Source organism: Mesoplodon mirus, assembly GCF_964341445.2.
Source record: "Mesoplodon mirus genome assembly, chromosome: 7".
NCBI classification, from domain to species: Eukaryota; Metazoa; Chordata; class Mammalia; order Artiodactyla; family Ziphiidae; genus Mesoplodon; species Mesoplodon mirus.
The window spans coordinates 53591273-53857301 of NC_138983.1; the positions used below are offsets into that span (position 1 = coordinate 53591273).

Sequence of the window (266029 nt, forward strand, 5' to 3'; positions counted from 1 at the left end):
GTACTATAAAGAAACATATGCTGGGCTTCCCTGGTGGCACAGTGGTTAAGAATCCGCCTGCCAATGCAGGGTCGAGCCCTGGTCTGGGAAGATCCCACATGCCGTGGAGCAACTAAGCCTGTGTGCCACAACTACTGAGCCTGCACTCTAGAACCTGCAAGCCACACTACTGAGCACGTGCGCCACAACTACTGAAGCCTGCATGCCTAGATCCTGTGCTCTGCAACAAGAGAAGCCACCACAATGAGAAGCCCATGCACCGCAATGAAGAGTAGCCCCTGCTCGCTGCAACTAGAGAAAGCCCACGTGCAGCAACAAAGACCCAACTCAGACAAAACTAAGTAAATTAAGGAAAAAAAAAGAAACATATGCTTCTATAAATTGAGGTCGTGTATTCATAAATTTGTTAATCTACTACAGAATTCTGATGTGACAGTTCACAATTGTCTACTTCCTCATTTTCACTGGAAATTAAGGTTACTAAGGGTTAAGAATTCTAATCAATATACATAAATAAAAATACTAGAAACAATAAAGAAGGAAAGCAATCTTGAAAGGTCTGAAAGAAATGAAGGATGTGTTTTTGTTAAGGAAAAAAGGAGAGTAATTTTGTCCTAAAGTAGTTGCTTAGAGGTTGTCAAATGGTTTTCCAGAATGAGAAAGAGGAAAGCAAAGACAAAAACCTGAATGAGTATAGAAAGTTGTAAAGGGTCTGCAGACGGTGGGGGGAGGAGGAGAGGTAGAGAAGGGAATGGGGGCGGGGAGAATACCTTATTCATGTGGTCAAGCTGGCTAAGACTGAATGCATTTATTTATAATTAAAAAAAATGAGCTCAATGAACTGCCTGATCTCCTTGCTTGGTGCCTGCAATAAATGCTGTATTTGCCTTCATCACACACACACACACACACACACACACACACACACACACGAAGAGCTCAATAGTGTACAAATGCAAAACTAGAGGTTGAAATTCCCTGTTAAAAGGATGGAGTTTCTTGGATTATTGGTCTGTATTTAATGAGACAAAGCAATTACTGTCACTTTGGTCACATAGGTGAGTATTTTTTCACAGTGACCTATAATATTATTTAATTAAGTGTTCAAACCTTTTAACAACTTCTCCAAATCACATTCTAAATGAAGTCTTCTTGACCTCTGACTTTGAGATTTCCCAGAGGGCCCCTGGAAAACCTCAAAGGATTTGTTCTCTCACTTCATAAAAAGAGAGGTGTTAAACTAATTAGGTTTATTTGGTATGTTAAATTGCATGGCAAGCATTGTCATATAAGTGATGCTTAACCTTCCCTAGATTATAGTTCCATGGGTATGTGTTATTAATATAAGTATTTCAGAAACTGGATGGAAGTTCTAGAAGTTTATGTCATAGCTGTCCATGATATGTCCTGGTATAATGTCATAACTCCATTTATCTTGAAATGCTGAATGTCACAGAGTCAACCAAATTTCCTTTTCAACTACATTTTAATGAACTCATCAGGCCTTTAACCATAGCCATTTTAAGCTTTTCATCATTCACAGATATTGTTTTACTCTGATGCCTTCCTGAAAACTCTTGTAATCAGCTACAGGCTTCATTTTCAAGATCTTCTCAGAGATCCATGGAAAAGACTGTAACAGGTACCCTGAGGTACAGGCTTACATAACTTTAAGATCACACCACTGGACTTAATAAGGATTTCCAGAACTAACGGAGAAGCTCATGGGTTCATGAAATTGCTAACCGAAATCAAGAAAGACCTGAATTTATCACATGGGACTGAGTAGAGTGATGAAGAATGATTATGATTCCTTCTATGACTTTTGCTTGGAATATTGCTGGTTTTTCATTTTTTAAAAAAATATTTATTTGGTTGTGCCGGGTCCTAGTTGCGGCAGGCGGGTTCCTTAGTTGCAGCAGGCAGCCTCCTTAGTTGAGGCTCCTTAGTCCTGGCTAGTTCCCTGGCCAGGGATGGAACCCGGGCCCCCCTGCACTGGGAGCATGGAGTCTTAACCACTGCGCCACCAGGGAAGTCCCTTATTGCTGGTTCTTTAATGTTCTATTTTCTGGATTTAAAGAATGCCTTTTCTCTTAAGCTATCTAGCACTCACAGCAATTTAGTAGATCATATCTTTGTAAACAAAAATGAAGCATTTATCTTTTCTCCTTGTCTGAACCCTCCAAAATTTGGAAAAACTCTTATTGAATACTTATTTCCATGGCAATATAGTTATTTGAACAAGTTCAATAAGAATTTGTTCTCCCTGTAACAGGACACAAATGGAAACACTGATGATATTACCAAGGCTTTGACTGGAATGTCATATTTGAGGATGATGTGCATAGATATGACCAGTTTTAAGGAATTAATAAGGCTGACTTTAAGGAGCCAGTGCTTACAAAGTCCTCCTGGAAAGCTGCCTAGTGCCTGGGTTACAGGGGTCCCAGCCTTACGGGTGAGTTAGGAAGGCCACTTCCTGGCAGGACCAGAAAGCTTAAAATATTTTGGGGACCTGGAGAAGGAGGGATTCATCCAAATCTGAAGGCATGCAAGGGAAGTCTGATGGCAAGTTCTCAGCTTGGATTCCTAGACTCGAGGAATTTAAAAGTCCAATCTGGGATTCCTAATAAAAGTTCAAAAGGCCTATGTCATCTATTACTATTCTCATTGCACTTATATAAACAATCAGGCCAAGTTTGATGAGACTAGACTCGTTTTGCAAACAACCGTCTTACCTTGATTGATTATCTTTGACAAAACTAGGGTGATTATAAAGACAAATTTTATGTTTCAATGGAAAACTATAATATACCCACGCGGATTATCAGATTCTAGTCCCGTTCATTCTCCTTGAGCTATTTTCACTTCTTTGCAAGTCGGATCCTGCCATCTTGCGCATTTTGTCACTAATTAACATTTCCAATTTTCTACCACCCTTCTGACTTGGCATTACTAAGAACTAAAACTGCCCTTTTCCTGAAGCCCTGCAAGCTGAAGCTGGGTGTAACTTTAAGGGATTTACCACCACTACAGTTTGGGCCACTCAGGAAGTTCACCAGAACATGGTCCTTTGAGCTCTGGGAAATAACCATGTGCGTGAGACTGCCACTACTATCCTGACTCCACTGTTTAAAGATGGCTTAAGACCAACATCTAGAAATCCTTTTGATTGACTGCCCTCTGTACTCAAAAACTGAGTTTATATAATCTGCTCCAACTATTAATTTTTGCTTTTCCTTTTGTTTCTCCATAAATGTATGCCTTCCTTCCCTTTGCAGATCTCTTATCTCCTAACTTCTAACCTGAATCTTCTCTCTACAGCCACCAACTTGGCTTCTGGTCTGTGAAACTTCGTGGAAAGTTTTAGGGGAAATAAAAGGGTCCAGAATACACTACTGTGGCATAAAAAACATTTTGAGCTGAATGCATTTGAGAATCAACAGATGCAGGAAGAGGCTTTTTTCCTGAATTCCCTTTATCTGACTAAAAGCAGAACCTCCCTAAAGGACTCAACTGTCAAATCCTCTCCTGGGAGTTTCAGTGCCACATCTAAAAAGACACTGTCATAGAACTATCGTATCTCCTACTTATTCTCCTAAGGGCCCATTTATCTTTCCTAAAAGTCATTTGTTTTCCCCTAAGTGCCCTTTCTCGCTGTCCCCTTCTCTTATTAAGATGGTATATAAGCTGCAAATTCTGCCTCAAGTCACATTTTCTCTGAACTGCCATTTACATATGTAAATAAAAATCTGCCCTTTCTCTTGCTAATCTGTCCTTTGTCAGTTTATTTCACAGGACTCAACAACTGAATCTAAGAGCATAGAGGAGAGGCTCCCCCCCCAACTGGAGAAACCGTTAAGTACAGTGGCACGCTCCCATAAACCTCAGAAACACTGGCAGCTTTACGCCAGCCAGCAACTCCAATTAGACATAAAAGTTTCCTTATTCTTAAAGGAAGTGCAGGAGTTTAAAAAACAGCACTGAAGTTTTCCATTCAGATGGGTCCTGACGGTTCCTTTTTTTCCACTTACTGCCCCCTGCACAACAGACACTTAGCCAAATTTCAGTCATTACTTCCAAATGTTTACAGCATGGTGAGTAAGCGTAATTTTAGACACTGAAAAATAAGACAAAGTGATCAAACTAATTATATTATGGTATTGATATGATGCACAATGTAAGACAGAGGTAGATCTGCAAATTGCCACTTAGTTGCAAATTCCAATTAGAACTGGTTCTCTTTGAAACATCAGTTTTACATAAACACCTATCCAATAGCACATCATAAACCACAGGGCTAGAATAATTTTTTCTGTCATGTAAATGTGGAATTGAGAGCTAAAACTGTTAAACTTAGCAACAGATGATTTTTTTCAAGAGCAAAGTAATATGCAACCCATAGGACTCATAAGAAGCCCTTGAACTAAATTATTAGTCACCTCTAGGGACATTGGCTAAATTCTGAGGGTGTTGGCATTAAAACAGAATTTATTTTTTTTTTCAGGCATTTAAAGATTTTCATGCATCGTGTACCTGGAGTTTTTGGTCTCTTGATTTTCTTTGACTCACACCTCTTCCTCTCCTTGGTATATGAAAAACCCTCTTGGTGTAAGGAAAGCCCAGTCCTGGAAATTTTGCACTGAGGTTAAACCATAATATTTGATCTAATTCTAAACCAAATACCACTATTTGGGGGTCTCATTTGTGGATTATTCAAAAACAAATGTTTCTCCTGTTCATCATTAATTTATATAATACCACAAGGATAAAAGAGATCACTTCAGGAGTGGCAATGTTTCATGAAAACACCAAGGTGTGAAGGGGTAGGCAGGTAGAGTGACCAATCAGATGAACACAACCACCTTTCATCTAGTTTTTCCTTAAAAAGAGTCAAACTGCTTTCAATCTTTTGGAGTGAAAATGGCAGCATAGATAGTATAATAAAATGTGCAAGCTAACTGCTTCTTTCACATCCTCATAAAGTACTAATGTTTCCTAGAATATAATTTGCTATAGGGCTCAGAGACGAGCACCTTTCACATCAGTTGATATGCACACAAACCACTATCTGCTCAAAAGGAAACAGGTGTTTTTGTACACTCTAGTTAACAGCGACTCTCTCAAGAAAATAAAGTGGGGGGGGGAATGGTAATAACTCAACCCTGTAATAATACAACCCAGAGTCCTAGAAGGGAAAAAATTAAGCCATATAAAGACAATTTAGCAATATCCTAAAGGTCACCAGTATTTCCACAATACTTGACATGGCACAGATACAAAGTCTTGAGTGTGCTAATACTTAGGTTGCTAAAAAGGGAGCCACGTGTGAGACAAAAACTAACTTGGAAAATTAAAGAGCCTGGATTTAGTCTTTGCTTTCTGCTCAACCCTTCTAAAACTTCTTTGCTGAGCAGTTTCATGCCGTTTGTTTTTACAACAGAAACAAGGGTCTTTGAAGACTTGGCCACAGTGTTACAAGTCTCTAAGGTGCTGGACAGCTTTATTCAATAAGAAACTACAGGTGGCAGTGGCTGAACTGCTCATTCAACAAACTGCTCTAAAGGGCCTCAGTGTCAGGGCATGCTCTCTGTACCCTTAATCTGACCTTAATACTGCAGAACCTTAGCCTCACAGCGTTTAGCATTGTTAGGAAGGATGTACTTTGTTTTTATACAAATTCTTTATACAGAAGTATTTCTTAGTGAAAAGTACAAAAACGACAATAGTGTGAAACAAATGAACTCATTAAAAATTGTTAGATGACTGACAGCCTAGGTAGTTGCACTCAAATGTAGCCAGAAGCCAGAATCTTGTGGCAAAATAAAGAACAGTCTTACAGGCTTGTGTTGGAACTGTTTAGTTTATATTTTCCTAAGGCACAACCAAAGTTCTTTTAGATTTATATTTTGGCAAGTGTTTTTCTTGCTGGAGAATCATAAAAGCAGGTGGGAAGTATCTGCCTAATGGCATGTGGGCATGCTAAAGTAAGGAAAATAGTACTTGGACTAAAACTAAGGCCAGCAAGTGAAGAAAAACAACAAAATCTGTATTCGTTTTAAATTTGTACCAAGGCTTCTTACTGAATACTAGAAAAACAACAAAAGTGTCTTATACCTTTGCTTAAGAAAAAAGTGACTTTCCTTTGGAAGCCGTAGCTCAGAATTTAATCTGGGGTAATGACACCATGTAGTAAAAACAATCTGGATTTTATAATAATGTATAAGCAGGGAAAAGTTGTAAAAATGCTAAATGGTACAGAGCTACAAATATGGTGATATATGAGCAAAGGGGTCAAATCAGGTTTTTATTCCAGGCAGGTGTTATGTTTGTGAAGAGTGATTCAATTTGTTATACATTCAAATCCAAATTAGAACTAGCTGCCTTACAATGAGATTTCACTGCCATGTCTTAGCACTTTAATTTTTGGTAGTTCTGTTACAAGTTCAAGTAAGTTAGAGCTGTCTTCAACCCTTATATCTCTTTCCTTCAACAAAATGAAGGAGCAGGTATTCTAATAAGCTTTATGTACATAAGATCCTGATCGTTTTAGCTCTAGTTCACCCAACACATTTCCCTGGGCATAACCATGGCCTCTCTGAAAACTGGAAAATATTGCATAATTTTAAAAGTCAGAGTATAACGACATTTACTGGTAACTTCAAATGAGTTATTCTAAAAGGATGAAATATGTTTGCCCACCAATCATGTTTACCTAGCCATAAAAAGTGACAACTTAAAGAACTGCAAAGATCAAAGGAAACGGAGCAACCACCTTTAACTGGGTGGAGGTGGAACATTCTACAGGTATCCTGGTGGCCTTCATAAAGGTTACAAGATGACCCACCCACCCTGCTGGGCTGTGACCACAAATGACATCCCAGAGCCCACCGCAAATCTGGAATGTGACAAGTATAGAACCCAGTGGCAGGTCTGAGCTTGCTTATAACACTCGGACCAGCACAGAGGCAGACCATGAAGAACTACCAGAATCCCACAGATAGCTCTTTTCTTTTTTCTTTCTTTCTTTCTTTTTTTTTTTTTTTTACCTTGGGAAACCATCCATGAGGTTACTATGACAAAAATATAAATCAAGGCTGAAATAGCTAAGTGCTGCCTCATAGCTGGCCATCTGGATATGGGGTTTTGCCAGTCATTAGCTGACTGTTTTCATTATTTAATCAAATATTAAGAAAAGTTTAATTCATATGCAAGCCTTGTCAAAAAAGAGAAAAAGGTTAATTTCCTATGATCAGCACAAACTGTTAACCTGTTAAGAAAAGCCCAATATTTCCAGCATTCGAGTATATACATACACATCATGTCTATTTCTTTTGAAACATCTTAGAATGACGGTGAGGAGGAGGAAGACAAATGAGATAAAGACACAAGCTAAACATCCAACAAGCCCCATTCCTCATTCTCTGTGTGGCTGGCAGCATTAGTCAGAAAGTCACTCCTTTGCTGCGATGGTCATGATATATTTGAACGTGTAGATCTCTAAAGATTTCCTTACTCATTTGACCAGGCCTATGGTACGTGTTATTTTGTTTTATTGGTGAAATAATTCATCATTGCTTCCTGAGAGGCTCAAACAGGATCACTGGCCAGATTCCGAAGAGAAACTGTTTGGAAACAAGTTAGGACAAAATGAAAGAAGATAAAATTGTTCCATGTTATCCTTGAAAAAGAATGAAAAAGAACTCATGGGCTATGACTACAGTGGTTTGCTAGTGGTTATCCTGGTATTAATAACCTGAGCAGAGCATATTCTTTCTAGGTCTACACCAGATCTCAGAAACTATTTTTATTTAATTTATTTAAATATATTAAGCATCTACTTTGTCAAGCATAGAGCTGGGCATTTAAATCACCTCAGATCTTTAAAATAACTCTACAATGTAGCTATTAACAGCTCCATTTTACTATTGAAGAAACTAAGGCTTAAGGAAAAGAGACTTGCCCAAGGTCATAGAGCAGTAGTGGAAGACTTAAGATCCAAGAGCATCTGGTCCCAAAGCCTGTACTCTCTCTGCTACATCTCCACCCCACCCCCTTCTTCCACCTCCATCCCATCCTTCCATTACCTCCGTCCTACACACACACACACACACACACACACACACACACACACACACACACACACACACACACCCTAGGAAGCGGACTTACCTTCACCTTTGGCCTGTATCTCAGGTAAAGTGTTCTTGTATATAAACTGAAAGAAAAGGGGAGGGGGGAAAGCTTTTCAGACAAATTTTTTAAAAATTGAAGTATAGTTGATTTACAATTCTGTGTTAGTTTCAGGGGTACAGCAAAGTGATTCAGATATATATATATATATATATATATATTCTTTTTCAGATTCTTTTCCATTATAGGTTATTACAAGATACCGAATGTAGTTCCCTGTGCTATATAGTAGATCCTTGCTGTTCATCTATTTTATATACAGTAGTGTGTATCTGTTAATCCCAAACTCCTAATTTATCCCTCCCTCCCCACCCCCTTTCCCCTTTGGGAACCATAAGTTCATTTTCTATGTCTGTGAGTCAATTTCTGTTTTGTAAATAAGTTCAGACAAGTTTTTAAATTCACGCAAACTGGCTTACTGACAAATTTAACCACAGTGCCTCTGTATATACAAAGAAAAAGTAACACTGACAAATAAACTTTGTTCATTTAGCAACCTTTTTTTGAGGACCTACTCTATGCAGAACAGTTGGCAAGATCCTAAGAAAGACAGAAATGATCAACTCTCGGACTGTAACCTTAGGATGTTTGTAGTTTAGTAGGGAGCATTCTGCTCATGCTTGATGTGATTCATGTCATGATTGCCAGTTTCATCTCTGAAGATATATGGTAGTAAGAATTAAGGTAGAGTATTCCTAGAATATTTTAGAAACAGTTATACCAGCTCTATCAGGATTACAATACAGGTATGAAATAACCAGGAAGGTATCACTTCTTCAGAGAATCCTTTAAAATGAGTCACCTCTAAAGATGAGATCAGATTCTGGGCGTCCCTGGTGGCACAGTGGTTAAGAATCTGCCTGCCAATGCAGGGGACACGGGTTCAAGCCCTGGTCTGGGAAGAACCCACATGCTGCGGAGCAACTAAGCCCGTGCGCCACAACTACTGAGCCTGCACTCTAGAGCCTGCACGCCACAACTACTGGAGCCCGTGCAGCTAGAGCCCGTGCTCTGCAACAAGAGAAGCCACTGCAATGAGAAGCCTGTGCACCACAACGAAGAATAGCCTCCGCTCGCCGCAACTAGAGAAAGCCTGTGTGCAGCAATGAAGACCCAATGCAGCCAAAAATAAATAAATAAATTTATTTTTTTTAAAAAAAGATGAGATCAGATTCTAATATATCAGTCCGTACAGCAAAAATAAAGTTAAATTTATCTCTGAAAAATTTATTAAACTGTCCATAACTTAACAGCATAGTTTATATATAGTACACGATTTAACTGTATTTGAATAGTAGTATACAGTATAAGTACGTATGCAAAACATAATTTTATAGCATGAAAAATTTTCTCCTTTAAATAAGAGAATGAAAAGATCACGTATGTTTGAATTTGAGTAATTTAGTGTGGCTATGATGCCATTCTAATGTACCCAAAACTGGAACTGTAAAGAGAAGCATCATATATTATGAATACTTTACTGTCTTAGAATATAATCTTACTCTGACAATTTTTCAGATGTTAATCTCTAAAAGAAAGTTGCCATGTTTTCTCTTCTCTTTAGTGAAGAGTCCTGGACTGGGGCAGAGAAGCCCTGGGTTCCAAGCCTTGCTGTCACCTCCACCGCTCCCAACTATTTGTTAAGTACCTACGACATGGGGGCAAGCACTGGACCCAGAGCTTTATACACACTTCATTCTTAAACTACCCTACTAGGTAGGTATTATTATTCCTGTTTTGCATATGAGAAAGTCTCAAAAAAGGTCAAATATTTCATTCAAGGTGCTACAGCTAGTAAATGCTAGAAGCAGGATTTGAATTCAGGTGCTGTCTAATCATTATCCAATATATTCTACTCCAACTAGCCAGTGACCTTGTGTGTCACTTCTCTCTGGGCCCCAGTTTCCTTCACCATCAAATTAAACAGTTATATTAGTTGATTTCTAAGGTCTTGATTGGTTTGGGGAGACAGAAAATTCTGGGCTCAAATCCAGGCAAGATCACGTGTGAGGCACCTGACTTCTCTGAGCCTGTCTTTCCTCAAGTGTAAAACAGGACCATCATGAGTATTAAAGGAATAATATATATCAAGCCCAGATGAGGCTATGAGCTGAAAATTCAAACTTTTTATTGTGGAAAATTTCAAACATAAACAAAAGTACCTATCATATAAAGTTGTTAAAAATACCTCCTTATCGTCCTTATATTTGCAGCATCTGTGGTGATGTTTCTTGTTACATTTCTGATACTGGTTATTTATGCTTTTCCCCTTTTCTCTCTCTCTTTTTTTTTTTCTTTGCAGTATCTGGGCCTCTCACTGTTGTGGCCTCTCCCGTTGCGGAGCACAGGCTCCGGACGCACAGGCTCAGCGGCCATGGCTCACAGGCCCAGCCGCTCCGCGGCATGTGGGATCTTCCCGGACCGGCGCACGAACCCGCGTCCCCTGCATCGGCAGGCGGACTCTCAACCACTGCGCCACCAGGGAAGCCCTCCCCTTTTCTCTTTTAGTCTCACTAGATGGGTCAGCTGTTAATGTATCTCAGCTCCAAATCCACTCTTCTATATTCCATCCTGTTTGTGATGAAGATGAGACTACAAACTACATTCCTGCCTTGCCAGATGCTCCCTAATAGGCTCTGCTAATTAGGGCATTTGAAAGAGACTGAAAAGCTGGAGGAGAAAGAAAGGACTTTTCATTTTTGTTTCATTTTTATGAGGGGCCACTGGCTTGTGGTTCTTGTGAACAGCATCCTAACAACACTCCATCACTGTGGCAGCAACAGTTTTTTCCTGTAGCAGCAGTACCATTTTTTAAAATATATTTATTTTATTTATCTTTGGCTGCATTGGGTCTTTGCTGCTGCACGTGGGCTTTCTCTAGTTGTGGCGAGAGGGGGCTACTCTTCATTGCGGTGCATGGGCTTCTCATTGCGGTGGCTTCTCTTGTTGCAGAGCATGGGCTCTAGGCACGTGGGCTTTAGCAGCTGTGGCACGCAGGCTCAGCAGTTGTGGCTCGCGGGCTCTAGAGTGCAGGCTCAGTAGCTGTGGCGCACGGGCTTAGTTGCTCCATGGCATATGGGATCTTCCCAGACCAGGGCTTGAACCCGTGTCCCCTGTACTGTCAGGTGGATTCTTAACTACTGTGCCACCAGAGAAGCCCAGCAGTACCCTTCTTAAGAGTCCTGGGTCTCAGTGCCATGGGGTCTTTCATCTGAGCTCAGATAACAGCTCCAGCTGAACAGTGCCTCCTGTTCAGACATGAGTTTGGAGTCCCCAAGTTCTTCAATACTCCTCCTGCCAAGAGATAGACTCTATGACTTTGACCAATGGAGTATTGTGAGAGTGATACAATTTGAGTTGAGACTAGGTTATAAAAGGTCCCACTGCTTCCACCTGGTTCTCTAGAGATGCTCCCTCTGAGGCAAGCCATCTGTCAGGTAAGAAGTATTCATTGCTGTATTATATTACATTGCAGTTATGTCCTTGGGACTTCGTGGGCAGTGTTAAAGTGCCAAGTTTTTAATTCTTGGGTTTGCTTTATAGTTATTTTTGTTTTTCCTTTTCTATCATTTGCCAGTTTCCCCAAGCATTTCCTCCCATAACCCTCCCTCTTAAATAGTTATTTCTAATATGCTATGGGCTGAGAATCTAAATATTCAATGCAGTAAGAAGTAGCAAAAAATGAAATAATTATACTTAGAGCCAGAGTTTAAAGAACTCTTCCATGATTAATAACCTTGAGCTCTTCACAGTATGAATTCAGTGATCCTTATTTAGTTGCCCAGAAGTTCTTTTTATATCATTCTCAAGTAGTTAAATTCAGGTTGCCTAAATAAGTTGATCTCTAGACAGGTGAGATGCAAATGTTTTAAAAGGTCTTCTAAAAATTTCACTTGAGTAAATTTTCACATTGGTTCAAAGGAAAATTTTCTTCCCCTTTCTATAAATATTTCAGCTTTTTCAATTCTTGAGATGAATTTGAGATTAAACATAGACTGATCCCCTGGTAAAGAGATCAATATGTACACATTCATTCATTAAATCATTTAACAATATATACTGAGTGCTTACTATGTGACAGGCATTGATTTAAACACTTGGGAGAGTAGCAGTGAATAAGATAAAGTCCTCGCTCTCAAGAAACTTACAGTCTAGTTGGGGGAGGTAAACAAGTAAACACATCACTGGTTATAAATGCTGTGAAGAAAAATAAGGCTTGGTAAGGCAAAAGAGTGATACAGACGTTATTATTTGAGCAGGGTGATCAGAGAGAATTCTGATTCTATTTTTGCTATAAACGGCTGACCTCCAACAAATTCTTGAATTTATTTATTTTATTTATTTTTTGGCTGTGTTGGGTCTTCATTGCTGCGTGCGGGCTTTTCTCTAGTTGAGGTGAGCGAGGGCCACTCCTCACTGCGGTGCATGGGCTTCTCATTGTGGTGGCTTCTCCTGTTGCGGACCATGGGCTCTAGGCACGCGGTCTTCAGTAGTTGTTGCGTGCGGGCTCAGTAGTTGTGGCGTACAGGCTTAGTTGCTCTGCAGCATGTGGGATCTTCCCAGACCAGGGCTTGAACCCATTACCCCTGCATGGGTAGGCAGATTCTTAACCACTGCACCACCAGGGAAGCCCCAACAAGTTCTTTATTAGGGGAACAAGGAAAGAAAAGTGGCAACCAATTTATTTCAGGGAAGGAGACAAATTAAGTTGGGGACTTCAGATATTCGTGCTTTCCCAGTCCCCACTCGGGGGATCTGGCTACTTTTTTCCCCTTAAATTTGTTCTCTATAAACAGAGATATGATGATCAACAAGAAATGGTAATGTTTATATCCTACTTGCACTAAAAAAGGAGATGAATGACCTACTTAAAATGTAGATCATGTGCCAGAGGTCAGTTACTAGAGCTGTCACCCTTTAAAGATGAGAAAACAGAGCTTCAGAGAGAGTAAGCGACTTGCTTAAGATCACCCGGTGGCAGAGGCAAAGCTGGAACATAAGTTTCTGATTCCGTCTGTGACATGTTATATTTACACTGTTGTATTTGAACAGTAAAGAAAGAAACACTCCAATACTAGGCTAAAAAAGTCTCTATTTCCTACCTGAAAAGGATGTGAAGATAAGAACCAAGGCCAGTTAAAATATGCCACCATGCATGAAACTGTGTGGTAACAGCTATGATAGGTGGCACCTTCTTTCGAAAGTTCCTGTGTAGAGAGGGGGGGAAAATATGCATGTCAATTATTTTTTATATTTAACAACTAATGCTGACAGTCTTAGAGCATTTTGAAATTTTGAAATGTTGTTCTCAAACATGGCAATTATTTAATTTCCTTATGTCTCCTGTAGTCTGCTGTATTGTTTTCCAAAGTGTATTCTGAGGAACAGTATTCCTAGCAGAAGTTCCATGAAGAAATGACTCTCTGGTCAAAATAAATGTAGGAAATAGTACATGGGTTATTGCCCTCTTGGAGATTTGTAATGCATATTAACAAATTATAGGCTTTAAAAAGTCCTACCATAACTAAACAGGTTATCTTCATTTTTTTCAGGTAACCTACTAATACATGGAACCCTTCTTTCAGGTAATATCTTATTAACACCTTATAGAACAAGTGTTTCCTGGAAAAATACTTTGGGAAACACTGGTCAACTTAGCTATTCACTCAAGAAACTAGACACGAGCTTTTTCTATGCCCTATGTACAACCATCATTTCAGAAGAGCACCAAACAGTCTATAAAGTCCTTTTGTATTTATAGTATTATTTCACTTCATAGTGAGTCTTTGAGGTGGCTTTATAAGCTTTGCTTTCAAGATGAGGAACCTAAAATGCAGAGAGATTATTGAGTTGCCCCAGTCACTCAGCTAGTGGTACAGCTGAGTCTCAAATTCTAGATCTTTTGATTAAGTGTGTATCATATTAATATTCTCATTTATTAGAGGGGGGAAATTCAATGTGAAACACCAAATTATTTTCTAGATATCCCCACAAATTTTGCAGACATCTTTAAGAACCTACTTTATTTCTTAGTAGAAACAGAGGATCTCACCCAGAGGATGATGACTTACCTCTGCATTGTAAAAGCCCCAGCTGGGGTTCTGATGGATATTATGGTACTGATTCAGAACCACTCACTTAGATCTTAGTTTTTAAAGCAAGATATATTATTTGTTTGTGTGCATGTAAAGTCTACATTTCAAACATATGCAAAAGTAGGCAAAATAATAATGTACCCATTACCCAGCTTCAACAATTATAATTTATGGCCAATCTTGTATCATCTAAACTTCTCCCCTCCCATATTATTTTGAAGCAAATCCCAGATATTGTTATCATTTTACCTCTAAATATTTCAGTATATACCTCTAAAAGGTTAAAACTTCTTTAAAACATAACTATAATACCATTTTCACACCTAAAAGATTAACAATAATCCCTTAACATCATTAGATGTTCGATTACTGATCATAAGTTTTTTTTTTTTTAAACCCTTGGTTTGTTTGAATCAAGATCCAAAAAAAAGTAATTATATTGAGTTTGGTTGATAATATCTCTTAAGTCTCTTTTAATCTTATGTTCCTCCTCCCTTTTTTGCCCCCTCTGCAATTTATTTGCTGAAGAGACTAGGTCATTCATTCTATAGATTTCCCACAGTTTGAATTTTGCTGATTGCCTTTTTGTGGTGCTATTCAATACGTTCCTCTGTTTATGATTATGCAAAACTATTAAGTCAGAAGTTTGAGTTGGAAGCATCCACTAGTTTAACCTACTTAACATGTTCATTTTATTGAAACTGAGGCCCAGACAGACAGTGTCTTAGGTGACAGACGAGAGTCCAGAGACCCAAGATTCAAATTCCAGTGAATATATAATTGCTGAAAAGGTAGTAAAAAGGAATACTTGCCTTTCTTAGAAAATAACATTAAGCATATTAAAGTACAAAATTATATACACGCATTTCATATGCTTATTACAAATCATTCCTATTTCTTATTTCTTCAGTAAAGCACATTAGGCAGATTTCAAAGCCCTAGTCAATATTTGATTAACTGTATAGTACTGCAATGCATACACAAAAAATCCCTACAGATATTACGGAATATTCTTAGGTCCAAATTTTTACGTAATTTAAACAAGCATTCCCAGAATTTAGCTTTATTGTGCTATATGTATATTTTTAATTTCAATGATGGCAAAAATTCACTTCAGTGCACTAATAATTCTATATGCCTATGAAATGGTCTGCTTAATAGATTCCAAAAATATTTTTCAGAGATTGAAAATATATCTTACCTCAGTGAATCACAAAAGATGTTATCTATGTTCCATAATAAAAATCCCAATAAAAATACACCCAAGGATGTATAACCCAGTCCTCTAAGCCATGGATAAACCCTGTGGGTAAAAAGAAAAGCAAAATGAAATTTTGTCAATTCATGTCATGATTGAGAGCTTGAAGTCATCACTGTCATGAGAGGAAAAGGTTTTCATAAGTATTAAAAGCAAACTTATCTATTAAATTCTCTAATACATTTGCCTATTACATTTAGCCATTATAAGGTACTAAGAAAGAAATGTACCACTAAGACTTTGCTAAGTGTATCAAGAGAGTAATCTGAAAGTACCCAGTCACTTTATCAGTCACTTGGAAGAGGCAGAGGGGTGGTGGAATAGAAAGAACATTAATTGAGTCATTTGCTGTGTCAGGCACTACAGTATATTAGATACCCACAATATATATACATAAACACACACACATGAATACAATCTTCAAATAAACTCTGTGAGGCAGGTATTATTCTTTTTGCTTCGCTGATGAGGGAACTGAAGCTTGGTGAGTTATCCAAAATAACAGGTATAGCTAATGTATTTTTTATAGCTTTATCCATCACCTCCAAAAGCTTAGTTTATATATATTTTTAGAATGTTATATAAATGGAATAATACAGTATGTTCTGTTATATGGCTTCTTTCACTTGGCATAATTATTCTGAAATTCATCCATGTTGTTATGTGTATCAATACTCATTTCCTTTTACTGCTGAGTAGTACGCCACTATATGGATATACCCCAATTTGTTAATCTGTCCAAATGTTGGTGGACATTTGTGTTGTTTTGTTTTTCGCTATGACAAATAAAACAGCTATGAACATTAATAAATAACTCTTTGTATGGACATATGCTTTCATTTCTCTTGGGTAAAAAGCTAGGAGAAGAGCTGAATTCTCTGGCAGGTGAATGTTAAACTTAAGACAGCTAAACTGTTTTACTAAGTGATTGTATCATTTTACATTCCCACCAGCAGGGTAGGAGTGTTTTTTGTTCTACATACTCACTAACATTTGCTATGACATCAGTCTTTTTCATTTTAGTTGCCTCAGTAGGTGTATAGAGGTATCCCACTGTGGTTTTAATTTTTATTTCCCTAATGATTGCTACTGAGCATCTTTTCATATGTTTATTTGCCATCCCTGTATCTTCTTTGATACAGTTTGTTGAATCTTTACCCATTAAAAAAATTGTTATTTGCCTTCTTATTATTGAGTTGTAAGAGTTCTTTATATATTCTAATTGTAAGTCCTTCGTTGGCCATATATTTTGCAAACATTGTCTCCAAGTCTGTGATTTGCCTTTCATTTTCTTTTTGGATTCTTAAAAAAAAAATTTTTTTTAATTGAAGTATAGCTGATTTACAATGTTCTGTTAGTTTCTGGTGTACAGCAAAGTGATTCAGTGATATATATATATATATATATATATATATATATATACATATATATATATATATATACTTTTTCATATTCTTTTCCATTATGGTTTTTTTTGGATGTGTATATGTAGGTTTATTTTATTTTTATTTTTTGAATTTTTTTTAATACAGCAGGTTCTTATTGGTTATCTATTATATACATATTAGTATATATATGTCAATCCCAATCTCCCACCCCCACTTTCCCCCCCTGGTGTCCATACATTTGTTCTCTACATCTGTGTCTCTATTTCCATATTGCAAACCGGTTCCTCTGTACCATTTTTCTAGATTACACATATATGCGTTAATATACGATATTTGTTTTTCTCATTCTGACTTACTTCACTCTGTATGATAGCCTCTAGGTCCATCCATGCCTCTACAAATGACCCAATATCGTTCCTTCTTATGGCTGAGTAATATTCCATTGTATATATGTACCACATCTTCTTTATCCATTCGTCTGTCGATGGGCATTTAGGTTGCTTCCATGACCCGGCTATTGTAAATAGTGCTGCAGTGAACATTGGGGTGCACGTGTCTTTTTGAATTATGGTTTTCTCTGGGTATATGCCCAATAGTGGGATTGCTGAGTCATATGGTAATTCTATTTTTAGTTTTTTACGGAACCTCCATTCTGTTCTCCAGAGTGGCTGTATCAATTTACATTCCCACCAACACTGCAAGAGGGTTCCCTTTTCTCCACACCCTCTCCAGCACTTATTGTGTGTAGACTTTCTGATGATGCCCATTCTAACTGGTGTGAGGTGATACCTCATTGTAGTTTTGATTTGCATTTCTCTATTAGTGATGGTGAGCAGCTTTTCATGTGCCTCTTGGCCACCTGTATGTCTTCTTCAGAGAAATGTCTATTTAGGTCTTCTGCCCATTTTTTGATTGGGTTGTTTTATTAATATTGAGCTGTGGGCTTCCCTGGTGGCGCAATGGTTAAGAGTCCACCTGCCAATGCAGGGGACATGGGTTCGAGCCCTGGTCTGGGAAGATCCCACAGGCCGCGGAGCAACTAAGCCCGTGCACCACAACTACTGAGCCTGTGCTCTAGAACCTGCGAGCCACAACTACTGAGCCCACATGCCACAACTACTGAAGCCTGCGCACCCAGAGCCCATTTCCTGCAACAAGAGAAACCCGTGCACAGCAACGAAGACCCAATGCAGCCAAAAATAAAAATAAATAATAAATTTATTAAAACAAAATATTGAGCTGCATGAGTTGTTTATATATTTTGGAGATTAATCCTTTGTCCACTGATTTGTTTGCAAATATTTTCTCCCATTCTGAGGGTTGTCTTTTCGTCTTGTTTATAGTTTCCTTTGCTGTGCAAAAGCTTTTAAGTTTCATTAGGTCCCATTTGTCTTTGTTTTTATTTCCATTGTTCTAGGAGGTGGGTCAAAAAAGATCTTGCTGTGATTTATGTCAGAGTGTTCTTTCTATGTTTTCCTCTGAGTTTTACAGTGTCTGGTCTTACAGTTAGGTCTTTAATCCATTTTGAGTTTATTTTTGTGTATGGTGTTAGGGAGTATTCTAATTTCATTCTTTTACATATAGCTGTCCAGTTTTCCCAGCACCACTTATTGAAGAGACTGTCTTTTCTCCATTGTATATTCTTGCCTCCTTTGTCATAGATTAGTTGACCATAGGTGCATGCGTTTATCTCTGGGCTTTCTATCCTGTTCCATTGATCTATATTTCTGTTTTTGTGCCAGTAACATATTGTCTTAATTACTGTAGCTTTGTAGTATAGTCTGAAGTCAGGGAGTCTGATTCCTCCAGCTCCATTTTTTTCCCTCAAGATTGCTTTGCCTACTCGGGGTCTTTTGTGTATCCATACAAATTTTAAGATTTTTTTGTTCTAGTTCTGTAAAAAATGCCCTTGGTAATTTGACAGAGATTGCATTGATCCATTATGGTTTAATACAGGAAATTGAATATAGCTCCCTGTGCTATACAGTAGGACCTTGTTGTTTATCCATTCTATATATAATAGTTTGCATGCACTAATCCCAAACTCCCAATCCATTCCCCACCCCCACCCCCTGCCCTTGGTAACCACAAGTCTGTTCTCTACATCTGTGAGTCTGTTTCTGTTCTGTAGATAAGCCTCTTTGTTGCTCTTTTTCAAAACTGTTTTGGCTCTTCTAGGTCCTTTGCATTCCATGTAAATTTCAGAAATTGTTTCTCAATTTTTACCAAAAAGCCTGCAGAGATTTGGATTGTGACTGCACTGAACCTATAGATCAATTTGGAGAGAACTGACATCTTAATAACACTGAAGTTTTCTAACCCATGAAAATGATACATCTATTTATTTAGGGCTTCTTTAATTTTGCTCAGCAAAAAACTGTTCACCACAATATACAGAGCTTGCATATATTTGCTAAATTTAATCCTTAAACATTTGATGTTTTTGATGGTACTGTAAATTGTACTCTCAAAAATTACACTTTCCAATTGTTTGGTGCTAATATATAGAAATATGATTTTTGAATACTGACTTGAATCTCGTGACCTTGCTGAATTCCACTTATTACTTCTAGTAGTGTTTTGGTACCTGTTCTGTGGTATTTTCTGTACACGATAATGTCATTTGCAAACACTATGTTGGATAGAACTTCCACCAGTGTAGTGTTGAACAGAAGTGGTGACAATGGATATCCTTGTTTTATTCTTGATTTTAAAGGTAACTTTTAAAAACATTTCATGGCTAAATGTGTTAGATGCTGTAGTTTACAGGTTGAGAAAGTTTCATTCTATTGAGTTTGTAAAGGGTTTTATTTTGTTTATGTGGTTTATTTAGATCATAAATAGCAGCTGAATTTTTCAGAATGCTTTCTCTGAATCTATTGCTATCATCATGTAGTTTTTATATTTTGTTATTTTAACTAAGTATTTGCATATAAACAAATGAAAGGTGTGATTAACTTAAAAATCATCAGGAAAGCACAAACCTGGCTGTGCATGAAAAGGACATTATTGCAACTGTTTGATGAAGGTTCTCAGAGATGAGCTCAAGAGAGTCATAGTACGCCTGCAGCTTTTCTGAGTTTATCATTGCCCCATTTGAGGGAGGCAAGAATGAGTCCCAGGAAGCACAGAGTTCAGCATAGTGAAGGCATTTGGCAGAACTGCAGTGTGGGCCAGGTGCTGAGATGTGACAGGGATATGATCAGTGGGGGTGGGATACTCTCTATTTTCTCCTTCTAAGCTTACTTACCAGGGCCAATCTTCAGCTCTCAGTAGTAGTTCAAAGCAAAATTCTTCTGTGGGGTGAAATGAATGTCTTTGGTTATCCAGGTAGCAGGGCACGTGAGAGAGAGCAAGAACTTCATCAGCACATGGTCCATGCAAGCTAAGTACAGATAAGATTCTGGGGACAGACTACCTATATATTATCAGGTCAAGAGTAGTACAATACAGAATGCCCTCAATATATCTGTGTCTGGAGTCACACTGCTTCATTCTGGACTGGCTGCCTGTCTAGTGTACTGCTATCATCTGAAAAGTCCCTTCCCTTCTCCTTCACCTTGGGAATTGCCTTCACCTCTCTCTGTGTTGGATTTTCTATGTTTTGCATCCTATGTCTTCCTCCTTTTGGTTTTCTCTCTCATTTTGGTCAAACACATCCCTCAACAGGTTCCTGAGCAATAGTTTATGGAATATAAGTTTTTTTGAGAACTTGAATGTATGAAAATGTATTTTGTCACGATATTTTATATACAGTTTGGCTAGGTTATTATCCTATAATTCTGGCTTCCAATTTTGCTTTGGTAAGTCCAAAACCATTCTGATCCCTGATCCTTTGTGTGTATATCTGCCTTCTAACTCTATAAACTTGTAGAATTGTCCTTGTCTATAATTCTGAAACTGGCATGGGTCTATTTCCAGCCACTATGCTTAGTACCCAGTGGGTTCTTTCAATCTAATAACTCATATACTTCAATTGTAGGATATTTTCTTGAATTGTTTTGGTGATGATTTCCTCCCTTCCATTTTCTCTGCACAGTACCCCCTCCCCCTTTTTTTATGTTGGTCCTTCTATTCCGGCTCAGTAATAATTCTATTGAGTCCCTTCTATTCTCCATTTCTTTCTCATAATTCTGATGGCCCCCAGGGTGTGGTCCATGAACTTAAGGAAACACCTGCTATTTGGCCACAGCAGTGGTGGTGAGTGGGCCCAAGGTCCTGAGGCCCCAAGCTGTCCTGTTTACTCTGGACCATACCATGGGTTTAGTGCCTCTCCTGTGGTAGATGCTTGCTGGTGAATAATGGGTGATGGACCATAAGACAATAACAATGTATGTTCAGGAGAAAGACTTCCAGTGTCTTCTTTAACTATATCTTTCAAACCTTTCATTTCAGCTTTTCATTTTATCATATTTTTAATATCCTCTTTGGGGGGATTCTCTGAATGTTCCTTTTTTATAGCGTCTTACTCTTGATTCATAGAAACAGTATACATCTAGGAATATTAGTGAATTATAATATTTGCTGTCATTTTGTTGTTTTTGAAGTTTCTTCATACAAAATTTGTTTACTCTAAGCTGATTTATTCCCTTATTATTTGTTTTGGCCTCTTTCATATTGAATGCATTCATCATATGTCTGGCACTGTCTCTTCTTTTTTTTTTTTTTTGTGGTACGCGGGCCTCTCACTGTTGTGGCCTCTCCCGTTGCAGAGCACAGACTCCGGACGTGCAGGCTCAGCAGCCATGGCTCATGGTCCTAGCTGCTCCGTGGCATGTGGGATCTTCCCAGACCTGGGCACGAACCCGTGTCCCCTGCATCGGCAGGTGGACTCTCAACCACTACGCCACCAGGGAAGCCCCTCCTCATTCTTAAAGAGTAGAAAACTAAAAAGGTGATCACAAGCTCTAAGCATATGGTTGAGGGCTTTAGACTAGTAACCTTCACCATAGGGTTATTTTTCTGGGCCAATTGTTAGGGAACCCCCAATATCATCAGGTCTTTTAGGCTGCTCATATTCCCTATAAGAAGATTCTTTCAATATTCTGCCTAGATGTCTTTGCATTCAGCATTCATAAAGCATAAGGTCACCCAATTTACCTGATTTCAGTACAGTATTTGCATGCTCAATTGTGCCTGGCAAAATCCAATCTAGAGATACTGTTCACTCTTTCCAGAGAATAAACCTGCAGACTTCTGCAGTTGCTCCAAGGCATGAAGGTGGGTGACAGAGCCTAAGCAATTAACAGTTTCTTAAAGCTTTTAACCAAACCTCTTTATTTTAGACCGCTCCTCCATCTCCTTTGCCAAACTGCCTGTTGCTGCTAATGCCTGATACTCGAGAATCAATTCTCTGATGTAAACTGGAGATTCTTGACTTAGAATCTGGCTTTCTTGGGTTAGTTAAGGCAGTTAGCAGTAATCCATTTACTTTCTAGCTTCTAAAATTTTATTGAGTCTTCTCCTTGTGGGTTTATGCTTTATAAATAAATTCCTTTGTTGTAGTCTTAGGGTTTCAGAAAAGAACAAAATTAGATACCTGTTGATCTTCAACATTGTACCTGTTTTTTTTTCATTAATTTCTGCCTTTTATCAGTATCATTCTTTTTTTTTTTTTTTTTTTTTGGTGCTACGCAGGCCTCTCACTGTTGTGGCCTCTCCTGCTGCAGAGCACACGCTCTGGACGTGCAGGCTCAGCGGCCATGGCTCACGGGCCCAGCCGCTCTGCGGCATGTGGGATCTTCCCGGACTGGGGTACGAACCCGTGTCCCCTGCATCGGCAGGCAGACTCTCAACCACTGCGCCACCAAGGAAGCCCCAGTATCATTCTTCATTTCTCATTGGGTTTATTCTATTCATGTTTTCTAATTATTCAAGTTGAATACTTAGTTCATTATTCTTCAGCCTCTCTATTTCTAATGTAAACATTTAATGTAAACATTTCCCTCTAAGAACCATTTTAGCTACATCTTACTTTGGTTTATAGTATTTTCATTATGATTCCATTCTAAGTATTTCAATATTTCTATTATGATATCTTTTTTAACTCATACTTACAAGTATAGTTTTAGGTTTCCCAATATATGGGCTATTTTGACTAATCCTGTTTTGTTTTAACTAATTGTCAGAGAACATGCTATGCATGATACCAATTCTTTAAAATTTGTTGAACTTTGCTTTAAAGCTAGTATTGGCAGATTTAATAATTACTCCATGCATAGTTGAGAAGATCATGCATCCTTTAACTGTTGAGTATATTAAATCATTTTGTTATGTTATTCAAATTTTATCAATCTTATTCATATTTTTTGGGCTCAGTTACTGTGTTAAAATACCTCATCATGATAGAGTAGTTACCTATCTCTCCTTTGTAATTCTGTCAATTTTTGTTTGAAATTTTCCATACAAGTTTAGAGTTGTCTTTTTTGGGGGTGTGGTAAATTGAATCTCATAATAACAATGTAATGAACACATTTGTTATGAATAATGCCATAAATTTCTTTGTTATTAAAATAGCTAGTCCAGCCTTCTTTTAGTCAATACTTGTATGGCATGTATCTTTTTGTATCTTTTTCTTTCAAAATTACTATGTATTTATATTTTAACCATGTTTCTTATGAACAGTAGATACCTGGATTTTTCCCCATTTGAGTCTTTGTCTTTTAATTGTTTAGCTCGGTTCATTTATATTTACTGTGACTACTGATATATTTTGAATTATTTCTACCCCTTCATTTTTTGCTTTGTATTTGTCCTCACTTTTCTCTGCATCCCTTTTCCCCCTTCTCCTGATTTCTTTTGGATTTGGTTTTTATAATCCCATTTACTCCTTCATGTTTTTGTAATTGAAATCAATTACTGTTTTTAGTGGTTACCAAAAAAGCACATGTAAAATCCAAAATTAATCACTGAATGTACCCTATCCCCAAATAAGAAAGACCTTAGGAACTATGTGACTAAGATTATTCTCTTGTATCTCACATGTTATTCTGTCATCATTTTAGTTCCTTAAAAGAAAAAAAAATCTCTCAGATTAGATATTATTAAAGTCATAATATTTTGCTCAGATAGTCCCATAGGTTTTTCACTTTTTCTCCTTCACTGTTCTTTCTTGTATCTCAACTCTTCCTCCTAAAGAATATCTTTTAGGTCTTTTAGTGAGGTGTACTAGTAAAATTTCATCATTTCTATTTGTCTTAAAATGTTTTCACCTAATCCTTGTTCTTGAAAGATATTTGGGTATACAATTCTAACTTGATGGTTAATTTCTCTCAGCACTTTGAAGATAATAGTCTACCGTGTTTTGGCTTCCACTGTTGCTGTTGATAAGCCTGCTGTAGACTATTTGTTATGCCTTTGTTGGTAATATGTTTTTTATCTCTGGATGTTTTTAAGATCTTAGTCTTTGGATTTCAGCAATTTTAGTGTGCTTTTTGAAAACAGGTGTCAATCAGGATTCAACTGCAAATAATATGTCTATCTAAAGCAGAAAATAATTTAATAGTTTCAATTCTGAAAGAAATGCTCAACAGATTTAGGCTTTCTGGGAATGACTTATGAACACTACTACAGAATTATCTTGCCAAAGGAATATTTTTCTTTTTCACATTTATGAAGCTGGAGAACTGGAAAGCCTCTGGACCAACTGCTGCATCCAGCATCATACCATCATACCATCTTAGCTATAATTCACAGTCAGGAAGCTGCCATCACAGCTGTTTGCTCCAGAGCTATGATGCACACCCTAGATCCATATAAGTAAATGGATGCCTACATACTACCACTTCTCCTTCCCACTTAACTTGGTTCTGAATTCAAGACTCATGTAAATACATGTGATTGGCAAAACACCTGAACGTATCTGAAAACTTACCTGCAAAGGTAAGATGGGAAATATAGGTTTTAGCTTTTTAGCGTCTACATTACAGGAAGGCTCACTTGAAAGAGGCTGAAACAAAGTTGAATGAGCTAATCTATCAAATCTGCCATACCTGAGAAAGATTTTCTTTCATTTATCCTGTTTGGGGATTATTATTTTTGAAGCTGAAGAGTTATGTCTTTTACCAATTCTAGAAAATTCTCACCTATTATCTCTTTGAATCTCTCTTCTTTCCCCATTTTTGCTATTCTCCCTCTTTGGAACTGCAATTAGACATGTTATTTCTCTGTGATGCTTTCTGGCTTATTTCTTTAGACTTGTCTTTCCATTTAATTAATTCCCTCTTCAACTGTCTAATCTACTTTTAACTTATCCATTGAGTTTTTTATTTCAATGATTTTTTTAATTGAAGTTGATTTACAATGTTGTGGCAATCTCTGCTGTACAGCAAAGTGACTCAGTTATACACACACAGACATTCTTTTTTAATATTCTTTTCCATTATGGTTTATCACAGGATATTGACTATAGTTCCCTGTGCTATACATTAGGACCTTGTTGTTTATCCATTCTAAATGTGATAGTTTGCATCTACCAACCCCAAACTCCCAGTCCATCCTTCTCCCTTGCCCTCTCCCCCTTGGCAACCATAAGTCTGTTCTCTATGTCTATGAGCCTATTTCTGTTTTGTAGATAGGTTCATTTCAATGATTACTTTTAATGTCTTTGATTCTTTTTCAAATCTGTAATTTCATTTTTAATAATCTCCTGTTCCTTGGTCATATTTTCATTTTCTCTATTTTTTCATTAAATATTTTAAAAAGTTACTTTATATTTCAGCATTTGATTTGCGGGGGTTATTTCTGCTTTCTGTTTCTCCTGACTTTTGCTTATGGTAGCTTATTTCCTACTCTGGTTTTAGAATTATTGATTGTGCGTATATGTTTGAGCACCAATCTGTGGAAATCCTGAGGGGCCTACATTAAGGTATATTTCTTTGCAGTTAATTTGCTTTTGCTTCTCTTAGATACATTGGGACTCCATAAAAGGTGGATCAGTTTGAGTTAATTTTACATCTTGAGGTTTCCCATACAATGAAGGTTATGTACATTTGAATCTCAAACATGTGTGAAGGCATACTAGTGATTATAGATTCTCAGGGAAGTAATATTTCTTACCTAAAACTGAGGCTGAAAGATAAGCTGCCTTGTCATCTTCTGTTACGGAAGGACAAATTTTTTTCTAGCCCAGGCTTCCACTGACAGTATCTCTTTGATGGTCCTGACTTTATGTGCACATGTGTGTGTGGTGGTGGAGAGGGAGTTCCAACTGCTCATCTTAATCATGTCCTAAGCTTTGTCTTCTATCTACCTTCAATTTCAAACCTAAAGTTCTGATTTCCTGGTATCTGCAAATGCCTTCAAGTTGATGATGATTTGTTATGATCATTTTTCAGTCTAGTCCTCAGCTCCACCTTTGGAGTTAATGCTTTGGAATTTTCTTTACATTCTTTTGAGCTCAGCTATGCATTTAAAAGAACATCTATTGTATTTTATCCGGAATTTCTAGATGTTTTGTTACAGGAGAGATTTTCACATATCTTGTCAGACATAATAAAAGAAACAGAAGTTTCAGAGTTTCAGTTTGATTTAAAAAATCTTTACTGATAAGCACTATTCTGAGTTCCAGGAGTTATCAAGATAACTAAGACTTCAAGAAAACTTACAATCCAGTTGGGCAAAGAGATAAGTAAATAATGAACAGTACAAAATGATCACAAAATGGAGATATAAGAAAGAAGCTGTGGTAAAGCAGATGGAAGAAAGACGTTTTTATTTCATAGGATTTCCATTTTATATAGGTCCATCATTTATTTCTAAAAGTATTGGTACCCTATCTATCAGACTTGAATTTAAGGCAAGGACTGTGTTTTATATGCTTCTTTACATTTCCCTAAGGTGCCTAGACTAAAAACTGGAGACTTCTGCTTCTGGGAAGATGAAACGAACATAATCTTCCCTATTTTTCCCACTAAGTACAATTAAAAACCTTGAACATTATATATAAAAAACATAAGATGACTCTGAAAGGTGGAGAGAAGGAGGTGGACTGGTTCAGGACTTTGGGACCTGAGTAACGCTACTGTGATAAATTCCATGTGTTTTCTTGTTGCCTCAGACACCCAAGAGTTGGAACTGAAAAAGTTAGTAAACCAGAAACACCACTAGGCACAGACAAAAAACAGCCCAACAAAAGCCTGCTCTCTCTCCAAAGAACCAGGAAAAAGGCAGTCTAGCAAGATAGAAAACGTACACAATAACCGCTCTACAGCCAAACACTACAGAAAAAACTGTGGCCTCACCCCCATCCATTCTCAAAGCCTGAGTGGGAAGCCTAGACTTCATTCCTCATCAGGCCCTAAGAAGGTGCCCTAACCTCCTGCCACAGTAATGTCAAGCAGGGAGGGGCTGGATCTTTCCCCACCCAGCAGTAACAAGCTCTCCACTTCCTGCAGTATCAGTGGAGACCACATGGGGAGCCTGAACTTCCATCTTCATGTGGTAATAACGAGGTGTTCTCCCTCCTCACTGCGGTGGTATGAGAGTAGAGCTACTGGGGAGTCAGAATTTCTACCACTGACCAGAGGTAACAAGGTCATACCACTGAGCTGTCAGTGGAGGCCACATGGTGAGAAATAATTAGGCACTCTTGCCCTTCCCAGGCAGGGCGGTATCAGGAAGGCCTAGTAGAGAGTGGAAATTCCTACCCCAGCTCAGCAGTAATGAGGAGCTCTTTCCCCCATTTGTGTGTCAAGAGATGGTAAGGAAGAACGTGGACTCCTACCAGTACCTGGCAATAATGAGGTGGCACTCAGGGACCTGTGGGACTATAAGGAAGATCTAGCATTCATGTTATTGGTGTCCCAGAAGAAGAGGAAAAAGAGGGCAGGAATGAAAAAGTACTTCATGAAATAATGGCTGAAAACTTTCAAAGCTGGCATACACACACACATAACGAACACAAACAAACAACACTATAACCTACAGATTCAAGAAGCTAAACCTACGTCAAACAGGTTAAAACCAAAGAAAACCACATCAAGACACAACATAGGCAAATTTCTGAAAACTAAAGACAAGGGAAAAATGTTGAAAAGCAGTAAGAGAAACAATACCTTACCCTACACCATATGCAAAAAACAATCTGAATGACAGGATTTCTCATTAGAAAACTTGAAGGCCAGAAGGATGTGGCACATTTTTCAAGTTTTAAAAGAAAAGAACTGTCAACCTAGAGATCTATATCCAGTGAAAATATTCTTCAGGAATGAAACAGAAATCAAGACATTCTCAGATGAAGGAAAACTAAGAGGATATGTTGCCAGATCTACCCTAAGAGAATGGCTAAGGAAGTTTTCAAAACAGAAAGGAAATGATGAAAGAAGGAATCTTGGAATGTTAGGCAGGAAGAAAGAGAAATGGAAAGAGTAAAAATTTGGTTAGATTATAGTACATTTTACTTCTCCTCTTGAGGTTCCAAAGTATGATTTACGATTGGGGCAAAAATCAAAATACTATCTGATGTGGTTATAAATGCCTGCAGAGAAAATACTTAAGATAATTATATTTTAAATGGGGCAGGGAAAAGGCAGTGTTACAGGTTGAAGTGTTTTCCCTCAAAAAAGATATGTTGAAGTCCCAACCCCCAGTATCTCAGAATGTGCCCTTATTTGGAAATAGGGTCATTGAAGATATAACTAGTTAAGAAAAGGTCATGCTGTAGTGGAATGGGTTCCTAATCCAATATGGCTCATATCCTTGTAAGAAGACAGCCATGTGAAGACACAGAGACATAGGGAGAACACCATGTCATGACAAAGGCAGAGAATGGAATTATGCAGATAAGAGTCAAGGAATGCCAAAGATTGCCAGCAAACCACCAGAACCTAGAAAGAGGTGAGGATGAATCCCCCTACAGGTTTCAGAGGAAGCATGGCCCTACTGACACCTTGATTTTGGACTTCTATCCTCCAGAACAATGAATTTCAGTTATTTTAAGCTATCCAGCTTGTGGTGTTTTGTTACAGCTGCCCTAGGAAACTAATATAGGTATGTAAAGGGAAGGTAATATTCCTGCACTTCACTGGAACTGGTAAAATGTTAACACCATTAGACTGTGATGTTATGTATGAAACAGAGCAGGGCCCTGTGGGGTTCCCGGGCATGGAGGCCTGCTATGTCTCCCGTTTCTTGTAGGCAAGACTCCAGCCTCCATGACCTTCCCTGAGTTCCAAAGGGCAGATTTGAACAGTTGCTAATCAAGGGAGGAGCAGCCAAGAAACCACCTGAGGCAAGATTAAAGGGACCACAGAAGCTCATCAAGATTAGGAGACCACCTGAGACAAGATGAAGGGAGTGCAAACGCTGCACACACCCTAATCTTGTCAGCAACCCCACCCTTGAACTATTGCTATAAAACCCCTCATCAAATCCTCCCAGGTTGGGACACATAGTTTTAGAGGGCAGGAGCCCGCTGTGTCCCCCTTTGCCTGGGAAAGCAATATAGCTATTCTTTTCTACTTCACCCAAAACTCTGTCTCTGATATTTGATTCGGCACCAGTGTACACAGGGTGAGATTTTGGCATCATGTATATATAATGTAATACTAAAAACAATCACTAAAAAAACTACACAAGGAGAAAGACTCACAAACACTAGAGTAAATGGAATTCTAAAAAATGTTCAAGTAACTCACAGGGAGGCAGGAAAAAGAAAATATACAACAAACAGAAAACAAAACATAAAATAGTAGAATTGATCCTTAATATAAAAATTATGGGGGCTTCCCTGGTGGCGCAGTGGTTGGGAGTCCACCTGCCAATGCATGGGACATGGGTTTGTGCCCCAGTCCGGAAGATCCCACATGCTGCAGAGCGGCTGGGCCCGTGAGCCATGGCCGCTGGGCCTGCGCGTCCGGAGCCTGTGCTCCGCAGCGGGAGAGGCCACAGCAGTGAGAGGCCCGTGTACCGCAAAAAAAAAAAAAAAAATTATGTTAATATAAATGATCTAAATAAACCAATTAAAAGAGACTGGAAAAGTGGATTCAAAATCATGACCCAAGTGTATGATATCCAAAAGGAAACTCAATTCAAATATACCAATACAGGCAGGTTGAAAGCAAGAGTATGAAAAAGTGTATCATGCAAACATTAATCAAAAGAAATCTATGTTGATATGGCTATATTAATGAGAGATGAAGTGGAGTTCAGACCAAAGAAAATGACCAGGGACAGAGAAGGACATTACATGATGACAAAAGAGACAATCCACCAAAAAGACATAGGAATTCTAAATGTCTATGTATCAAACAAGAGAACTGCAAAATAGGGCAGATGACCGAATGAAGCAAAAATTGATAGAATGAATGAGAAACAGATAAATCCACAAGTATATGTGGAGACTTCAACACCCCCCTCTCAACTGATGGAACAACTACCCAGAAAATCAACAAGGATATAAAAAAACCCAAAGACACCATTGTGCAGCAAATGGCTAATTCACTGGGGGTTGGGCTGTGCAAATACTGTACATCCCAAAGAAAGGATTGGCCCTTGACTGGTTCCTGGGAGATAACGCCTAATCCCTTCAATATCCTGTTCTATAAGAGTGTCTTTTTATACCTGACACCTAGGGCCACACCATAATGTTTACACTAATAATGTGATTAATAGTAAATTCCTGTTTTTTTTGTTTGTTTCTTTGCTTAGGGTGCTGGGCCATGCTGTATCAGTTTAACCTCAGGTTAAATGTAACCATGAGTATAACATTTTTTCTGAGCTTTGTGAGTCTTTCTAGCAAATCTTTGAACCTGAGTATGGTCTTGGGGATCCCTGACACAACCATCAAACAACATGATCTAATAGACATTTATGGAAAATTTCCTCCAGCATCAGCTGAATACGTATACTTTTCAAGCACACATATGGAACATATGCCAAGAAAGGCCATATCCTGGTCTGGTCTCCCAAGAAAATTACAGGTCCAGACGGTTTCTGTGGAGAATTTTTACCCAACATTTAAAGAAGAATTAACACCAACTCTATGCAATTTCTTCCAGAAAATAGGAGAAGGGAACATTTCCCAATGGATTTTATGAAGCTAATATTACCCTGAAATCAAAATCAGACAAAGACAGTACAAAAATAAAACTATAAACCAATATCTATCTTGAATATAGATGTAAAAATCCTTAAGAAAATATTAACAAGTATCATTCAGCAATATATAAAGATTTTTACACCATGACTGAGTAGGGTTCATTCAGAATACACAGTTGGTTCAGTATTTGAAAATTAATCAGTGTAATACACCATACTAAAAGGAAAAAAATCATATGATCAAATCAAGTGATATGAAAAAAGCATCTGACAAAATTCAGCACAATTCATGATAAAGATTCTCAGAAAATTGGGCATAGAGAGTAACTTCTTCAACTTGATAAAAAGCATCTATAAAATCTATACAGATAACATCGTACTTAATGAAAAGACTGAATACTTTTCCCCTAAGACTGGGAACAATGCGAGGATAGCTGCTCTCACCACTGTTATTCAACATAGTCCAAGAAGTTCTAGTCAGGGCAATAAGGCAAAAGAAGAAATTAAAAGCATATACATTATAAAGGATGATATAAACCACTGTCTCTACTTGAAGCAAATCTCAAGGAATCTACAAAAGTCTCCTGGAACTATTAAGTTCAGCAAGGTGGCAGAATACAAGGTAAACAAAAAGAAAATCAATTGTATTTTTTTCTCTTTTTAAAATTTAAGCTAATATTTACTGATTGCCTCCTATGCTCTGGGTATTCTTCATAGAGCTTAAAATGCTCTGCATGAATTACTACATTTAAGCCTCATAAGAACCCCACAAAGTAGGCATTCATTTTTTAAAAATATTTTCAATATTTTTTATATTGATTACACAATGAATTGATGATATCTTGACATACTGGTTATATATAATGGGATTAAAATAAATTTCACTGATTTCTTTTTATTTTTTTCTTTTCCATTATAGTTTATTATAAGATACTGAATATAGTTTCCTGTGCTATACAGTAGGACCTTGTTGTTATCTATTTCATATATACTAGTTTGTATCTGCTAATCCCAAACTCCTAATTTATCCCTCTGGTATCCCTTTGGTAACAATAAGTTTGTATTCTATGTGAGTCTGTTTCTATTTTGAAAATAAGTTCAGAGATTTCCCTGGTGGCGCAGTGGTTAAGAATCCCCCTGCCAATGCAGGGAACACAGGCTCGATCCTTGGTCTGGGAAGATCCTACATGCCATGGAGCAACTAAGTCCGTGCGCCACAACTACTGAGCCTGCGCTCTAGAGCCCACAAGCCACAGCTACTAAAGCCCAAGCACCTAGAGCCCGTGCTCTGCAACAAGAGAAGCTGCCACAATGAGAAGCCCATGTACTGCAGCCAAGAGTAGCCCCTGCTCACTGCAACCAGAGAAGACACAACGCAGCCAAAGATAAAATTAAATTTAAAAAAAAGTTCATTTGTGTCATATTTTAGATTCCACATATAAGTGATATCATATGATATTTGTCTTTCTCTGCTTGACTTATTTCACTCAGTATGATAATCTCTAGGTCTATCCATGTTGCTGCAAATGGCGTTATTTCATTATTTTTTTTTTTTTTCTTTTTGCGGTATGCGGGCCTCTCACTGTTGTGGCCTCTCCCGTTGCGGAGCACAGGCTCCGGACGCGCAGGCCCAGCGGCCATGGCTCACGGGCCCAGCCGCTCCGCGGCATATGGGATCCTCCCAGACCGGGGCACGAACCCGCATCCCCTGCATCGGCAGGCGGACTCTCAACCACTGCGCCACCAGGGAGGCCCGTTATTTCATTATTTTTTATCGTTGTATAATATCCCATTATATATACACATACACACAAATACATATCACATCTTCTTTATCCATTCATCCATCAATTCTCTAGATATATGCCCAGGAGTGGGATTGCTGGATCCTATGGTAACTCAATTTTTAGTTTTTTAAGGAACTTCCATGCTGTTTTCCACAGTGGCTGCTCCAATTTACATTCCCACCAACAGTGTAAGAGGGTTTCCTTTTCTCCAAATCCTCTCCAGAATTTATTATTTGTAGACTTTTTAATGATGGCCATTCTGACTGGTGTGGGGTGATACTTCATTGTAGTTTTGATCTGCATTTCTCTAACAATTAGCAATATTGAGCATCTTTTCATGTCTTACTGGCCATCTGGATGCCTTCTTTAGAGAAATAGCTATTTAGGTTTTCTGGCCATCTTTTGATTGGGTTGTTTGTTCTTTTGTTATTAAGTTGTTTGTTTTCTCCCAGTCCGTAGGTTGTTTTTTGCTTTGTTTATGGTTTCCTTTGCTGTGCAAATGCTTATAAGTTTGATTAGGTCCCATTTATTTATCTTTGCTTTTATTTCTGTTGCCTTGGGAGACTGACCTAAGAAAACATTGGTATGATTTATGTCAGAGAATGTTTTGCCTATCTTGTTTTCTAGGAGTTTATGGTGTCATGTCCTATAATTAAGTCCTTAATCCATTTTGAGTTTATTTTTGTGTATGGTGTGAGGGAGGGTTCTAACTTCATTGATTTACATGTGGCTGTCTAACTTTCCCAGCGTCACTTGCTGAAGGGACTTTCTTTTCTCCATTGTGTATTCTTGCCTCATTTCTCAAAGATTAATTGATCATAGGTATGTGGTTTTATTTCTGGGCTCTCTATTCTGTTGTACTGATCCATGTCTGTTGTTATGCCAACACCATGCTGTTTTGATTACTGTACATTTGCATCAATAGTATTGTCTGAAGTCTGGAAGGGTTACGTTTCCAGCTTTGTTCTTTTTCCTCAGGATTGCTTTAGCAATTCTGGGTCTTTTATGGTTCCACATCAATTTTAGGATTATTTGTTCTAGTTCTGTGAAAAATGTCATGGGTAGTTTCATAGGGATCACATTAAATCTGTAGATTGCTTTGGGTAGTGTGGCCATTTTAACAATATTAATTATTCCAATCCAAGAGCATGGGATATCGTTCCATTTTTTAATCATCTTCAGTTTCCTTTATCAATGTTTTATAGTTGTCAGCATATAAAGTCTCTGACCTCCTTGGTCAGGTTTATTTGTAAATATATATATATATATTTTTTTTGATGTGATTTTAAAAGGGACTGCTATTTTACTTTCCCTTTCTGATAATTCATTGTTAGTGTAAAGAAATGTATGTTAATCTTGTAGCCTGTTACCTTGCTTAATTTGTTTATCAGTTCGAGTGGCTTTTGTGTGGAATCTTTAGGGTTTTCTATATATAGTATCATATCATCTGCATATAATGACAATTTTACCTCTTCCCTTCCAATTTGGATACCTTTTATTTCTTTTTCTTGTCTGATTGCTGTGGCTAGGACTTTCAATACTATGTTGAATAGAAGTGGTGAGAGTGGGCAACCCTGTCTTGTTCCAAATTTTAGTGGGAAGGCTTTCAGCTTTTCACCATTGAGTATTATATTGGCTGTATATTTGACATAAATAGCTTTTATTATGTTGAAATATGTTCCCTCTATACCCACTTTGGGGAGAGTTTTTATCATGAATGGGTGTTGAATTTTATCAAATGCTTTTTCTGCATCTATTGAGGTCATTTTTGTCTTTTCTTTTGTTGATGTGGTGTATCACATTGATAGATTTCCCTATGTTGAACCATCCTTGTGACCTTGGGATGAATCCACCTTGATAATGGTGTCTGATCCTTTTTATGTGTTGTTGGATTTGGTATGCTAATATTCTGTTGAGGATTTTTGCATCTATGTTCATCAGTGCTACTGGCCTGTACTTTTCTTTTTTTGGTAGTGTCTTTGTCTGGTTTTGGTATTGGGGTGATGGTGGCTTCACAGAGTGACTTTGGGAGTCTTCCTTCCTCTTCAATCTTTCAGAACTTTAAGAAGGATTAGTATAAGTTCATCTTTGTATGTTTGGTAGAGTTCCCTAGTGAAGCCATCTGGTCCTGGACTTCCGTTTGCAGGGAGGTGTTTTTTTGGTTTTGTTTGTTTTTGTTTTTACAGATTCTATTTCACTTCTAGTAATAAGTCTGTTCAAATTATCTAGTTCTTCTTGATTGTTTTAGTGGGCTGTATGTTTCTAGAAACTTATCCATTTCTTCTACGTTGTCCAGTTTGTTGGGATATAATTGTTCATAGTATTCTCTTACGAGTTTTTGTATTTCTGTGGAGGTATCAGATATTATTTCTCCTCTTTCATTTCTTATTTTGTTTACTTGGGACCTCTTCTTGGTGAGCCTGGCCAGAGGTTTGTCAATTGTATTTATCCTTTCAAAAAACCAGCTCTGGGTTTTACTGATTTTTCTCTATTGTTTTTTTTAATCTCTCTCTCTTTTTTTTTTTTTTTTTTTTTTTTTTTTTTGCTGTACGCGGGCCTCTCACTGCCGTGGCCTCTCCCGTTGCGGAGCACAGGCTCCGGACACACAGGCTCCGCGGCCACGGCTCGCGGGCCCAGCCGCTCCGCGGCACGCGGGATCCTCCGGGACCGGGGCACGAACCCGCGTCCCCCGCATCGGCAGGCGGACTCCCAACCACTGCGCCACCAGGGAAGCCCTCTCTTTTTTTTTTACTTCCTGTCTGATCTTTATTATTTCCTTCCTTCTGCTAACTTTAGCTTTTGTTTGTTCTTCTTTTTCTAAATCTTTTAGGTGGTAGGTTAGGTTGTTTGAGATTTTTCTTATTTTTTGAGGAAAGCCTATATTGCTATGAACCTCCCTCTTAGGATTGCTTTTGCTGCATCCCATAGATTTTGTATGGTTGTGTTTTCATTGTCACTTGTCTCAAGGTATTTTTAAATTTCTTTTTGATTTCAAGTTGACCCACTGGTTTTTTAATAGCATGTTGTTTAATGATTTTTTTTCTTGTTTCTCTTTCTATGGTTGATTGCTAGTTTCATGCCGTTGTAGTCAGAAAATACACTTGAAATAATTTCGGTCCTCTTAAATTTGTTGAGGCTTGTTCTGTGTCCTAGTATGTGGTCTATCCTAGAGAATGTTCCATGTGCACTTGAAAATAATGCGTATTTTGGGTTCTTTGGATGTAATGTCATAGTATCAAAATTAAAATATCAATTAAGTCTAACTTTTCTAATGTATCATTTAGGATCTCTGTTGCCTTACTGATTTTCTGTCTGGAAGATCTGTCCACTGATGTCAGTGGGGTGCTAAAGTCTCCTACTATTACTGTATTCCCATCAATTTCTCCCTTTATGTCTGTTAGTATTTGTTTTATATATTTGGGTGCTTCTATATTAGGTGCATATATGATGATGAGTGTAAAATCCTCTTCCTGTATTGATCCTTTTATCATTATATAGTGTCCTTCTTTATCTTTCTTTTTTTTAAAATTTTATTTATTTACTTATGGCTGTGTTGGGTCTCCGTTTCTGTGCAAGGGCTTTCTCCAGTTGCGGCAAGTGGGGGCCACTCCTCATCGCGGTGCGCGGGCCTCTCATTATCGCGGCCTCTCCTGTTGCGGAGCACAGGCTCCAGACGCGCAGGCTCAGTAATTGTGGCTCACGGGGCCAGCTGCCCCGCGGCATGTGGGATCTTCCCAGACCAGGGCTCGAACCCATGTCCCCCGCATTGGCAGGCAGACTCTCAACCACTGCACCACCAGGGAAGCCCCTTTATCTTTCTTTATAACATTTGCTTTAAAGTCTATTTTGTCTGATATGAGTATAGCAAGTCTCACTTTCTTGTCATTTCCATTTGCATGAAATATCTTTTTCCATCCCCACTTTTCAATCTATGTGTAGGCAGCACATTGTAGGCTCTTGTTTTGTTATCCAGTCTGCCACTCTATGTCTTTTGATTGGAGCATTTAGTCCATTGATATTTAAGGTAATTATTGATATATATGTATTTATTGCCATTTTAAACCTTGTTTCCCAGTGGATATTGTATTTCTTCTTTGTTCCTTTCTTTTTCTGTTTTTCGTTTTGTAGTTTGAAGGTTTTCTTTTGCACTATGCTTGAGTTCTCTACTTTTTGGTTTTTGTGAATCAACTATATGTTTTTGATTTGTGGTTACCCTGTTTTTCAAGTATGTTAACCCATTACTATAACTACTTGCTTTAGACTGGTAGTCATATAGGCTCAAACACACTCTAAAAAAAAACCCTACATTTTCTTACTCCCATCCCCAACATTTTATGATTTTGATGCCTTCTCTAACATCTTCATTTTTATACTTTTGCTGTTCATCATAGTTACCATTGCTTGTACACAAAAAAAGTTTCTTTAAATCTACGTACTGCCTTATTTAAGGGATTTATTTTCCAATTGTGATTTTTCTCTTTCCTATAGATTCTTGCTTCTTTTCTATTGATTTATGTATGTATGTATTTAATTATGCTGCACTGTGCAGTTCGCAGGATCTTAGTTCTCTGACCAGGGATTGAACCTGGGCCCTGGCAGTAAAAGTGCTAAGTCCTAACCACTGGACTGCCAAGGAATTCCCTACTTCTTTTCTATTTAGAAAAGACCTTTCAATATTTCTTTTAGGTTAGGTTTAGTATTGCTATATTCTTTTAGTTTTTGCTTGTCTGAGAAATTCTTTATCCTTCTATTCTAGATAATAATCTTGCTGTGTAGAGGATCCCAGACTGCAGGCTTTTTATTTTCAGGACTTTGAATATACATTGCCACTCCCTTCTGGCCTGCAATGTTTCTGTAGAGAAATCAGCTAATAGACTTATGGGGGTTCCCTTGTAACTAACTCTTTGTTTTTCTCTTGCTGCCTTTAGAATCTTCTCTTCAGCTTTTGCCATTTTAGTTATAACATGTCTTGGTGTAGGTCTGTTCAGGTTCATCTTGTCTGGGCCTCCTGTATCTGGATACCTGTTTCCTTCTTTATGTTTAGGAAGTTTTCAGTCATAATTTCTTCAAATATACTTTCAATCCTCTTTTCTCTTTCTTCTCCTTCTGGATTCCTACTATTCATAGATTGGCTCACTTTATGTTATCCAATAGGTCTCATATATTGCTTTGATTTTTTTTCATTGGTCTTTCCATCTGCTGTTCTGATTGGTGATTTCCATTATTCTATCTTTCAGATCACTTATTCGTTCTTCTGCATTATTTCGTTTTCTATTTATTGCTTTCAGCTTGGCTTTCATCTCAGCAAATGAGTTTTCTAGTTTTAATTGGCTCCTCTTTATAGTTTCTAGTTCCACGCTATAGTGATCTGGGTTTCTGTCAATAGCCTTTCTTAATTCCTTCAGTATTTTTATTACCTCCCTTTTGAACTTGGGATCTAGTAGACTAGAGAGGTCTGTTTCATTGTTCTTTCAGGGGATTTCTCCCATTCTTTTTTTTTTTTTTTTTTTTTTTTTGTGGTACGTGGGCCTCTCACTGTTGTGGCCTCTCCCGTTGTGGAGCACAGGCTCTGGATGCGCAGGCTCAGCGGCCATGGCTCACAGGCCTAGCCACTCCGCGGCATGTGGGATCTTCCTGGACCGGGACACAAACCCATGTCCCCTGCATCGGCAGGTGGACTCTCAACCACTGTGCCACCAGGGAAGCCCTCTCCCATTCTTTTAATTGGGACTATTTCCTCTGGTTCTTTTTACTTATATTTCTCTGACTCTATGAATTTAGGAGAAACAGTTATCTACTGTGGTCTTTAAGGGCTGTTTTTATGTGGAAGCATTCCTGTGGAGCCTGCATGAGTCTAATATTTTTGGTGTGAGGGCTGTTTTTAGTATGGATGCCTGCTGTCTCTTTCCTTAGCGTGTGCTGGCCATTATCCCGTTGATAGGGGGTGTGACTTGTGTTGTGGTGACCAGAGCCCGTACTGGATATTGAGTGGGGCCTCCTCTTTGCTCTGTGGCTGTCACAGCCCCGTCAGGGGCAGGATCTCAGCAGTTGGAGTAGAAGTCCCCAGATCCAATTCTTAAGTGCGGTGTTGGGTAGGAGGAACTGGGGCGCTTCCACTGGAAGAGGATCCACTAAGTATTCCTCCACAGGAGCTGTGCATCAGAAAGTGAGCTCTGTGGTGTCATCTGTCACCAGTTGTGCGCACTCACAAGGTACACTGTTCTTGGTACTGCCTTCAGCCCCGTCTCAGTCAAGGGAATGCAGGCAATCGGCCTGAATGTCCCTCAGCTGCTGTGATCACAAAGCTGCTGGCACAGATCTGCTGAAGTCAGACACAGGGACCTGCTATAGTCATGCACTTGGACCTGCCATGGGAGCTATGGAATCAGCACAGACCCTGGCCCACCTCTGTGTGCACGTGCCCACAAAACCAACAGGTGCTAAATCTGGACCCACCTCAGGCTCAGGAGCACCAGTAATCCACTGAGACGTCAAGAAGGCACTGAGCTAATAAAGGCACCAGTGTTGTAAATCCATCAGTCGCAAAGCTGCAAGCCCAGATTTCAGCCTTGCCTCTGAATGTGGGCAACTTCCAGGACTTGCAAGCTCCCAGAGCTTGTAGAGATGGAATTGTGCCTGCTGTGAGCAATGAGGAAAATGAGGCTGCTATGGTGGGGCCCCTTCCCTCCCTTTGCGTGTGCGTTAACATGGGGCTTCTATGGCATACCTGGGCTCAGTCCTGCGCATACCCCAAGTTGTGGCCTGGGCCACACTCCAGTCTCTTAGGGCTATCTCTGCAGAGCCAACCCCAGTGCTCTCCCCAGGTTTGTTCTCTGAAGCCCGAATTTCAGCACCCAGCCCCTGTACACACCAGCACATGCATGTCTCAGGCTGGGGAGTGCAGCAAGGTGGCCATGACTGTGCTGGTCTCTCTCTGTTCTGCCTGCCACAAACCAGCTGCTGCAATCTCCTCTGAACCTCTGACGCTCCCTTTCTGTCCTGGCTGACCTTCCAGCCAGCGATGGGGGTTCCCAGGGTGAGGGAACCTCTCCTGTTTCACAGCACCCTCCCAGGGTGTAGGTCGAACCCCAATTCCTTTTTTTTTTCTCTTTCATCCTGCCCAGTTACATGGTGATCTTTCTTGCGGCTCTTGTTGTATGAGATCTTTTGCCAGTGTTCAGTAGTTATTCTGTGAGAACTGTTCCACATGTAGGTGTATTTTTTATGTATTTGTGGGAGGAGGTGAACTCCATGTCCTTCTGTTTTGCCATCTTGATCTCTCTGGAAACATTATTAATATGCTGTGTTTCTATATAACAGCAATAAATGCGTGGACACCAAAATTTAAAAATACAATACTATTTACAATTGCTTAAAAAAAAATCAAAGCTTTAGGTCGCTTCCTTCTCAGTACCAAGTCAGTGGTTTTTCTAGCAGAAGTCTCTGGAGATTGATTCAAGATGGCGGAGTAGAAGGACATGCTCTCACTCCCTCTTGCGAGAACACCAGAATCACAACTAACTCCTGAACAATTATTGACAAGAAGACACTGGAACTCACCAAAAATGATACCCCACATCCAAAGACAAAGGAGAAGCCACAATGAGACGGTTGGAAGGGCGCAAACACAATAAAATCAAATCCCATAACTGCTGGGTGGGTGACTCACAAACTGGAGAACACTTACACCACAGAAGTCCACCCACTGGAGTGAAGGTTCTGGGCCGCACGTCAGGCTTCCGAACCTGGGGGTCCGGCAACGGGAGGAGGAATTCCTACAGAATCAGACTTTGAAGGCTAGTGGGATTTTACTGTAGGACTTTGACAGGACTGGGGGAAACACAGACTCCACTCTTGGAGGGCACACACAAAGTAGTGTGCACATCAGGACACAGGGGAAGGAGCAGTGACCCCATAGAGACTGAACCAGACCTACCTGCTAGTGTTGGAGGGTCTCCTGCAGAAGTGGGGGGTGGCTCTGTCTCACGGAGAGGACAAGGACACTGGCAGCAGAAGTTCTGGGAAGTACTCCTTGGCGTGAGTCCTCCCAGAGTCCGCCATTAGCCCCACCAAAGAGTCTGGGTAGGCTCCAGGGCTGGATCACCTCAAGCCAAACAACCAACAGGGAGGAGACCCAGCCCCACCCATCAGCAGACAAGCAGATTAAAGTTTTACTGAGCTCTGCCCACCAGAGCAACAGCCAGTTCTACCCACCACCAGTCCCTCCCATCAGGAAACTTGCACAAGCCTCTTAGACAGCCTCATCCACCAGAGGGCAGACAGCAGAAGCAAGAAGAACTACAGTCCTGCAGCCTGTGGAACAAAAACCATGTTCACAGAAAGTTAGAAAAGATGGAAAGGCAGACGGCTATGTACCAGATGAAGGAACAAGATAAAACCCCAGAAAAACAACTAAATGAGGTGGAGATAGGCAACCTTCCAGAAAAAGAATTCAGAATGGTGACAGTGAAGATGATCCAGGACCTCGGAAAAAGGATGGAGGTAAAGATCGAGATGATGCAAAAAATGTTTAACAAAGATCTAGAAGAATTAAAGAACAAACAAACACAGATGAACAATACAATAACTGAAATGAAAAATACACTAGAAGGAATCAATAGCAGAATAACTGAGGCAGAAGAACAGATAAGTGACCTGGAAGACAGAATGGTGGAATTCACTGCTGCAGAACAGAATAAAGAAAAAAGAATGAAAAGAAATGAAGACAGCCTAAGAGACCTCTGAGACAATATTAAACACAACAATGTGTTTATAGGGGTCCCAGAAGGACAAGAGAGAGAGAAAGGACCCGAGAAAATATTTGAAAAGATTATTGTCAAAAACTTCCCTAACATGGGAAAGGAAATAGCCACCGAAGTCCAGAAAGCACAGAGAGTCCCATACAGGATAGACCCAAGGAGAAACACACCGAGACACACAGTAATCAAATTGGCAAAAATTAAAGACAAAGAAAAATTATTGAAAGCAGCAAGGGAAAAACGACAAATAACAACAAGGGAACCCCCATAAGGTTAACAGCTGATTTCTCAGCAGAAACTTTACAAGCCAGAAGGGAGTGGCATGATATACTTAAAGTGATGAAAGGGAAAAACCTACAACCAAGATTACTCTACCTGGCAAGGATCTCACTCAGATTCTATGGAGAAATCAAAAGCTTTACAGACAAGCAAAAGCTAAGAGAATTCAGCACCACCAAACCAGCTCTACAACAAATGCGAAAGGAACTCCTCTAAGTGGGAAACACAAGAGAAGAAAAGGACCTACAAAAACAACCCCAAAACAATTAAGAAAATGGTAATAGGAACATACATATCAATAATTACCTTAAACGTGAATAGATTAAATGCTCCAACCAAAAGACACAGGCTTGCTGAACGGACACAAAAACAAGACCCATATATATGCTGTCTACAAGAGACCCACTTCAGACCTAGGGACACATAGAGATTGAAAGTGAGGGGATGGAAAAAGATATGCCATGCAAATGGAAATCAAAAGAAAGCTGGAGTAGCAATACTCATATCAGATAAAACAGACTTTAAAATAAAGACTATTACAAGAGACAAGGAAGGACACTACATAATGATCAAGGGATCAATCCAAGAAGAAGATATAACAATTATAAATATACATGCACCCAACACAGGAGCACCTCAATACATAAGGCAACTGCTAACAGCTATAAAAGAGGAAACTGACAGTAACACAATAATAGTGGGGGACTTTAACACCTCACTTAGACCAATGGACAGATCACCCAAACAGAAAATAAATAAGGAAACACAAGCATTAAATGATACAACAGACCAGATAGATTTAATTGATATTTATGGGACATTCCAACCAAAACCAGCAGATTACACTTTCTTCTCAAGTGCGCACAGAACATTTTCCAGGATACATCACATCTTGGGTCACAAATCAAGCCATAGTAAATTTAAGAAATTTGAAATCGTATCAAGCATATTTTCTGACTACACTATGAGATTAGAAATCAATTACAGGGGACAAAATGTAAAAAACAGAAACACATGAGGCTAAACAATATGTTACTAAATAAACAAGAGATCACTGAAGAAATCAAAGAGGAAATCAAAAAATGCCTAGAGACAACTGACAATGAAAACATGATATCCAAAACCTATGGGATGCGGCAAAAGCAGTTCTAAGAGGGAAGTTTATAACTACACAAGTGTACCTCAAGAAACAAGAAAAATCTCAAATAAACAATCTAACCTTATACCTAAAGGAACTAGAGAAAGAAGAACAAACAAAACCCAAAGTTAGTAGAAGGAAAGAAATCATAAAGATCCGAGCAGAAATAAATGAAATGGAAACAAAGAAAACAATAGCAAAGATCGATAAAACTAAAAGCTGGTTCTTTGAGAAGATAAACAAAATTGATAAACCATTAGCCAGACTCATCAACAAAAAGAGGGAGAGGACTCAAATCAATAAAATTAGAAATGAAAGAGGAAAAGTTACAACAGACATAGCAGAAATACAAAGCATCCTAAGAGACTACTACAAGTAACTCTATGCCAATAAAATGGACAACCTGGAAGAAATGGACAAATTCTTAGAAAGGTATAACCTTTCAAGACTGAACAAGGAAGAAATAGAAAATATGAACAAACCAACCACAAGTAATGAAATTGAAACTGTGATTAAAAATCTTCAAACAAACAAAAGTCCAGGACCAGATGGCTTCACACGTGAATTCTATCAAACATTGAGAGAAGAGCTAGCACCCATCCTTCTCAAACTTCCAAAAAATTGCAAAGGAAGGAACACTCCCAAACTCATTCTTTGAGGCCACCATCACCCTGATACCAAAACCAGACAAAGACGTCACAAAAAAAGAAAATTACAGACCAATATCACTGATGAATATAGATGTAAAAATCCTCAACAAAACACTAGCAAACAGAATCCAACAACACATTAAAAGGATCATACACCATGATCAAGTGGGATTTATCCCAGGGATGCAAGGAATCTTCAGTATATGCAAATCAATCAATGTGATACATCATATTAACAAATTGAAGAAGAAAAACCATATGATCATCTCAACAGATGCAGAAAAAGCTTTTGACAAAATTCAATACCCATTTATGATAAAAACTCTCCAGAAAGTGGACACAGAGGGAACCTAACTCAACATAATAAAGGCCATATATGACAAGCCCACAGCAAATATCATTCTCAATGGTGAAAAACTGAAAGCATTTCCTCTAAGATCAGGAACAAGACAAGGTTGCCCTCTCTCGCCACTATTATTCAATGTAGTTTTGTAAGTCATACCCATGGCAATCAGAGAAGAAAAAGAAATAAAAGGAATACAAATTGGAAAAGAAGAAGTAAAACTGTCACTGTTTGCAGATGACATGATATTATATATAGAGAATCCTAAAGATGCCACCAGAAAACTATTAGAGCTAATCAATGAATCTGGTAAAGTTGCAGGATACAAAATTAATGCACAGAAATCTCTTGCATTCCTATACACTAATGATGAAGAATCTGAAAGAGAAATTAAGGAAATACTCCCATTTACCACTGCAACAAAAAGAATAAAACGTCTAGGAATAAACCTACCTAGGGAGACAAAAACCTGTATGCAGAAAACTATAAGACACTGATGAAAGAAATTAAAGATGATACCAAGAGATGGAGAGATATACCATGTTCTTGGATTGGAAGAGTCAATATTGTGAAAATGACCCTACTACCCAAAACAATCTACAGATTCAATGCAATCCCTATCAAATTACCAATGGCATTTTTTACAGAACTAGAACAAAAAATTTTTAAATTTGTACGGAGACAAAAAAGACCCCAAATAGCCAAAGCAGTCTTAGGGAAAAAAACGGAGCTGGAGGAATCAGACTCCCTGACTTCAGACAATACTACAAAGCTACAGTAATCAAGACAATATGGTACTGGCACAAAAACAGAAATATAGATCAATGCATCAAGATAGAAAGCCCAGAGATAAACCCACGCACCTATGTTCAACTAATCTATGACAAAGGAGGCAAGGATATACAATGGAGAAAAGACAGTCTCTTCAATAAGTGGTGCTGGGAAAACTGGAGAGCTACATGTAAAAGAATGAAATTACAACACTCCCTAACCCCATACACAAAAATAAACTCAAAATGGATTAGAGACCTAAATGTAAGACCAGACACTATAAAACTCTTAGAGGAAAACATAGGAAGAACACTCTTTGACAGAAATCACAGCAAGACCTTTTTTGAACCACCTCCTAGAGTAATGGAAATAAAAACAAAAATAAACAAATGGGACCTAATGAAACTTAAAAGCTTTTGCACAGCAAAGGAAACCATAAACAAGACGAAAAGACAACCCTCAAAATGGGAGAAAATATTTGCAAACGAATCAACAGACAAAGAAGTAATCTCCAAAATATATAAACAGCTCATGCAGCTCAATATTAAAAAAAGAAATAACCCAATCCAAAAATGGGCAGAAGACCTAAACAGACATTTCTCCAAAGAAGACATACAGATGGCCAAGAAGCTGCTCAACATCACTAATTATTAGACAAATGCAAATCAAAATTACAATGAGGTATCACCTCACACCAGTTAGAATGGGCATCATCAGAAAATCTACAAACAAATGCTGTAGAGGGTGTGGAGAAAAGGGAACCCTCTTGCAGTGTTGGTGGGAATGTAAATTGATACAGCCACTATGGAGAACAGAATGGAGGTTCCTTAAAAAACTAAAAATAGAATTACCATATGACCCAGCAATCCCACTATTGGGCATATACCCAGAGAAAACCATGATTCAAAAAGACACATGCACCCCAATGTTCACTGCAGCACTATTTACAATAGCCAGGTCATGGAAGCCCATCGACAGATGAATGGATAAAGAAGATGTGGTACATATATATAATGGAATATTACTCAGCCATAAAAAGGAACGTAATTGGGTCATGTGTAGAGATGTGGATGGATCTAGAGACTGTCATACAGAGTGAAGTAAGTCAGAAAGAGAAGAACAAATATCACATATTAACGCATATATGTGGAACCTAGAAAAATGGTACAGATGAATTGGTTTGCAGGGCAGAAATTGAGACACAGATGTAGAGAACAAATGTATGGACACCAAGGGTGGAAAGTGGCGGGGTGGTGGTGGTGGTGGTGTGATGAATTGGGAGATTGGGATTGACGTGTATACACTGATGTGTATAAAATGGATGACTAATAATAACCTGCTGTATAAAAAAATAAAATAAAATTCAAAAATTAAACAAAAGAAAATCAAAACTCCAAAATGCTAATGGAAGAAATCAAAGATGATCTAAATAAATGGAGAGACACACAAGACACACAGTGTTCATAGACTGGAAGACTCAACATAGTAAAGATGTCAATTCTTCACAAATTGATATGCAGGTTTAATGCAATTCCTATCAAAATGCCAATAAGATTTTAAATATAGACATTATTATTCTAAAATTTATACATAAAGGCAAAGGAACCCAAATAGCAAAAACAGTTTTGAAAAAGAAGTGAGAGGAATCAATCTATATGATTTGAAGAGGTATTTTATAGGTAGAGTAATCAATTATCAGAGAGTAGGACCGGTAGAGGGATAGACACCTAAATGAATGCAACAGAATAAAAAAACTCAAAAATACATCAACACAAATATACCCAAATAATTTTTGAGAAAGGTGCAAAAGCAATTCAGTGAAGAAACAGCCTTTTCAACCAGTGGTCCTGGAGTAGTGGGACCTCTGAAGGTTAAAAAATGGACCTCAACCTACTCCTTACCCCTTACATAAAAATTAACTCAAAATAAATCATAAACTGAAATGTAAAGCTATACAAAACTTTTGGTAAAAAATGGGAAAACCTAGGGTTAGGCATTGAGTCCTTAACCTGGATGCCCAAGCATGATACGTAAAAGGAAAATTGATAAAGTGACCTCATCAAAATTAAAAACTTTTGCTCTGTGATAGGCCCTGTGAACAGCATGAAAGACAAGGTACAGACTGTGAGAAAATATTTGTGAGCCACATATTTGATGAAGAGTATCTAGAATATGTAAAGAATGCTCAAAACTCAAAAAAAGAGAAACAATCCCATTAGAAAATGGGCAAAGACATGAACAGACGTTTCACCAAAGAGGATATACAGATGGTAAATAAGCACATGAAAATATGTTCAACATCATTAGCCACTAGGGAAACAAGAATTAAAACCACAATGAGATATCAGTACATATCTGTAAGAATGACTAAAATAAAAATTAGTGACAACACCAAATGTTGGCAAGGATGCAGAGAAACTGGGTCACACATACACTGCTGGTGGGAATGTAAAATGGTAGAGCCACTCTGAAAAACAGTTTGGGAGTTGGGCTTTCCAGGTGGTGCAGTGGTTGAGAATCTGCCTGTCAATGCAGGGGACACGGGTTCGAGCCCTGGTCTGGGAAGATCCCACATGCCACAGAGCAACTAAGCCCGTGCGCCACAACTACTGAGCCTGTGCTCTAGAGCCCGCAAGCCACAACTACTGAAGCCTGTGCGCCCTAGAGCCCATGCTCCACAAGAGATGCCACCGCAATGAGAAGCCCGCAAACCGCAATGAAGAGTAGCCCCCGCTCACCACAACTAGAGAAAGCCCACGTGCAGCAACGAAGACCCAACGCAGCCAAAAATAAATCAATAATTTTTAAAAAAACAGTCTGAAAGTTTTAAAAAGAATTGAACATATGATTATCATACAACCTAGCAATTCCACTCTGGGCATTTATTCCAGAGAAATGAAAACTTATATTCACATAAAAACCTGTAAACAAATATTCATAGCAGCTTTATTCATAATAGTAAAAAACTAGAAATAAAAAACTGGAAATCCAGATGTTATTCAATGGGTGAATGATTAAACTGTGGTACATCCATATCACGGAATACTACTCACAACAGAAAGGGTGAACTACTGATACACTCAACAACTTGTATTAATCTCCAGTGAATTATGCTGAGTGCAAAAGGCCAATCCCAATGGTTATATATACTGTGTGATTCCATTTATATAACACTCTGAAAAATTGGAGAAATGAAGGGCAGATTAGTCGTTGCTAGGGGTTAAGCATAGGGGGTAAGGAAACAGGGTAGGAGGGAATTGGGTGTGGCTACAGAAAGACCACACAGGGATCCTTGTAGTGATAGAATTGTTCTGTATCTTGATTCTGTCAGTGTCAAGTCCTGGTTATGATGTTGTACTATAGTTTTGCAAGACATTATCACTAGAGGAAACTGGTAAAGGGTACAGACAATCTCTATTATTTCTTACAATTGCATGTGCTTCTACAATTATCTCAAAACAAAAAGTTTAATTAAAAAAGAAAAAAACAGAAACAAACCCATAAATCATACTATTTACTTACTGAGCATCTGTTATATGGCCAGGCCCTGTGTCAGGTACTCACATGAAATATTTCTTATTTTATTTTTCATGAACTCTATAAATATTATGCCTATTTCCTAAATCATCTTTCTGGAATACTGTTTCTCTGTGACACTAATAGTCTTCCTTGAGAGGTGTTCTGCAAAAAGGGTTCCTTAATTAAGTAGTTTGAGAAATAGAAAAACAATTATTTTCTTTTCTACTGTAGGATTTTTCAAGGCCTTTAATAAACTCATGTACATTATAAATATTCAAAAGGAGGCCATCACACACAGCTTTCCTCAAATTTCTTTAATTTTAGAATTCTTGGTTTCATGTGATGCCTATTAACAACTTACTTAAAGAATTAGTATTTCTTGCAATATACCATAATAAAGTTGGGTTGTAAGTTTTCTATCAGTATCCCTTCTGGAGTTGGGTTTTATGTGTTATTTCAGTTTAGGCTACAGATTTACCACCTAAGTGTACTCTTTTGATGATCCAAACTACTTACCATGTAACAATATAAATAGATCGAACTACTAATGTGAAGACCAACATTCCATACATGACCTGAAGAAGAAAGAGAAAATGAAGTTAGTAAAATCATGATTCTTTGGCAAAGGAAGTATATTTGCCTACAAAAGTAGTCCTCCCAGTTAAATGTAAACATTTATTATCTTTCATTACATTTTAAAGAACAGATGTGTAATTATATAATGAAGAGTTATACTAACCTTTGAGGAAAGAGCCTGCTTGTGAATAATCAATATCAGAAGTCTCATGTCAATTTTAATTCTGAATGGTTCCATGAAATTTTAAATATATGCTAAAACCTGAACAAATGCTGTATTTTTGCCTCATATTCCCTAGAGATCCTTTCCTTCTTGTTAGCTTCACTTTCAGCAAATGATTCTACTTCCCATCTTATAAATCTGAACTCTTTTAAACTCTCCTCCCAGGTGTTTGTGCATTCATATGCATCCTCTCCCTGCATTCTTTCTCCCATTCCTAGTTTCTAAAGAAAGAGGTGCCCATTTCTTCTTGACTGAGGTTAATCTACTCCCCTGTGTTCTTTATTCTATATGCTCCCACATCTTCCCAGACTTGGCTCCAACAACTAACCTCTTTCTCTTCTATACTGAGCACTGGATAGGTACTACTACCTGGAAACCTGAACCTAGTGGGAAAATTTAACTTTTAAAAGTGTGAAATATTAAATACAAGAAAACTGCACAGAATATAAATGTATAACTTAAATATTTATAAAGCCAATAACTGGGAAAGTACCATTCAGGTCAAGACACATGTTATCTCTTCCCAGTCCAACCCTCTCCCCTACTCCTTAGAGGAAACCACTCTCCTGACTTTTAAAATAAACACATTTTCTTGCTTTTCTTTATGTGTTTACTAACTTAAACTGGCGTCCTAAATATGCACTCCTAAATAAGTCTTTAAAATTTTAATTTTAATTTACAATAGAATAATGTTACATACATTTGTTTTTGTTTTATCTTTTAGAATTCAATTATATTGAATATGTAGCCATAGTTCATTCATTTTTGATATCACATAAATAAATACCACAATTTATTTACCAATTCTTATGGTGATGGACATTTTGAGGTTATTTCCAGTTTTCACTGCTATGAACATTTCTACGCATATATTCTAATACACACATACAAAAGTTTCTCCAGGGTATGTACCTAGGAATGTAACTGCTGGGTCAGAGGGTATATTATTATCAAAATTACTAAAAATGTCAAACTGTTTTCCAAAGTGGTTAAACCAACATTTACTCCAACCAATGTGTATTCTGAGTGTTTCTTTTATGCCACATACTCAAAACATGATATAGTCAGACTTCTAAATTTTTGTCATTCTATGTGGTTTTTAATATGTATTTCTCCGATTACAGGTTGAACACTGTATGTTATGTTCACTGGCCAACTGATATCTGCTATTGTTCAAACCTATTTTTTTATTCGGTTGTCTGTCATTTTCTTACTTGTTCCTGTTTCAACTTTTAAAAACTTTTAAATTAAAATTAAAATATAACACACACACAAAGTGCTCAAAACATAAACACTGTTTGAGGATTATCAAAAAACAAATATCTTTGCAATTTTTTACTTCGTAGGTCAAAAAACTGAACTTTGGCAGAATACCATAAATCAACCTCATACCCTTCTCAAGTTCTATACCCTTCTCTTCCCCGAGGTTTACCACTATGCTGACTTCTCACATTAGAGTTCAGTTTTGCCTGTTTGGAACCTCAATATAAACAAACTCTGTTTTATATACTTGTGTCAAGCTTCTTTTACTCAGTTTTGTGTTTGTGAGCCTCATTCAACTTGTTATACGAGCTGTGGTATATCAGTGTTCATTGCTATCTAATATTCCATTATTTAAATATGTATATTTTATATATCCATTCTACTGCTGATGGACATTGGGGTCTAAGTTTTAGCTATTTATAATAATCCTGCTATAAACATATATAACATAGGAAGAACACTCTTTGACATAAATCACAGCAAGATCCTTTTTGACCCACCCCTAGAGTAATGGAAATAAAAACAAAAATAAACAAATGGGACCTAATGAAACTTAAAAACTTTTGCACGGCAAAGGAAACCATAAACAAGATGAAAAGACAACCCTCAGAATGGGAGAAAATATTTGCAAGTGAAGCAACTGACAAAGGATTAATCCCCAAAAGATACAAGCAGCCCATGAAGCTCAATATCAAAAAAACAAACCACCTAATCCAAAAATGAGCAGAAGATCTAAACAGACATTTCTCCAAAGAAGGTATACAGGTTGAAAGGATGCTCAACATTACTAATCATTAGAGAAATGCAAATCAAAACCACCATGAGGTGTCACCTCACACAGGTCAGAATGGCCATCATCAAGAAATTTAGAAACAATAAATGCAGGAGAGGGTGTGGAGAAAAGGGAACCCTCTTGCACTGTTGATGGGAATGTAAATTGATACAGCCACTATGGAGAACAGTATGGAGGTTCCTTAAAAAACTAAAAATAGAACTACCATATGACCCAGCAATCCCACTACTGGGCATATACCCTGAGAAAAGCATAATTCAAAAAGTCATGTACCACAATGTTCATTGCAGCACTATTTACAATAGCCAGAACATGGAAGTAACCTAAGTGCCCATCAACAGATGAATGGATAAAGAAGATGTAGCACACATATACAATGAAATATTACTCAGCCATAAAAGGAAACGACATTGAGTTATTTGTAGTGAGGTGGGTGGACCTAGAGTCTGTCATACATTGAAGTAAGTCAGAAATAGGAAAACAAATACCATATGCTAACACATATATATGGAATCTAAAAAAACCAATGGTTCTGATGAACCTAGGGGCAGGACAGGAATAAAGATGCAGACGTAGAGAATGGACTTGAGGACATGGAGAGGGGGAAGGGTAAGCTGGGACAAAGTGAGAGAGTAGCATTGACATATATACACTACCAAATGTAAAACAGATAGCTAGTGGGAAGCAGCTGCATCACACGGGGAGATCAGCTCGGTGCTTTGTGACCACCTAGAGAGGTGGGATAGGGAGGGTGGGAGGGAGAAGCAAGAGGGAGGGGCTATGGGGATATATGTATACATATAGATGATTCACTTTGTTATACAGCAGAAACTAACACAACATTGTAAAGCAATTATACTCCAATAAAGATGTTAAAAATATATATGTGTGTGTGTGTGTGTGTGTGTGTGTGTAATTTTTGGTGTACATGTTCAGGGATTTCTACTGGGCATAGGAGCCAAGCTGCTGGATCATAGCGTATGTATAAACTCAAGTTTAGTGGTTTTTACAAACTCTTTTCCAAGGTGGTTATACCAATTAACACTCCCACGTGCAGTGTATGAGTGTTGCTTAATAGCCTTGCTAGTCAGCCCTTGGTACTATAAAGTCTTTTTTATTTTAGCCAGTCCTTCTCTATCAATAGAAATACTTTCCCCTTAAAGTCTATTTTGTCTGATATTAAAATAACTATACCATATTTCTTTTGCTTAGTGTTTGCATGGTATATATATTTTTCCATACTTTCACTTTCAAGTGAAATCCAAGCTTTTTTTTTAATGTAGCCATTGAGTATGTAGTGGTATTTCATTGTGTTTTCAATTTTCATTTCCATGATGACTAATATAGATTGAATATCACTTCATATGTTTATTGGCCATTTGGATATAATCTTTTGTGAAATGTCTCATCCATTTTTCTACTGGGTCTCCTACTTTTTTTTATTCGTTTGTAGGATGTCTTTACATATACTAGTCTTTGCTTGATTATATGTGTTGTGAATATCTTATTCCACTCTATAGTGTTATATGTTCACTCTCTTTATGGTGTCTTTTTATGACCCTAAATTCTTAATTTTAAGATTAAATTAGTGTTGTCTGTGTCTTGTAATAACGGTATAGTTATTTATTTATTTAGGTATTCTTTAATGTCTGTAAATGTGCTTTATAATTTCTTCCATATATAGGTCTTAGACATTTATGCTAGATTTACTCCTAGGTACTTCATAAATACTTTTAGATGATTATCATAAGTAGTAATTTTTAAATGTCATTTTCTACCTGTTTGATGCTATTATATATAAATACAACTTTTTTTTGCAAACTGCTTTTATTTAATGTGACTTTACCTTTTAAAATCTCTTCTAATAATTTATTTGTAGAGTCTTTAGGTTTTCCCTATATATATTTGTATATCACTTGTGAATATTTACAGTTTTGTCTCACCCTTTTTAATTCAATAATTTTCTTTTTCTTGCTTAACTGAGTGGGCCTCGTACTCCAGTACAATATGAATAGAATTGGTGATAACAAGTACTGCTATCTCATGCTCAGTCTCAAAGAGAAAGCTTTCAATGGTTAATCACTAAGTGTTACGTTGAGTGTAGGATTAAAAAATTTTTTTTAAATAATCTTCATCAGATTAAGAAGCCCTCTTTTATTTCTAGTTTGCTAGGAGTTTTTAAAAATCATGAATTAATATATTTTATCGAATACTTTTTCTGTATCTCTTGAGATAATCATATAATTTTTGTCCTTTAATCTTTTAATATAATTTTCTAATACTGATTAATAGTCTAACCAACTTGATACTCCTGGGTGATATCTAATTTAGTCATGATGCTTTATCCTATTTTTGTTTATATTGGCTGATTTGGTTTAGAAATATTTTGCCTAGGACTTCTGCCTGTTATTTTAACTCTTTCAAACTCTGCTTACTGGTATTAAAGTTTTGCTTGCCTCATACATGAGTTGGAGAGTATCTCTTCTTTTTGTTCAATTCACTATGAGAATCTGTGTAAGACTGGAATTATTTCTTCTTTTAATGTGTGGTAAACATTCTAGCAAAGTCATATTCGCACACAAATTTCTGACTACTGATTGAACCACTTTTCATTGTTATAGGACAATTCAGGTTTTGTATTCTCTGTAAGTTTCTACAGGTTATACTTTTTTTAGGAATTTGTCCATTTAAAAAATAAAAATGAAAAATGTAAATTTATTGGCATAAAGTTGTTCATAATATTTAATTAACTTTTTAATGTCGCCAGGACTTGATGTGATATCACTGTTTCATTTCTTCTTTTTTTAATATTTACTTATTTTTTGGCTGTGTCAGGTCTTAGTTGCGGCACGTGAGATCTTTCATTGTGATGCATGAGCTCACTAGCTGTGGTATGTGAGATCTCACAGTGCGCGGGCTCATTAGTTCGAGGTGCACAGGCTCTCTAGTTGTGGTGCGCGGGCTGCAGAGCACATGGGCTGATTAGTTGTGGCACGCGTGCTCTCTAGTTGTGATGCACAGCTTCAGTAGTTGTGGTGGGCAGGCTTAGTTGCCCCGTGGCATGTGGGATCTTAGTTCCCCGACCAGGGATTGAACTGGCATCCCCTGCACTGCAAGATGGATTCTTAACCACTGGACCACCAGGGAAGTCCCTTCATATCTGATATTGTTTGTGCTTGCCTTTTCCCTTCTTGATCAAATTCACCAAGGGTATGTTAGTTTTACTTGTCTGTTTAAAGAAGCAACTTTTGGCTTTGCTGATGCTCCCCATAGTATATTTGTTTTCTATTGTATTCCTTTTTGCTTTTATCTTTCACTTCTTGAAATATACGCTATATCCTTCCTTTTTTAGCCTTTTTTTCCTGGTACACACACTTTAAGGCTAGATATTTCCCTCCAAATATGAATTTTGCTGAATCCAATTTTTTTAATGTAGCCATTCTTTTATATACATATATATATTTATTTTGGCTGCTCTGGGTCTTGGTTGCTGTACATGGGATCTTTGTTGAGGCGTGTGGCATCTTTAGTTGTGGCATGAGGACTTCTTAGTTGAGGCATGCATGCAGGTTCTAGTTTCCCGACCAGGGATCGAACCCGGACCCCCTGAATTGGAAGCATGGAGTCTTACCCACTGGACCACCAGAAGGTCTCCCAAGTTTTAACATGTATTTATTTTCATTGATTCAATTCAAAATATTTTCCAATTTCTATGATTGGAAATTTCTATATTTCTTTGATCTATATTATTTAAAATTATATTACTTAAATTCTAACATAATTGCATTACAGTCAGAAATTATATTCTGATTACAGTCCTTTGAAATTTGCTAAGACTTACTGTATGAGCAAGTATATGGTCAATTTTTGTAAATGTGGAAAAACAAAGTGTTTCTGCAATTGTTGGGTACAGTATTTTACATTTGCTCTATAGGTCAAGTTTTTAATCAAGCAGTTTAAATCTTCTATATCTTCTTGAGTTACTGAGAGTTGTATATTAAAATCCCCAAAGATTATAGATTTTTCTATTTTTTCTTCTAGTTCAGTCTTTTTTTCATTATATATGCTGAGGTATTATATATATTAAAGGTACATACAAGTTTTAAATTAATATAATTTTCTGAATTGAATACTTTTAATACTACAAAGTAATCCTTCTCTATCAATAGAAATATTTTCCCCTTAAAGTCTTATTTTGTCTGATATTAAAATAACTATACCATATTTCTTTTGCTTAGTGTTTGCATGGTATATATATTTTTCCATACTTTCACTTTCAACCTTTCTATACCCTGATGTTTTAGGTGGACTCTCTTATAAGGCCCTGCTATGACTCCTGCCTACTACTTGTGGTCTCTCTATTAAATGGAATCCAAGAAATATGTATTGAGCATTGTACTAGACCCTGAGGACATCATGGTCTGAGTAAAGGGTTAACTAATATCCAGCCTGGGATGATGTAGGCCTGGCTGCGTATGACCTCAAGTCTCCCAGCCTTGAATACAACAGTTAAGATAAATGGGGAATGTTGTGTCTGCTTTTGTTGTTGTGAAGGACTGCACCTAGGTTGCAGGCTTGGGGCCTGCATTAGAACAGTATAAAAGATGCCTATTATAAAGAATGGTAGGGGAAAAAAAAAAGAAATAAAAAAGGGGCTGTAGCTTCTGCATGTTACAGTGACTTCCACTACACTTAGCTCTCATCCCTGGCAGATGTACACAACTTATGTGGATGAGAGGGCAAAAGAAGCTGTGTATAAGGATAGCGCTGAATCTCCTGATGAGATGAAAACATTACACTTGCTGTATCCTCGACCTAGTATTCTACAATAAAGCTAAGTAAACACAGTATTAGATGAAAGCTTATTAGAGACTGATTGCCCACCTGAATCAATAATTGCAGCCATGCTGCTATAATCGTGAACAAGAAAGGCATGATCCCTGCCCTCACTGCATACAATCTAGTAAAGAGAGGTATAAGTAACCAGGCAGTTAAAATGTAGTATTTTAACTCTGTGATAGGGACTGAACAGAGTATTTTCTAAGCACATAGGAAGGCCACCTAATCCAAACTTATGCAGATCAGAAAGACTTCCATGGACTAGGGATGTAATGTACAACATAAGAAATATAATTAACACTGCTATACGTTATATATAAAAGTTGTTAAGAGAGTAAATCCTAAGAGTTCTTGTCACAAGGAAAAAAAAATTTTTTTTATTTCTTTAATGTTGTATCTATATAAGATGATGAATGTTCACTAAATTTACTGTGGTAATCATTTCATGTTGTATGTAAGTCAAATCATTATGCTGTACACCTTAAACTTATACAGTGCTGTATGTCAATTATATCTCAACAAAACTGGAAGAAAAAAAGACTTTTTGGAGGATTTAATGTTTAATTTTATAACTGAAGTATTAGTAGGACAAGCATTATTAATAATAACAAACATTATTAAGAGAAGGTGGAAGACAGTAATGGTCATAGCTTACATTCTGGGGACTAGAAAAAAGTAATGCTGTCTAGAATATATTGTTGGAGAGAAGAGTGGGAAAAATGAAGTCAGAAAGGTAAGCAGAGGTCAAGTCTGGCTTTTCAAGTCATGTTAAGGAGTTGGACTTTATCTTAAGAACAATGCAAAGTCAATGAAAGTTTCAGCAGTAGCTCAAAATGATCACTCATGTATTAGAAAGATGTCCCTGTCACGTTAGGTGGAGAATGAATTAGGAGGAGGCAAGACTGATGGGAAACAGACCACTGACAAAGTATTGCAGTGACCTAGGTGAGACATGGGGCCTGAACTAGGGTAGTGTTACTGGGAAAGGAGAAAAATGGATAAATGAGGGAAATATTTAGGGCTTAGACTGATAATTAATTTGATATGTGAGTTAGTATAAGTTGGGAAAAATCAATGATAGCCTGGTTTATGACTTAGGCAGTTGGGTGCATAGTGAAATTGTTTATTGTGTTAAAGAATAATATGAAAAGAAAGACAGGGGATAAAAATGTTGACTTCATTTCTGGATATGTTTCGAGTTTGAGGTGCCAGTTAGATATCCAAGTGGAGATCTCTAGCAGGAGTTGGATATCTGGGTCTAAACCTTAGAAGAAAAAACTGAGCTGAATTAACAGATTTATGACTCATCAGCATAGAGAAGTCAAAAGAAATGAATTGTTCAGGGAGTTTGTTAAACATAATAAATGCTGGATAAGAACGTATGCACTGGAAATGCAATGGGGATTTTTCAAATGAATTTTCTTCTCTTCACAAGCACCTCTACCCTATACATTCTGATTCTCCCCTAGGAATCTGAAGCAGACCCTGCTAGTGGCCTACTCAGTATCTATTCTTGCCTCTGTCTTTATAGAAGACTGATTTTATTAGGCTGGCAATATGTCCCGCTATAAAATCTTGATTTCCCAGGCTTTCTTGAAGCTAGAGGTGTCCACATAACCTTTTTTCTATGCTTTATTTTATTTTATTTTTTTTTGTGGTACGCGGGCCTCTCACTGTTGTGGGCTCTCCCGTTGCGGAGCACAGGCTCCAGACAGACGCACAGGCTCAGCGGCCATGGCTCATGGGCCTAGCCGCTCTGCGGCATGTGGGATCTTTCCGGACCGGGGCACGAAACCATGTCCCCTACATCGGCAGGCGGACTCTCAACCACTGCGCCACCAGGGAAGCCCTCTATGCATATTTTAAGGTAAGTCATTTTTTAAATAAAAAGATAATAGAATACATACTTTTCCACTCCCTGCAATTTTCATCTAAAAATATTTTTACAAGGAATTTTCATCTTTCCATATTTAATAATTTTTTCGATCTTCAAACTCCAAAGACTATAAAAATATTATTAGTGTTTTCTCCCTGCTAAAGCACCATAGAAATATGCTGTGTGTAAACTGAGACCCGGTATTTATCCTTAAGTAGCCTATAGCCTAGGAAAAAAGCATGTTGTGATTTTGTTTATCAGTAAAAAGAAAACTTTCTCGAGCAAAGTAGAAAAACAATTTTTGGTTCTGTGACTTGGCATTAAGATGCCTGTGTGGAAAGATTTGAAGATAGATGAAAAAGAGAGGTAAAGAGGGCAAATTAAGTGGGATGGGGCTGTAGTGTGGGACCTTGGAAACTGTAGATATACAATAATTATTTTGATAATGAGAGAGACTGACTTATAATATTTCTTCAGAGCTAACATTCTCCACTAAGGAATAGACTCATTCCTTATGGTCTATTCCTTGGATTAAGCCAAAACATGGAGAGGAGTTCCAAATAACTGACCAGTTTATTTTCTACCAAGTATTGGGTTGGCCAAAATGTTCGTTCGGGTTTGTTCGTAAGATTTTACAGACAAACCCAAACAAACTTTTTGGCCAACCCAATACTTATTGAACACTGACTGAATGAAAGCCATTGGACAAGACATTCAGTCATCATTCAAAGATGAAAAGACACCCTATTCCTGACCTCAAAGAGCTCAGTCTAATAAAGGAGAGACACATGTAATCACATAATCTAGTACGTGGATCTGGTTTCTAAATTCCATTCTCCACTCAAAGAAACCAAGCCTCCATGGAGATCAGGCCTAGAGCAGGGAAAGAACAAGATGAGTCAAGAACATCTTCTTGTGCCAAAAAGTAAGAGATATTCAAAGAACGATGGGAACAGGTCAAAAGGACACAGACACCAGCCTGAAAGTGCTCCACTTGCCAAATCTGAGACAATTTTTACACCAAAATAAACCACGATAGTAACAAAGCATAACTCATTGAATAAAACAGGAATACAAGAGAGAGTCCATAGAAATAAAAATAAATAAATTCAAAGTTTAATAATTAAGAGTATTTTTGTAAGTCTCAGAGTACTTTACTACAAAGTTCTTATTAATTATGAAGGGACAGAGAATAACTTTACAATGGAGAAGTCTAATAGACACTATCATAAGTCATCATGCTCCAACAGGTTGACAGTATACTTTCAAGTGGTTCAGGTGGAAAACTTTTTATCGTTCTTGCAGCTTTTCTGTAAGTTTGATATTGTTTAAAAATAAAAGATATTTAAAAGATAAAGAAAGAATTCCATTCTAACCCGCTAGAATAATTATTAGCTTCACATTGAATGCGCAGAGGGAGCTCAAGTCTTTAACTCTAGGAGAAAGGCACTCAGCTCACCTGTGGTCACGAACAGTTTATTAGGGTGGGAGATCAGGTAGGGATTTGTGGATAAAGCCCCAGTGAGTGGGAACCTATGGTGGTAATAGGTAATGGGATTTTGGCATTTGGAGTTTGTAATGGACTCATTCAATTGCCCAAACACCGTAAAGAGAACCTCTAACAGAAAAAGCCAAGGGCTGCAGTTGGGGGATTCTAGATTTTTCTACCACCTGATTACTGCCTCAGTACATGACCTTGAATAAGTCACTTCATTTATCTTAGCCTTGGACTCCCATTTGTAAAATGAAGGGACTGAACTAGGTGACTGTGGTTTCATATTTCTATAATCATAGTCAAAATAGGGATGTAAGAGGCATTTTATTTTGGGAGTTAATATATAAATTTATTCTCATATGATAAGGCTAAAAGGTTGGTGCTTCCTACATACTTAGAGGATAGTTTAAATAGTAATAAGCTAAATGTAGATATTACTTTTTAACTATAAAACAATTTCATAAGTCTCATAAGGCAATGTGGTCTATTGGTAAAAACATAGTTTTTGTAGGTATATTCAGAACTGGTTTAAAATCTTAATTCTGCCCAAACTATACAGCCTTCTAATCCATCCTACATACAACTGTCAGAATTATCTGAAACAGATATTATAATCTTATGCCTGTCAATGGCAAAATCGTAAGTTTCAAACTCTAGCATGACAGCCAGCGATTCACAGTTTGGTTCCAGCCTTCTTTCTCTTCTCATGTTCTGCAGGATCTCGTATTTAGCACAGGATTTCCCAAACAGTTCCCCAGAATACCACCGTGCTGAGAAATATTAAGAGATATTCAATAAAAAAGGGTTCCATGGTCAAATAAATCCTGCTCAAATGTCATTTCCTATGTGAAGTCTTCCTGAAATCCTTCTATAAAAATTATTTAATCTCTTTTTATTCCCAAAGTACTTCACTTATATTTGACTTTGGGCAGTTTTTTGAATTGATAACTGAATTGAGGTTTACTTAAAGTAAACCACAGCTATACCTAAGTTTTACATATTCAGTCTTCACATTTTTCCAAGTTCATTATTGCACAAAAATCTAAATCGTATTTTTCATTCTTTTGAAAAACATCTGACAATAAACTAGATTCCACAGTAATCTGCTATAAGGACATATCATATCATAAAAGCAATATGGGCTTTGGGGGGAAAAAAAAAGATCTGGTTTCCATTTCCAGTTCTGCCACTAACTAGTTCAGAAACACTGGGCAAATTACTTAAGTCCTTCTGACTCTCAGTTATCTTACCTATAAAATGAAGATAATTCCTAAACAGGTTTGTTGATATTTTAGTGAGATAATGAGTGAGTCAATCTATATAAACTATATGAAAGAATATATAATATTTAGCACATAGTAGATACTAAAAAACATCATCTTCTTTTCCAAGTGTGCTTATACAGTAGTTTCCTTCTACCCTAATTTGTAATAAAACGGCACAAATGAAACATAATAGAATTTTTAAAAATCTACTTAAGTTCCTGTTTTTCAAATTGTTTACATAGTGTTCTTTCTTGCAAACCTTGAAGGTCAAATTAGAAGGGGTAGTAATAAAATACTGGTATGTCACGTCTAGAAACAATCTTTCAGAGACATCTACTTTGGCAAGAAGGTTTTAAGCAACAGTACTCTTTGAGACATTAGATGAGATCTCATCTGAGATATTCAACTACTGATTTGTCAATTAGCTACTTTAAGAGAGTTCAATAACTTCTTAAATGTTCTTTTAGTCTATTCTCATGTATGCTTTTCTTTTTGTTTTCTTTAAGATATGTTGGGGTTTCTATTGAATGTGACAGCTATGCGATCTGAGTATTATCCTTTGCAAGGCCATCAAAATGAATAAATGGAATTTGGCTCTCTTTTTGGAGATGTTTGGATCACCTTGGATTTAATACAGTAAAGTAGAACTGTTATCAGTATATTCTCCCTCAGGGAAGCTAATCTGGTTAGTAAGACAATCATCCTTGTTGTGACAGATACTTTTAATTGTACTATCACTACTTATCTCTCTAGCTCAACTCAAATATCTCCTTTTAGAAGCTTTCCATGATCATCATAGGCAGAAATTTATGCACATCTTACTAAGTACTTTTAGTATCACACAGTATTAGTATGTTTATTGCCTTGTGCTTTGCATTACCTTAATTATTTTTATATAATCCTTGTGAAATAGTACCTTTCCTTGTTTTGAACATTTTACAGATGAAGATACTGAAGAATAGGTGCAGCAAGAAATTTGTCGGTGGATAACAAAATGGCAAGAAATCGAGATTCTGAACTTCAAGAAATCAAAGTGGTAAGAAATCAAGATTCCAGTCTTAATCAGAGCTCCTTTAGATTAGACCACATTGCTTTTCCTTCCTTTTCCTTTATTTTTAAGATCTTGAAAAATATTGTAAATCTTGTCACAAATTTCAAAACAATTTTCTACTTACAAATTCTAAAACAATTTTTCTAAGTTTCTACACATAAAAATATCAAGTTACCTGAAAGAATTGAGAGTAATACTCCAAACTTTGACAATTACAAGATTCTCAGAAAAAGAAGTTCTCTTTTCTTAAGAATGATACCCAGAAAATAATTAGGGGAAGATTTTTTTTTTAAGCCTTAAGTATAAATATCAATAGAAAGTATCAATTCTAATTACTTAACAGACCAGCATAGGATACTCTAGATTAGACATTTGAGGCAAAGGTCTCTTGAAATAAAACTTTACAAAGCAGCGAGGAATACTATTGTGTCAAACTAGTGGGCTATTTTCCTTAACTTGTTCTTCAGTACTAGAGTAAGTAATAATTTAGCTACATGCACTAGGTGTATTTTGTAATCCTATTTTAGTCGTCTAAACAGACAGACTGTGCCCTTGCCTACATTAGTACTACTTTTACATGTTTATTACAAAACGTATATACTGCAAACACGTTTTTACAAGTCAATCTTCCTGACCAGATAGTGAGTTCTTTGAGACCAGCAGCCATGTCTTATGTGCTTTAGTATATTAATATTAGTTAACAATTACTGAGTGTTTTACTATGTGCTAAGGTTTAAATGCATTATTTCATTTAATACTCAGACAACTATAGGAGACTATTATACCGACTTTAGAGATGTGGTCTATGAGCTCTATAAGAGCAAGAGACCTCATTATTTCACTCACTTGTACATCTCCGTGCCTAGTAGAGCACTGGGCATACTGAAGGCACTTAAAAAGTGTTCGCTGAATAACGAGGAAACCAAAGCTCAAAGAAGTTAAGTAACGTATCCAGAGTATACTGTGAATAAGCAGAGAGACTAGTTTGAATCCAGGTCTGCCTTACTTTGGATCTTGAAAGTCTGTGCTCTACTGCCTCTTTATTTCCAAATTCCAGGTCAGAATTTGGTAATGAGAAAGTACACGGTAAACACCTGATGAATGAATGAATGAATGAATGTCTTACCTTCAGATTGCGTATCTACTTCACCCTAGCATTTCTTTACTTCTTCACTTCCCTATCCTTTTTTTTTTTTTTTTGGCACGTGGGCCTCTCACTGCTGTGGCCTCTCCCATTGCGGAGCACAGGCTCCGGACGCGCAGGCTCAGCGGCCATGGCTCACGGGCCCAGCCGCTCCGTGGCACGTGGGATCCTCCCGGACCGGGGCACGAACCCGTATCCCCTGCATTGGCAGGCGGACTCTCAACCACTGCGCCACCAGGGAAGCCCCCCATCCTGATTTTTAATCTCTAAGCCTAGGATATAAGCCATAGCTATAAGTTTTCATCCTGCCTACCTTCCTATCAGCATACAGAGATATCTATATATCTTCCCTATACACAGAGAAGAAAATATTTATTACTGGAAAAACACATGGAAATTGCAGCATGAAAAGCTATATGAATAGCTTGTTCCTTTTATTACATAAACACAGTGTCAAATAAGTCAAAAACACAAAACAGAAAACTGAATGGTAATAAACTTAGAAAACTTAACTCAAAATTTCCAAATTTTGTTCTTTTGTGTTTATTATTTTTCTTTCTTATAAAGGCAAATAAGAAGTTTATAAAAACTGAAGTATTCTTCGCGTAAATAAACTTCATTTTTTACACTGTGTCAATAACTATTTCTAATAAAGGGGTAAATATATAATGACATCACTTCAAGCTATAATAAACAGGAAAGTGAGGATGCCCCACCCCCCACAATATCTACGTTAGTACATCTACTTTCAGCTGGCCTGTGGAAAAAAGCAAGGCACAGTAACGTGGATTTGGAATTTATTTCTTCAAGAAACAGATTTCAGGTGGTATTGTCTAGTTTAAGTTTAAAAGATTATAGTAACATTTACTTTTTTATATAAGCACAAAATATTCTAAAAGTACAAGGCCTCTAATCCTCCTGAAATGTGTGCTTGTTTGCATGCTTAGTTATTTATCCTTTATCTATCTACCTATCTATCATATCTATCTATCTATCTATCTATCTATCTATCTATCTATCTATCTACCCGCTTTGTTAAAAGAAGGATGACAGGGGTCAAACAAATCTAGTTACAGCCCTGGCTCTGTCCCTTAATAACTGTGTAACTCTGGGACAAATTACCTAGTATCTCTGAGCTCATTTCCCTTAAAATGTAGACAGTAATTCATAATTTGTAGGACTGCTGGGGAGAGTAGAGTCTATGTAGTAATAAGCATAGTGACCAGACACATCACAGCACTCAATAAATAATAGCTCTCTTTATTTAGGGTCTGATACTTCATTTTACTCTGGTTTCATTCTAGGATGCACTTGTTATTATTTCTTATACCAAAGTTTCCTATGTTTGTTTCGCTCAATATAAATAACCGCCCACCTCAAAAAACTACTTAAAATATGTTAGACTGAACATTCCTTGAGCATTTTCCCCTTATCTTTTCTAGGAAATAATGTCATAAAAAAGACTGTTTACATGTGCATGTGTATAATGCTTCCTGGTTTTTTTTCTGCTTGTAAGAGCAATGTTGCACCTGCATGACTATCTACCAATAGCCAGTGTGGCCTGGGCATTGACTGTTCTTGGTATATTCCTATTTTGCTTACATGTGCTTCTGTAGGAACTTGTCTGTAATCTCTGTTTTAAACACTGTTCTTTCCTAAAACATCTACCATTTCATTTACAGAAGTTGTATATGCATATAATTTACTAGAAAAGGAAAACACAAGGCAGGTTAAATAATAAAATGTGTAATAATTTTTTAAAATTACCTGATGGAATACAGGCTCCTTTACCTTAAGGTAAACCTGAAAAATATTAAAAGAAATACATGTAAATGAAGTGCATCACAAAGGGGAAAGAAAACCTATTCCTGCCACTCTGCAAATCTCAAACGTCTCTCACTTCCCTAGTCTTGCTTCTTAGATCTGGCTCCAGCCATGTAAAACCAATCAGATTAGGTGGCATGCCACAAAAGGGCTGTTACCTACAGGTGGGTGTACCCCAGAGTTCACTTCATCATGGTAAACTAAATGTTTCAAAGCTGTTGTGGATTACTCTGGCCCCTTGGCCTCTGCATCAGCATCAAGGAGAGGCAGAGATGCATGGATAACTCATGAGGGCTGAAGAAGTTATGCAGACAATCCCTGCAGCAGATCTATTCGACAGCAGCAAGAACGCTGGACTTAAAGAGACAGGAGCTAAATTTCAAACTGCCACTTACTTGCTACATGCCTGAGCAAGTCACTTAACCAAAAGACTCATTTTTCCTTATCTGGATAATGGGAATAATAGTGGTGAGCAATAATAAGCCAAAATACGTGCAAGTGTCTAGCACATAATATGTGCTAATAGGTGAAAACATTTAAAACAAATTTCTTGTCCTTTCTTCTGCTTCTGAAAACCTCTAATTCATTCACCTAGATACATGAAAGTTACACAAACCCTAGTTTTAGGCTCCACTGTCATGTGGGTGATTAAGTTCAATGCCTACTTATTGCAAGCATTTATTGCCCTATAAGAGTACACCTTTAGGGACTCCCCTGGTGGCGCAGTGGTTGGGAGTCCGCCTGCCAGTGCAGGGGACATGGGTTCGAGCTGGGGTCCGGGAGGATCTCACATGCCGCGGAGCAGCTGGACCAGAGTGCCACAGCTGCTGAGCCTGCTCTACAGCCTGTGAGCCACAGCTGCTGGGACCCCTGCGCCTGGAGCCTGTGCTCTGCAGAGGGAGGGGCACCGCAGTGAGGGGTCCGCACACAGCAGCAAATACCCAACGCAGCCAAAAATATATTAATTAATTAAAAAAACAAAAAACAGTACACCTTTAAAATGACATGGTAGAGAGGAGTCAAAATTTAAATCATAACCCTGAAATGACTCCCATCACTTGCAAGACGAAGTCCAAATTTCAAAGTCTTCCATAATCTTGCTCCGGCCTTTCTGCTTAGTCTTATTCCTCTCCTCTCGTCTCTTGCTCATCCTAGGCTCCAACAAATATGCTAGTTTCATGCTTCTGTATCTTTAAACATGCTGTGCTTTACTTTGTTCAGAAATTGCCCCCTGCTGGTAAACACTCATCTTTCCAGATTCAGCTCAAACTATACCTCTTTTTTGAAATCTTTTCTGACTCCTCTGCTAAGCAGAATCCATCACTCATCCTCTTTACCTGACTGTCCATACATAAACTTTACAGCATTTATTAGTTTGTTTCTCTCCCCTACAAGGCAATAATCTTTTTGACAGAAAGGACGGTTCTTATGTATCTCTACAGCCTCATTTAATGTAGTGCTGATCTCATAAATTTTATGTAATTTTATCATTTGTCTATAGAACTTCTTATTCCTGGAGGAAGTTCTCTCACCACAACAAGAGCAGGTTATTTCCTTGAAGCACCCATAGAGCTTTAATAGTAAGATGTGTAGGGGCTTCCCTAGTGGCGCAGTGGTTAAGAATCCACCTGCCAATGCAGGGGACACGGGTTCGAGCCCTGGTCTGGGAAGATCCCACATGCCATGGAGCAACTAAGCCCGTGAGCCACAACTACTGAGCCTGTGCTCTAGAGCCCGCGAGCCACAACTACTGAAGCCCTCATGCTTAGAGCCCGTGCTCTGCAACAAGAGAAGCCACGATAACGAGAAGCCTGTGCACCGCAACGAACAGTAGCCCCAACTAACCACAAATAGAGAAAGCCCGTGCATAGCAACGAAGACCCAATACAGCCAAGAATTAAAAAAAAACAAATTAAGGGGCTTCCCTGGTGGCGCAGTGGTTGGGAGTCCACCTGCCGATGCAGGGGACATGGGTTCGTGCCCCGGTCAGGGAAGATCCCACATGCCGCGGAGCAGCTGGGCCGGTGAGCCATGGCCGCTGAGCCTGCATGTCTGGAGCCTGTGCTCCGCAACGGGAGAGGCCACGGCAGTGAGAGGCCCGCGTACCGCAAAAAAAAAAAAAAAAAAAAAAAACAAATTAAGTAAGATGTGTAGGAACATTTATATAACTCTAAATTCAGTAAGGCAGAATGCTTTTAATCTCTGAAATTTGTTATTTCAAAATACGAATTTTCCTTCACATAATTTCAGATTCTCATTGTTACTAATAAAAGAAATGCAGAAGGGCATGCCTCTTAAAAGCATTTTTTAAGGCAAAAGAATTATGGAGTCCTTACTATGTGCCAGGTATTAATTCTTACAACTAATGTGAAATGTATGCTATTATTAATTTTACAGACGAGGAAAAATAAGTAGAGAGTTACCTCTCTCTTTAGTAACTTACCCAAAGTCCCACAGTTATTAAATAACAGTGTTGGTCAAAACTCAGATATGACTGACTCCCAAGCCTAAGTTTTCAGCCACATCAGCTCTTAACTTACAAAGGTAAGTTGTCTTGACTCTACCACCAATTCTCCATATAAATTTGGTTGGTCAGGCAAGTCACTAAAACTCTCTGGACATTAGTCTCTTCTTTTATATAGTAACAAAACTTCCTTTCACCTCTGAAATTCTAGGACTCTTTCCTGATTAACAAGTATGTATGCAAAGGACTATGCAGGGCAATGTAGAAACATAAGGAAATACAATATCTTTGCTCTTTCAATCTCTTTTTCACCTTCTCAACTCACTGAAATCTAGCTTCTGCCTTCATCAATCTGCTGTGGACAGTACCCTCATTAAGGTTACTTGGTCTTTTTTATGGGTCAAACCTCAATTTCATTTTATTCAGCCTCTCAGAGGCAACTGATACCCTTTCTAGACACCTCTTTGTACTCTGTGACATCAAGCTCTCCTGGTTTTCCTACACCTCTGATTACCTCCTTTGTTGGCTCTACCTCTTTCACTTGACCCTCAGAATGGTCAATGTTCCAAGGTACACCATGGTGACTACAGTTAATAATACTGAATACTGGAAATTTACTGAAAGAGTAGATTTCAGGTGATTTCTTCACACACACAGGAAACAGTAACTATGTGACATGTTAATTAGCTTGACTGTAGTAATATTTTCACTATGTATATGTATATTAAATCATCATGTGGTACACGTTACATGTATAAATTTAAATTTTTATTTAAAATGTTGATTCTTGGGCTTCCCTGGTGGCGCAGTGGTTGAGAGTCTGCCTGCCGATGCAGGGGACACGGGTTCATGCCCCGGTCCGGGAAGATCCCACATGCTGTGGAGCGGCTGGGCCCGTGAGCCATGGCTGCTGAGCCTGCGCGTCCGGAGCCTGTGTTCCGCAACGGGAGAGGCCACAACAGTGAGAAGCCCACGTATCACAAAAAAAAAAAAAAAGTTGATTCTTATCGAATTCCTTAGACATTACAAAATGAGATATTCTCATTTTATCTCTTTTTAAATTATATTTTTTTATAAGTAGATCCCTGTTGGTTACCCACCTTAAAAACAGCAGTGTGTACATGTCAATCCCAAACTCCCAATCTATCCCTCCCCCTTAAAAAGAATTTGCATATTGACAGGTTTTAAATGTCAAACAGACAAATCAATTGTAACTTTTAGGGTACAATATAATAAATGTATATTCTTTTGTTTTTACTGAGGAAAAAAAAAGCCCAGTGTTACAAAGGGTTGTAATTTTTTTTTAACATATTTTTTGGAGTATAGTTGCTTTACAATGTTGTGTTAGTTTCTGCTGTATAACAAAGTGAATCAGCTGTATGAATACATATATTCCCATAGCCCCTCCCTCTTGCGTCTCCCTCCCACCCTACCTTTCCCACCCCTCTAGGTGGTCACAAAGCACTAAGCTGATCTCCCTGTGCTATGCAGCTGCTTCCCACTAGCTATCTGTTTTACATTTGGTAGTGTATGTATGTCAGTGCTACTCTCTCACTTTGTCCCAGCCTACCCTTCCCCCTCCCCGTGTCCTCAAGTCCATTCTCTACGCCTGTGTCTTTCTGTCCTGCCCCTAGGTTCATCAGAACAATTTTTTTTTTTTAGATTCCATACGTATGTATTAGCATATGGTATTTGTTTTTCTCTTTCTGATTTACTTCACTCTGTAAGACAGACTCTAGGTCCATCCACCTCACTACAAATAACTCAATTTCGTTTCTTTTTATGGCTGAGTAATATTTCGTTGTACATATGTGCCACATCTTCTTTATCCATTCATCTGTCAATGGACACTTAGGTTGCTTTCATGTCCTGGCTGTTGTAAATAGTTGCAATGAACACCTGTGGTACATGACTTTTTGAATTATGGTTTTCTCAGGGTATATGTCCAGTAGTGGGATTGCTGGGTCATATGATAGTTCTATTTGTAGTTTTTTAAGGAACCTCCATACTGTTCTCAATAGTGGCTGTATCAATTTACATTCCCATCAACAATGCAAGAGTGTTCCCTTTTCTCCACACCCTCTCCAGCATTTACTGTTTGTAGATTTCTTGATGATGCCAATTCTGACCCGTGTGAGGTGACACCTCATTGTGGTTTTGATTTGCATTTCTCTAATGATTAGTAATGTTGAGCATCCTTTCAATCTGTGTATCTTCTTCAGAGAAATGTCTACTTAGAATTTCTGCCTATTTTTGGATTGGGTTGTTTTTTTGATATTGAGCTGCATGAGCTGCCTGTATACTTTGGAGATGAATCCTTTGACAGTTGCTTCATTTGAAAATATTTTCTTCCATTCTGAGGGTTGTCTTTTTGCCTTGTTTATCGTTTCCTTTGCTGTGCAAAAGCTTTTAAGTTTCATGAGGTCCCATTTGTTTATTTTTGTTTTTATTTCCATTTCTCTAGGAGGTGGGTCAAACAGGATCTTGCTGTGATTTATATCAAATAGTGTTCTGCCTAGGTTTTCCTCTAAGAGTTTGATAGTGTCTGGCCTTACATTTAGATCTTTAATCCATTTTGAGTTTATTTTTGTGTATGGTGTTAGGGAGTGTTCTAATTTCATTCTTTTACATGTAGCTGTCCAGTTTTCCCAGCACCACTATTGAAGAGGTTTTTTTCCCCTCGATTGTATATTCTTGCCTCCTTTATCAAAGATAAGGTGACCATATGTGCGTAGGCTTATCTCTGGGCTTTCTATCCTGTTCCATTGATCTATATTTCTGTTTTTGTGCCAGTACCATACTGTCTTGATTACTGTAGCTTTGTAGTATAGTCTGAAGTCAGGGAGCCTGATTGCTCCAGCTCTCTTTTTCTTTCTCATGATTGCTTTGGCTATTTGGGGTCTTTTGTGTTTCCAAACAAATTGTGAAATTTTTTGTTCTAGTTCTGTGAAAAATGCCAGTGGTAGTTTGATAGGGATTGCATTAAATCTGTAGATTGTTTTGGGTAGTAGAGTCATTTTCACAATGTTGATTCTTCCAATCCAAGAACATGGTGTACCTCTCCATAAGTTTGTATCATCTTTAATTTCTTTCATCAGTGCCTTATAGTTTTCTGCACAGATCCTTTGTCTCCTTAGGTAGGTTTATTCCTATGTATTTTATTCTTTTTTTTGCAATGGTAAACGGGAGTGTTTCCTTAATTTCTCTTTCAGATTTTTCATCATTAGTGAATATGAATTCAAGAGATTTCTGTGCATTAATTTTGTATCCTGCTACTTTAGCAAATTCATTGATTAGCTCTAGTAGTTTTCTGGTAGCATCTTTAGGATTCTCTATGTGTAGTATCATGTCATCTGCAAACAGTGACAGCTTTACTTCTTCTTTTCTGATTTGGATTCCCTTTATTTCTTTTTCTTCTCTGATTGCTGTGGCTAACACTTTAAAAACTATGTTGAATAACAGCTGTGAGAGCAGGCAAACTTGTCTTGTTCCTGATCTTAGAGGAAGTGGTTTCAGTTTTCACCGAGAATGATGTTGGCTGTGGGTCTGTCATATATGGCCTTTATTATGCGGAGGTAAGTTCCCTCTATGCCTACTTTCTGGAGAGTTTTTATCATAAATGTGTGTTGAATTTTGTTGAAAGCTTTTTCTGCATCTATTCAGATGACCATATGGTTTTTCTTCTTCAATTTGTTAATATGGTGTATCACATTGATTGATTTGCATATATTTAAGAATCCTTGCATTCCTGGGATAAACCCCACTTGATCATGGTGTATGATCCTTTTAATGTGCTGTTGGATTCTGTTTGCTAGTATTTTGTTGAGGATTTTTGCATCTATGCTCATCAGTGATATTGGCCTGTAGTTTTCTTTTTTTGTGACATCTTTGTCTCATTTTGGTATCTGGGTGATGGTGGCCTCGTAGAATGAGTTTGGGAGTATTCCTCCCTCTGCTATACTTTGGAAAAGTTTGAGAAGGATAGGTGTTAGCTCTTCTCTAAATGTTTGATAGAACTTTTCTATGAAGCCATCTGGTCCTGGGCTTTTGTTTGTTGAAAGATTTTTAATCACAGTTTCAATTTCATTACTTGTGAATGCTCTGTTCATATTTTCTATCTCTTCCTGGTTCAGTCTTGGAAGCTTATACCTTTCTAAGAATTTGTCCATTTCTTCCAGGTTGTCCATTTTATTGGCACAGAGTTGCTTGTAGTAATCTCTCATGATCCTTTGTACTACTGCAGTGTCAGTTGTTACTTCTCCTTTTTCTTCTAATTCTGTTGATTTGAGTCTTCTCCCTTTTGCTCTTGATGAGTCTGGCTAATGGTTTATCAATTTTGTTCATCTTCTCAAAGAACCAGCGTTTATAGTTTTATTGATCTTTGCTATTGTGTTCTTCATTCTTTTTATTTCTGATCTGATCTTTATGATTTCTTTCCTTCTGCTAACTTTGGAGTTTTTTTGCTCTTGTTCCTCTAATTGCTTTAGGTGTAAGGGTAGGTTGTTTATTTGAGATTTCTCTTGTTTCTTGAGGTACAATTGTACTGCTATAAACTTCCCTCTCAGAACTGCTTTTGCTGCATCCCATAGGTTTTGGGTCATCGCGTTTTCATTGTCATTTGTTTCTAGGTATTTTTTGTTTTCCTCTTTGATTTCTTCAGTGATCTCTTGGTTATTAAGTAGCGTATTGTTTAGCCTCCATGTGTTTGTATTTTTTACAGTTTTTATCCTGTAATTATTATCTAGTCTCATAGCTTTGTGGTTGGAAAAGGCACTTGATACGATTTCAATTTTCTTAAATTTACCAAGGCTTTATTTGTGACCCAAGATATGATCTATCCTGGAGAATGTTCCATGAGCACTTGAAAAGAAAGTGTATTCTGCTGTTTTTGGATGGAATGTCCTATAAATATCAATTAAGACCATCTTGTTTAATGTATCATTTAAAGCTTGTGTTTCCTTATTAATCTTCTGTCTGGATGATCTGTCCATTGGTGAAAGTGGGGTGTTAAATTCCCCTACTATGTGTTAGTCAATTTCCCCTTTTATGGCTGTTAGTATTTGCCTTATGTATTGAGGTGCTCCTATGTTGGGTGCATAAATATTTACAATTGTTATATCTTCTTGGACTGCTCCTTTGATTGTTATGCAGTGTCCTTCTTTGTCTCTTGTAATAGTCTTTGTTTTAAAGTCTATTTTGCCTGATATGAGAATTACTACTCCAGCATTCGATTTCCATTTGCATGGAATATCTTTTTCCATCCCCTCACTTTCAGTCTGTATGTGTCCCTAGGTCTGAAGTGGGTCTCTTGTAGACAGCATATATATGGGTCTTGTTTTTGTATCCATTCAGCCAGCCTATGTCTTTTGGTTGGAGCATTTAATCCATTTACATTTAAGGTAGTTATTAATATGTATGTTCCTACTACCATTTTCTTAATTGTTTTGGGTTATTGTAGGTCTTTTCCTTCTCTTGTGTTTCCTGCCTAGAGAAGTTCCTTTAGCATTTGTTGTAAAGCTGGTTTGGTGGTGCTGAATTCTCTTAGCTTTTGCTTCTTTGTAAGGTTTTAATTTCTCCATCGAATCTGAATGAGATCCTTGCTGGGTAATCTTGGTTGTAGGTTTTTCCCTTTCATCACTTTACATATGTCCTGCCACTCTCTTCTGGCTTGCAGAGTTTCTGCTGAAAGATCAGTTTTTAACCTTATGGAGATTCCCTTGTATGTTATTTGTTGCTTTTCCCTTGCTGCTTTTAATATTTTTTTCTTTGTGTTTAATTTTTGATAGTTTGATTAATATGTGTCTTGGCGTGTTTCTCCTTGGATTTATCCTGTATGGAACTCTCTGTGCTTCCTGGACTTGACTATTTCCTTTCCCATATTAGGGAAGTTTCCAACTATAATCTCTTCAAATATTTTCTCAGTCCCTTTTTTTTTCTCTTCTTCTTCTGGGACCCCTGTAATTCGAATGTTGGAGCGTTTAATGTTGTCCTAGAGGTCTCTGAGACTCTCCTCAATTCTTTTCATTCTTTTTCATTTATTCTGCTCTGTGGTAGTTATTTCCATTATTTTATCTTCCAGGTCACTTATCCGTTCTTCTGCCTCAGTTAGTCTGCTATTGATTCCTTCTAAAGAATTTTTAATTTCATTTATTGTGTTGTTCATTGTTTGTTTGCTCTTTAGTTCTTCTAGGTCATTGTTAAACATATCTTGTATTTTCTCCATTCTACTTCCAAGATTTTGGGTCATCTTTACTATCATTATTCTGAATTCTTTTTCAAGTACACTGACTATTTCCTCTTCATTTGTTTGGTTTGGTGGGTTTTTACCTTGCTCCTTCCTCTGCTGCATATTTCTCTGTCTTCTCATTTTGCTTAATGTACTGTGTTTGGGGTCTCCTTTTCCCAGGCTGCAGGTTCGTAGTTCCCGTTGTTTTTGATGTCTGCCCTCAGTGGGTGAGGTTGGTTCAGTGGCTTGTGTAGGCTTCCTGGTGGAGTGGACAGATGCCTGTGTTCTGGTGGATGAGGCTGGATCTTTCCTTTCTGGTGGGCAGGACCATGTCCAGTGGTGTTTTCTGGGGTGTCTGTGAACTTAGTATGATTTTAGGCAGCCTCTCTGCTAACGGGTGGGGTTGTGTGCCTGTCTTGCTAGTTGTTTGGCATTGGGCATCCAGCACCGGAGCTTGCCGGCCGTTGGGTAAACCTGGGTCTTAGCGTTGAGACGGAGATCTCTGGGAGAGTTCTCGCTGACTGATACTACATGGGGCTGGGAGGTCTCTGGTGATCCAACGTCCTGATCTCAGCTTTCCCACCTCAGAGGCTCAGGCCTGACACCAGGCCAAAGCACCAAGACCCTGTCAGCAACACAGCTCAGAAGAAAAGGAAGGAAAAAAGAAAGAGAAAATAATAATAAAAAAATTAAAAAATTATTAAAATAAAAAATAATTATTAAAATAAAAAGATTAAAAAAAAGAAGAGAGCAATGAAACCAATAAATAAATCTACCAATGATAACAAGTGCTAAAAACTACACTAAGATAAACATAAAAATCAGAAACAAGTCAGTTGCAGATAGCAAACCCTAAGTCTACAGGTGCTCCCAAAGTCCATTGCTTCAATTTTGGGACAATTCATTGTCTAGTCAGGTATTCCACAGATTCAGTACATCAAGTTGATTGTGGGGATTTAATCCGCTGCTCCTGAGGCTGCTGGGAGAGATTTCCCTTTCTCTTCTTTGTTCGCACAGCTCCTGGGGTTCAGCTTTGGTTTTGGCCCCACCTCTGCATATGGCTCACCCTCAGGCATCTGTTCCCACCCAGACATGAGAGGGTTAAAGCAGCAGCTGATTAGGGGCCTCTTGCTCACTCATGCCACGGGGAGGGAGGGGTATGGTAGTTATCATTGGAATGCGGGGTGAGCCTGTGGTGGCAGAGGCCAGCATGACACTGCAACAGCCTGAGGCACACTGTGTGTTGGGACCCTGGCAGTGGCTCCTGGGGGTGGTGGTGCATGTGGATACTGACCTGTGCGTTTCATGCCCGTCTCTGGTGTCCGAGCTAATAGCCGTGGCTCGCACCATCTCTGGACCTCGTTTAGTCAGTGCTCTGCCTTCTGTGTGCAGACAGGGAAGATCCTCTCCCCTGGGGCAGCCCGAAACAATGGTCTCTTGCCTCTTACGCAGGTCCAGACTTTTTCCCAGACTCCCTCCCTCCTAGCTGTGGCACACTAGCCCCCATCAGGCTGTGTTCACGCAGCCAACCCCAGTCCTCTCCCTGGGATCTGACCTCCAAAGCTGGAGCCTCAGCTCCCAGTCCCCACCTGCCCCAGCGGGTGAGCAGACAAGCTCTGAGTGAGTGCTGGTTGGCACCAATTCTCTGTGTGGGAATCTCTCCACTTTGCCCTCTGCACCCCTGTTGCTGTGCTCTCCTCCATGGCTCCGAAGCTTCCCCCCTGCCCACCCGCCGTCTCTGCCAAATAAGGGGCTTCCTAATGAGTGGAAACTTTTCCTCCTTCACAGCTTCCTCCCAGAGGTGCAGGTCCCGTCCCTATTCTTTTGTCTCTGTTTTTTCTTTTGTCCTACCCAGGTACATGGGAATTTTCTTGGCTTTTGGGAAGTCTGAGGTCTCCTGCCATCGTTCAGTAGGTGTTCTGTAGGAGTTGTTCCACATGTCAATGTATTTTTTTTTTTTTTTTTGTGGTACGCGGGCCTCTCATTGTTGTGGCCTCTCCCGTTGCAGAGCACAGGCTCCGGATGTGCAGGCTCAGTGGCCATGGCTCACGGGCCCAGCCACTTCGTGGCATGTGGGATCTTCCCAGACCGGGGCACAAACCCGTGTCCCCTACATTGACAGGCGGACTCTCAACCACTGCACCACCAGGGAAGCCCTGTCGATGTATTTTTGATGTATTTGTGGGGAGGAATGTGATCTCCACATCTTACTCCTCCACCATCTTAAAGGTCCCCCCCAAGGGTTGTATCTTTGGTCATCATAATGGTCTATGCTATCTCTGTGCCAGTTCATCTATTCCCACATTTCTGGTACTACTTATAACCTGACAACTACCAAATCCACATCTTTAGCCCAACCTACTTGTTAAGCCTCAGATATCATTAATGTCAGGCACCTCAATCTCAGCACATTCCAAAGTGAACTTATCTACCCCTACCCCGTGACACAAACCTACTCATTATCTTTCCTGCAAAATCTGCTCATGTTCCAAGTTGCCTGTCTTGGTTAAGGACTTACTACGTACTCTGAGGACCAGGCCATAAACTGAGGAATCACTGTAGACAATTCCTTCTTTTTACTCCATTTCTACCCCTTTCTATTTAGTGGGTCACAAGTACCATGGATTACTTATAACAGTTATTTTACTTCAGTTTGAGTCTCATATCTTGCCTAAGCAAATGCAAAAATCCCTAGGTCTAGGCTCATACTCCTCTAATCCATCATCCATAATTATGTCTTTCTAAAACATGTATGTATTGATGTTTTTCCTCTATTTTAAACCAATTAATGACTCCATGTTACCTTGAGGATAAAAATCCAAATTTAAACATGGTATATAAGAGTCTTCATAATCTGATATTTGTCTGATTCACTATACTTGTTCACTCCTCACCACTTAACTTTGATCCAGTCATATTAAATCTCTCCCAATTCCACTGGCAGTGATGATTTAATGAGAAAATAAATGTAAAGTACTCAGTAGAGTATCTGGCACATACTAAGCACTTAAAAACGACAGTTCACTATGTGTTCCAAGATTCTAGGCCTGTGGACAACATAATGGTCTATTTAGAAGTGCTTCATAACACTCTTACCCAGGGGCCTGGTGAACTCCTAATCAATTAAAACCCAGCTCAAGTACACCTCTCTGCAGCTTTCTTTGACCCACTCAAGCAATTCATTAATCCTCATTTATCTCATCATTATATAACTGGTTTTTACCTGTATGACTGCAATTATCATCTTTCGATCCAATTCTTTGTTTACATGTTTAAGTTCCCTACTAGAATGCAGTCCTCAAGCATAGTGACTGCTTCTTAGTCATCTTTGTATTTTCTACTGCCTGATATGGTAGATTTATGATAAAAGCTTGTTGAAATTAATATCTCTTAATACAAAATGTAATTCACTTGAGGAAAAAAGCACTAGGGTAGGATCAGAAGTGATTGGCTATCTCAACCTATTTGGAAAAGGTTAACCATTAAAAGAGTCACACTAGGCCCTACGGAGCAGAGCCAATTTCTTTTTTTAACAAATAGGAGGTAATATGTGAATCCATGAAGAAAAGTTAATTGTTTTCCATTGCTACTAAATATTTGCCTTTTGACTTTTTCCCCTTCTGTAAAAAAAAAAAAAAAAAAAAAAAACCCAGATTTTTTAAAAAGTTGTTTCAACTTTTTGTTGAGAAATAACACCTAAACAGGAAACAAAGGGGCAATATCTATAAGTAAGTTTTGTGTAGCAATATTTCAGTTTGAACAGCATGAAGCAAATACTAGAAGCAAGATGTACCAAACTCCATAAATGGCTAGTTTACTTGCTTAATCTGTTAGAAATAAAATATGACTTACTGTGGTTACTATTAAACTGAATAGAACTAAAGTAAAAAGCAGATGGTAGTTCACAGAGTTCTTTGTCTTGAAACATTCAAACCTTAAAAAGAAAAGAGAGAAAGAAACTTGTTTTAGAATATATAACTAGGAAAACAAATAGAACACTATTTTACCACTTGTATACTTGCCCCTGGGTCTAGTGATGCCCATCATTTCCTCTCAACCACATACTCATCTTAGAGAACCCACACTGCCTACAGCCTCCAAGAGGCTATGGGGACCAGGAGTAGATGCCTGACTTAAACTGGGCCAGTGAGAGGCTCTCTTCTGAAAATTTGGAGTTTGGGAGCCAGAGACTGAATCAAGTGTAGAGAATCAAAGTATAAAGCCGTGTGGACTCAAGGTCTGATGCTTATATTTGGGCAACTAACTTGAAGTAGATGAGTGAGCAGAGAAGTGATCTGCAGGAAGAGAAAAAAAAAGCAGATACAAAGACTTGAAGCCATGTGAAGAGGAAGGAATAGAGAAAAGAGGGAGGGAGAGAGAAGTTGCCCTTCCAGTTCTGGTGAGCTGGACTTCCTGCTATGCCATATAATTCCCTCGTGTCCTTACAGTAAATAAATCTCTCCTAAATCAACTGGCTTGAGTAGGTTTCCACATCTTGGAACTAATGATCCCTGACTAACACACACTGTCACAGAAAATATCACTCTATTACAATTGTCTCTTTGCTTATCTGTCTCCCCAACCAGACTGTGAATTTTTTGTGTGCAAGGATAAAATCTTTTTTTCATATACCTAGTCACTAGGAAAGTCTGACACAGGAAACATTCAGTGAATAAGTAAATATGAACATATATTTGGCTATCAGCTAAGTATCCAACCTCTGAACCTATGTTTTGTATAAGCAGCAGGAGAGTTCTCTCAGTTTACTAATTATTAGGAATTGGACCCAACTCCTATTTCCCTATCTGTAAAGAAAGGTGGCTGGAAAGTAATGGCGATCACATATTGAAAAGAATCAGATAACCATCACGTAAAGGATTCAGAGAAGTCTTACTAGCACTAAGCCCTCTTTTACCTTTAAATTCTCTGACTTGATGACATTTTGTGTGTGTGCATGTTGTGCTTGATGGTTTTACCATATTGCTTCATTTAATGAGACACATAACCAGACTATTTGAGAGGGATGTTTTTGGAACAAAACATTAACTGAGGTAAGAAAGCAGTCATCTTCTGCTTTCTGCTCTCCCTTTCTTGTAGTACTTGTCTGGGTACTTTTTAAGTATCTGCTCTCAGCTTTGTCTCATGCAGGTACAGGTACATCAGGACATTAGCATATCAATGCTCGCTGTTACTTTATTTTTCTTTTAATAAATATAGTTTTGACAGAAAAGATAGATCAGTAACAATGTCAAGGAGAGCAAAGACCTTAGTCTCAGTCTTGAGGACAGCTTTCAGAAAATGGTACATGGGATTTCCTTGTTTTTGATCTTGTTTTCTAACTGCCAAAATCTGCTTGTCACAGATGCAGACTGTGATGGGCTGATGACTTATTAAGAAGAGTCACCTGAAAATATTTTTCTAGATCAGGGGTGGCAAACTACAGTGCAAGAACCAATTTCTCAACCTAAGCCTGTTTTTGTAAATAAAATTTACTGGAAGACAGTCACACCCATTGGTTTACATATTATCTATGGCTGCTTTCACACTACAACAGCAGAGTTGAAGAGTTGCAACAGAGACCACAGGCCCAGAGAGCCTAAAATAATTACTGTCTGGCCCTTTACGGAAGAAGTTTCTGATGAGCTCTTTTAAATAATATATTTTTTCAAACTATTTTTATTTTTACGTATCTTTAGAAGATATTCTTGAGCTAGCAATGATGATCCTGTTGAAAAGAATCAGAGAACCATCACATAAGAGGTTCAGAGAAGTCTCAAGAATTAACACTAGAAAACAGAAGGTATATTTTAAAAGTTAAGTTTATTAAACTTGTAGTTCAGTTTCCACTGTGACACTTACTAACTGCATGACCTTAAGCAAGTCTCCTAAGCATAAGCTCTGCTTATATTCTTAGATAAAATGGGGACAATACCTATTTATCTTGCACAACTGTGAGAATTTAGAGAAGATTTTGTGTGCTGCCCAGCACAATTACAGGTACAAAGTAGAGAAATGTTATTATGGCATAATATATAAAATCTTTACCTAAATTTTTATATATCCATAACTCAAGGAAAAGCAAATTGTGTAAGTAAGTTAATCTTACTTAATTTAAGTAAGATTCTATCTAAATTGGCTATAAGGTTTTGAGATCAAACAAGTTCATAAACAATATTATTATAACTTCCCAGAAATTATACTCTACATTGAGATCACAAAAGTTACAATCTTCTACACTGTTACCATCTCCCAGTAATACCACTGGATTAGTTATATTACATAATTCCCTATGAAGTAAACATGAATTTAAAAATATTATCAAGCATATGAATTTTAAACATAAATACTTACATGCAGTATACAAATATACAACAGCTGTAAATCATTGGGAGTTCATCCAATAGCTGTAAGAAACAAAGGTAAGAGAACTTGAATATTGTAGAGCTGCAATTATTATGTGAATCCAAAATAAAACATCAGAATGATTAAGATGGTTACCTCTTATTATCTGCTATCTTTTACTAATTCTCATAGATTTATCATCATCTAATTTATTCTCAGTGTGTACATTTAGTTTATTGTTTTTGAACAAAGAAGCTTACCCACCCATCTGTCCTAATCTACACACCTAAGTGGGATGCCTGACTCACTGGTCAGCTTGGATCATTCAGTATCATAAACCATAACATGCCTCTAGGAAAGAATGATGTCCACCATCTACAGGTGATAGGTCCTATCAGTATTCTTTTGCATTTTCCCCCCATCCTATAGCACCTAAGATAAATAAAATGTTCAGTCATATACATAAAAAGAGATAGTAATGGTTGGGGAAGTCAGTTAATCTAAGTGATGTCTAAGTATGTCTCTGAAAAATAATAATATTATTAGCAATAATAACAGCTATAGCTATTACATATTAAACTACAAGCTGGACACTAAGTGTCCAGCTAAGTGTGTGATAGGGTATTTCTAATACTTAAACCAATCCTATAGAATTTATTCACTAGATATGCATTTGATGAAATCTTTAATAATATATCTACTATGTGCCAGGCAACATGTTAGGGGTTGAGGATACGACAAAAACAACACATAATCACTGCCCTCAGGGAATTCACAGTCTAGTGAGGTAGAGGGAATGAAAAACATGTGATTAAATACACAGTAAAGATTCCAAAAAAGGGGGCACAAAGAAGCCAGAAAAGGTGGTGGCAGGAAATGAAATGATGGCAGAGAAAGGCATTCTAGGAAGAAGGAAGAGAATTTATGCAAAGTGATATATTCTAGTAAATTACTGGAATAATGAAAATGACAGCATTTGTGCAAGGTCTTATGATTAAATGTTTCACATTTATTATTTCATTTAATTTTCACAATTCTAAGATAGGAACTATTATCTATGTTCCAAGATGAGAACACTAAGGCTTAGAAGGTTTAAGTAACTTTTTTTCCCCACATCTTTATTGGAGTATAATTGCCTTACAACGTTGTGTTAATTTCTGCTGTACAACAAAGTGAATCAGCTATATGTATACATATATCCCCATAATCCCTCCCTCTTGAGGCTCTGAAGATCACAAGCTAATATGCAGCAGAGCAAGATTTTGAACGGACTCCTCTATATTATGTTGCCTCCAAAACCATTCATTTGAATCACCTTTAAATGTTCAAAAAAACTGATATAATATCATGACTTACTGCAGGTAAATCTACCACCAGTTTTATGATATACAGAAGATTCCTTTATTTAAAGTTTTGAACCAGGATCTACTGACTTTACATTAAACACCTTTAGATGGGTCTTTTGTGTTTCCACATAAATTTTCAAATTTTTTGTTCCAGTTCTGTGAAAAATGCCACTGGTAATTTGATGGGGATTGCACTGAATCTATAGATTACCTTGGGTAGTACGGTCATTTCTAATATTGTTTCTTCCAATCCAAGAACATGGTATATCTTTCCATCTGTTCGTGTCATCGTTAGTTTCTTTCATCAGCATCTTATAGTTTTTGGAGTACAGGTCTTTTGCCTCCTTAGGTAGGTTTATTCCTAGCTATTTTATTCTTTTTGATGAGATGGTAAATGGGATTGTCTCCTTAATTTCTCTTTTTGATACTTCATTGTTAGTGTATAGAAATGCAACAGATTTCTGTTTATTTATTTTGTATCCTTCAACTTTACCAAATTCACTGATGAGCTCTAACAGTTTTCTGATGTTGCTTTAGGATTTTCTATGTATAATATATCATGTCATCTGCAAACAGTCAACATGTGATTTTTGAGGGGACACAATTCAGTCCACAGAAGTGTGGCAGTGTGTTTCAAAATATAAATTTTATTACTATTCAAGTATGGTGAAGCCAACAGATCAGGAGATGATTGCCAGTGAAAAGGAATTCCCTGGTGGTTAGGACTCCATGCTTCCACTGCTGGGGGCCCAGGTTCGATCCCTGGTCAGGGAACTAAGATCCTGTAAGCCATGTGGCATGGCCAAAACAAATAAACAAGGAAGTAAACAAAATAGGACGTAAAAATTAAGGGGGAACTTTCCCCTTAAAAAAAAAAAAAAGATAGTGTGTTACTCACAGTTCCCAAGAGGAGGGGGCACGCCATGCAGGACAGCATAGGAAAGCACCAGGGTCAGTCAGGAGGCAGAAGGAGCAAGAGGAAAAGTGTGGGCAAGACCCTTTATTGCAGTTTCCTTAAGAAAGGCAAGGCAAGGGAGGGTAAGCAGGTTTAGAACTGGCTAGTTTGAATAACTTCAGGGGGCCCTGGGGTATAAGGAGCTATCTTTAGTTATCTGGTACCTGGCTCTGGGGTGATTAGAGTAGAGGAATCCTCCTGGAGTGTAAGATGTGGTTTAGAGAATGGGCTCTGGATTGGTTAGTTTGCATATGAAAGGCACAGACCAGGTTGAGTTGTTTGCTATATCTAAGAACTGGCTATCCCTGGGAGGGGCAGTCTCACACTAATCAGCGAGGACCCAGATGCTAGAACATCAAGAATACATAAGATAATATAGTTGTTATGAACTGAATGTGCTTGTGTCAGACACAAATTCATATGTTGAAGGTCTAACCCGCAATCTGATGGTATTTGTAGATGGGTCCTTTGGGAGGTAATTAGGGTCAGACGAGGTCATGAGGGTAGGGCCCTCACGATGGGATTAATGCCCTTCTAAGAAGAGACACCAGAGAACTTGTGAGAAGGTAGCTGCCTGCAAGCCAGGAAGAGAGCTCTCACCAGACCTGCCCATGCTGGTACCCTGATCTCGGACTTCCAGCCACCAAACTATGAAAAAAATAAATGTCTATTGTTTAAGCCACCTACTCTATGGTATTTTGTTATGGCAGCCCGAGATGACCAATAAAGTAGTAAATATTTGGTGCCAGATCAGGTACGTGTGGAGAGTGCTCTGAAGGGAAAATACATGGATGTGGGATGACTAGCTAGGAGGTTACAGAAGTCAGACTAAGCAAAGTTGCTACTTGGATTAAGGTAACAGAATTGGGAATAGACCTCGGTGAACAAACTTGAGAAATATTTAGGAAGTAAAATAAACAGAGATTTGTGATTGATTTGACATAAAGGTGAGGCAGAACAAACTCTCAAGGATGACTCCCAAGTTTCTTGCCTAAACACTTCAGTTGATGGTAAGCATAGTTTACTGAGATTGTGAAAACAGACACAATTACAAGAACAGTTTTCAACGTGTTGAGTTTGAGGTATCTGTGAGACAGCCAAGAGGAAATGTCAATCAGACAACTAGAAATACAGATCTGTAGCTGAGAAGAAAGGTCTGGACTCCAGATGTTGGCTGCTTTTCTGTTTATTTGTTTAAAGAAACTAAATTGAAATAAGCATATGTTAAAATGGCATGGATTTTAAAATCTGGTTAATATAAATACAAAAGTCTTATTTCAAAACCATAACTAGCAAAATTATGACTGGTAAAAGAACACAGAGTTCTAGAGTGGGGTGGGGTATGTGTTTGAAGATGAGTCTGGAGAGGTAGGCAGAGGCCAGATCACAAAGCCTGTGGTTTAAATTCATGCACTTGAGCTCTGGGAAGTATTAAAGAGGTTTAAAAAGTGATATGCCATCTGAAGAGCAGGGACTGTATTTATGCATCTCATCCCCAACACTCGTACAAAGCCTAGCAAATATTGCTAAAAGAATGAAAACAGGAAGAGTATTTCTATTCCAGTGTGACAAAAGGATAGGGGAGGCAGGGACACCAATTAGGAACCAGTTACAGGAATCTGGGTTGGAGATGATGGATTAAGGCAGTGGCAGTGGAGACAGTTAGAGGTAGACGTATTTAAGAGTTATTACAGAAGTTGAATCAAGAGTTATTACAGAAGTTGAATCAAGAGTTTGTAGAGGTGAAAAAAGTAGGAGAAATTAGAGGTGAATCATGCATGGGTTTTTGGTTTGGGCTTTGGGTGTAAGGTGGTTTCATTTACTGAGATAGGGAGCAAAGGAGAAAGAAGGGTAGTATTTATAACCAGAACATTTGCTGTTAACATGATAAAGTCTTAGCTTACATTACCTAACATTTAAGCTATTTTCATTTCTGTAATATAAATAAAGTTATAAGTGAACAAAACAGTTTTTTGGTTTTATTTTCTAGGATAAATATACTTATTTTTACTTGTGAGAAATACATGAATACATTCTTTTTTTTACTAGCATTTTTTCCTAACATCAAACATATTACATGCTCAGTATAGAATACATGGAAAAAGCAGAAAAACAGAAAGAAAAAACTAAGAAATTACCTTCAATTTTACCCTCCCTGTGATTATCAATAACTGTGTATATCAGTTAGTGAAAGCAAAAAAGAATGAGTTGAATGAGTGAATAGATGAAAAGAAAATCTGGGAGAAGTCTCCTAAAAACTGAAAGTTCCTACCACCATCAACGCAAGATAAAATCCTACATCAGGTAAAGGCAACAAAAGAACACAAAACAAAATGTGGGTCCTAATCTTGTTCCTAACTTCTAGTCAGATCACTTTCCCTCTCTTGGGCTGTTCTTCCATTTATAAAATTTATAGATTTGGACTAAATTTCAAAAATCTCTTTTAATATTAAAGTTCTATGATTCTAAATTGTTCTTTGGTACCTTTTACCCCTTATGTGAAGGCCGTCTGCTCACTCCTGTTATCTCTACCCCTTCTCTAACGCTGTCCTCAATCTCACTCCCAAATGTATTGCTCTTGGCTGGTTGCCACAAGAATGTGACACATTAATCAAGAGAAAGGAGTTAGTAATAGCTTAAAATGTTACCCTCCACAGGGGCACACGTAATTTAACAGTACTTACAGGAATGAATCACTAACAATGAGTCAATAATGGTGGTTTCAAATATTCTGACTGACTGAAGAAAAAGGAAGGAAACTAACATTTATTAAACACTTATTTAATAGATCCTATTAAATAAGGATGTCCTTTCACATATGCCAATCAACTCATCCTCATAATACTCCTACAGGCATATTAGACCCATTAGACAGATGAGAAAACTAAGGCTCAGCAAGATTAAGTGGCATGTCTATGCTCAAATAGCCAGTAAACTGATAGAATAAGAACTGGAACCCATGCAGCAGCCACCTAGGAACAATAAATCTGATGAAAACACCATTCAAGCTCCAAATCATTCTGAAGACAGAACTGTCAATATCTACTTGTGCTCAGTTTAGGCAGGAATAAAAAACAGGCCTCCAATTTCTCTACAGCTACAACAAGCCAAGTTCAGGCTGGTGAAATGGTTCACTGACCACCAGAGGCAGGTAAGTGGCAACATTGCCATTTCTTACTTTGCTTCAGTGATTTTGCGTAACAAATGATGGCCTAACATTGTTGAGTCAAATTTATCCTGAAAGGAGACAAGACAGGGAACCTGCAAGGGATATCCGTGATCATGTTATGTTTAGATTAAAGAAATGGAGAAGCTATTTAAAGAAATCCTTCGATACTGATGATTCCCCCCTCCTCCTCAATCATTGGGAAAATGGGTCATGTGTCATTTCTGCCATGTTAGGCAAGCACATAAAACCACCATCGTGTAGACCAAAGGGGGAATAAAATAAGACATGTGTAAAATTTGTCCATGAAGTTGATAAAGCAGTATGATAATAATGATAAAGCATAGTGTCAAAGATCTCAGGATCAAAGGCCATCTTGTCCATCCAAATGCTATGTTATCTTGGTGACAATCTTGCCAACTATTAAGTTTACATGCAAATCAAAGTGTGTCCCACCTCTGCTCAAAATACAGGTTAAAATAATGGTTCACAGGGGATAAAGTCCATGAGGCTTTGATGCACCTGTGGTTAGTTCCCCAAACCACATCTCCTGCCACTTAGTTCATTGCCTGCCTGCTCAATAATGTAACAAATGTTAGCTATTATTACTGGTAGAACTGTCACCATCATCACCACATCCTCCCACTCCAAGGCTACAACCATAATGTACTACCTGCAGGGCTCTGAGAAGCCAAACGTACTCTCACAACTCTGTGTGTTCTAGTTGGCCTGGCAAATTCCTATTCATCTTTGACAATGCAATTCAAACATGTGTCTGAGTCTTCTGTGTGAAACCCCTTTTCTGACCTCCCTGCCCCAACAATCACTTTCTCTTTCCAATCACTGTATTCACTAGCATATTATCTTCATTTCTAGACCATAGATTCCTTGAAAGAAGGATTATATAATCTTTACCTATACATAACTGTTACCCAGATACCAAAAAAATTTTATTGAACTAATGAAAGTGTTTGTCTAGCCTATGCTTGGGTACCTCCAGGGACAGAGGACTCCAGATCTTCTAAGGCAGGCCTTACTATCTATGGGCTCAGAAAAATTTTCCCTATGTTGAGCAAGATATCTCTTAGTCTTTAACCCACTAGGACCACAAAGAATAAACCTGGTCCTCTTCGACGTGTCAACGCTTAAATACTGATTTGTAAAACATTTATGTTGTGTTATATGCCAGACCCATGGGATAAGTAGAGGATACACCAAGGTCAAGCAGAGAGAGTCCCTGCTCCTTGGGAACTCACATTCTGATAGAGAAGTCAGACACATAAATATACATAAAATAACACTGATAAGGGCAAGTAATAGTGATACATGGAGCATGATATGGAAGAACACATGAGGGGTACATATGCCACCCTGGGGCTATGGAAGGCCTCCTAGAAGAGCTGCCACTCTGCCTGAGAGTTTAAAGGACAAACTAGAATGGAGAGAAAGCCTGGTGTGTACAGCTGAGTGGGGGTAACTGAACACGTCTTCTCTTCTTCAAGCTAAACATTCCCAGTTCCTTCCCTTAGTCAGGTATCATGACTAGATTTTTAATTCTTTCACCATTCTGGGGTCTCTCATTTGAATACATAGCCAGGTCAGGCCTTAGAGCTGAATGCAATATTTCTGTCATGATCTGATCAGTGCACAGCAGGGGAGTCTATCCCCCACCCCCGCCCCGCCTCACTCAGATGCCTAGTCTTGCCTGACAGCTTGTCTCAGCACATTGATCCAGCTGTTTCCTCATGTATGGAAGAGACATACACTAAATTCCAGGGTAAACATTTTAGAACTAATGGACAGCAATGAATGATCCTTGAGATTTTAAAATTTAAGTCTTAGGGCTTCCCTGGTGGCGCAGTGGTTGAGAGTCCGCCTGCCGATGCAGGGGACACGGGTTCGTGCCCCGGTCCGGGAAGATCCCACATGCCACGGGGCGGCTGGGCCTGTGAGCCATGGCTGCTGAGCCTGCACGTCCGGAGCCTGTGCTCCGCAGCGGGAGAGGCCACAACAGTCAGAGCCCCGTGTACCACAAAATAAATAAATAAATAAATAAATAAACTAATAATAATAAAATTTAAGTCTTAGAAAACATGTGTTAAGGGAATGTCAGAGAATACTGCATGCACAGAATTAGACTAGAAGCTTTGTAAACTTTTCTGGTTATTTGTCACTGTATGAACCCCCCCCAAAACTCAGCAGCTTAAAATAGCAATATTTACTTTACTCATTAATGTGTGTTTAAAGCAGGGTTGGGAAGGGAAGGTCCATCTCTACTTCACTCACTGTGAGCTGGGACAGCTCAAAGGCTAGGAACTGGAACTGGAATCATCTAAAGATTCACCCACTCAAATTTTTGGCAGTTGATGCTGGCTGAAGTCTGGGGATTTCAGTGAGGTTGTAGCCACAACAGTGAGAGGCCCGCGTACCGCAAAAAAAAAAAAAAACTGAGTTAAATATCTCCAATAATAGGAGGCAGTCTGCTTTAGGATGAAGGGTATTCTGATTGGCTTATTAGTATTATTACTATTCCTCCAAAGAAACTTTGGAGTCTTTTAAAGTCTCCTTTCTTTAAAACAAACATAAACACGTATTTTCCTTATCATAAAAGTACTTCATATTTATTGTAGAAAACTTGCTAAATACAGAAATGCAGAGAGAAAGAAATATAATTGCCTGTAACCCCACAAACCAGGGGTAACTACAATTTAATATTTCAATAGAACTCTTTAGTCATTCACTTGTGTGATTAATTAAATGTCCTTCCTTCCTCCCTTCCATGTATGTTTTTATTGTGCATATGTCAGCACTATTTTATATGCTAAGATAGAGCAGTATTTAAGAGAGGTGAGATACCTGCTCTCAAGTTTACATTCTAGTAGGGGAAAGTGCAAATAAGATAATTTCGAATAGCAATAAGTGCTATGAAAAACATAAAGTAAAAGCAATTCACGGAAGGGATTGCTTTACATAAAAGGGTCAGAGAAAGCATGTCTGAATAGATGTCATTTGTGTTGAAGAGTCAGAAGGGACCAGACATGCAAAAAATTGCAATAAAAGTATTGCAGGCAGAGGAAATAGCAATTACAAAGGCCATGAGGTCTTGTCTGAAGAACAACAAGGCCAGTGTGGCTAGAATGTAGTGAACAATGCAAAGGAATTGTAAAAACTGAAGCTGCAGAACTAGAGCTGGATTGGATCATGTAGGCCATGGTAAAGAATTTGGATTTCACTTTAATGCAAATGGATGCCTTGGAGAGTGGTTTTTTTCTTTTTTAATTTTATTTATTTTTGGCTGCATTGGGTCTTCATTGCTGCGGGAGGGCTTTCTCTAGTTATGGCAAGCGGGGGCTACTCTCTGTTGTGGTGCGTGGGCTTCTCCTTACGGTGGATTCACTTGTTGTGGAGCACAGGCTCTAGGTGTGCGGGCTTCAGTAGCTTCAGCACGCAGGCTCAGTAGTTGTGGCTCACAGGATCTAGAGCACAGGGTCTGTGGCACACCGGCTTAGTTGCTCTGTGGCATGTGGGATTTTCCTGGACCAGAGAGGGCTCGAATCTGTGTCCCCTGCATTGGCAGGTGGATTCTTATCCACTGCACCACCAGGGAAGTCCCCCTTGGAGAGTTTTAAGCAGGAGAATGACATGACCTGATTTAAAGTTTCAAAGATCACCTTGGCTGATTGCAGAGGCAATGGCTGACTACTACAGTAGTCAGGAAATGGGATGGTGATGCCTTACACTAAGGTAGGAGTAGTAAAAACAGAGAGAGTAGGCAGGTCCAGGTATATTTAAAAAGTAAAACCAGAAGAATAGATTTAATGTGAGGGATGAGGCAAAGAAAGAAATCAGGGATGAGTCTAGGTTTTTGGCTTCAGCAAATGGGTGGGTGATGGCATCACAGGGGAACACCAGGAAGGAACAGGTATGGGAAAAGAAATAAAGAATTATATATTGCCCATATTAAAGGTTGAGATTTCTATGATATGTCAAACATACAATTGGATATACAAATCTAGAGCTAAAAGGTTAGGTCAGAACTGAAGATAGATGTTCTGAATCATCAGTATATAGATCACATTCAAAGCCATGAGATTATATAAGATCACCTTGGAGAGAATACAGAGAAGGTAGCCCAGGACAAAAGAGTAGCCAGTGAGGTAAGGAAGAAAGCTAGGGGAATTTCCTTTTCCATAAACAAGGAAAACTGGGAAGCCAAGACAAATGTTTCATGAAGAAAAAAGCAAACAACGTGTGGAATGCTACTGAGAGGTCAAATAAGAATAATATAAAAATGTGTCTATTGGATCTGGCAAGATGAAGGTCACCGTTGACCTTGACAACAGCAGTTTCTGTGAAGTGAAGGGAAGAGATGCCTAATTGGGATGGAAGGGAAAGAGAGGGAGGTGAGTGGAGAGAGAGAGGAGATAATCAAATGGTTCTGATGTGATAAGGAACTGAACAATGACTCAAGAGTTAGGGCTGGACACAAGGTCAATGGTGGAATAATTTTTTAAAGATAGGAACTGTTTGAGCATGTTTGATGCAGGTGGCAGTGACTGAATGTAGTGACTTCCTAAAGACTGGTAGAGCAAGAGACTGCGGTGGGGTATGTAACTGTAGGAGTGAAGTCTTTGAGTAGGAGGGAAGGGATAAGTTTAGAGCCCCGGGAAGGGGACACTGGCTTTGACAGGATTTGATACATTTCTTCCAAAATAATAGGAGGAAGAAGGTGGTGACAGAAAGATGAGGGAGTTCTTGACTGATTCTGTCTATATGCTCATGAAATATCGAAGAAGATATCAGCAAGGAGAATGGGGTATGAGGCAAAAGAGATGTGAAAAGAAATCTAAAGCAAGGAACAGGTGTGAAATAATGGTTCTGGGAAGTGAAATTATCCGGGAAATGTAATGGCACTGCCTTGTGGCATTGAGTGCTTATTTGAGATTTCTGTTCAATAATTTAAAAGTGAGGTCATTTAACAAAGGGATGTAATTTCTATGAGCAATACTTCGCTACTCAGTTCAGGCACAGAATAGGCAGATAATTGAGTTGGATGTGGGCTGAATATTACTCAAAAAGCAAGGGGCAAGGGTTTTAAGGATATCTGTATGGGTGGGTAAGAGTTATAATTAATTTGGGGCCATAGGTTGCAAACTTTGTAAAAAGGGGAAAGAAGTGAGGCAAAATGTACCTCCTCCCAGTCTTTTCACTATTATTTATAAAATTGATATCATATTACATAAAGTTTTATGTCTCTATAACATTTTCCCATGTAAATAGTCTTCAAAGTATTATTTTAATTTAGATATATCATAGTATATTTAACAATCTCCCTAGTTTTTTTTTTTTTTTGGCCATGCAGCACAGCTTGTGGGATCTTAGTTCCCTGACCAGGGATTGAAGCTGGGCCTCGGCACTGAAAGTGTGAGTCTTAACCAATGGACCGCCAGGGAATTCCCAACAATCTTCCTATTGTTAAAACATTTAGATCATTTAAAAGTCTTTATCGGGCTTTCCTGGTGACGCAGTGGTTGAGAGTCTGCCTGCGGATGCAGGGGAGGCGGGATCGTGCCCCGGTCCGGGAAGATCCCACATGCCGCAGAGCGGCTGGGCCCGTGAGCCATGGCCGCTGAGCCTGCGCGTCCGGAGCCTGTGCCCCGCAATGGGAGAGGCCACAACAGTGAGAGGCCCGCGTACCGCAAAAAAAAAAAAAAAAAAAAGTCTTTATCACGTGTAATGCTGTGATAAACATCCTTGTGAAAATCTTTTCTCTGTCTCTGATTACTTTCTTAGGAAGTATTCCTATGAGTGCAATTACTGGGTCAAAGGATATGTATATTGCTTTTCTGTTTAAAAGAAACTATTAAAACCATTCCAACCTACAGATTAAGTCAGACCAGTGTCTTATTCATTTCTGTATTCTCCATGTCAAGCCATTCTCCACGTCAAGCACATTCTCCATGGCATGCACAAGAAACCTGACACCTTATTATAAATGTGTTGAATATTAAAATCAATTCTAAGAATTCTTACATTTTAATACAGCTGTAATTAATAATTCATAGACTACTGTATAAACAGATCCTTCCAGAATAGCACTATCCAACACAGTAGGCACTAGCCTTATGTGGCTATTGAGCACTTGAAATAAACCTAATCTTAATTGAGATACACTGCAAGTGTGAAACATACACCCAGTTTCAGGCTGTGAAACATTTAATTAATAAATTTTTATACTGATTACATGTTAAAGTAACACTTTGGATATACTGTGTCAAATAAAATATATTATTAAAATTAATTTCACCTATTTCTTCTTTTTCTTTTTTTTTTTTTTACATCTTTATTGGAGTATAATTGCTTTACAATGGTGTGTTAGTTTCTGCTTTATAACAAAGTGAATCAGTTATGCATATACCTATGTTCCCATATCTCTTCCCTCTTGCGTCTCCCTCCCTCCCAACCTCCCTATCCCACCCCTCCAGGCGGTCACAAAGCACCGAGCTGATCTCCCTGTGCTATGCAGCTGCTTCCCACTAGCTATCTACCTTACGTTTGGTAGTGTATATATGTCCATGCCACTCTCTCGCTTTCTCACAGCTTACCCTTCCCCCTCCCCATATCCTCAAGTCCATTCTCTAGTAGGTCTGTGCCTTTGTTTTTGTCATCTTTATTTATTTTTTTTGCTTTATAACAAATTTAATCAGTTATACATATACATATGTTCCCATATCCCCTCCCTTTTGCGTCTTCCTCCCACCCTCCCTATCCCACCCCTCCAGGCGGCGAGCTGATCTCCCTGTGCTATGCGGCTGCTTCCCACTAGCTATCTACCTTACGTTTGGTAGTGTATATATGTCCATGCCACTCTTTCACTTTGTCACAGCTTACCCTTCCCCCTCCCCATATGCTCAAGTCCATTCTCTAGTAGGTCTGTGTCTTTATTCCTGTCTTACCCCTATGTTCTTCATGACATTTTTTTTCTTAAATTCCATATATATGTGTCAGCATACAGTATTTGTCTTTCTCCTTCTGACTTACTTCACTCTGTATGACAGGCTCTAGCTCCATCCACCTCATTACAAATAGCTCAATTTCGTTTCTTTTTATGGCTGAGTAATATTCCATTGTATATATGTGCCACATCTTCTTTACCCATTCATCCGATGATGGACACTTAGGTTGTTTCCATCTCTGGGCTACTGTAAATAGGGCTGCTATGAACATTTTGGTACATGTCTCTTTTTGAATTATGGTTTTCTCAGGGTATATGCCCAGTAGTGGGATTGCTGGGTCATATGATAGTTCTATTTGCAGTTTTTTAAGGAACCTCCATACTGTTCTCCATAGTGGCTGTACCAATTCACATTCCCACCAGCAGTGCAAGAGTGTTCCCTTTTTTCCACACCCTCTCCAGCATTTATTGTTTCTAGATTTTTTGATGATGGCCATTCTCACTGGTGTGAGATGCTATCTCATTGTAGTTTTGATTTGCATTTCTCTAATGAGTAAAGATGTTGAGCATCCTTTCATGTGTTTGTTGGCAGTCTGTATATCTTCTGTGGAGAAATGTCTATTTAGGTCTTCTGCCCATTTTTGGATTGGGTTGTTTGTTTCTTGGTTACTGAGCTGCATGAGCTGCTTATAAATTTTGGAGATTAATCCTTTGTCATTTGCTTCATTTGCAAATATTTTCCCCCATTCTGAGGGTTGTCTTTTGGTCTTGTTTATGGTTTCCTTTGCTGTGCAAAAGCTTTTTAGTTTCATTAGGTCCCATGTGTTTATTTTTGGCTTTATTTCCATTTCTCTAGGAGGTGGGTCAAAAAGGATCTTGCTGTGATTTATGTCATAGAGTGTTCTGCCTATGTTTTCCTCTAAGAGTTTGACAGTGTCTGGCCTTACATTTAGGTCTTTAATCCATTTTGAGCTTATTTTTGTGTATGGTGTTAGGGAGTGATCTAATCTCATACTTTTACATGTCCCTATCCAGTTTTCCCAGCACCACTTATTGAATAGACTGTCCTTTCTCCACTGTACATTCCTGCCTCCTTTATCAAAGATAAGGTGACCATATGTCCGTGGGTTTATCTCTGGGCTTTCTATCCTGTTCCATTGATCTATCTTTCTGTTTTTGTGCCAGTACCATACTGTCTTGATTACTGTAGCTTTGTAGTATAGTCTGAAGTCAAGGAGCCTGATTCCTCCAGCTCCATTTTTCGTTCTCAAGATTGCTTTGGCTATTCCGGGTCTTTTGTGTTTCCATACAAATTGTGAAATTTTTTGTTCTAGTTCTGTGAAAAATGCCAGTGGTAGTTTGATAGGGATTGCATTGAATCTGTAGAGTGCTTTGGGTAGTAGAGTCATTTTCACAATGTTGATTCTTCCAATCCAAGAACATGGTACATCTCTCCATCTATTTGTATCATCTTTAATTTCTTTCATCAGTGTCTTATAATTTTCTGCATACAGGTCTTTTGTCTCCTTAGGTAGGTTTATTCCTAGGTATTTTATTCTTTTTGTTGCAGTGGTAAATGGGAGTATTTTCTTGATTTCACTTTCAGATTTCTCATCATTAGTGTATAGGAATGCCAGAGATTTCTGTGCATTAATTTTGTATCCTGCTACTTTACCAAATTTATTGATTAGCTCTAGTAGTTTTCTGGTAGCATCTTTAGGATTCTCTATGTATAGTATCATGTCATCTGCAAACAGTGACAGCTTTACTTCTTCTTTTCCGATTTGGATTCCTTTTATTTCCTTTTCTTCTCTGATTGCTGTGGCTAAAACTTCCAAAACTATGTTGAATAAGAGTGGTGAGAGTGGGCAACCTTGTCTTGTTCCTGATCTTAGTGGAAATGCTTTCAGTTTTTCACCATTGAGGACGATGCTGGCTGTGGGTTTGTCATATATGGCCTTTATTATGTTGAGGAAAGTTCCCTCTATGCCTACTTTCTGCAGGGTTTTTATCATAAATGGGTGTTGAATTTTGTCGAAAGCTTTCTCTGCATCTATTGAGATGATCATATGGTTTTTCTCCTTCAATTTGTTAATATGGTGTATCACATTGATTGATTTGCGTATATTGAAGAATGCTTGCATTCCTGGAATAAACCCCACTTGATCATGGTGTATGATCCTTTTAATGTGCTGTTGGATTCTGTTTGCTAATATTTTGTTGAGGATTTTTGCATCTATGTTCATCAATGATATTGGCCTGTAGTTTTCTTTCTTTGTGACATCCTTGTCTGGTTTTGGTATCAAGGTGATGGTGGCCTCGTAGAATGAGTTTGGGAGTGTTCCTCCCTCTGCTATATTTTGGAAGAGTTTGAGAAGGATAGGTGTTAGCTCTTCTCTAAATGCTTGATAGAATTCGCCTGTGAAGCCATCTGGTCCTGGGCTTTTGTTTGTTGGAAGATTTTTTATCACAGTTTCAATTTCAGTGCTTGTGATTGGTCTGTTCATATTTTCTATTTCTTCCTGATTCAGTCTTGGCAGGTTGTGCATTTCTAAGAATTTGTCCATTTCTTCCAGGTTGTCCATTTTATTGGCATAGAGTTGCTTGTAGTAATCTCTCATGATCTTTTGTATTTCTGCAGTGTCAGTTGTTACTTCTCCTTTTTCATTTCTAATTCTATTGATTTGAGTCTTCTCCCTGTTTTTCTTGATGAGTCTGGCTAATGGTTTATCAATTTTGTTTATCTTCTCAAAGAACCAGCTTTTAGTTTTATTGATCTTTGCTATCATTTCCTTCATTTCTTTTTCATTTATTTCTGATCTGATTTTTATGATTTCTTTCCTTCTGCTAACTTTGGGATGTTTTTGTTCTTCTTTCTCTAATTGCTTTAGGTGCAAGGTTAGGTTGTTTATTCGAGATGTTTCCTGTTTCTTAAGGTGGGATTGTATTGCTATAAACTTCCCTCTTAGAACTGCTTTTGCTGCATCCCATAGGTTTTGGGTTGTCGTGTCTCCATTGTCATTTGTTTCTAGGTATTTTTTAATTTCCTCTTTGATTTCTTCAGTGATCACTTCGTTATTAAGTAGTGTGTTGTTTAGCCTCCATGTGTTTGTATTTTTTACAGATCTTTTCCTGTAATTGATATCTAGTCTCATAGCGTTGTGGTCGGAAAAGATACTTGATACAATTTCAATTTTCTTAAATTTACCAAGGCTTGATTTGTGACCCAAGATATGATCTATCCTGGAGAATGTTCCATGGGCACTTGAGAAAAATGTGTATTCTGTTGTTTTTGGATGGAATGTCCTATAAATATCAATTAAGTCCATCTTGTTTAATGTATCATTTAAAGCTTGTGTTTCCTTATTTATTTTCATTTTGGATGATCTGTCCATTGGTGAAAGTGGGGTGTTAAAGTCCCCTACTATGATTGTGTTACCGTCGATTTCTCCTTTTATGGCTGTTAGTATTTGCCTTATGTATTGAGGTACTCCTATGTTGGGTGCATAAATATTTACAATTGTTATATCTTCTTCTTGGATCGATCCCTTGATCATTATGTAGTGTCCTTCTTTGTCTCTTCTAGTAGTCTTTATTTTAAAGTCTATTTTGTCTGATATGAGAATTGCTACTCCCGCTTTCTTTTGGTTTCCATTTGCATGGAATATCTTTTTCCATCCCCTTACTTTCAGTCTGTATGTGTCTCTAGGTCTGAAGTGGGTCTCTTTTTTTTTTTTTTTTTTTTTTTTTGTGGTACGCAGGCCTCTCACTGTTCTGGCCTCTCCCGTTGCAGAGCACAGGCTCCAGACATGCAGGCTCAGCGGCCATGGCTCACGGGCCCAGCCGCTCCGCGGCATGTGGGATCCTCCCGGACCGGGGCACGAACCCACGTCCCCTGCATCGGCAGGCGGACTCTAAACCACTGCGCCACCAGGGAAGCCCTGAAGTGGGTCTCTTGTAGACAGCATATATATGGGTCTTGTTTTTGTATCCATTCAGCCAATCTGTGTCTTTTGGTGGGAGCATTTAGTCCATTTACATTTAAGGTAATTATCGATATGTATGTTCCTATTCCCATTTTCTTAATTGTTTTGGGTTTGTTATTGTAGGTCTTTTCCTTCTGTTGTGTTTCTTGCCTAGAGAAGTTCCTTTAGCATTTGTTGTAAAGCTGGTTTGGTGGTGCTGAACTCTCTCAGCTTTTGCTTGTCTGTAAACGTTTTAATTTCTCCATCAAATCTGAATGAGATCCTTGCTGGGTAGAGTAATCTTGGTTGCAGGTTTTTCTCCTTCATCACTTTAATTATGTCTTGCCACTCCCTTCTGGCTTGTAGAGTTTCTGCTGAGAGGTCAGCTGTTATCCTGATGGGGATTCCCTTGTGTGTTATTTGTTGTTTTTACCTTGCTGCTTTTAATATGATTTGTGTTTAATTTTTGACAGTTTAATATGTGTCTTGGCGTATTTCTCCTTGGATTTATTCTGTATGGGACTCTCTGTGCTTCCTGGTCTTGATTAACTATTTCCTTTCCCATATTAGGGAAGTTTTCTACTATAATCTCTTCAAATATTTTCTCAGTCCCTTTCTTTTTCTCTTCTTCTTCTGGAACCCCTATAATTCGAATGTTGGTGCGTTTAATGTTGTCCCAGAGGTCTCTGAGACTGTCCTCTGTTCTTTTCATTCTTTTTTCTTTATTTTGCTCTGCAGCAGTTATTTCCACTATTTTATCTTCCACCTCACTTATCCGTTCTTCTGCCTCAGTTATTCTGCTATCGATCCCATCTAGAGTATTTTTTATTTCATTCATTGTGTTTTTAATCGATGCTTGATTCATCTTTAGTTCTTCTAGGTCCTTGTTAACTGTTTCTTGCATTTTGTCTATTCTATTTTCAAGATTTTGGATCTTGGAAATAGAATCTTGGATCATCTTTACCATCATTATTCTGAATTCTTTTTCAGGTAGACTGCCTATTACCTCTTCATTTGTTAGGTCTGGTGGGTTTTTATCTTGCTCCTTCTCCTGCTGTGTGTTTTTCTGTCTTCTCATTTTGCTTATGTTACTGTGTTTGGGGTCTCCTTTTTGCAGGCTGCAGGTTCATAGTTCCCGTTGTTTTTGGTGTCTGTCCCCAGTGGCTAAGGTTGGTTTAGTGGGTTGTGTAGGCTTCCTAGTGGAGGGGACTAGTGCCTGTGTTCTGGTGGATGAGGCTGGATCTTGTCTTTCTGGTGGGCAGGTCCACGTCTGGTGGTGTGTTTTGGGGTGTCTGCGGACTTTTTATGATTTTAGGCCACCTCTCTGCTAATGGGTGGCGTTGTGTTCCTATCTTGCTAGTTGTTTGGCGTAGGGTGTCCGGCACTGTAGCTTGCTGGTCGTTGAGTGAAGCTGGGTGCTGGTGTTGAGATGGAGATCTCTGGAAGATTTTCGCCATTTGATATTATGTGGAGCTGGAGGGTCTCTTGTGGACCAGTGTCCTGAAGTTGGCTCTCCCACCTCAGAGGCACAGCACTGACTCCTGGCTCCTCAATTTGGGATGATTTGTTGTCTATTCATGTATTCCACAGATGCAGGGTACATCAAGTTGATTGTGGAGCTTTAATCCGCTGCTTCTGAGGCTGCTGGGAGAGGTTTCCCTTTCTCTTCTTTGTTCTCACAGCTCCTGGGTCTCAGCTTTGGATTTGGCCCCGCCTCTGCATGTAGGTCGCCGGAGGGCATCTGTTCTTCGCTCAGACAGGACAGGGTTAAAGGAGCAGCCGCTTCGGGGACTCTGGTTCACTCAGGCTGGGCGGGAGGGAGGGGCACGGTGTGCGGGGCGAGCCTGCAGCGGCAGAGGTTGGCGTGACGTTGCACCAGCCCGAGGCGCGCTGTGCATTCTGCCAGGGAAGCCGCCCCTGGATCCCAGGACCCCGGTAGTGGCGGGCTGCACAGGCTCCCGGAAGGGCGGTGTGGACAGTGACCTGCGCTCGCACACAGGCTTCTTGGCGGTGGCGGCAGCAGCCCCAGCGTCCCACGCCCATCACTGGGCTCCGCGCTTTCAGTCGCGACTCGCGCCCGTCTGTGGAGCCCCTTTAAGCAGCGCTCTTAATCCCCTCTCCTTGCGCACCAGGAAACCAAGAGGGAAGAAAAAGTCTCTTGCCTCTTCGGCAGCTCCAGAGTTTTCCCGGACTCCCTCCCGGCTAGCTGTGGCACATTAGCCCTCTTCAGGCTGAGTTCTCGCCGCCAGCCCCAGTCCTCTCCCTGTGCTCTGACCGAAGCCCGAGCCTCAGCTTCCAGCGTCGCCCGCCCCGGCGGGCGAGCAGACAAGCCTCTCGGGCTGGTGAGTTCCGCTCGGCACCGATCCTCTGTGCGGGAATCTCTCCGCTTTGCCCTACCCAGGTATGTGGGGAGTTTCTTGCCTTTTGGGAGGTCTAGGGTCTTCTGCCAGCGTTCAATAGGTGTTCTGTAGGAGATGTTCCACGTGTAGCTGTATTTCTGGTGTATCCGTGGGGAGGAAGGTGATCTCCGCGTCTTACTCTTCCGCCATCTTACCCGGAAGTCTCAACACTCCACCTATTTCTTCTTAATGTGGCTTTTTAAGATGTGGCTACTGGAGATTTTTAATTATATACGTAGTTCACATTATATTTCTATGGACAGTGCTATTCTAGAAGTTTCTGGGCTAGTGATGGGGAATAAAGAGGTTAAAAGATTGAGGACTAGCTATATGGCCCCCTTAGAGCAAAGACAGTTAATAAAAATCCTTGCATAGCTCTAAAACCTTGCTATTAGAGGGACCAGACCATTCAAGTGGATGCCACAAGACAGACATAAGGAAATGTAGGCAGCCAAGAATAAGAATACATTACTTTGGTGAACTGATTTTATCTTCTTAAGATGTCTCCATGAGACTCTACTTTCTAATCCTACTCTAAAATCATACATGCCTGCACAGAGGTGGTCAAAAGCCCATTCTGCTCTAGCTTGTTTTCTCTATGGACAACTTATTTGCTTGCCTCTTCACTTACTCAACCTGGATCCTTTGGCCTGAAGTAAAAAACTCCAGGGATTACAAATTCCATCTTTTTTTCTTCTTGCCTCAGTATCATCCTCTAGTAATGTGCTCTTTCCTCAAATTTGAAGTGTCTCTGGATTAAGAGAAATAAGCATTTAAGTCAATTTTGTCATTACTGACCTGCATTTCATATTTCAGAGTCATGTGGAAGCACCAGGATCCCATTCCTACCACTGAAATTAAAACAAACAAATAAAAAAAAAACAATTAGCATGAAATTCTTTGGGGGTGGCCAGAGTGACCTGAGAAGGCAGTAAGACATTTCAAAGCACTGAGTTTTAGAACAAATTTATGAAATCTCGTGGCATGATATAGCAGACCCTGCTTAAGCTCTATCTATAATTGATGAAATTTTGGTACAGAAAATAACAAGTACAAGTTCTCGTAAATTCCCTCCACTAAGTCATTTATTAGATTAATAAATATTCTCCATTTTTGCATAAAATGTATTACAGATGCTCAGGGTAAGCTTTAATGATCATAGCTGGTTAGCTACTCTTCAGTACTTCCCGTGGATTAGCTAGTTCTAATCCAAATAGCTGAGGTGGATGCTTAATAAGAGCCAGTCACTTTTGTTTGTTCCTAAACTTGTTAATGCCACTGTGTTTAGTTATCAAAAGTATGACTGCAAAAAGAGAGCTACTGTTTCTACAAAAACTGTTTAAAGTGTTTAAAACAGACTCAATAGAATTGAGTTGCTAATAAAAACTGCTGTTGAATTACCTGTGGGTAAGATATCTGTTATAGATTGGGAAAAAAGGTAAAAATCTAAAGATTCTATATTCATGTCTCAAAGTTCTTTCCAAGTGCCTCCATTTTAAATAAACTGTTTTCATTTTAGGGTTTAAAATTTTTTGTTTGTTTTTCAATGCAAGAAAGACTAAGTAGAACTATAATTAGGGTCCCATATTCAAAGGCCATGCCCTACATCAAATCATTGTCAAAGATTATACAACTATATGTTAATTAAAACTTGAAGGTGGGTATACATTTTTTTCAATATAATTATAGCTTTGACTCTTTAAAAATTAACGGACTAAATATCACTCCCTATCACATCTGATAACACAGTTTCTACTATGATTAAGTTTAGTTGAACAAGCCTTTACTGAATACCTCCTATTTGCCAAATTCAACTATAGATGCTGAGGTACAAGGATAAGATCCAGTCATTGGCCTTAATGAAGTTTATAAGCTAATGGAGGAGACAGGCAGATAAATAGAAGATGCCAGTATGTGGAGATATGATTTAAAAAAAAGATATGCATGGAGTACCATAGGAGCACAGAAGAAGGGACTTATGAAAGAAGTCAGAGAAAGCAAAACTGACGTCAGAGGAGTTAGCCTCAAGGATGTAAGAGTCAGCCCAACAAACATGGTACATGTGGATGTTACCAAATCAATTGTATGAAGCCACTTGAGAAAAATTTCAAACTCTTTGTTACTATTGCTTTTTAAAAAAATCATTATAGACATTATCACATTATTTACTGCTCAAAATGAGATGAGAGAAGTAAAGAGTTATTGCACTCATCTTACTAAAGAAATGAGAAAGTGGATGGTTGCTGTCTTTTTTCCAAAGGAGAAATTAGGAGGTGCAAAGTAGAATAAATTAATGGAAGGAGGGAAAAAAAACAAACCCTGTGAGTTATTTAAAGTCACATAATATACTATAAAGTAAAAAAATTAAAATGAGGTGGATGACTATTCATCCTGAAAGGGAGACTGGCTCACATGTGAGCCAGTGAGACATGTCTCATTCAACAACTGTTTTTATCCAAACCTTTCCAAATGTCCTCTTGTTACTGTTTATTATATTGCATTAAAAGTCTGATTTTTAAAAAATCTCTACAGTTTATTTCCTTTCAACACTCCATTTAGAATGCAAAGAAAGGTAATAGAAGAACATCACCTTTCTCCATGCAGTATTTTATATTTTGCCACTTTAAAGAAAACTACCAATTTTTGCTAAAATTTATTAGCTTTACTGATGTAATTCACATACTACAGAGTTAAAGTACACAATTCAATTGTTTTTAATATTTTCACAGTTGTGCAACCGTTATCATTATTAGAACATTTTCATCACCCCAAAGAGAAACCCCAGGACTATTAGCAGTCACTCCTATTTCTCTTCAAACCTCCTCCCTCCTCAGCCCTAGACAACCATTAATCTATTTTCTGTCCCTAAAGATTTGTCTGTCCCGGACTTTTCATACAAGTGGAATCATACAATATGCAGTCTTTTCTGTCTAGTTTCTTTCATTTAGCATATTTTCAAGGTTCATTCATATTACAGCATGTATCAATAATACCCTCCTTTTATCGATGAATAACATGTCATTGTATGAACATGCTACATTTTATTTACCTATTCACCAGTTGATGGACATTGCTAAGGACTGCACATTTGTGTCCCCTCCAAATTCACATGTTGAAGCCCTAACCCCCAATATGACAGTAGCTGGGCATGGTGCCTTTGAGAAATAAACAGGTTTAGATGAGGTTAAGAGAGTAGGGCCCCCATGATGGGATTAGGGTCCTTATATGAAGAAGAGACAGGATTTCACTCTCTCTCCCCACCTACATGAAATAAGGATAGGCCACATGAGGACACAGGGAGAAGGTGGCCCTCTGCAAGCCAAGAAGAGGGCTCTCACCAGGAATGGAATGAGTCAGCACCTTAACCTTGGACTTCCAGAACTGTGAGAAATGAAGTCTATTGTTCAAGTCTATGGTATTTTGTTATGGCAGTTTGAGCTAACTAAGAGACATTTAGGCTTTTTCTACATTTTGGCTAATATTAATAATGCTGCTGTGAGAATTCATGTATAAGTTTTTGTGCAGACGTATGTTTTCATTTCTCTTGGGTATATATTGAGGATGGAATTTCTGGGTCATATGGAAACTCTATGTTTAGCATTCTGAAGAACCGTGAAAGTGTTTTTCAAAGTGGCTGCACTATTTTATACTCCCATTAGCAATGTATGAATTTCTCCACATCCTCCCTATACTAGTTGTTGGCTGTCTTTCTGATTATAGCCATCCTAATGGATTGAAGTGGTATTGTGGTTTTGATTGGCATTGCCCTAGTGATTACCCCATTCCCTTCTTTTTTTCTTATTAAATGTTCCACATTTCAGATTTATCTCACTGTGTGTGTGTGTGTGTGTGTGTGTGTGTGTGTTTAATGGACTTTATTTTTTAGAGCAGTTTTATATTCATGGCAAAATTGAGCAGAAGGTACAAAGATTTTCCATATACCCTCCACTCACACACACACATAGTCTCCCCCACTATCAACATGCCCCACCACAGTGGTACATTTCTTATTACAATTGATGAACCCATATTGATACATCATTATCAAAGTCCATATTTCATATTACAGTTCACTCTTGAGTATAGACAAATTTATAATGACATGTATCCACCATTATAATATCATACAGAATAGTTTCATTGCCCTGAAAATCCTATGTGCCCTGTCATTTCAACTCTCCCTCTCCCCTAACCCCTAGTAACCACTGATCTTTATAGTTTTATCTTTTCCAGAATGTCATACAGTTGGAATCATACAGTATGTAGCCTTTTCAGACTGGCTTCTTTCACTTAATAATATACATTTATGGTTCCTCTATGTCTTTCCATGGCTTTATAGCACACTTCTTTCTAGTGCTGAATAATATTCCATTGTCTGGAGGTACCACAGTTTATTTATCCATTCACCTGCTGAAGGGCATATTAGTTGCTTCCAAGTTACGGCATTATGAATAAACCTGCTATCCGTGTGCAGGTTTCTGTGTAGACAACAGTTTTCATCTCTATCAGGAAAGTGTCAGGGAACGTGATTGTTGGATTGTATGGTGAGAGTATGTTTTACAAGAAACTGCCAAAGTGGCTGTGCCATTCTTCATTCCCCGCAGCAATGAATGAGAGTTCCTGTTGCTCCACAACCTCCTTCCCTTTTCAACAGATATTTACTGGGCTCTTAATAAAGTTCCAAGCATTTCCACTGGGATAAAGGAGTGAACAAGAGAGATATGTCTCCTGTCTTAAGAACTTTTAGCAAGCCACTAAAAATATGAGAGGGGCCATTTCAAAGCTATGCAAAGGGGTTACTACCTTGCAAAGGGGTTACTACCTTGTCTAGGGAGTCAGAAGAGGGCTATCAGGGGAAGTAACACATAAGCTAGGACTTGAAAATAAACTGAGTTAACCAGGTGAAAAGAATTTTTTTTAATGAGATCCTCCTACGTAGAAGGATCATCTAACATAGAGGCAAGGTAGTGCATTCAAAGAAGTAAAGGAGCTTGGCTTAGACCATGAACACTTGCCTCCAGTGAGAAGACTGGCATGATTTGTAGGCAGTAGACTGAGAAGAGCATTTAAAGTCACGTTACGATTTAGACTTTGTCCTAAACACAAAGTAAGTTGTTGAAAAACTACATACACAAACACATAAATACACACATACACGTATAGAGAGATTAACAGGACTGATTTTACATTTAAAAATATATCACTCTGGCTACAAGGCAGGAAAATGTCTACAGGAGTAGTCTCCTAACTTTGATAGCAAAAAAGTTTTTTAGGAACTCCATATATGTATTTTTATTTATAAATTGTATACATACTGCTGTGTTAAGATACTACATATATTTTTTAATACATAAAATAGAAATTTTTAAAAATGATATAAATATATACAAATATAAGTTACAAAGTTTTCTTCCTGCACCCCAACAGATCATTTTTCTCACCACCTAGGGAATGAGCATCCTACTTGATAACTGCTAGTTTTAATGATGAAAACTAAACTCTGGGCTTCCCTGGTGGCGCAGTGGTTGAGAGTCCCCCTGCTGATGCAGGGGACATGGGTTTGTGCCCCAGTCTGGGAGGATCCTATATGCCACAGAGTGGCGGGGCCCGTGAGCCATGGCCACTGAGCCTGCACGTCCGGGGCCTGTGCTCCGCAACGGGAGAGGCCACAGCAGTGAGAGGCCCGTGTACCGCAAAAAAAAAAAAAAAAAAAACTAAACCCCTTGCAGGGTACACATGGAGCTTCATAATCTGGCTCCACTCATTTCTTTTTACTGAACCTGTAATTCAGTTACACCTGACTGCTTACCTGTCTCTTATCTCACACTATCATATTCTAGTCTGTTCTGATTTTGTTCAGAGCATACCCTGTCCTTTCAGCCTGGAATACTTATCCCCTTCATTATCCAATCCTGCCTCTACCTATGTCTCTGCTTATTGGAATCTTATATAACTTCTAGATCCAATTTATTTTTGATCTTCATTTATTTCAGTTTTTTTCTTTTCAAACAATTTCAAACTTCAGAAATGTTAAAAGAATAGTATAATGAACTCCTGTATATGTTCTATTCAGATTCACCAATTTTAATATTTTTAGATATATAAACTATTATTTTTCTGAACCATTTGAGTATGTTGGATACGTCATGTCCCTTTACCCCTTAATACTTCAGTGTGCATCCCAGATCCATTTTAAATGTCACCTACTAAGTTAAATCTTCCTCTGCTTCTTCCCCACATAAGTCAACCATACAAGGCATCTAAGAAATAATATTTGGCTAGGCCAGTAGTTACAGTTTTTTAAAAACACTATTTTGCCTCGAGATCTTTGTAAATGCTAAGCCCTTGTCCCAGAAACTCCTGGTTCAGTGGGTGCCCTGGTACCTGTATTTTAAAGGCCTGCCAATGATTTTGTTGAACTCAAAAGCCAAAGATCACTGTTAAATTCTAAGATTCATAAGGCATGGTCCAAGTCTCTACAGTTCACTAAAGAATCTCCAGAACCTAGCACAGAACCAGGCATATAGAGAACACTTATTAAATATTTGGTGACTGGCTGATATATATTTTTTTCTTCCTTCTCGATGATCCAGCATTTCACTTTAAAGTAACAGTATGTGTATGTGTAGTAGAGGGAAGTGAGGAATGAACTGAGAAAATATAATAGAAGAAATAAATGAGTGCCAAAGAGGAAAAAGTGTTACTTGGGTGGAATGTGGACAATAAGAACAGAAAGGCTTGCCTGGAAAGGTGACATTGGAGCTAGAGAGATTCACAGGCAGAGACAGTGAGGGAGAACGTATAAACACAGAACATACACACAGTTTGAGTCTAAATATTTAGCTAAAATAACACTCTGGTTCTGTTCTCATTGTTATCAGTTAGTGTTCCATGTTGCCACCACCTCAGGACCAGTGTGCTCCTTCCCTATGGCAGCGTGCCTCTTCCGTGCAAAGGCCAATCGGGCTCTTGTGCTCTAGGATATCACCTGGTCTCTAAGATCTTCATGTTATTTATCACCTTTCTCTCCTGTACCAGCCATCTTCACCTCTCTAATGGACTGCTCACACAGTCTCTAATATCTCCTGTCCCATTCACCTGCACCTCTTCACTTTCCTGAGTTTTCAAAAGAACTGCCTCCACTTCCTCACCTCTCTTCTGCATCCCCTCCTCAATTCTATTCCCACCAGTGAAACAGCCCTTCTCTCTCTTCATCCTCCTCAGTCTCTTAATAGCATTTAATAAGTGAAAACACATCCTCTCTAGTTTTCTGTAACACCGTATTCTCCTGGTTTTCCTATCTTGGTGTTGCTTCCTCATAGGTTCCTTTGTTGGCTCCTTCTATCCTTAACGTGTAAATCAGGGGCTGTAAATTCAAATGCCCAGAGAGGCATTTGACTAAAACAGGCTAAGTAAAAGAAAAATAAGGAACAGTGTAGAGCCTGTGGTCAACTGGACAGACCATACTAAAGAGCATAGCTTAGGCTGATTGTTACTGCATAGAAATACAGGTTCAGTGATGTTGCACCTTCTAATTATTCAAGAAAAGGCAAAGATCCGAATTTTTATGGGAACTCTCAATTTTCAAATGTGAGAAACCAGTTTAAAGCATTTTTAAATTTTAAATATGGCAATTAAAACATGTCTGGATGCCAGGTTTTGCCTTGGGTGATGAACTTGTGGTATTTATGTTCATCTTTGGGCCCTCTTCTCTATGTTCATCCTCTTGGTGATCGCATCAGTTCCCATGGTTTTAAATACCAATTATAACAATGATGTCTACACCTCACCTCTGAATTCCGATGTCACATATTTAAATGCCCATTTGATTCTTCATTGAATGTCTTACAGGCATTTCAAACATAATCAAAACAGAATGCCAGCTTTTCTCTCTACACAGCTGCTCAAACTAGAAACCTGAAAATAAACTTTGAAAATCTTTCCTTTTTTTCAACCCCCACTTTTAATGCATTAATGAGTCCTATAGACACTAACTCCAAAATACATCCTGAGTCATCCACTTTTCTCCAGTCTCCACTGGTGCTATCCTAGTCTAAGCCACTATCATCTCTCACTTGGACCATTGCAGTAGGCTCTGTTGACTGGTTTTCCAGCTTGCACTCTTACTGTCCACAAATCCATTCTCCACCGAGCAGCCAGGGAGATATTTTAAAAACACATATAGGATCATGTCACTCTCCTGCTAAAACCCTTCACTGGCTTTTAGAATAACATCCATACTCTTTACTCTGGCCTATGTTAAGACCCTATGTGATCTGGTCCCTGCCTAAATCTCTCCAACCTCATATTCTGCTACTTTCCCCCTTAACTACTAAAGAATATTAGGGGAAAATCAAAAAGTAAACAGATAATACAATATGGTGTAGTAAGTGCTGTGATAAAGGTATGCATCATATTCAGTGGGTCATCTAATTCTATCAAGAGGCTGAGGAAGGTTTAATGGAAGGCTTTCTAGAGGAAATGACACTTAACTGAGTCCTGAATGACAGACATGCCAAGTTTACCACACAAAAGAGGTTAAAGGAAGAGATATAAAAATATATATGGTACTAAAAACAGCAAATAGTTTTATATAGCTAAAGTGTAAGCTACATGTGTGAGAGTTGTGGAAAGTGAGGATAGTAAGGCAGAGGGTCCAGATTAGGACCAACCTGCCAAGGAATATATCAATAGATTTTCAAATGGGTTATCTCATTCAAAGAGAAAATGGTTGAATCAAAAGAGGCATCCCTGCCTGAAGAACACTGATAAAATTTAGCACAGTAAGCCAGTTTTCACCAGTGACACACTACAATTTATCAACAGGTACATATTTTCTAAAATATTATCCAAATTGGCACAAATAAGAAATTCAAGAATAGGAAAGTTGAGTTATTTAGGCCAAAGAAACAAATGCTAAATGTGTGAAAGCAAAAGAACACTCACTGATCCCTGAATTATACAAATTAGAAATTCTGGAGATACTTAAAGGGATCTAAGCATTTTCCTTTTCTTCTTTTGCAATTTAATTGATTCAATCACATGGGGAGTAAAACATTTAATTAATATAAGGGTGACTCAGCCAACATTTCATCACAATGTCTCCCTTTAAAAGTCTGAGACATCAAAGTGAAAATAAAATTCACATTTTTAGGAATTATCCAGAGCATTCCAAAAAACAAGTAACAGGGACAAACAAATTTGCCTGCATGGTTGTGGCTATACGTAGTGAAAACTGAGGCAGTCAAAATAGTAATGGAACCGGAATAAAGAGGTCAAATGCACCATTTGAATCTTCTAACTAGATGTTCATATTCACAGCATTTTACCACAATTTTAAGAGTCTCTCAAGCATATAAATAGAATTTCACCAAGTTGAAACCTCTTGATTCAAATATTTTGGCATGCTACCAAACTTTTTCAAGGTTACAACAGAATACAGATGTGCTCTGATACACATTTATTTTGATCCATTTGACTGACCACACTGGGGAAAGAGTGTACAAGGGCTTTGGAATCAGACCTAAACTAGCATCCCAAATCTGTTACTTACTACTTATCAACTTTGGCAAGTTGCTTAAATCTCTTTGAGACTCAGCTGCCTCAGTTGTAAAATAAAAATAACAATGTTTATCATGAAAGGCTGCTGTGAAGATTATCTAGCATGCACCTGGCATACAACAGGTATCAACAGATTTTATTTTCCAGTCTACGAAAAAAAATTCATGTACATAGAGAATGGAATCACTAGGTTTTGGAAGTAGCCACAACCCAAATTTAAAGGTCCAAGAAATACTATGAGTTCCTTTTAAATTATACCAAGATTTACCATGATGCACAAGAAGGGACCTAGAATAAATGAAAAAGGAGAAGGGCATATTACCCCCAAAGTATCAAAGGCATTAACAGTGTAATGTGTGATTATTTTAAAACCTATGAACTCAGAGTTCATTTTAGTATTATTGGTGGTATCAAAACAATGCCAGCTACAATTATAGGAATGCATGACTGTTCTTTCCAGGTGAAGCTAGCATTCACATTGGAAACAAAATGCACTCTCATATTAGAGAGGTCATAGAATGTAGTAATTAAAAGTGTGAGCTTTGGAGAGCTGTCCTAAGAAGTTTGGACTTTATCCCTAAGCTGATAAGAAGCCAATTTAGGGTATTTAAAAAGAACTTTTCTAATTGCTCCCCACCTACCCTAAAGGGAAGTGATCACTCACTCTCTTTTCTAATCTATCACTTGTCTAGTATATAATCTTATTATACTTACACACACACACACACACACACATGCCAGAAGATCCTACTTAGCCTTATCAATGTATTTTGGATTACTTTCTCCCCACACCCAATACGGATGCTGCAACATTAGTAGTAGATGAGCTACCACATTACTTTAGCAACTCTTGGGCTATCATACTAACTACACTAGTGTGGTGCACAGAATAATAGCTCCCAAAGATGTCTATGTCCTATCTCCGGAAGCTGTGAATATGCTACCTAAAATGGCAAAAATGACTCTGAAAACTTGATTAAATTAAAGGCCTTGAGATGGGGAGATTATCCTGGATCATTACAATGTGCTCAATTTAATCATCTGAGTCCTCAAAAGCAGGAACCTTTGGAAGATGTGACTACGGAAGAATGGTTAGAGAGATGTAAAATTGCTAGGTTTGAAGATGGAGGAAAATGGCCCAAGTCAAGATGGAAAAGATGGAATTTTGTGGGCAGCCACATAAACTGGAAAGGACATGGAAATTGACTCTCCCCCTAGAGCCTACAGAAAGGAACACAGACTTACCAACACCTGGACTAATGAGACTTGTATCAGAATTCTAATTTAAAGAACTGCAAGATAATAAATTTATCCTTTTTTTGGTACTTTGTTACAGTAGCAGTAGAAACCCAATACAATTACTAACAGATGGCTAGTTTATTAGTTACTAAACTGTTATCTGAAGTGCCTCTTAAAACTCTTGCCTAAGAACTTTGGCTCATCTGAAGATTCTGAAGTAAAGTAAAAACTCAAGCTATAGACTAGGAGGAAATAGTCACAATACATATAATATCTAACAAAAGGTTCACATATAGAAAATGTGATACAAAAATCAGATAGAAAAAGACAGCCCAGGGCTTCCCTGGTGGTGCAGTGGTTGGGAGTCCGCCTGCCGATGCAGGGGACATGGGTTCGTGCCCCGGTCCAGGAGGATCCCACGTGCCGCGGAGCAGCTGGGCCCGTGAGCCATGGCCGCTGAGCCTGCGCGTCCGGAGCCTGTGCTCCGCAACGGGAGAGGCCACAACAGTGAGAGGCCCGCGTACCAGAAAAAAAAAAAAAAAAAAAAAGACAGCCCAATTGTTAAATGGGCAGATGATTTGTAGAGGCACATCACAAAAGATGATACCCAAAGGGTCAATAACAAGTGCTCAGCATCATTATTCACTGGGAAATACAAATTTAAACCTCAGTGAGATATCACCACATAGCAACCCAGAATGACTAAAATTAAAAAGATAGACAAGTATAGGACTTCCCTGGTGACTCAGTGGTTAAGAATCCACCTGCCAATGCAGGGGACATGGGTTTGAGCCCCAGTCTGGGAAGATCCCACATGCCGCGGAGCAACTAAGCCTGCATGCCACAACTACTGAGCTTGCACTCTAGAGCCTGCGAGCCACAACTACTGAGCCTGCGTGCCACAACTACTGAAGCCTGCACGCCTAGAACCAGTGCTATGCAGCGAGAACCTACCGCAATGAGAGGCCTGTGCACCGCAATGAAGATTAGCCCCTGCTTCCCGCAACTAGAAAAAGCCCGCGTGCAGCAACGAAGACCCAATGCAGCCAAATAAATAAATAAATACATTAAAAAAAAAAGATTGAAAAAAAAAGATAGACAAGTATAGATGACAATGTGGAATAACTGGAATTCTCAGATATTATTGGTGGGAGTGTAAATGATCCAAACATTTTAGAAAATTGTTTGGCAGTTTCTAATAAATTTAAACATAGACTACCTTATGATCTAGCAATTCTACTTCTGGACATACAGCCCTAAAGAAATGAGCACAACTGTCCATCAAAAGACATATACAAGAATATCCACAGAATCTTTATTCATAAAAGTCTCAACTGAAAACCCAAATGCCCATTAACAGAAAAATGGGCAAATGAATTATATTCACACAATGGAATATTATATATCAATAAAAAAGAATGAACTACTGATAGAAACAACATAGATGAATGTAAAAAACATTACATCGAATGAAAGAAGCCAGATGCCAGAGTACATACTATATGGTTCCATCTATATAAAGTTCAAGAACATGCAAATTAATATATGGGCATGGAAGTCAGAATATCGGTTATCATTTTGGGGATGTGCTGACTGAGAAGGGGCACAAGGGAACTTTCTGGGATGACTGAAAATTTCTGTATCTTGATCGGGGTGGTGATTACACAGGCAAAATCTCATTGAGCTGTATGTATACTTAAGATTTGTACATTTTACTGTTTACGGAATACACCTCAATTTAAAAAAAGAAAGAATTTGGAGGGGGAAACTTTCACATGCAATGCTCCAAATATACTTTGCCTGTCAAAATATTCCCACCTTAAGTGATTTGCTTTAGTACTTTTCATACTGTTTATGAAAAAACCCTATCCAAGCCTTCAGGAAGGTTAAGTTAGTAACAAGCAAATGTTCCACAGGTAGAGGAAAAGTAAGAACACAAAATAACAACGATAATAATGGATGAGACAGAATATGGTAATTGAAGGGAGAACCAAAATAATTCTGTTTAAGAATATCTATAGCCAAGTGAGGGAAATGTTTGGACTGCCTAGGGAGGTTAAGGTATGTTAAAGAGAATGGAGCTAGAGCAATAATAATAACAGACATAATAATAAGAGAAATGAGATGACATAATGATATTCTATACTTATTTTCTTAGAAAATAATTGTCATCCAATTATTGTCTTATTCTGGCTCCAGCCTAAAACACTGAAACATAAACCACAACTGAGGCCACAAGAAGCAGATGAAGTGCCGTTACAGCTCATGCTTTCTGGCTTAGGCTATTTTCTACCTGGCTTTCTACCTTTCTACTTTTACTCTCTACCAGGCTATTTTCCTGGCCATTTCACTTCCTCACTTCCTGTTCGCTGACTACACAGGCTACTTAGCTAACTGGTTCCTGCTTCTCTGGCTGAACCTATCCCTGCATTTTGGCTTCTAGGTTGGGCATGTTTATTTAAAGTGTAGTCATATAAAACCACAAATGCATATGCACAAAGATTAGGAACCATTAACTAATAAAATACTGTTTCTGTTGGGTGATGGGATTACGGGTATTTTGCATTGTCTTCCAAATTTGTCTTCAATGTTACTATATTCCTTTTTCCACTAACTAGAAAAAAAGACCATTGATGTTTCTGGCAATGTCTGGAAAACTGGGACTAAATAAAGGGGAAAAAATAAGTTAGTAAACAAGTTATGAAATGATTTCTGAAGTTCCTTTCCACAGCATATTGATTTTATCTGTTTCACTGCTAAGTGTAATTGCTATAATCTAAAAGATTATTAGTCTAGTACGCAGTCCACTCACTTTCCCCATGACAAATGGTATAATATTCTTAAGATCACTTCAGATGTCTTTGATTCAGTATGGCAGTGACTACTGTAAGTATGATTGCACTAAACTTAAGGCTACTCCATGCAAAGAATTTCCAGTGGTCCTTTCCATGGGGAAATGACTTTGTGATATTTCTATTTCAGCACTGAAGTCTATTTCTACTCTACTTTATTAATGTTTTGACTATTTTCAACAGACTTTTTCTGCTCTACTTTATTAATGTTTTGACTATTTTACCACTCATTTTTTCTTGTTGCCAATTACCCACTCATTTAGATAACTGCATAACAAATACATTTGTACAACTACAAATAGATTTTGTTGTTTATATGCAATTCATCTCTCCTCAATGTAGTATAAACTCTCTGGGGACAGGCTTTGTCTTTTTATGCTGGCACATAGTATGTACTCAAAATTATTTGTAAAGGAAAGTGAACCTATTTCTTTTTTTTTTTTTTTTTGCGGTACGCGGGCCTCTCACTGTTGTGGCCTCCCCCGTTGCGGAGCACAGGCTCTGGACGCGCAGGCCCAGCGGCCATGGCTCACGGGCCCAGCCGCTCTGTGTCACGTGGGACCCTCCCGGACTGGGGCACGAACCTGCGTCCCCCACATCGGCAGGTGGACTCCCAACCACTGCGCCACCAGGGAAGCCCAGGAAAGTGAACCTATTTCTGTTTTAAAGGAATAAGATAAACAACAATTTGTGACTTTGGGAGTAAAGAGAAAAATTAAATTTCATGAAAAAAACAAATCTCATGGAAAGGGCTTCCTTTGGTTTGTTCTATTTTAGACAATGCACAGTTGTAAATAACTGTCTTATGGCATAATGATTAAAAGCATATATATTTGGGTTCAAGGTATGGCTCTACCATTTACTCATTGTGTGATCTTAGTCAAGTTACTGCTCTTCTCAGATATTACCTTTATAAAATGAAGTTGAAGAGTTCCTCATAGATTGTAGAGAATTTTAAATGACATAATAATATAATTTAATGTATTTCCCACAGAGCCTGGTATATAATAAATGCTCTATGAATGACAATTACTATTATCTCTCTAAACTCCACCAACATTAGCAGCAAATTTTATGACCTCATAAAAAGTAACGACTAAGCCAATACCACATGAAGCTTGGAAAATGTTAAGAGTCCTAACATCAAATACTAATAGCAACCAGGCAGGCAGAATTTAGCATCAAATAATTTGTCTTTACTTTTCAATTTATTCTCCTAGTTTTATTATGGGACAAGGAGTATTAAATTCACTTGAATTCTTCATCGTCCTTCTCTATATATAAGCAGAAATGATTTTGCTGATTTTAAAAATGTTTACTTAAAACAAGTATTAGGTTCTTAATCCTCCCCTCCTTTTTTTTTTATTTTGGCTGCCCCAGGTCTTAGTAGAGGCACGTGGGATCTTCACTGCGGCATGCAGGATCTTTAATTGTGGCATGCAGACTTCTTAGTTGTAGCATGCAGACCTCTTAGTTGCAGCGTGCGGACTCTTAGTTGGGCATGTGAACCCTCAGTCATGGCGTGCGTGCGGGATCTAGTTCCCGGACCAGGGATCAAACCTCGGCCCCCTGCATTGGGAGCGTGGAGTCTTACTCACTGGACCACCAGGGAAGCTCCCCCCACCTTTTAATAGCAAGTTTTACTAAGAGACCTGTTAGAAAAATAATCAGAGAAGACATTTTTTATTCTTCTATTGATGTGTTATGAGCATCTCTTCCTTTCATAAAATGTGCATATTTGGGATAAAAATAAACAAAGAGGAAGAGAAAATATTAGACAAAGGGACTGGGTGGTTCCAAAGCAGCTATAACTGGGCAGGTGGACTAAACTGAAATCAGGCTTATTGGAAGAACTGGCAATTGCTCAAGGATATGGGATGGGAAAAAATATTTTAAAAGTAATGTCTGTAACTCTTAACCTCCCTAATTCTTCCTCACTGTACTTGGTACCTTTTCTTTTATAACACCACACTGTTAGTGCATACTTAATTATAAAATTATTTGATTAATCTCTTTCCCCTGCTAAACTCTAAGCTCCAATGAACAATGGTTTGAGAGCAAGACCTAGCACATAACTGACTCTCAGTAAAAATTTGTTGAATTAAAAAATGACTAAATTCTTAGTAAATCCAGGCTCTAAGCCAGAACACAACAACTCTCATAAATTACTAACAATCTGTTCCTAATATACTTCTACACAATGCCAAAATTTCCAATTCCTTCTGCAAAATCTCCCTCAACTCCAAAAAGTTCATATCAACTAAGTAGTTATTATAAATTTTTGGTCATAAGATTAAGATACTGAAAAATCTTATATGGTATTCAGTAAATGTCCTTGATTTGTTAATCGAATCTGTTTCCAGATAAAGTTTGTTCCCTGTATGTGTGTGTGCATATGTGAATCTCTCTCATACACACACACACATACAAATTTTCTTTTTGGTGGGGAGACTTATCTCAGTGAAAAATTCAAACAAGTACATGAAAAATAAGTCCTAGCAAAAATGCCTGTTGTTTAAAATAAAGTATCCATTCATTCATCAAACAGCCTCATGTATTTGGTTTGCACCAGGTATTGCTGAATGCCAGAAATCCAGAAAAGTAAGAACTCAGCTGCTTTCAGGAAGCAAAGCTTAGTCTTGTAGAAGGGACAGACTTAAAAACCATTCTTATTCAAACTTTGCTGATTTGCCCAATATTGCCTTTTAGACCTTCTCCTTGTGCCCCAATTCAGGATCCAATGAAGATACTGCATGTAGTTGTCCGTCTCTTTTAATCTGGAACAGTTCCTCAGCCTTCCTTTGTTTTCATGACTTTAACATTTGTTTAAAAAAAAACAAAAACAGGTTGGTTGTTTTATAAAATAACCCTCACAAACTGGGTTTTTCTGATTGTTTTCTCATCATTTGGTTCAGGTTATGCACTTCTGGCAATAATATTGTATAAATGATGTTGTTTCCTTTTCAGTGCATCACACCAGGAAGAATCAGTTGTTAGTTTATACTGTTATTAATGATGTTAGGATTGATTACTTGAATAAGGTGGTATCTGCCAGATTTCTGTACTGTTACCATTTTTCCATCTGTAACTAATGAGTACGTAATTCGTCAGGAGATACTTTCAGGCTGTGTAATCATCATGTTCCCAAATATTTTCACCCAATATTTTTAGCATTCACTGATGACTCCTGAATCAATTATTATGATGATGGTTGCAAAATGATGATTTTAAAAAACCCTATCATTCTGTTTACATTTATTAGTTGGCAATTCTACTCTTTTAAAAAAAAGCTTTCTGCTTCTCACACCATTTGTTTGTTAGTATCAGTATGAGCTTGTGCATTCTTTTTTTATACCATGTGTTACATAACCCATTACAGTCATTTTCCATTTGGAAGCTCAAATTTTCAGTTTGGCCAAACTGCCTTCTGTGTCATTTTGACATTATTCCCTCATTTTTTGAGCCCTTTCTTACTTTCTGGAGTGACAAGATGTTCCAGACTCATCTCACGCTTTCCCTGCCCTATCCCAGAAATGAGGCATTTCTCCAAGAAGCCTTAAGTTCCTTTTAGTGAGGAAAGATTTTTAGAAACCAAGGTGTGGACACTAGGTATGTTCATTGCTACTTAAGACTCATTGCTTCCAGACCCTTTCAGAGGATAGAACATGTGAAATCTTTTTTTATTTTTAATCATAATGATACCTCAGATTTCAATGTTCTCTCAGGGTTCTTCCTTGCCTTCCTCCATCCAAATTTGTATCTCCTTCTTCTACATGAGAACCCTAGCCCCCAACAATATCAATATATTTCCTCATTTGCTTAATCCTAAAATGCAAAGATAACTTCAGAATTGCTATATTCATACCATTACTGACAATAAAAAGTAAATAAATAAATACACAGTAAATAAAGTTAGTAAAGTAAGGTTCAATATCTCACTGAATTCTCTTTCTGTTTTCAAATTGGGTATATGAGAAAACCATTTCAAAGTTAACTGGATTAATACTTTCCTCTTACGTGGTTATGTTCTCTGTTTGATAAAGAGTACAATACATTTAAAAAATTAAGATTTTTTTTAGAATAGTTTCAGGTTCACAGCAAAATTAGGCAGATGGTACATATATTTCCCATATAATGCCTGTCCTCCTCACTCCCCCCAACCCTCTGGCTTCCCCCCTTATCAACACCACTCCCCCAGAGTGGTACATTTGTTACCACAGATGACTCTACACTGACACATTATTAGCACCCCAAGTCCATAGTTTACATTACAATTCACTCTTGGTTTTGTATATTCTATGGGTTTGGAAAAATATATCCACCATTACAGTATCATACACAATAGTTTCATGATCCTAAAAATCTTCTGTCCTCTGCCTATCACCTCTCTCCCCCCAACACCTAGCAACCACTGATCTTTTAACTGTCTCCACAGTTCTGTCTTTTCCAGAATGTCATATAGTTGGGATCATACAGTATGTAGCCTTTTCAGACTGGTTTCTCTCACTTAGTAATACACATTTAAGGTTCCTCCCTGTCTTTACAGTTTGATAACATACTTCTTTTTGGCACTGAATAATATTCCATTGTCTAGAGGTACCACAGTTTCCTGATCCATCCACCTACTGAAGAACATCTTGGTTGCTTCCAAGTTTGGGCTTTACGAATAAAGCTGCTTTTGTGTAGACATACGTTTTCAACTCCTTCGGGTGAATACCAAGGAGAGTGATAGCTGGATAGTATAGTGAGAACACATTTAGTTTTCTAAGAAACTGCCAAACTGTCTTCCGAAGTGGCTGTACCATTTCACATTCCCACCAGCAATGAGTAAGAGTTCCTGTTGCTCCACATCCTGCATTTGGTGTTGTCAGTGTTCTGAATTTTGGCCATTCTAATAGATGTACAGTAGGATCTTATTGTGGTATTAATTTGCATTTCCCTGATGACATATGATGTGGAACAACTTTGCATATTATTTGCCATCTGTGTATCTTCTTTGATGAGGTGTCTGTTAAGGTCTTTGGTGCATTTTTTCAATCAGGTTGTTTGTTTCCTTATTATTGACTTTTACATTTATATTTTATGTACAAAAAAGATCTGTGTGTATTTTGGATTAACAGTCCTTTATCCGATGTGTCTTTTGCAATTTGTTTTTCTTTGTATTCAATTTTAGGGTCTCTCTTCCTCATTTCCCCAACTCCTGTTCTGGTTGATCTAATTATATTCTTTGAATATGTGAAATCATAACAAGGTTGCAAAAATAAAAATACAAAAGGGTTTACTCAGAGAAGTGTCACTCCCTCCTCTAGCCTTTCCACCCACCCCCGTAGAAACTAATTCCATTATTTTTCTGGTTCATGCTATCTATGTCTTTTTTTGAAAAACTAAGCAGATGTACGTATATTTTATTTCCCCTTTCTCCAAGAAAAAAATTATATACCGTGTGTGTGTGTGCGCGCGCGCGCGTGCACATACTTTTACATGCTGCATCTTTTACTTAACAATAAATCCTGGAGATCACTCCATATCAGTTCAGAGACGTTCCTCACCCTTTCTGTACCTTCATAATACTCATTGTGTAGATTCACCAGTTTATTCAACCAATTTCCAATATATGGGCTTTTAGGTTGTTTACATTATTTTGTAATTAAAAATAATTCTGTGATAAACAATCTTGCACACATTTAATTTTGAATTACAGGAGATATATCTTCACAGAAAATTTTTTTAAATGTGGTTGCTGAGTCAAAGGGTAAATGCATATACAGTTTTGTTAGATGTTGACAAATTCACCTACAAAAATTTTGCATTCTCACCAGCAATGTGTGAAGAGTACCTATTTCTCCCACAGCCTTGCCAAGAGTGTGTTGTCAAGTGTTTCACTTTTTGTCAATCTGATAAGAGAAAAATAATGTATCACTGTAGCTGGATATCTTTTCTTATATACGCTGGCTATTCTGTAGCATCTTTTTTGGAGAATGTTCTGTCTGTCTTTATTTCTACTGGATGTTTGGCCCTTTTTATCCTCAATATTTAAAAGTCATTTTTGTATCAGGGATTTTAAACCTCTATCCTTAGTGATTGTCACAAATATTTTCACAATTTGGTCTTCTGCTTTGGACTTTGCATATGGTATTCTTTGCCATGCCAAAGGTTTTATTTAATTAGCCAACATTTTATTACATCTGGATTTTGAATTATAGTTGTAAATACTTTCCCACACACTGAATATAGAATAATTCACATGTTTTCTTCTAGTACTTGCAAGATTTTAAATCTATATATTTTTGGCTGCGTTGGGTCTTCATTGCTGCATGCTGTCTTTCTCTAGTTGTGGCGAGTGGGGGCTACTCTCCGTTGCTGTGAGCGGGCTTCTCATTGAGGTGGCTTCTTTTGTTGCAGAGCACGGGCTCTAGGCACGTAGGTTTCAGTAGTTGTGGCATGCGGGCTCAGTAGTTGTGGCGCACGGGATTAGTTGCTCCACGGCATGTGGGATCTTCCCGGACTAGTGCTCCAACCTGTGTCCCCTGCATTGGCAGGCTATTCTTAACCACTACACCACTAGGGAAGTCCCACGAGATTTCAGTTTTTACATTTAGGTCGCTAATCAATTTAGAACATATTCACATGTATAATGTAAGGTATACATCTATTTTATTTTTCCAAATATCATTTACTAAAATATTCATCTTTGCCCCAATGCTCAGAGATGCCATCTTTACCATACACTAAACTCTAATATGGATTTGGGTCTATTTATGATTTTTCTTTTAAATTCCACTGTATTATCTATCAAAATATCTGTACTCTACTATTTTACTGAGGCAGGTTTTGCAGTATGTTTTAATATATAGGAGGATTAGTACATCCTTCTAGCTCTTCTTTTTTAAAGACTGCCTAGATATCTTTGCATGTTTATATTTTAATATGAACTTTAGTATCAACTTGTTTAATTAAAAAATACTTATTGGGTTTTTTGAATTATTTATTTATTTATTTATGGCTGCGTTGGATCTTCGTTGTGGTGTGCGGGCTTCTCATTGCAGTGGCTTCTCTTATTGCGGACCGTGGTCCCTAGGCTCGCGGGCCTCAGTAGTTGTGGCTCGCAGGCTCTAGAGCGCAGGCTCAGAAGTCGTGGTGCACAGGCATAGTTGCTCCGCAGCATGTGGGATCTTCCCGGACCGGGTCTCGAACCCATGTGCCCTGCATTGGCAGGCTGACTCATAACCACTGTACCACCAGGGAAGCCCCCTACTTATTGGTATTTTTATTAGTATTATTTATTAGATATAACTGACATCTTTCAGTTTTCTTAAGTTATTCAAGAACAACTTTTCATTTGTTCAGGTTTACTTTCATGTCTTTCAGAAGTGTTTTAAGTTTTCTTAATATAGGTTTTACAGATATCTTGTTAAACTTATTTTTTTATATTTATCCTGTTGGATGTTATTTTAAATGGGATTTTCTTCTCTATTATATATCTAATGGGATATTGTTTGTATATATGAAGGCTATTGCTTTTTGTGATCATTTTAAACCTGATACTGAATAGTTTTATTGTTTGAATAAAAATTGTTTGCTTGATAACTGATTTTCTAGGCTAGAGCTTTCAGGAATGCCATGACAGATGTAAATAGAGATAGTTTTCCTTCTTTTCCAGTCCTTAATCATTTTCTCTGGTATAGATGTATTGATTAATACCTCCAGTACTCTGTTAAATAGCAGTGGAGACAGACACACTTGCCTTGTTTTGACCTTCATAGGAATGCTTCTAGGGCTTCCACACTGAGTAAAATGCTAGCTTTAGGACTGATGTGTGTATATTATCATGTTAAGACAGGATTTGTGAATTTCTGTTTTCTTGAGTTTTTCTTTTTAAAGCTGAATTTTGACAAAGGCTTTCATAGCATCTATGGAGATAATCATGTGGTTTTTCTTCTTAAATCAATTAATATAGTAAATTGCATGAATGGATCTCCTAAATTTGAATTGTCTTCCATTCTGGGCACAAACTCCATTTGTCTTGATGTTTTATTTCCCTAATGTCTAACTAGATTCTGTTTACTGTTTACTACTTTTTAAAAGAAGAAAACAGAGAGTTAGAAAACTTTACATATCTTGTTTAATAATACAATTCTCCAAAAATCTTTTAAAACCAAAAGATGTTTTGTCCTTTAAGTTTGGCACAAATTCATTTGATAGCAAAACGTGACCTAACTGGACATGAGACTATTTATAGCGATTATTTAGCCTAGTTTCTGTGAATATTCACACGTTAAGCAGCAATATGGATATGTTCACCTACAGGGTGCTGTCCCAGGTTTTGGTGGGCTTAGTATACTATAGCAAACACAGTCTATTAACTTTCTAGAATTCAAAAACAATCTGAGTTCAGAAATACTTCTGGTCCCAAGGATTTGGATAAGGACTTGTTAATGTATATTAGTGATGTAACTGGAAAACATTAAAAGAAAGAAATTGAGCTCAAGCGCTTTCTCTGAACTTCAGAGAATGAACTTTATAAGGATGACTTTCCATGAAGAGATACTGATACAAAGAGACCTGTCTAAAAATTATCCCCCAACTTTCTTCAGTTGGAAGAAGGTTACAGGAAAAAATAATTTAGAAAATATGTTCCTCCATATATTCACAAGAATATTAGAAGAGGGCAGATTACTGTATGTGGAATAGTTTCTCAAATCATCGTATCTGTATAAAGATCAAAAAATAACTTTAGGTCTTTAACATGCAAAGGAAATCTCTTAATAAGACCCGATCCTTGGGCTTCCCTGGTGGCACAGTGGTTGAGAGTCTGCCTGCCGATGCAGGGGATGTGGATTTGTGCCCTGGTCTGGGAAGATCCCACATGCCGCGGAGCGGCTGGGCCCGTGAGCCATGGCTGCTGAGCCTGCGTGTCTGGAGCCTGTGCTCCGCAACGGGAGAGGCCACAACAGTGAGAGGCCCGCGTACCGCAAAAAAAAAAAAAAAAAAAAAGACCCGGGACCTTGTTAAGAGAGAACAGAAAATCCTCAGAGTGACAAATAGTATTCATCTATCTTGAACAATCAGGAGTGGCTGCCTGGATTCTACCTGTCAAGGACAACAGGAAAGTAGTTGTATTCTACTAGAGAAGGGTTATAGCACCTATACATGCTAGCACTGACATATATATATATGTATATATATATATATATATATTTTTTTTTTCCTGCTCTACTATTTTCTTTCTTCCTTCAACACCACCTCTGAGATGTAAGGACTAAATATCCCTCCTTCTTTCACACAGTGTGCACATTCCTCCATTTCCTGTGTCCACTGGTTTTTATTTTTTAAACAAGTACTGAGATATACCATTAAGTTCACTCATTGTAAGTGTACAGTTTTAGGAGTTTTAGTAAATTTAAAGAGTTGTGCTACCATCATCACAATCCAGTTCTGTGATAATTCCATCACCCCCCAAGGTTCTCTTATGCCTATTAGCAGTCAACATCCACTCTAAACCCCAAGTAACTAATTACTTGTTTTTATCTCTATCATTTTGCCTTTTCTAGAAATTTCATATGAATAGGATCATATAATCTGTGGTCCTTTTCGTCTTTTGGTTCCTTTCACTTGGCATAATGTTTTTAGGGTTCATCCGTGTTGTTACATGTATCAGTAGTACTTACAAAAAGTATCATTCCTTTTTGTTTGCTAATAATTTACTTAGTATATCTGCACTGATATTGATTCACGATATTAGTTCTTAATTTTCTTTCTTATGGCATTTTTATTAGGTTTACATAATAATGTTGTTTGCCTCATAAAAAGAATTTGGAAGTTTTCTTTCATTATCTATGCTTGAAAAAATTTATGTAGCATTGGGACTATCTGGTCTATGAAGGTTTATTAGAACTCTCTGTGAAACTATCTGGACCCAGTACTTTTGTGGAGGAATTCCTTAATAAGTTACTCTATTTCCTATACAGAAATTGGTCTGTTCAAAGCTTTCTATCTTTGGGGTCAATTTTGACAAATTGTAATTTCCTAGGAAATTATCCAATTTATTTATTTACATAGAGGTTTAAAATTTTTTTTCCTTTGTTTCAGTGGATATTTCCTCTCTGTCATTTAATGTTTGTTTGCTTCCTGTTTTCTAAAGTTAGCTAGTTGTCTACTTTTTCTTAAAAAAATAGATTTTGATTCACTAATTAGAACATTTTTCTGTTCTCTATCTTGTTACTTTCTGCTTTTATCTTTATAATTTCCTCCCTTAAACTTTCATTTGGTTTATTTTGCAGTCTTTTTCTTGCCTTTTGAGTTGGGATTTTAATTAATTTTTACCTTTAGTTTTTATCTTTTATTATTATTTAATTGTTTAAGCCTATGTATTATGCTCTGATGGCTGCTTTATATAAATCCCCATAGATTTTGATATGCAGATTTTTTATGACAACTGTATTTTAGTACTCCTATAATTTCCATTTCTATTTTCCCTTTCAACCAAGAGTTAACAGAAGATTTAAAATTTCAAAGAGGAAGAGCTTTTTTATGGTTTGAATTTGTTGTTAATTTCTAGCATGGATGCACTGTGACCACAGGATGTTGTTTTAATATTTTTACTTAATAGAACTTACTGTTTTGTTTTTATGAATGTTCTTAATAGAACTTAACTGTTTTGTTTTTATCAATGTTCTATGTGTACTTCAAAAGAAGGTATATTCTCTATTATAAGGGTGTAAAGTTCAGCATAAAGCCATAAGATCTATTTCATTGGTTATGCTCTTTAGGTCTTCCAGATATTATGATATATTTTGTTCACTTCATCTGTCTTGTACTGAGTGTGGCATATTAAAATCTTCTATTATTCGTATGTTTCTATCTATTTCTCTTTGTATTTCTTGTAGTTTCTGCCATATAATAGTGGTGGTTGTATTATTTGGTAGAGTTATTAAAAACTTGTATTTTCACTTTGAATCATGGCTTCAACATGAAAAACATCCTTCTTTGTCACACAATGCTTTTTGAAGGGAATTCTACTTTATATGATATCAGGATCACTACCCCTGCTTTCTTATTATTTGTTTCTAACTTTTCTGAATCACTTTGCCTTAGTTTTAGATGTGTCTTTTGTATATAGCATAAAGTTCAATCCTAATTGCTGATCAAATTCAAAAATCTTTTTCTTTTGATATTAAGTTAAGCTGATTCATTTTGATTCATATGACTGATGTTTAATCTCAACTCTGTCATATTGTTTTATTATAATAGTTACATATATTACTTTATATTTAATGTATTTCTCTAAGTGAAATTATCTTTTTTGTACTTAATTCTTTTGGTATTTAGAAAAGAGGCTTTTTTGGCCTAGGGGTTACTTTTGTACTTATGCCTTTTATAGAACCCTGAGCTCTCCCCTTTATTTTCTTAACCTTTTACTATCTAGTTTGTTACTTTTAGATCATATTCTTCAATACTCAACTTACTACATAGGCAATAGTCAATCAACTTATTCTACTTTGCCCTTTCCTTCTCCCATTTAAAAAACTGCATTCTCTCTACTTTACCACACCATATAATGTCCATATACTATTCTTCAGTCCTTATCACATCTGTTTTAGTCTTAGATCTATAGTTAAATGTGTTAAATGCTCATCATCAGACATTTTGCCCAAGTTTGCCCAGTCTTCTCTTAGTTGGATGAACATCATTCTCTAGTACAATGCAGTCAGTAGAACTTTCTGTGATGAAGGCAATGTTCTATACCTGCATTGCCCAATACAGTAGCCATAAGCCACATATGGGTACTGAGCACTTGAAACATGGCTAGTGTGACAGAGGAACTGAAATTTGCATTTTATTTAATTTTCATTTATTTAAATTTAATTTACCACATTTGGCTAGCAGGTACTAAATCAGAGAGAGCAGTACTCATGGATTCATCAGGAAGGAGTCATGTGTACAGTTTTCAATGAGTACTTGTATGTTTAAAACTATCTTTCTATAACCTGGATAACTGAAAAACAATTTGGTTGGAATATAAAATCTCTGGTTTGCACTAAAAATGCAGTTCCACTGATGCCTTTCTTTTTATGTTGCTGATGAGGTCTAGTGCCAGCCTAATTTTCTTGCCCTTATAAGTAGTCTGGTCTTTTTCCCTGGAGCTGTGAGGATTTTTCTCATTTTTAAAATCCAGTAATTTTACTAGTCTCTTTCAGAGTTGACCATTCCAAGTCAGTTTTATGAGACAAAAATGGACTTTTCAATATCTAGATTTGGGTCTTCTTCCATTTCCAAAGAGTCTTCTTTCAAATTAATTTGAAAATTACAATTTTAAATATAAGATGTTTCATTGTTTTATTTTCCTTCTTCAGGGACTCCAATTACAGTTGTATTGAATCTTCTTTGTCTGTCTTCCATTTCAATCACTTTCTCTCTGACCCTTTTTATTTCTTTATCTCATTTTCATTCTCTTGCTTCTCTTTCTTAAATAGCCCTTATTAAATACTCAACACATTGTAATTCAGGCTTAATTTCTTTCCTAACTTTAATCAATTCTAATTTTATTTCTTTTGGGGGTGAGGAAGCTATTTCTGTTATTACTTTTTATTTTTTTAATTAATTTTTATAGGAGTTATTAGTTTTTAAATTTTTATTCATTTATTGGTTTGAGGCTAATTCAGTTAGGAGTACTGTGCTGCAGTTTCTTTCTGCTTTATAATTAGTTGTGGGGAAAGAACATCCATGAGCCAAAAGGTATTGATTCTCATTTTCTGTTTTTTTATGACAGTAGCTTTGCATGGATGTCGACTGATTTTGCAGGGGTTCCACTTTGTGGAAAGAGTAAAGGTTTGGGGTGGCTTAAAAGATTTCAAGTTCAAGCCTGCTCCCTTCTGAATAGTAAAGGTTAGTGTCCTTTTTCATATACATTTATTTGTTTTGGTGGCAGGGCGGGGTGCAGGGAGAAGGGTCTAACGTATTTTATAGTTGTTTTGTTTCAGTAGGATCTTAATTCCTCACTCTAACTTCCTTCTTTCCCTACACTTACACATTTCCAATGGCTATCTTCCTCTTTCTAGTTATTTCTTTCCCAGAAGTAATACCTTTCCCAAACTGCCACTTTAGGTCTTGTACACTTTCAAGCCCTTTATTATGTACTTTAAAGTACTGCGTACTTTATCAAGTACTATGATTTACCAGGTCTCATAACGTTTTCAGAAATTTTGCATTTATCATGAAGCTTTCTCTTTCTATTGGTGTTTTGTCAGATTAAGCCCTCAACTCTTCTCTCCTCTTTTCCATATAGTTTTTCAAACCTCCCCAAGTCTAAAACATTAAAGACAGTTCTGCTAGAATGTGGTGTTTATTTCTTGTTTAAAAATGATTTGACGTTGATGGTATTCTTTTTCTCTTAGTAAGGTTGAAAGTGTGGGCTAAGTGTGGTTTTATTTACTTTCCTTCTTAATCTGTATGGTTTTCTAGAAGCATGAATGGACAAATTCTAACTCAGTATTATCCTAGGGCAACTTGGAAGTTCCTCAAATCTTTTTATTCTTATTGTTATTACTGATTGTGATTTGTTGGTATTTTATAAACATTCTTAAAACATCCCAGGAATTAAAGCAAAGGGCTAAGTTTGTGGACAAGTATTCCTTTTGAAGATGAATGAAGTAACTTTCTCACAACACCACACATATGAGAAACAGATTCAGAAATTAAACTCTCTCATATGCAATGACTAATTATATAAAATCTGATATGATATTCTATAGCTTACAGTTTTGTGGTAATTAGAGGTCCTTTCTGCCCATGTGTAAATAATATCTACCTTGAACTAAAACAAAAGAAATTGTGTTTAATTTAGAAAGTTACATAAAAGAAGCAAACTAGAATCTACTTTCTTTGCTATTTTTGTCTTTATGATGATAATGCAAGGACATGAAAGAGTGGTTTTCCCATCTTAGGCTCTGGTAAAGTTCACTCATCCCTCCATGTAACATTTACTGAGGACCACTAACTTGCCAGGCAATAGGGATACACAGATAACTAAGACACGGTCCCTGTCTCACAGACAAGTAGAGGAACAGGAGTAAGTTGCAGATGATCAGATATAGTAGAATATCCTTTACAAAAAGTTTTAAAATATGTGAATGATATTTTTCATATTTTTCAGGATACATACATATATAGTATAAATACAAAAACGTGAGAAAATGATAATCAAATTCAGTATAGAGGTTAACTCTAGCAGGGTGAGCTGGGAGGAAGTTGGGAATAAAATCAAGCAGAAGTAGAAAGGGAGCTTCAACTTTACCTATAGTAGTTTATTTCTTTAAAAAAGAAAAAGTAAGAACTGAGACAAATATTGCAAAGTGTTAAGATCTGACAAAGAAGGATGGTGAGATACATGGATATATTTGTTATATTATCCTTGTTCTTTTCTGGATGTTTGAAATATCTTGTTTTTTTTAATTTATTCAAAATACAGTTCAAATATTGGCAAGATTTATGGAGTTTTAATTCAGAAGTTTCAGAATGTGCTCAAGTTGTATAATAAACAACACAATTGAGAAACAATTTTAGGAAAGAATGAGAAAAACAGTCTGTCTGAATACGGTACATCATTTTTTTTCACATAATTTTTTAGATGAAGTGTTATACATACCTGTGAGTGCTAAATAGGAAGCAATGTACCGCTTTTCCAGTCCACCTCTAACACTCTGAATTGCACCAAAAATTGGAGGTATAATCATAATCAGGTTACTCACTGTATTCCCTATAGAAAAAAAAAAACACAAGAAGATAATGAGATTAATCAATACTACTTTAAATAAAAATATACACAGTTAGCCCTTAGCAAAAATTAAGTAGGTGACTTCTTAGAAAGATGATGGAAAGATATTTATAAGGTGCTAAAGGAAAATAGTTCTCTACTCAACAAAAATATCATATAAAAATCAAAGTAAAATACAGATAACTTCAGACAAATGAAACTAAGAATTTTCAACCAGAACATCCACTAAAGGAACTTCTAAATTCTCAAGGTAAAAAGCAAAAGTATCTCAGAAAGAAACTCAAAGATAAGCAAAGTGTGAGTTGGAAAAAGCAGCTTACACCAATGCTACTGCAAGGGTGGTCCATGGATAACAGTATGACAAGATAAAATACAGAACTGAGTTAATTTGTCTCTTGAAATGAATGACAACAAATCAGAGCTTGCATTTTTCATCTCTTCTTAAACTTTAATTTTTGTGGCAATGTTTTTAGTTCCTAGTTTCTGTTTCTAGTAAACACAAAAGGCAATGGATCTTGATCTGATTTTTGATCCTCTCCTTACAAAAACAGAACTGAAACATGAATAGCAAAGAAACAATAGAAACCGTAATAGCAGAAATAAATAGTAAAATGGCTAAACTATTTTGTATATTGATTCTGGGTAGTATTTTGTACATTTATTCTGGGAATATAGTGGCACAAAACATTCAAAATTCCAAATTTGTGATTTTCAACATAGGAGCTGATATCAGGACAAATATCAATTAATGGACATATACAAAACACTCTACCCTACAACAACAGTACATACATTCTTCTCAAGTGCACATAAACATTTTCCAGGATAGAGCATATGTTAGGCCATAAATTAAGTCTCAATAGACTTAAAAAGGCAGATATAAAGTATCATACAAAATATCTCTTACAACCACAAAAGAATGACGTTAGAAATAAATAACAGAAGGAAAACTGGAAAATTCACAAACCTGTGGAAATTAAACAAAATATTATTAAACAATCAATGTATCAAAGAATAAATCACCAACCAAATTAGAAAATACTTAAGAGATGAATTAAAATTAATACACAACATACTAAAATTAATGGGATGTAGTAAAAGCAGTGCTGAGTGGGAAATTTACAGCTATAAGTGCTTACATTTAAGATCTTCCAGCTGAAATGAAAGAATGTTACTTAGTAACATGAAAATATATGAAAATGTATAACACACTGGTAAAGCTGAGCATAATCAAATTCAGAATACTGTAATACTGTAATATGATAGTGTATTAATCACTTAAGTCTAGTACAATGATGTAAGGACAAAAGTATTAAAAATAACTACAGCTACAATAATTTGTTAATAAATACAAAATAAAAAGCAGGTAAATTGTGATATCAAAATCCTAAAAGGGTGTAGTAAAAGGGTAGAGTTTTAGTATGCAAGGTTGCTATCAGTGTGAAAAAGACAGTTGTATCTATAAGTTGTTTTATGTAAGCCTCATGGTAACCACAAAGCAAAAACCTACATTAGACACAACAAAAGATTGTTGTTGGAGGGAATCAAAAAGGAGGGAATTGAAGTATACCACTACAGAAAATCATCAATTCACAAAGGAAAGCAGCAAGAAAGGAATACAGGAACTACAAAACAGCCAGAAAACAATTAATAAAATGAAACTAGAAAGTCCTTATCTATCAATAATTGCTCTAAATGTAAATGTGTTAAATTCTCCAATTAAAAGGCAAACAGTGACTGGAAGGATAAAAAAACAAGACCCAACTACATGCTGGCTACAAGAGATTTACTTCAGCTTTAAAGACATACATGGGCTCAAAGTGAATGGATTAAAAAAGATATTCTATGGAAGTAAAAACCAAAAGAGAGCAAAGATAGCTATAGTTATATCAGACAAAATAGACTTTAAGACAAAAACTGTAACAAGACAAAGAAGATCATTATGTAATAATAAAGGGTTAATTCATCAAAAGGATATATCAGTAGTAAATATATATGCACCCAAATCAGAGCACCTAAACATATTAAGCAAATATCAACAGATCTGAAGGAAGAAATAGACCACAATACAACAGTAGTAGGGGATTCTATACCCCACTTTCAACAATGGATAGATCATCCAGACAGAAAATCAACACAGAAAAGTTAGATTTCAACTACACTTGAAACCAAATGGACCTAACAGACATATATAAAACATTCCATCCAAGAGGCAGCAGAGTACACATTTTCCTCAAGTACACACAGAACATTCTCCAGGACAGATGATATAATAGGTCACAAAACAAGTGTTAGAAAATTTAAGAAAACTGAAATCATATGAAGTATCTTTCCTAACTACAATGGCATAAAACTAAACATCAACAATAGGAGGAAAACTAGAAATTCACAAATATGTCAAAGTTAAACAACACACTCCTGAACAACAAATGGGGCAAAGAAGAAGTCAAAAGGTAAAATAAAAAATATCTTGAAACAAATGAAAATGGAAACACAACATACCAAAACTTATGGGATGCAGCTAAAGTAGTTCTAAGAAGAAAGTTTATAGTAATAAATGCCTATATTAAGAAAAAAGATCGCAAATAAACAACCTGACATAATACCTCAAAGAGCCAGAAAAAGAACAAACTAAGCCCAAATTCAGGAGAAGGAAAGAAATAAAGATCAGAGTGGATATAACGAAACTAAGAGCTGGTTTTTTTTAAAAAAATAAACAAAATTGACAAACTTTTAGCTAGACTAACTCAAAAAAAGAGGACTCAAATAAATAAAATGAGAAAAAAAAGAGGATATTAAAACTAATACTACAGAAACACTCACTGGGGAAAGGTTCGTCTCTTCAATAAATAGTTTTGGGAAAACTAGATAACCACACACAGAAGAATGAAACTGAACCTCTGTCTTAAAAAATGAACTCAAACTGGATTAAAGATTTAAGCACACATGAAAAACGTGCTCAACAACACTAATCACAAGGGAAATGCAAATCAAAACCACAGTGAGATACCATCTCACACCTTATCGCTAATTATTAGAGAAATGCAAATCAAAACTACAGTGAGGTACCATCTCACACTGGTCAGAATGGCCATCATTGAAAAGTCTACTAATAACAAGTGCTGGAGATGGTGTGGAGAAAAGGGAACCCTCCTCCTACACTGTTGGTGGGAATGTAAACTGCTGCAGCCGCTATAGAAAACCGTATGGAGGTGCCTCAAAAAACTAAAAATAGGGCTTCCCTGGTGGTGCAGTGGTTGAGAATCTGCCTGCCAATGCAGGGGATGCAGGTTCGAGCCCTGGTCTGGGAGGATCCCACATGCCGCAGAGCAACTAGGCCTGTGAGCCACAGCTACTGAGCCTGCACATCTGGAGCCTGTGCTCCACAACAAGAGAGGCTGCGATAGTGAGAGGCCCACGCACCACGATGAGAGTGGCCCCCGCTTGCCACAACTAGAGAAAGCCCTCGCACAGAAACAAAGACCCAACACAGCAAAAATAAATTAATTAATTAATAAACTCCTACCCCCAACATCTTCTAAATAACAAAAACAAAAACTAAAAATAGAGTGGCCATATGATCCAGCAATCCTACTGCTGGGCATATATCTGGACAAAACTATAATTCAAAAAGATACATGCACCCCTATATTCACAGCAGCACTATTCACAACAGCCATGACATGGAAACAGCCTAAATGTCCATTGATAGATGAATGGATAAAGAAGATATGGTACACATACACAATGGAATACGACTCAGCCAGAAAAAAGAACGAAATAATGCCATTTGCAGGAAAATGAATGGACCTAGAGATTACCATACTAAGAGAAGTCAGAAAGAGAATGACAAACACCATATGATATCACTTATATGTGGAATCTAAAATATGAAAAAAATGAACTTATCTACCAAAACAGAAACAAATTCACAGACATAGAAAACAGACTTGTGGTTGCCAAGGGGTAGGTGTGGTGAGGGAGGGAGGGATTGGGAGTTTGGGATTAGCAGATGCAAACTATTATATAGAGAATGAATAAACAACAAGGTCCCCCTATATAGCACAGGGAACTATATTCAATATTCTGTGATAAACCATAATGAAAAAGAACATGAAAAGGAATATATATATATATATATATGTATAACTGAGTCACTTTGCTGTAAGCAGAAATTAACATAATACTGTAAATCAACTATACTCCAATAAAATAAATTTTTTTAAAAAGATAAGTGTTGGCAAGAATGTGGAGCAAAGGGTTGTAAAACGTGTGTTGGTGGGATGTAAAATGGTATAGCCACTATGTAAAACAGTACGGAGGTTCCTCAAAAAATTAAAAATAGAACTACCGTATGATTCAGCAATCCCACTTCTTGGTATATATCCAAAGTAAATGAAACAGGACCTCAGAGAGACACCTGCACGCCCATGTTCATTGCAGCATTATTCACAATGGCCAAGATATGGAAACAACCTAAGTGTTCATCAACAGATGAATGGATAAAGAAGGTGTGGTATATATATACAACAGAATACCATTTCAGCCATGAGAAAGAAGGAAATCTTGCTGTTTGCAATGACTTGGATGAAACTTGAGGGAATTATGCTCAGTGAAATATGCCAGAGAAAGACAAATACTATATGATATCACATATATGTGGAATCTAAAAAACCCAAACCCAGAGAAACAGAGAATAGAGTGGCAGTTACCAGGGACTGAGGGTGGGGGAAATGGGGGAGATGTTTTCAAAGGATACAAACTTCCAGTTACATGACTAACAAGTTTGGGGATCTAATGAATAGCATGGTGAGTACAGCTAATAATACTGTATTATATACTTAAAAGTTGCTGAGAGAGAAGATAAAAAAGAAATGGAAATTATGTGACGGGATGGAGGTGTTAGCTAATGCTATGGAAGTAATCATTTTATGAATATGTGTGTCAAATCAACAGCTTGTACATCTTAAATTTATATAATGTTATATTTCAATTATATCTCAGTAAAGCTAGAACAAAATCCAAAAGGATCAAACTATTTCCAAGTAACTTAACTGAATCCTAGAACAAAATTCAAGCCTATTTATGGTAATACAAAAAATATCCAGGACCCAACAAGGTAAGAAGCACAATGTCTGACATCCAATTAAAGATTAGCAGGCAGGGGGCTTCCCTGGTGGTGCAGTGGTTGAGAGTCCGCAGGGGACATGGGTTCGTGCCCTGGTCTGGGAAGATCCCACATGCCCGCAGAGTGGCTAGGCCCGTGAGCCATGGCCGCTGAGCCTGTGCATCCGGAGCCTGTGCTCCGCAATGGGGGAGGCCACAACAGCGAGAGGCCTGCGTACCACACACAAAAAAAAAAGATTAGCAGGCAGGGAATTCTCTGGTGGTCCAATGGTTAGGGCTCTGTGCTTCCACTGCAGGAAGCACGAGTTCCATCCCTGGTCAGGGAACTAAGATCCCACAAGCTGCACGGCACAGCCCCCCCCCAAAAAAAAGATTACCAGGCATACAAAAAGGAAGAAAAACAACCCCAAAAATACTCAATTGAAACCAACCCAGAACTGATACAGATGTTAGAATTGGCAGACAAGGATTAAAACACTTCATATAAGTCTAGAAAACACAATCTAACCTATACTATAGTGTCAGAAAGCAGATCAGTGGTTGTGGGTAGGGCTGGGGTGGAAGAGACAGCAGGACGGAGAAGGACTTATAAAGGAACATGAGAAAACTTGCAGGTGATGGATTTGTTCACTGTCTTGATTGTGGTGATGGTTTCACATGTGTATACATATGACAAAACTTAATTTGTACACTTTAAATAGGCACTTTCTATTGCATGTCAACTATACCTCAATAAAGCTGTTTAAAAAAAAAAGTTTTGCCTCTGGGGATTAGAATTGGAGGGTAGAGAGGAAAGAGTTAGGGAAAGGCACTGCTTTCTGGTTTCGTTACGAGTCTCTTAAACAGGCTGGATTTTTATCTATTTTTAATGCATTACTTTAATAAAATAAAAATTAAAGAAACTTTTAGAAAGGGAATAAAATAGTTGGGGATAATTTCACAGATGTGATAAGATTTGAGCTAGACCCTGAAAGGAGAGAAAGGAACAATAAAATCTACTGAGCCTATGGGCTTCCCTGGTGGCGCAGTGGTTGAGAGTCCGCCTGCCGATGCAGGGGACACAGGTTCATGCCCCAGTCTGGGAAGATCCCACATGCCGCGGAGCGGCTGGGCCCGTGAGCCATAGCCGCTGAGCCTGCGCGTCCAGAGCCTGTGCTCCGCAACGGGAGAGGCCACAACAGTGAGAGGCCCGCGTACCACAAAAAAAAAAAAAAAAAAAATCTACTGAGCCTATTATTAAGGACCAGGTACTGGAATTCACATTTTACACGTGCTAACATTTGCTTTTCATAACAATATTGTGAAATACTATCGCCCAATTAAACAAACAAAGTCAGGCTACGGGATTATATAATTTACCCAAATTCTCACAATAAGCAAATGGTGGAGCCAAGATTTTATTCTAGGTCTATCTGTCTTACAGCCAATGTTCCTCTCCTTAAATGCACTAGCACAGTGTTTGCACAAAGAAAATCCTTATTAACATTTAAAAAATTATATCAAAGAGTATTCTATTAAAAATGTTTTAAGTAAATTCCAGATTATACAAATAACAAAGTAATTTGCCTAGGTGAAGTGTGAAAATATAAGGTGGGGAGCCAGGCAGACTGAAAGATATATATCCAAACAGCAGTTAACAATAACTTTAAGTAAACCTGTGGAAGATGTTGAATATTATGCCATTTAGGAGAGCCCTAGGATTCAAACTAATGAAAATCTTTATTGATGACTGAGATAAAGGAAATGAAACATGCCCAAAGGTCCAGATAACATTAAATTTAGCTGAGATGTCAATACTCTGGAAGTCAGAAATACATTTCTAAAGGTAGAGGATATGGGACGGTCCCACAAACTACATTAAATTCAATTAAGGATAACACAAAGTTTTACAAATTAGAATGAGGAATTGCACACCACAAATACAGGCTACTGTGACAGACAGAATAAGGATAACTCTGAGAGAAAGATCCAAAGACAGAAAGATGACAGTACACTATTCTTGGGGGGAAAATCTCAATATACTACCTCAAAGCAATACTTAGAGGTAAAAATGGAAAGAGCTGGATAGTGACCATCCTACTTCTCTCCGCTTTAATTCAGCTTCTTTTTGGAATGCTTACGTATTTGTGGAACCCTACATTAAACAAAACAGAGATCCTAAGTACTGAGAGAGATACTAAAACAAAGAAATCATTTACTTAATAAATAAAACATGTCATATGAGGAATGGCATGACTGCTGTCTTCAAATATCAACTTCAAAGTTTAAAGGAATGTTAAACTAAAGGTGAATGAGGCTTCCTATGGCTATAAAACATCAAAATTAAATTCAATGAAGTTACAGAGAAGCATATTTCCACTCAATACAAGGCAAAACATTCTAAAATTAGAGCTGTCCAAAAAAAAAAAAAAAGTAACAAGACTATGAACTTTTGGGGCAGGGACCAACCATGTCTTACTCATATCTGTATGCTTTTGACTGGCACAATACCAAGGACAGAGCAGGCACTCAGGAAAGTCTGGTAGAATGAATAGATTCATACATGCACGTGTACTGAAACCTGAGTATAGCAGTTTCTCCTTTTATCCCCTGGTATTATTCACAAAATTATGTGTTTCTTACTTTTTTGATTTAACAATGGTTATAGTAGATGGTAGCTTTTTTATTTTAGCATAACTTCACTCTTTTTTAAAAAGTGACAAACGTTTATTGTAAAAAATTTAAACAATTCAGAAAAGTGTAAAAAAAATTAAATCATCAAATATCCTAACACCCAGTAATTATCATCATTAATATTTGTTAAGGGATTTCCTTGGTGGCATAGTGGTTAAGAATCCGCCTGCCAATGCAAGGGACATGGGTTCAATCCCTGGTCCAGGAGGAGCCCACATGCCATGGAGCAACTCAGCCCACGTGCCAAGACTACTGAGCCTGCGCACCGCAACTACTGAAGCCCGTGTGCCTAGAGCCTGTGCTCCGCAACAAGAGAAGCCACCGTAATGAGAAGCCCGTGCATTGCAACAAAGTGTAGCCCCGGCTCACCTCAACTAGAGAAAGCTTGTGCACAGCAATGAAGACCCAACACAGCACCCCCCAAAAAAAAATTGCTAAGTTTTACATATACAGAGAGAGATGAATGGATGGGAATTAAGAAAGAAAAGACAAAGTTTTAAAGGCTATTAGACATGCTCTTCTTTTATAAAAATGTTTTAACAAAAGAAAGTGAAACTGAGTATGAAATGACTGAAAGATTAGAGTCCTGATTTTTACATGGTTAATTTTTATAGCATATGCATCCTTTCCATGAAACAAAGAAATTCACACTCCTAAACTTCCTCCCACCTCCCTTCCACTACGTACTGATTTTTATTAGTCATATCTACATTTTCAAGGACTATATATTTCACATTGTCAAGGATTTACATTTAGTTCTGCAAACCACATTTTTCATCCTTGTTTTTTAAAAATAACAGATTTATCAAGATATAATTCACATATCGTAAAAATAACCCTTCTCATGTGTACAATTCAGTGCTTTATAATGTACTCACAGATTTGTGCAATCATCATCACTATCTAATTTTTGAACATTTTCATCAGCCCAAAATGAAACCCCAGACTCATTAGCAGTCACTCCCCCATCTCTTCTCCTCGAAGTCCTTGGTGACCACTAATCTAATTTCTGTCTCTGGATTTGGCTATCCTGGACACTTCATATAAATGAAATCATACAATATGTAGGCTTCTGTGTTTGTTTTTTCTCACTTGGCATAACATCTTCAAGGTTAATCCATGTTGTAGCACGCATGTGTCCAGAACTTCATTCTTTTTTATTGACAAAGAGTTCACTGTATGGATATACCACATTTTGTTTATATATTCATCAGTTGGACATTTGGGTTGTTTCCAACTCTGTGACTATTATAAATAATGCTGCTATGAACATTCATATACAAGTTTTTGTGTGGTCATGTTTTCAATTCTCTTTAGTATATACGTAGGAGTGGAATTCCCGGGTCATATCATGATTGTATGTTCATCTTTGGTTTTAGTCGCAGGTATCTATTTAAATGGATATAGTACCAAACTCCAGTCTTTTTCCCCATGGCTTTTCTTTCCATTTTACCTTTTTTTTTTTAAACCAAGTTTTACTTGTTTAGATTTCATCATTCATCTTCATATAGTTTTTTCAAGGATTTATATGTGCTGTATTCCCTGACTTCTTGAGTGCGTGAGAATATTGTCTTTTACCTTTATACTCAAAAGATAACTCAACTATAAAATTTTGGGGTCTCTCTTTCTTTTAAAAGTTTGTAAGTACTGTGCTGTTGTCTTCCAGATTGAATATTACTATGAAGAAGTTAGAAGCTAGTCTGAACTTTTCCCTTGTAGATGACTTGCTTTTTTGCCTGCACTCCCAATGAATTCTTTCTTTACACTTGTATCTGTGTATTTGAGTAGCCACTGGGCATCCAGATAAGATAGAGATGCTATACCCACTCTATCTCTATATAAAGCTAAGTAAATATAATATTAAAGACATTTTTTACTCAAGTCAGACTGACAACTTGAACCTGTAACTGCCACTGTGATGCTACACATATAATTTACAATAACCTCAACATATGTCAATACCTAGATACAAATCTAACAAAAGATGTGCAAGACATAATACTAGTATCAATAAAACTCCCAACAGGTTTTTTGGGTACAAATTGATAAACTGACTCTAAACTTTATATGAAAATTTAAAAGGCCAAGAAGAGCCAAGACAATCTTGAGCAACAAAACTAGAATATTTATACTACTAGATATCAAGACCTATTAGGAAGGACAGATAAACAAAACAGTAGAACAGATAAGATTCCAAGAACAAACTAACATTTACAGTCACCTGATTTATGACAAACATGACCCTGCAGTGCAGTATGAAAAGGACAGTCTTTTCAATAAAGGGCACTGGATCAACTGGATACTTACACGGGGAAAAAAAGGAATCTGGACCCCAACCTCACACTTCTTATACAAAAATAAATTACAGATGTACTGCAGATCTAAATGTGAAAGGTAAAACAGTATAATCTTTAGAAGAAAACATGGGAGAACATCTTCACGACCTTGGAGTGTAAAGAATTTTTCAATAGGACACAAAAAGGATGAACCACAAAAGCAAAAAGACTAAAAATGTCAAGAAGCTAAGACAATAAAATCAAGAAGAATAAAAGATTGTTTTTATTTATTTATTGGCTGCTTTGGGTCTTTGCTGCTGCGCATGGGCTCTCTCTAGTTGCGGTGAGTGGGGGCTACTCTTCATTGCGGTGCGCAGGCTTCTCACTGTGGTGGCTTCTCTTGTTGCGGAGCACAGGCTCTAGGCACGCAGGCTTCAGTAGTTGTGGCATGTGGGCTCAGTAGTTGTGGCTTGGGGGCTCTAGAGTACAGGCTCAGTAATTGTGGCACACGGGCTTAGTTGCTCCACAGCATGTGGGATCTTCCCAGACCAGGGCTTGAACCTGTGTCCCCTGCATTGGCAGGCGGATTCTTAAGCACTACACCACCAGGGAAGCCCAAAAGGTTGTTTTTTAAAAAGTTGATTTAAAGAAAAATAGATGCAAAATTGCTTTGTAAATAAGGAGATATATGCATACTAGCTAATTTAACTCTACTGAACAAAAAGAATGCACAAAAAATTATCATGGACTGAAAATTTTTGGTTAAAAAATGCTATCAGCCTGGGTCCAATCAGGAGCGATAAGCCACAGAGTAATTTGAACAGGAAAAGTTTACTATAAGGAATCATTAACTATAAGAGGGAACTGGAGTAATGAGAGATTGGCTAGTAGTAAGTAAAGAGAACTCTACAGAATATAGGAAGAGCAGATGCAAGGAAGAGCCACTACTCCTAAGATGGAGACAGAACACTAAAAGAAGAGGTCTCAGCCAGGGCTGAGATGTGAGCCCTGTGGGAGAGGGCATGACCACAGCTCAACAAATAGCAGAGAAGTTGCTATGATGCCACCCCTGCTGACCTCAGTGAAAATCCACCCTTAGGAACTTGTCTTTAATCTGCCCTCTGGGATGCGGGGGAAAGCTGATCACCTGGAGTGGGGAGCTACTGGCCCCTGGGTGCTGCTGACTGCAGTAATGCATGAGCTGGCAAACTTCAGGATCTGGGCATTGTATGAGACAGAAGCTGGATGAACCACTGGCACTGCAAGAGCCAGGCACTTAAGAAGCCACCAAGCCAGCACACAACAACCACGAAGGAAAACTCTTCCTCTTGCAACGTCTCTCCAGCGCCCTCTACTGACAAAGCTTAACATCCAGCTAGTTGGCAAAGGAAACAAGTTTAAAGGGCCCAGGTCCATTTTCACAGAGCATGAGATAAATGATGAATTTGGAGCAGAGAGGGAATAAACTGATAACTATTACTGATAACAACTATAAAACTTGTTTTTATCAAAACATTATGTTTATCATTGCTGGGCCAAACTATGCTCGATGAGGGTTCCCCAAGCACCAAAATAAGAGAGTCTTAAGATGGTAAAGTGATGGCTTTTTCTCTTCTTTTTTTCATATTTTTTCATATTTTCTACAGTGTGGTTATACTGTTCTTGTAACTTAAAATTAAAATATTAATAATATAAGGGAATGATAGAAAATAAAGGCTAAATTTCTTCTATAAGAGTTTAATTGAGTTTGGGGTGCTTCTAGAAGATTCAATTAAAACAGGGTTTTTTCCAGAAATGAAAACTAGAGATTCATTCATATACCACACAGTAGTGTACTAAAAGTAAGAAAAATCTTTTTTTTCTACAGGGAATCCTGTTTTGATATGGACTGATGGGATTAAAAAAAATCTGAAAACCATATTTTTATACTCCCAAACACAATATCTCTGAATTCTCCCCTCAGTACAAATTATGGACGAAGCTGACGACATTTCAATAATTTCAAGATTTCTTAACAGGTAAAGCCATCTTTTAGCAAGTAAAAAGAAAGCTCAAATATCAAAAGTATAAGAAAGAAGGTCAGGGGAAAAAGGTAATGTGCAAAAGAGTAAGTTTGAAACAACTCTGAATGAAGATACAGTAGGAGGATGTTTGCCTCAGCCTGACAGTAGGTGGGGCTAGTGTGCCCAGCAGTCTTAAAAGTGCTCCCAAGTTTGGCAAAATACAGAGCCCCGGGGCAACCAGGTAGACAATTTAGAGCTCAGTTGTATTTTCAATTGTGTAACCACCACCCAAAAAAATAGTAGCATTAAAACCTGGTGAAGCTGAAAATGTGATCTATACTGCTTCATTGCCACTGTGAGGATCCCTCCTGCACAGTCAGCAAATGAGCTAGACGAAAGCAGTAACTGGTTTGAGCCTGAAAGCAACCCAGTACTTTCCCCAAAGCAAGTTCATTTTGTCAAATATATTACTGTTTATGCAAGTGCTCAAATAATGTTAAAGATTCCCAAAACTTCAGAGTCTCTGGAGCTAGAAAAAGACAGGGAGATCATCTAATTTAATCTCCTCAATTATAGAAGGCAACATTGTGTTCATACCTACTACCACTTTTTAGCTGTGTGAAGAGGGCAACTTATTTATGCTTAAGCCTTAGTTTCCTGACCTATAAAAAGGGGAAAAAATACTTCTTAAATAATTAAAATGATGAAAATAAATATGATCAAATAACACATGTAAAGATTATTTCTGATATGAGAAAGATCCACTGAACATTATATAGGAACTTCCACAATCTTGCTATGTTAAGAATTAAGTGCTGCCTGGGAATTGTCTTGGTACTTGGATCAGCTCAACAGCTGTCACAAGGGAGAAAGTTTGTCTTCCAATCCAGACCAATAACAAGGAAAGTTGAGTACTCTTATTCACTAAGTTTAAAAAAAAAATTATATACATGCATGTTATAGTACTAGGAGCTCCTTAGTAGCTTTTAATTAAGATAGATATCAGAATAAAAACAGGAAACTATTATAGGTATGTCTTACTTTAAAAAGCGATAAACACTAATTCAATTCAATTTGACAGACATTCATTAAGAATTTTCTGTGGGCAAGGCACTGAATCAGGAGATAGGAAGCAAGGTTAGCAACCCTAGTTGCTGTCCTGAGAAAGTATATATACAATGTAGTAGGAAAGACAGACAGGTAAACAACAAGTAAGGGGGAAAAGCAGGACCAAAGAGCACAAACAACATACGGAGGAAGGGAACCCAAGAAAGGCTTCATTAAGCAGGTGGCACTTGAGCTATGCCTTGAAAAAGGGAAAGATAAGAAGTCTTTATCACTATCAATACAAGAAACACCCTACTTCCTCTGCAGCACAGAAAGTAGCTTCAAAAACATTATTTAATTTATGAAAACTGGTTTTTCACATTATTTTTAAAAAACATCTAAGTTATACTTTCACTTGCATGTACTTGCACTTACAATGCATGTTAAGTTATAACAAAAATATTTTAAGACCACATATTGTAAAAATGGAAATGATCATATTACATTCAAGAGGAAGTACATTTTAGATTTGGGAAGAAAGGTCAAATACATAGCAGTAAAGAGATAAGAGAAGAACTTGGGAGCTCCATATCAATTGTGGCTCAGGTAAACTCTAGCCTAACCAGATGGAGGTTATAGGGGAGAGAAAAGACTCATAGCAAAAAGAGGATTACCTGTATATAATACTACTTTGAAGAAAGTTCAAAGATGAGAGCTGAACAGCGAGAATAAACAGTTAACAGATAAACATGGTGGAGAAGAAAAGAGTCAGAAGAAGGGAAATAAGACAGTCTTAAACTCTCTGGAGAAATACTTGATGAAATCAAGATTTTTTATAATTTCTACTTTCTCTCCATTTTTATTAAAACGTTCTTTTCAGGGCCCAACTAAATAAAGTTAGTTTTGCCTAATCACCCTACTGAAAATGATCACTCTCTTCTTACAGCACTTATTCTAACCTCTCATCTGGCACTTAGCACAGATTGCCTTCCACAGATAGCTCTCTTTTCACTAAATCAGAATATAGATATTTATGTCTTATCTCTTTAAGTTAAACTTCTTAAAAGCAGTTGCCTTACATTCATCCAGTCATTCAGTAGCAAATACTGAGCATCTACTCTGAAAGGCATTGTATGTAAGGGAATACAAAGGAAAACAGAAGACTCTGCCCTCATGCAAATTAAACTAGTAGCAAATTTACAAGATAGTAAAGATATTTAAAACCTAAGTGACTTTATTTTAGATGCAGTTCAATTATGATATAATGGAGTCATTCTTTACTCTCAAATTAATTTGATTTAACAGATTCATCCTACACTCCAAACTAATTTCACTATAATTTTTCATTTACTTAGAGTTGAAATACATCACTTAAAAATCATGAATGTACAAGTCCTGTAAAGTACATTTAAAATTTTAGACTAAATTAACTTTAATAAAAATGCAAGCTATTTATTACTATTAAAATCTCACCGAAGACACTGTCCACGTTTTTATGATTTATTTTCATTAAGTTTTCTCCAGTGGCATAAAAAAATTCCCAAACTGCCTTAAAACATGCAAAAAATGTTTTAAAATAGCTCATTTTCATATATATTAGGCACAAGGGGGAAAAAATTGGACTGTTACACTACCTCCAAGTTACTCTGATCAAGATTCAGGTATCCCTCCCCCAAAAAGTGATCAGGATGCTATAACCTTTTTCTTTAACAGTGTATCATTGCCCTGAGGAAACATACCTCAACATGATAAAGGCCATATATGATAAGCCCACAGCTAACATCTTACTCAAGGGTGAAAATCTGAAAGCATTTCCTCTAAGATCAGGAAAAAGACAAGGATACCCACTCTTGCCACTTTTATTCAACATAGTATTGAAAGCCCTAACCTCAGCAATCAAGACAAGAAAAATAAAAGGAATCAAAGTTGGAAAGGAAGAAGTAAAACTGTTACTGTTTGCAACTGACATAATATCAATACTATACATAAAATCCTAAAGACACCACCAAAAAACTGCTAGAACTCATCAATGAATTTGGTAAAGTTGTAACATACAAAACTAATATACAGAAATTTGTTGCATTTCTATACATTAACAATGAACTATCAGAAAGAGATATTAAGAAAACAATCTCATTTACAATCACATCAAAAAGAATAAAATACCTGCGAATAAATCTAACTAAGGAAGAAAAGACCTGTACTTGGAAAACCATAAAACACTGATAAAAGAAATTAAAGACAACAGAGATGGAAAGATATACTGTGCTCATGGATTGGAAGAACTAATATTGTTAAAATGACCATTCTATTCAATGCAATCTACAAATTCAATGCAATCCCTATCAAAATACCAATGGCATTTGTCACAAAGCTAGAACACATAATTCTAAAATTTGTATGAAAACACAAAAGACCCTGAATAGCCAAAACAATCTTGAGAAAGAAGAATAAAGCTGGAGCTATCATGCTCCCTGATTTCAAACTATATTACAAAGCTACAGTAATCAAAACAGCATGGTACTGGCACAAAAACAGACACATAGCTCAATGGAACAGAAAAGAGAGCCCAGAAATGAACCCACACATATATGGGCAATTAATCTATGACCAAGAAGGCAAGAATATATAATGGGGAAAAGATATCCTCTTCAATAAATGGTGCTGGGAAAATCAGACAGCTACATGCAAAATAATCAAACTGGATTACTTTTTTCATACCATATAAAAAAATAAAATCAAAATGGATTAAAGACTTAAATGTTTAAGACCCAAAACCATAAAACTTCTAGAAGAAAAGATAGACAGTATGCCCTTTGACATCAGTCTTAGCAATATTTTTTGGATATGTCTCCCCAGGCAAGGGAAACAAAAGCAAAAATAAACAAATGGGACTACATCAAACTAAAAAGCTTTTGCACAGTGAAGGAAACCATCAACAAAAAGAAAAGGCCACCTACCAAATGGGAGAAGATATTTACAAATGATATGACTTATAAGGGGTTAATATCCAAAATATATAAACAGCACATACAACTCAATATTGAAAAAACATTTTTTAATGGGTAGAAGACCTGAATAGACATTTTTCCAAGGAAGACATACAGATGTCAACAGGCACATAAAAATATGCTTAACATCATTAATCATCAGAGAAGTGCAAATTAAAACCAGAGTGAGGTACTTCCCTGGTGGCGTAGTGGTTAAGAATCTGCTTGCCAATGCAGGGGACACAGGTTCGAGCCCTGGTCTGGGAAGATCCCACATGCTGCAGAGCAACTAAGCCCATGCACCACAACTACTGAGCCTGTGTGCAACAACTACCGAAGCCCGCACTCCTAGAGCCCATGCTCTGCAACAAAGAGAAGCCACCACAATGAGAAGCCCGCACACCGCAATGAAGAATAGCCCCCGCTCGCTACAACTAGAGAAGGCCCACATGCAGCAACGAAGACCCAATGCAGCCAAAAATAAGTAAATAAATAAATAAATTCATTAAAAAAAAAAAAAACCCACAGTAAGATATCACCCAACACACCTGTCAGAATGGCTATCATCAAAAACAAAAACAAAAAAAGGGTTTCCCTGGTAGCACAGTGGTTGAGAATCTGCCTACCAGTGCAGGGGACACGGGTTCGACCCCTGGTCTGGGAAGATTCCCACATGCCGCCAAGCAACTAGGCCCGTGTGCCACAACTACTGAGCCTGTGCTCTAGAGCCCATGAGCCACAACTACTGAACCCGCATGTCACAACTACTGAAGCCCGTGTGCCTAGAGCCCATGCTTTGCAATAAGAGAAGCACTGCAATGAGTAGCCCCTGCTCACTGCAACTAGAGAAAGCCCATGTGCAGCAATGAAGACCCACCATGAGCAAAAATAAATAAGTAAATAAATTTATTTTAAAAAACCCCCACAAATAATAAATGTTGGTGAGGATGTGGAGAAAAGGGAACCCCCATACACTGTTGGTGGAAATGTAAATTGGTGCAGCCACTATGGAAAACAGTATAGTAGTTCCTCAAAAAAACTAAAAATAGAACCATCATATGACCCAGCAATTCCACTCCTGGTTATGTATCTGAAAAAAAGGAAACATTAATTTGAAAAGATACACAAACCCCAATGTTCATGGCAGCATTATTTACAATTGCAAAGATATGGAAGCAACCTAAGTGTCTATCAACAAATGAACAGACAAAGAAGATGTGGGAGTTCCCTGGTGGCTAGTGGTTAGGATTCCAGGCTTTCGCTTCTGTGGCCTGGGTTCAATTCCTGGTTGAGGAACTGAGATCCCACAAGCTGAGCAGCTCAGCCCAAATAAATAAGATGTGAGATACGTGTGCACGCGCACACACACACACTAAAATACTACTCAGCCATAAAAAAAAGAATGAAATTTTGACATTTGCAACAAAATGGACGGACTTGGAGCGTATTACGCTAAGTGAAATAAGTCAGAGAAAGACAAATACTGTACAATTTCACTTATATGTGGAATCTAAAAAACAAAACAAATGAACAAACATAACTAAACAGAAACAGACTCATAGATAAGAGAACAAAAAGGTGGTTGCCAGAGGGGAGAGGGATTGCTGAGGGAGATCAAGAGGTACAAATTTCCAGTTACAAAATAAATGAGTCACAGGTATGAAATGTACAGTGTAGTGAATACAGCTAATAATTATGTAGTACCTTTGTATGGTGACAGATGGTAACTTGACTTACTGTGATCATTCTGAAATGTCTAGAAATAATCAAGTCATTATGTTGTGTACCAGGAACTAACATAGTGTTGTAGGTCAATTATACTTCAAAAACAAATTCATAGAAAAAGAGATCAGATTTTGTTTACCCACAGGTGGAGGGTAGGGGGAGGCGGAATTGGATGAAGGTAGTAAAAAGGTACAAACTTCCAGTTTCACGATAACTGTACTATAATAGTACTAGAGATGTAACATACAACATGATAAATATAATTAGCACTGCTGTATATTACATATGAAAGTCGTTAGAATAAATCCTAAGAGTTCTCATCAGAAGGAAAAAATTTTTTCTTATTTCTTTAATTCTGTATCTCTATGTGATGATGGATATTCACTAAACTTATTGTGGTAATCATTTCATGAGGTATGGAAGTCAAATCATTATGCTGCATACCTTAAACTTATACAGTGTTGTATGTCAATTATATCTTAATAAAACTGGAAGATAAAAAGAAAAAATATTACCTGAACAATGAACAATTTTTAAAAATGTGTCTGTCACTGTCTTCTTTAACCTATAAATAGAGACCTATCATTTTAACAAATGATCACATAGTATTACCTTTTATGGATATATTATAATTTATGTAATCAATCCCTTATTGGTGGACAGTTATGTTATTTCCAGGTTTTTACTTTGGAAAAAAATGCTGTAAACATCTGTATTAGTTTCCTAGGGCTACCATAACAAATTACCACAAACTGGGTGACTTAAAACAACAAAAATTTATTCTTCGGGAGGCCAGAAGTCAGAAATCAAGGTGTCAGTAGGGCTGGTTCCTTCTGAAGGCTCTGAGGGAAAATCTGTCCCATACTTTTCTCTTAGCTTGCGGCTGCTGCTGGCAATTCTTGGTGTTACTTGGCTTGTAGACACATCACTCCAATCTCACCCTCATCTTAACAGCTTTCTTCTCTCTCTCTGCCTCTGTGCATTTTCTTCTTATAAAACTATCAGTCACTGGACTTAGAGCCCACTCTAAATCCAGTATGACTTCATCTCAAGATCTTCAGGTAATTATATCTACAAGGACCCTACTTCCAAATAAGGTCACATTCCAAGGCTCCGGGTAGACATAAACATTGGGGAGATACCTTTCAAGCCACTACAACCTTGAACATATTCATTTATTCATTTTATTAAGTTCACAGGATGAATTTCTAGGAGTAGAATCTTCTCTTGGAGAAAGTGTCCAGCTTCCTTTTAGTGTTGGCTCCCTAGCCCCTTCTGGAGTAGGTAATGGGAGGTTACAAGATCTTCCCCATTCCCTCATCCCCCCAGACAAATCTCACACTAATTCCAGACTTTTTGACTGAAAAATTAAAATTAGGACTCAAAAGCAACACTCTTTTGGATACTTGTACTGAAAGGTAGTATAAAGCTAAAGTCAAAACATCCATATTTAGGCAAAGTGTATAATGAAACAGAGAAAGTTGTTCTGAGGAAAAGGGCAGATGGGCAGAGGGTAGCAGACATGACACACCATACAGTAGCAGACACTGTAGAGAGTAACCTTAAAAACTATAAAGAACTTTACAGCTCTAAAAATAGTTTTTATGAATATAATGGGACTATATGTCCATTGGAAAAAAAACTGGAAAACACAGAAATATAAAATCAAAATCATGCATAAGCCTTCCACCATACTGTTAATATTTTTATGTATTTCCACTTAATTAAAATAAATTTAGAATTGTACAATAATTTAGAATCATACTATAACTTCAATAGTACTGAATGCCAATTTTTGTACTTAACAGTATCACGTATTCATCCATGGAACTTAATAATCTTGAAAATAATAATTTGGATGGCAGTATAATGTTCCAACATATGATAATCACTTTATTAATCATTTTACTTGTGAGTACATTACACAGCCATTACACAACCAAACTGCTTTCCAGAATGGTTGGAACAAGCGTTCTCCTATTAGCAGTGTGTAAGGCTGAGTGGCTCACAGTATAACCCTAAAATTGAACAATGTAATGTCTTATTTAAGAGGTGAAAAATTACGTATCATTATATTTCTTTGGGTTACTGAATTACTTTTATGTTTATTCATTTTTCTTTTTATTAATAGTATATTACATTTTATGAAATGTTTATTCAGGTTATTTAACCACCTTAAGGCTTAATCTTCTCATATGTAGATTAGGTTCAATACCTATTGCTATGATGATAAAATATTGCAAAAGTAAACTGAGTAGGTATACAATAAATGTTAGTTCCCTTCCTAAGATTTTATTCTATAATAAGGTAAACAGTTTTATTCTAATAAGGTAAAAGAGTTTAGAAAAATATACAACTATAAATCATTTGTTAGAAAAAAACCAGTAATAGATTCACTGGAATTACATGTAATCTTAAAAAAAAATAATAATAAGAAATGGTTATCTGTGAAAATTATAGTTTGTATACCATGATAAGTAACAATAGTTTTATAAAACTGGACATTGTGGGCTTATTTCCTTAGATTCAAAAATAATCTTGTGGACTTCCTGGTGGTCCAGTGGTTAAGCCTCCGTGCTTCCAATGCAGGGGGCACAGGTTTGATCCCTGGTTGGGAACTAAGATCCTGCATGCTACACAGTGAAAAAAATTTTTTAATTAAAAAATTAAAAAAAAATCTTGTAAATCTGAACAGTTAAAAATCAAGATGAAAACAAATAAATGCACTCAAGAAAGTCACCAGATGAGTATGTTAACCTTGTTGCCAACAATATGAAAGAGGTAACCACAGAAACAGAGACATAATCACACCAGCAGCAAGTCCACTAATAACAAGTTAGTTAAATAGCACAGGTTTCACAATAGATTCATTTGAAATAGTGTCTGGTGAGTTGTAATTTACACAAAGACTTTCAAGTGTAGAAGAAATAACTGGATAATAACACAAAAGTTGCTAGACAGGGAGTATTGGTATCTCTCATAATAACTGGTTCCTCGCCCAATGTATTTTAAAGAATGTTTGTTTCCTGAATTTGTACCTCAGAGTATCATCACTGGGGGTGGGGGTGGGGGAGCTTCTTTAAAGTGTATAGAGAAGCTATGAACACTGGGATGCATGTATCCTTTCGAATTATGGTTTTCTCCGGATATATGGCCAGGAGTGGGATTCTTGGCTCATATGGTAGCTCTATTTTTAGTTTATTAAGGAATCTCCATACTGTTCTTCATAGTGGCTGTACCAGTTTACATTCCCACCAACAGTGTAGGAGGGTTCCCTTTTCCCCACATCCTCTCTAGCATTTATTATTTGTAGATTTTTTGATGATGGCCATTCTGACCAGTGTGAGGTGATACCTCACTGTAGTTCTGATTTGCATTTCTCTAATAATTAGTGATGTTGAACATCTTTTCCTGTGCCTCTTGGCCATCAGTATGTCTTCTTTGGAGAAACGTCTATTTAGCTCTTCTGCCCATTTTTCATTGGGTTGTTTTTTTGATATTGACCTGCATGAGCTGTTTGTATATTCTGGAGATTAATCCCTTGTCAGTCGCTTTATTTGCAAATATTTTCTCCCATTCTGTGGGTTTTCTTTTCGTTTTGTTGATGGCTTCCTTTGCCGAGCAAAAGCTTTTCAGTTTGATTAGGTCCCATTTGTTTATTTTTGTTTTTATTTTCATTACTCTTGGAAGTGGATCAAAAAAGATCTTGCTGTGATTTATGTCAGAGAGTGTACTGCCTATGTTTTCCTCCAAGAGTTTTATAGTATCCGGTCTTACATTTAGGTCTTTAATCCATTTTAAGTTTATTTTTGCTTATGGTGTTAGGGAATGTTTTGTGTGTTTTTTTTAGAGCAGTTTTAGGTTTTATAACAAAATTGAGAGGGAGGTACAGAGTTTTCCCATGTGCTCCCTGCCCCCACACATGTAAGGCCTCCCCCATTATCCACATTGCTCACTAGAATGGTACATTTCTTACCAAAAATAAATCTACATTGACACATCATAACACAGAGTAATTTTAGGGCAGTAAAAGTATTTTGTATGGGGGCTTCCCTGGTGGCGCAGTGGTTGGGAGTCCGCCTGCCGATGCAGGGGACACGGGTTCATGCCCCGGTCCGGGAAGATCCCACATGCCGCGGAGCGGCTGGGCCCGTGGGCCATGGCCGCTGAGCCTGCGTGTCCGGAGCCTGTGCTCCACCATGGGAGAGGCCACAACAGTGAGAGGCCTGTGTACCGCAAAAAAAAAAAAAAAAAAAAAAAGTACTTTGTATGATATTATAATGATGGATATATGTCATTCTACATTTTTCCAAGCCCAGAGAATGTACAATGCCAAGAGTGAAACCTAAGATTAACTATGGACTCTGGGTGATTATGATCTGTCAATGTAGAAAATGTTCTAATTTCATTATTTTACATGTAGCTGTCTAGTTTTCCAAGCACCACTTATTGAAGAGATGGTCTTTTCTCCATTGTATATTCCTGCCCACCAATAGTTTTTATTAATAAAAATTATAATTGAGAGATCCATTAGATAAAGGATGCTCTAGATCATTCCTTTAAATTGCTGTATAGTATGCTATCACAGGAATATAACAAATTTTATGTATCTATTCTCAAACCAATGGACATTCCAGGTTGTTTCCTATGTTTTTCTATTAAACAGTATTTCGGTGAAATCCTTATTTATGTACATTTATACAAGTGTCTTGCTTTATGCTTTATATACATATGGAAGAATCTTTCTGGCTGGGGGAGAAGGAAAGGAAAAGAGGAAAGGGATGGAAAGGGGTCTTAGCTATCACAGGAGGCAGAAGGTCAATGGACAAAGGATGAGAATGCTCACTGGAGTAGAGTTCCCTTACATCCAGCTTCACTGTCACTGCCGTATTTCAGGCCCTTACCTTGACTTGTATGATAAAAAGTAAAGTAAGTGAAAACTTAAAGAACAATGCATGCTAAGAGTATTATTTTACAAGCAGGTGTCGACAGATATTGTTTCACTTTTGATAGAGAAATGTAAGTTCAATTTTTTTTAATTTAAAGGTAAACTTTTCTTTTTATTCTATAGGAGCTTACCTTCTAAATTACTTTTTAAAGGCATGTAAGTGTTCATTATATTCATTAAGTGAGAAAATCACATCAAAAATATTACATAATGCATAATCATATTTTTATTTAAAAAATATGTGTATATACATACAGAAATAGAAGAGTCTGGAAAATTTATAGCAAATAATTAACTGGTCTTAAAAAATTTTCCATGAGGCCACAGGTATGGGATGAGGGTGGGATGATGAAGCAGTAGGAGCTGGTACCATGGAATCTAAGCCACCTGCTTGTGCAGTTTAATTGTGCATCACGGACCTGTTTGGGTCAGGTCCCATATTTACCAATTTCATTTTATAACATAATGCTGGGCAGAGTGATTACTGGTGCTTTTCATTTTCTTTTTCTGCTTCCTTATATTTTCTTTAATTTTTCCTTCACAATATTTTGAAGAGTTAAAGTGTTTATTTGTTTGAATACTTCCCCAAGTCTACTATGAGCTCCACAAAGACTTTACCACTGTTTCTCTCAGGCTTAGCATTGTGCCTGGCATACTGAAAGTAATCAATTAATATTTGCTGACTAATTAAAAATATTCTACAATAGGAAAATAATTACTTTCTAATAAGAAAAACAAGAAAAGTTGTTTTCACAAAGAATATCCATATGAACATAATATTAATTTTTATTATTAAAAAAATTTTTAACATGTTTATTGGAGTTTAATTGCTTTACACTGTTGTGTTAGTTTCTGCTGTAAAACGTATAATGAAGTGAATCAGCTATATGTATAGATACATCCCCATACCCCCTTCCTCTGTGCCTCCCCCCCACCCTCCCTATCCCACTCTCCCTATCCCACCCCTCTAGGTAGTCACAAAGCACTAATCTGATCTCCCTGTGCTGTGTGGCTGCTTCTCACTAGCCAACTATTTTACATTTGGTAGTAAATATAAGTCCATGCCACTCTCTCATGTCATCCCAGCTTGACCCTCCCCCTCCCCACGTCCTCAAGTCCATTCTCCACGTCTGCGCCTTCTTTATTCCTGTCCTGCCCCTAGGTTCTTCAGAACCATTTTTTTTTAGAGTCCATTTTATGTGTTAGCATACGGTATTTGATTCTCTCTTTCTGACGTACTTCACTCTGTATGACAGACTCTAGGTCCATTCACCTCACTGCAAATAGCTCAGTTTCTTTTCTTTCTATGGCTGAGTAATATTCCATTGTATATATGTCCCACATCTTCTTTATCCATTCATTTGTCGATGCACACAATATCAATTTTTAAAATGTAACATACCAGAAAATTGTGGAGCCTGAACCAAGATGGTGGAGTAGAAGGACATGCTCTCACTCCCTCTTGCGAGAACACCAGAATCACAACTAACTGCTGAACAATCATCGACAGGAAGACACTGGAACTCACCAAAAAAGATGCCCCACATCCAAAGACAAAGGAGAAGCCACAATGAGACAGTAGGAGGGGCGCAAACACAATAAAATCAAATCCCGTAACTGCTGGGTGGGTGACTCACAAACTGGAGAATAATTACACCACAGAAGTCCACCCACTGGAGTGAAGGTTCTGAGCTCCACGTCAGGCTTCCCAACCTGGGGGTCCGGCAATGGGAGGAGGAATTCCTAGAGAATCAGACTTTGAAGGCTAGAGGGATTTGCTTGCAGGACTCTGACAGGACTGGGGGAAACAGACAATCCACTCTTGGAGGGCACACACAAAGTAGTGTGCACATCGGGACCCAGGGGAAGGAGCAGTGACCCCACAGAGACTGAACCAGACCTACCTGCTAGTGTTGGAAGGTCTCCAGCAGAGGCGGGCAGTGGCTGTGGCTCACTGGGGGGACAAGGACACTGGCAGCAGAAGTCCTGGGAAGTACTCCTTGGCATGAGCCCTCCCAGAGTCCGCCATTAGCCCCACCAAAGAGCCTGCAGGCTCCAGTGTTGGGTCGCCTCAGGGCAAACAGCCAACAGGAAGGGAACCCAGCCCCACGCATCAGCAGTCAAGCAGATTAAAGTTTTACTGAGCTCTGCCCACCACAGCAACAGCCAGCTCTACCCACCATCAGTCCCTCCCATCAGGAAACTTGCACAAGACTCTTAGATAGCCTCACCCACCAGAGGGCAGACAGCAGAAGCAAGAAGAACTACAATCCTGCAGTCTGTGGGACAAAAACCACATTCACAGAAGGAGAGACAAGTTGAAAAGGCAGAGGGCTACGTACCAGATGAAGGAACAAGATAAAACCCCAGAAAAACAAATAATGAAGTGGAGATAGGCAACCTTCCAGAAAAAGAATTCAGAATAATGATAGTGAAGATGATCCAGGACCTCGGGAAAAGAATGGAGGCAAAGATCGAGAAAATGCAAGAAATCTTTAACAAAGACCTAGAACAATTAAAGAACAAACAAACACAGGTGAACAATACAATAACTGAAGTGAAAACTACACTAGAAGGCATCAGTAGAAGAATACTGAGGTAGAAGAACGGATAAGTGACCTGGAAGACAGAATGGTGGAATTCACTGCTGCAGAACAGAATAAAGAAAAAAAATGAAAAGAAATGAAGACAGCCTAAGAGACCTATGGGACAACATTAAACGCAACAACTTTCACATTATAGGGGTCCCAGAAGGAGAAGAGAGAAAGAAATGACCTGCAAAAACATTTGAAGAGATTATAGTCGAAAACTGTCCTAACATGGGAAATAGCCACCCAAGTCCAGGAAGTGCAGAGAGTCCATACAGGATAAACCCAAGAAGAAACATGCCAAGACACATAATAATCAAACTGGCAAAAATTAAAGACAAAGAAAAATTACTGAAAGCAGCAAGGGAAGAATGACAAATAACATACAAGGGAACTCACATAAGGTTAACAGCTGGTTTCTCAGCAGAAACTCTACAAGCCAGAAAAGAGTGGCATGATATAATTAAAGTGATGAAAGGGAAGAACCTACAACCAAGATTACTCTACCTGGCAAGGATCTCATTCAGATTCGATGGAGAAATCAAAAGCTTTACAGACAAGCAAAAGCTAAGAGAATTCAGCACCACCAAACCAGCTCTCCAACAAATGCTAAAGGAACTTCTCTAAGTAGGAAACACAAGAAAAGGACCTACAAAAACAAACCCAAAACAATTAAGAAAATGGTCATAGGAACATACATATTGATAATTACCTCAAACGTGAATGGATTAAATGCTCCAATCAATAGACACAGGCTTGCTGAAAGGACACAAAAACAAGACCCATATATATGCTGTCTACAAGAGACCCACTTCAGACCTAGGGACACATACAGACTGCAAGCGAGGGGATAGAAAAAGATATTCCATGCAAATGGAAATCAAGAGAAAGCTGGAGGAGCAATACTCATATCAGATAAAACAGACTTTAAAATAAAGAATATTACAAGAGACAAGGAAGGACACTACATAATGATCAAGGGATCAATCCAAGAAGAAGATATAACAATTATATATGCACCCAACATAGAAGCACCTCAATATCATAAGGCAACTGCTAACAGCTATAAAAGAGGAAATCAACAGTAACACAGTAACAGGGGGGGCCTTTAACACCTCACTTACACAAATGGACAGATCATCCAAAATGAAAATTAAAAAAGGAAACAGAAGCTTAAAATGACAGAATGAACCAGATAGATTTAATTGATATTTATAGGACATTCCACCCGAAAACAGCAGATTACACTTTCTTCTCAAGTGCGCACAGAACATTCTCCAGGATGGACCACATCTTGGGTCACAAATCAAGCCTCAGTAAATTTAAGAAAATTGAAATTATGATTTCAATTTCAATCCCAGCCTATTTTCTGAACACAATGCTATGAGATTACAAATGAATTACAGGGGAAAAAAACGTAAAAAATACAAACACATGGAGGCTAAACAATTCGTTACTAAATAACCAAGAGATCACTGAAGAAATCAAAGAGGAAATCAAAAAGAACCTACAGACAAATGACAATGAAAACACGACGATCCAAAACCTATGGGATGCAGCAAAGGCAGTTCTAAAAGGGAAGTTTATAGCTATACAAGCCTAACTCAAGAAACAAGAAAAATCTCAAATAAACAATCTAACCTTACACCTAAAGAAACTAGAGAAAGAAGAACAAACAAAACCCAAAGTTAGCAGAAGGAAAGAAATCATAAAGATCAGAGCAGAAATAAATGAAATAGAAACAAAGAAAGCAATAGCAAAGATCAATAAAACGGAAAGCTGGTTCTTTGAGAAGATAAACAAAATTGATAAAGCATTAGCCAGACTCATCAACAAAAAGAGGACTCAAATCAATAAAATTAAAAATGAAAAACGAGAACTTACAACAGGCATCACAGAAGTACAAAGCACCCTAAGAGACTGCTACAAGCAACTCTATGCCAATAAAATGGACAACCTGGAAGAAATGGACAAATTCTTAGAAGGGTATAAGCTTCCAAGACTAAACCAGGAAGAAATAGAAAATATGAACAGACCAATCACAAGTAATGAAATTGAAACTCTGATTAAAAATCTTCCAACAAACAGAAGTCCAGGACCAGATGGCTTCACAAGTGAATTCTATCAAACATTTGGAGAAGAACTAACAACCTTCCTTCTCAAACTCTTCAAAAAAATTGTGGAGGAAGGAACACTCCCAAACTCATTCTATGAGGCCACCATCACCCTGATACCAATACCAGACAAAGGTACTACAAAAAAAAGAAAATTACAGACTAATATCACTGATGAATATAGATGTAAAAATCCTCAACAAAATACTAGCAAACAGAATCCAACAACACATTAAAAGGATCATACACCATGATCAAGTGGGATTTATCCCAGGGATGCAAGGATTCTTCAATATATGCAAATCAATCAATGTGATACACCATATTAACAAATTGAAGAAGAAAAACCATATGATCATCTCAATAGATGCAGAAAAAGCTTTTGACAAAATTCAACACCCATTTATGATAAAAACTATCCAGAAAGTGGGCATAGAGGGAACCTACCTCAACGTAATAAAGGCCATATATGACAAACCCACAGCCAACATTTTCTCAATGGTGAAAAACTGAAAGCATTTCCTCTAAGATCAGGAACGAGACACGGATGTCCACTCTCACCACTATTATTCAACATAGTTTTGGAAGTCCTAGCCACGGCAATCAGAGAAGACAAAGAAATAAAAGGAATACAAACTGGAAAAGAAGAAGTAAAACTGTCACTGTTTGCAGATGATGTGATACTATACAAAGAGAATCCTAAAAATGTCACCAGAAAACTACTAGAGCTAATCAAAGCATTTGGTAAAGTGGCAGGATACAAAATTAATGCACAGAAATCTCTTGCATTCCTATACACTAATGATGAAAAATCTGAAAGAGAAATTAAGGAAACACTCCCATTTACCACTGCAACAAAAATAATAAAATACCTAGGAATAAACCCTACCTAGGGAGACAAAAGACCTGTATGCAGAAAACTGTAAGACACTGATGAAAGAAATTAAAGATGATACAAACAGATGGAGAGATATACCATATTCTTGGATTGGAAGAATCAATATTGTGAAAATGACTACACTACCCAAAGCAATCTACAGATTCAATGCAATCCCTATCAAATTACCAGTGGCATTTTTTACACAACTAGAACAAAAAATATTAAAATTTGTATGGAGACACAAAAAACCCCGAATAGCCAAAGCAGTCTTGAGGGAAAAAAGCAGAGCTGGAGGAATCAGACTCCCTGATTTCAGACTATACTACAAAGCTACAGTCATCAAGACAATATGGTACTGGCACAAAAACAGAAATACAGATCAATGGAACAAGATAGAAAGCCCAGAGATAAAGCCACACACCTATGGTCAGCTAATCTATGACAAAGGAGGCAAGGATATACAATGGAGAAGACAGTCTCTTCAATAAGTGGTGCTGGGAAAACTGGATAGCTACATGTAAAAGAATGAAATTAGGACACTCCCTAACACCATACACAAAAATAAACTCAAAATGGATTAGAGGCCTAAATGTAAGACCAGACACTATAAAACTCTTAGAGGAAAACACAGGAAGAATACTCTTTGACATAAATCACAGCAAGATATTTTTTGATCCACCTCCTAGAATAATGGAAATAAAAACAAAAATAAACAAATGGAACCTAATGAAACTTAAAAGCTTCTGCAAGGCAAAGGAAACCATAAACAAGATGATAAGCAACCCTCAGAATGGGAGGAAATATTTGCAAACGAATCAACGGACAAAGGAGTAATCCCCAAAATATATAAACAGCTCATGCAGCTCAATATTAAAAAAAGAAACAACCCAGTCCAAAAATGGGCAGAAGACCTAAACAGACATTTCTCCAAAGAAGACATACAGATGGCCAAGAAGCATATGAAAAGCTGCTCAACGTCACTAATTATTAGAGAAATGCAAATCAAAGCTACAATGAGGTACCACCTCACACCAGTTAGAATGGGCATCATCAGAAAATCTACAAACAACGAGTGCTGGAGAGGGTGTGGAGAAAAGTGAACCCTCTTGCACTGTTGGTGGGAATGTAAATTGATACAGCCACTATGGAGAACAGTATGGAGGTTCCTTAAAAAACTACAAATAGAACTACCATACGACCCAGCAATCCCACTACTGGGCATATACCCAGAGAAAACCATAATTCTAAAAGACACGTGCACCCCAATGTTCACTGCAGCACTATTTACAACAGCCAGGTCATGGAAGCAACCTAAATGCCCATCGACAGACGAATGGATAAAGAAGATGTGGTACATATATACAATGGAATATTACTCAGCCATAAAAAAGGAATGAAATTGGGTCATTTGTAGAGACGTGGATGGATCTAGAGACTGTCATACAGAGTGAAGTAAGTCAGAAAGAGAAAAACAAATATCATATATTAACACATATATGTGGAACCTAGAAAAATGGTGCAGATGAACTGGTTTGCAGGGCAGAAATTGAGACACAGATGTAGAGAACAAATGTATGGACACCAAGGAGGGAAGCGGCGGGGGGTGAGGGTGGTGGAGTGATGAATTGGGTGATTGGGATTGACATGTATACACTGATGTGTATAAAATTGATGACTAATAAGAACCTGCTGTATAAAAAAATAAATAAAATTCAAAATAAATAAAATAAAATTGTAAAAAAAAATGTAACATACCATAACAGAGGTTGATAAAAAAAGTTATCAATTAATTAAACCTTGGTTTGGTATAATTGATGAAAATTTCACAGAAGAGATATTTGTGTATGCCTTAAAGGGTGAATAGGAATTAGACAAGTGCAGAGAACAGTATTCAGGGAATAGATAAAACATGGATATGCGAAAGCAAGAAAGAACACAGTGTGCCTATGAAACCACAAGAAATAACCTATATTATGTCTAGCAGGCAAGTTGTGTAAGGAGATAAAGCTACTAAGATAAACTAGAACTAATATAAACATGGGTAACATGTTTGTGATCTCTCTATCACACTGAAAAATTTGAACTCTATCCCAGAGGGAGCAAATGGAGAGCAAATGATGCAGAAGAATGATAGAAAGACAAGTAAATGTAAGATAAGCCTGACAGACTGGTTATGGTAGGAAGGGGACAAAGAGGACACTACAGCAATAGTCCAAATAAGTGATGATGAGGGCTTGAACTAAGACAGCTGTTAAGATGGGGAGAATGGAAGAGCAGGCATAAATTTGACTAAGAGAGTTCTCTATGATGAAAGAATGAATTCCCAATTGGTTCCCCAGTTGATTATGCAAAAGGCAAATAAAAATATGCAAGTATGTAATTACTACTCTACCGAAAAACTAATAAAATGTCAGCAGTGCGAAGAAAGTTACCTACTTTCTTTCCATAGAAGGAGGAAATAACTTTAAACATGAAGGGCCATCATCATTAATGTACCCTATTCAGATTTTTCATTATAATTAAACAAGGTACTTAGCATAGTGGCTGGCACACAGTAAGTGCCAGTAAATATGAACTGCTGTATTAATATTGTTGTTTTTAATATTATTGAAAAGGCCACAAAAGGAACTCATTTTCCCCTGGACCTCTGCATATTTAACAAATAGTGATTCCTCCTTGAAATACTGGCCTGAGTTCTCAGAATTTAAATCTTTCCTACTGCCTAGGGCATAAGGAATTACATCAGATCTAATCACTGAAAGAGTCCTTAAATAGAACAGGAAGTACATACAACTATTTAGCAGTGGTAGGGAGGCCACCAATGAGCATTTTAAATATGTCTATGCATAGAGTAGGGCCCATTATCTGAAATGACTAATTAATTATATTTTCTTACTTCCTGTTTACTCCATGTAAACGCTTCTACAAAGTACTAGACTTCAAAAAGCGAAATGTTAAATACTATGTGTAAGTGTATAAATCTTTTTTTAGTAGGTTAGAACAACAGTTCTCAAACGTTGTCTGTGGATTCTTCAAGGGGTCCTTGAGGTCAAAATTATTTTCATAATACTGAGAGTTATTTACTTTATTCACTGTATTGACATTTGCACTGATGGCACGAAGGTAATTCTGGGTACAAATGCTGGCATCTTTGCGCGAATCAGGGCAGTAGCAACCAAACTATACTATAATCATTGTATTCTTCCCTACCACTGAACAGTCACAGTTTTTTTAAAAGTCAGTTTCATGAGAAGTGATGTCTGTGTTAATTAATTTGATTATGGTAATCATTTCACAATATATATGAGTATCAAATCATCATGTTGAATTTTAAATATATACAATTTTATTTGTCAATTATACCTCTTTAAATCTGGGAAAAAAGTGTTAAAATAAAAAAGCAGTTTCAATCAGCAATGCCTTTGATGAAGGCTTTCATTCTGATGAAGATTTTAAATAATGCTTTTTATTTTGATAAAATAAAAATTACTAATTGTATTAAATCTCAACTCTTGAGCAGACAATTTTTTAATATTCTCTGCAGTGAAATAGGAATTTGCATAAAGAACTAAAGATTGTAAAGCATGATGGTCATCTCAAGAAAATCTGTGTGACTGTTTTGAGTTGTGATCTCAATTAGCTACTTTTTCCATAGAACACCATTTTAAAAGAACTGACAGGTAAACTATGATTATTCATTTTGGGGTATTTGGAAGACATTTTCCTAAAAATGAGTAACGTGAACTTGTCACTTCAAGAAAAACAACTAACAGTATTTTTGCCAATGATAAAATTCAAGCTTTCAGGCAAAAATTAGAATTTCGAAAAATTTGCATCTGCCATTGTGAGTCTGATAGCTTCCCAATACTTAAAAGACCTTCCAATGCAATCTGAGATGATATATTAACAAATGTGATCTTCTGATATTATATAAAGAAATATGTCAACATCTGGAAGATCAGCATCAACAGTGAACCAATATTTTCCGTAAGACCAATGATGCATGATGCTACAAAATCATGCATGGGTAAAAGTCCATTCAAAGTGCAAGACAGACCAACGAATTTTAATGTAACATAGTTAAGAAAAGTTCAATGATACAGCCTCAGATTCCACATTCCAATTAACCCCAGGACGGCCACTTGTCAAGTTTTGATACACTATCAAAGAAGAATATCCACAATTACCTGTAAAGGCTATTATTAAAATAATTCTCCCTCTTCCAGCTACATATGTCTGTTTAAAGCCTGATTTTCTTTATACACCTGAATCAAAACATTATTACAAGAGATTAAATGCAAAAGCAGAAGTGAGAATCCAGATGACTTTTTTTTTTTTTAATTTATTTTTGGCTGCATTGGGTCTTCGTTTATGTGTGTGGACTTTCTCTAGTTGCCGCAAGTGGGGCCTACTCTTCGTTGCAGTGCACAGGCTTCTCGTTGCGGTGGCTTCTCTTGTTGCAGAGCATGGGATCTAGGCGTGCGGGCTTCAGTAGTTATGGCATGTGGTCTCTAGAGCGCAGGCTCAGTAGTGATGGCACACGGGCTTAGTTGCTCTGCCGCATGTGGGATCTTCCCGGACCAGGGTTCAAACCCGTGTCCCCTGCATTGGCAGGCATATTCTTAACCACTGCACCACCAGGGAAGCCCTAGATGACTTCTATTAAGCCATACTTTAAAAAGACCCCCCCCAAAACGTAAAGCAATGCCTCTTCTATCAGTAAATTTTGTTTGTTTTGGCTATTTTTCATAAAAATATGTTATTTATGTTAACATGTAATAGATTTATTATTTTTAAATAAATTAAAACATAAATATTTAAATTTTTCTCAGCTTTAATTTCTAATATGGTAAATATCAATAGATAAAACCCACATATAAATAAAAACTCTTTGGGATTCTTAATTTTTAAAAGTGGAATGAGGTTCTGAAAGCAAAAAGTTTGAGAACAGGAGAGAACAGCACTAGCCCAAGCCAATCTTCTATTCAGAAACAGCTAGAGGGGGCTTCCCTGGTGGCGCATTGGTTGGGAGTCCGCCTGCTGATGCAGGGGATGCGGGTTCATGCCCCGGTCCGGGAAGATCCCACATGCCGTGGAGCGGCTGGGCCCGTGAGCCATGGCCACTGAGCCTGCGCGTCCGGAGCCTGTGCTCCGCAACGGGAGAGGCCACAACAGTGAGAAGCCCGCGTACCACAGAAACAGCTAGAATTGGGAGTTGAGGTTGGGGAGGTCTCCTTTAGCCAAGTTCCCATAATGCACTTCTGTCTCAAAGATGTCCACTTAGTGGGACAGTAGTGAGAAGCCCTGAAGGAAGGATTGTACTAGTCTTCTTTATTCCCCTTAACCATTGTATGAAAGGATAAAAAGGAAGAATAAAATGTCATGAAAACCCCATATGCAGCTCCAGAACTTGGGCTTTGGTAAGACAGTAAGGATACAATGGATGGTAGATGTGTAAAACATGTTTCAAGGATTCAAACAGTTAAAAGCAAGAATCCTTCTGTACAGAGGGACAGATATGAAGTGAATTTCCTAATTTTGCAGTTTGGCCTAAGGGCAAGCCACAGTCGTAACGGTGCAGCTAACCTCCAGAGAGAAAGCCTACAGTCACTTTGGCCTGAGGAACCAGGGAGTGGAGCCCAGGGCAACCACTGCCACCTGAGAGTGAGGGGAGAAACACAGATGGGGGAGCCCTAAATTCTGCATATGAACTCTACCCAAGTCTCTGGTAGACCCCTGAATTATGCATGCACAGAGCCAACTCAAAGCAGCTTGCAACTATGGTTGGAGAAGTGAGCTGATATGTTTATTTCTAAATATGGCAAATGTTGATAGACACAACCTATATAAACAAAAGCTCTTTGAGGTCCTCAATTAAGTTTTCAGAGTATAAGGGGTTCCAAACCAAATTGTTTAAGAACTGCCGGTCTGGGACTTCCCTGGTGGGTAAGACTCCACGCTCCCAAGGCAGGGGGCCTGGGTTTGATCCCTGGTCAGGGAACTAGATCCCACATGCATGCCGCAATTAAGAGGTCACGTGCCTCAACTAAGAGCTCGCATGCCACAACTAAGAAGTCCGAATGCTGCAACTAAGAGCCGGCATGCCGCAACTAAAGATCCTGCATGCCGCAGCTAAACATGCCGCAAGGAAGATACTGCATGCCACAGCTAAGACTCGGAGCAGAAGGAAGGAAGTAAAGAAGGAAGGAAGGAAGGGAGGGAGGGAGGAAGGGAGGGAGGGAGGAAGGGAGGGAGGGAGAGAGAGAGAGAGAGAAAGAAAGAAAGAAAGAAAGTGAGAGAAAGAACTGCTGGTCTATAGGATAAACTATTATTTATAAGATAAAATTAAACTTAAGATGTCATATAAAAGCTTTAATAATCTGTCCCTACATCACTTTTTCATTACCACCATGCATTCTATGCACAATCACATTAGATTATCTGTTCCCCAGAAAAGCTTGCACTTTCATCATGCATGGATTTGAACATACTGTTCCCTACTTTAGGTGACCTATAATTAAATGTATCAAATATTAATTGAATGTCAGTCACTTGTGCTAGACATTGACAAAATTCTATTCATCATTTGAATTCATCTAAATTGTTATTTCCTCTGTGAAGCCTTAAATAAGTCTTTACCAGACACTTTAACAGAGTTAGCTGCTTATTCCTCTAAACGCCAATATCGCTTTGTTGATTTTCTATTTTTTCTTCACTAATCTCTGATCTCTCTAGTTGTCTTACTCCTCTTGGTATGCCAAAGTCATAGCATATACCTTGTGCACAGTAGGTGCTCCAATATAATTGTGTAGCATACAGTCAATTTATAGCTGGACTAGGAAAGCTCTATCCTTATCTCTGGAGACACCTGGATGTCTGGCTTTTGGACAAGATAAGGTCAGTTGGATTTAAGATGTGCTGTTTAGAGTCCAAAACTGCCCTGGTGGCCTCTGAATCAGTGTTTACTGATGGTTTTCACCTGACAGAACTCATTAGCGAGCCTACCTTGACTACATGAACAGAGCAACATAAAAATACCCCACTGGGGCTTCCCTGGTGGCGCAGTGGTTGAGAGTCCGCCTGCCGGTGCAGGGGACACGGGTTCGTGCCCCGGTCCAGGAAGATCCCACATGCCGCGGAGCGGCTGGCGCCGTGAGCCATGGCCGCTGAGCCTGTGCGTCCGGAGCCTGTGCTCCGCAGCGGGAGAGGCCACAACAGTGAGAGGCTCGCGTACCGCAAAAAAAAAAAAAAAAAAAAAAAATACCCCACTGCGATCTTCTGCCTTGAGCGCTAAGACTTATTACACAGATCTTGGTGGTTCAATCCAGAGATGAAAGGGACCTGGGTGCAAATTAGGATCCTGAGTTTTCCTCTGACATTCCCCACATCCTCAATGCTTGTCTGCCCTCTCTCTTGCTGCACCATATCCTCTGCCTTTAAATAAAAGCCTTAGGTGAATATGCTCTATGGAGATTTGTGAGTCCTTCAACTATCCAAACTTGTGAAATCTTGCAGTAATACTTTCTACACACTTTACACACTTTCATGAATGTAAAAATAAGCCCCATGACCCAGCTCATATCTGTGTCAATCTTAATAAAACAAAACTTTCTACATTTTATAAATACTTTCACATCCACTAACACTAAATTCCCAAAGTAATCCTGTAGAGGGGTAGTCTCACCATTTACTAGAAAAACTCAGGCTCAAAACATTAAATGACTTTTCCACAGTAGCTCAACCAGTTAGGGGCAGGACTGGACTCAAGCCTAGGTCTAGGCCTCTCAGCTGTACTAGGCTGCCCCCAGTGTTTGCAGCAATCATAGTTGACCCTTGAACAACATGGGTTTGAACTGAGCAGGTCCACTTACTCACTGATTTTTTTCAATAAATAGGTACTACAGTAGTACATGATCCACAGTTAGTTGGATCTGTGGATGTGGAACCCTGTACACAGGTATAAAGTTATACAGGGATTTTCAACTATGCAGGGGTCGGCAGCCTAACCCCTACGTTGCTCAAGGGTCAATTGTACATGCCTATGCTGTAATTTGAGGATTTAAGGTAATATATCTGTATCCTGATAAAGTTTATTGAAACAAGTCACAAAGACATCTGCATTCATCTATTAAAGAGGTTAATAGTAATATACAATGTTGATATCAAGAAGCTGAACATATTAATCCCTTTACTCCACAATTATATGAGCACCTATTATAGGGCTTAGGCAATGTGTTAGGTAGAGTTTAGTTTTAGTGAAAAAGTGAGACATTTTAAAGAAGAAAAATGAATACCTTTTCAGTTCATGGATGAAAAGAAAGTTCGAATTTAAGTGTATAATCTGATATTCTAAATTCTTAAGAAAGTCATTAAACAACATTTATATAGTACTTTAGAGTGTATAAGGTCATTACTTTGCCTAATTTCATCCTCAAAACAAACCTATGAGACATTTTTAATCCAATTTGACAGCTAAGGAAAGTGAAAATAAAAATTAAGTAATTTGTCCTAATATATACACAATCACATAGCTTGTATAAGGCAAAGTCAGGATTCAAATGCAAGGGTACTATTAATTTATTTTCTTTCTACTTTATTCTTCTATTATTCTTATGTTGATTTAGATTTAAATGTCCTATTTCACTTTTTGTTTTAAAAATCCATAAAATGAAAATCATTAAAACATTTGTTTATCATGATAATTATTAATAATTCAGAATTTAAAGTAAAATAATTTAAATGTCCTAGTGATGTTTTTCTGCTTTCTTTCTTTTTTTTAAATTGAAGTATAGTTGATCTACTTCTCTTTCTAGCTGATGGCTATAAATATGTTTCTTAAACACTTATTGAATGACATATCTTTAGCCTCTGGGTAATTTTAAGCAGTTTTTTGGTAAATGAAATAAAAATTATTCATTTCTTTTAGTCAGCCTGCAGATCAATATAATGAAAACAAATAACTAAATTTAGATATGTATTTTCTAAACATGAAAAGCTTTCTGAGTTGCAGAATTTTTGGAAAATGTATAATTAGTTGTTAATGTTTAACAGTATCTCATTCTTGAACAGTGTAAGCAACTAAATATATTTTTTCCAAAAGAATACATCAAGTAAAAAATAAGTTTATGAATTTAATTCATTTAACTTAAATTCTTAAAAGTGTTAATGCTAAATTCCTAAGCAGTAAGGAAAAAATTAAAGACTGTAAAACACAAGTTTAAAAATTTTTTAAATTTCCAAATCACTCAAATGAACTGTTCTAGTTCTATCTGAATCCTTTGGGCCAAGTTCCACTGGAACAAGTCTTTTTTCCAGGGTATTCATTGCCCAAGTGTCAGCTTTTAAAGGTCTGAAAAAACCTGCTTTAAAGAAAGCCAGAGAAAATGAGATAGGCCGGCCGAGACAAGTGTGCCATGTAGCAAACAGTGGTTTCTCTGTGATCCAAATAAAACAGCAGTGCTGTTATACCCATACACACATATAACTGGAATATTTCTATGGTCTTTCCCATTAACCTTTAATCTAAATACTAATTTATTTACTTTTTTAAACTTGGTTTTGATTTTGTATTAAACAATAAAGAGAATGAAACAGTAAAAAAAATTCACACAAATTAGATAATAAAAGAAACAGAGTACTAAAATCTATTGAACTTGTTTGCCTGGAATCATGCTGGTGACTTTATTGACATAATCTCTCTTTTTTTTTAAGATGTTGGGGGTAGGAGTTTATTAATTAATTTATTTATTTTTGCTGTGTTGGGTCTTCGTTTCTGTGCGAGGGCTTTCTCTAGTTGTGGCAAGTGGGAGCCACTCTTCATTGCGGTGCGCGGGCCTCTCACTATTGCAGCCTCTCTTGTTGCGGAGCACAGGCTCCAGACGCGCAGGCTCAGCAGCTGTGGCTCATGGGCCTAGTTGCTCCGCAGCATGTGGGATCCTCCCAGACCAGGGCTAGAACCCGTGTCCTCTGCATTAGCAGGCAGATTCTCAACGACTGCGCCACCAGGGAAGCCCTACATAATCTCTCTTAATACAAACTATCACCTTGTGAGCTGGTGTTAACATTCTTATTTTACATATCAGGCAATTGAGACACAGTATGAATAAGAAACTTGCCCACTGTCATATCACTCCTAAATGGAAATATCTACATTCAGTCTCATACCATTTCTCTTTAACAAGCTGTGGTCCTCCTACCACATCATGCAAAAACAAAAAGCAAAAGAGAAGAAAAAGGACAAAACAGACAAAATCATGAGCACTGGTCTACTCTAATAATTCTTTTTTTTTTTTTAACTTGAATAGCCTTACTCTTTTTTTTTCCAGCTGTGTTGGGTTTTCATTGCTGTGTGTGGGCTTTCTCTAGTTGTGGAGAGTGGGGGCTACTCTTTGTTGCCGTGCGCGGACTTCTCATCGCGGTGGCTTCTCGTTGCAGAGCATGGGCTCTAGGTGTGCAGGCTTCAGTAGTTGCAGTGCACGGGCTCAGTAGTTGCAGCACGCAGGCCCTAGAGAGTGCAGGCTTCAGTAGTTACAGCGTGTGGGCTCCAGGGCGTGCGGGCTTCAGTAGTTGTGGCACGCAGGCTCAGCAGTTGTGGCTCGCGGGCTCTAGAGCACAGGCTCAGTAGTTGTGGCATACGGGCTTAGTTGCTCCGCAACATGTGGGAGCTTCCCAGACCAGGGCTCGAACCTGTGTTCCCTGCATTGGCAGGTGGATTCTCAACCACTGCGCCACCAGGGAAGTCCCTCTAATAATTCTTAAGAGGGAAGCAAACCATATAATTCTGGCAACTATACTAGATTCATCTGAACCTCTATAGAATTTATTCGTTTGTAATCCATAAGAGTAAAGAAACAATACTGTCTTAAAAACAATTCCTTCACTGGTGTAATGAATCCTTTATCTTTTGTGCTATTTATCTTTTCACATTTTTAAGTTTATATACTAGCTAGCACATAACCTATTACGAAAAAAGAATCCATCATACAGCACTGCAAAGTAATACACATAGAGTAAGTATTTAGTAACTATTTGTTGAATACTTTGTATATTCACAATGCCTTGAAATCAGTAAGTACCTGAATAGCTAATGATATGATTAGCCTTCAGGGACATTGGTCTTAAAGTTCTGGTTTTGGAGTTCAGTTTGAAAAAGGGTTCTATTTTAATCCATCATGACCAAGACACACTACTGTTTATCTGAGTTCATCATTTCTCTAGTATTCTCCATTTTACCAAAATGGCTTCAGAATGACAACCAGGCAAAATAAATCTTTTTTATTCTGCAGATTACAATGGGCAGAATATGCCAAACAATTCCTCACTGGTTTAATAAACATTTACTGAGAACTTAATCCATATTAGTCACTATGTTAAGTACTGTGGATACAAGGTTAGAGTTTAAAAGTTTTTAACTTGAGGCATTATCAATATAGTGGAGAATACAGACACATATATAAATAATTACAACACTGTGTGAACTGTACACACATCATTCATTCAGTAAATATTATTGAAAGCCTCATGTAACAAACACTGTAACAAGCCTGGGATACAGCAATGAACAAAACTCTAGGGTCCCTGCCCTCATAGACTTTATAATTTAACGTGGCCTCAAAGACTTCCCAAGTCTCCAGAAAAATGAACTCATGGGCAAATATCACAAAAACACATGAGGGAACATGCACCCATAAAGAATGAATCAGTAAAAGAACAAGCAACAGAAACAAATATGCAAAGATGAAAGACACTGAAATTAATGGATAAAGAATATTAAGTATGTTTAATATGTTTAAAGAAATGAAAGCAACAAAAAGAACCACAGAAGAAAAATATCATCATGCAGATTTGAAAAAGAAACAACAGAACCTTTAGAAATGAAAAAATATAATAATTTAAAATACTAAAGACAAAAAAGTGAATTTAGGAAGAAAAAAAATAAGGCTGAATTAACCAAATAAGAGAGATGAGAGGGAGAAAGCAGGACATTCCAGACAGAAAAGACAGTGTATGCAAACACATGAAACCATGAAGCTGCATTCTGTGTTCGAGGAAATAAAAGCTGAATTATATTGCTGAAGTATAATGTGCAAGTGTTTAAAAAGGAAAGCGATTACATCAGAAAAGTCATCAAGGGCTAGATTGTGAAAGTCTTCATATACTATACTTCTCAACTCTCTATTCCACGTGTGCCTATACTGATTATCTGAAGTTCTTATTTTATATATATGTAAGTATACATATTTATATGTATATACAGTAAACAATATTTCCAGTTTTGAAATATATAAATCCTTAGTTAAAAGAGAATAAATACCTACTGGGCAATTTGGCAGACAACCCAAAGGTCCTCTCTTTACAAACACCCAGATATGCTGGATAATATTTAATAGGTTTATTTTTAAATGCACAGTTGAGCTCCTGAAAGACTAAAGGTAATTCCCAGAGGGGGAAAAATGAGAGTAAATTGAAAATCAATATGGTATCTGGGTATGACTCTCCTACCAAGGGAAAAAGGTAGGGCAGTGAAATGCCTGACTCAGTACCATAGGAGGTTGAGTTTCAATGCTCACACAGGAATAGCAGATGAGGCATTCGACCATGCAAGGATGGGAATTAGATCTGAGATCATCTACATAAAGCTGAAATGCTTGAGAGACTACCTACTCAGTAGCTAAGTGAAGTAGAAAAGTACCCACTAGCCCAGAGACACAAGAAAGCTGTTATATTTATATTCAAAAAATACAAATAGGGCTTCCCTGGTGGTGCAGTGGTTGAGAGTCCGCCTGCCGATGCAGGGGACACGGGTTCGTGCCCTGGTCCGGGAAGATCCCACATGCCGCGGAGCGGCTAGGCCCGTGAGCCATGGCCGCTGAGCCTGCGCGTCCGGAGCCTGTGATCCGCAACGGGAGAGACCACAACAGTGAGAGGCCCGCGTACCGCAAAAAAGAAAAATAATAAAACAATAAAAACAATTACCTCACTTAGAAGTATAAAAACAAGATGTGTGACAACCACGAAACTCAACCCCATGATCCTCGCCTTGAGTTTTCTTTTGCTTTCTCATCACCTACTCATAATCTTTATCCTTTCTTAAAACTAATTTAGCTTTAGTCCCCCAATCTCTTATTGAAAATACTTTATAGAAAGTTGAGGACAATGGCCTTCTCTGATCTATATAGCTATTTTATAGATCCTTTCTCTCATCACTTATTTTGGCCGTTCTTAAAATTTAAACTTTGTATGTCGTTCTTGATAACAAATTCTTACATTTAAAAAGCGCGGGTACCTGAGCACACAGGCCTGCTTTGTTGGATTCTTCTCCTTTCAAATTTCATCCTCGTTCTTCATCAATCCTAGTCTCCCTCCATGATCAATATTTTCCTTAGAAGATGGTTGTTTCATGAAAACTTACCTAATTTAATAACATCTTCATTTTTAATCACATAATTTTAACATGTTAATATATCTCCCAAGTGTTACACTGTCATTGTCATCGGTACTATACTGACTTGTTCTGAACTGAGTGTAGAAAGATTTACTCTTCTGGCTAAAACCTTCCAAAGGCTGTTGATCACAAATAAAATAAAAACCAAACACCTTACCATGGACTACAAAGCCAACACAATCGACCTCTGCCTTCCTCTTCTAACTATTCTTCTTGCCCACCCATTCCAACACTAGCCTTCCTAATGCTCCTAAAAACAAACCAAGTCCATTCCAGTCTCAGGGCCATAAGCAGAACTACCTGGAACATCATTACCCCAGATTACCTCTGGGTAATTCCTTCTCATTCTTTAGGTATTATGCCAAATACTACCAACTCAGAGAAGCCTTCCTTAATTACCCTATCTAAAGAAGCCCTCTAACCATTCTCTATCATATTACCTTGTTTTATTTCTTCATAGCATTTATCACAATTAGAAGCCTTTATATACTCACTTATATATTTGTCATCTTCCCTCATTAGAATGCAATCTCTTGACAATAGCAATCTTATTTATTTTCTTCACTGCTGTATCACAAACTCCTAGAACAGTACTTGTAATAGCCATGTGTTCTAGTTTTTGTAATTTCTGATTTGACATGTGGGGTCTTGCTGACCTTGGTGGGACTGTTCTTCCCAGGGCTAGCTAGTTCGCATACTACTTGCCTGTAAGCACACCTTTTATATGCAGACCAAACAATTACAGCCTATAACCCCAGCTACCTCCTTTATCAGATTCTAGGCCACTATTCCCCTGCCCTAATCACTTCTGGGCCATGTACCAGACAACTAAAGACAGTCCCTAAGCTCCAGAGCCCACTGAAATTATTCAAACTAACCAATCCGAGGCCTGCTTACCCTACCTTGCCCACTCCTTCCCACAGAAGCCACAATAAAGGCTCTCACCCACATCTCCCCTCCACAACCTCCCCTCCCTGGACTGACCCTGGCGCTTCCCCATGTGGTACTGCACAGTGTGCTATGCCTCCTGCTTCTAAGGAACTGTGAGTAATAAAAAAATTCTTCCTTTATCGCAATCATTTCCATGTTTGTGTGTCTTATCATACCTAATTAAACAAATCCCAGGTACCTTTAAAATAAGTGCCTGGCATAAAGTACATGCTCAACAAATATTGTTGAATGTATCACCTGGAGAATAAATTCCTTTTGTTTCCTTTCAGTTCCTAGCATGACTGAATTTACTTATATCATTCTTCAATATATTTTAATAATTGAATCATTTGTAAAACATGTATTCTTTGCCCAATAAGAGATAGTTATCATGCTAAGTACTAAAGATACAGGGATGAATAAAAAATAGATATGCTCTGTTCATAAGAGTTTCAAATAAGATATGAGAACGCAGGAAAGTCAAAAATAAAAGAATGAAAAGATAATCTATAACTACTACAGAAAAAAAAACTGGTATAGCTATCATAACATCAGACAAAAAAGAACCTTAAAATAAAAAGTATTACAAAAATAGGGATCCAATTCACCAAGAAGATATCATAACCCTAATCACATACATATCTAATTTAATTGCATAGCTTCAAAACACTTAAAGCAAAAATTAACAGAATAATATAGGGAAAGTAATCATATCCATCAACATACCCATCTCAGTGTTTGAAATATGAAGGAACTTTCCCCATTCTCCTCTCCACACCACCCCCAGCCCCAAATCAGCAGGGTTCCAGAAGATTTTAACACCACAAGTGGCTTGAACTAATAAACATTAGCACAAATAGACATAAGGACACTTCAATAATCTGAGGGCCTTTCACATCTAGCCATGATAGAGTAACTGGGACTGGACTTTCCCTTGCTGTCAACAACTAGAAAAGAGGGCAAAAGATATGAAAAACCTCCTTTCAGACGTTGAACAACAAGGTAGTACAGAAATATGACCCCTGAGAAAAGGGAAGCAAATGAGGTAAGCGATATGATTACCCCAGTTTTCTAGAGGACACACTTTCCAGATCTTGGTGTAAGGAAAGGGAATCCAAACATAGCACAGCCATCTCACTAAATTGAGGAGACACAGAGATTAGACTTCAGAAAGACTGAGCTACTAAGATTTATAGGACAGAATACCAAAAGAGGTAGCTTTGCAGAGAAAGAGGTCCAAACTTTAAAGGGATCCTCTTGAGTCTGTTGTTGAATATTAAGCTGCACGTGCACAGAATAAGACTCAATTAGGCAGAGAAAAGAACTACTGGGGAGAAAAGCTACTAGAGAGCTGTAAAATGAACAACTACCATAGCACACAGACAGAATACAGATCACACTGAACACCTAGCACATTCAATAGGGATCCCAGAAAGGTCACATTTCAGTAAGGAAGCAAAACTAGCAAGAGAGTAAAGACAACAACTCTAAACCCACCCAAAAAACATGTTCTAAAACAAGCCATGAGAAATAAGCTGACCAGAAATTTAATCACTGGCCAAAAAAGAAGTCAAACACCCTTTAAAAGAAGACAACAAAATTCAGTCACTCAACAACATCACAATTCCAACATCTAAACAAAAACTGCTATATAAGTTTAAAAAGCAAGAAAATCAGTCAAAAGAAATAACCCAGAAATGACAGTGATGGTGAAACTGGCAAAGATTTTAAATCAGCTATTATAACTATGTTCAAGAACATAAAGAAAAACATGAAAATAATGAAGAGAAAAATGGAATAAATTTAAAAAGACAAAATACATTTCTGCTTCCAGTAATGACAGAGTAAGATCCTACTGTCTGATTCTCCCTCATAAAAAAAGGTAAAATCTGGAATAATACAAAAAGAGATTTTATGTGAAAGCACTGGAGAGTAAAAGAGAAGCAGACAGACTCCAATGGAGAGTACATACTTGAAGAAGGGGAGTTATACAAAGTGGGTTCCCATTTTCACAGCTTTCAGCCTTGGGCAAAGTACAACACACAAGGAGGAGTGGAATGTAATACTATAGGCTTTCTAGCCTGGGGAAACAAGAAACTGAAGTCAGAAGAAACATGACCACTGAAGAGAATGGAGAAATCCTTAAAGGGAACAAGACAGAGAAGGTACCCCCAAATTCTGTCTGCCTATGTCTCTACCATTAGAGACCCATGCATGTATGTATGACAGATTGAAAGGAGTTCAGCTAAAGGCAAAAAAGGTGCTGGCCAAAAACAGAGTTTGCAGTTCAAGTCAAGTCAGTCAAGATAACTGTCAACTGAAACCAAAGAAACAACACTCACCAGGAAAAAACAAACAAAAAAACCCAAAAAAGAACAGAATCTCCACAATTTAACATTCTTTTTTTCTTATACATTATTATTTTTTTAATTTATTTTTGGCTGCATTGGATCTTTGTTGCTGTGCGCAGGCTTTCTCTAGCTGCGGTGAGCGGGGGCTACTCTTCGTTGCAGTGCACGGGCGTCTCATTGTGGTGGCTTCTCTTGTTGCAGAGCATGGGCTCTAGGTGCCAGGGCTTCAGGAGTTGTGGCTTGTGGGCTCTGGAGCACAGGCTCAGCAGTTGTGGCACACGGGCTTAGTTGCTCCACAGCATGTGGGATCTTCCTGGACCAGGGCTCGAACCTGTGTCCCCTGCACTGACAGGCGGATTCTTAACCACTGCACCACCAGGGAAGCCCTAACATTCTTACTATCTAAAATAAAATCTAAAATTACTCAATATATGAAGAATCAGGAAAATGAAACACATTCTCAAGAGAAAAGAGTGTCAACTGAGACTGACCCTGAGATCACCCAGGTAGACAAGGGCTTTAAAGCAGCTATTATAACTATCCTCGATGAATTAAAACAAAATATGCCAACAATAATAAAAAGATAGGGAATTTGTGGAGAAAAATAAAAATGATAAAAAAGCACTAAATGCAATTTCTAAAACTGAAAAAATACACAGTATCTGAAATAAATTATTCACTGAATAGACTTAACAGACAAATGGAAATGACAGAAAGAAAAAAGGTAAGTGAACCTGAAGACAGATCAATCAAAATTATCCAACCTGCACATGCACAGAGATAAAAATACATTTTTTTGTAAAATGAACTGACCTTAAAAGGCCTGTTACATGACAACAAACAGTCCAACATACTTGTAACTGGAAACAAATGATAGAAGAGAGAGACTGAGGCAGAAAAGAGTATTTAAAGAATGAACAAAGTTTCCCAAAATATGCTTAAAGGCAGAAATTTATAGATATAAGACTCTCAACTTGCTGAAGGGAAATGATACCAGAGGGAAATCCAGATCCTCAGACAGGAAAGAGCATTAAAATGGTAAACCCCCAGTTAAATGCAAAAGTTAATTATTTTGTTTGCCTTAAATTTATTTATAACTTATTTACTATTAACATATAACTGTTGTGAACATAACATATGTAGATGTGATATAACAACTATAACATAAAGAACATGGTAAGTAGGATATGGACCTATACAGCTGTCACATTCTGCACGCTTCTACATTTTTAATGAAGTGGGCTGTGAAAAGTTAAGGATAGATACTTTAATCCCTCAAGAAACCACTAAATAAATAATACAGTTGAAAAGCCAATAGGAATGTTAAAATGCAATTCTCAAAAATAGTCAAAAAAAATTTTAAGTAAGAAAGAACAGAGAAAACTAAAATAAAAATAATAATAAAATGGCAGACCCACACCTGGCCATATTAAGCGTAGTAAACCTGATAGTCTGTTGCCCTGTTGATAATATTTACATTGTTATCTGTTCAGGGTTTTGTTTGTTTTTGAAAAGATAAAAACTTGCAATATTTCTTTGTTAGAAGAGCTTTGGGAATTTCCTTCTCCTTTCATACTTAAAAGTAAAATAAAACTGTAAATCTAATGGATTTCTTACTTAAAAGGTTTGAGGGTTGCTGTTCATTTAATTCAACAATTAGTGCCTAGACCAACCCATATGAGAGCAGCAACTGAAGAATAATGGCTCAAGGTGGGGCTCAGATAACAGCTGGGAGAGAAAGGTAAAAATGACCTTCACTGGGGTCCCACGGAGGAGCCTGCCTGTTTCTACAGTTTGTTTCTACACTGTTTCTATTTGTTCAGAACTTCAAACTGTTTATACTGAAAGAATCTTCAGAGTTATCAGAAGGTGTCCAAGGCAACTGCATAACAGAATTACATGGTTTTCCTCTTGCAGTTATCTTGAGGTTCTATTGATTATTAAGATGCATAGTATGTGTATTGAGTTAAAAGAGTGACTATCTGGGTTGTGCCCTGAAATTCTAGGGTTCTGATTTTGAGAGTCTGATCAGGGTAGAATCTTAATCTGATCTAAGGAAAGAGTTTTTTTTCCTTTGCAAGAATTACAACTAACCCAATCCTAGTGAGGGGAGGTGTCCCCAGACTGCAAGCAAACTAGCAGACATTCTACGAGGTAACTGGTATATAATCTTTAAAACTGTCAAGGTCATAATGGTCAAATAAGATTTCGGAACTATTCCAGATAGAATGAGACTAAATAGACGTGAAATCTAAAGGTAACATGTGATTCTGGACTGGATACTCTTGCTATTAAGGGCATTACTGGGACAACTAAAAAATGTTAAATGGGATTATAGGATTCGATGGTAGTAATATATCAACGTTCATTTTCTGATTTTAATGGTTGTATTGTGGTTATGTAGAACAGTATCCTTGTTTGAAGGAAATATACAATAAAATATGAAAGGTAACAGAGGATTACATTGGCAATTTACTTTCAAATGGCTTAGAAAAAGTTACTTGTCGTGTACTTGAAACTATTCTTTACATTGGAGATTGCTTTCAAGTATTTTTTTCACTAAAGCAGATACAGCTATAGATAAAAAATGTTTATATATTTATATATTTACTCTACATGCAAAGAATCAGGAAAATGTGACTTACTACAAGGGGAAAAAAATCAGACCTAGAAATGAAGAGCAGAACTAGCAGATGAGGATTTAAAACACCTATTACAAATATATTTAAGGATTTAAAGAAAAACATGAATACAACAAAGAGAAATTTATATTTTTAAAAATCAAATGAAACTTCTAAAGCTGAAAAATGCAGTATCTGAAATTTAAAAATTCATTATATGTACTTAGAAAAAAGGATCAGTGAACTTGAATCTAAGGAAATAAAACTACAAAAATTGAAGCACACAGAGAAACAAGGCAAGAAAAAAAAGAATGAAATAACAGGTAAGATAATATCTATTTAACACATGTATAACTGGAATACTAGAAGAAAGAGGAAACAGAAAACAAAGTAGGAAAATATTAAAGCTATACTGACTTAAAATATTCCAAATTTTATTTTTTTAAAAATCAAGCCACAGACCTAAAAAGATCAAGAAACTTCAAGCAAGATTACCATGCAAATACTACCATCAACACCACCATATCATCACTAAGGAACATAATAATAAACTGCTGAAACCAAAGATAAAGAGAAAATTCTAAAAGCAGATAGAGAAAAATGGCGAGCGAAATAAAGACAGTAATAAATGACTTCCTAAACAAAAAAATAAACAAAATGCAAACTAGAAGACAATGTAACAAATTGTTAGGTGCTAAAAGAAAATAACCATCCAACAAGAATTCTATACCCAACAAAAATGTTTCAAATAGGAAGATGAAAAAAGACATTTTCAGACAAATATAAGCTGACAAAATTTATCACCAGCAGAAGTGTACTAAAAGAAAAGTTAAAGTTCACAATTTAAGGTTATTACATTATACATTAAGTGGCATAATATCATCTGAGAGTAAACTATAATAAATTAAAGATATATACTGTAAAGTCCATAGCAAACTCTAATGAAATAAGAGAGATGTAACAGAGAAACTAGTAGACAGGATGAAGTAAAACACTAAACACACACACACCCCTAAATTAATTTAAAAGAAGCCAGGAAAAGTGTGAGAGGGGAAAAAGCCAAAAAAAGAGATGAAAAAAATATAAAATTAACAGCAAGATAGTAACTTAATCACACTGATAATTACATTAAATGTAAATGGACTATATGCACTAATTAAGAAACAGAGGCGGTCAGGGAGTTCGCTGGTGGCCTAGTGGTTAGGATCTGGGGCTTTCACTGCCATGGTCCAGATTCAATCCCTGATTGGGAAACTGAGATCCTGCAAGCCACGGAGGATGGCCAAAAAACAAAAAAAACTTAAAGAAATCAGAGATTAGGAACCAAAATGGCAGAGTAGAAGGATGTGCTCTCACTCCCTCTTGCGAGAACACCCGAATCACAACTAGCTGCAGAACAATCATCGACAGGAGGACACTGGAACTCACCAAAAAAGACACCCCACATCCAAAGACAAAGGAGAAGCCACAATGAGATGGCAGGAGGGGCGCAATCACAATAAAATCAATTCCCATAATTGCTGAGTGGGTGACTCACAGACTGGAGAACACCTGTAACACAGAAGTCCACACACTGAAGTGAAGGTTCTGAGCCCCACGTCAGGTTCCCAGGCTGGAGGTCTGGCAACAGGAGGAGGAATTCCTAGAGAATCAGACTTTGAAGGCCAGTGGGAATTGATTTCAGGACTTCGACAGGACTGGGGGAAACAGAGACTCCACTCCTGGAGGGCACACACAAAGTAGTGTGCACATCGGGACCCAGGGGAAGGAGCAGTGACCCCACAGAGACTGAACCAGACCTACCTGCTAGTGTTGGAGGGTCTCCAGCAGAGGCAGGCGGTGGCTGTGGCTCACCGTGGGGACAAGGACACTGGCAGCAGAAGTTCTGGGAAGTACTCTTCGGCGAGAGCCCTGCCAGAGTCCCCCATGAGCCCCACCAAAGAGCCCAGGTAGGCTCCAGTGTTGGGTCGCCTCAGGCCAAACAACCAACAGAGAGGGAACACAGCCCCACCCATCAGCAGTCAAGCAGATTAAAGTTTTACTGAGCTCTGCCCACCACAGCAACAGTCAGCTCTACCCACCACCAGTCCCTCCCATCAGAAAACTTGCACAAGCCTCTTAGATAGCCTCATCCACCAGAGGGCAGACAGCAGAAGCAAGAAGAACTACAAACCTGCAGCCTGTAGGACAAAAACCACATTCACAGAAGGAGAGGCAAGTTGAAAAGGCAGAGGGCTATGTACCAGATAAAGGAACAAGGTAAAACCCCAGAAAAACAACTAAATGAAGTGGAGATAGGCAACCTCCTAGAAAAAGAATTCAGAATAATGACAGTGAAGATGATCCAGGACCTCAGGAAAAGAATGGAGGCAAAGATCGAGAAAATGCAAGAAATGTTTAACCAAGACCTAGAAGAATTAAAGAATGAACAAACAGATGAACAATACAATAACTGAAATGAAAACTACACTAGAAGGAATCAATAGCAGAATAACTGAGGCAGAAGAACGGATAAGTGACCTGGAAGACAGAATGGTGGAATTCACTGCTGCAGAACAGAATAAAGAAAAAAGAATGAAAAGAAATGAAGACAGCCTAAGGGACCTATGGGACAACATTAAACGCAACAACATTCGCATTATAGGGGTCCCAGAAGGAGAAGAGAGAGAGAAAGGACCTGAGAAAATATTTGAAGAGATTATAGTCGATAACTTCCCTAACATGGGAAAGGAAATAGCCACCCAAGTCCAGGAAGCGCAAGTCCCATACAGGATAAACGCAAAGAGAAACACGAAGAGACACATAGTAATCAAACAGGCAAAAATTAAAGACAAAGAAAAATTACTGAAAGCAGCAAGGGAAGAATGACAAATAACATACAAGGGAACTCCCATGAGTTTACAAGCCAGAAAAGAGTGGCATGATATAATTAAAGTGATGAAAGGGAAGAACCTACAACCAAGATTACTCTACCTGGCAAGGATCTCATTCAGATTCGATGGAGAAATCAAAAGCTTTACAGACAAGCAAAAGCTAAGAGAATTCAGCACCACCAAACCAGCTCTACAACAAATGCTAAAGGAACTTCTCTAAGTAGGAAACACAAGAAAAGGACCTACAAAAACAAACCCAAAACAATTAAGAAAATGGTCATAGGAACATACATATTGATAATTACCTCAAACGTGAATGGATTAAATGCTCCAATCAATAGACACAGGCTTGCTGAACGGATACAAAAACAAGACCCATGTATATGCTGTCTACAAGAGACCCACTTCAGACCTAGGGACACATAGAGATTGAAAGTGAGGGGATGGAAAAAGATATGCCACGCAAATGGAAATCAAAAGAAAGCTGGAGTAGCAATACTCATATCAGATAAAACAGACTTTAAAATAAAGAATATTACAAGAGACAAGGAAGGACACTACATAATGATCAAGGGATCAATCCAAGAAGAAGATATAACAATTATATATGCACCCAACATAGAAGCACCTCAATATCATAAGGCAACTGCTAACAGCTATAAAAGAGGAAATCAACAGTAACACAGTAACAGGGGGGGCCTTTAATGCCTCACTTACACCAATGGACAGATCATCCAAAATGAAAATTAAAAAAGGAAACAGAAGCTTAAAATGACAGAATGAACCAGATAGATTCAATTGATATTTATAGGACATTCCACCCAAAAACAGCAGATTACACTTTCTTCTCAAGTGAGCACAGAATATTCTCCAGGATGGATCACATCTTGGGTCACAAATCAAGCCTCAGTAAACTTAAGAAAACTGAAATCATATCCAGCCTCTTTTCTGACCACAACGCTATGAGATTACAAATGAATTACAGGGGAAAAAACGTAGAAAACACAAACACATGGAGGCTAAACAATACGTTACTAAATAACCAAGAGATCACTGAAGAAAGCAAAGAGGAAATCAAAAAGTACCTAGAGACAAATGACAATGAAAACACGATGATCCAAAACCTATGGGATCCAAAACCTATGGGATCCAAAACCTATGCAGCAAAAGCAGTTCTAAAAGGGAAGTTTATAGCTATACAAGCCTAACTCAAGAAACAAGAAAAATCTCAAATAAACAATCTAACCTTACACCTAAAGGAACTAGAGAAAGAAGAACAAACAAAACCCAAAGTTAGCAGAAGGAAAGAAATCATAAAGATCAGAGCAGAAATAAATGAAATAGAAACAAAGAAAGCAATAGCAAAGATCAATAAAACGGAAAGCTGGTTCTTTGAGAAGATAAACAAAATTGATAAAGCATTAGCCAGACTCATCAACAAAAAGAGGACTCAAATCAATAAAATTAAAAATGAAAAACGAGAACTTACAACAGGCATCACAGAAGTACAAAGCACCCTAAGAGACTGCTACAAGCAACTCTATGCCAATAAAATGGACAACCTGGAAGAAATGGACAAATTCTTAGAAAGGTATAAGCTTCCAAGACTAAACCAGGAAGAAATGGAAAATATGAACAGACCAATCGCAAGTAATGAAATTGAAACAGTGATTAAAAATCTTCTAACAAACAGAAGTCCAGGACCAGATGGCTTCACAGGTGAATTCTATCAAACATTTAGAGAAGAGCTAACAACCTTCCTTCTCAAACTCTTCAAAAAAATTGTGGAGGAAGGAACACTCCCAAACTCATTCTATGAGGCCACCATCACCCTGATACCAAAACCAGACAAAGATACTACAAATAAAGAAAATTACAGACTAATATCACTGATGAATATAGATACAGAAATCCTCAAAATACTAGCAAACAGAATCCAACAACACATTAAAAGGATCATACACCATGATCAAGTGGGATTTATCCCAGGGATGCAAGGATTCTTCAGTATAGGCAAATCAATCAATGTGATACACCATATTAACAAATTGAAGAAGAAAAACCATATGATCATCTCAATAGATGCAGAAAAAGCTTTTGACAAAATTCAACACCCATTTATGATAAAAACTATCCAGAAAGTGGGCATAGAGGGAACCTACCTCAACGTAATAAAGGCCATATATGACAAACCCACAGCCAACATTTTCTCAATGGTGAAAAACTGAAAGCATTTCCTCTAAGATCAGGAACGAGACAAGGATGTCCACTCTCACCACCATTATTCAACAGTTTTGGAAGTCCTGGCCACGGCAATCAGAAAAGAAAAAGAAATAAAAGGAATACAAATTGGAAAAGCAGAAGTAAAACTGTCACCGTTTGCAGATGACATGATACTATACATAGAGAATCCTAAAGATGACACCAGAAAACTACTAGAGCTAATCAAAGCATTTGGTAAAGTTGCAGGATACAAAATTAATGCACAGAAATCTCTTGCAATCCTATACACTAATGATGAAAAATCTGAAAGTGAAATTAAGAAAACACTCCCATTTACCATTGCAACAAAAGAATAAAATACCTAGGAATAAACCTACCTAGGGAGACAAAAGACCTGTATGCAGAAAACTATAAGACACTGATGAAAGAAATTAAAGATGATATCAACAGATGGAGAGATATACGATATTCTTGGATTGGAAGAATCAATATTGTGAAAATGACTACACTACCCAAAGCAGTCTACAGATTCAATGCAATCCCTATCAAATTACCAGTGGCATATTTTACAGAACTAGAACAAAAAAATCTTAAAATTTGTATGGAGACACAAAAGACCCCGAATAGCCAAAGCAGACTTGAGGGAAAAAAAACGGAGCTGGAGGAATCAGACTCCCTGATTTCAGACTATACTACAAAGCTACAGTCATCAAGACAATATGGGACTGGCACAAAAACAGAAATATAGATCAATGCATCAAGATAGAAAGCCCAGAGATAAACCCATGCACCTATGGTCAACTAATCTATGACAAAGGAGGCAAGGATATACAATGGAGAAAAGCAGTCTCTTCAATAAGTGGTGCTGGGAAAACTGGACAGCTACATGTAAAAGAATGAAATTAGGACACTCTCTAACACCATACACAAAAATAAACTCAAAATGGATTTGAGACCTAAATGTAAGACCGGACATTATAAAATTCTTAGAGGAAAACATAGGAAGAACACTGTTTGACATAAATCACAGCAAGATCTTTTTTGATCCACCTCCTGGAGTAATGGAAATAAAAACAAAAATAAACAAATGGGAGCTAATGAAACTTCAAAGCTTTTGCACAGCAAAGGAAACCATAAACAAGATGAAAAGACAACCTTCAGAATGGGAGAAAATATTTGCAAACGAAGCAACGGACAAAGGATTAATCTCCAAAATATATAAACAGCTCATGTAGCTCAATATTAAAAAAACAAACAACCCAATCCAAAAATTGGCAGAAGACCTAAATAGACTTTTCTCCAAAGAAGACATACAGATGGCCAAGAAGCACATGAAAAGCTGCTCAACATCACTAATTATTAGAGAAATGCAAATCAAAACTACAATGAGGGGTTTCCCTGGTGGCGCAGTGGTTGAGAGTCCACCTGCCAATGCAGGGGACACGGGTTTGTGTCCCGATCCGGGAAGATCCAACACGCCGCGGAGCAGCTAGGCCCATGAGCCAGGGCCTCTGGGCCTGCGCGTCCAGACCTGTGCTCCGCAACGGGAGAGGCCACAATAGTGAGAGGCCCACGTACCGCCAAAAAAAAAAAAAAAACTACAATGAGGTATCACCTTACACCAGTTAGAATGGGCATCACCAGAAAATCTACAAACAACAAATGCGGGAGAGGGTGTGGAGAAAAGGGAACCCTCTTGCACTGATTGTGGAAATGTAAATTGATACAGCCACTCTGGAAAACCATATGGAGGTTCCTTAAAAAACTAAAAATAGGGGCTTCCCTGGTGGCGCAGTGGTTAAGAGTCCGCCTGCCGATGCAGGGGACATGGGTTCATGCCCCAGTCCGGGAGGATCCCACATGCCGTGGAGCGGCTAGGCCCGTGAGCCATGGCCGCTGGGCCTGTGAGTCTGGAGCCTGTGCTCCGCAACAGGAGAGGCCACAACAGTGAGAGGCCAGCGTACCGCAAAAAAAAAAAAAAAAAAAACTAAAAATAGAATTACTATATGATCCAGCAATCCCACTACTGGGCATATACCCAGAGAAAACCATAATTCAAAAAGACACATGCACCCCAATGTTCATTGCAGTACTATTTACAATAGCCAGGTCATGGAAGCAACCTAAATGCCCATCGACAGACGAATGGATAAAGAAGATGTGGTACATATATACAATGGAATATTACCCAGCCATAAAAAGGAACGAAATTGGGTCATTTGTAGAGTCATAGATGGATCTAGAGACTGTCATACAGAGTGAAGTAAGTCAGAAATAGAAAAACAAATATCTTTTATTAACGCATATATGTGGAACCTAGAAAAATAGTACAGATGAACCGGTTTGCAGGGCAGAAATTGAGACACAGATGTAGAGAACAAACGTATGGACACCAAGGGGGAAAGTGGCGGGGGGTAGCGGTGTGATGAATTTGGTGATTGGGATTGACATGTATACACTGATGTGTATAAAACTGATGACTAATAAGGACCTGCTGTATAAAAAAATAAATAAAATTAAATTAAAAATTTTTTTAAAAAGAAGTCAGACTAGACCAGAAAGAAAAAAAGAAAAGAAAGGGAGAGAGAGAGAGAGCGCCAACTATAAGCAACTACAAGAAGAGCACTTTAAATGTAAAGATACAGAGAGATTAAAATTAACAGGATAAAAAAGAAGTGCTATGCCAATGCAAATTATAAGAAAGATGAATGGCTACATTAATATCGGGCAAAATAGACTTCAGAACATAGGATACTGCCAGAGAAAAAGGAGGACATTTCATAATGATAAAGGGTGAATACCTCAAGACTACATGACAATCCTGAAGTGTATATGCCTAAGAATGTAGCATCAAAACATATATGAATAGAAAGGAGATATAGAAAAATATACTACTAAAGTTGTAGTATAGTATTGGTGATTCCAATACTCTTCTTAATAATTAACAGAAACAGACAGAAATATCACTAAATATACAGAAGACTTGAACAACACTAGCAACCAATTTGACCTATTATAGAATACTACATGCATAAACAGCAGAATATATATCCTTTTCAAATCCGTGTGGAACATTCACCAAGTAAAACATGTGAAGAGCCATAAAAGAAGCCAATTAGTTTAAAAGAATTTAAATTAAAAATATGTTTGAGGGACTTCAGTGGTGGTCCAGTGGTTAAGAATCCAGCTTCCGGGCTTCCCTGGTGGCGCAGTGGTTGAGAGTCCGCCTGCCGATGCAGGGGACACGGGTTAGTGCCCCGGTCCGGGAAGATCCCACATGCCGCGGAGCGGCTGGGCCCGTGAGCCATGGCTGCTGAGCCTGCGCGTCCGGAGCCTGTGCTCCACAACGGGAGAGGCCGCAACAATGAGAGGCCCGCGTACCGCAAAAAAAAAAAAAGAATCCAGTCTCCAATGCAGCGGACGTGGGTTCAATCCCTGGTCGGGGAACTAAGATCCCACATGCCGCAGGGCAATTAAGCCCGCGCACCGCAGCTACCGAGCCCACACACTGCAACTAGAGAAGCCCGTGCACTGCAATGAAGAGCCCACACGACACAACCAGAGAAAGAAGCCCGCATATCGCAACTAAGACCCAACACAGCCAAAAGTTAAATAAATAAATAAATAAATACTTTTTTAAAAAATAAAAATGTTTTCTGAACATAATGAAATTAAACTAGAAATCACTAACAAGAAGATACCTTGCAAATTCCAAATATTTGGTAATTAGACAACACACTTCTATATAACCTATAGTTTATTTCTACTTCCCCTGTGATTTCTTCTTTAACCTATGGGTCATGTAAAAGAAATCACAGGAAGAATGGAAATAAAGCATATTAAAATATGTTGACACACAGCTATAGAGTGCTAAGAGTGAAATTTATAACTATAAATGATTCTAATTTTTTAAAATAAGGTCTAAAATTAGTGTTCTAAGCTTCTATCTCATGAAACTAAAAAAATAATAAATTGAATAAAAAATAAGTAAAAGAATAGAATAAGAAAAAAGTAGAGAAAATTAACATAGCAAGAAGTTGTACCTCTGACATGATTAATAACATTTAATAAACCACTAAGATGATCAACAAAAAAAGAGAGAATACACAAATTACCAATATGAGGAATGAAAGAGCAGAGATCACCTTAGAGTCTACAGACATTAAAAGACCAATAAGAGAACATCAGAAAATTCAGCAATTTACATAAAATAAATTTCTTGGAAAAGACAACCTATAAAAAACTGACAAAAGAAACATAATGGAAAACAAAATTATAGACCAGTCTCTCTCATGAACAAAGATACAAAATCCTTAACAAAAATACAGTTGACCCTTGAGCAACACTGGGGTTAGGGAAGCCAACCCTCCAAGCCGTTGAAAATCTGAGCATAACTTTATAGTGCGCACTGTGCACCCACGGGCTCCATATCAGTGGGTTCAACCAACCATGGATCATGTAGTACTGTAGCACATATTCACTGAAAAAAAATCCCTGTATAAGTGGACTTGCACAGTTCAAACCCATGTTGTTCAAGGGACAACTGTACTGGCAAATCAAACCCAGATATAGATTTATAGATATAGATATGGATATGGATATGGACATGGACATAGAGATAGAGATGGAAAGATAGAGATGCTAATACAGCATGTCCAAATGGGCCAGGAAAGCAAAATTGGTCCAACATTAAAAAATCAATCAATTGAATTCATCATATTAACAGAAAGGACAAAATCACTTCAATAGATATAGAATAATATTTGACAAAATTCAATACCCACTCATGATAAAACTCAAGCAAGTCAGGAAAAGAAAAGAATTTCCTCAACCAAGAAGTCCTACAGGGGCTTCCCTGGTGGCGCAGTGGTTGACAGTCTGCCTGCCGATGCAGGGGACACAGGTTCATGACACGGTCTGGGAGGATCCCACATGCCGCGGAGCAGCTGGGCCCGTGAGCCATGGCCACTGAGCCTGCACGTCTGGAGCCTGTGCTCCACAACGGGAGAGGCCACAACGGTGAGAGGCCCGTGTACCGCAAAAAAAAAAAAGAAGTCCTACAAAAAATCTACAGCTTACCTAATAATAAAAAAGCCCATCATATCTAATAATAAAAGATTTAATGCTTTCCTCCTTAAATTAAAAAATAAAAATAAAAAAGGCAAAGCTGTTTGCTCATATCACTTCTACTCAACAATGTACTGGAAGGTCCTAGCCAGTACAGTATGGGAAGAAAAATAATGCATAAAGATTATTGAAATGGATGAAGTGAAACTTTCTATTCATAGATTACATGATTATTTACTTAGTGACAAAAAAATTAATAAGTTTAGCAAGGTAGACAATATAAGGATGATGACAAAAATCTATTTAAATATCTATGCTAGCAATAGAGAAACAATGAGAAAAATGAAATTTTAAAAATATAATGTATAAGAACATCAAAAAATATAAAGTACTTATGAAATAAATTTAACAAGATGTTTTAAGACCTCTACAATGAAAACTACTGAGAAAAATTAAAGGAGACCTACATAAATGGAGAAATATAACATGGTGGATTGTAAGACTCATATTTTTAAGATGTCTGTTTTCCCCAAGATGATTTATAGATATGATACAATCCCAGTAGGCTTTTAAAATAAAAATTGATGTATTATCTATTTTATATAACAGATTACCTCAAAACTTAGCAGCTTAAAACATCAGACATTTATTATCTCATATAATTTCTGAGAGTCAAAAATATGGAAGCAGTTCAGACTCAGGATCTCTCATGGGGATGCAGTCAAAATGTTGGCCAGCTCTAAAGTCATCTGAAGGCCTAAATGGAGCTGGAGGGTCAACTTTCGAGATGGCTAATTCACCTGTCTGTTGGCTGGAGGCCTCAGTTCTTCATCACATTCACCTTTCATGACATGAGGGCTGTCTTCCCCCCGAGTGAGTGATCCAAGAAAGAGGCCAAGAGGGAAGCAGTCATGCCTTTTATAACCTAGTATCCGAAGTTTCATCACATTACTTCTAATTTATTTTATTAGAAGCAAGGTACTAAATTTGGACCACACTCAAGGGGAAGGTAATTAAGTTCTACAGAGAAATAGAAAGTGCACATCTTTTAAAACCACCATAATAGACAAGCTGATTCAAAAATTTATATGAAAATGCATAAGACCTAAATATCCAAAACAATATTTTAAAAGAACCAAGTTGGAAGATTTATAGTAGTTGATTTCAAGCTCTACTATAAAGCTATATACATCAAGACTCTGTGGTAATGGCATAAGAATATGCAAATAGATCAACAGAGCAGAGAGCCCAGAAATAGACCTACATGTACAGCTCACTTATTTTTAACAAAGGAGCAAAAGCAATCCAATGGGGGAGGGAATGTTTTTTCAGCAAAAAACGCTGTACCAACTGGACATGCATATGAGAAAAAAATAAACTTCAATCCCTACCTCACACCATATATACAATGAATTTGAGATGGATATAGACCTAAATATCAAGCTATAACTAAAAAACTTCTATAAGAGAATATGGGAAAATACCTTTATAATCTGAGGGTAGACAGAAGTTTCTAAATGGGATAAGGAAAGCAATAACTATTAAAAAAAAAAGATAAATTAGACTCCATAAAAATTTTAAACTTTCCCTCATTAAAAGATACTTTTTAGAAAATGAATAGACAAAACATAGACAGGGAGAAAACAGTCACCAAACATCCATCTGATAAAAGGACTTATGTCCAGGGCTTCCCTGGTGGAGCAGTGGTTGAGAGTCCGCCTGCGGAGGCAGGGGACATGGGTTTGTGCCCCGGTCCGGGAAGATCCCACATGCCACAGAGCGGCTAGGCCCGTGAGCCATGGCTGCTGAGCCTGCGCATCCGGAGCCTGTGCTCCGCAATGGGAGAGGCCACAACAGTGAGAGGCCCACGTACCGCAAAAAAAAAAAAAAAAGGACTTATGTCCAGAATATATAAGGAACCCTTGCAACTCAATAATAAAAAGACAACCCAGGGGCTTCCCTGGTGGCGCAGCAGTTGAGAATCTGCCTGCTAATGCAGGGGACACGGTTCTGAGCCCTGGTCTGGGAAGATCCCACATGCCGCGGAGCAACTAGGCCCGTGAGCCACAACTACTGAGCCTGCACGTCTGGAGCCTGTGCTCCGCAACAAGAGAGGCCGCGATAGCGAAGAGGCCAGCGCACCGCGATGAAGAGTGGCCCCCGCTTGCCACAACTAGGGAAAGCCCTCGCACAGAAACGAAGACCCAACACAGCCAAAAATAAACATAAAAATAAATAAATAAATAAATAAATAAATAAGATTTAAAAAAAAAACGACAACCCAGGCTTCCCTGGTGGCACAGTGGTTGAGAATCTGCCTGCCAACGCAGGGGACATGGATTCAAGCCCCGGTCCAGGAAGATCCCACATGTCGTGGAGCAACTTAGCCCATGAGCCACAACTACTGAGCCCGTGTGCCACAACTACTGAAGCCCACGCACCTAGAGCCTGTGCTCCGCAACAAGAGAAGCCAACGCGATGAGAAGCCCGCACACTGCAATGAAGAGTAGCCCCTGCTTGCCGCAACTAGAGAAAGTCCGCTCGCAGCAACGAAGACTCAACGCAGCCAAAAATAAAATTAATTTTAAAAATAAAAAATAAAAAGACAACCCAACTTTTTTTAATGGGCAAAAGATGTGAAAAGACAATATACAAAAGAAGATATATGAATGTCCAAGAAGCACATGAAAATGTGCTCAGCATCTTCAGTTATCAGTAAATGCTAATTACAATCACAATGAGATGCCACTGTACACATTCCAGAATGGATAAAATTAAAAAGCATGGCAACGCTAAATGTCCTTGAGTGTGTGCAGCACCCAAAACTTCCATGATGAGAATGAAAAGTTACATCACTTTGGAAAAAAGTCTTGCAGTCCCTTAAAAAACTAAACATAGGGCCTCCCTGGTGGCGCAGTGGTTGAGAGTCCGCCTGCCGATGCAGGGGATACGGGTTCGTGCCCCGGTCTGGGAGGATCCCATATGCCGCGGAGCGGCTGGGCCCGTGAGCCATGGCCGCTGGGCCTGCGCATCCGGAGCCTGTGCTCCGCAACGGGAGAGGCCACAACAGTGAGAGGCCCGCATACCGCAAAAAAAAAAAAAAAAAAAAAAAAAAAAACTAAACATAGGGCTTCCCTGGTGGCGCAGTGGTTGAGAGTCCGCCTGCCGATGCAGGGGACGCAGGTTCGTGCCCCGGTCCGGAAAGATCCCACGTGCCACGGAACAGCTGGGCCCGTGAGCCATGGCCGCTGAGCCTGTGCGTCCGGAGCCTGTGCTCCGCAACGGGAGAGGCCACAACAGTGAGAGGTCCGCGTACCGCAAAAAAAAAAAAAAAAAAAAAAGACTAGGAAATGAAACACTAAATTAAGGATAGTGGTTATCTCTGAAGAAAAAGAAAGAAGATGGGATGAGAGAAGGGCACATAAGGGGCTAAATGTTTACCCAATGATGGCTGCTCTTAACCAAAGAATAGTCCTCCTTTATCAAGGTCACAATTCTCTTCAATTGTCAAGCTTTAAATTGGACATTCCTAGAAGAGTGAGAACAAAGAATATCCATTTGATTGGCAAGCCTAATTGAATCAACTCCAGTGATCAACAGGTCAACAGAATATCAGACAACATAAGCCAGACTGCCCTCACATCTACTGTAAAAAAGCATGTGTGTACATGGGGACAACTTATGGAATGGGAGAAAATATCTGCAAACAATGCAACTGACAAGGACTTAATTTCCAAAATATATAAACAGCTCATACAACTCAATATCAAAAAAACAAACAACCCAATCAAAAAATGGGCAGAAGACCTAAATAGGTATTTCTCCAAAGAAGACATACAGATGGCCAATAGGCATATGAAAAGATGCTCAACATCACTAATTATTAGAGAAACGCAAATCAAAACTACAATGAGGTATCATCACCTCACACCAATCAGAATGGCCATCATCAAAAAGTCTACAAATAATAAATGCTAGAGAGGGTGTGGAGGAAAAGGAACCCTCCTACACTGTTGGCGGGATTGCACAATAAATTGCTGCAGCCACTGCGGAGAACAGTATGGAGGTTCCTTAAAAACCTAAAAATAGGGTTACCATATAATCCAGAGTCTCACTCCTGGGCATATATCCAGAAAAGACAAAAACTACCACAATGTTCATAGCAACACTATTTACAACAGCCAAGACACGGAAGTAACCTAAATGTCTATGTATTTACCTATGAGAAATGAAAATACGTATCCACAAGAAGACCTGTACAAGAATGTATATCACCGCTTTATGGTTACCAAAACCTGAAAACAGCCAGGTGTCCATCAACAGGAAAATAGATAGACTATGTTATATTCATACAATGGAATACTAACTGGCAATAAAAAGGAACTACCAACACATGCAACAACATGAATATCAAAAATACTATGTGAGTGACTGAAAGAAGCCTGACGCCAAATAGTAAATATTATATAATTCTACTCACATGCAGTCCTAGAATGAACAAATCTAATGTATGGTGAAGAAAAAAATCAGAACAGATAGTTGCCCTGGAGAGAATGGGGAAGGTGAAGGTGAGAATTACAGGAAAGGGGCATGAGGAACTTTCATGTTTGACGGTAAAGTTCTCTATCTTGATAGGGGTTTTGGTTATGCATATAAATGCACTTCTTAAAATTCAGCAAATACACACGATTTGTGCATTTACATTGAATACAAATTTTACATCCAAAGAAAAAACAGAGAATTGAGCTTTAATGATATGTATATGTTGAAGTATTTAGAGGGAAAGTATACAGATGTTTGCAATTTACTTTAAAATGTATCAAAAAATAAAATGAATTGATAGAGAGGAATGGATAAATAGATATATGATAAAAAAGTACTGTATACTAAAATGTTATTGGTAGGATTTAGGCAATAGGTGAATGGATAATTACTGCAAAATTCTTCTAACTTTGCTGTACATGTGAAAATATTCATTAAAAAACGAGCTTTTCATGCCATATTTACTATTTGGCCTTTATCCTTCAGTCAATAGAAAGTCTTCAAATGGAAACAGAAGAAGCACCTAGTTCTGCAAGGAGTAATCAGTCAAGGTTTAAAGAGGTATCCACACACACGCCCCCCCACCGGACCGGTGAAGCGGCTTCACCCCTTGCTCTGGACCTCGGGCCTCACTTCTCCTCCAGATGGACCCCAAGTGCTCCTGCCCCACTGGCGGCTCCTCCAGCTGCGCTGGCTCCTGCACCTGCAAAGCCTGCAGATGCACCTCCTGCAAGAAGAGCTGCTGCTCCTGCTGCCCCCCGTGGGCTGCGCCAAGTGTGCCCAGGGCTGCGTCTGCAAAGGGGCCTCGGAAAAGTGCAGCTGCTGATGTCGCGGAGAGCCTGCCCTGGGTGTCAACAGAGCAACCAGGACAAACCTGCATTTTACCATTTTTCATACAACCGGAACTGACGCTACATTCCTTTTTCTATGAAATATGTGAGTTGTAATAAAAGTTGTTGACTTTAAAAATAAAAAAATAAAATAAAATAAAATAAAGAGGTATCCACTGACTGGGAATGCAGCTACAAATGACAAGGGAACAGCAGATGCAAAAGCAATCAGGTTAAGGTTGTGCAGCACACTAGGTACTCCAACTGACCTTTCCACTGAAAACATCTAAAAATTCTGGTATATTCACAAAATATTCAAATAAATGAAACAAAAAAGGAAGAAAGGGAAGAGGGGTGAAGGGAGGGGAGGTCCACCAAGGTGAGGGGTCAGATAGGAGACCTCCCCAAATAAAGGTTTAACTTCCCTACCCCAATCCCTAAACTCAGTGTTTGCTCTTACGGCCTTTCAACTGTTTAAATGAGGCCCACTCACATTATTGAGGGTAAACTTCACTTAAAGTCAACTGACTGTAGTTGTTAACCACATTTACAAGATTCCTTCAGAGCAATACCTAGATCAGTATTTGATTAAGTAACTGGATACTATAGCCAAGCCAAGTTCACACATAAAACTAACCATCACAGATAAGAAGGCCACAACTATAACAAAGCAGTATTTATTTTTTAAACTTATTTTGACTAGATTCCAATTCGACTTTTATTGAGCACCTAGTGTTTGCCAGGCACTTCCCTGTGTGTTTTCACATGTATCATGCCATTTAATTCTCACAATCCTACCAAATATTCATTGTTCTCATTTTATAGAAAATAAACTGGTACAAAGAATGATTAAGTGATTTGTCCAAAGTCACAATGTTCAATGGAGCAAAGTTCAGAGAGGATTCTGATTCTGACTTCAAGTCATTATGTCAGGTACTTTCCCCCACAGGAAAGCACGTAGGGTTTCATGTCACCATAAACTGCTTTTGCTGTCTCTTTTGGGCTCAATCATTTTTCTGGGTCCTAAAATGTTTCTTCATGCCCTTACTTTTTTTTTGGCCGCGTTGGGTCTTCATTGCTGCGCGCGGGCTTTCTCCAGTTGTGGCGAGTGGGGGCTACTCTCCACTGTGGCGCGCGGGCTTCTCATTGCGGTGGCTTCTCTTGTTGCCGAGCACGGGCTCTAGGTGCATGGGCTTCAGCAGTTGTGGCTTCCAGGCTCCAGAACACAGGCTCAGTAGCTGTGGCGCACGGGCCTAGTTGCTCTGCAGCACGTGGGATCCTCCCGGACCAGGGCTCGAACCCGTGTCACCTACATTGTCAGGCAGGCTCCCAACCACTGACCCACCAGGGAAGCAGCCCTTACTTATTTATTATAAAACACTCTCTGTTGCACTACCGAAAACTCTCCAGGTGAGTGTTTTTTTCTGCCCACTATGAAACAGTTGGCAAAGGAACAAGGGCAGAACCCCAAAATCAAACAAACAACTTAAAATTTCAACCTGAAATAATAGTGTACTGGACAAAACTTTAAATGTGTACTATTCTCTGTATTCCAGTTAGTAAAGTTGCCCAAATTACAATTTGAGGTATTTGTTCTCCTTATTTACCCATACATCAATTACCGTTCCATTAAAATAAGTAAATAGGGACTTCTCTGGCGGTCCAGTGGTTAAGACTCTGCGCTTCCACTGCAGGGGGCATGGGTTCGATCCCTGGTTAGGGAACTAAGATCCCATATGCTGCACAGCGCAGCCAAAAAAAAAAAAAGGAAATAAATCATTTCTTCCAACATGTGCTACCAAATGACAATTTTTCCTAGTTAAAATCTTGGATGACCTAGGTAAATGCTAAATCAAGATTAGACTTCAAACTGTACTTAGCCTTCAAGTACAGTAGTTTCTCCTAATCTGCGGTTTCACTCTCCAAGCTTTCAAATACCCATAGTCAACTGCAGTCTGAAAATATTACATGGAAAATTCCAGAAATAAACAATTCATAAGGTTTTAACTGTGCACCGTTCTGAGTAGCATAATGAATCTTGCACCGTCCTGCTCTGTCCCGCCTAGGATCCTCAACCATCAACATCATCTGCTCCTGACATCCAACCATCCACATCATTATGGCTCAATGATCCAGGATCACCCAAAGCAAATGAATCTCCTTCTCTGCATAATCAGAAGTTAATAGTAGCCTAACACTAGGTCACAATACCTTCTCATCATGTAGGCATTTTATCATCTCAGATTATCACAACAATAAGGGTAAGTACAGTACAATAAGATATTTTGAGAGAGACCACATTCACATAATTTTTATTACAGTATATTGTTATAACTGTTCTATTTTATTATTAGCTGTTATTAATCTCTTATTGCGCTTAATTTATAAATTAAATTTTACCATAGGTATGTATGTATAGGCAAAAACACAGTATATACCGTTGACCCTTGAACAAAACAGGTTAGAACTGTGCAGATCCACTTACAACTAATTCCTAACTATAGACCAAAGTCTAAAAGATAGTTTGGTTTGAGCTTCGCTTAGGTATTGGGAACAAATGAAAAGTGTTTCTAAAATGAAAATGTAATATGTTCAATTTTAAATTCAATTTAGCTCATTACCCAGAACAATCATTTTCAAACTTCAGTTCACATACAGTATTTTTGGCCTGTTACTGCTGGGGGCAGGGTGAAGGAGGGGGTAGTGATCAACACCTAACTTGATTTTCAAGTTAGAAACCTAGGTTCCAGTACCAACCCTGTGATCCTGAACAAGTCACTTATCCTTTTGAACCTGGTTCCTTACATACAAACAGTGATAACGCTTACACCCCATAGGAAAAAAAGAATTAACAGTGTTTTTTGAACTATAAAGTCTTGCTTCTCCAAGTATAATCTCCAGACCAACAGCAGTGGAGTCATCTGATAGCTTATAAGAAATGCAGAATCTAAGGCCACATTCCAGGCCTACTGTACTGGAATATGAATGTTAACAAGACCTCCAGGTAATTCACATGCACATTAAAATCTGAGCAGAACTACTATAAAGCACTCTACAGATGTTAGGTATCTTCACCATTAAAAAAATAGTTAATTAGGAGCTCTTGTTGTTCTGAGGAAGTCCTATGACCTGGTAACCCATTAACAATATGACATCAACAATATCTGACATCATCCTGCTCAGCTCTATTTCCCATACTGAAAACTACTGAATGTGGATTCCGGTCTAGGTTTCACAACTAACTGGCAATATAATCTTGAGCAAATCATGTCAACTCTCAAGGTCCTTCTCCTTACATGTAAAATGAGAAGGTTAGACCACTAGTTACCAACCTGAGGTCCCTGGACACACTGGTGTCTGAAAAAGTAGTAACGGAGGGAGGCAAGATAGTATGATAGTTAAGCGCATAGCTTTAGAATCAAATGGCCCTTGGGTCACTTAGGCTCTGCCACTTAATAGTGTTGACCTAGGGCAAGTTACTTAACCTTCTTAAACTTTAAAAGAGTTGTTATAAGGATTATAATAAGGGTTCGTATAAGATAATATACACATAGAGCTTTGCACATAGTGTCCCATAATGTTAGCTTTTATTATTTCTATTGGCTATTTTCAGTATCTCAAAAATCATATTTATCTGAAATAAGGCTGCAATGAAATTATTATGCTCTTTTGCTTTGGACTAGAATTATATCAATATATTAAGGTAATACATTACCTTATCTCATATATCTCATATGGATCAATACAGTGTAGTAACAGTGACTAGATCTCCTCTAATTGACAGTCACATGTGCCTCTGATTATTTGAAATGGGGATAAAGTACATTAATAATTATAATTTATGTAGAAACAATAAGTTACAATTTATATAAAAATAATAATAAATTCACGGAGCCCATGACAGAAAATAATAAAAGGCTTCTTTCTAATGAAAAAGTTAAAACAGACACTATGTCACCATATGATCCAGAAATTCCACTTCTGGGTTGAAGAGATATTTGTACACCCATGTCACAGCCTCACTATTCACTACAGCCAAGAGGTGGAAGCAACCCATGTGTCCATCAGTGGATGAATGGATAAGCAAAATGTAGTATATACATACAATGAAATATTATTCAGCCTTTGGAAAGAAGGACATTCTAACACATGCTACAAAATGCTACATAAGGACATTATGCTAAGTGAAATAAGCCAGTCACCAAAGAAAAAAACAAAAAAACAAAAAAAAAACCCACTGTTGATTCCACTTATATAAATTCATAGAGACAAAAAGCAGAAGATTGGTTGCCAGGGTCTGCAGGGGAGGAGGAAATACGGAGTTGTTAAATGGAAATGGAGTTTCAGTTTTATAAGATGAAAAGAGTTCTGGAGATTGGTTGCACAACAGTGTCAGTGTACTTAACACTACAGAACCGTACACTGAAAAATGGTTAAGACGGTAAGATGTGTGTTTTTCCACAATGATTAATAAATAAATAAATACACACACAACCAACCAGCTAGCTAGCTGGTATGGCAGTTCTTCCCGCACTAACACTGTAAAGCCTTTATGCTTTAAGTTTTTAATAAGCACCCCTTCCTCGCATTCCAGAGTACCATATACATATGTCCATCACAGTATCCGGAACAATTTACTGGCAGTCTCTGACTGTATAAATTAAATCTAAAGCCTTTGGTACACTAAATTTGACCCTTCATTTGGCCTTCATTCTTCAGTGGACTTACGGTGTTTCTGAGCTATGAGTCAGAGGCAGTGATGCTTGCTCATCAATAACCCTCAGGAAAAAGACTATCATCCTTAAGGTGACAGGATGTCACTCCACCAGCCCACAGAACCCCATGGCCAAACGAAGCCTGAAGCACGCTCACTTCCTTGAGGCTACTATTCAGAGAAGATAGTGGGAAGGGGCCTGAAAAAACGAAAGGAAAAGGGTGCAAGGAGGTACAAGCAGCTAGATGCCTTGAGTGGCATATGTGTACGGCAGGGGCAGCTGATTAAAGCCCCTCTAGTCTTGTGCTGCACTGGCAATGAAGGACAGACTCCTTTATCTCATCTAAGCAAATCCCATCATAAAGGTGTAAAGACTGAGGGTTGCCCTGCTTCCTTTCTGCCCAATTCCTATTAATAGGATGGGGAGAGGGGCAGCAAACCTGTGAGAAGAGACAACACCTACCTAGCTTGAATCATCCTAGCCCAAGGACAAAAGGGAGATAGCTAGATGGTCCTACCAGAAGTTACCATCCATTCTCCCCATCCATGCAAGTCTTACTAGCCAGGTTACCCCCTCAGACTGAAGTAGCTCCTATGAAACCCATAATTAGGATTTTAAAATATTTTTTAGCTTTCTGATAAATAAACCCTCCTTTATAATATATCAAATTTTAAACATTCTTCTTTCAAATACATTTTTAGGAATGCATTTCCCTTGAAAGTAGGAAATGCCTATTTGAATTTATCTGTTCATACCTCTACTGGCTTATTAGCTACCTTGAACAGAGAGACAGTCTTTGTATAGTTTTGTATTTTAAGTCAATGACAAAATAAGTTTTCAATAAATACTTGCTGAATAAATTAAATATTCTGAAAAAAAATTTAACCAGGTAATTCTCCCTTGAGGCCATAATTAAAACACAGAATTCCCTTCTGCTTCCCTTTAGGAAATATTTCTTCCATTAAAAACGACAGCACCTGAAATTCCACTTCCTGTGACAGTGTTTCTTGGTAGAAAGAGTTGTCAGACCTATATTTGAATACCATTTCTGCCACTTAATAGCTGTATGACACTGAGCAAGTTACTTAACTTCTCTAAGACTCAGTTCCCTCACCTATAAAATGGGGATAACACCACCTATTTACTAGGAATGTTACTAGGATTAGAAATACACAAGCAGTCTTCACTTTGCAGAGTTCTAATATGCACAAATTTCAGTTACCACAGTTTCGTTAAACAATACCGATTCCCCAACAACACAATTCAAATTTCAGTTACCACAGTATATTAACTGTGAATAACTGAATACAGTACAAACTTCACTACTAGATCTTCAATCCACAAATGACTATGTAAATAATAGAAGCACATCACGATCGGTGACTAACCAAGTCACTTCTTTTAAAGTTTGTTGGTGGATTTGACAAAATAAATTGCAAAGGAACAACAATTAGGCCATTGGTGGACTCCTCATCAGTAACAGTAAAAGCCAGGATACAATGGAATAATATCTTAAAAGTGCTGACAGAAAAATATCTCTCTGCCTAAATTTCTAACTATAGATAAAAGACCAGGGCAAAGCCTGTTGGTGTTTAGTCACTGCACATCTGTTATTCAATTCATGTACAGACGGCAAAGCATGTAGCTAAGTTGCCTCCTTGTCTCCTGGTGATAAATGTATGCGACATGCTACAAAAATGGATAATTGAAAGGTGGAACAGGCCAACAATGATGAAAGTGCAGCAAAGAAACAAAAAGTAATAGTGTTAACAGGGTGGGGGAGGGATGGATTGGAAGTTTGGGATTAGTAGATGCAAACTATTATATAGAGAATGGATAAACAACAAGGTCCTACTGTACAGCACAGGGGACTATATTCAATATCCTGTGATAAACCATGATGGAAAAGAATATGAAAAAGAATGTATATATGTATAACCAAATCACTTTGCTTTACAGTAGAAATTAATACAACATTGTAAGTCAACTATACTTCAATAAAATAAAATTTTTTTTAAAAGTAATGATGTTGGAAATAAAATCCCAATCAAACATAAACGGAGTTATAGAAGAATTAACTGACCATGACAATGTTGACCCTGTTGCCATTCGAGAGACTAGATATGCAGCCAGAGGAACTTAGTGAAGGCAAACTTATCGACACAAATGAAGAAAGTGGTTGTGAGAAAAGGATGAAGATGGAACAGAAGTGACACCAGCAAAAACTCTGCATTAAAGGAACTCTCAGAAATATTTCACAATATTGAAAGTGCAGAGAATGAAATGTTGGAACCTGATCTAAAGTTAGAAAGGAGCATGACAATCCACCAAGGCATAGAAAAAAATACTCATTCCATATCATAAGTTACATGACAAGAAGGCAAGTACTACTCAAATTACTCTAGATAAGTTCTTCTACAAATAAATAACATTTTAATTCTCAATGTTTTTAATGTTTTAAATTACAGCGTACTAAATAAATATTAGTTTTAACATTTTTTTCATTTCTCCATATATTTATGACTAACAATAAGAGGATTTACAATGTTTGACAAAAGTGTGTAAAGGTCACGGAATACTCATAACTTTTCTCATTGATTATGAAGATCACTTTGCCAGGTTTTAACTTGCATGGTCATTTGTATTGTCCCATACTACCATGCAAAGTACCTGTAACTTCTGGCACATCAAGGCACTTAGTATTTCACAACTGAAGAGAAACTGGCTACCTTTTCCCATGATTCTTACAATCCACCCAAACAAAAAGGAATATGAGCTCATCTTGGATGACGTTAAGAAGACAGCGTTTCAGGTTTTTCAGTGACTGAGAACTGTTGCCATCTTTACATGCAATTCCCCAAACTTGTCCTTAGATTACCCAAAACACACACACCCCAATGCTGAAAGACAGGCTTCATGAATAGTTATTCAATTTGTCATCTGTGATAGTATACTACTTCATGCTTGTCCTCATCCCCTGCAGGCAAGGGCAAAACAATGAATATGTGATAGAAGTAATATGGTATAGTAGCTTTAGAGTCAGACCTCAACTTGAATACTACCTCTACCCCACTTTTTGCAACCTTAGATAAATTACTTGTTAGAGTTTCAATTTCCTAATCCGTGAAATAAGGATAATAATGCCTTCTTTTTGGAATTATAGTAAATATCGAAAAAGATAAGATATATGAAGTGCTTAGCAAAGTGTGGTACATAGTAAGCACTTAGATATAGCTATTATCACATTATTATTCTGAATATTTCTATCATTATTGTAAATATTATAACGATAATAAAGTTGCATTTGTTTTAAACACATTATTAATCAGCCTATTTTTCAAAGATCAAGTCTCTTACTCAAAGATATGATAGACACACACCACTTGCTGGGTGAGAAGGTTGACCTCAACCTCCAGATCATTTTCTCCCAAGGTACAAGTGCAAAGGGCTGCCAACACTCACTCATCCTGTTCTTGCAACCCCTGATTCCTATGTCAAAACCCTCCCTGCTGGCTACTCAGAGTTTCCTCTTCTGAGGTCATTAAGAACTAAAGCCATTTCCCATTTCTCAGAGCTATCCGTCAGAACAGTAGTATCTTGCTGTCTCATAACTCACATGACTTAACTGTCAGTTTTCTCTTTTGATTCTAATCCCAGTTTTCTCTTTTGATTCTAATTCTTCATTCTAAACTAAGAGTCATTATTACCTATATTGCCCATAAAGCTGCAAAGGACCTAAAGGCCAACTAAAGCCAACCTCTTTTCTCTACCAAACAATTAATTCCCGCTAAAATATCCATGTGAGTTGGTTGAGCAAGGTCTGTTTGAACACTTTCAGTGACAGAAAGCCCTCTACCTCTCAACAAATCAACCCATTCAATGATTATAACTTTAAAATTTTCCTTACGTTGAAGCAAAATCTCTCCCCTTACAGGCAGTTTCCACCCATAGGCTCTAATTCCACATTGTGGAGAAATACAGAAAGCTTAACTGCTCTATATCACAGCCCATTCAACATTTTAAGAACCCTGAGTTTCACTCTTCCACATTACAAATTTCTAGTTCAGAAAGCACAATTTCAAGTCCCTTCTCTCGTGGACCTCCTCTGGACCATGTATGGGCTTGCCAACGTGATCTAACAGCAAACTGATAAAGCACTTCCTTTGCCAACATTTGAGCTGCTGAGTAATTATACTACGAATGACCCCTTTGCCCATATTCATCCATTATTACATAAAAATTATTAATTTAAGCTAGTAGTTCAGGAAAAGTAACTCTCAGCCTAAATCACAGTTTAAAGGGAATAGTACTAAAAGTCTTAAAAACTACCAAAAGAGTTCTTTTTTTTTTTTAATCCTAGCCAATTATTGGCAATAAAGTAGGATCAGCTGGCATGAAAGTCTTGCCTCTTTCCTACAAAGCCAAACACATGTCTGGGACAAAGACCCAACAATGGGAAGGTTAGCTAAAAAAGAGTTTTGCTTCATGTCCTGAGAAAGTTGAGCCAATTAAAAGAAGGCAGTAATAGTGACACACACACACACACACACACACACACACACACACACACACACACACACGGCAAGTCAGGGGCAGCAGCTGGAGGAGGATTCTTCCCCAAGTCCTCAGAAGGTGTAATCAGTGGAAGTAGTGTCCTCAGAAGAACCTTAACCTTCGTCAGGTAGTCGGAGAGGAGGCAGAGTGGAGTAGGGACTTGATCCCTTGTGCTCTTAGGAACCTGGCACGAGCCGGAAGGTACAGACTAGATGCTGCCTTCTACTCCTGGTGCAAGGAGATAGCTGAATGATCGTACTCAGAAAGGAGGTGATCGCTGGTACCCGAAGATATCCTGGGTGAGACTGGGCTGGGGGGTAAGGGTTGGGGGTCGGTATCTGAGACCGGGAAAACCGTTCCCTGGAGGTGACCGAAGGAGGACTCACAGGAACAGAGAACGAGGAAGGGAAAGACCGCGTTTTCACGTATTTGGGGGAAGACTGAGCTAGGACCTCTTCCCTTCTCCTGTGCCCTTGCGATGAAGGTGGTGGCAGCAACAGTAGGAGCAGGTGTCCCGGGCCCTCATTCAAATGAGCAGAGTCCCCCACTGTCCCAAGCTCTACTCGGGCTGCCCCCACTTGCCCCTCAGGCAGCGAAATCCCCATTCCCAACCCTGCCCCTCAGGCTTCCCCTAAGGTCCAGCAGGGGCTCTCCACATCTCTTCCGCCCCCCAACCTCGAGGCCCCCCTCAACCCGTCCAGACCGGCCCTCGTCACCCGCCACACTGGATTCCCCTAGCTGCTGCCTTCCTCCGCAGCATTCCCGTTCCTGTCCCCTGGCCCGGTCTCTCCACGCCACCTCCCCCGGCCAGGCCCCGTGCCTCCCCCGGCGGCCAGGTCCGCCCTCTCCCTTCCTCACGCGGCGTCTCCCCTTCAGACCGGCGCCCTCCCTCCCTCGCTCCCGCCTCAGGCCGGCACCCGCACTCACAGAACTCGGCAATGTACCAGGTCACCGCGTAGTTCTCCTCGCACCAGTCCAGCGTGGAGGTCGTGGGGCCCCAGTAGCCCTCGCGGTCTCCGGCCGGAGCCATAGCGTGCGCCGCCGCCGCCGCCGCCCAGGCACTCCGCTCGTTGCGCTCGGTTCCGCGGGTTCCCAGGCCGGTTCTGGCCCTGCTGGCGCGCTAGCCTTGCGCTCCACCCGCTCTCCCTCCCCCGAGGGGCGGGGCCCGGTGCCGTCAGAGACCCGCCCGGCCGGAGACCCCGCCCACCGCGGCCGGCGCAGGGCCCAGCCGGAGGGCGCCGGGACTGCCCTGCCCCCTCCTTCCCAGGGAAGGGGTGTGAGCTGGGCCACCGGCCCCGCCTCGACACGCCCTTGACTGTGGGTTGGGCGTTCCTGACATCCCCGAGGCTGTTTTCTATCTGGATGCTTGAGCTTGAATGTGTGTACGGCGGGAGGGGGGGCGGCGGGAGGGGGGGCGGCGGGGTTGATTTTACTGCGGCAGGGGTGGGATGAAGGTTTCAATCAAGCCATGGCTTGATGAAACCAGTGCAGAGACGCACCTCAGTGTCTTTCTTCGGCCGCAGGCCTGAAAAGGAGCTCAGAAACCGAATACTCCCAGCCCCGCTGGGGACTCCCAGGAAATAATAATTTTCTGTTAAAGGTATAAGTGTCACCTGAGAACAAAGGGAAAGGGCAACAAACCCCGGACCGAGCAAAAAGAAGGGAGAGGGGGAACTTAGGGATCCTAAAAAACAGTGCAGCCAGAGCACTAAAGCAGAGTTCACCTGCTTCCGTTTGGGCTTCCAAGCTCAGAAGTTTCTACCTTCTAGCAATATATAATTGTGTCCTACTCTTCAGGCAACCAACAGCCTCCCCTACTACCAGCCTCAAGACCCTAATACTTCACAGAGCTGCTGGAAGGATCTTTTTAAAACACAAATGCAACCGCCCCCTGCCCCTTGTGTTCAGCTACACCAAACTCTTCCCTAGCTCAGAATGTGCAGGGCCCACTCCCATCTTCCTGCCTTTGCTCCTGCAGTTCAGCTGGGACTGCCTGCCTTCCTCTCTTCTCCATTTAGCTAATTTCCACTGGTCCTTTAGAATCCAACTTCCTGAAACACTCCCTGACTCTCACCCCCAAGAGCTCCCTTGACCTTTGTTCACATCCTCCAGTGATAGATACATCCTGATCTGAAAGTTTGATTTCCATTCTTTATGGTCCTAACACCCAGGACTCCCGCCTGACCAAGCAGTTTGAAATGAAGAGTATAGTTAAGGATGACACAACTGCTATTTTTCTAAAGAAATAAGTCAATTAAGGTGTAATTGAAGGTAAAAAAAAACAAGGAGAGATGAGGCACCCACAGCCTTTCTACAAAGTGACCCTACCGGATGACAGAGGCAGAACCTTTATTTGCAGGGTGCAAAACCTAGGAATAGAGGCTGTGTTTTAATAGAAATAGTGGGATATCGAAATTTTTCTTTTGAACAGCAGACATTGAGCTTCTGCTATGTACCCTGCCTTTGGCTGAGTGCTAGGAACACATGGAGGTAAACAGTAAAGATTCAAGATGGCAGTCTCCGGAGAGATTAATAAAATTGAGGTGTGGGAAAACTTCTATTTCTAATCATTTTTTATCTTGTCCTCTAAAATTTCTGTCTCATGTGTATTCTTAATATGTATATTAATCATAAGTGTATATAATTTATAAATGATTATACATATATTTGTATACTCATAATGAATATGCAGAAATACATACTAAAAGTGATTTGCTGATGAGATTGCAATAAAAACTGTAGAGACCACAACCGTAGACTGTGATAATACTTGCTAGGGGTAAAGCAAAAATTAGGGTTTTGCGGGAGCCCTTATGTGGAAAGAACCCCTAACTCAGCCAAATGACTCAAAGCAGGGGATGAGGCCTTGGCTAAATCAATACCTTGTCACATCAACAGTTACAGGGAGGTGGGACCTACCATGACCAGGACAAAATTTAGAGGAGAAAAATTAATTTTTCTCACCAAGGCAAAAGATGCACTGCAGTAGTATCACTCAGAAAACACGAATGTAGGGCTTCCCTGGTGGCGCAGTGTTTGGGAGTCCGCCTGCCGATGCAGGGGACATGGGTTCGTGCCCCGGTCTGGGAGGATCCCACATGCCGCGGAGTGGCTGGGCCCGTGAGCCATGGCTGCTGAGCCTGTGCGTCCGGAGCCTGCGGTCCGCAACGGGAGAGGCCACAACAGTGAGAGGCCCGCAAACAGCTAAAAAAAAAAAAAGAAAACACGAATGTATTTCATAGGTCCTTCAGCAATGTCTGTCCTCCTTTCTCTCTTTTCTAAAAAACTACCCCCCCCAGTATAAATGCAATGCATGGAAATGTATGGAAACCAGAACAGCCAAAACTATCTTGAAAAAGAACAAAATTGGAGGACTTACACTTCCCGATTTCAACACTTAATACAAACCTACACTAATCAAGACAGTGTAGTACTGGCATAAGGATAAACATGTAGATCAATGGAATAGAACTGAGACTCGAGAAATAAAAACTGTAAATTTATGGTCAGCTGATTCTCAACAAGGATGCCAAGGGAACGAATAGTCTTTTCAACAACTGGTGCTGTGAATTGTATACTTTTTTTTTAATTAATTAATTTATTTTTATTTTTGGCTGTTTTGGGTCTTTGTTGCTATGCATGGGCTTTCTCTAGTTGTGGTCTTCATCGCGGTGCGGGGACTTCTCATTGTGGTGGCTTCTCTTGTTGCGGAGCACAGGCTCTAGGCGCGGGCTTCAGCAGTTGTGGCTCACGGGATCTACAGCACAGGCTCAGTAGTTGTGGCGCACGGGCTTAGTTGCTCCATGGCATGTGCGATCTTCAGGGACCAGGGCTCGAATCCATGTCCCCTACATTGGCAGGCAGATTCTTAACCACTGCGCCACCAGGGAAGTCTGAATTGTGTACTTTAAACTGTACACTAAATGTTCTAAATAGTGGAACTGTGTGGTATGTGAGTTATGTCTTAATAAAGCTTTCTTTAAAATACATTCTCATGTTGGAAAAATTAGAAAATATCCAAAAAAGTGTAAAAAATAAAGGAAATCACCTATAATCTCACCAACTAGCAATAACCATTGTCAACCTTTAAGTATATTTTCTTCGAGCATTTTATCTATGGATTCTTTTTCACATGATAGAGCTAATAATGTCTTTATACAGCATATTTTTTCATAAGCATTTCTCATGCCATTAAAAAATCCTTGTAAATATATTAATAGTTACATTCAATTTTATAGATAAGCCACAATTTACTTAATTATTAAATATCCATGTTACTACTCCCTTACTTCTAGGTATTTAGGTTATTTCCAAAGTCTATATTTATTTTTCAACTAACAAATGAGAACCCAAATTTGAAAGCTTTGAACCAAATTCCTACTGGAAACCCTTTCTACTAGTTCCCAAAACAACTAAAGAAATCCCAGCTGTAACCCATTTTTTCCACATGAGATACACTGCACCATAACTTCATAACTGGAAAATTTGAATCCACCAAGACTGAGTGTGTAGGCTCACCACAGATTAAGAGACCTTATGATCTACAAGTTACCTCCTGGCCTCTCTAACAGCGAGGCACAGTCATGGCAACCTATCAACACTTCTTAGCCCCCATTCATAGGGGATATTAGAGCATCACCCAAATGCAATAGACTGCAACCTGGGGACACAGCCCCAAGCCTCTCTGGGAAGAGTCTCCTGACAGCCAGCCTGGGTTGGGGCCTCTCTATGTTCCTGCAGCCCTTGGGTTTCCTTCCACCATAGCCCTTCTTACCCCTTCTTACCCCTCACAGTAGTCTGTTTAGGAGTTGGTCTCCAGCCCCTGTCCCATTCTACCTCTGTATCTCCCTCCAGTCCCTCACTTAGGCCTGACACAGAATTGGTGCTCAGGGAATAGTCATAGAACAATAATAATAATAAGGTAACATTTATTAAACATTTAACCATGGGCCAGGCCTGTTCTGAGGCCTTTATACACATTAACTTAGTTAAATCTTACAGCAACCTTATGAGGTATTTAGATACTGTTCTTTTCCCCATTTCATAGTTAGGGACATTAAAGTACAAGGAGGTTGAGTAACTTGCCTGAATATACATGACTAGTTGGCAGCAGAGCCAGGATTTGAATTTAGGCATTCTAGCTTCAGAGCATTGGTGCTTAACAGCTATGTTAAGAAAAATTGCTAATGAATTTGTAAAATATTGAGAATGAAGCCTAACTCTGAGAATTTTATAGGGATATGGAGGGCACGCATGAAGGTAAGCTCCACGAGTACAGGCACCATGTAATACCACTGTATCCCCAACATACAGTTTGATACAGATTAAGTCCTCAATGAATATGTGGTGAATGAATGACATAAAAAGACAAGGATGGAAAAGGTACAAGAGAAGAAGAATTTTTAAAGTGTTACTACACTTGTTATTTACTTTCTCTGTTTAATATAACAAACAATACACATTCATTATGAAAAAATTAACACTATAGATGAGGAAAAGTTTTATTATGAAATATATGATGTATAAAATAATGTATCACTTATATATAAAGTATCAAGAATAATAATGAAGTGAATCTTTATATAGCCACCGCCCAGCTTAAGGGATAGACTTGTGTCCTTCTCCAATCTCATCACTTTCCTCCTTCCAGAAGCAACCACCTTCCTGAATTTTGTTTTTATCATTCCTTTACTTTTCTATATACTTTTACCCCATGAATGTATCCCTGAGCATAAATTTTGTATGTTTTTGAATTTTATAAAAGTGGACTCATATAATAAGGATTCTTCTGAGATTTGCTTTTTTAAGCTCCACATTATTCTTTTAAGAGTCATCCATGTTATGCCATAAATCTGTAGTTTCTTCATTTTTAATCTTTTATAATAAGTGTTCTGGGGAATTCCCTGGTGGTCCAGTGGTTAGGACACTGTGCTTTTACTGCTGTGGGCCCGGGTTCGATCCCTGGTCAGGGAACTAAGATCCCGCAAGCAGCATGGCAAAAAAAAAAAAAAAAAAAAAAAAAAAATTTAATTAAAAATAAAAAAGTCTTCTCTTGTATGACAGCCACAGTGGATTTATCCATTTTCCTGAGATGGATATAAGTTGTTTCCCATTTTTGCTATTATAACCAATTCTACCCTGAACCTTCATTTTTACAAATCTGATACACATGTGCAAAAGTTTCTTTAACATGTTACCTGTGAATGGAAGTGTCTTTGCATCTTCAAATTTATTAGATAACACCAAATAGTTTTCTAAAGTGGTTGTACCAATTTACATTTCTACAATAAAATTGTTTCATAGTATAAAATGTATTTATACAAATAAAAATATAATCCACAATAAAAAATGTATATATAAAGAATCACTTGAAATTTCATCACTTGGTAGTAACCACTGATAATACTGATATTTTGGTATATAACTGGCCAAACATTTTTCTGTGTGTGTGTATGTTTTATTAAGCCATGGACATGTATTTGTTTTGTTAAAATAGAATAAAATAATACAGATCATTTTGGAGCTTCCTGTTGTCACTTACAGTACATGATAAGCATTAAAGAATAAATGTCTTATGCACCTGCCGATGCTTATGTTTCCAGAAACATTATTAGTGTGATCATCACTCCCAATCCGAAACTTTGAGACTTAACTGCCACTTCTATGGCTGGACCCCAAGCCCTACTATTCAGGCAGAGTTAGTGCTTCCCTCCCCTTGCTTTCTAGGTCCCCATGCATCTCCCACACTTGGCTTCATTGCCTGTTGACTAGTTTGTACCCACAAGGCAGCTATGAGTTCCTGGAGAGAAAGGATCTCCTATATTCAATTTATGTTCCCAGTGCCCAGAACTGGGTCTAGCATGTGAGCAAATCTGCAGATATTTTTGAGATTAAGTGACAAATCCACTTTTATGAAGCAATCTGAATAGCAGTTAAGGGTATTGGCTTTGGAAAGTGGCAAACATGACCTTGTATCCCAAACTCACCTCTTAATAAGCTGTAATTTAACCTCTCTAAGGTTTCCCCATCTATAAAATGGGGAAGCAGTAGTACCCACTTCATGTTTAGATTAAATTCAAAAAATAATTGCTAAACACAGTACCTGGAAATGGAATGAAATCAATACATCTCAGGGTATTGTGGTATTATTACTCTGAAGGGAGGAGAAAGCCTCCTTGGTGAAGCACAGGGAATCATACTGCCCACTAGGCACAGGGAAGATACTGGGGAACATCTGGGCCTGATTTTCCCATAAGACCTGTTTCTAAAATAAGATGAAACTTGGATTACAGAGAACAAAAAGCCAATTTCACACTCCTTGAGGTAGCTCAACTTCGTTGACCCCTAGTCTCCCTGTATTTCCTCTCACAGTCTGTCCCCCACTCCCATACTCTAGCCACAGCCATCTGCTGCCAGTGTCTCTGGCACTATTCTAGACAATAGAAGAGGACAAAATAGACACATTTCAAGCATAGAAATGACGTGTAACAAACAATTATAATAGTTAACACTTACGTAATGTTTACTCTGTTCCTGACACTGTTCTGAGTACTTTTCAACATTACCTTCTAAAATCTTTCTAACAACCCCATGAATGAGGGCTACCTTTAGCTCTCATTTACCAGTAATGAAACTGACATGGTGAGGTTTCACCCAAGAGCACCCAGCTAATAGTGGCTGAGCAGAGGCTGGAATCTAGGCACTCTGGTGCCAGTGGCCATGTTCTTAACTACTGTGCCAGGCTGGTCCTGCAGGAGCTCAGAAGAGGGGCTGTGCAGGACAGAGAGGACTGTGCACAACACTGGATTAGATTTGAATTTTCTCAACTCCTGGAATGTAGAACATGAGGCTTGAGAGTTCTGCAGGGACGATTCCCTTAGGGACCTATAGGGTTTTAAGGAAGAGATCGACCTGGGTAAATGTGCAGAGGGGAGGATGGATTGATTGAATTGGGAAAGACTGAAGACATGGAGGCTCCTGAAGAGACTTGCAGTGATTTGGTTAGTATCAGGAGTGACAGAGAGGAGAGGACAAATGTACAGATGTTTAGGGGATAGAATCAACAGGAGTTGGAGAGAGACCGGGGATGGGGGGCGGAGGGACTGAGGGAGAAGTAGGAAGTGGACTGCTCCTGGGTTTCCAGCTAGTCCTGGCTGCTGGAAGACCAGCAAATGAATCTGGCTGCAATGAGTATGTGTGGATAGGCAGTCAGTGCAGGAGATGGAGCAAGCATTATTGGGCAAGAAAACAGCCTGCAAGGGCTTGAAAGGGCAAGAGGAATGTGGGCAGAATGAGACATTCAGGGTGGCTGCCCATGTGTGCAGAGATGGGGGAGTGGTGGAGGCAATTATCAGGGATCGAGGATGGAAAGATGGGGGCTTAATATGCTGTAATAAGGCATTTGGGCTTTATCCTAGAGACCACAAAAGTGTTCAAGAGAGGGAATAACGTGTTTCCATGTGTTAGGGAGAATAGATTTTTGGCCTGGGGATTTTTTTTTGTTGGGAGCAAGGTGGGGAGAAGTGAGGAATCAGGAAAATTAGCCTGATTGGCTTCTAAATCAATTAGGACGCTGTGACAAATAATCTTGACAAAAGATGGGACAGGCCGGTTAAACTGCAACACAGGTCCTGGGCCAGCAGCCCTCGCACCAACCTTCCCAGAAGGAACTCCAGGGGTACTTGCTCCAGGAAAAACAGAGGACAGCTGAGGTTTACCAAGTCAGCTCCTGAGCCCCAAACATGCCACACCCTGGGAAGTAAGTCACCACACTTACGAGCAGAGTCATCAGCCCTTGCTTAAGCACCTGGAAAGTTGTTACAAAATAAATTTCAGGTGGGTTGAGTATGAATTGAATAGCCCTAAATTGATTGTTTTGTTTTGAATGAGGTTATGGAAACATCAACAACAAAAAAGTAACCTAAAGACACTTGCCCTGTGAACAGGAATTCCGCCTTTCAACATTGCCCACAAACTGAGCCCTCTCCGTCCTTTAACCCATAAGAATCTCTTACTTTTGTGCGTTTTGGATGCCTGGTTTTCTTGTACCGACCCAAACACTGTCAGTTACCATCTAGATGCTGACCTAAATCGCTATCTCTAACCCAGATCGGTCTCCAGAGCTTTCGCCCTTGAATCAATTAAGATCATGTTTTGTGCAGGTGACAGAAAACCAGTCCCCGTGGCTTAACTAAATTAGGGTTTATTTTTCTCAGATGGTAAACAGCCCAGGGCCATACAACAGCTCCATAACAGTTCAAATCCTTGTCTCCCTCCTCTACCTTCCTTAGCATAAGCCTTCATCCTCAAGGTTACAAAATGGTTGTATCTTGTCCAAGCATCGCAACCCTGTTTAGGCAGGAAGAGGGAAGGACAGGGTAAAGGGCAAATGTCGCCTGGGCCTGTACATTGTTATCAGGAAAACAATAGCTTTTCCAGAACCTCCACTCGAGGATGTCCACTTAGAGCTTATTGGTCAGAACTGGATCATCTCGTGACCAACCACAGAGAGTCTGGGAAGACTGGCAAGAGAGTCTAGGAGGGTGAATGTTTTAAATGGGCACTTCACTGTCCCAAACAAAGCTGGCTTCTGTTAGGAGAGAAGAAGGGGGAGAGGATATTGAGTGAGTAACTAGCAGGATTTCCACCTATCTTCTGGACAGCTCTACTTGGGTATTTCATAAGGATCTCAAATTCAGTATGTTCTAAAGTGATCTTGTCATTTTCCCTCCACACTGGTTTCTCTTCCAGTGTTTTTTTTTTTAACTATGATGAAATTCACAACCATTGACCCAGTTTGCTAAAGAAAGTCTTAACTCCTTCCTATCCGCATCTAGCGGTATCCAATCAGTTATCACCCGTATGGATTCTCGTATCTGTCCACTTCCCACCTTCTCTCCCTGCCATTGTCTCAGTCCTAGTCAGTAGTGCCTGTTCCCTTCCTGATTGCCCTGAGGAAATTCTTGCCCTATTCCAGTCCTGCAGCCTATTCTTTACATAGTGTCTACCACAGGGTTCTTTCTTTTTTTTCCCTTTTTTTAATATTTATTTATTTATTCATTTGGCTGCACTGGGTCTTTGTTGCGGCACTCGGGATCTTCGTTGCTGCCTGCGGGATCTTCCTTTCAGTGTTTGGGATCTGATCTTTCAGTTGCAGCATGCGGGCTTTTAGTCGCGGCATGCGGGATCTAGTTCCCTGACCAGGGATCGAACCTGGGCCCCCTGCATTGGGAGCGCAGAGTCTTAACCACTGGACCACCAGGGCAGTCCCCACAGGGTTCTTTCTTAAATTCAAAACTATCGATGCCCTCTCCCAAAAAAATAAATTTCCCACTACCTGTAGGGTAGTCCAAACTCGCTGACATGACCAGCAAGGCTCTGTGACTTTTGTGAGTTTTCTGCCCACTTCTGCAGCCTCATTGCTTCATTCTGCACTCCAGTCACACTAAAATACTTCAAAATTCTCTTCTCTAAAAGAGCCACTTCTCTCATTTTCCCTTCAGCTTGAATCTACCCTTTCCTTTCTGCCCCCTTGGCTTTTTGTTATCTGACAGGTCTCAGCTTAGACCAGATTTCCTACAGAAACTCTTCCAGGACCTGCCTTTGTAACTCTTATCATTCTGTATTGTAGCCATCTGTTTACTTGTCTTCCTCACCAGCAAGATCAGTGACTCTCAAACTTATGTGAATGTCAGAATCTCTGCTCATAATGTTCCTCCAGAAACCTACAGAATCAGAAACTCTGGGGAGGGGGGAGTTGGGAATCTGCATGTTGAACAGGCAGCCAGGGTCATTGACAGGCAGATGGTCCAGGAACCAGGTCTTGAGAAACACTGAACCAGACTCCAGGCAACCTCAAGGAAAGTGTTTTGGTCCCTAGTGCATCCCTAATGCCTAGCACGGAGCCAGGCCCAAAGTGGGTCATCTAACTCCAACCTTTTCTCCTTCCTCCTCTCTACACTGCCTCATCGACATAATAATAATGATCACTATTTATGGGGTAGCACAAACCGCTGTCAGGCAAATGAATGAATTATTCTTCTTCAGTGATTCTCTGTTGTCTGCAGTTTCAAAGTCCAAACTCTCTGACAAACCTGAGATTTGAATCCAGCAGTACCTCTTACTATCTCTGTGACTTTGAGCAACTTGCTTGAACTATATACACCTTGGCTCCCTCACCTGAAAAACTATGCTAATACTTATACCAACCTCATATGGTTGCTATTACAAGTAATTGAGACAATGAGCTTCAAGCACTTAGGACAACGCCTGACACATAGAAAGAACTCAATACAAATTTACCATTTATTATTATTATTGTTATTATTACTACTACTATTACTCCTCCTACTACTACTATTTTTGGAGTGCCTATCAAATTCTAGCCAGGCATTTGAGTATGCATTTTTACATGCATTATTTTCTTTAATCCTCCTACTCATCATAGCAAGGTAAATATCATTATCCCCATTTTACAGATAAGAAAACCCAGGCTTAGAGAGGCAAAATAATTCATACTAGGTATAATTGAGAACAAATAGAAGAGATGCAATTTGAACTTGGTTAAAAACGAAACTTTTTAAAGCTTTATTAAAGTAAATCAAGTTTGGCAACCACATAGAACAATTTGAACTTTTATACATTGCTGATAGGAATGTAAAATGATTTATGATCACTGGGGAGCACTGCCTGGCAAAGGTGAAGCTGTGCGTACACCGTGATTCAGCAAATACACTCCTAGGAATATATCCTAAAATATTATCACACCTGTGTATTTGGAGGCATGTCCAAGAATGTTCATCGTGTGATTATTTATTGAACAGAGGGATGTTTAAATGAACTGGAGTATAATCACAAAATGAAATATTATACAGCAGTTATATTGAATGAATCTCAAAAATATTGAGGGGGGATGAAAGGAAATTCAGGAATAGTTACAAGAGAATACCGTTTATATAAAGATTAAAACATGCAAAACATGCCATCTATTTTTGTGGATAAATACGTATGTACTACAGGCATAAAAACACACATTGAGTTGATAAATTGATAAGCCCCAAATTCAAGATGGCAATGACCTACAGGGAGAGAAGGAAATGGAATTAGGGAGGGTTACACAGAGACATTCAGCTGTATATTTAATGCTTCATTGCCTAAAGAACAAAACAGCTGAAGCAAATATAGGAAAATACTAAGATGTGACTAAGCTGGGTAATGAGTACATAGAGACTGGTTATATTATTCTATTTTTGTGTATGTCTTATTTCCTAATTTTTAAAAGGTTTCATTAAGAACACGGAGAATAGACACTTTGGGGTCCAGAAATGTCCTAAATCTCCCCTTGGGCCACTCCACCACCATCCCTGACGGTGGTCGCCTCCCCAAGCCTCCTGGCTGCCTGGGGGCCTCAGCGTCAAAGTGACTGACCTGCGCCATGGGCGCCCGCAGGTCTGAAGTCTAGCAAGCTCTGGGCACTCGCGTGACCTAGTCTGCAACTCTCCCCGGCGGGAACGCCTGCCCGCCGGTGCCACCGAGTTTAGAGCCAGAGGAGAACCAAAGTTACCCTCCAGGAGCAGGTCCCAGCCATGAAACTCCGCAGCTCGATCACTACTCCACTCAGCTCTAGCCACGCCAGTGAGCTTGAAGTGGAGAGACCAGCGGACACCGGCCCTGACCGGGCCCGGACCCACCCTTGGGCCCGCCTCCCGGCCCGGGCCCCGCCCCTGGCCTCTCGGTTCCCGAAGCCACCAGCACAGGGCCCAGCATGCCCTGCGGTGAGCCCGCTGTCCCTGCCTCCCGCTGTGACAGGATGCTGCAAATTCCCGTTCAAAATTCATCTCAGCATTCTCACATATAAAGGGGCTTGGAAGCCACCTGAACTTCATCAGTACCATCAGATCTATATTCATAGACATGAAAAGTAATGTCATAAGATAGTAATATGAGAAAAAAAGCAGGTTACAAAAAACGGCATGTGTAAATATAATCCCATTTTTTAGCGTGTGCCTAGAGAAAAAGGCAGATATGAGTATCTGTGTGAAGTGGGGTTAGGAATGATTTTTATTACTAGCTGTATTTTCTACATGTTCTACTATGTTCTAATTGGTTTAAAAAAACTGGTGTAGGGGAGGAAAAATAATTTTCCTTCTACCCTTCTAGTTTCTTGGCTGAGACGTCCCACCCCCATAATAAAAAGGCAGATTAATAGAAGAAAAACAAATTTCTGAAAATATATGAGACTCAAAGGCAACCGGGCAATTGAGGTTTATCTACCGTCCTGAGCTAAGGAAAGGGATAGGAGTCTGGGTCTTCAAAGAGGGGGAAGCAATTCACAGAAAGGTGAGAAGAGCAGATGTTTGCCCTGCCATGCGGATGTCTCTCAGATGAAATATTTGTCTCTGGTAACAGCTCTCTTCTTGGTGCAGGCCCCCTTTCTAAATTGTTTTAGGCAGTTAAGGGAGAGGTAAAAATCTTTTCCTAAGTGCTGGGTCTTGATTGCCTTCAGCTCAAAATAACCCACTTGCCAAAGTGGCACGTTTGGAGGTGGCACATCCTACTCGCCTCCCTCCCCGCCTCCTGTCATTAGGTTAAAAGAAAAGTAACTACACAGTTCAAAAATTCACCAAGTTCAAAAAAGGACTCAAAAAGTAAGTCTTCCTCTCACCCCAGTTCCTTAACCCTCCTCCCCAGAGTAGGGCTTTATATTCTGAACCAATTTTCATAATCAGAAACAAAGGGCTATTTGCAACAAATGAGGTGTTTGTTTCTGGGTTTCTATCTCCCATTAAGAGACTGGGGAGATTCCTATGGCAGGGAAAGAACTCTGAGCTTTGGAATCAGGCAGGGTTTTGAACCATAGTTCTGCAACTAGCGCAGTCTTGAGCAGGTTACCAAGCCTTTCTAATCCTCAGTTTTCTCATCTTTGAAATGCAGTAACCACCCATTCCAATATTTTATTAAGATTAGATGAGATCATGTGTATAACACACTTAATGCTATTGCACACATATAAATGCCCAGTAACTGCCAGCCTCAGTCATTATAGTAATTATTTCTGATGTGTGGTACATGAGCTGGCACGCAGTTAAGTCTCCAGAAATGGACTGATAGACCATCTATGTGGCAGGGGATTTCTCTTCTTTTCTTTTTTTTTTTTTTTAATTTTCTCCTTTAAATTTGTCCTGCATCTGGCATGTAGTACAAGTTATATTTATTTATTTATTTTTATTTTTGGACATGTTGGGTCTTCGTTTCTGTGCGTGGGCTTTCTCTAGTTGTGGCAAGCGGGGTCCACTCTTCATCACGGTGCGTGGGCCTCTCACTGTCACGGCCTCTCTTGCTGCAGAGCACAAGCTCCAGACGCGCAGGCTCAGTAGTTGTGGCTCACGGGCCCAGTTGCTCCGCAGCATATGGGATCCTCCCAGGCCAGGGCTCGAACCCGTGTCCCCTGCACTGGCAGGCAGATTCTCAACCACTGTGCCACCAGGGGAGCCCAGGGGATAATTTCTGAGATGAAAAGCAGCTAAAAAAAAATCCCCTGAAGGTGATGTGGGCTTCAAGGAACCACAAACTCCTTTGCAGCTTGATAGCTGTTGGGCAGGGTGAAGGGTTTATTATGGGAGAAGGAATGCTAAGACTATGCTCTGTAGCTAAACCACGCTGCATAAAGCTGTGGGCAAACCCAAACATATATGCTCTCAAAAGGCAACCAACCAACCAGAGGAACACAAAAGACCAGGACCCAAGAGTGAGGAAGTTATGCATTTGTCCATTGTGCTGAACTCAGTGTCTCCATCTTCTGTGAGTGAGCGGTCCCCAGCATGCACATAAAAGGCTCAGAACTTGGAGTACTGGATTACTGTCATAGAGTTTGGGGGAAGGGCCAGGTAAGGGACTAAGATTTACTGAGCCCTGACTACATGTAAGGCAATTCACACACATTTTTTTCATTGAATCCTTGTAGTTTTGTGAGGTAGGTGTTACTGCCCCATTTGCAGATGAAGCACTCAGGGTTAGGGAGGTTGGTGACTTGATTAAGGTCACACAGTTACTAAGTGACAAAGTCAAACTCAAAGGCCGACTTACCCCAAGCTGGCATCCTTTCCCACCACACCACTCTACCACGTCAATTTCCATTGCCTTGACAAAGGCTTCATGGTGAAGATGGCTAAATATAGTGGAAAGGCAAGGGCTCTCAAATTAGAAAACCTGGCTTCAATTCTGTAGACTTCCTGTGTGGATCAGGGTGAGTCACTTGATATTTGTGGACTTCGGTTTTCTTATCTGGAAAATGGAGATGACACCGGTAGCACTGAATGGTTGGACAGATCAAATGCGTCTGACAGTGCTGCTTAAACTCGAAAGAGCTATGTGAATGTCAGTGCTTTTTGTTAGGGGCCAGAACTTTAGGATATCTCAGAGGAGACTGTTGCCAGCAAGGTAGTGTAGATGTTAATGCAGGGTAGGCCCTTTGCTTGAGCCTAGAGAGATGAGATGGAGAGAATGACTCGGCTTGCTCAGAGCAGGAGGGCTTTGCACAGTGTTTGGTACTTTAAAGCAGATCAGTAAACATTAACTGAAATTAATCCAGGCATGGCACAGGAAGTGGTTTGGGTGAAAATCAATCCTTTCATTCAATATTTGTTACTCACTCAGTGCAAGGCCCAGGGGAGATAAAGGAGAATAAGACAGGTCCTTAATAACATGAAATATAAGGTGTAAATATCACTAGAGAAGTCCTCTGGAACTGCTGTGGAAATAGACATGAAAGACCCTTGCTCAAAGAGCTCCATCTGGGAGAGGGATACACTGCATCCTAGGCAGAGTAATCAGGATTCTCAGAGTAGGGCAGAGCTGTGTGTCGTCAGAAGGGGAGGGAAGATGCCTGTCTGGGGGCAAGAGGCTGAGAGATAGGAAAGGTGGGAAGAGTAGGTGGGAGATAAGGTCCTTGGCTCTTGGTTTTAACTCAGCGGGTGGTCAGCATCAATTTGAAACCTGGACAGTAGTGGGGTTTAGGGATAGAAAGGGAGGGGACAAGGAGAAATGAGATTTGGAGGGAGGGACTGGTGGGATGCTGTGAGGAATGGGATAGGGGGTGGGGGGAGGGGGCAGAGATTAGAAGTTGTCCAGAGAGCAACTCTTTGCTTAGGGAATGGGTCAGAGGGTGGGTTTCTCCTCTGAGAGACCACTTCATGAGGTGGGGAGATTCAATATATAAAAGCCTCGCACTTCTTATTAGACTCCTATCTTTAGTCATTGAAGTTTTCTGAACCTCAGTTACTTTATCTATAAATGAGGCTAATTATATGTACCTCATATGATTGTTGTAAAGAATGAACTAGATCAATTCCATAGCATATGTGCCCTAGGAGACATATCCAAGAATGTTCCTACTAGCACTATGTGTAATGGAAAAACACTGGAACCATCTTAAGTTCTCCTCAACTCAATGGATACACAAATTATAATGTATTCATAAAACAGCATACTATACAGCCAAGAAAATGAATGAATCAGGACTCTACGCATTAACAAGTAAGAATCTCAGGAACATAATGTTGAATGAAAAAAATGTCACAGAAAAACAGGTGTGCTCTAATTCCTTTTATATAAAGTTAAAAAACATGCAAAACTAAAAAAACGATACTCTTTAAAGATACAATTATGTTGTTATAAAGAAAAGCAAGAGAGAAAGAGAACATTTGGGAGAGTGATTATCTCTGGGATGAGAAGGAAGGCGGTGGGATGAGGGAGGGGCACTCAGGGGGTTTCCAAGGTAATGGTAATGTTCATTTTTTTAATATAAAAATTGTTTTGGGTAGTGTTCATTTTTAAAAACTGGTTTTGGGTGCAGGAGTTTTGTTGTATCATTTTTTAATACTTTATGCATATTTTATAAGTTTTCTTTATTGCCTACTTAATACAGAAAAATGTCTATCCCACCTAATACCAACTGCTATAAATTGCATAAGGGTTTTCAAAAGAAACAAGCAAACTTAGGGAATTAATTTTGAATGATTTGGCTTTTGAGGAATTCGTTTCTGGCTTATAAGCCATTTGGCAAAGTGATGGTTTGGGGAATTATTCATTTGGGCAGCTGACTTTTTGTGATTTGCTTGTTGGAAAACTGACCTGGAGTCTGGTGTTGGGTACGATCAGGACTGTTAGAAGGAAGCAAGGCCTGGGCCAGCCTGGGGGAGGGGCCAGCCTGGGGGAGGGGCCTTAACTTGCCTAGAGGAGGAGGGGAGGCTTGTCAGAGACCTGGGCTGAGTACTGCTAATGAGTAACTGCTAACCAGTTCTGTCAACTCTCCCCCTTAACAGCTCTCAGATATGCTCCCTTCTCTCCACCCGCCCCCCAGCACCACCCTGGACCACTAGTGTGGGCCTCCTGATGGGTCTCTTGGCATCTACTCTGACCCCGTTCAGTGCTCCATACCAGAGCCAGAGGGAAGTTTCTCATATACAGATCTAATCTCTTCTCCCTGCTTGACACCATTCCATGGCTTCCCTTGACTCACAGGATAATAATCACAATTATTACCCTTACAGGTTATTGGGATAATTAAAGGAGTTAACACATGTAAAACGTCTAGAAGAGTGCCTGGCACATAATGAGTGCCACACAAATGTTAGCTGTTATTATAGTTACAAGGCTGTGCTCCTCCCCCTACCTCCACCTTGCAGGGTCTCTTCAGGTTCACCTTGGGATCTTGTCCCTGATCTCCAGGTACTCCCCACTTGTCTTCTCAGTTCCTGGAATGCACCAGACTCCTTCTTCCTTCAGGAACCTGCTATTTGGGACTTAGCCACGTGGTGACTTACTTGTTCCAGGAAGTGTCTTGGATCACACAGCCTGCTTCCCCAGACAAGCCGCTTCTCCAGGGCAGGAAGCATCTAATTTCTCTCTCTGTGCTCGGTGCCAAGCACAAAGCAAGTATCAGCAAGCTTTGTCAAAGAGAAGAATGACACATTGAGGGTCTGAATGGTTGAAGCCAATGCCAGACTGAATTATTTCTTTCCACCCTGATGATAGCAAAGCCTCATTTTGCACTGTGCTGAGCTGTCAGCAGCCTGTGGGACCTGTTCATTGGCCTAGCATTTGGGGGGTTGCAGGGAATTTCCTGAGGACTTTGCCACTGAGAACCACTCACCCAAAGCCTGAGCAGGAGCCCCAGGACAGCCGAAGCTGAAGCATCTTTTGCTATTAACCAGGAGGATCCTGGGCTCTGAAATAAGATTCGAGAGGCCCTGGCAGCCTTGGGTCGAACCTTCGACGTTGTCCCACCCTATTCCCCACTTGACTTCCTCCCCTCCACTCCCCTGCACTCAGTGTGGCTCCTTTACAGGTCTTCCACGTGTGCCGGCACCTTGCGAGCACTAGGGGACAAGGGGCACTCAGTGATGACAGACAGCAGCAGCCCGGACCTCAGGGCTCCGGGCGAGGAAACGAGGCAGGTACAAGCACAGTTCATGTCAACACAGTGACCTCAGGAACCTGGCCAGTGCAGCAGCTGCCTAGAGGGAATGTCTGGTGCACAGTGAATGCCCAGTATTGTGGGGTGGATGTATGGTTAGTATGGGGGCTGTTCATCTGGTCAGCCATCTCCTCCTTCACAGAGGAAGCTTTTGTCAGAACTGGGTTTTGAGGCATGGGAAGCTGTTTATCAGATGTTGGGGGACGGTGAGTGGAGGTGGGGTGTCATTTGAAGAAGAGGGAACAGCGTATGTCAAGACACAGAGGCCTGGAACAACACAGGGTTGCCATGGTATTACAGTAGCTCTGGAGGAATGCAAGGAAGTCTGTGGGGTGGGGGGCGAGGGAACCTGGGGGAGCAGAAGACTAGGCTGAAGAGGAAGGCAGCTGAGGCTTATCCTGTGGCACTTGGAGCTAATGAAAGGTGTGCAGCAGCATAATGAGATTTCTGGTTGAGAAAGGTCACTCTGATAGTCTGTGCAGGCTTAAAAGGAAAGAAGGGAGACACTGCTAGGAGCCTGTTCTAACAGTCCAAGTGAACGACCGTGTGGTCTGACCTCGGGCCGTCAGCAGGACTGAGGAACAAAGACCAGTTCAAGACACCTTTGCGCACTAGAACAGCAAGGCTAGGTGGCTCATCTATTAAATATGCATCATGCTCCTGCTGTGTTCAGGAAAACATGTGTGTGTGAGAGAGGAAAGGTGCAGAGATGAAGGAGACACATGCCTACCCTTACAGAGGGGAGGCCAACTGCGTTTGTCCATCAGGTTCACTGAGGGCCCACTTAGCCCAGGCACAGAGGTAAACACAATACAACATCTGTGGCAACAAGTGGGCGAGGAGCTGCACCATGAAGCACTGTGGGAACTGAGGTGCAGGCGGGACACTTCCAGCTTGTGCATATGGGTGAGGCCTGGTGAAGAGGTGGCATTAGAGTGGGACCGTGGGATATGGGGGTTTGGTGCCTTGGGAGGCCGCTCCAGACAGGGGGCACAATGTGAGCAAGGCACAGTGATGCCAAGGAGCTATGATTCAGTCTGGTGCCTGTGTGTGTGTGTGGGGGGGGGTGGGTGGGTGTGTAAGGTTAGAGGGGAGAGAGAGAGGACATGATGGCAGGGGCAGCCATGGGTGGTCTGTGGTGAGCCTTAAACACCAGCCTAAGGAGCTGGGGGTGGGGGGCAGCTCTGGTGGGCCACGAAGGCTTCTGCGCAAGGCAAAGGACATGGTCTGTGCTTTAAAAAGACAAATCTGGCACCATGTTCAGTAAGCTGGAGGGACAAGCCCTTCTCTGAATGGGGAGATCAGTAGGTGGTTGTTGGCATAGCCACCATGAGAGATGATGATTCTCTGGACCAGATTTCTGGCAGAAAAAACAAAACTGAAGGGACAGATGTGTGAAGCAGGTGAAGGGAGCCCACTTCGGAGTCCACAGGTATTAATTCTCTATTCACTGTTTACTGTCTGTTCACAGGGCCAGACTCTGTGCTAGGCATGAGCGGGTGGGCAGATTCAGGCACGGTTAACAAGGATCCTGCGCTTGGCAAGCTCACAGGCCAGTGGGGAGAAGAGCAAAAGGAAACATTTGTTGCCTTTGGAATTAGGTGCTAGTTACTGTGCCAGAAACTTGATATACTTAATCTCAAAGCTACAGCTGGAGTAAGATTATCTCCATTTTTCAGATGTGAAAACAGACTCTGAAGCATGAAGTGACTTGCCCAAGGTTGCCCCAGCAAATTAGGGGAACCTTCCAAAGACAGCACTTTGTCTCCTATACCAGGAGTCTCCACTGAAGCCATCCAGACCTTTCTGGCATTCGTTTCCCTCACTGCATATGGAGATATCAACAATGGTATCAATGACTAATAGTTGAGAGGTACCAAGAATGGTTTATTATGGATACCAACTAATGTAATACTTGTGACAACACTGTGAGTCGGATACTATTATTATCCCCACTAGATAGACAAGGAAACTGAGACTCAAAGGGGCTAATGACTTATCCAAGGTCAAAGCATTGGTAACTGGGTGAGAAAGGATTTGAACCCAGGAGGTCCAGTTCAAAGCCCATGCTCTTAACCAATGTGCTATCCATAAATAATAACCAGATAGATTCCCCTACGTAGACAGAAATTAAATCACCTAGTGTGCTTGTTTGCAGATTTTATATTTACATGTTTATTTATTCATTCAGCATTTACTGAATGCCTTTTATGTGCCAGATCCTCTATCCAGCACACCAAGGATCCAGGGATATTTAAGACAAGGGCCTGCTCTCTGGGTTGGTGGGGAGACAAATGAGCAGGTACAGTGAGGTAGAGGGAGGACGTCAGAGGGGTTGAGCAGAGGTGAGACATTATCTAAATTAAGGTTTATCATGTTCATTCTGCCTGCTGTGTGGACAAAAAACCTTAGGAGGGTGAGGGTGACAGTCAGAAGGCCAGTGAAGGTTAGTGCAATAGATCAGGAGAAAGACACACTGGTGGCCCGGGCCAGGGCAGTGGCTGGGCAGTTGCATTACAGGGAGTCAGTGGTTTGGCTGAGTGCTCTGTGTGAATGGGGTCTCCCACTAACTCCTGGCTCTCCCACTCACTGACCCTGTTAGTCTCTGGGCAGGTCTCTTCCTCTGGACCAATGTGAGCTGGGATGCTTGGGTCAGAATGACTCTACTGTTCCTCTCATCTCTAAGGCTGAATGTCATTACCTTGCTTACGTTTCACCAGTGACTTTCTCTAGCTGTCTAAACTCCGTGCCGTGGCCCTGTATGACCCCATCTCCCTCCTACGTCATTTTCTGCCGCTTTCCCTATTGTTAATCTACTCCAGACACACCGGCTTCCTCTCTGTTCCTCAGAGACTCTCACTTGGCCCTACCTCAGTGCCTTTTCACCTACTATTCCCTCAGCCCAGGAAGCACTTTCCCTAGATCATCACTTGTCTAGGTCTTTCTCAACCTGATCTCAGCTCAAATTTCATCTCCTCGGGCCATTTCTAACTACCTTAACTTAGATGGAACCCAAACTTACCACATCAATTCTCCTAGATTACATTTCTCCTAGAATTTAGAATAAACCGAAATCATCTTATTTAGTTGTTTTCAGCTTTATCATCTGCTTCCCAATACAAAGTCAGTTCCATGAGAACAGAGACCTTGTCTGCCTTTGTGCATTATGATATATCCAGTGCTTAGAGCAGTGCATGGTCAGTACATAGTAAACACTTGATAAGTATTTGTTGAATGATTGAGTGAATGAATGAACAAATGAGCCATCTTTCAGCTTTTTGTAAAATATAATCTAAAATAGGACATTATGCACTTCCTGAATCAGAAAAAAAAATTTTTTTAATTTAAATAGTTAAAAGCCCGGATTTAAGGAAGGAAATGAACATGCATTCTCCTGAATTAATTTTTTGTTTTAAATCATGAAGTCATAGACTGTTCAAATTAGGTGGGAACCATCTTGGTCTTTAGAGTCAGGCAGACCTGGGTTCAAATGCCAGCTCTGTTGCTTGCTAGCACACGTGGTCACTTAACCTCTTGAGCCTCAGTTTCCCCACTCTAAAATGGGGGTAATAATGGCTACCTTAGAGGGGGCATTAAATTAGACATTAGATATAAAGTGCTGGGGACACAGCTGGTGTTCAGTAAATGTTAATTCCTCCTACATCCACCCAGGGACTTTGTGGGCACAAGCCTGTCTCACTCTCCAGGCTGTGACCTCCCGAGGACAGCCTTGTCTTCAGTTTTTCCTCTGTGGGACTGTGCAGGTCCTGAAGACCTGTATATGTTGAACAAATAATGGAACCTACTCCAAGACCCTCATTCCACAGAGAAGGAAACTACAGCCCAGGGAGACAAAGTGACTCTCACACACAATGTGTGTGAATGGCAGAGTGTGGCTTAGAGCTTGGCTTAACTTAGAGCCCCGGGCTTTTTTATCACCCCCCTCCCATTCTCTGCTGCCCTGGTTTTATTCATTGTTCACACGCAGCGTTCTGGGTCCTGTCCCTGGTTTTGTATGCATCCACATAGCTCTCCGAGGCTCAGGGGGGATATTTAGGCTGCGAGGAAGCCTGTGCCAGAGCTAGTAAACAAAACTGAAATACTTTGCAAGCTTTATAAAAAGTGTTCCAACAGGCTTACAACTGGCTTATAATGGTAAACTCTGAAATAAATTCTCAAAGACTAGAAGTACAGGCAAAGAGTCACACTATTATATTCACCAGCCCTCAACTATGCTCCTATATCATTCTATTCAGTTCATAATGTTTCCTGATGCCACCCCAGTGGCTGGCCTTATGCTGAGCCCTGAGCCCTGGACCCTGGAAGACCAGTGACATCACATGAGGGGGAACAGATATGGACATGGGCAATGACCACACGATGTAATCTGAGCAGAGACAGAGAAATACAGGAAGCTGGGGGAACCAGAGAAGGAGCACCTAGACCAACTTGGCTGCATGGGGGGCGGGGGTGGGCTTCCTGGAGGAGGTTATATCTGAGTTTCACTTTTTTCTGTGAGAGGAATATTTTCTTGCCCTGGTAACATGACTTTCATCAAACCTGGAAAATGTGTAGGTGAGGGGAAATGAACTACCCCTAAAGCACTTTAGTTTTGATTCTTGGAGGTTTAGGTAATTCTGATTTGCTGATCAGATCCTGATGTGGGCATTTTAACCACAGTGCCATATATATGATCCTGAAAACAAAACAAAACAAAGTAAAGCAAAATCCTTTTGCAAAATCACATGGTGTAAATTTGAAAGGGTTTAACAAACAAATTTGGAGCAGATCATTTAAAACCTATGGGTCTTTGTAAGCAGAGCTCTAACAAAAACAGCACCGAGGGCTTCCCTGGTGGCGCAGTGGTTGAGAGTCCGCCTGCCGATGCAGGGGACATGGGTTCGTGCCCCGGTCCGGGAAGATCCCACATGCCGCGGAGCGGCTGGGCCTGTGAGCCATGGCTGTTGAGTCTGCGTGTCCGGAGCCTGTGCCCCGCAACGGGAGAGGCCACAACAGTGAGAGGCCCGCGTACCGCAAAAAAAAAAAAAAAAAAAAACAGCACAGATCCCAATAAAAGAGCAGCGGGGCTAAATCACCAGCAGCATTTGCTCCCAGACTCATGGTCACTTTGTCCTAGCAGACTTAAACCTGAGTTTTTTTATTTTCACCCAGATGCAGGATCTTTATGGCATTTGCCTCTAACAGAGGCTAGGTCCACCAAAGTGAAAAATCTAAGGTTTAGACTTCTTCAAAAACAACAACAAAAATTTTTTTCTTAAACACCAGAGGAGGTATCTGTACTCTCCACTTCCCCAGAGAGCCTAACATTGGAAGGGATTGTGGTTCATGAAGCCACTAAACCAGTGACGACTTTTACCAGAGAAAAGCACTTCTGCAGGATTTTCCGTGTTTTTTAAGGTCTTCATAAAATGCTACAACTTCCTCTTTAGTGGTGAGAAGGTGTGCTCCTAATTGCTTCAAAGCATGTACAGGCTGGAATACACTGCATAAGAATCAATATGACTTCCACATAATATGGACACTGTACCCCCTTTACCAATCCTGTGTGTGCTATTCCTATGAAAGGAATACACATTTCAGCATAACAGACTCTTTTGAATCTTCCTTGAGGAAGGAAATTTAAAGTGGTTTCTTCTTCGGGAAGTTTTCAGAGACCCTCTGGCCTCTCCATTCTTCGGGCTAATCATCAGAGCCCACTCATCCTTTACAACGCATGCGATAAGGTACACTCTTGCATAGTCTTTTTTTTTTTTTTTTTAATATTTATTTAGGGCTACCCTAGTGGCGCAGTGGTTGAGAATCCGCCTGCCGATGCAGGGGACACGGGTTCATGCCCTGGTCCGGGAAGATCGCACATGCCACGGAGCAGCTAGGCCCGTGAGCCATGGCCGCTGAGCCTGCGCGTCCGGAGCCTGTGCTCCGCGACGGGAGAGGCCACAACAGTGAGAGGACCACGTACAGCAAAAAACAAACAAACAAACAAAATATTTATTTATTTGGTTGTGCCGGGTCTTAGTTGCAGCAGGCAGGCTCCTTAGTTGTGGCTCCCCAGCTCCTTAGTTGTGGCATGCGAACTCTGAGCTGCAGCATGCATGTGGGGTCTAGTTCCCTGACCAGGGATCGAACCCCGGGCCCCCTGCATTGGGAGTGCAGAGTCTTAACCAATGTGCCACCAGGGAAGTCCCTCTTGCATAATCTTTTCTTCAAACTTCACAATAGTTTTGTGGATTAAGACATGTAGGTGACAGATACCACCTTAGTGGGGAGGGTGATGAAATTATCCACTGCTGAGGGCCCCCAGGCTACAAGCCTTGTGCCAGACACCTGCCATATGCCACCTAATTTCATCCTCACCACGGCCCAGTGAGGCCAAGGAGGGTTTACTTCCAAGACAGTTTGATGTTGTCTTCACTTTTCAGGGGAAGAACCTGGAGCTCGGGGATATTAAGGTCATCTAGCTGAGGTGTGATAGGGCAGGATGGGGAACCAGGCCTTGTGTGAAGATAACCTCCTGTGGTCTTTCCCCAGCGCCTCAGGGAGCCAAACCAGCAACTGGCAGCAAAATGGATGAGGTTATCTCTGCTGCAGAACAGCCCTTGAAAGCCTGAATGCCTCCCAGGCTGAGAGCAGGAAGCTCACATCTCAGCAGGACTGTGAGAATAACGATTCCTATTTAGTGAACATTTATCATAAGCCAGGCACTGTGCCAAATGCCTTGCAATATTATCTCCCTCAACTTCTCCCAAGCCCTGTGAACTGAGGGTTTTTAAACCTGATTTCCAAGTGAGGAACTTGAAGCCAAGAGTTCTGTAACTTGCCCCAGAGGCTTGTTAAGCAAAGGGCTGGGATCTGAATCCACATCCCACTGACTCCGTGTGCATCTAAGGGCTGCTGGAATCAATGAAGCCTGACAGGGCTGAGACAGCTTCCTGTTTGTCTGGGCGTGTCCTTGGAGGCACCAATGACCAAGGGCAAGACAACCTACCCGTGACAAGCTAAGAGACTAAAACAACCACTGTGAACATACACGAAAGCTGAGACTTTGACAGAAAAAAAGAAATGAAGATTTCATTGGAGAGTAGACAATATTGTCCATCTCTGCCCCGTCTGTTTCCAATCCCGACCCCCATGTGGGAAGGGTAAAGGGGAACTTCTTTCTTTCTTTTTTTTTTTTTTTTTTGCGGAGCACAGGCTCCGGACGCGCAGGTTCAGTGGCCATGGCTCACGGGCCTAGCCGCTCCGTGGCATGTGGGATCTTCCCGGACCGGGGCACGAACCCGTGTCCCCTGCATCGGCAGGCGGACTCTCAACCACTGTGCCACCAGGGAAGCCCCACTTCTTACTTTCTTAAACCAACTGAGGGGCTTTCCAGGGAACCATCCAGAGAATGTGTTTTGTGTGCCTTAACATTTAACGGGTGTAGAACTAGTCCCTGACCCACACCTGAAAACGTCTATGGGTGAGAGGCTTGGCTAGAGCACCCACTCGTGGCCAAGTCGTGAGATGGAGTGCTTTGGGAAGGGCCCAGATTCTGGCTGGGCAAGAATGCCTGGGTGTTTCCTAGGGCCAGGTGTGCCTCCATGGAGAGGAGCAGGATTAAGAGGACCTTCTAGAAGGGCAGGTGACCCCTAGAGGGGTTGAATGGGAGCTGAACTGTCAGTCAGAAAGGCAAAGCCATGTCAAGGTGCCATAGGTGGGAGATCCCCAGGGATGGGGAAGGGCTGTGAGGGACCCATGGACCCTCCCACAAGACAAATGCCAATGATCGGACAGCTATCTTGAAGAAGGCCCCAATGCCAAGTTATGTCTGCACCTGTCAATTTTGACTTTGGCTGCTAGGATCTCACCTCCCATCCACTTACACCTAAGGGGGGTTTAGAGTGTGTGTGCGTGTGTTGGGTGGGAGGGAACAGCAGCTAGAGAATGGGAGAGGAGGTGCCCAGCCCACCAAGGGCACCCACTTAGAGACCACTGGACTCAGCCACTGCCTTCTGAGGCCAAAGGGATAATCATTCAAGATACTTAATTTTCTTGTAGTGATGAAATATTCTACATGTGGAATAAATCCCCCTTTTCTTTTTTAGTATCCCTTTAAGCATTGCCACTCCTTTGTCCTGCAATAGGAGTAGGAGGTGCCTGTTGCTTTTTAAAAAAAATTAATTATTTTTGTGCCTGTTGCTTTAAATTAACATCTGGCTACGCCGTGGCTGCTCAGTTCCATCCCTTACTTTTTGTGAGCAGAGGTGTTCCTGAAGGAAAAGACCTGCTCTAGACGGGAATTCCACGTGCCTTAGATGGGAGGCGGCCTGGACATGGTGGAATCCGGCACTGAACTTCAACTCTGTACCAGGAAATTTCTCCTGCTCTTGGGGAGATGATTGAGGAGCACTGTGTGTATGAAAACGTGAAGGAAAATGCCTGTCTCCTTAGGCAGGCTCACAGGTCACTGTATCTCTGTGATGTTCCCAGGGAGACTGCGTCCAGCTAATCAAGCCCCAGAGAGACCCCAAAACAAACATCACTAACTTTTGGATGAGTGGGAGGCATATTGCTCTTACAAGAAAATAGATATTAGTTTTTCCTTTTCACATGTGTATTCATTTATTAACAGACATTTTACTATGAGCCAGGCACTGTGCTCCATTCTGTGTATAATTTGCAGATTTAATAAGAGCCTTTTGGGAAACCAAGAAATATCACTTCACTAAATGTACATGCAAATTTTCAGACACATCCCGATTTCAAAAAACAATACAAGGAGAATAATTCATGTCTGGGAGGTGAGGCGCTAGAGCAGCTCTCTTGGATGGGACTGCTCTGTGCCATCCTGGCTCTCACCAGGCCTCTCTCAGAGCTGGAGCGTGCACCTGGTTACCCTACCTTGGCCTGGATCCAGCTCCAAAGTTGCCAGGAGCCCTGGGAATCAAATGCTCAGGACCTTGCCAAGGCCCTACTACGCCATCTGGGCAAGACCTGGATGACAGAACAGGGTGGGGTCCACATTTCCAGATGGCTCCTATGAACAGCTCAGTTTCTGAAAGCAGTCCATCAGATCTCACCCACTGACGTATCAGGCTGGGATAGCGGGTGCCTACAGGATTTGCTGGGACTAAGAGATTCAAGATGGATGACAGTGCAATATTCCTTAAAAACATTTCTTATTATTACATAAGCAACTTCTCCTTGTTGAAAGTTGAAAAATACAGAGAAAGCAACAGAAAAATAGCTATTAAGATCATCACCCAGAGATAAGCACTTTTATCATTTTGGTGTGTAGTGTGGAAAACTGATCCACCTTCCCCCTGCCTGCCTGCTGCCCTCAACACACACACACACCACATGCACATATATCACACTCGCAAACACACACTCTCACATACTTCCACAACACTCACATGCATGCACATCACACACACAAACCTCACATACATACCCACCTCACATACATCAAGAAGAGAACTAAAGCATTTAATAAAATCCTTATTAGAATGGTCAATCTGAGCCCCTCCTTCATTTGAAGGAGAGAACCAAGGGGCAGAAGTTTCCAAGCCTCAACGGATCTAAAAACTACCTGGAAACATGTTAAAAGCACAGATATGTGTTCTCACCACCCGCTCCAGGAACTTGATTCAGCAGGTCTGGGGTCAGGGTGGACTGAGTAGATGGATCCAGGGGGTGGCTGTGGTGAGGACTGGATTTCTGTGGGACTGGAATGGAGGCAGGTGAGAGGCTTGTGAGAAGGAGGCTTTTGGAGGAAGAGAGGTGTGAATCTCAGAGCAAGTGAGGGGAGGTTAGAAACTGGGGTGTGCCCTGTGGGAACCTCTTTTATGAAAAATCCTAAGGGTTTCCTTCCCATATGCTGGGAAATGTCAAGAGAGGGAGAGCCTTGACCTTCCCCTTGGACACTGTAGCACCTTTTAGGATTGTCCCAATCCTTCTGTGTAGAAAGGTTTATCCCCTGCCCAGTTGGATGTGTAATTAGGGGGACTGAAGGGGCAGAGAAGAGGGGGAAAAGGGGCCCCGTTCCTTCCCATCTGCTCCAGGGCTTCTGTGGAGAAAGGTGTTCACGTCCCATTGAGGGGGCTATAGCCCAGGTCCCAAGGCAGAGACCTATAGCCCAGTGGATAGTGGCCCAAACAGTCAGGAGTGCTCCTGGGTGGACAGTTTAAGAGAGGCAAGAAGACTGAAGCTCCTCTGACCCCTGCCTGTTAGAAAGAGTTTCACTTTTGAAAGGAGAAACAAAAACACCATGAGTACCAGGTCGCCTGTAGCCCACTTGGTGTCTTTGTGCAAATTAGAAAAAGGCACACTTCCTCAAGACACTTAACTTGCATCTGTCACAAACTGTCATGATATTATGAGAAAGCAAGCGCTTGACTACCATCCACTGGAAAACTGTTATAACAAGCATACAACTCTCAGTGGGGAAGAGCACGACCTTAGGAAGGGCACCCTGACATGCTGCATGACTGCGTGGGACTTGCTTACAGGTGTCTGTGAATTTTACAGCTGAAGAAGCTGAGCTGAGAGAGGATGAATAAATAACTTGACCAGGGTTGCACTGCCGGTTAGAGGTGGATTCAAACCCAGCCAGTCTGACTCCAGAGCCCAGGCTGTGCACCATCAGGCCACTGTTTCTTTCTCTTTTTTGTTTTTTTTGGCTGTGCCACATGGCTTGTGGGACCTTAGTCCTCCGATCAGGGATTGAACCCAGGTCCCCACAGCAGTGAAAGCACCAAGTCCTAACCACTGGACCCCCAGGGAATTCCTAGGCCACCGTTTCTATTGGAAATGTTTGTTACTCCCTCATCTTCCTGAAAAAAACCTTAACTATTATCCTTAAAAATGTCAAATTTTAAATTTCAAATATCACCCCTGCTTACGCTGCTTTCTTTGACCTCACCATGTTCAATTGGCCATTCCCTCCTCTGAACCCCACTCCTGGACTGTATCCAGCCCTCTATTGAAGCCTTATCTTAATGAGTGAATTTGGCAAGTTTACCATCTGTTTCTACTCTCAGACTGTGAACAAATTCTTCAAGGGCTGCTGGGGAGACTGAGGAACACCAGCTCTGAGCCCCCAGAGCCTGGCACTGAGCCAGGCACAGAGGAGCAGCTCAGTAATGATGGATGAAAAGAACTGAAATGAACTCTCACGTGAGGGGATTGGACACAAGGCCCTCCAAGGACCACCCCAGCTCTGACCTTCATGAGTGCTTAACTCAGTGTTTGATGGTATTTTAAAAATTTTATTTATTTATTTATTTATTGGTTGCGTTGGGTCTTCGTTGCTGCATGCAGGCTTTCTCTAGTTGGCAGTGAGAGGGGGCATGTGGGCTCAGTAATTGTGGCTCACAGGCTCTAGAGCGCAGGCTCAGTAGTTGTGGTGCACAGGCTTAAGTTACTTCATGGCATGGGGGATCTTCCCGGACCAGGGCTCGAACCCGTGTCCCCTGCATTGGCAGGAGGATTCTTAACCACGGGGCCACCAGGGAAGTCCCCAGTGTTTTATTCTAAACCTCTGCCAATGCTGGAGGGCAGAAATCACAGCTGTGTACAACAGAGGGAGGCAGGATAAAGAGTAAATGCCAGGAAATGGCCATCACATCTGCTCAGAAGACATCAGAGTGATTAGATGGAAATTGCTCTAGAAATTGTGGAACTTCTTGGGAGGCTCACAGGAGCCCATGAAATACCACTGAATGCCTGAGGGCTCCCCAGGCAGAGTGGCGGGAGAGAAGCTGTCAAGGTCATGTCCAACTTTGAAATCCCCCAGACACTACTCCATGAATAGGTTTTCAGGAAAGGAAGAAAAAAGCAATGGGCTGTCATTCTAATCAGAGGACATAAATAATGCTCTCACTAGAAAAAGGTCAGGGGCTTTCTGTCAATTTCAGTCAAGTGTCCAAGGACATCCTGTGTGTTCAGAACTTTTGTGGGGGAATAGTGAGAGATTAGTGAGCTCAGGGGGGTGACAAGACACAGCTAGTGAGACCCCTGGTTCCATCCCCTTCTCTGCACTTAGTGGGATGTAACTGAACCCCCCATAGACTGGGTCCCACCATGAGAGAAGAGGCGACCTTCTTGCTCCAGAGCTCAGGGAAATCTCGAGGAGTCAGTGGTGTCTCTCACCCTTTAGATTTTATTAGGACTGAGCTCTATTGATCTGGGGCAGCTAATATACAGTGACTCGTACTTGATGATTTAATTTCTTTATAATTCTGTCTGATTCACTCATCGTTTGAAAAAAAGAATTCTCAATGTACGCAAAAAGATTCACAAAGTTGATCTCGCCCCTTCGTTAATTCATTCAGTATGGTTTTCTTGCACATCTGTCATGTGCTCCCGGGCCAGCTCGACAGCATCTTACCTTTGTCCTTCTCCTCACCCACTTGGAAGGAGTCCCCAGCACCCTCCTAAGCCAGAGATCCTGATGCAATTCATTAGTGGCCTCTGTCCCACCTGGACCAGGGTCTAAGAATCAAGAGGGATTGTGCCACTCAGGACCCAGAGAAGCAGCCGCTCAGCCGCTGCCCAGGCACAAGGGGCTGCTTCCTCACTGGTCAGAACACCCAGGGTGGGGGGCACACACATGGGGGCAGAAGTACCTTCAGACCCTTTGGCGTTGCTCTAAGGGACTGTCAGTCCAGAATCCGTATCTTCATAGCAGAGGACATAGCAGAGCAGTAATATTTGTTTTTGTTCCCAACGAAGGAATGAGGAAAATACATAAAGATAGTAAAACATCCCCTGTAATTCATCATCAAGAGATAATCACTTTTAACATTTTTATGTTTACTATTTCAGTTTTTAAAAAAAATTGTATATAGACACATCCATCTATTTTTACAAAAATAGGATTCTTCTGTAATTCTCTTTATGATTCCCTTCCAAAGCATAAATTATTGTGACTATTTCCCCATGTCTCATATTTCATAACATTGCCTAGTATGGATGTAACAGTTTATTTAACTTACTCTCTATTGACATCTAAGTTACTTACAATGTTTTTCCTACTGTGCACAGGGTGAATTTTTAAAAGACATGATAGGTATTTCTTGTTAACTCACTGTGTAGCCCTCTCCCCTGGTCTTTCCTTCTGTGTTTCCACCACCAGCTTGTCAGCCAAGCCAGAACTCTGGAGTCAGTCCTGCCCCCTCCCTGCCTCGCACCTCCCCATCCAGTCAGTCACCAGTCACCCAGTGGTCTCTTCTTCTCCAGGTCCTCAGCCCTAGCTCAGACCTTGTCCGTTCTCTCTGGACCATCACAAAGGCCTGGCCTCCCAGAGACTCCCCTCAATTTCTCCTCCTCCCCACTCCGAATCATCTTGGACCAGGATGATATTCAGTTTGCTCATCTACTGTCCTTGGGGGCAGGGAACGAAGCCAAAACTCCTAGTCTTGGCAGAGGGGGGAGAACCGTGTTTAATGGGGATGGCTGTACCCATGTTTTGAGGAGGCCAGCTTCTGGGTATAGGGGAGAAATTGGTGATGGGGTGTCAGAACAAGAATGTTCTTCTGAATCTCCGGGGTGCCTGTTAGGAGGCCTTGGGGGGTCAGTCAGGGCACTGTCTGGGCTGGCTCTGCTACCAGGAGCTCAGCCTTTGGCCGCTGGCCGGCGCCCTTCCCAGGCCTTTCCCCTGCGCATATGTTCTTTCACAAGTCCTCACTCTGGCAGGGGCTCAGGTCCTCCCAGGAGAAGCTCAGAATGGGAAGCTAAAACCCCATTCTGGGAAGATGAAGGCCCTCAGGGCAGGAGAGGCTGTGCCTGTCTAAGGCTGCCTGCAGTGGCATGCAAATGCCACTTGGGAGTTTGGTAATCCTGTAACTTGGGCTCCAGACCCTTCTTTAGTCCTGAGAAGTTACACTTCCTCTTGGGTGCAGAGGGAAAATGACCTTATGTTTTCCTTCCAATCAGGGTCAGCTCGGAATCTCAGACTTTAGAAAGACATGAAAGGCCTTTTATTCCAGCCTCTCTGTTCTCTATTTAATGTTATCTCCCCAGAGTATTCCAAACAAAGCCAGCTCCTTCCTATGCCCTTCCTTCCCAGGAAGGCTTTTCAGCCTTTTCAGGCTTTCAAATCTTTAGAAACTCTTCTTGGACCGTGAGGGGGAGGCCCTTTCTCACATCCTTGCCTTTGCTTTGTAAGTTGGCTCTGCCCTTCCCCATCATGTCCACCAGGGCAAGTTCTCATTCCTTCTTCAAATCCTGGCCTAAGGTCATTTCCTCCTTCTTTGTATCTCACAGAGTGAGTTGATCTCCCACAGGGTCCTGAGCTTCTCTTTTTCATTTGCAACTGTTAGTTTACTCATCCACATTCTGACCCTCTTCTCTACCCGTTCCTGTCACCATGGACACTTCTGAGGGTGGTACCCAGGCTGACTCATTTCTCTATCACTAGTGCCTGGCCAAGGACCTGGCCAAGAGAGGACGCCTGAATGAATGGATGAGAAGGGAAGAAAGGAGGGTCTCAGACCACTTTAAACAGCAAGAACTCCTGGACCACCTTTGTTATCCCAGGTCCCTGATTTTCTTAGGCCCTCCCTTATCCCTGATCCTACTGGATCCTCACAGCGGCCCTGAAGTGGTTTAGGGTGGGGACTTGCACCCTGGTTGGCAAATGAGGAAGCTGAGGTCCCAAGAGGAGAAGTGACTTGCTCAAGGTCATTCAGAACCCCTTGTGGGAGACTAGTAACTGTTTCCTTCCTCCCTCACCTTCTCTTCCTCCGCTCCTCCCACCTGACTCACTTCCCTCAGGGCTGCAAGAGCAGAGCTGGGATTCTCCATGAGATGTGAGGGATTTTAGAGGCCTGGAAGCAGTTCTGGGCAGTGAAGTCTGTGGGTGGAGTGCATGCAGACTCCCCTGTGTGTTTGTAAGGGAAGGGCGATACTGGCTCCCAGAGGACCCCGGAACACCCCAGAACAAGTTTGGCACAGAGATATCTCCTATGTCTCCTTTTCACTCCCTAGTCCTGAAAGGGGGATCCCAGATGGTCCCCCAGTGTCCAGATAGCTCCACCCATGTCAGCAGAGTCGACAGAGTGCTATGCCAAGGCAGACACTCATTAATCATATATTGAAATTGCTGTGTGACCTTAGGTAAGTCACTCAACTTCTCTGGATCTAGAAAATTTAGAAGCTTGGAGTCCTATCCTTAGGAACTAGGGACAGGGACAGATTGTTGTCTCCCAAATTCTACAGGACTGCCACAAGGAAAGGGGGTCATACTTGTTTGTGTAGCTCAAGGGGCAGGATTAAGATGGATGAAGGAAGGTGGAGGAATGCAGTGTAGATTTGGGGTCAGTGGAAACGCTGGGCCATTTACTGAGCACTAGAGCAGCTCTAGAATGGAAGAAGCTCCCCGTGACTGGAGGTATGCAAGTAAGGACGAGGTGGCCATTTGGGGGCATAATGTAGAGGATGGTAGCATTGGACTGAATGACATGTGAGGTCTAACTCAGAGAGCTATGATTTCAGTTACCTTGGACGTCCCCTTGGTCCCCAGCATGGTCTTTTGCCCATATTAGCAGGATAGTGATGGTGAAAGCTCAGGGTCAGAGCTGGCAGACCTGAGCGCTAGTCTTCGCTCAGATTTGTAAATGTGGAGAGACTTTGGATAAGTGACTCCACCTCCTTGGGCTACAATTGCCTGATCTTAAAAATTGTAATAATGATCTCTGTCTTCCTGATCCTTCTAAATAATACTTGTAAGCTAGGACATTCCATACAAATATCAAAGATTAGCATATAAAACAACTTTTTGTGTGTGTGTTTCCAAAAGTAATACATATTTATCATAGCAAGTATGAATAAGACCAAAGAATAAAATTTAGAATCAGCCATTATTCCACCACCCAGAGATAGCCAGTGTTAACATTTGGGCATATCTTCCTTTAGTCACTTTTCTATGCATGTATACATTCATGTAATTTTTAAACCAAATATTGTATCAAATAATATATACTATTTAGTACTCTGCTCTTATTTCTACTTAAGATGTCTATATTTAAGTGAACATTTTCTCACATCCTTAAATATTCTTCTGCAGGTTTAACCTTTAAGAAAATGTTTTATTGAAGTATTGATATAATATAGGTACAGAAAAGCTCATGGATAGTAAATGTACGGCTCATTGAATTTTCACAAACCAAACTCATCTGTGTAACCAGCACCCAGATCAACAGAACAGAATTACCTGTCCCCCAGAGGGGTCCCTCAGGCTCCCTCCCAGCTACCACCTCTCACCCCTGGGGTTGCAGCTTCATACAAATTTTTTATTTTGAAATAATTATAGGGCTTCCCTGGTGGCGCAGTGGTTGAGAGTCCGCCTGCCAATGCAGGGGACACGGGTTTGTGCCCCAGTCCGGGAAGATCCCACATGCCACGGAGTGGCTAGTTCCGTGAGCCATGGCCGCTGAGCCTGCGCGTCCAGAGCCTGTGCTCTGCAACGGGAGAGGCCACAACAGTGAGAGGCCCGCGTACCACAAAAAAAAAAAAAAAATTATAGATTCACAGGAAGTTGCAAAAGAGATATACAGGGAGATCCAGTGTATCTTTCACCCAGTTTCCTCCAATGGCCACACTTTTGTGTAACTATAACACAGTATCAAAACCAAGAGATGGACATTGGTATCATCTACTGAGTACTCAGATTTCACCAGTTTTACATGTACTCATTTCTGTGTATGTGTGTCTGTGTAGTTCTATGCCACATTATCACTGGTACAGATTCATGTGACCACCCTTACAATAAAAATACCTAGTTATTCCATTTCCACAAGGCTCCTTCCTGCTCCTCCTTTATAACCACATCCACTCCCCCACTCCTAACCCCTGGCAACGGCCCATCTGCTCCATAATTTTGTTCCTCCAAGAATATTATATAAATAGAAGCATACAGCATATAACCTTTGGGATTGGCTTTATTTTTTTAATTAATTACTTAATTTATTTGGCTGCCTTGGGTCTTAGTTGCAGAGAGTGGGCTCTTCATTGTGGCATGTGGACTCAGTTGCTCTGTGGCATGTGGGATCTTAGTTCCCTGACCAGGGATAGAACCCGCGTCCCCTGCATTGGAGGGTGGATTCTTAACCACTGGACCACCAGGGAAGTCCCGGGATTGCCTTTTATAACACAGCATAATTCCCTTGAAATCCACCCAAGCTGTTGTATATATCAATAATTCATTCTTTTTTATTGCTATGTAGTATTCCATGGTGTGGGTATACCGTTGTTTGTTTAACAAGTCACCTATTGATGAACATTTATTTCCATTTCTTGACTATTGTGAATCACCTTTATGAATATCTGTGTACAGGTTTTCTGTGAAACACAAGTTTTCATTTCTCTGGGATAAATGCTGAAGGGTGTGATTGCTGGGGCATGTGGTAAGTACACTCTTTAGTTTTATAACAAACTGTCTAACTGTTTTCCAGAATGGCTGTTCCTTCCCTTTTGCATTCCCACCAGCAATGCACGAGTGATCCAGTTTCTCTACATACTTGTCAGTACTTGGTATCATCACTATTTTTCATTTTAGCTGTTCTGAGAGGTGTGTGGTGGTATCTCGTGGTTTTAATCTGCATTTTACTGATGGCCAGTGAAGTTGAACATCTTTTCACATTTATTTGCCATCTGTATATCTTCTTCAGTGCACTGTCTGTTTTTGTTTCTTTTTTTGCCCATTTTCTACTTGGGGTGTCTGTTCTTGTTCTGTAGATTTGAGAGTTCTTTATATATTCTTGATACAAGTCTTTTGTCAGATGTGTGGTGTCCAACTATTTTCTCCCAATCTACATCTTGTCTTTTCATCCTCTTTAGGGGGTCTTTCATGGAGCAAAAATTAAAATTCTGATGAGGTCTAATTATCAATTTTTTATTTTATGGATTGTGCTTTTGATATCATGTCAAAAATCTTTTTGGCTAGCCCTTGGTCTTGAAGATTTTCTCCTGTTTTTTTTCCTGAAACTTATATAAGTTTATGTTTTACATTTAGGTCTGTGATCCAATTAGGAACCAATTAGTTCCTAATTTGAGTTAATTTGTATAAAGTGTGAAATTTGGATTAATGGTTGGTTTTTTTGGTTTGGTTTTGGTTTTGCCTATGCACAGCTTAATTTTTAATGAGTGGCCAATATTCTATCCTTAGACATATCATAAGTTACTTAAACAGCCACCCTATTGATGAATCTTTAGACTGTTTTCAATATTTTTGCTGTTATCAGTAGACGATGAATATCCTTGTAGCTAAATTTTATACTTTTCCATGATTGTTTTCTAAGAAGAGTGTTTTAGAAGTGGAATTACGGTGGCAAATTTTAGGGCATTGGGTAAGTACTGCCAAATTGCTCTTCAGGCAATTCTCAAGGCACACCTGTGAACCCACACAGGTGAGAAACCTTACCGCTGGGACTGGGACGGCTGAGGGTGGAAATCTGCCCGCTCAGATGAACTGACCAGGCACTACGGCAAACACACTGGGCATTGTCCCTTCCAGTGCCAGAAGCACGACGGGGCATTTTTGAGGTCGGACCACCTCGTCTTACACATGAAGAGGCACTTTTAAATCCCAAAACAGTGGATATGACCCACGCTGCCGACAAGAATTCAGTATTTTTTACCTTTCACGCTGTCTTCCTGGTGAGGGAAGGAACCCAGCTGGAAAGCACTACAATCATGGTCAAGTTTCCAACAAGTTAACTTGTGAATGGATAATCAGGAGACATGAGGAAACCAAATGACAAAGAACAGATGGGGTCTGTGACTGGATCTTCTATCATTCCAATTCTAAATCCAACTTGAATATATATTCCTGGACTTACAAAACGCCAAGGGGGTGATTGGAAGTTTTGCATATCAAGATATAAATTAGACCCGTGAGTTGGGGAGAGGGAAGACCAAAATCCCTTGAATTGTTTCAATGCAATATAAGTATAAAGATCACCTTGTATTCTCTTTGCCTTTTAAAAGCCATTATTACGATCTTAGAAGAAGAGGAAGAAATTCAGGTACAAAAAATGTGTTTTAATAGCCTAAACAATGGTGCTTGGTGAGTCTTGGTTCTAAACGTACCAAACGAGGCCAAGGTTCTCAAACTGCTGCATACTTTGATGAGGAAAATCTATTTTTGTCTTCTGATCTACATTTATGACCTAACTCAGGTAAATACACCTGGTTTACTTTAACCATTTTATGCAGTCTGTTATGCACTGTGGTTTCAGATGTGCAATAATTTGTACAATGGTTTATTCCCAAGTATGCCTTAAGCAGAACAATTGTTTTTTTCTATATAGTTCCTTGCCTTAATAAATATGTAATGTAAATTTAAGCAAACTTCTATTTTGTATATTTGTAAATTACAAAGTAAAAAAATGAACATTTTGTGGAGTTTGTATTTTGCATATTCAAGGTGAGAACTAAGTTTTAAATAAATCTATAATATTTTATCTGAAAAAAAAAACCTGCTTCATCATCAAGGAGATTCATAGAAAGGCTATGGAAGCAGTTACAACAGTTCCACACCAAGATGATGGCTATGTGAGGATTCCAGCACGTACTGACCTAAAACAAGGAGCTTTCCTGTCCCTGGGGCCCCTAGATCAGGCATCCAGAGATTTTTACTCCCTGACAGGCAGGGTCGATGCCCCTACTCAGCCTTGAAGCAGTTACAGAAGACAGACCATTGCCCTTCTGTTTCCCGTAGAATATGGGAGTAAAATCTCCGAAGGGGCAATGAAACAGGAGGGAAGGGGGCAGGATACAACCTCTGAAAGAATGACATAGCCCTAGGACATGACATAAACTGATTAGAACCAAATGGGTCCAAGATGGTGGACAAGTCAACTTCCACTAGACCCTGAGCCTCAGTATATGCTCACTGTAACACATCAGCAAGCTAAATGACACACCCACAGGCACCATGACAGTTCCAAGGCCAGGATCATAAGGATCAAAAAGTGGGTGGGGGCCTCCCTGGTGGCGCAGTGGTTGAGAGTCCGCCTGCCGATGCAGGGGATACGGGTTCGTGCCCCGGTCTGGGAGGATCCCATATGCCGCGGAGCGGCTGGGCCCGTGGGCCATGGCCGCTGGGCCTGCGCGTCCGGAGCCTGCGCTCCGCAACGGGAGAGGCCGCAACAGTGAGAGGCCTGCATACCGCAAAAAGAAAAAAAAAAAAAAAAAAAAGTGGGTGGTAGCCCAATTTCTGGAAATCCCCGCCCCTTCACAAAATAGCTGGAATACCCCTCCCACTCATTAGCCTATGAAATTACCCACCCCTATAAAAACTGACAACCCCGTACCCTGGTGTCTTTCTCACCTTCTGAGATGGCCCACACTGTCTGTGGAGTGTGTTTCTCTTTAAATAAATCCACTTCTTACCTATCACTTTGTCTCTCACTGAATTCTTTTTTTTTTAAAGTTAATTTATTTATTTATGCTTGCATTGGGTCTTTGTTGCTGCGCATGGGCTTTTCTCTAGGTTCCACAAGCATGTGGGATCTTCCCGGACCAGGGATAGAACCCAGGACCCCTGCATTGTCAGGTGGATTCCTAACCACTGCACCACCAGGGAAGCCCCTCTCACTGAATTCTTTCTGCGATGAGACATCAAGAACCTGAGCTTCATTAAGTACTAAAACCAGGTGTTTTATCTCAGTTGGAAGACCGCGGGTTTTGGCCGGGTTCGAGTCCTGGCTGCGTGGGTTAGAGTCCCAATCTGAGGTGCACGGTTTCAGGACCACTGGCCTGCAGGACCCAGAGTCCCTTCTAAAGTCCCCACCAAGCCGATCTTGGCTTCTGTAAGGAAAGGGCCAAGGAGGCTGGCACTCTGGGATTCTCTGTTTCTGATTCTGTAAGGTTAGTATTCTTAGTTTAGTTCTGGGCTCCAGAAACAGACAGACTTACTTTTAAAATCTATATACTCTGTCATTTACCTGCTGTGTGATCTTGGACAAATTATTTAACCTCTTTGAGCCTCCGTGTTCTCAACTGTCAAACATCTTTTTGTATAGTGAGAATGAAATAAGTCAATATATAAGTATTAACCATTTGTTGAATTGGAAAAAAAAAACCCACCTGAATACGTTAGTTTTAAAATTCTGTAAAACACAAAGATTGGAAGTTATTTCATCAGAGGTGAAAGCAATGGAGTCCTTGGTGACTGCCGAAAACCACTGCTGCTTCTGGGTCCTGCGTCTCTGAGTTTGCTCTGGGTTCTGTCCTTACGCGACGTCCCCACCCCCACCTCCAGGGCTGGGCTAGAGCGTCAACTCCAGGAATCGCGGGGGAAGAACTGCGCAGAGAAAGGAAAGGGGAGTGTCCCAGGCAGCGCCCTCTGGTGGCCGGTCTGAGACCTGCACCCAGCCCGGAGCTTGGCCTGCAGCTCCGTTCTTGCGGCGCGGGGCGGCGCCCCTGGTTCGCCCATCCGTCAGATGGGAACTCACGTTCCAGCCCCGCCTATGTAGCCACTTGCCACCTTGTATAGCAGTCGAAGACTGAGGAGCCGCGGGGGCCAGGGCTGGGTTTGCTCCACCTCTGGGTGCACTGTGGCCAGGCCTGTGGTGTTTTTCTAACAAACACTGGCTTAAAATTGTGTGGGAGCAGACCCTGAGCTCTGAGGCCTGGGGCTCACCCCATGGGCTGCCCTAATCTTTTGAGCCACTCTCTCAGCATCCTGTTGCCTTTGTCCCAGAGTTTTATTATTCCTGTCATCTCTCACCCCCATCTCCTAGAGAATGGGCTTCCCACCAGATGATTTAGCTCCCTGCCAGGACTAAGCAAGCTGTTTGGGCAGGTCTATCAAGTAATTATATTCATTCTCCTTTTTTTTTTTTTTTTCCTGAACCAGAATCACTCTGCGGAGGAGTGGGAAGAGGACAGAGTCTGGAATAGGGCTTTTGAGTGCAAGTCCCAGGTTCTGCCACCCACTCTCCAGGTATCATTTTCCCCATCTGTGAAATGGGTTAGTGATCGGCCCTGCCCTGCTTTCCTCACGATAAGGTTGTGATGAGTACATGAGGTATGGGTGTGAGATGTAAGATCTGTGTAAACTTTAAAGTGTTGCCCAGACCTGACGATGCAGTAGAATCATCTGGATTTGTTTGTTTTCAAAATCTGAAAACTACCGTCACATGTGCGTGCGCGCGCGCGCACACACACACACACACACACACACACACAAAATAGTGGAAGTTGGAAACTTATGTAATATTGAAGTAAAATTCTGGTACATTTGATAAAAACAAGATTTCTGGGCCTTTCTGGTGCTTGGTAAAGGTTTGTGCTTCATGCCACAGAGCAAGCAATGTGGAGCTGGCCGCGAGCTAGGCTTCTGCAGTCTCGTTCATAGGGGTTCCCAGACCCTCAGTTAGAAGGAGCCTCCCGATCTCCAACACATCTTTCAGCTGCGGAAGCATGCTCTGGGAGGTGGGATTTGCCCTTCTATAGCCAGTGGGGCTGCTGTTGGGGTGGGTGAGGTGGGGCACAGACTTAGACGCAGTGTGCAAGTCAGAGCAGAGGTGGGACCCTGCCAAGGAGCTGGAGAGGAAGAGTTGGACCCTCACAGGGGACACTGGCCCCTTCAGGCCTGTTAGTGCACACACCTGCCTCCTGAGGGGTAGGGGAGGAGGCAGGGGAGGGAGGGTCCTGTTGCGCAACTGGAAGTCTCAAGTCTGGTTTCTTGCTGAGCTTGCTGTGCAGCCTTAGGAAATTCCCTTAACCTCTCTGGGTCTCCATTTAACCGTCAATAAAAGGGATTTTATTTTTTGGATGTGTATTGATAACCAACTATGTGCCAGGCAACAGCCTGGGTGCTAGGGACCCTTTGAAGAGCAAATGTAGGCACAGTTCTTACCCTCAGTGTAAAGTGGAAGCTGGAAAAATAAGCAGAAAATAAATGTGATGAGTGTCACTCTGGAGGGAAGACGAGGTATTGGGTGAGCACAGAGGAGGTGCATCTAACCTCACCTGGAGTAGGATGGGGAGGGTGGTCAGGGGAGGCTTCCCAGAGGAGGTGGCAGGAACACTGAGGCAGGAAGGGTAAGTGGGAGATAATCAGGCTGGTGGGTGTGAGGACAGGCGAGCATTCACTGACTCCTCGCCTACTCCTTCGAGCGTCACCTTCCTTTAGAACATATTAACAAAAGGAAGTTCCATGTAGTCACTCCCGAGGGGTCTGCTCCAAACCTAAGACACACTCCCTCCAAACACCCATCCTGTTCCCCACCCCCATGTGTCTGCACAGATGTCGGATGGGGCCAGCCAGGGAAATTACAGTGTTTGTGTCTGTGTGGGGGGAGATTATTTTTAAAGCTTGAGCTAAGTATGACTTTGTCCACAGTCTGCGGGAATTACTAAAAAGCGACACCTTCCCCAGGGTCCCCTGTGTTCCAGACTGGCTTCCCTCTTCCCTGCTCTCCTCTGACTGTTCTCACCTGCCCCCACCCAGTGCCTGGCCTCCCACCAGCCTCAGTTCGCTGCTTGTAAGTCCCTGGTTCTGGAGGAAAGGCCCTGAGGGAAGGAGAAGGCCCCTGGCAGGACAGTGGGTCTCGGTCTTTACTCTCCAGGTTCCCAGCTGGGGCTGTGGAGAGACAAGGGGAGTCCTGGTGTGAGAGGTGTGTCTGTCTGGGGACCTGCAAGTCATTTGTCTGGGCTGAGAGGAGAGTGAGAGGCTGAGGGGAGACAGGCCAAGCCTGCTGGGTGGCCGTGAGACAAAAATATAACAAGAGATGAGCTCATGTGCAGGGTGGCACCTCATAAACTTTAAAATACCGGGCACATGTGTTTCCTTTCAACTGTGCTTCTCTGCCGAGTCCCTTCAGACTGACCATTCTCAAGGAGGCTCTGGCTGCTGGCTTTGTCATTTGGCATCTTTGCATCTTCAGCTGCTCATGTCCCATGACTAGGTTAGCAGTTCTTTCACCAGGAAAGCCAGAGGGGGTGGAGGAGGGGCGACAGGGCTGGGGAAACCCAGCCTGTGACTTGGTTGTTTTGGTTATCTACTGCTGTGTAAGAAACCACTCCAACGTATAATGGCTCGGCACAGCAATCATTTTATATGCTCACTATTCTGCAGTCAGGACTGGGATCAGCTGGTTGGTTCTTCTGCTGCTTTTGTTTCAGTCACTTATGTGTGTAAAGGGTTGGATGGGGGTTGCTGTCTGCTGGGATACTGGATGGCTTAGCTTTTCTCTCTGTATATGGCCTTAGGGCTTCTCCACATGGTCTCACCAGACTCCGTACATGGCAGCTCTGGATTCCCAAGACTGCAAAAGGGAAAGCTGCCAGAATTTAAGACTTAGGTCTGGAACTGACCCAGAGCCACTTCTATTGCATTCAATCGATTAAAGCAAATCACAGGCCCAGCCCAGATTCAAGAGGATGGTTCTACACAGGGTGATAATACCAGATGTGGTTCGTTAGGGGTCACCAATATAACAGGATATCACATTGGTTGGTAGAGAAGGCAGCATATGTAAAACACCTTATCCTTCAACTACCTTCTTTATGTCTCACAATCTTGCCTCTAGAATCATAATGTTAAGGAACTGTCCTATCAACATATCACCTTAAAATCACTTCTTAAAGTCTTTTTTTCATTTTTATTTTTATTTTATTATTTATTTATTTATTTTTGGCTGCGTTGGGTCTTCGTTGCTGCATGCGGGCTTTCTCTAGTTGCAGCAAGCAGGGGCTACTCTTTGTTGTGGTGCACGAGCTTCTCATTGCAGTGGCTTCTCTTGTTGTGGAGCATGGGTTTTAGGCACACAGGCTTCAGTAGTTGTGGCACGCAGGCTCAGTAGTTGTGGCGCATGGGCTTAGTTGCTCCGTGGCATGTGGGATCTTCCTGGACCAGGGATCAAACCTGTGTCCCCTGCATTGGCAGGTGGATTCTTAACCACTGTGCCACCAGAGAAGTCCCAAAATCAGCTTTTAGAGTATGTCACATCTGGGCCCCTGCCTATCTAGCAAGGACATCAGACAACAATCACAGATAAAGCCAAAGAGTAATGGTAGAATTTCAGACAGAGAGTGAGGCTGTCTGGGAGAGTGAGAAGCGTAGCAAGTTTTCCCTGCATCTCAAATTGCAGCAGGTCAGCCATTCCATCTTTGACTGCCAGGCCTGGGGAGGATGGCCATGGGATTGTTTCCTCAGCACTGAGTGTTGGGAGGAAGCTGTGTGGTGAGGGCATTTTGAAACGTTCTGGTGCAGAGGGTAGAACCTCGTTTCAGTCAAATTCCTAAGCATAACGGCTTCTATGAGATCACCTGCTGAGAGCCGATGGTCACCAAAGAAACCCTGTCTGAGAATGTTTTGAGTCACAGCATGCTTATAAGCTTGACAAAAGAAAGAATTTTCAAAAAAAAAAAAAAAAAGGTAAGGTTGACCATTGAACAACACGTGTTTGAACTGCATGGGTCCACTTATATGCAGATTTCTTTCACTAAATGTGTACTACATGATTCATAGTTGGTTGAAACCACAGATGCGGAACCATGGATACGGAAGGCTGGCTGTAAAGTTATACTAGGATCTTCGACTGCTTGGCGGGTTGGCTTCTCTAACTCCTGAGTTGTTCAAGAGTCAATTGTATTTCATATTATTTATTATATGGCACTTATTATATGCCAGGCACAATTCTAAATGTTCTATGTACATTGACTTTCCCACAACAACACTTTGAGGTGGCTACCATATCCATTATACAGATGTGGAGACTGAGGCTCCGAGAGAAGCTGAGGGACTTCCTTGGTGGTCCACTGGTAACGAATCTGCCTTCCAATGCAGGGAACGCGGGTTTGATCCCTGGTGGGGGAACTAAGATCCCACATGCCACAGGGAAACTAAGCCCGTGCACCACAACTACTGAGCCTGCACGCCACAACTAGAGAGAAGCCCATGCACCACAATGAAGAGCCTGCACACCACAACGAAGATCCCACATGCTGTGACGAAGACCCGATGCAGCCAAAAAAAAAAAAAAGAGAGAGAGAGAGAGGCTGAGTAGCTTAGCTGGAAGTAGCAGAGCTGCCCTTGAGCCAGGCAGCCTCCCTTTGGAGCCTATGCCTTACCCACTGGCTCTTCTGCCCAAAGGAGCCCTTGCATCAGTGTCTTAACAGTATTAGAGAACCTAGCTGTTTTCAGCCCAGCGTAGGGCTTTTTGTCCTTTGCCAGTGCAGGAGGGCCGACGTCTCGAATAATCACTCAACTTTGGAAAAGTTGCTTCCTCTAAGAATCAACTAATTAGAACATTTTTCTTGTCTTGACACTTCTGTTCTCAAAGCAGTTTCTCTTTTTCTGTCTTTCTGTATCATTCCTGTATTTAGTAATTATATATACATGTTACATGTACATATGTGTATATGTCAAGAAACATAAATGTATGCTTGTGTTCCTAATTTGGAATATTTTGAGTAATGGGTATGCCAAATAAAATAATAAATAGCTTTTGGAATTAAACAGTAAACACAGGAAGACTTTCCCACCCAGTTCAACAAACACAATAATCCCCATAAATACAACCACTGGGAGTTAAATAAATAAAAGAGAAGAATAAACACAGGGCATGTAACTTAACTAGATGGCTATTTGCTGTTGCCAGATGTTAAGTCTGGACCAACATTAGGTAGTGACATGAAGAGCAATGATCACTGCAATGAACTACCTGCAAGCACTGGCATTGGTGTGTGTTGGGCAGTATTGGACGCTGCCACCACTGGACATTTTCCCTTTGTGGATATCAGCCATTGGTGAGGGCTGTCATTGATGGACATTAGGTACTGATAAATATTAGGTATCAGTGGACATTTGCTCCTTGGTCAAATTAGCCCACACAGAACACTGAGCATCAGTGGGCAAGCCCTGTTAGCCTACGATGACCTCTACTGTCTTGGTGGACACTAGGTACGAGTAGAGGTAGGCCTCTGCCCCCCACATGCCTGGCAGTCTTGTCCAGAGAAACAACCTATGAGCTGGTTTGGAGGCAGTTGGTAGGTGTTAGTATCTCCATTGCCATCTGCCCTCTCTCTCCAAGAGGGCAACCCTTTGGCCCCTTGGCCATGACAATTTGGGGAAATCAGGGGGTGGTATGATAACACCCATGGAGGGAAATTACTGGATTTGAAAGAGCCTAATCAGCTCCCTGAGCTACAGAGGATTTGGGTTTCATACAAATCCATACAGATGCTCTTTTGCCATATTGACCAACACAGGGCGTTTGTCTCTTCCTTCTCTGTAATGGTACGATTAAAGCACAGCAGGTCTGGCTTCATGGGCAGTGGGACCTTAGAAGGGTCTCATGCTTGGTTTAAGGCTCTGCTCTTGCCATCTTGAAATTCTTAATAATTTTGAACAAAAGACCCCACATTTTCATTTTACCCTAGGTTCCACCAATTATATAGCCAGATCTGAAGCACAGAATCCTGGCCATGTGGTCATGTCACCTGCCATGTGACCTTGGGCTGTTCCTCTCTGGGCCTCCATCTTCCCATCTGTGAAATGGGGCCAGGAGGGGAAGGATTTTATCTTTGGCTTTTCATGCTCTAGGATCTAGAATCCATGGTCTGATTGGAGATACTTAGAGCTGCGTAACTCCACCCCCCCTTTTTTTTTCCAACGGAAAAATAAATGGAGTCCTAGTGGTTTTGGTTTCTTAGAGCACCTCTGCCCTCTCTGACACATGTGATCTGCACAGCTGGCCCGGTCACTGAGGTAGGGCATTCAGGAATGAGAGACTTGCCATATGACAGATGAAGCCAGGCACAGGCTGCTTTCCTCAGCTGTATGGTGACAATAACATCCACGGCAGTTATGGAGAGGAAATGATAGCATGTACACCAAGTCCAAGGACATGTGCCCAGTAAATGGCAACTGAATTATTAATGAAGTACAGTGAAATGTTTGTGACCCAGCCTGTGCTATGATGGAAAACTGTACTCAGATGTTTCCCCATCTCTAAAACTCAACTAACATGTGTGTTGAAGGTCTATTCCGTGTTAGGTACACAGGGCAAAGATCCTGCAAACTACACTATTGTTCCTCAATTCTACCACCTTAAAGCTTTACAAAATACTTCAGTTCTGCATCCATTATCAAAATATGAGTCTAAGACTACACGTTTCTGTAATCTAATTCATAATTCAGTGGTTGCACGAGGGAGGAAACAAGCGTTTCTGGAGTGTCTATTTTGTGCCAGGCACTGTACTTGATTCTTTACAAATGTTACTTCCTTCATACAGTCCTGTGCAGGGAGATATTTTCATCCCCTTTTCCAGGCTTAGAGAAGTAAAGTGACTTGGCCAAGGTCACACAACCGGCTCGTGATGGACCAGGATTTTAACTCTTTTCTGGGAACTCCAAAATGGAATCTTTGCACTAACCTCTGTAATTCTGTAAGATTCCAATGACCTCATTCTCCGTCCCGGAATTCCAGGAAGGCGGAGGGTGGCCGGATGAAGGCGGTCGGCGAGGGGAAAGAGGGGCTGGCTTCGCAAACTGCGCAGGTCCACTTTGGCCTCCGAGGCCCCGGGCTCTGCGACCTCTCTGATCTGGGGTGTCTGGCCATGCGTGAGCACGAGGTGGCGCTGAGAGCTGAGAGCCTCTGGAGGGGCCGCGGGCCGGCTGCCCCGCGGGGCTTCTGCTTTCTCTACAGCACGCAGGGGCTGTGGGTGTGCGAGGTGATGCCCCCATCAGGAAGGAGAAGCCCGCACGGTGTGGCGGCGTCTGCCCACCCTCCCGCTGGAGATTCACCCCCGCCCCGTTTTGCAGATGTGGAAGCTGCAGCTCAGGGCGGAGGTGAACAGCAGTAGTCCCGGCCTCCCTTCCCCTGCTTTCAGCGCCACTTAAGTTTAAGACCCCTATGTTCCATGGCCCTCCCCAAGGACGCCTTCTTCAAGTGGGGCTTTAAAGCCACACTGGGTGAAAGTCCCAGGGATCTCTCCCTCACCCCTGTATTTGAGGCCTCTCTCGTCCCAAGGCATGTGGGAGGATGGAGTACCAATCTGAGGACTGTGAAGGCTGGGGTCTCACTCTCACCCTCCCCTGTCCCCCATACTTCAGATCCTTCCCATATTGGCGGGGGCCAGCCTCTGGCTCAGGGAGCCCAAGCCCTGGGGGGCCTAAGCCACGTGATGGGCAAGCACCCCAACCCTACCCATGGCCTGAATGTCCTGGGATCTGTGCCACTGTTCACCCATGACCCCTCTCAAGTGCCAGCCACCTCTGTCCAGGTCCACGTGTTCTTCTCAACTCCATGGATGAGCCTCCTCCAGGGAGCCTTCCTAATCCCACCGCAGAGCTCTCACAGGTCCCTGTACCGCTCTTACAGTTAGGTGTCCTCCATATGTCCTTCCCCCTCCCACCCCAGGAACATGAGTCTCAGGGCACAGAGTACACAGCAGGAAAAACTTGGTGGTAGTGATGGTGATGGATATTCCTGCAGTTCTTGGCTAGTTAGAAGGAAGAACTTGCTGACAGCAGAGCCATTCAGATGAGCTGGAAGTGGGTTCCCTGTCACTGGAAGTGTGCAAACAGGAGTTAGGATACCACAGCAGTCAGATGCCAAGAAGGAACACAGTACTGTTGGAGCTCAGCGGAGGGAGGTGGACGGGGACCTCAGGGAAAGCTTCTAAGGAGGTGAGGTGGGAACTGGGTCTGTTAGGCTGGGAAGGAGTTGAGAGGCAGGGATGGGGGCAAGGGCCAGGTCCCAGAGTGACAGCCTGAGCAAAGGCAGAGGCATGCAGGGCCTGACAAGTTCATGGAGTTGGGGCATAAGGGAGAGGGGAAATGAGGAAGGCAGGCAGTGTTAGCTGCAGTGAAAGGTGCCACCCACCCCTGAGGAACTCCCTCCCTCACGTCACCTCACTCCCCTAATCCTGGGAGGTTATTGGGCTTTTCAGAGAGAACAATCTTGTCTCAATTCATCCTTGTGGCCCCAGGGCCCAGTCTAGGGAATGTCAGTGGATGCTGGTCAAATGATGCGAAGAGGGCCTCTTTATAGTGTTTATTAAACCAAGGACCAGGTGTTGGGTAGGGCCGGTGGGGGAGGACAGAGCTCTCACTGTCCTGTGGGTGTCCCTGTGGGACCAGCCCCCTGACGCCCACATGGCCACGTATGGCTGGCTTTCACCCAACACCTCCTCCCCCAACCCATCCCCAGGACACAATATTACAAAAGCGAACAAATGCAATGTCCTTCTTCTTTTACAAATGGCATGTTTCCATCCCCTGCCAGCAGGGACCTGGATGGGGCGGGGGATGGGGGGGTGGGGGTGGGGAGGGGGCGGGGGAGTGGGGGGTGTTGAAAGTGACAGTCCATTAAAAAGGCAACAACTTTTATTAACCGCATGCTAAGGAGAGAGCCCAGGGCTGGGAAGCTGAGATGCCACCCTGGCGGCGGAGCATAAACATGGGTGGGGTCTCCCCTACCTCCTTCACTGTATTCTCAGTAGGATGAGCTGTCGGGCATAGGGCCAGTGGGGTCTGAGGGAGCTCAGGAGCTCAGGGCCTGGAGGGGTTCCAGGACTGCATCTAGAGGCAGTACCTCAGGGGTCAATGGGCGCATTTCCATTCTTGATGCTGGGGGACCACCCCCCCCCCAGTGGGAAACTGGCAGGGCTGGGACTGGTATCCCTGAGGCTTCTAGAGGCTCCGAGGTGAACTGACTTAGCCTGTGCCACAGCCGGTTACCGGGCCCAGAGTGCCACCCCCGAGGCCCTGGTCTCTCCTTCTGGGGACGACAGGGAAAGGGCACAAATGGCAGGATGTGAGCCTTGGAAGCAAGGGGAAGCCCAGAAAGGGGAGAGGGAGGGCATGATTTAGAGAAGAGAGAAAAGTGCAAAGGGGCCCTGCTGGGAGGCTGGACATTGGGTCCATTCACGCTTCTGCCACTGTAGGACCTCAGAATAGCATTTTTCCTTCCCTAGGCCTGAGTTTCCCCATCTGGCACATGAGGAGGTGGACTAGATTTTTTTCTCCAGTCCTTTCTATAAAGTTCTATCCAGAGTTCTAGGGGAAGAAAAAAGGATGAAGTAGGCCTCACACGCCCAGAGCAAAGAGAGGGCTGTGTCGTAAAAGAAACCCATGCCTGAGTGGCTGGACCTCTGCCCCGCAGCACTACCTCCCACCCGCCCTCCTCCTGTCATGGGTCAGGTTGGTCCAGGCCTCAGGGAAGGCACTTTGGGGACAAGTAGGGAAGGACAGCAGGGGACTGCTGTCTGGTTTGGCATCGAAGACCCTCGGCTTATGGTCTGGGGAGCAACACAGACAAATGGGCGAAACCTTGCTCCTGGGTGTGGGTCCCAGGTCCAAAGCCTCTCTTTCAACGATGCTACCACACAGGCCTGCAGAGCCCCTGCTGGCATTGGCACATTAAAATATAAACTACCCAGGACCAGAGGGAGCCCAGGGCGAAGTCTGTCACATGGCCCCAGGCCACACCATTCGTCACAAGGTATCAGCTAATTCCCGGGTGTGTATGCAGTGCAGGGCCACCTTGGGGGCGGAGCCAGGCTGCCGGGGGTAGGTGCCCTCCCGCACCAGGCGCCGGCACTGCATGCCCTGGCCCACGCTGACGCTCTGCAGCGCTGGGAGGTGGAGAAGCAGCTTCTCGGGCAGGGGCACCAGGCCCGTGCCTGACAGGTCCAGCTCCTGCAGGGAGCCCAGGCCTGAGAACACCTCGGGTCCTGCCCACTTGAGCTTGGGGTTGCTTGACAAATCCAGGACCTGCAGGCCCTGTAGCTCACGGAAGCCATAGGGCGCCAGCTGGGGGAGATGCTGCAGGCTGCCCAGCGACAGGTGTGTAAGGCCCGCCAGCCCCTCGAAGGCCCCTGGGCCGATGGCCGCCAGTGGGTTCCCGTCCAAGCTCAGGTAGCGCAGGGGCAAGTCCCGGAGGTCGGGCACGGTGTGCAGCCGGTTCCAGGCCAGGTTCAGGCTCTGGATGGTGGGGGCCGGCAGGCTGGCCCGCGCGGGGTGGGGCACGAGGCTGTGGAGCAGGTTGTGCGAGAGGTCCACGTGCAGCGCCCTGCCCTGGCTGTGGGTGGCGAAGGCGGACACGGAGACTTCGCGGAGCCGGTTGTGGCTCAGGTTCACGTCGCTCAGGGGCGAGCTGGTGAAGCTCTCGGCGGGCAGGGTGGCCAGGCCATTGTGGCTGAGGTCAAGTGACTCCAGGTAGCGAAGGCGGGAGAAGGCCGTGGGCGAGAACCTGGTGAGCAGGTTGTGGCTGAGATCCAGGCCGGCCAGCGTGGTGTAGCCTGGGCCTGCCAGCATGGACTCGTTCACCGTCTCCAGCCGGTTGGAAGACAGGTCCAGGTGGGCTGTGTCCAGGGGGATGGGCACGGGCACGATGTGAGGGCCCAGGCCACTGCAATCCACTCGCGTCAGGCTGAAGCTGTCGAAGAGGCCGAAGGTCTCCACCTCACACTGGCATCCAGGGAAGCAGGGCCGGGTGGTCTGGGCCTCACCGGCGGCCAGCAACAGCAGCAGGGGCCACAGCATGGTGTGGGCTAGAAAGAGAGCCACAGGTGAGGGCTGGCGGCAGGCACCCCATACCAGATGGTTCTAAGTCACCCCGTAAGACACCAGCCGATGTGTGTAGGCACAGCTGCAAATTGCCACCAGCCCCTCAGTGCCCCCAGATGCTTTCCCTGAATACCCCTCCGTATATACTTCCTAGTCCCTATTCCTCTCTGGCCTTAGTCTCCCCATCTGTATGGTAAAGGGGGTTAGGCCAGATGGCTGGATTTTAAACTGGAAGCAGGAGAACCCTTCCTTAAATAAGATTAGCAGGTGAAAGTGGGCCTGTTCTGGTTGAAGTGAAGGTGAGGGCCTGGAGCCTTCCTTGGATGTTAAGGAACCCAGTTGGAAACGCACTGGACAGGATGGGTCTTTGGCTGGCCTCTCCAGCTCTGAGGGTCTAGGGTTCATGGGTTCATCCTGACCCAGGCCCTACTGCGGAGGGGTCACAGCACCCCTAGCTTAGGGGTTAGGGTATTCCATTTACCTCTGCTGAGCATATGTTACATGCTGGGTGCTATGTGCTGGGTGCTGTGCTAGCTGCCTCCCTGCATGGTCCCACTTAACCCTCACAACCACAGAAATGGCAAGGCAGCAATGCTGTCACCACTTCACGAAGAGGGAACTGAAACTTAGAGAGGTTCAGAATGCATGGCCACAAGGAAGTGGGAGTGGAACCCAATGGCTCACTGCCGTGGTTTGGCAGTGGCTGAGCCATGCCTGAGACCCGCACTCCAGCTTCCCAGACAGAGGTCTCTTCCTGCAAGGGGGCTCTGCAATGACTGTCCCCCCCTCACTCCTTTTGCGGGTAACAGTGGCTGGGTCCACAGTCCTAAGCCCTCTCACCTGGCCTGGCCTCCAGAGGCAGGATCCTTCATTCCAGTTGGGGACCCTGTGCCAAGCCCCTTCCCCCTTGCCCTGCCCTGACCCCCAGCTATTAGGGCTGTTACACCTCTTTGGCCCTTCCTTTAACCTAGGGCAGGCAGCTGGGCTGGTTCCCCCATTATACAAATAAAGAAATAGAGGCTCAGAGAGGAAAAGGGTTTTACCCCAAACCAGTAAAAAGCAGGGCAGGATTAGAACCCAGGCCCGCTCAGTCCCAATTCCTTTATTTTCATCTGCTGCCTCCAGCAGGACTGGCAGGAGAGATGGGGTCCAAGGGGGGCTCTTCCCACCGACACAGGCTACGATGCAAGCCACTGCCTCTCCCCTGGCTTCAGTTTCTCTCCCTGGACAATTGTAACAGCAGCTGCCATTGACGCCGGGCACTGCATGTACACTGTCACCTTCAGTCCTCATACCCATGCACGTCTGTAGCTCCTCGGACAGTGGTGCTCGCAGGAGGAGGAGAGAGAGGGTTGAACAGTGAAAGCCTCTAACTGGACAGTCTGTGGCTACACTCTCCCTCTGCACAGCAGCCACTCAGCCCACGAGATAGAGGGCACTAACTAAGCCTCACTCTAGCAGGTTCTTCAGCTCTGCACCCTTGCCCCGCTGCTTCATCTTCCCCCAACCTGTTCCTCCCCCTGGGCTTCAGGGAGGGGTGGACCTGGGACCTGCCCACCTTGTGGACTGGGGGTGGCTGTGGAGGGAGCATCAGGATAGTATTACTAGCCCTACGTGAAAGTTTGAAGGGGCAGCCACTTGATCTGCACTTGGGCTCGGAGCACAGGCAGGGAGAAGGGGCGCTATTCTCCCCTGCCCCGCTATGTGGGCCCCTCCTCTCCTGCCCCGTTCTGCTGTAGAGTCCAATTTGAGGATTAAACCCGGCCCAGGTGCATCCTGGGCTTGGCCCCAATTGAGGCAGGACAGAGTGTTCCAGTGTCTGGAACTGAAAGGAACGTATTAAGTTACCTCACACCCCCTTTGTTCCCCTGGTGAGCTTCTCACTGCAGGGGTTCATTACCACCTAGGGCCTCGTCTTCCCTGCTAAGCTGATCTGCCCATACCTACCCTTCCTGGGGTTTAAACAAACACCAAAGACGCACAAAAAGGCCCCAAGATTACCCTTTGGTTCCCAAAGGTGATTATACAATGTGCCTCTTAAGTGCCAAATGGCCCCTCATGAGCTCCTGCTTCTGTAACACCGCCCAACGCTCCCCCTCCCCCTCTAGAGAGGGGGGCCTCTCAGGCCTCGGCTTCGTCCTCTCTACCACAAGCCAGTATTTCCTGCCCTCCTCACATACGTTGACGCAACTTTCACTGTAGTGCGATGCAAACTGTGAAGAGCTGTGCACACGTGCTGAGTGGTCACCACTGAGCCACGGAGGCAATGGTGGTGACAGCTGATACAGAGGGAGCAGGAGTGTAGATTGAGACCCGCCTGGGTAACTGTGCTTGTGAGGCTCCCAGGGCACTGTGGACAAGGTCTCTGCTCAGCCCTGCACGGTGGACACCTCTCCCTGGGCCGCTGTTCTGTGCTAGGTCTGGACGTTAAGTGGAAAGTGCTGACAGTGACAGAGCCTGTCCTCACTAAGTGCTGGACACATGTTCCCTCATGCCATCCCGTCACTCCAGGAGGTAAGCAGCCTTATGTCCATGTTACAGTGGAGGAAACCGAGGATGGCAAGAGGAAGGTAGTAGAGCCAGGAGGTGAACTCAGGCCTTTGTAACCTCGTAACTGGCTTGGTTCAAGTGGAACGTGTACTTCTGTGTGTTGCTGGGGAGAGAAGAGCTAAGCATCCAGAGTCCTAGGGCCACGCTCCAGCTGCCATCGGCTGCTGGGACAGGTAGGTACCAAGCTTTCTAATACTCAGTGGCTCTGGGGCTTTCCTGAGGTCACAGCGGAGCTCAGAGTCCTCTCAGGGCCGTCCAAGGCTGTTGGGAGAAGAGAAGGAAGAAATCTCTGAGATGCCTCACAACTTTGCACCCAGAAGGGGGCAGAGGCAGAGGTGTGGGCTAGTGGTCTTTGAGGGTCAGTGCCCCTGTTCTGCTTAGAGGCAATGTCCCCTTTGGGGTAACATAAGGAGGGGTGCCTTCATGTGAGTGTCTCACGAGACGCTGGGGTCTGGCATTGCTGCTTGGAGCAAAAGATCCAGGAGCCAAGGGGAGGGCAGAATTTTCCCAGGAGGAAACTGAGGGAAGATAAGGAAATCCCCTGTTGGGGGCACAGTCCCTGATAATTTCCAAAAGACCTTTGCTCATTTGAGCTGTGAGGGCTGCAGAGCAGTGCATGCAATCCCTCACTTTAGTGATGAGGAAGCTGCGGCCCAGAGAGCATGCAGTGACTTGTCCCTGGGTCCTCAGTGAGGTGATGGCAGCCAATGCTCAGGCTCTGACTCCTGACTCCTGGCTCCAGGACCAAGATTTCCAGCCCAGTCAAGATGCCTGTGGAATCTCCCAGGGATCTTATGGAGTCAATAAAAATAATGCTCAGAAGAGTCTGCAACCTCATGGAGGAGGGGGCTGATGCCATAATGCTAGAGATCATAAGGATAAATTGCATGCTAAGAAAAGTATAACTATGCATTAAAAAAAAAACCAATGTAAATCGTAATTTTAGAAAGTCTAGAAGAAAATACGTCAACCCAGTAGTGGTCTTTCTTTAGATGGTAGAACTTTGAGTGGTTTAACCATGTCTTAATCTCCTTTTCTCCTCTTATTTCCTCTCTTATAGTAAAAAATATCTATAAAACACACTGAGTAATGAAGCTTCCTAATAGGACTGCCTCATGGCCATCTCTGCTTTCTCTGATCTTGGCTAGCCACAATCTGAGCCCCGGTCTCCTCATCTGTAAAATAGAGATGTTAAGAGCCATCTCACAGGCCTGTCACGAGGATGAAACATAATGGTGGGAGTAAGGCACCCAAGCAGGGTTCCCAGCACAGGCGAAGGGTACAGTGGGGACCCCCTGCCTCCCTCCACAGGGTGGGAGTGGGTGGGGTGGGGATAAGTGGGTGGGCCTGACCCCATCTCTCTTGCTCCTTCCTCCAGCAAATATGTATCAAACATGACAAAGCTCTTACCACTGCCCTGCTGGAAAGCAGTTCTTCCCTAGGAAGCCACACTATGACTATGCTGTTTCTCAACAGGGCTGCTGGGTCTGGGAAGGGATGAGTAATGTGAGTTCCTCTTCACAGAAACCATTAGCCTCAGCTCCACGGAGAGGAAAGGCCTTCTTAGAGAGTGAGAAGGCCTTGGACACCAACTTGCAGTGTGAACAGAGCAAGTCACTTTACCTGGACCAGTTCCTTCAGCTGTGAACCTGGGATGCTAATGATGGTCCTATCAGGCTCAGAGAGGATGGCTGTGAAGATTAGACTGAGAAGACCAATGCCCCAGTAGAGAAATGAGGCCCCAAGGGGTAGAAGCCACATAATGGAAACACTGTACCTTTTCATTTTACCTATAATATCCATAGCCACTGCAGACAGAATTAATCAACCACAGCACTAAATTGCTAAGTGCAAGGCAGTGTACTAGGCCCTGTGAGGTCTATGTTGGGGTCAGGGTGGGAGATCCCAGGGCCCCTGTCCTCATGGGGCTTACAAATCTGCAACGGGGACAGGAGAACAACTCATATCAAGATCACTAGCACCTGCCTTAGATCCAGGAGATCAGGACTCTAGTTCCGGATCTGCTACTAATTGTGTGACCTTCACAGTTTTCTTTCTTTCCTGGAGCCTCAGTTTTCTTTTCTGTGTAGTACTGACTCTGCCTCCCTCCCTCCCTCTGGGGCCCTGTGATCTACCCTCGGGAGAAAGGGAAAGGCAGACAGGTATTCACCATGGAAGGCCAGGGGGGATCTCTGGCCCAGGATACATCACTTACTTTCCAAACCCTGACCTGCAGATAAAAGGCATCTACTGATCAGCCAGGTTATAGAACACAAGGGCAGCAGGACAAAGGCTTAGTAACTGTAGCCACCCTTGGTTAGGGGGATATAGCATAAGGTCCTCTGGGCAAGGGCCATGAGTTATTCCTTGTTGGGCCCACTGTGACTCTAAGGAAAGTGTACAGATGGCCCGTGAGGTCAAAAGAGTCAGTGGTGTGGCCCTAACAGGCCCCAGGCAGGTCTCCCCACTGCGACACTCCAGACCCTGCTAGGAGAACCTCTAAAACAGCTTTGGCTACATCATCCCCCATCTCAAAAACCACCTGACTTCTACTTTACCTACAGAAATCAAGCTCCCTCTGGCACAGAGGTATCTGCAAGTTGTCCCCACCTTCCTCCCTCCTTCAGCTGAACTCCCCTCTTGATCTGAACCTATGGTGGTGGCCTTTGGACAACTCTCAGCCTCTGCTCATACTTTTCCAAACTCAGAGAATTCCAGGGCTGGAGAGCTGGAAGGCCCCTCAGAGATCACAAGTAACTGAGGCCCAGAGACGGGCAGTGATTGCAAGTAAACGGCAGAGCAGGACCCAGGACCTGGGTTCTGATGCCTCACACTATTGCCAGGACTGCCACATCCCCAGGCCTGCCCTGGCCCTGCCAGTGCAACAAAGCCCGTTCTGTCCACTCAGGGTCCGGGGCCACGCCCCCTCCTTTCCTTGCTCCTGGGCCGGGCCTCTCACACCACACTATCAACACACCTCCTTCAGACACACACTCGGTAAATTCTCTGCCGTTATTTACCCGCCCGTTTCCTGACTTGAAGTGTGAGCAGCTTGGGGCAGTGACCCTGCCTTCTTCACCTGTTCATCCCTTCCCCTACCTGGGGCCGCAGCCAGGCCTGGCAGGCCCGGCAAACACACTGGATGAATGAAGAGCCCAGAATTTAGAGTCAACCACGGGACTCACACCCGGCTGTGAATTCAGCTCCGTACCTACTAGCCTTGGGCATGTCTCAACCTTGCTGAGGCTCAGTGTCCTCAACAAGGGTGACAACACAGGATTGGTGAAAGCATTAGGGGACAGCGTGTGAAACAGGCAGCTCAACTGCCACACCTTGAGTGCTGAATGCATAGTAGACAATGATGGTGATGATTTATTAAGCTTCCTGAAGGCAATGACCGTGTTATTCCTTGTTCTGTTCCTCCCTACCCAACTACCCAAAGAGGTGCCAGCACCCGGCGGATCTGTGACTACTGTGCCAACATCCTCTGGTCACCGTGCTGGTGTCTGCTGACAAGGCCCCAACCTCCCTCCTCCTCTGAGGAGGGCTCCCTGGGGTTAGGGATTCCAGCTCGGGTCCTCCTGGCTCCAGCTGCCTGCCCGTGGTGCTGTATCCCAGCATCTCGGGCCCCTAGATTTGCCAGCTCCTCACCACAACTTCAAAGGGGAGTCCCTGGCCAAGGGGTGAGGCGGGCAGGGGGCCGAGCTCCCACCTGAGACGGGCTCTGTCTCCACCGGCTGCTCCATGCTGAGACGCCTCCAGCCCTACTTATGTTCATCGTGAGCTCCCTCAAGCTGACGCCAACGAAATCCCCAGGTGGAAATTCCATTAACGTCCTGGCCCCCAGTGGCTTAGTCAGTTCTGGAAACGCAAGGCAAAAAGAACGTCAGGGCCAAACTCCCGGAGCCTTGCGGGTCGGCTCCCCCAACAGAAGCTCTAACGCTGCACATCTGTACAAACACGTCAGCTTGCCACGCACTTCTACAGCAGCATCTCGTTTCTGCCTCACCACAACCCTTGACCGTGGGGATTACTGTCCCTGTTTTGCAGACAAGGAGACTGACATTCAGCTGAGGAGGAGAGGAACCAGGTCTCAAACCTACATGTCTGAGCTCCAAATCCAATGCTCCTTATATGGCTGTGCCCCAACTTACAAACGGGCATGTGTGGATCGTGCTGGACTATAATTACACTTACCTGTCTGTCCTCCTGTGGGCAGGAATGGGGTTAGGTTTACTTTTATGTCCTTGGGCCTGAGTGCCGGGTCTGGCACAGAGCAGGTACTATATGAAGATATACCAGGCAGTTAGAATACTACCACCTCGCCAAAGGATACCTCTCAACCTTCCCAATGCCTCCTCAGCTCTTATCTGTTCAGTCACCCTGCAAGATCAGCAGGTTACATGGCATTGTATCTATTTTACAGCTGCGTAGAGACCCAGAGAGGTTCGGTGATCTGCCCAGAGTCACACAGCCAGTGAGGTCAGAGGCTGGACTCAGAATCCAGGTGTTCTGACACCGAGTGCCTAGCTTCCTCCATGACATCATCCCTGGAGGATAATCTACAGGGAAACAGACAAGGCTCCCAAGACTATTTTCTCCATTCTGAAGCTTCGCAAGTTCCCTTTGGCCTGAGGCATGTGTGGACACACGGGCAGGCAGTGTGGGGCAGAGGAAATGGGTTTTACGGTCAGGCACACCAGGTTCCAGCCCCACCATACCTCACCTGCCAGGAGGCCCTCTCCCCTCTGAGTCTGAGTCTTCATCTGTAACATGGTGAGAAACCTAGTACTGCTCCCAGCAGGCCACTGGGATGATCACACAAGGTAAAGTAAAGACTCAGCCCTGGGCCTGGTACACACCGGTGCTCACTGCATGTGGGTTCCTGCCCCCTAATGGGTGATTTCAGGGGCCAGGAAGGAAAAAGGAGCCGTGACACCAGCAGATCTGAAAGCAAGGCAGGGGCAGAGGATAGAGAAGACGACAAAGTGGATTCTTCCTTGGATTCTCTCCCAGTGCACCATCCAGGGTCCTGCTTGGGCTACAAGCACTGACCAGGCTCTACCAGGGAGGTGGTAAGGGAGTTTGGAAAGGTCGCAGAGGCCAAAGCAGGCTGAAGGAGTTGTGTCACCTGTGACAGAATGAGACTCAGCAGCTACCACTGGGTGGGTGGCTCACTGTCTTCCCCCTCCCTCCCCCCGCCACCCCAACCTTGCACAGGTCAGGTTCAGGAGACCTCCTGGCCTGGATTGCTCCAACAGCCTTGTTCCTGGCCCTCTGCTTCCAACTGCCGGCCATGCTGGGCACCAGAGTACAATCCCGGCAGAAGACCAGGACCCCATCACTGCTCCTGGTTTAAAACCTATCCTGCAAAGACAGCTTGCTAGTCTAGAGGCCCGTCTTACTCATCGGGCCCCACATCTCTGCACAGGCTGTTCCCTCGGATGAAGATGACAGAGACACCCTTCTTTTCTTTGTTTTCCATGCAAACTCTCACTCATTCGATTCAAAAGTCACCTCCATGTATAAGCATCATGTCATCTTCAAACAGTGACAGTTTTACTTCTTTTCTGATTTGGATTCCTTTTATTTCTTTTTCTTCTCTGATTGCTGCGGCTAAAACTTCCAAAACTATGTTGAATAATAGTGGTGAGAGTGGGCAACCACATAGCTGATTCACTTTGTTATACAGCAGAAACTAACACAACACTGTAAAGCAACTATACTCTAATAAAGATGTTAAAAAAAAAAAGTCACCTCCTCTGTGAGGTCTTCCCAGTCTAACCTGCCCGTCATCCGGTAAAAGGTCACCCTCTCCCTGGGCTCCAGTGGCCCCTGGGTGGCCCCGTCAAGATACGACACACTTTGTGCTGTGTGGCCATCTCCAAATCTGACCGTCCATCTCCTCTCCTGTATGGGGCCTGGCCATGCGAATGGGATAAGCCAGATGAGTGAAATGTCCTAGGCAAAAAGCTTCCCTCTGCTTAGGAGAGGGTACCAGTGGTCCAAGCTTGCAGGATACTTAGGGCTTTCCCGGGGGGTGATATCAAGTTTAGAACCATAGTAGATGCTGGCTCTGCCTTCTATTGTCAGTGCAATCCAACAAGTGTCTGCATGATGTAATACAGACTACAAACCTCTTCTCGTTTTATTAGCACATGTAATTCATTATCCTATTTAACATTCACAACAGATCAGTGAGACCGGAATTACTAACCTCATTTGAAGGATGAGGAGACTGAGAATCAGAGAGGTAGAGTTGCTTGCCTAAGGCCACAGAGCTAGGAAGCAATGAAGTAAGTGAAAATCTCCTCTGACTCTAAGAGGCTGGAGCACTTAGCCTCCAGATTGGTCTCCCAGGCTCCAGTACCACCCACAAGCCAGAGAAAGGTCTCCTAGAATTACCAACGCCACCCTGTCATGCCAGCTTAAAAAACCCTCCAGCAGTTCTCCACTGCCTAAATCCCAGCTCCTAGGTCTGGCATTCAATGCCCTCATATTTGGCCCCTGCCTTCCTTCCCAGCCTCAAGTTGAATTCCAACCCTCCCTCTCCAACCTTGCATCTGACAGTCCACAATGCTGACCACCCCTGCACTGTTTCAGAACACACAGAGCCGGGCAGGGCAGTTCCCTCTGTGGGAGATACCTCCTGCCTCCCTCCCGGGTGTATTCACCTGGGTTCCCCAGCCTGCTGCTTTCCAGCCTTCCCTTCCTGGGCTGTAGGAGCTCCAGCCCACCTTACTTCATCCCTACCTAACTTCAAAGCCACCTCCCCTCTCCCTCTTCAAAAGAGCAAATTAGTGCCTGGGAATTGGTCAAGTCAGAATGGAGGTGTTAAATATCAAAGTGCTTCCAGGTTCTAGGATCTCAACCAGTCAGCCAGAACAGGAAGGGAGGAGAGAAGCTGTCAGCACCTCCCTTTCCAGAAGGGAAACTGAGGCCCAAAGAGGGAAAGGAAAGTGCCCACAGTGAGGTGAGTGGCTTGCGCCCATCCTTCACGTCCGCAGCATCAAGCAAAATTCTAGGTTAAAGACTGGGATGGGTGGGGGTTAGGGGCAGGGGAGGGAAGGTGTTAAAGGGTTATCTTTGCCACCCAGTATCAAAAGGAGGCTCCCGGCAGCCTGAGCCCCTCCTTCTCAGGTAAGACCTGAGCTCTGCAAGTCTGGACTTATCCGAAGGGTAGAGCAGGCAGGGAGGATCAGAAGCTCCTGAGTCACCTCCTCACCCAGGCCAAGTGTGGGCGGGCACTGCACCCCAGGCCGTCTCTGCCTGCGTTGGTTATCGCCACCGCACGCTCTGCCCCGCGAGGGAGTTCTCACCCTCTTCCATTACAAGGTGACTGCGGCTCAGAGAGGCTGAGCAACTTGCCCAGTGCCATATTGTGGGCCAGTGGACATCCCATTCGAAACTATAGTGTGTGCAAGGTTCCTCCTCCCAGCAGCCCAGCTGGGGGTCCCGGGAGCCGGCGCCGCGGGCAGCCGTCGTCGCCTTCTCACCTACGGGATTGGAGGGCTCGACCCCCCCCGCCCCCGCCCCCCGCCCCCCGCCCGGGGCAGGATACAAACGGAGAGCGGATCTCAAAGCGGAGCCGGGGGCAGTGGCTGGCCTCTCCGCCAAGCAGACACATCTTTCTCGGTCACATACACTCTCTCCGAGGAGCGTGGGGCGGGCAACACCAGCTGCCCGCTCCTCTCCTCTCTTCAGCCCCCGATCGGGGGTCAGGACCGGCTGCTTACCTCTCTCCTCCCAGCCGGTTCGGCTGGCGTGTGCGGCACGCTCTGCCCAGCCTCGGCTCGGGTCAGTCCTCAGGCGCTGCCGATTGCCCCACCCACAAATCCTATCCCATCCCCTCGCGGCTCTAAGGACCCATGGAGGTGAATGAGGGGAGGGCTGCCAGCGCCCCCCGCCTGAGCTGCAGTGGGGAGGAGGACGGGCGCTGTTGCCGAGGAACCGGGAGAAAAGTTTGAAGCCAAGTCTGGGCCCGGGTGGACAGCAGGGGAGCGAGGAGTTGGGGCGGTGTCTGGCTCTCGGCGCGCACATACTCCACGGACACCCAACCCAGACACGTCGACAGGCACAGACCACGTACGCGGACACAACGATGCGCCCACCAGCACTCACAACCAAACGCGGGCCCACGAAACGTGGACACAGGCGCAAAACAGCCTCCTCAAATCACGGACATACAAAGGCACAGGCAGATGCATGTCCCCGGACCAAATTCACAAAGACCCACAAACGCGAGATGCACGTGTCCGCACAAAGACCCCAGAGGCGCCGGCCCACGCCCACGGCCCCCGGTCACAGCCTTTGTCTCCTGGAAGCCCCCTTCTAGGTCCGGGCTCCCCACCCTGGCCGAGTCCCGGGCGTCAGGCCGCCGCTGTCGACGCCCTGGGTCCAGGAAAAGTTGAGGGGCCCCGGCCCCGCCCCTGGGTCCAGCGCCGTTCGCTCGCGGGATGGAGCTGCGAGGTTGGGGTAGGGGGGCTACTGTCCTTCGCCCGCTGCGCGGACTCCCGCTCCGCCCGGGGACCCGCACCCACCTGGAAGCCTGCGCCGCAGCCGCCTCGGCACGCTCACCCAGGCGGCCCGGTCGCGGGCCCTCTGGCCGGCGCTTTTCTCAGAGCGGCGCGGCCCGCCCCCCGGCCCCCCGGCCCCCCGGCCCCCGGCCCCCGCCCGCCGCTGGGCTCTCCCCGGCCCGCCCAGCGCCCAGTGGCGGCTCTGGCCAGCCGCCGGGCGATTTAGGGAGTGTCGCCAAAGTGCCGGCCTTTCCCAGCGCGTTCCCCGCTCCGCCCCCCGCCCGCCGGCGGAGCCCTTGCCCAGCCCGGGTTCCACCATAGGGAGCGTCTCAAAAGTGCGCACGCAGCTCCCGCCCACTTCAGTCGGCCTTGCTCCCAGCTTCTTGCATCCCGGGTCCCTGCCCCTTCCGCGGAGCGCCTGAGCTATCTCAGCAGATGGCCTCACGGTCGGGAACATCTGGAGGTCGCTGGAGTGTGTGTGTGTGTGTGTGTGTGTGTGTGTGTGTGTGTGTGTGTTTGTGTTGAGAGAGAGAGAGGGGGGGGCAGAGAGAGAAAGAGATTGGGTGGTGAGGCTTCCCTCTTCTCGAGTTCATCCCCCTATTTTTTAAAACCGGTGACAGAGGTCCAGAGACGTTAGTGAGAGGGAGTCCAAGAATCTGAAGCAGGGAAAGACTGGCTGAAAGACGAACCGACAGAGAGGAGAGAGCCAGGCTTGGGCAGAAAAGCTGGCAAGAGAGGAGAGAGAAAGCAACAGACTTTTTTTGTGTGTGTGTGGAGGGAACCATCGACTTCTGGTTGGATTTCTAAGAAGGGAAACTGGGAGTGTGACTAGGCAGCAGTTTTTAAGTCGATTCCTCCCCCTGCAGCCCATCCTCTCTCACCCCTCTTTATGGTAAAAAGTGCAGGAAAGCATCCAAAAAACCTTTTTTACATGGGGGTTGGGGGGAGAAATTGCCTGGTGAATGCATTCCCTAGAAGGGGCTTGTGGGGGGTGGTGAGTTTGAGTCTTCCTGTCCACACACCGAGACAGTGTCGGGGTGAGGGAGGGGACAGTTCTCATGCACCCCAGAGGTATGTGGCCTGGGGGTTGAGGGAGGTTTTGGCTTTGAACCCTGGACCTCCCAAGAGCTTTCGTGCTGTGCAGAGATTGGGCAGTGTTCCCCTTGCAGTGGCCCAGACTTGCACACCCAGTCTTTTTGCTCCTTCTTTCCTTATTACTTTTTTTTTAATTAAAAAAAGTTGCTTGGCCGTGTGCGTGTGTGTCTGCTTGTCTGCCTGGGGAAGGAGAGGCAAGTAGGGAGGAGGGGAGGGAGGAGTAGAGGCCACTACCCTAGGCCTCAGGGCAGCAAAAACAAATCTGCCTCCCAGAGAACAAAGTGCTCTTGCAGGTCCTCGCTGGCACTAGTCTGTGTGGTTGTGTGATTGTGGTGACTCTGCTCACCTGGGCCGAAACCTGGGAGCCCTGCCAGTTAGGGAGGTGCAGGAAGAAGGCTGGGAGCCCTGTCTTATCAGTTTAGGACAGGGAAAGCTCCCCTCTCTCCTTTTTGCCTACCATTGTCCTCCCCTAATTAGAATCCCAGCTTCTAGAACTGGGAGGCCACCAGCTCAGATGTCTCATCCAACCATCTTTGAAATTGTATCATAGGCCCCTTTGCACCCTGTCACCTCCTCACAGTCATGCTTAATAAAGGGGCCGTTGAGATTCAACTCTATCTCCTAGTGGTTCTCTGTGCATCCTGGGACCCTCGGGAGGGGTTAGAGCCCTTCCTGCTCTTACCTACCAGCCCAGAGGGGAGAAAGACCCGAAAATCAGTGCTTGGTGAGGTCCCCAAGCTTGGACAGGGTTCAGGTTCCAGCCCTGCCACTTACCAGCTCTGGGTAATCTTAGGGAAGTTACTTAACCTCTCTGAGTTTCTGCAACTGTAAGAGAGCTGTTGTGAGGCAGGAGTAAACAGTGACTTAGTAAAGCATTAGTCTGGCTCACAGGAAGCACCACTGTGGGCTGTTATTGCCATTATTATTATACCAAGTTGTCTCCGGTCAGGGATGGGGTAGAGTCTGGAAAGCTGAGCAGGCTTGGGAGGGGAGGAGACAGAGGAATGGTCACCTGACCCTCTGCTGGACTAGTCCACCTGCCGGCTGTCTCCTGCCCTCCCGTGGCGGAGGGGGCTGTCTTTCAAAGGAACCCCTGCCCACCTCCTTTGCCCTGGCCTGGAGAATGTGGTCCTCCCCTCCCTTGTTGTGGAGTTGTGGAGTGACGCTCGGCTCAGCATCTGAGCAATGGAGGTAAATACTCAACTCCCAGGGCACTCAGGGATGCTAGCTCCCACTGCCTTTTGTCTGCAGGCGCTAGCCAGCAGGGCTGGAGGCCCCAGGCCCCTCCGAAGGGCCTGTCATGTAACAGAAGCGTGACAAACAACCCTTCACACCTTGGCTGGTGGCTGGCAATAGTTTCAGAGTACTTCTACCTTCATCATTTCCCTTGATCTTCCCTAAGTGGGAGGTGGCCTCCAGGGACTTTGGATTGGGAATCTCCATCAGCCCTTTTCCCCTCCCCCATAAGGGTCCCTCAGCCTCCAGCCTCCCCCTCCTGTCTTCTGTCCACACTGCAGCAAAAATGACCTTTCTAAACTGCAAAGCTGCAAAATGTATCATGACACCTGCTTACAACCTTTCAATGGGAAAAGCCAAATCCTTAGCTTGGCATTCAAGGCCCATGTGATATGCTCCCCTCACCCCTACCTCTTCAGCCTCATTTCTGGACACTCCCCTCTTATACATCCCAAGCTCTAGTCCTCTAGTCACATAAAACCAGAAGGAGGGAGGGGAGGGAGGGGAGGGCCTCTGCATTCTTGAAATCTCTGTCCAAATTCCCCTCCCCCAGGAAGCCCAATGCCTGGTGAAGTTGGTTCCCCCTTCTATTATGTTGCCACAGCTTTTGTACATATGCACTATCACTTTCCATTCTCTTCACCCTTCTTGTGGTCATCTTGGCTGTTATCTCATGCCAGGGACTGTGTTGGATACCTTTAAGGTCATCACATCATTTAATCCCTATAACAACCACCCTAGATTGATAGTGGTGAGGCCCAGAGAGGGCAAGAGATATGTCTGGGGTTACACAGCATGTTCTCTGCAGAGCTGGAACAATAGTTAGGGCTCTAGTGCTCTTTTTACTACCTTACAATCAACACAAGAAGCAGAATGTGGTGTAGTAGAGAGGCCTTGGAGCCTAAGGGTCCCAGGTGCAAATCATTGCTCTTGTCCCTGGCTACCTATGGACTTTGGGCTAGTCAGTCCCTCCCCCTGAGCCTCAGTTTCCTTACCTGTAAAATGAGAATAACTAAGAAATGCTACCTCGCAGGAATATAGAGAGGATCAAATGAATGAATACATATATAAATATGTTGTAAGTTGTAGGGTGTTTTGTACTTTTACTTGACCAGCCATACTTCAATTGGTGGTGTTGGTTGAGGATCTCTTTTCTCTCAGAACTCTCCAGATTGGAGGCCAAAGTCACCATTAGTCCCTTTGGCTACCTTGCTCTTTTCCCACATTTTGAGAAAGCTAAAAGGTCCTTCTTTTCTCTCTCTTATCATAGCTGTCAAGCCCTGACCAGAAAACCCTCCAAATTCAAAGTATTTCCATGAAGCTGCAGGATCTCTATTCTTCTTGCTGCATTTTCTTCTTTCCAGTTGTCAGAAGCTGGCAGATTGAAAGTTAATAGAGCATCAGGACCATGTGAGGAAATAATGGAAAAAAAGACCGGAAGAAAAATAATGCCAGTTCAACCTCCTTCTGATTCTATAGATCTGGGTTGGCCTGTGATATGTTGTATTTTTTAAAAGCACCTATGGTGGTTCTGATGTCAGTACAGGGATTGGCGGACATGGCAGAACGCCTTAGGGCTTGCAAAGTCTTTCCATCCGTATTCCCATTTTTAAACCTCTAAGCAAACTTTTTAGGTAGGCTCTTATCACCTCCATTTTAAAAATGTGGAAACCGAGACTCAGAAGCGACTCATCCAGGGTCACACAGATAGAATGTAAAACTGGCTCTTTGAGACAACTCCAGCCGTTCCTCTGCAGGGCCAGATTCCGTGCATAGGCCTTTCTGGTGTCTCAGCAGTCACTGTACAATGAACAGTCCTCCCCTCCTGCCAAATCAAATGCTTCCCTAAATATTTCTCTCCCACTCTCCCACCTCCATGCTTTTTCCCCTGCCTGGAATGACTTTCTCAGCCCAATATACCAGCTGTAGTCCTTGCTGTCTTCCAAGCCCTGATGCCTCCTCCACAAAGACTTTTCCAGTTCCCACAGTTCCCCAAGCCTGGAAGCACTTGATTTGTGCTTTGGTGCAGCCCCCTCTCCAGCCCTGCCTCCTGCTGAGACTCGATGCTCCAACATCTTCAGCTATTGGGGTTCCCTGCATTCTGGCAGTTCCTTGCTGCCTCCACGTCTTTGCTCCTGCTGTGCACCCCCAAGTGCCCCTTGCCCTACCCCATCTCTTACTTGTCATTCAAAATTCAGCTCAGGTTATCACTTCCTCCAGGAAGCCTCCCCTGATCTTCTCAATCCTTAACTCTACCATTGGAGGCCCTTCCTCTGTGTTTCCATGGTACAGTG

General features: G+C 40.6%; 2 protein-coding genes and 1 pseudogene across 7 annotated transcripts; 1 reads left to right on the top strand and 2 right to left on the bottom strand.

The window, feature by feature from the left end:
• Positions 1-563: 563 nt before the first annotated feature.
• ACER3 (alkaline ceramidase 3) lies at positions 564-200469 on the bottom strand. The gene is made up of 11 exons (XM_082627875.1): positions 200258-200469; positions 126681-126791; positions 99183-99235; positions 79608-79660; positions 77109-77190; positions 64510-64545; positions 48734-48792; positions 15490-15591; positions 13296-13400; positions 8173-8218; positions 564-7625 (listed from the first exon to the last, which is right to left on the bottom strand). The coding sequence occupies exons 1-11, from the start codon at positions 200358-200360 to the stop codon at positions 7572-7574; spliced, it is 804 nt and encodes a 267-aa protein (XP_082484001.1). The 5' UTR covers positions 200361-200469; the 3' UTR covers positions 564-7571.
• LOC309808175 (metallothionein-1A-like) lies at positions 189835-190057 on the top strand (annotated as a pseudogene). The gene has a single exon. The product of its transcript is annotated as a metallothionein-1A-like (transcript).
• A 47338-nt stretch (positions 200470-247807) lies between the features above and the next one.
• TSKU (tsukushi, small leucine rich proteoglycan) lies at positions 247808-261522 on the bottom strand. Of its 5 annotated transcripts, none has more exons than XM_082629656.1 (3): positions 261429-261522; positions 256601-256749; positions 247808-250322 (listed from the first exon to the last, which is right to left on the bottom strand). In XM_082629656.1, exons 2-3 carry the CDS (start codon positions 256632-256634, stop codon positions 249265-249267), a joined length of 1092 nt encoding a protein of 363 aa, XP_082485782.1. In that variant the 5' UTR covers positions 256635-256749; positions 261429-261522; the 3' UTR covers positions 247808-249264. The 5 variants fall into 5 exon arrangements, with proteins under 5 accessions (XP_082485782.1, XP_082485783.1, XP_082485784.1 ...); XM_082629657.1 differs by lacking the exon at positions 261429-261522 and adding an exon at positions 260625-260714; XM_082629658.1 differs by lacking the exon at positions 261429-261522 and adding an exon at positions 259106-259157.
• Between the last annotated feature and the right edge of the window lie 4507 nt (positions 261523-266029).

Bases quoted from the DNA above. Each gene is read 5' to 3' on its own strand.
- TSKU (XM_082629655.1), bottom strand. From the start codon at position 260,928: ATGTGCGCGCCGAGAGCCAGACACCGCCCCAACTCCTCGCTCCCCTGC. The intron at 250,323-260,624 runs GTAAGCAGCCGG...CTCTCTTTCTAG, and splicing joins AACCGGCTGGGAGGAGAGAG to CCCACACCATGCTGTGGCCC.
- ACER3 (XM_082627875.1), bottom strand. From the start codon at position 200,360: ATGGCTCCGGCCGGAGACCGCGAGGGCTACTGGGGCCCCACGACCTCC. The intron at 77,191-79,607 runs GTAAGTATTTAT...TTTCTTTTTAAG, and splicing joins TGTATATTTGTATACTGCAT to GTTTGAATGTTTCAAGACAA. The intron at 48,793-64,509 runs GTAATTTTAAAA...TTTCTTCTTCAG, and splicing joins AGGAGCCTGTATTCCATCAG to GTCATGTATGGAATGTTGGT.